This window comes from Sciurus carolinensis, chromosome 1 (genome assembly GCF_902686445.1).
Source record: "Sciurus carolinensis chromosome 1, mSciCar1.2, whole genome shotgun sequence".
NCBI lineage: Eukaryota > Metazoa > Chordata > Mammalia > Rodentia > Sciuridae > Sciurus > Sciurus carolinensis.
In genome coordinates, this window is record NC_062213.1 from 139,596,456 (window position 1) to 139,884,813 (window position 288,358).

Sequence of the window (288,358 nt, forward strand, 5' to 3'; positions counted from 1 at the left end):
CAGGGAGGTTTAAGAATTTATTCATGGTGAGCCTCTACAGATAGATAGTTTGGAACTCTGTCATTTTTTTTTCTTCCAAGACCATACTCCTTCCAGGGTTGCACATTACCTTGCCTAAGAAATAAAAGGTAAGATTCCTGAGCTCAGGAAGTTTACAAACTTATTTATGAATTCATCCTGAAAGGCAGCAGCATGTGGACAGGCAACTTCCTGTTTCATTTCCCACCAAACTCTCTCTCATCCTTAAGGTCATAATGACTTTAGCATAAAGACCTCAGATTTTAGTGTGTATAGTGATTACAGGAAGGATTTACTTAAAAAAGGCAGATTCCTAAGTATTCTTAGGTTTTCTGTCACTCCAGTTGACAATGATGCCAGTCACCTCCTCAGACTCTTGTGGGAAGGTTCTTTCAAAGGCCATTGGAGTGATCAGGATTGACTTCTGAACTGAATGCACAGTCAAAGCAAAAGACCTGAGTGAGAAAATTGCTTCCTAGCTCCCCAGACTCAAATGATAACCAAAAGGAATAGAACTCTCAGTTAAGCCAAAATGAAGTAATAAACAAATAAACAAAAACAGTAAAGACCCAAAACACACTTATTTCTTGTACGAAGTCAGGTTCTTTTTCACTAAGTCAGCAGAGGCCCCACTTTGCAGCTCTTAGCAAGACAGTGCACACCATGAGGACTTCTGAAAACAACACACTGCGGAAGAATTCGTGAGCACACAGTGAGCATCTCTTCAGATCATCACTGAGAGACTAGCCTTAATTAAAGGAAAATAAGAAGAAAGGCAGGAGGGAGGTGGCGAGGTACAGAAGAAGGGATGCAGGGAGGCCTGAAGGGACAGAGAGAGGGCAGACAAGAAAATGAGATGATGAAAGTTTAAGAAATTGCAGTAACACAGAAAAACAAGAATAGATTTAGAGAAAAGGGGAAAAATACCATGCTCCACTATTATAATCTAGAGAACCAGAGAGGGCAATTCTACTGCATGCTTTATTAAACTGACTTCTCCATTTCTCCCCAGGCTGGACTGCACAGAGGAAATTCATTAGCTCCATTTAAATGCACACCCCAGAGTCCACCTTCAGTTTCCAGCAGAGCACAACACATTTCACATTGGATAAACCACTATGACTCTAGAGAATGATTTTTTTTAACTTAAATCAACCTTCATGGAACAGTTTGTATTCTTATGATTTTTTCATTATAAGTGAAGAACTACTCTATAGACAAGGACTGGGGAAAGTCATTATATTAAATAATTCATAGTAGAGAATTTTGTTGTAATGAGATCAACAAGGCACTAATGCTCCAGGCCATTGGCCTGGGCTTAGAAATAATTTTTTTGTTGCGAACTTTTTTCCCCATATTGGTTCTTGTTAAAATGGAATTTAACTGTGCAAATAAACTTACAAACATTACAAGTCACCAAAGGGTACTAGTAACCTGTACTCAAAACTTGAGAATAATTTTTAATGGCTTCATGTTATTCTCACATTTCACAGATGACCAACTTCTTTCCTCTACTGGTTTTTCTCTTGTTCTTCTTGAATCTACCAACAGCATTCATGTCAGACTCCCAGTTCCTGACTCTGCCTTAATTATCATTGATGCTTTGTCTGAGAACTTCTTCTCCTACTAAGAAAGGATTAATTATCTGTTCTCATTACTTTATTACACTTTTATCTCATTACGACTTCCAAAATTATTTATAGACCACAGAACTACCCCAAGATTCCTTTGTATATTATCAAACTGCCTGCTGATTCTCTTATGTAGATGTGAGACAAACGAAAGTGCAAAACTGAATTTTTTGTATCATCCCCAAGGCACACCTTCATCTCCTTCTGAAATCCCTAACTCAAAGAATGGCACCACATTCGTTGAGTTTGCCAGGTTGGATGCAACTGTGACCCTCATCCCTCATGAAAATTACCATCATTTAGAGGCACTTTATAAGAGGGGAGAGTGCTGCTTCTCCAGCCCTGGGACCACCCAGGCCAGAGAGAAGATAACAACTGTTGGAGTCCTAGTTGGGTTGCCTCCTTCACAGCCCATAAGAATCAATGGTGCGAGTATGTGGATAAGGGTAGGATTCCTGTATGAAAAACATATAGAATCTATTCCTAAGTTTTTTGAGGAATGCTTAGGAGTTTTCAGAAAAGTCAGTGAAAACATTTTGAATAGAGTAATAACTAGCAACTACGACCTAAGGACTTTTGCCATCACGCATGTAATTTCAGTGAAATGAGGCATCCTTCTGGAATCAAAATAATGGATGCCATCTGTAAACACACACACACACACACACACACACACACACACACACACACATTTGATTCTAAGGCCAAAGGAAAATTGAAAAATGCCATAAATGAAAGAAAAGATGCAATGTTCAACTTGAATCCATGTTATATTAAAGAAGTCTGAGTATAAACTCAAGAACTACTATAATAATTGAATTTTACCTACGTAATTTTACTATTATATTTTATGTGTTAAAATATACAAAGATGGTTAAATTATTATGCTTATCAATGTAGAGTTTGCTTCCAGAAATGAGAAGGTCTTGCTTCGCTAGCTACTCAATAACACTATAGCAGTAAGAATCCCATCACAACTGGGAAACAAACAGGACAGAGGAGAAATTGTGGCTGACACTTGCCCTCCCTGAACAAGTCAAACATTTAGAAATCAAATAGAGGGTTTGGCAGCTGCCAGAAATGGGGTACTCAGAATCCAGGCAGCAAACTGGTTTTCTAACTAGCTGGGTGACGCAAAGGACAAAGTCCTCTCTGTTATGTATCCTCTCCCACAGCACTAGAGTCCTAGAGAAGGATTCAAAATACTCTGAAAAAGGCTGTAAAAGAGAATCTGCTTCTCCAGGTATTCAGAGGAGGTGCTACCTATTATTGTTCATGAATCAAGACAGATTTTAGTACTTTAAAAAATAAAACAAGCTATTATTTTTCAACACTATAGATCTACAGATTGAGAAATCTTTAGGGATCAATCTTTAGGGATCCAGCTGGGAGCAGGCAACTTGTACAGTGTCAGCCCCCAAGACTCCATGATGGCTACCACACAAGCCTCAGTGTACATGCTTCAGATTGAAGAGGATTTCTTTAAGGCAGACAAAATTTGCAAGTTATTTGAAAATTTTTGTTGGTGGTCATGTATGTGCTTTTGTGTGAGTTATTTGCCTGAATCCATTCAAAAAAGTCCAATCACCATTGATGTCAGAGTCAGAGGCCTCTAAAATGCGATCCACTTATTTTCCGTGACTGCCTATTAGGGAGAGAGTTTTCATTGTTTCTTTACAAGGGATCAGAGGAATTCTGATAGATTTCGCAATAAGGATTCATCTCACAACCAAAATTTATGAAATAACAAGGCAAACTTTTATTACATATCCTCTCTTTGTTTTTGTAATCTGTCTCCATAAAGCATGTCCACGATCATCAGTCACAGGTTCTTGCCACCTTCTTTATTGTAAAGACTTTTCCTTGGCCCAATAAACTTACACAATCTAATAGATATGGAAAAGGGTTCTAACCAAAGGGTTTTCTTCTCCTTTTTTCCCATTACACAATCATCAGCTATCAAACATTTTGAAATACCCAATATGCTTTTTGCCTTTACATCTTTAGATTTTTCAGACTAGAAAACCACTTCTACAATTTTGGCCCTGGAGACCAGAGAGCTGGCAGTATTGCAGATGACAGCATTTCCTGGCTGTGACATTCACATCTGACTCCTGCATCTCTCCTTTTCCTGGGCTTAATGGGAACCTTGAAGCCATAGTCACAACACAATAAATGCTAGTTCTTAGCCTTCCCTCCTGCCCCTGTTGATATTTTGCCTGAAAAATAATATATTTGTTTCTATTTCTTTTTCTTATACCTTTTCCTTTTATCTTTTGTGATTACCTAGAGAATTATTTCTCCCAATTCTAGTATAGCAGCTGCTGCTATAAAAGTCTACTGAATTTTATACCTGTGACAAAGAACCTTGCGCTGTCATAAAGATACCCTTAGCATCCCTCAGCATTCACAGACACAGAGGAAAGGCATGCACCTGGGAACACATAGCCACAAACAGACTTGAGTACTGCCAAACATCAGAGGGCCTAGATCCGGCCAGTAGTCAGCTCAGTCCCTGGCATTTAGCCAAGGGATGCAGGGAAACCTGGAGGGGATTTATAGCTCTTAAAGATTCCAGGCAATGTGTTTTTTTGCAATAACATTAGAATAGTAGTATCTAGGCACTATCAAGACTACATTTCAGGGCTTATTTACTTTTACAAAACTCTTTGAAAATCCTCCAGTCACACAGAATTTAGCAATTGATAGCATTATTCTTGCAGGTCACCTGGGAATTAATAGGCTTACATAAATTATCACAAAAGCAAAGTAAACCATTTTTGTAACATTTCTGAACTGCGACTTTACTTTGTCAATGTAGATGTGGTGTTAGCTCATCTTAGCATGTCTTGAAATGTCAATATGTTCTACTAAATACCATGTCAGAATCTTTACTAGCATTGCTTGTGGTTGGCCTCAGTTGGGGAACCAGCAGGCACAGCGACATCTTTCAGACTCAAGATCTTTCAGACTGTTCCATGTGGTAGGAGAGGCTAGACCATTCTGGATGGAGACGCAAGCTCGAAATCAAGTTGCTAAGGGATCAGCCTGAACTTGGTGCTCTATCTCTGACCATAGGACTCTGTGAATGGTCTAGTAATCACATTTTTTTTTTTGAACAGTGTTGTAGACATGTTTTTGCAAATCTAAAATTTCACATGCTTACGGAATGTGCCATTCTGTAAATCCTGCTGGAAGATGAGTCCCTGAGGAGCACTCAAAGAGAAACATAAAGGTATAGTCTATTTAAAAAATAATTTCTAGTTTTGAAATTATTTTTAACTTAATTTCTATTTTAAAAATAGATAAAACAGCTAACGGGAAATCACAAATGATCTAAGTTTGTCTCAGTTGATTCTTCCTGCCAAGGTATTTGGAGTGATGTCCAGAAAAAACAGAAATTACTCAAAATGCATTTGGGCACTGGCAGCATAGCATTTATTGTTGAGGAGTAGCAGAAAGGACAATTCAGTTCAGTGATTTTTGTCTATTTTCAGAGCCTAGCACTCTAGGCTTAATTGATAACAGTAAGAGCTTACTTTTTTTTCCCCATAAGTTTGCAGGCTCAACCCTGAAACCCAGCTAGCAAATCCAACCTTCCTGTTGTCAACTGTCACAGTCAAGAACATTTCTGAATGTCATCTGGTCCCCACAGCCGCCAAACCAAGCAACTATTTCAATCTGGACTCCCACTGCTGATCTATCTATTCACCTTTAATGCAACTTGAGTTTGATTTAACCCCTGCACCCTATACCTACCCATGATTCATCCTTTTCTGGAAGCAGCTACAATTAGGTCAGCTCTTCCAGGTCTAGTCCTACTAAAATAAATGAGTATCATGGTCAGAGGCAGGCTTCTCAGCCTGACCCAAGTCTATGAAACTGGATGCACTTCTGAACCCTAACATAGAACATCTAATTCATTCCCTTCAGAGAATAGACTGGTGTAGTAAATATACCAGGGGTGGGAGGAGGATCTTTCAGGAACCTACGTAAAACTGAGCTCCTCTGGGGCCAGTCTTAGAGTGGTATTTCCTCAAATTTATGAAGACTGACTTCCCAAATTCTTATGGAATATTTGACCATTATTATGAGTTTCCTTGGAAGGGTGTTATAAAAATTTATAAAAGATTTACAGAGTTCTTCCCACAGGAAAGCTTCCTAAATTTCCCATTAAAGCCCTTTTCTCTCTGAAGCTACTCCTACTCACTCCATCTCCCTGTCCACTCAGTCACTGGGCCCCCCAGAGTTGACAACCTGTTCTCCCAGGCACAAGTCTCAGGTCATACCCCTCCAAGAAGTCTCCCCTCCCTTCTCCAGAGCTCCCTTCCTATAACAAGCAGCTCATGCCTGGAGCCATCCCTTTCCTATTTTGGTCTATTAACTTATACATTTAAGTATTTATTTCTTTCTTTTTGCCAGGAGTAGTTCCTTAGGAATTTGGGTTCATACGATAGAACATTTATTTATTGATCATCTTCCTATTACATTCAGACACATATTCCTTACACATAGAAGTTATATAGCAGTCATAGGGAGAAGTTTTTTGAATAAACTTTTGTTTTATTTAGGACATTTAACTTTTAAAAAAATCATGGTTTGCTTTAGTTTGAGTCAAATCATGCATGACTCTGATTCCTTTGCATTTTTCTTTCTCATTGTACCAAGTGTTTTGTCATAGAGGATTTTGTCAACATCTAGAAATAGATAAACTTAGTTTCCTGTATTTGAGGATTGCTTCATTCTCCCCTTCTGTAATTTAGTTGGAAATTGTTATAGTTTGTATACCCAAACAAATATAATAGGTTCTAGATGAGGACAGAGAAACAGGACCATGTGGCATGCTCATTATTGGTGAAATAATGTAAATAGTTTGGGAATTGAATAATCTCTGGTCCTGGGAAATATCTAAGAGCTGTTGAAAGAAGGCGGGGATAAACAGTGAATTAGACATGGCATCTCTTGGCGCTGTAAAATAGCAGCAACAACAATTCTCTTTTACCAACAAAATAATCACATCATTTTATAATTTATCCTTATGACTGTGTAAAATCGTGGGAGTGTAAATCATCCCAGGGCTCATATATGGCTTTAGTTTTGGGTCTATGGGCACCCTAGGAACCATGTGTAGACAGAGCTAGCTAACAGAGACTGTGGAGGGCTAGACTCATTAATCTAAGTGAGCTAATTCTGAGTGGCCTCTGGAGCTTTCAGCAGAAGAAAGGGGAAGTGAGATCAGCATAAAGGCACCAAAAAAAAAAAAAGATGCAGAAGTAGGCACCTTCTGTTCCATCCCTATATTTACTGAGCAACTTCAGCCTCTCTCTAGTTGCCAGGATTGTCTATTTTGACTAAACCTTTTGGGATGGCCTCAGAAGAACATGTGAAGGAAAATACATGGAAATTTTGGTCTGGAAATGTGAAGTTACGCAAGAAAAAGATTGGTTTGAAGTACTTAGTAATGGATGTAGAAAAGATGAATTGACAAGAGGCTAGAAGAAAAATGGTAAGAATCACATTTTGTTACCAGTCTATAATGAGCAGAGATCAAAATATCATCACTATCAACATAGTGAGCATCCCAGGGAATGTTATGAAAAGACTATATTGCAGGAACAGCTTGGGAAAGAAAAATACATTCCAGAGGCTACTCATGAAGAGAAGGGATCATGTGATGATGGGCAGAGTATTCTAAGAACTTGATAATTACTGAGTCAAGGACCACCGGTGACACAGCACCAAGCTCCCACTGGAATGGAAAACATTTCTACAAATAGTTTCGGAATAACCAAGTATACTTCTCTGCAGAAATTATTAACCTCACTTTAGGCAAACCCACCCAAGGAGTGGAATCCAGCCTGTACAGCCCCAAAGCTCTACTTGACTCCTGAGATGGAATAATACAGCTGAGATAACCAGATCTTAAACTAATTATCTTTAGTCATACCCTATTTCTTTCTCCTAAATATTCTCTTTGTTTCAAGAAAGTTCTTATATATATGTATTGCCTGAAAATTTACATTTATTTGGCCAAGATGTTTCCCCAAATTGAGACACTTACATCAAGATACTAACAGAAATTTAGCAGTTCATGATTTTGGCAAAGTTATTTGTGTTCTCTGGGATTCATTCTACTTATCTATAAGTGAAGAAAGAGTATCTACCCCATAGGATTAAATGACAAAATCCATATGAAGAAATTTTAATGTGTCTCATACCTGGGTTGAACACACATTAAAAAAAATGTTAGTTATGTCTGTAAATTTTATCAAGATTCTTATCATCACAATTATTCAATGAGGAAGACATGCAAACATGTAGACATGTGTTTCTTGTTTTACTTCATTTCAAGACCTGATGAGTGTGGAGTTTGGAAGTGAGGACCATGAGCAAATATGCTTTGACACAGTTGCCTTTTATAGAAAGTGTGATATGTTGTTAAGGGTGACAGTTGGTGATTTATGAGCATCATTACCAAAAAATGACACCCAATTAGTTCAAGTCAGAGAATTTGGGCAAAAGAAAAATAAAAGGTAAGAAGGGAGGCAGAGGGAGCAAGAGAGAAGGAAGAAAAGGAGGGAGGTAAGCCTTGCTTCAGGTTCCAGGAAGAATTTGAGAAAGTACAACTGATTATCCATATGTTGAAACCCAAAGATTGAGTTTATCTAACATGATAGGATTGCCCTTTCTTTGAGAATCTAGAGCTATCTGGAGCTGACAATATTATTAGTCATTTTCACTTGATGATTTACTTTCTTGACAATTGAAACATGTTCTTCTGCTTTCTGATGTTTCTCCCAGATTCTGATAATCTGGAAACAGGTTAGGAAAAAGTAGATGGCACTCAGGGCACATCAAAGTACTGGCTTTGAAAGAGGGCTGCAGGGCCACAGAAATTTATGAGACCCTCACTTCATAAAAGAAAAAAATAAAAATAAAAATAATAAAAAAATTTAAATCAGGAAAAGAAAGAAAAAATAAATGTGAAATTCAAGGTTTGAGGAAAAAATAAAACGGAAAGAAAGTCAGCTTTGAGTGACAATAGAGTAATAACACACATACACACACACACACACACACACACACACATACACACACACACAAATGTAGCCTGCAGTCCAGCACCCTCCTAGAAATTCGGTTTGTCTTGTTGAAGAAGGGGGATGAATGAACCATGAGCTATGACAGAAAATCAATATTCCAATAATAATCACAATGCATTTTTTTACTCTAAAAAATCTGGTTTAAGTGAGAATTTATAACAATTTCTTCAAGAGGAAAATAAAACAAAAGGGTACAAAAGATATAGAAATTTAGTTGATTCCAAAAGCTGTGTCATGAACAAGGGAGCAGCATGCAATTATTTTTTGCAAATGTTAAGGATTTTATTAAAATATTTCCTTAGTAGCCCTGTATAATCCCCTATTGCCGTTAAAAGTGATTACTAGACAGATCTTAGAAACAAATGTGAGGAAGAGACTCTGTTTTGAGAACTGAGCCAACTCAATGTGCTAGAATATGGGAGTTCAGTAAACACAAGTTGAGCCCCCAGTTTATGTTGGGTGCTGTACCAGGAGATGAGAAAGATGATCTCACAATAAGTATATTAATTTGCAAGTGGCACTTTAATAACCCAATGTGGCCAATGAAATCTGAGGTCTCAACTTCCAGAGCACTACAGAATCAAAAGGATTTGTCAGGATCTGAACCTTGTTTAGCTACAGCTTCTTGTAAGCAGATGTAATTACTCCTATTATTCTTCCTATAGACTTAAGACTGCTCATCTGTGAATTTTGCTCCAATTCCAGTAGAAAGAAATGTATTTTATCACATATAAAATATCATTAATTGTAAGATATAATGGTATTTAGTGCTCCAACAGAGAGAGGGAGATGGGGGGTGGGGAGAGAGAAAGAGAGAGAGGGAGACTGAGAGTCTATTAGCTGCTTCTTGCATAAACCATTCTAACCCCCCACTTCAGGGGTAAATAAGAATTAAACAAAATATTCAGAACCACTAAGGAAACTTGTACATTTAAACATTAACAATGGATGAAGGGAAAAAATACTTCCTGTGAAAATTGAACTAATCTGCCACTTTTACAAGTATGCAGTCTGAATTCACAGCTCTAGCATAGTCCAATATTCTCAGAAGATGACTTAAATTGAAGTAGTATTGCTAAGAGAGTACCCCCAGGTGACTATCAGGAACAAACAGGAGAAATGGGAGTTCAATTCAGGACAGTAGAAGCAATAAGACTTATCAAATGTGAGGCACATCCTGATTTCAGAAATGTGCAGATGTGAATCAAGCTGAGGAAATCAGACAGCTTGTGTGTTATTCTTCTTGGTCAAGCACAGTAGTCTTCATACACACATAGTCCTGCAAAAACCACATGGACTTTTTTTATGCTATTGAACTTGATTTGGGGAATTTTTTTATTACTAGGTATGTTCTGATTTTGGCCATCCTGTAGCTTTATCCTAAGGCTCTCACTCTGCTTCTACCACATCTTACTCTGTTCTTTATCTCTGGTTTTAGAGTACTTTTCTGAGGATCTACTTTTTCATTAATTAATGCATCCAAGAATACATATTAAGTACCTATTATGTTCTTGGCACTGATGATTCAGAACTTCATGAGAAAGACAGGTTTTGTCTTCCTGGAATTCAAAGCCCTACCAGGGGAATTTTAGACTGTAGTAAATGTCAAATTTATCTATGAAGCATATTAAGAATGACAGTGCTTCTATATCCCTTTTGGAGACTCTGATTGAAGAAATCGGAGATTGGTCCTTAGCATTTCTTAGTTGCTATGTTTTTAACAAGCTGCTAGTGAACCTGTACACCCAAGTGAGATATGTTCCCATTTCACTTCAAAAATCCCAGCATTGACTCTACTTTTCTGCAAATACTCATACTCAGAATCCTGGGTCTACAGAAACAATGGAAATTAAAATATGTTCTAACAATTCATTAAGGCACTTTTGACTCAAACCTACAGAATCAAAGTATTTCATAATTAATTAAATTTGATCAATGCAATGAACTGAGCCAAGTAATTCTCATTGCATCTGAATCACCTAGAAAATGGCCCCAAAATTCCATTGCAAGGAACATATCCTCCTAACGTGGAGTTACTCAGTCTGGGGAAAGACTGAACTTTTTGTGCTAAGTTCTATGTAAGTGTTGAAGTGAATGAGTAAGAAGATTCTTAAGTTCCTTGAAAGATGATGGAAAATGAGGTATTCTGTTAACAGCAGAGGTTTCCAGTTCAAAGCAATGAACTATATTCTTATTCCCCGGGGACAAAGACCTAATTACTAGGGTGTATGGCAATTTGAAAAGTCCCATTTTATAATCATGTCAGAAATCTGACACTTTCCTATTTTGTGTTAAAAACACATTTGCATGGCATGCCATGTTAAGCACTCTGACCATCATTCAGCTTCATTTTTCAAGAAGGACAACAAGCACAGATTCAGAGTTCCAGTCCAGCTCTGTTACAATCAATCACTGAAACCTGGGCTTCAATATCTACACCTGTTAAGTGATGAGATTCATTACACGCAGCCTAACCTCTCAAGTTTAGCATAAAATGCCAACAAATGAACATGTGATAAATAAAAAATGCAAATTGAAGTTATCATTATTAATAATGTCAATACAGTGAAAGAATCAACTGCTGAAACTGATTACTTTCAATAACAGAGATTCAAAAAACAATTGGGAGCTGCCAATCTGATTATACACTGAGTAAAGAAGTGTCCCTTCATTTACTCAGCACCTACTCTAGGTTTTTATGGTGGAAAGTGAACAATGATAGGCTTGACATTGCTCCCCACCGCTCAGTCAGGATTGTCACAAGTCAGGTTACAAAATGCAGATGCCATGTTCTTGGTGGCATCTTCTGCAGTCTCTCATGTATTTTTACTGGAAACTTCAGTATGCTGTAACTGTGGCCCCATTCTTGATTGGCAGGCTCTACGGCTCTGTTTTGAGGACTTCGCTTCCTGAGGTCTCCATCTGTACTCCTCTGCTGATAGTGAATGTAGGTGTGAGTAGGTCACCAAGGTATGAGTAGGTCACCAAGGTGCTTAATCTGTTGATGGCAGTTTAGTTGCCTCCAAAACATTCAACATTGGTGAAATTGTGTTCTCTGAAAGAAAGGAGGTGGCATGAGTCAGCATTTTCAAACCACTTCAAAAGTTGAAATTACTATTATTTTAAATAATGTTTTCTTTCTTCTAGTCAATAAGGAAACATCAAATGGGTTGTTATACCAACCAAACCCACAGAGGCACTGTTGCCTGGGAGAAGGGAAAAAGCATGTTTCACTGCAGAGCTTATTGGAGGGTTTTCCTGATAATATTAATTTCCTAGAAAAAGGGGCATCCTATCTTGTGCTGGGGAAATTGGAAACCTGGCACCACAATCCCATAGGGATTGAAACAGCCGTCCATAAATCTGCACAGTGTGCCTGATTCTGCTCCCATTGAGCAACTGTAATAGGAGTTCTATAGACACAGCAGGAACTGAATAAAGACTGGGGAGCGAGAGAAGGCTGCTGTCAGGGCTGTGTATGCATCAAACACAGTAGATGGCTGGGCATGCATCGTGGAATTGTACAGCTCCCCAAATAAACTAAGTCTTAAATTTAAAAACCATTTGGATCTATTTACCAATACCTTGCTATTTTATTTATTAAGTTTGTCACTGAGCCCTGTTTTGCATATACTACTACTTGCTCATGCATGCCTTATGAATATAGAAATTAGCATCTCATTTACTTGATAATTAGGCCAATGATAAACAGCTGTTTGGTTGCCATGTAGGGCAAGATTTCTACCAAGTTACTTATCTGCCATACACAATAGCTGTGCAATTATTTGTCACACTATCAATTATACACAAACAACAATGGGAAATAAACTTTTCTTTTACACATTTGCTTTCATTGTAATTAAGATCCAAATTCATGCTCTGCTTTTGGAAAAACGATAATGTCGTGTTGTCTAACAATCTTGATAAGTGTACATTTTCAGCTTGCCTTTTATATTTTCATGCAGTTCAAACATTTCACATTGTGCATTCTGCTATAAATGACTTTTTCCAAGATGTCTCTTCAAAAAAAAAAAAAGAAAAACACAATACTGTTTCCATTTCATTATGTTGAGAATATGGCATATATTGATCATTGAGGATTTCTCAAGTTTTCTTCCCTACATTCTGTCTTACCTACCACTCTTTACAGATTAACCTATATTTTGACCTTCTCTTGTTTATAATAGGCCTTGCGCAGAGGGAAATCATCTAAGAGATTGAAGGGTGTACTGAAAGCTATGAAAATGTTTTCTTAATTATTTAGGTATGCATAGCTCAATCCACATTTATCCATTCCCCGCAAAAGAGGAAAAATGGGAACAATGTGTTTCCCTTCAATCACATGGATTAAAAACTGGGGATGTAATTAAGAAAACAAAAACAGAAACAGAAACCTGTCTTTCTAACTAATACAAAGAAGGAAAGAGCTGTGTTCACAGCAAAGTAGTGGAAGATAATTTGAAACTTCAGTTAGCTTCCTGTAGAGAAAAATAACAACCACCAAACTAATGGGTAATCAATGGCCGATTGCTTCAAAAAAGAGACGCCCCACAGAATTCTCTGGAAATTAATGTGCCACATAGGAAGAACTTGGAAATGTCCTAAGACTACCCGAGTGAGCCCACCTTTCTTAACAAGTAAGGAATGTCAGGGGGTGCTGTTTTTGCTAATCAAAGCCTGAAGATGAAATGCTGTCTTCATTTAAGTTTCCCTGTGCTTTTCTCTGAACCACTATATTAAAAACAATCTTCCCCCATGATTTCTGGTGCTGAAGTGGAGTATAGTTTATGTGAAAGTAAATCTGGAAAGATTACCTTTCAAAACTGCCAGATGCTTTGCATTTTCTGGTAGAAATCTGGATTCCAGGTCTGTAATGATATTTCCTGCTGTGTTCAACGCTCTCTCAGAGTCTATGCTTCTTGGTGGGCAAAGCAAGGATTCCAAGGAGAACCTGGATGTTTGGCTTTTATATTTTTCCAATCCAGTCGGGGGGTATAAATTTAATTCTGGGCCCCCCAAGCTAAATTTCAGAAGGGGTCTTTGCTAATTTTAGATCCCCTGCAGTTGGAGTCCCCTCCTTTCATAAACTGCCTCATGCAATACAGTTTATAATTATATTTATACCAATGAATAAAACACACTCTTTTTAAAAGAAAACTAAATTATTTCATTAGTGAGACAGGAATGTATGCATTACCCAGGGTCCCCCATGTTTATATTCAAGTTCCTTCTTCCACTCCAAACACTCTAATATTTGAATGACATTGGAGTTTTCTGTCCTCTCTTCCTTAATCCATCTTGCCCATTCTGTAACATGGTATAGTGGTTATCAGTAGATGCTCTGTGAGACCAAGGTTGGGATTCCAGTTCATTTATTTTAAAGTCAATGAATCTTGGGATTAAGAACTTAATTTATCTGATCTGTGGTTTACTTACCTATAAAACTGGGTTAATATAGCATCTACTTCCCAGGATTATTGTGAGGATTACAGGAAATAATGTGTATAGATGTCCAGCACAGTAATACAGATAGCACACATATTGGTTAATGTTAGCTTTTTCTCCTAGCTGGGGGAGAATCAATATAGAATAGGAAGTAATATGGGCATGGAAGTCTTGATCCTGGCTGCCTGGGTTCAAATCCTCACTCCACTCTATACAGGTTTCATGACATTTCACACTTATCAATATCTCTATACCTCAAGTTCCTTCATTTCTAAAATGGGAATAATAATCCCTACCTCCTGAAGTTATGATTAAGATTACATAAATTAATGATTAGTAAATACTGAGTTTTACGTATTTTGTTAAATAAGCCTAAAAATAATTGGTCCAACCACTCCCCCATCTCAATTTGGTCTAACCTCCCCCTACCATGTCCCATGGTTGTCCATGTAATTTCTATGATGCTCTTCTTAGGACTGTAAGAAAATGTCTTCCTGTGTGAGACAACACACAATGGTGTCACCTGAACCAGAGGTGTCTCAATGATAAATTGGCCTTTTAAGACAAGCAAATTAGCTTAGGGCCATGCATCCTGCATTTTAGGTTCATATCAGCTACTGACCTCTGGAGGGTCTAACTGACTATTCCAGTTGCTCTTATCCAGGAATCTTCATTGTTCTCTAGGTCCTGACTCTAGTACAGCACACACACTGGAATGTTTCTTGCAGTACTTACAGATTAGACACATTGGACTGAAGTAGGCCTCTGATAATGCAAGCCTGGGACATTGTGAGTGCTCTACCAATTCTCTGCTTATAAGTTTCACTCAATAAATCCTATGTATATATGTATCATGGTGCTAGAATCTCTGCCATCTTTGTACAATGATGTTATCATGATTCGTCTTATGTAACGAATATGTATTATTTTCCTAGTTAGCTGGAAAATTCCTTAGGACTATATGACTTTGTGACCTCAAAGCCTGTCACGATACTTAACCTCTCACAGATGCTCAGGATACGTGTGTCTTTGTTTAAGGTTGACAAAAGTAGTTAGGATTAAATTTTATTGCAAGCATCAAAATTTGATTGCAAGTATCAGAAAACCACAAAATAATTATGCTTTAACCAAGGTGATGCATTTCCATCTTACCCTCAACAAAGATGTAATGTGGAGTTGATGTGATGGTCCACAGTGCCTAGGATGGTAGTTCTTTCCTCTCATTGCTCTGACATACATGGCTTCAGATCCAAGATTATCTCATGGACTAAGAAACTGATGGAGCTCCAGCCATTATGCTTCCAGCACTGACAACGGAGAGACAAAAGAGATGAACCCTCCCATCAGAAAACATTCCGGTGGCTGAATGTCAGGCACATCTTTCTAGCATTCCATTGGCCAATGGACCACACATAGCTGTGAGGAAACCTTTGTTCTGAGTGGTGAAAGTTTCTCTAAAAGTCACAATTTGATGATGAAAGGAGAATGAGAGAATGAACCATGGCAATGACCAATAAGCTTTGCCCTAGCTGATGTCTTTTTAGCTCTGGTTCTAGGTTCTTTCCATGTCCCTCACTTTTTGATTTTTTTTCCTCAAAAAATGGGATCAATTTGATTTCTGTCATTAAATATGTCTAAAGAAGCTTATATAGTAAGTAGTACATCCAAATGACCATGGACAATTTATGTTTATTGATTTTCAAAATTGGCAACATAATACCTAGACCACTGGCCTGTTTGCTACATAGAGTTGTTAGAAAAAGTGGGATAAAAATGTAGTACTTGTCGATGTGTGTTATGTATTAGCTACCAGGAGAAGCCTATTTTAAGAAGTTAATAGTAGTACATGTAAGATTAAAGAAATACACCCAGCCTGGAGAGGTTAAATAATGTGCCCTAGCCACACATCTGTCAAGGAGCATACCTGACACTGGAATCCAGAGCATTGTAACTTCAGCATCCATTTAGTAAGCCCCGTGCAATACTCCATAAAAAAATCAACCGTTGAAATGCACCATAAATCACATAGGCATGGTTTTGCATCATACACATTTTGATGATCTAATATGTGTTTATTGTTGTTAAAGAGGATTTTAACCATGCTTTGTATAACATAGCATAATATGGAAATCTGGCATGGTAATGTATGGTCTTTTAGCATGGTGGCATAATAAATCAACTCCGACTTTCTCACGGTTTTGTTGCTTTTATCATTATAACATGCTTTGTTATAAGTTTGTGTCCCATATATTGCTTAGTGAGTTGGAGGCATTCTTTCCCTCTCTCCTGGTTTCTTGGCTCTGGGCTTGCATGCGTAGGATGAGCCAGGACAGGACTGTGATCTCCTAGTGTGTGTAGAAGGTCAAGAACATTCCAGAAAGCAAAGAAACCAAATTCCACAGCCGCTAGTCCCTCAGGGCCTGCTCAGCCATAGACCCTTCTCAAAACTTCTCCTTTCATCATTTTGTGTTTCCTGTGTACATATTAAAAAACAAAACAATGCAAAATTTAAAAAGTGTACATGGGAGATTGGGGGTGGGAGTTTCAAAATAAAAGGGTACAGAATATGCTAGTCTATGTTAATATGTCCTCCCTCGCAGTAGGAAATAATATGTGGATGACAATTTCTGGAATCGCTGCTCCACTCAGTTGCCTCCCTTCAGAACTGCTCGTCACACCTCAACCCATGCTCTGGGTGTGACAACAGTGTTGGTCACATAGGAACCCCTTGCCCCTGGCCATAGGTAAGTGAACTAGTGCAGAGGATGTGGGGGTGTCTCCGACTAAAGCTAGACCAATCAGACTACATCTTTGTAATTGGGGTTGAGAGGCTGTCAGTCATTTTCTCTCCAAATGTGAAGAGAAGAATAAAGTTGGACTGTAGAGAGTCAAAGTGAAGCACATCTGCTAAGAGGAACAAAATATGAGATGGAGAGTTGGAGTGCCCTGGATCCCCCAAGGCTTTTCGCTTCCTGCTTCCCTCATTTCTTTCCTCCTTGCTTGCATTGGCTCAATTTGATTTCTGTTATTAAATGTAACCCAAAGAACCTTAACTAATTCAGAAGGGAAACAGAATATTAAGAGAGACAAAGTGGGAGAAGAATTTCTAAATCAGTCTGCTACTGCACAGAAATGAGGTGGAAAAACTAAAGACCCCCAGAGATACAAAGCAGCCCTCCTGTATCCTTCCTACCCATCCCAATTTTGAGTGGAGAAGAGTTACCTCACTTTTCGAGTCACTCATGACAGTATTTGACCACAAAAGTCTCTTCTACAATGGTGTTCCAGGATAATTGTCCAGTAAAATATCTGAAACTGAACTGTGTGCAAAGTTTACAGGGTCCCACCATTTGTACAGTAATGAAAACAACAGGACCCCTGCATGTGTCTTTGAGCAGTGAAATCTCCTAGAAGCTATAAAGGCTGAAACCAAAGATTCCTGGAATATAATGCATGAAGATGATCTGTATTGGCACACTGCCACAAGCCTTCGATCACCTGTGAACTAAAATTTTCCCATATGTTTTTCATTCATTTACATTTAAGATAAAAATTATTGGTTCTGAGCACCATTTGATGAGTGGTGATTCAGTGACTCTTTTCAAGGTGATCTCAGCTCAGTCATGATGTATATCATCCATACAATGTTCCAAGAAAGTGGAGTCTCATGACACTGTCTAAAGTCATCACTGGGTAATAACAGACTTGGGCAATTTCTTTATTTCATTTTTTTTTCCAGCAAAGAAGTTTGAAATAGGATCGATATCTATTCTGTGGCTCTGCTTTTGAATTCATTTCTTTCGAGTTCATTTGCTTAAAAACTAATATTCTAATTTTAGGACAAAGATCCATTGTTAAATTTTTGGAAATCATATATATATATATATATATATATATATAAAATATACAGACATGTATGACATATATATCAATTGCTTCTGAGAACCATAAAGACACAATGACACAATTCAAATCTCTCAAGCTAATTTTGACACCTCTTACCTTAGTACTTATTCTAGAAAAAATAGTGATTTGATTTATTTTTCATTATGAGAAGCATTGAAAAACTATTTTAATATGGTCACATTTATGCTACATTGAGCCGCTTGACGTGCAATTACTTCAATTCTTCTGACATTGCTGTGTGTATCATATTAACATTCAAAATAAAAGCATAAAGCAAACTAAAAAAAGCAGCCACTAATGTAAAATATTTGAGCCATTCACCTTAATATCTGCCTGCCCATATCCTCTCCATGAAGAAATGTAATTTCTCTCTTACATGCTGCGAGGCTGTGTCTATGTACCTCATGCCCCAAATCGTCATTTTGATGAAACAGTCCAAAATCAATGAAAAATATCCATTTACCAAGTTTTATAGTGACATATAGCCCTGTTTTTTTTTTCTTGATTGGGATTTCATATAAGAGTTTGCCTAGATATAAAGATAAAATAGATATGGTCTTGGAGAAACTATTTTCATCATTTAAGAAAAAAATATATATTCTTGAGTCTTCGCTGAAACTGTCCCACTTGGGTTTTTAGAATGACAAAGGCATATTTTTACCTCATTTGCCTGTGAAAATATGCCTTCTTGAGAGCATGGAAAACCTATATTATTTGAAGTGCAACTTGATAAGTGTTTCATTTTTTATGAACCCCAGGAAAAGAAATTTATTCCATTTTTACAAATAGTCAAGATTTTTTTTATTCCTAGAACCATCTCTATTCAACAGAAATTGGTATCATATACTGAATATTTCCTATATAGATGAAAAATTATTCATAAAAGATAGCAGAATACATTTTTTCTTATGACAATTATTAGAGCCAACAGTGAGATTTTATTAAGTGTTGAGTGTTTTGCAAATATTATCTCATTTAATCTTTTCATAATTCTAAATGCCCAATTACTAGCCCTGTTTTACAAATGAGAAAATAAAATTGTAAAGAGTTTAAATAATCTGCCTGTAGCTGTATAACTAGCAAAAGGAAGAGCTAAAACTCAAAACCAAGTCTCATCAAATCCTAAAAGCTCAAGGTCATAATTGTCTGAAGCTACATCCATTATGAGTTTTAAAAAACACCATTAAGGAAAAAAGATGCCAGAATGCCAGGCATGGCCCTGCCACTTACTTATAAAGTGGGTTTGAGAAAGGCACCTACTTCTGCATATGCATATTTTTTTATTTCTATAACATGGGGATAATAATACCTTCCATGCCTGAGAGGGTCAGAGGAGACAGTTTTTGTAAAAGTACTCTGAATCTGCCAAGTGCTCTTCACAGGTAAAACAGAACTATTAAGCTCATCTACATGGACAATCTTAGACTTTCACTGCATGTTCAACGCTTAAGGTCACAGATGAGAACCCGCGCCCTCTGGGCAACAGGGCTGTGCATTCTTTCTGAGTGAGGAGTGATTGCAACTGATTGCCCCAGCTTTTCAAGCCATCTGTAGAAACAGAAAATATTGTTGTGCTTTATCTAAGGAAACAAGATACTGTTTCAGAGCATTCACATTCTCATCAATTTCTCTTGAAAAACATATAATTACACAATGGCTGTATCTGAATCCTGAGAGTAAAGAGTGAAAGACAGAATTGCAGAAAGCTGTAAGATGTGATGAGTACGGTGGAAGATGTGGATTTGCATCCATTTCCTTTCCGGAAATGATGGTTTCATTTTCTGTAAGAGAAATGGTAATGATAGTGTATATAAGAAAAATAGACTGTTCTCTGGGACATCTTGAGGAATGTTTTTGTTCTGAATAAAAAGTGGTTTTAGAACTAATCACAGATCCTAATTTTTTGACAGCTTGAATGTTAAGAAAAATTTATTAGATTAGCTCATTTCGATATTTTTTCTTTCTGTATATATGTGTATACAGACATACATACATTTGAGAGAAGACACGGCTTTAATATTCGTTGTATTTAATTTTTTTTCTTTTTGCTTAGCCTGTAATAATTTTACAGATTTGTGGAATAGTGTTATATTTTAGTAACTATGTTATGAAGAATAATCAAATGAGGATGGTTAGCATTACCATCTCAGCATTTGTATTTCAATAGCCACCTCTCAATGAGCACTTGCTATATATCAGCTAAGGACATGTTTTTCTGTTATCTTCTTTAGTCCTCCCCACAATGCTATAGGGCTAACTACCAGATCAAAGGCAGAGGCTTAGGAGATGTCTGCAACCTGCACTCACTACCTCTTAGAGTAACTGTAACCGAGAATGCATTATGTGACTAACATTTTACATACCTTACCTCCAGTCCTCACAAGAACACTGTAATGCTACTACTGACATTGCTCTTGTTCTCCCATTGCAGAAACTAATTCTCTGAAGACTTGCAAAAATGTACTGTAAGTCATACAGCTACTAAGTCACACAGCTAAGAATCCATGACACACTAGGCCAACATCAAAACCCAAATCTACTCATTGTAGTATAGCTTATGTAGGGTCAATAAGTTCCTTGGTTGTTGGCAAAACTTAGTTCCTTGAAGTCTCACCCTCAAGAGACCACAGCAGCTTCCTGCCATGTCTTCCCCTCAGTATTGAGATCTTCCTCCCTAAACCAGCATGAGATTGTCCAGTGTGTTAAAACAGCCTTATAATGCAGTCAAGGAAATGACATACCCTCACCTTTGGCACATAACAACATTATCAAGGGGTAACATCTCCTCCCATTTGTCAACTTCTTTTGCACAAAAGCAAGATACAGTTTCTGGGGCTCCCAAGGGGAGGAGATTATACAAGGATATGATTCACCTAGCATGGATTTAGTACCTGTATGTCTGCCACAGCAAGTGCACCAAATAATTCTCCCCAGACTAGACGTATCATATAATAATCTCATAGAATATTCATATACTAATCATATCATACTCTTTATTATTCAATTTTATATTATTATATAAATAATACAAAGAGTTGAGAGCTCCAAAGAGAAAAAATTTTCTTTATAATGTTATGCCAAAGTTATCTGATCACCATACTTTATCTTTAAAGTCCTCTTGGTTACTCTTTCCCCACAAAACTAGTTCTTGAACATCGTTTTGTAGATAAAACTTTTCACAAGCATCACTAATTAATATAGCATTTTATTCTTTCAGTGATAAAAATTCATACTTCAATTGACTGATGTAATTTTTCATGTAAAATGCAAATTTCTTTAACTCATATATAAAATGCTTGCCTGTATTTAAAGGTGAACAGTGGATGTTATCAATGAATTCAAGTGATGGATCTTATTCCTATTAACATAGTTACAGTGATTATTTTTTACAGGAACTATGTAATCTCCTAAACATAGATCATATATAATTCCAGGGATGGCAGATGCACTGCTGAAGAAGGCATGAGGCTATTCTGCTTCCAAAATGCTGAGTTTGAAGTTGGAGCCAACAACAGAGTTAAATCTTTCTTCAGTGCTGTTTCTGCTGGCTTTTTTATTCAGTGTCTTTAGAATTGCTGGTGGGAGGCAGGGGGATCTTCTATAATTCTAACATATTTTTAATTCTAATTTTCATTTGCTTGTGTCTTCTATCATTTTCTCTTGATTTATTTCACCAAGATTTGTTTATTAGTTTTATTTAAAAATTACCTTTGGATCCTGTTGTTGAATTTCTCTGTGCATGTTTCTTTTTCTGTAAAAGTGAAAATAATAATAGCATCAATCCCATAAGGTTGTTTTAAGAATTAAATTAACATACCTAAAACATTTAAATTAGGAATTACATGATACATAGCAAGTGTTATGTGTTGTTGATATCAGCACTACCACCATCATCATTAATTCTAACTCTATAATCATTAATTCTGCTTCTATAAAACTTGTTTTCTATTTTGATTTCTTTCTATGCTATTATTTTTTTCTTCTACTATTTTGGTTTTTTTAAAAACTTTTCCCAATATTCTGGGTTTTTTTAGTTGTCAATGGACATTAATTTATTTATATGTGGTGCTGAGAATCAAACCCAGTGTCTCACACACTAGGCAAGCGCTCTACCACTGAGTCGCTACCCCAGCCCATCTTTTGGGGTTCATTCTCCTCTTTATTTTCTAACCTGTTAAGTTTAGGTCTTTAATGTTCAGTGTGTCTTCTTTTTGAATATGATCATTTAAAACTATAAATTTTTCTATAGCACAAATTTTGACACATTGCCATTTCATGTTTCAGACTTGTGTTTCAGATTTTAAATAATATTAATTTTCTAACCTGAGTTATTTATAAATCTGATTTCTTTCTTAACAGATTCATTATCTTAACCCATCTTATTATCAATTTCTGCTTTACTTTGATCAGAGGAAATGTTTTTTGTGACATCTTTTTCTTTTTATCATTGATAATTTCTTCACCAACTGAAACACGCTTAAGTTTATAAATGACCTAAACATATAAAGATGATTAGATATTCGTTAGTTGTCTTCATTCAATAAAGCTAACCCACACATACACGCACACACATAAGTGAATTAACATCATAAAAGTTTCTGTCCTACTCATCTGGAAGTCTACAGAAGATATTGGTAGTCACTTCAAACAGTGAAGAAATCAGGCTCCTTTGAAATTGTAGCTCCTCCATTTTAAAAATGTGAGCTCTGCAGGTCATCCTGTAGGTTATCTCAATTTTCATAGCTACAAGGGAAAAAAATCAAGGGGACCTTCTTATTCACATGGCCACCGATGACTGCAAGAGAAGCTGAGGAGTGCAGTCTCACTAGGTGTCAGGCAGGAGACACAATGGGTTTTGCTGATTAGCTACAACACTACCTCAGTTCAGATTTTTTTGAACCACATAAATTAAGGAATTTTTAAACACAGAATTACAGATAATGTTTGTTTAGATTTCTCAACATATTTAATAATATCTTTGCTCATCAGCTTCTTAATCTTGGGCTTTTTGTGTCACCAGGACCAGCACGTTATGCTGAGATAATAAATTAACTGGAAGTCTAAAAAATTATATATTTATTACTCATACCACATGTCAAATGAGGGTGAGTGGGGCTGTTTCTCTTCACCGTGAGGAACCCAGGCTGATGAAGACCCCACCTTACTGTGATGTTTCCCTGGAGTTCCATGTGCCACCAGCCCACATCTCCCCTCTCACCACTCATTATCGGAATGCATGGCATGGGCTCCCTCTGACTGCTGTCACCTTTCTGTGTAGATAGGGTGGTGAACAACACTCGGTCACTCTTTCCTTCTGGTTTCATTGTCTTCCTTCCTTTGGAAATTTCTTCCTAGAAACTTCTTTTGGTTGTAAACATCATTTTTTGTTTCTCTGAATATATTCTTAATTATATTCACTAAAGACAGTATTTTTATATTCATAATTACACGTAAAATAGTATTTTCTCTTAATATTTTGAAAATATTTCATTAACTTCTATTTCTATTGAACTCTTGAAGTTAGAAGACATTTTACTTTTTTTTGCAACTTTTAAGTTTACAAATCCTTATCATAATATACAATAAGTATGTGCATTTTGTTAATTATGCCTGAAACTCAATGACCCTTTTTGAAATTTTATTTTTAATTCAGTTCACTGAACTGCTATTCTCTTCTTTGTTCAATATTTCTCATCTGTTTTATTTTGTCCCCTAGTAATTATATTATTCATAAATTAGATATCCCAGCTCTCTCTTCCATATCTCATATTATTTGGCTCATATTTTCCATTCTTTATAAATTTGTTTTGCATTTGTGCTTATTTCTTCAACTTGCTCTTCCTTTACTCTAAATGACAATTTCCTCCTTCCTCCAAAATTCATATGCAGAAATCTTAACCCCCAAAGTGATTATATTTGGTGACAGGGGACTTTTGGAGATGATTAGGTTTAGATCTTAGATGAGATCACGAAGGCAGAGCCCTGATGATGAGCTCAGTATTCTCTTAGGAAGAGGAAGAGACACCGGAGTGCACTTTCACTTTCTCCACCCACCTCATGGGAGGTGGCTGCCTATTCTTAAGCAGCCTTATTCGTAGGCTAGAAAGAAAGCCCTCACCAGAAACAGACTGTGTTGCCATTCTGTCTCAGACTTTCAGCCTCCAGAAACTGTCAAGAGTATCACTGTCTGCTGTTTAAACCACCCAATATTTTGCTATCACAACCTACTATGCTAATACATCTACCCTGTTATCTTTCTTCAAACTTGCCATGTTGTTTTGCAACTTCTTCTCTCTAAGAGAAGCTCATCATGCTTTTCTGAGCATAAAAGCTTTAGGGAGTGCTTCTTTAGCTTCCTGGTATAAATTTTGTATGTAAGTTATTGGGCTGCATCCATTTCTCTATTTTTGTCCTTGTTGCAACAGTCAGATCTTCTTTATGTGTTCTAAATCCAAATACCTTCCATATTTGTTATTCTTTTTTAGTATCTTTATTTGTTCCTTACATATTCATTTTATTGACATAAGTACTCTGCCAAGAGGGACAACTAACTAATCATGACTTACACTGGACCCCAAAGAACAAATCTAATGTTTATATTGACTGATGTTTGTTATATAGCAATCAAGTAATTATAAACTGGAACATATAACAATTAATGCATAAAAATGTGATAAAGAAACATGCACATTTCAACTCTTAGTATTCCTCCCTGCCCCTTTTTCATGAATACTTCCTGCTTGAACTCCTGCAATTCCAATCCTTAGCACAGAGCCTGGGACATACAAAGCACTCAGTACAGTTGAATGATTGACTCATGTCAGAATAGAGATTAGGTTTATGGTTCAGTCCTTATAGATTCTAATTATTTATTTAAAATGTAGGGATCATAAAAAAAAACTATGCTAGTCTTTAGAAATATTATTTGTTTTATACCCGTAAGTAAGTATAAACTGAAAGAATTACTAGGAAGAGCAACAAAAATACAGATTATCATGAAGTCAAAAATAAAAATAAAAATCTCAGGAAGGTTAGAAACAAACCTGAAAGAATAGAACTCAGAAGGAAAGGTACATAATAAAAAGGAAACTACAGCAATACTGTATTAGAATACTTTCCCCTATACAAAATGTCTGCCTATGCAGCTACTGGGTCTTAACAAAACCAAACCAATCAAGGTGTGTCCAGATAGTGCAACTCAACATGGTTTCCTGTAGTTTGAGATAGCATTGCTTTATCGTGATCAGTCTTTTACTTTTCTCTTACTGTGAAACCAAAATAACATTTTAAGACAAGCATACAGACATGGAGTTGTTTCTGGGTAAAGGCTTTTACTTTCCTAACTCACGATTACTACTGGGCAAGTTCTTTTTAATTATCCCTGTTTGCAAACAACTTGATTTTATGTATAGAAAAAAACTAAAGACACAACTGAAAAACTGTTAGCATAAACAAATTCAGTAAAGTTGCAGGATATAAAATCAACACACTGAATATACTTTTTAAAAACACAAAGGTAGAATATGGGAAAGTCCATCCTATTTGTATTTGTATAAGAGGCTTCACAGATACTTAAATTTCGTAACATGGCTCATCAGGAAACCTTGAAGATGCCCTCTGGGGTACAGGCTACATGGGTGGCAAAGAATGACAAATATAATATTTACCCCTAGTATCTTTCAATGTAGTGCAGATGATTTTTGTTGGCTGAATTTCTGCTGAACAGGGTAATTTCTAGAGTAAATTGCAATGTTTTACAACTACTTTTTGCATGTTCAAAAAGGGCTCAAAAGCTTAAAACAAGATTATTTTAAATGTTATTTTGATGGCATAATGGCATTTAGATTGGGTTGAAACCTTCCTCTCTCACATTTGTATGTGTGTGGGGGGGAGGGGGTAATTCATTGTGGAAATGTGCACTAGAATCATCCCATGACCTTTATCACATTTAGAGTAATGAGTACTTTAACATGTCAAGAATGCGAAGTTGATGGAATAGTCTAATTAATCTGATAAGGTAGACAAGCCACTGCCTGGAAATGAACATGATCAAATACATCTGAAACATGGAGGTTAACCCAGAGAATTCTAGAACAGAAGAAATGACAAACTAAGGATACCAGGTAATGTTATATGTGGAGTTGAAAATATTCAACCAGTCTCAGGCAGATGAAATAAATATAGTGTTTTTTTTATGGTGTTATCAGGGAAAATGTTGGCTGGATTTTTAAAAACAAAACAAACCCAAAATGACAATAATAATAGTTAAAGCATACTGAGTACTTACTGACATGACCAACCAGCACTGTGTTGAGGACTCTACAGTGGGGCATTTAGTTAGGTCAAATGTTTAATGAGGCAGATTCTATATTATTTCTATTTTAAAGATTAGGAAACTGAGTCTCAGAATATTAAATAACTTACCCAAGTAGATACAGAAATAACGGAGCTGAGATTTAAACCCATAATTCTGGCTCCAATCCACTTAAATCTTTTGTCTCACTAATATGCATGTATAAGATCTAAATATCTGCCTCTTCTACATTGAGTTGTCTTCTGATGTTGTCTACAAAGAGCAGTACTTCTGAATCTAGAACAAAAAAACTGCCTTTTCATTTTGGCTTAACTATGGGTTATAAAATTTTAATTACCTTTTGTTTAGAAAGTGCTATAGAACCTGAACTTGTAATCAGTGCTGGAAGTAGGCACACCAAGGGGTTGTTGATTTCCCTAGTGAATTTGAGTATCATTTATGGAAATGTAATTACAGTGGAATCCTGTTATAACGATCAATTTGGGCAACCCCCATTTGATCATTACATCCAAATGATCACCACATACAGACCATAAAACAGTGAGCCTCTCAAACCAGACAGGCTCAACAGTAAAATATCCATCTTGCAAAAACAGTATTATTACCACTAAGTACTTCAGAACCAGCACAGGTCAGTCAAATTATTGGCTCTAATTAGCCCTTCTAAAGGCTATAACATTCTTCAGCTAAATCATAATGGCTTATATGAAAGGCTTGAAATTCGACTAAGTCAACAAGTATTTATTATGTACCTGCTGTGTACTCCAAATGGGACCAGCCACTAAGGAGAATGTAAAATAAATGGGAGTTTCTTTGTGAAGTTCACTATCCATTTAGAGAAATAAGCTGTATAAACTCCTCAAATAATTCTGCCAAAGATGAGTGGGTACCCACCAACTCCCATATTACAATATCGGTTGGCTTCAGAGGTAAAAACTGTAGCATCAGTGGAAAAGAGAGTTTGGAGAATAATCTTTTGTCACAAAAATGACTGCAAAAGAAAATGGAATAGGAAATGAAAACAAATATTTCCTACCTCACAGGCAGCACCTTAAGGCAGACACAGCAAAGGGGTTCATCTCACATTCCAGTTCCAGTGAACTGCCACCCCAGTCAGAGAGACAGCAATGAGAGTTTCTCTCTTATATCTGTATCAATGGATTGTTCATGAATGGCTGAGAAGGATCCCCAGTTCAAATTCAGACATGTGGGAATGAGGGGTATTCCTGATTAGTAATTTTGGGCATGGGGATTACAGATAAGAAGCCACAGCTAAAATACCGAGCACTGACCTCTCCTGGGCTTCTCTCCATATGACGCTATTTAATTTTGAGTTACCTGGATTGGCATGACTATTGTCAAACCACACTCCTCACATCACAGCACAAGAAATGTTTTATAGCACATTGCATTGCCCAGAGGAGGCTTCCCTCACCTGCCTTCTCCACCTTCTTTCCTTCTGACTTTCTCAGGGTCTCACACTTTAACCATAACCCAAATTTCTACTGTGTTCACATCAATCATCCCCAGGTGAACACTCTTGCCTCCATACTCAACCAGATAACATAATGGCCCAATTGAACATCACTCTAACACCCTGTTCTAAACCCCTGATGTACAATATTTATCTCAAAGTCCGTTCAGGCCAGTACACATCTAGAGACAAGCAGAACACCTCACCAATCTGAGCAGGCAGGTACATTCTCTTTTCTCTGACTTCTAGGAAGCCACAATTTACACAAGCAGTGGTATCTGTCTACTTAAACTGCTATCTTGCCCTGTAACTACATGTTTCTAAACATACATCTATTCCTCAGGGTAGAAGGCATTGCCTTGTATTTTGATTGTTTCCAATACGCTATTTATTTTCCTTTTCTGTCCAGAGAATCCATTCCAGAATCTTCGCTGCTGATTCTCCAATATCGTATATTCCTGTACTTTAGTGCCAGTTCATATATATCATGTTTTTATTATTAAAGATATAATTCTTTAGGCTATCCCTGACCTCTAAATCTTTGTATAACCATTACACTTTGAAATGAACTAATATGACATCAGAACAGAATATTATGATGACATCTTTTCAATTCTACATTTCTCCCATGAGCCTGGGAGAGGTCTTTCATTTCTGGGTCCTTATATCTTGGCAAAATGCCAGATGCATAGTAATTTTCCCAGGAAAGTTTTCTTGAGTTCTTGAGGCATTTAAGAAGAAACCATAACCACACTCCTTGGGCTTCATTGTTTCTGTTTTACCCCATATCATAAAGAAAAGGAATATGGTGCAGAAAAAAATAAATCTTATGTATTAAACTAATGCAGCCTATTGAGAATGCTTGTCTTCGGGAGCCAAACATTGATATTTAACCTGTGCAGCAGTAATCTCCATTACAACCATGATCAGTGATGACAGGTTCCCCAGAGCTCCTGATAAGGATACAACAACAGATGAGTGCAAATAATGAACTGATCAACAACAGGTTGGTGGTGATGATCACATTGATCCTGTTAACTCTCATGGTTATTAAGTTCTCCTGGTCATAGTCCTAGTGCTTTCAGCATTTGGGGGCACTTCCACCCAAACCCACAGCTCTGTAAGGTGAGAAGAAAGAAAGGCAGGATTTCAGATGAAGAAATAACTTGTCTAAATTCAAGAGGAGGGAGACAGTCATTTTTAAAAATAAAGAGTCATTGAAAAAGAGATCAGTAAATTTCAGACAGACAAGAAAACAGGGAAGGCTAAGATTACAGCAGTGAAAATAAATAAGTGTATCATCTTGGCAGAACTAGAGGCTGGAAGGGACAGCCCAGACAGCCTGCACCGAAACCAGCATTTTAAAAAGTGTATTTTGTAATTGCATTCCTTCTCTTAGAAAGTTGAAGACAGAAAAAAGAGACAAGGAGATTGGGATCAGGTGAAACTAGTACTTCCTCCAACACTAACAGCAACCACTATAAACTAACACATCCTCCTGCAGCTGCATCTTTGCATTTGACTTTTCATATATCCCTTTCAAAAGACAGAATTGTTTTTCATTTTTACAGATCCAGAAATGTGAATTACTTCCTGGAGTTTCTCTCTTCTTCTACTTTTGTTTTGGAGGGGGGAGGGGACTAGGGGTTGAATTCCAAGGTGCTTAACCACTAAACCACATTCCCAGCTCTTTTTATTTTGAAAAAGAATCTTGCTAAGTTGTTTAGGGTTTTGCTAAATTGCTGAGGCTGACCTTGAACTTGTAATCCTCCTGCTTTAGCTTCCCAAGTCACTGGGATTACAGGCATGTGCCACTACACCCAGCACCATTTTTGCTAATTTTCTATTAAAGTGCATGGTTATGTGTATTCTCAAAAAGCAAAGGAGCACCAGGGTGTGAGCAGGGTTGAAAGGGAGCTGGCTGAGAGCTCAGCCTCAAGAGGGCAGAATAAAATCTCTAGCAACTTCTCCATCTTCCAGCGCTGTCCACTGAGGGAGAGGAGCAGGCTCAGGACAGAAACCAAGAGTAAGGACCAGGAGTTTGGTTGAAGTCTCTTCTTTGTATTTGTCAACAATCTGAGAATAGCAGTTGGAGATCGTCTTCTCTGTTGAGCATATGGAAAATACTAGATCCTCACATAATTTCCACCATTAGGGACAAGTGATTGGATTTACAAAATTGAACAGTCCTATAAACAGGAACCATAGGCTGTTAAGTTAGTAGAGGTTGAAATGATCAAGTGGCAGGAAAAGTACTTTAGGGTCATGTGCATGATGAAAGTGGAGGTGATGGAGGGACTCCTTGAGGACAAGTTTTCTGTCCCCTGAAAACAGCCTGGCTGCTGTATACATGAAGCAGGTGGAATGACACATGTCATGGGAGTCACAGATCCTCCACAACATGTAATTTCGGCCGATTTTTTGAACTTCTGAGTGATAAAATGGGTCAAATATACTTTTCCTTTTACAGTTTTGAGAACTCAATAAGACAATATATAATTTAAATTGCATGGCATATACGGACCATCTCCAAGTGCTATTTGCTTCCTTCTCTGAAAATTTCTCCATTTTTTAAAATTACATAGAATTAATCTTGAATATACTCATGATCTTGGTTTGGGTACCCTGATCTTCTACATCAGGGGTTAATACATTCTGGAAGGCAGCACGTCTTGTCTTGCTGCCATTTGCAATACAAATCTTGATATTTTCAGTCACCCTTGGTAATGTATGTCGTGTGAGCCACCTGCATCCACGGTAGGTGGTTTATTTCCTTCAGCTGGCATGTATGAGACTAAGAAGGTAAGAACCCTGCATTCGTGGAAGCACTTGTGAGACAAAGGCCAGACAGGTGATTTCTTTGGGTGCCAGCCCCTCCTTGAGTGAACCAACTTAGCTTTAAGCAGTGTTATTATGTGTGTCATTTGGTGCCATTACTCTGCCCAAGATGAATATGAGATATCATCTTCGGATTGTGAAATGCAGACACTGATGGATGACAAAGACTCATTCAATTACAATTAGGACAAAACAAACAGCCTTTGAAATGAAGCTCATAGCAGAAAAGGAGGGGGAAGAAATTCCTGTCCTGTTGTACTGATAGGTTTCCTTTCCTAAATGAGCATAGCAGCAGACAGGTTATACAAAAATGCCTCTGGCAGTAGAGATGACAGTGACATTAGCAGCATTTGGGAAAGAAAACAAATTGGCATCATCAAAGTACAGCATGCACCTTGTAAATTTATTTCTTTATTATTTCTTTTACAACTTGCATAGCATACATATGTATCCGTAATAGCTGTTGAGTGCAGTAATAGTGCAGTACAGAATATTCAAGAACCGCATATAGTTATATAGTTCAGTGCACTAATCATGGCATTAAGTATTGCCTATAAATAGAGTTTGGCATAAGGAGAGTCAACAGAAAGAAGACAATACTATGAATCTGGGAGTGACTCAGACCTGAACTCAAATTCTGCTTCTACTTCATGGTAGCCATGGCTCTTTCCCAAGGTTCAATTTCCTTATTAGAAAACAAAAATATGAGTACTACTGTTCGAGGCAGTTGCCCTTACACAACTCTAATGAATGTAGGCAACTAACTTTCTTCTGATTTACTCCTACTCTCTTCATAGACTGGGACAAAATGCTGTATGTCCTCCCTATATCCACCAAGAGATTAAGCGCACCTTAATTTCAGAAATTTGCCTTGACTACTCTGATACAGATGTCTATTGATTTTGCTGGGTCCCCTGCTAGATATGGAATTTTTTGAGAGAAGGATCTTATAAATATTTTCTAAAAAGATAAATCAGTGCTCGAATAACCTTAATTAAACTGCCAAAAGTTAGACTTCTGCTGCTCCTTACCAAACATTACCATCTCTCTGATGTTCAGTTATAAGAGATAATCTGAAATAATATCGTCTAAATTATTTCTCCAGTGAGCTATCAGGGAAAAATAGTTACCAGCATAACTCTAGGTAACCTTCATGCTTAATTCACCCTCAGATTGATGGGCCTAATATGAAACAGGTTTATTCATGTTATTTGTAATATACAAGAAATATTAGGATACTGGAGTAGAGGGTCCCAACATTTTCATGAATAACTACATTTTCTGCAAAGTGAATTTCTCAATTTTATATATAAATATCAGGATATCTATATGTATATATAAAATATCTATATAAAGCCAAATACTATTTATTAAGACTAGAAAAAAACAAAAAAATTCATTTTAAAGTTTTTCTCCACAGGTATTAAAAAAAAAGTTCTATGAATATTAAATGTAGTAAATAATACAAATAGAGACACATACTCTTAGGGAATGAAGAAGTAAACCAGATGGCCCTTGGTAAATTTTACTTGAGCCTAAAGGTACAGATTATGCATATTTTATAGAAAAATTTCAAGCTAAGAAGAATAAAGATTTATGTACACAAGTAATATACATACATATTTTAATGTTAATCTATGTGTATGCATTTAATATATTTGCATATGTGTTGACGTACGCATACACATACATACATCAGGGTCCTATAATTTGCGACTATGGAGTTGTTATCTCCAGGAGATTATTATGGAGCTAATTCACTCATCAATGCAAATCTCTTAGCCAATACATTAAAGTACAGAAGTGTAGACATTTGGAAACAGAGATGCTTTCTTTCAAAGAAATAACATTACATTATTTCTTAGTTTAGATTATTTCCAAAGGGTCTATCAAAAGGTATTCTTAGAAAACTAAGCAAGTGTAGGACCGAGAAGAAAAAAAAGAGAGAGAGAAAAAAAAAGGCCACAACAAAAATTTTGGATGAAAAATGCCAATCAAATTAGTTTTCCTCTTCAAATGCTGCACCACACAGTGGTGTTTTGCCCCACACAACTAGTAGTTTTCTGCTGTAGGCTATCTCTCCCTGCGGACTGCCCTCTTTATGGCTTCCACATCACCCCTGTTCCTGCACAGTATTTGCTGTGCTGAGAATGAATGGCACTGATAACATTTTGCATTCCATTTTCTTCCTCTTAGACTTGTGTTATTCAGATGCACTGAACCCATACAATGTTATGAGGTAAAAGCTACTCTTATGACCTGTAAAAATGAATGTCACTTTCTGAGGTACTGGGGAAAGTTTGAGCCCTGGGAGAATGGGCTGCCCTCCCTAACAGCAATCCATGTATCACTATGATGCTCAAAAAGAAACGATGCTCTCTCGTCTCGAAGAATGGAGCATATGTGAAGCAGTCGTTTTACTCACAACAAGGTCAGAGAACAAAGCGCTTGGAAGCCAAATGAAGAAATTGGGGCATGAAGATAATTATTTTAGAATATTTCTGAAAATATGTGAACCAGTCAAGACAGCATTTATTTTAAAGTGTGGCATTATAATTTTGCATGGGAATTTTTTATGAGCATTTTTTTTGTCACTTTCAGAGAGATCTATTATGATATGTAGTGCTAAAGGGAACATGTTGACATGTCTGAGAGCTAAAACAAACGTGAAGAATGAAACCGAAAATAGCTGGCTGTGAAGAAAGCATTAAAAAGCACTGGGTGGCACTCCACGTTGTACATCTAGAATTCAGAGATGGGTTAGGCGAGGGAAGAGCGCGGCTCTCGGAGAGAGATTTTCTGAGATGGAATTAAGAAGGGCACATCATTTGCTATTGTAGACTAAGGTAATTGGTATCTACGTATCTCTGCTCCTCCATTGCCAATAGGGATGCACATGAAAAAGAGACAGCTGCACCTCTCTTTGCATAGTGCATCCCTGAAAAGCTCTGTGCAAATAAAATCCCATTATAAAACCAGAAATGATTCATCTTTTCTGATTGATCTTCAATAGGAATGGCTCTTAACATTTAACCTTTAAGATCCTTTGTCTGAGCCACATGGGGTTCAATTTCTTTTTCTATACAAGTAGTTCCTAAATATTAGTTCTTAATGAAGTGTTCACCAGGCTGTGGAGAAATAAGAAAATGAAATAAAAATTTTCGAAGATCTTTTATTCAAATTAAATGTCTCTGTTTAATTCTGAGATTCTGCTTTTTTTTTTCTTTCTTTCTGATGATGGTCAAAATACCTTTTCTCTTATGAAAGGATGCTAATAATAGAAGTTTATTTTAGTGGGTTGCTTATACATTTACTAGTTTGTGAACTATTTAGATCACAGTGAACAATCATACAAACCATCTGAACCCAGCCTCCACCATAAGTTAATACATTTTTCAAAAAACAAATAAATACAGAACCTCCTTAATAAAGGAATCATGCCAGGCTTCATCTTCACGAAAAGGGGTGTTTTCTGGCTCTTTCGTTTGTGACAGTGGTATATTACATATAGAGGTATATTCCATATACCTTTTTCTTTCAACAAAGTCACATGAGCAGGGGTATGAATAATAATAAAGTCTATACACTTCAATTCAGTAATTTCACCATCTAGAAATTCACATTTTACAGGTTGCATTCTTCAAAATTCTGAGTAACGAGAAACAGATTTAAGAATTCTGAACTCTGAGATTGCTTATAAAGATTAAATGAGATAATGCAAATAGAATACACAGTCATAGCTAAACCCTAAAGAGTTATTTAGTAGTGAAAGATGTTGATTAGTGCAACCATCCATACATATTACAAAAATAAAATTATAGTAGACTTTTAAAATTGCGATGCATGATATATGCCTACTTGCTGGGCCAAGTTTGCTCTGCAAAAGCCTCTAGCTTAGCATACTGGGTGCTTATCTTCTCAGCCATGAGTCCTAGCCAACAATGCCCACCCCTGAACCTCACCACAGAAGAGATCTCATTCAGGGCTCTACACCATAGTACATCATACCATGCATTTCAGTGGGAATGACAGATAGTAATCAACCGCTGGCATGTATCACTGTAAACCATGACAAGCATGTGGCAGGAAATGTGCATGGTGAAAGTGCATGTGGGACCAAGAGAACTGGTTTGGGTCAGTAACTTCCCTGAGAAGTGACATTTAAATCAGATTAATAGGACAATTAGAAGTTAATAAAGTATTCCCTGCAAGGGTAATGACTGAGATCAGGAGCCAGGGGGAGATAGGTTGGATTAAATGAACTGCAGGTCAGTGTGGCTGAGGCAGAGTGAATTTTAAGATAGAAAAAGTTGTCCAGTAGAGAAGAGGAAAAGTGCTCTAGCAACATGGTGGAACCCTTACCCACAAAATTTGTGAATGCTTGAGTATTGACAGAAAATGATTTGAACTATACTACCAGACTCAAAGAAAGAAAGAAATTTCCAGAATGTAAAAAGAAACAAAGGAAAGCTGTAGTGGTTAAAGCCGTAAGAATTGTACAAGTATTGGGGTCCATAAACCTGAATCATTACCAACAATAAATAACAAAAAGAATTAAAAGCTCAAGAAATTGAAATAACTCCTCCCAGGAATAATTTGAAGAATTATAAATTAGGTATATTTAACATGACTGACAATCTTTTTTGACAAAATAAAATCACAGGAAAACTAAGTTGTTTTGTAAAATGAACAACCAGAACTTTGGAAAAAATTAACTATATGTATAAATAACTTCATGGAAATTAAAATGTAGAGGAACATACACATATTTGAACATGTAATTAATAAAACTTTCCAGTTTTCAGAACAAGTAAGAAATAAATTCTTTTCTTTTTAAATACCCAGTTATAGCAACAAGAAGCAGACTAAGCCACAAGATATGGCTAACAATATTTCAGCACTGCAAATGATACATCTTCACTTTGAAGAAACACATCAAAACATAAGGAAAAGTAATAAGAAATAAAAACTCAGATATATTTTGCTAAAATACCAGAAACCATGTACAGACTATGCTAAAAACTACTAGAGACAAAAAATAGTTAACCACCAAAGAATGTCAGACTGATAGACTTCTCATCAGCAATAATAAATGTCAAAAGACCACTGCAGTAAATTAACTGTCACCCTAGGATTCTATAATGCAGTCCTCAAATTTGAGAATAAAATAAAAGACATTTGCAAGAAAACAAAGGCTAGAATTTTCTATCCATCTTAGACCCTTACTGTAAAAACTATTAATCATAATCACTAGTTTGGAAAAGTACAAAGGAAGGTAGAAATAAATAACCTAAGAAATGGAGCCTCTTTATTGATTAGAAAAATGACAATGACTGATTTGTTTAGCTTGTATCATGCTAAGTAGAACTCGTAAAATTTAAAGGTAATTATGAAATAATCACTCTAAAATATCACAATCAAATAGAAGAAAAATTGTAGGACATTAAAGAATTTTGACTTGCCTAGCTAGAAGGCAAGCAAAGAAGGTAGAAATAGTGAAAAAAATAATAAAACAGAGAAAATACAAAATTAAGATGGCAGAAATAATTCAAAATATGTCGAGAATCACAAAAATAGAAATGACTATCTAAAAAACAGGAATTTTATGATTAAATGGACAAAACCCTACAATCAAACTAGCTGCATATACAAGAATTGCATAAAATATAAAAAGAAAAAAAAACAAACGTTTATAATACAAAGGTATGTAGAAGTATAACCAAAAAAATGGTGTAGAAACATATATCAGACTCAAATGACTGTTAAATTACACATGATTATTAATAAAGGAGAGAGTTACTTAATAATAGAACCAAGAAATGCCATGAACTGATAAAAATTCTTATATTGTATGTGCCTAAACATTTAAATTTAATGAAAAGTTATTTGACAAAACTATAAAGGAAAAACTTTAAAATTAATAATCCTAATGGTGAATTTTGAGCACAGCTCTTTCTTAATTGAGATATCAATTAGGTAATATATTATTAAGCATAGGTTTGTGAACAGAAGGATCAACTTGATGGATAACTGAGTATATATTCCCAGACATCTCTTTAGATAATATATTTACTTTTTGAAGAACCATTTAGAAATGTGGACAATTTTCATAAATGTTTCTTTAAAAATATATGTATATATGAACATATAAAATATATTTTATGGGACTTACAGATTTGAAAAATGATTCACAGAGAATTCAAGAGAAAAATTGGCAAGGGATATCACTAGGCAATTTTTTAGAAACCAGACAACTCTTACGGCCAATATGTGTTTGTTAAGTTGTTTATTCGTCAGAAAAATGCATATTTAAATGAGGTGATATTTCCTATCAGTTAAGTTCATCAAAAATATCTGATAATGCTAATTGCTGGATTGGAGGCACAAAAATCAAGAAATTTCACATAACTCAGAAAAAATTGCAGCAACTGCCTTCAAGAAAAATCTTCCATATCTGTAAAAGTCAAAAATATCCTATGACCTAGCATTTCCACTCTAACTTATAAACTCCAGTAAAATTGCTTTCAAAAGAAATTTTAACAACAATCCACAGTAAAACAAAACAAAAGATAAAAAGCGTTTCACATTGTACATCAGGACACACTCATGCATCCTCACACTCACAACTGAAAAAAAATTCTCACAATAAAACACTTAACTGAGGGCGGGCCAAGATGGCGGACTAGAGGGCGGCTGCATTTCACGCTGCTCCAGGACGCAAGATTCAAAAGAGGAGATAGTGAGAGACTTGGGACCAACTCAAAGCTGCCGGGTGAGTCTCTCCTGTTGGGGAGGTGTCCCGGATGGGGCGGTAGCCCCGGAACGCAGGGAATTTGTGAAGTGGAGTTGCTCGGCGAGACGCCCCTCCCCCCGCTGGAGCGGTAAACACGGACAACTGGGATCATCGTAGAGGAGGCGGCTCAGCACAGTGCTTGGACTCAAGCAGCCGCTGGGGCTCCGGGAGGAGCTGCGTGGCGAGCTGTTTGGACCCAGAGTGACCGCTTCCGAACACCGGGGGGTTGCCCGGAGGAGGAGGAGAGGCCCGGCGGGTCGCTTGGGTCTAGGAGTGACTGCAAGAGCCACGGGCGGTTGCCAGAGGAGGAGCTGCGTGGTGAGCTGTTTGAACTCAGAGTGGGCGCTCCTGAGCGCCGGGGGACTGCCCGGAGGAAGAGGAGGAGTGCAGCGGGACGCTTGGTCTGGGAGTGACTGCATCAGAACCACAGGCGGTTGCCTGAGGAGGAGCTGCGTGGTGAACTGTTTGAACTCAGAGTGAGCGCTCCTGAGTGCCGGGAGGTTGCCCGGAGGAGGAGGAGGAGCGCGGCGTGTTGCTTGACCTGGGAGTGACTGCATCAGAGCTGCGGGTGGTTGCCGAAGGAGGAGCTGCGTGACGAGCTGTTTGAACTCGGAGCAGCTGCTCCAGAACACTGGTGGCCTGCCTGGAGGAGGAGAGCGGTGGGACGCTTAGTCTGGGAGTGACTGCATCAGAACCACAGGTGGTTGCCAGAGGAGGAGGCGAGTGGTGAGCTGATTGGACTAAAAGCGACCGCTCCTGAACACCGGTGGCCTGCCTGGAGGAGGAGCGTGGTGAGTCACCTGGTCTCGGAGCCACCGCTCCTGAACACCCGGGGGGCTACCCCAAGGAGGAGGAGGAGGAACAGGGCGGGTCACTTGGACTTGGAGTGACTGCCTAGGGCTACGGGTGGTTGGCGGGAGGAGGAGACCCGAAGTGAGTTGTTTGGATTCCTAGTGACTGCGTGGGAAACCGGGCGGCTGTCCGGAGGAGGAGGTGTGTGGCGGGTCTCTGTGTCTCGGAGCTATTGTACGGGGCTCCAGGTGGTGGCTCAGGGGAGGGGCTGCATAGCCAGGCGATTGGTGCAGAGCAGGGTCCCAGGAGCTAGGTGGCTTCTTGCTGGAAGAGCCGCACAGAGACACGCCTAGGGGCGGAGCGAAGTTTCCAGGGCGGCGGGCAGATTCTCTGGGAGAGGCAGCCTAAGGAGACTCGCCTGCGAAGGGTGAGGCTCCCAGGCCCAGGACGTAGGTCCGGGCCCCTGGGATCGTTGCAGAAGAAGACAGCCCAGCCCAGGTGGTAGTTGTAGATTGAGGGGAACCTCTAGGAGGGCAACTGACTAGCGAGACGTCCCCACCGAGTGACTCTTCCCGGCCGGGGGAGGTTTTCCCACAGGGACGGTAAAGCCAGAGACATAGGCACAAACAGGCCTTGCCTCAGCCCACAGTCTATTTCCCCATTGGATGACCATTGGTCAACAAGTGGAGGCACCTCCGCCCACTAGCAGGGAATATACGCCACCTGAGGGTTACCACACCTAGAGAGGCAGCTTCTTCGTGGAGCTCTGCATTATCAACCTCCTCCAAGACTTCAGGCTACTGAAGGATAAGAGGGGATATACTAGCAATCTTCAGGGACATTATAAGTTGATAGAGGAAATCTGCAATATCTTAATGACCCACTGATCCCTGAACAATATGAGAAAACAAGGGAAGAAAATGCCCCAAACAAATCTAGATGTTACATCAATAAAATCCAACGACAGCATGGCAGAAGAAATGACAGAAAGGGAGTTCAGAATGTACATAATTAAAATGATTAGGGAAGCAAACGATGAGATGAAAGAGCAAATGCAGGCATTGAACGATCGCACCAATCGACAGTTAACAGAGCAAATTCAGGAAGCAAAAGATCATTTCAATAAAGAGTTAGAGATATTGAAAAAAAACCAAACAGAAATCCTTGAAATGAAGGGAACAATAAACCAAATTAAGAACTCCATAGAAAGCATAACCAATAGGATAGAACAGCTGGAAGACAGAACTTCAGATATTGAAGACAAAATATTTAACCTCGAAAACAAAGTTGAACAAACAGAGAAGATGGTGAGAAATCATGAACAGAATCTCCAAGAACTATGGGATATCATGAAAAGGCCAAATTTGAGAATTATTGGGATTGAGGAAGGCTTAGAGAAACAAACCAAAGGAATGAACAATCTATTTGAAGAAATAATATCAGAAAATTTCCCAAATCTGAAGAATGAAATGGAAAATCAAGTCCAAGAGGCTTATAGGACTCCAAATACACAAAATTACAACAGACCCACACCAAGGCATATTATAATGAAAATACCTAACATACAAAATAAAGACAGAATTTTAAAGGCTGTGAGAGAAAAGAACCAAATTACATTCAGGGGGAAGCCAATACGGATATCAGCAGATTTTTCAATCCAGACCCTAAAAGCTAGAAGGGACTGGAACAACATTTTTCAAGCTCTGAAAGAAAATGGATGCCAACCAAGAATCTTATACACAGCAAAACTTACCTTCAAATTTGACGATGAAATAAGATCATTCCATGATAAACAAAAGCTAAAAGAATTTACAAAAAGAAAGCCAGCATTACAGAACATTCTCAGCAAAATATTTCATGAGGAAGAGATAAAAAACAAAGAAGCAAATCAGCAAAGGGAGGAATTATCCTAAAGGAACTGTCAAATAAAGGAGGAACCAAGATGTGTCAAAAATTTTAAATATGAACCAAATGACTGGGAATACAAATCATATCTCAATAATAACCCTGAATGTTAATGGCCTGAATTCATCAATCAAAAGACATAGACTGGCAGATTGGATTAAAAAGAAAGATCCAACAATATGTTGCCTGCAAGAGACTCACCTCATAGAAAGAGATACCCATAGACTAAAGGTGAAAGGATGGGGAAAAACATACCATGCACATGGGCTCAGCAAAAAAGCTGGAGTATCCATCCTCATTTCAGATAATGTGGACTTCAAGCCAATGTTAGTCAGAAGGGATAAAGAAGGACATTTCATACTGCTTAAGGGAAGCATAAATCAGCAAGATATAACAATCATAAACATCTATGCCCCAAACAGTGGCTCATCCATGTATGTCAAACAAATCCTTCTCAATTTTAGAAACCAAATAGACCATAACACAATAATACTAGGTGATTTTAACACGCCTCTTTCACCACTGGACAGATCTTCCAAACAAAAATTGAACAAAGAAACCATAGATCTCAATAACACAATCAATAATTTAGACTTAACAGACATTTATAGAATATACCATCCAACCAAGAGCGAATACACTTTCTTCTCAGCAGCACATGGATCCTTCTCTAAAATAGACCATATATTATGCCACAAAGCTAATGTCAGCAAATACAAGAAGATAGAGACACTACCTTGTATTCTATCAGATCATAATGGATTGAAGTTACAAATTAATGAAAGAGTAGAAAACAGAAACTACTCCAACACCTGGAGATTAAACAATATGCTACTATATGATGAATGGATAACAGAAGATATTAGGAAGGAAATTAAAAAATTCTTAGAGGTAAACGAGAACAAAGAAACAACATATCAAAATCTCTGGGACACTATGAAAGCGGTACTCAGAGGAAGATTTATTTCATGGAGCGCATTTAATAAAAGAAGTAAAACTCAAAAAATAAATGACCTAACACTACAGCTCAAAGCCCTAGAAAAAGAAGAACAGACCAACACCAAAAGTAGTAGAAGACAGGAAATAGTTAAACTGAGAGCTGAAATCAACGAAATTGAAACGAAAGAAACAATACAAAAAATTGACAAAATAAATAGTTGGTTCTTCGAAAAAATAAACAAAATTGATAAACCTTTAGCCACACTAACAAACAGAAGACGAGAGAAAACCCAAATCACTAAAATTCGGAATGAACAAGGAAATATCACAACAGACAGGACTGAAATACAAAACATAATTAGAAGCTATTTTGAAAATCTATACTCCAACAAAATAGAAAATTTCGAAGACATCAACAGGTTTCTAGAGACATATGAATTGCCTAAACTGAACGAGGAGGACATACACAATTTAAATAGACCAATTTCAAGTAATGAAATAGAAGAAGTCATCAAAAGCCTTCCAACAAAGAAAAGTCCAGGACCAGATGGGTTCTCAGCCGAGTTCTACAAAACTTTTAAAGAAGAACTCATTCCAATACTTCTCAAAGTATTCCAGAAAATAGAAGAGGAGGGAACTCTCCCAAACTCATTCTATGAAGCCAATATTACCCTGATACCTAAACCAGACAGAGACACATCAAGGAAAGAAAATTTCAGACCAATATCCTTAATGAACATCGACGCAAAAATTCTAAACAAAATTTTAGCAAATCGCATACAAAAACATATTAAAAAGATAGTGCACCATGATCAAGTGGGTTTCATCCCAGGGATGCAAGGTTGGTTCAACATCAGAAAATCAATCAATGTCATTCACCATATCAATAGACTTAAAGTCAAGAATCACATGATTATTTCGATAGATGCAGAAAAAGCATTTGATAAAATACAGCACCCCTTCATGCTCAAAACACTAGAAAAAATAGGGATAGTGGGAACATTCCTTAACATTGTAAAGGCCATCTACGCTAAACCCATTGCTAATATCATTCTAAATGGTGAAAAACTGAAAGCATTCCCTCTAAAAACTGGAACTAGGCAGGGATGCCCTTTTCACCACTTCTATTCAATATCGTCCTTGAAACTCTAGCCAGAGCAATTAGACAGACCAAAGAAATTAAAGGGATACGAATAGGAAAAGAAGAACTCAAACTATCCCTATTTGCTGATGATATGATGGTATACTTAGAGGAACCAGGAAATTCCACCAGAAAACTTTTAGATCTCATAAGTGAATTCAGTAAAGTAGCAGGATATAAGATCAATGCACATAAATCGAAGGCATTTTTATATATAAGCGATGAATCTTCAGAAAGAGAAATTAGGAAAACTACCCCATTCACAATAGCTTCAAAAAAAAATAAAGTATTTGGGAATCAATCTTACAAAAGAGGTGAAAGACCTCTACAATGAGAACTACAGAACACTAAAGAAAGAAATTCAAGAAAACCTTAGAAGATGGAAAGATCTCCCATGTTCTTGGATAGGAAGAATTAATATTGTCAAAATGGCCATACTACCAAAAGTGCTATACAGATTCAATGCAATTCCAATTAAAATCCCAATGATGTACCTTACAGAAATAGAGCAAGCAATTATGAAATTCATCTGGAAGAATAAAAAACCCAGAATAGCTAAAGCAATCCTTGGCAGAAAGAGTGAAGCAGGGGGTATCGCAATACCAGATCTTCAACTCTACTACAAAGCAATAGTAACAAAAACGGCATGGTATTGGTACCAAAATAGAAAGGTGGATCAATGGTACAGAATACAGGACACGGACACAAACCCAAATAAATACAATTTTCTCATACTAGACAAAGGTGCCAAAAATATGCAATGGAGAAAAGATAGCCTCTTCAACAAATGGTGCTGGGAGAATTGGAAATCCATATGCAACAGAATGAAACTAAACCCATATCTCTCACCATGCACGAAACTAAACTCAAAATGGATTAAGGATCTCGGAATCAGACCAGAGACCTTGCATCTTATAGAAGAAAAAGTAGGTCCAGAGCTTCAACATGTTGGCTTAGGACCAGACTTCCTCAACAGGACTCCCATAGCACAAGAAATAAAAGCAAGAATTAATAACTGGGATAGATTCAAACTAAAAAGCTTTCTCTCAGCAAAGGAAACTATCAGCAATGCAAAGAAAGAGCCTAAAGAGTGGGAGAAAATCTTTGCCAATCATACTTCAGATAGAGCGCTAATCTCCAGAATCTATAAAGAACTCAAAAAACTCTACACCAAGAATGTAAATAATCCAATTGACAAATGGGCTAAGGAAATGAATAGACACTTCACAGAAGAAGATATACAAGCAATCAACAAACATATGGAAAAATGTTCAACATCTCTAGTAATAAGAGAAATGCAAATCAAAACCACCCTAAGATTCCATCTCACCCCAATTAGAATGGCAATTATCAAGAATACAAGCAACAACAGGTGTTGGCGAGGATGTGGGGAGAAAGGTACACTCTTACATTGCTGGTGGGGCTGCAAATTAGTGCAGCCACTCTGGAAAGCAGTGTGGAGATTCCTTAGAAAACTTGGAATGGAAACACCATTTGACCCAGCTATCCCACTCCTTGGCCTATACCCAAAGGACTTAAAATCAGCATATTACAGAGATACAGCCACATCAATGTTCATAGCTGCTCAGTTCACAATAGCCAGATTGTGGAACCAACCTAGATGTCTTTCAATTGATGAATGGATAAAGAAAATGTGGTATATATATACAATGGAATATTACTCAGCCATAAAGAACGATAAAATTATGGCATTTGCAGGCAAATGGATGAAACTGGAGAATATCATGCTAAGTGAGATAAGCCAATCTCAAAAATCCAAAGGAAGAATGATATCTCTAATAAGTGGATGATGACACATAATGGGGGGTGGGAAAGGTTAGTGTTGGGGTTGGACTTGGGTTTAGGGAGGGGGGCAGGAATGGAGGAAGGAAGGACTGTATAGATGGAGGGGAAGGGTGGGAGGGGAGGGGGGGAAGGGAAAAAATGGCAGAATGAATCAAACAACATTACCCTATGTAAATTTATGATTACACAAATGGTATGCCTTTACGCCATGTACAGACAGAGAAACAACATGTATCCCATTTGTTTACAATAAAAAGAAAAAAAAAAAAAAAACACTTAACTTCCTACAATTTGATAGACTCCTATCTCTGTACATTCCATTCCATTCCATTCCATACCATTCTGTTTCACTCTACCCCATCCTGTCCAATTCCACTGCATTTCTTTCCACTCTACCTCAGTCCACTCTGCTCATGAGCCAATCAACTGATTTCATAACCCTTTTATGTCTCTCAATATGAAAATTATCCTGTTAGAGAAATTCTCAAATATGCTCGGAATTATCCAAAAGTGTTTATTGAAATGATATTGGCAATAATGAAATGTTGTCACCAATCTAAATGTCATCAAACTAAAGAATAGATAGATAAATAATTAAAGAACAATTTTCCATAGCAGACAAACCATCCTGATTTGCCTGAGACAGTCTCTGCTCATTCCTGTTAGTTCCCTGCTCCTTGCTCCACTTTCAATTTTGTCAAGGATTGGATGAAAAGTTTAGGGACTTCTTCATAAAATGGTGACCAGTACAGTCACACAAGTTTCCACCCTCAGAGAGTCTTTACAATTGGTTGTGGTTTAATGCCTCATATCACAGTCTTGAAATTCTTAATGAAATTGTCTTTGGATTATGTTTTAGAAATGAAGCTGGTGGACAATGGAGTGTATTGGTGGAGAAAGAGGCTAGGAGACTTGGGTCCTACATAGCCCCATCTTCCTGGATATTTCCGTTTTTCCACCTCCTATTTTCATGGGTCTGACTAGGCCTCTTCCTGCTCTGCACTTCCCTGTTCTTGTCCATCAACTACTACCACCTCTGTCTCAGTCACAGGAAAGATCAGGGTCTGTGGAGTGCCCAGAGGGGCATCTACGGTGGAACATGGAACAGTACAACTCATGGGCCTCTTGCTCATCCCTATCCAGGTACCAGTGCAGAGGTTATAGTCCCTCAGGGTTTGCATGGCAACTGCGGATCGAATGTCAGCCCTCTGAGAAGGGCAGATGCCAGGGGAGATGGTCCATATCTGAAGAAAAACATATAGCAAACGAAACCTCATCCTGGCAGGTAAAGAGAGAGTATGTAGAAGAAAGATAAAGTTTTATACTGCAGTACCTTGAAGGCCACTTTGCCTCTGCTTCTGAATAAGGGGCCCTATGAATTTTGTAGGTAGGCCTGGATATGGATAAAATATATGATCACCCTATTAATATTTGATTCTTTTTCCCAAATCTCAATAGAAAGTCATTACATTGTTTTCCTCAAGGAAATGGCCTGGTCAGATTTGTGTTCTGAAAGGATCACCTTCAGCCCCAGTTCCTGCTGTGAGTTCTAGTGTCCGTTTAGCCACCCCAGAGTAGAACCTGATAAAGCCATTCCTAGAGAAGGCGTCAGTGACTGTAAACATATTATAACTCCTATTATAAACTTGAACCACAAGAAATCAAAAAAGGAAAGAAAAGAGCAATCTTCTGCCACTTGTCCCGTCTCCTTCCTACTCTGTGTCCACTCCCCTCTCAGGTGCTTCTCTTTTCCTCTGATTGCCACCCATTTGAGCCCCCCTTGTCTGTAGAGGGTCCTTTTGCAGCCCTGCACCTGGAGCACTTAGTGTACATTCAGGTGATTACCTTTGTTGATTAGTTTTGTCAATTCCTCTTATCTTTTCAGCAAATTTAGTTGGGTCACCTTGAGGGTACTTCAGTTTTAATTTAAATACATTTTTTTTTTAACTTGCTTGTACTCTGACAGCTGCGATCATTCAGTTTGCTCTGGGAGATATTGTGCAAGTTTGTCCTCCTTTATTCCCACTAAGATACAGTGAATTCAAAAACAAAATCACAAACTAGGACTGAAAGGTGGCTTCCAGTGGTTATCATATCCTTCCCTCTTTGGAAGGACCATTAGGGAGTCCTGCCTGAAGAATGAAGACTTATTCTACTTTAAGAGATTTCCAGAAAGGAGAATTCACAGCCTACTACCAAACCCATTTGGGGGGTTAAAGAGCCCTGTCAGGAAAATTTTTCCTTATATCTAAACTAAATCTACCTTAATGTTCCTTTTAGAGCAGGCAAAGTACACAGTGTTCTTTTATTAGTCAAACTAAGGCTTCCTTTTTGCTCTGACATGCCCCAAGGTGTTTTAGAATGGTGGTTGGATATGTCAGAGAGAAAACAGGTTTTATGTTATTTGGTCTGAATTTCCATTAGGTGCCTGTTTGTCTGGACAAACAGGCAGGAGTGCCCATCTTTAAATAATGAGCTCGGAGTTACCTAGGGAATTGCTTACCAATGAGTGTTACCTTCAGGATGAGAAAAAATAGCTGATAAAATCATTACTGAGGGTTATAAAACACCCAGGTGGGTCATATGTGCAGCTTCAGACTGGATAAATCATGCCTCCCTAATCTATTTGGAATTTTTGAAAGAGTTAACAAAATAGTGAAGTGTCGAGATGTAGTGGGCATTAAATATTTAGACATTCAAAAGGCTTTTGATCAAGCGCCTAACCAGAAGACATTTAGGGTCCATTTCAGCTTTCTGTAGGACCCAAGAGGTGAGAGGTAAAATTTTGTCTTGTAAAACCTTGGCGTTAGAAAACTGAATAACAATGAAAATGAAAGATAAAAATAAATGATGTCGTTAGCCTGGAAGGAGGTTAATAGTAAGGTGCACAAGGGAATGGCATTGGAACCAGATTCCTTGTATATGTTAACACCAATCAATCTGCAAACGCTTCTGAATAATGAGGTTGCAAGATGTGTTGGTAACAGAGAATTATTTAAGCAAGTCGGTAGTGGGGAACATTTTGAGAAACTCCACAAGGACCCCCAAAATTAGATAGTTGAATAATCTAATGTCAGATAAAATTGAGCTAGGACAAGAGAATGGACTTTATATTATAAAGAATAATTCAAGCTCCTGATGCACACTGATAGATTTTGAATTAGCTATAACCTTTCAGGAGAAAGGTCTAACAGTCATTATGAACATCTCAATAAAGGATCTGTTCACAGTAAAAGACCGTAGGAAAGGTCTGAGGAAGTGCAAGTGCAATGATTAGATGCATATGAGAAGAGCTGAAAAAGGCCAGGATTGTATCATTTGGAAGGGGAGAAAGTAAGTGGAAATTTGTTAGAAGGGGGTAAAAAATGAAATGTTAAAACAAAACGGCCAGTTGAATACTTTTATTCACTCTTGCCATAATACTGGGAATTCAAAGAAATTAGATAACATGAAGTTTAAATGAAAATGAGGGAAAATGCTTATGTGATTCATAGTTAACAGTAAGAACTTCCTGCACAGAATGTCATTGAGTTGGCTGCCAAATACTGTGCAAGGTTTCCAATGGGTTACACATTCACAGGGGTGGGCTGAGATTAACTTCCTGTATGAGACTCTATTAGAGTTGGTTTTTGAATGTGTGTACTAAAGCAGTTTCCACTGTCCCTCTTGGATTTGAACTAGTTTATAGATCTATCTCCTTCACTGGGTTATAAATTCCTAGAAAGCAGAGATTTTTGTCTTAAAACTTTTGGTATACTTTCCCCTTTCCTCTTCATTGTTTAGCAATGTGCTTTGCTCCTAGAGGAACTAAATACTTGCAGATTTAAAACTTTTAGGACATGGGGGTAGAAAGTTCTACCAATGGAAGGTGCCATTTTGTTCTCCAAGTCTGTCTGCCCATACATCCCAGTGGGGATATCTACAAGATGCCTACTGAATATCTACTGAACACATACTGCAGTCATCAATAATGAAAGGTGATGAGACAAAATCAGAGAAGGAAAGGAAGGGTGAAGGGAAAGGTTGGAAGTATTTGTCATTATTTGTTATACATTTTGATGCAAGTCTTCTAATCAGCAACCAAAAACCCAGTTTTTCTAGGGACTTGTTGCCACTTTTTAAAAAAAATTTAATTAATTTTTAAAATTTATTCTAATTATTTATACATGACAGTAGAATGCATTTATGCATTTGATAAATCATGCATAAGTGGAATATAATTTATCATTTTTCCGATTGTACATGTTGAAGGATCACATTGGTCATGCAGTCATATATGTACATCAGGTAATAATCTCTGTTTCACTTTACTATCCTTCCTACCCCCATACCACTTGCCCTCCCTTCACACCCCTCTACTTAATCTAAAGTAACTGTATTCTTCTATAGTGCTTTCCCCCTTATTGTGAATTAGCGTCTACATATCAGAGAAAACATCCAGCCTTTGGTTTTGGGAGGTTTGGTTTATTTTGCTTAGTATGATATTCTCTGGCTCCATCCATTTACCAGCAAATACCATAATTTCACCCTCTGAAGCTGAGTAATATTCTATTTTATATATATATATATATATATCACATTTATATATATATTTATATATATCACATTTATATATATATTTATATATATCACATTTATTTATATATATATCACATATATATATCACATTTTCTTTATTCATTCATCTGTTGAAGGATACTTAGGTTGGTTCCATAGTTTAGCTATTGTGAGTTGACTGCTATAAACATTGATGTGGCTGTGTCACTGTAGTATGCTGATTTTAAACCCTTTGGGTATAAGCCGAGGAGTGGAAAAAGAAACAATAATGTGAAGAAAGAGTCTATACATAGGGAGAAAATCTTTACCACATGCACTTCAGATAAAGCATTAATCTCTAGGATATACAAAGAACTCAAAAAAAAAAAAAAACTTAACACCAAAAAAATAAATAAATAAAATAACCCAATCAATAAATGGGCTAAAGAACTGAACAGACACTTCACAGAAGAAGAAATACAATCGATCAACAAATATAGTTGCCATATCTTTAGCAAAGGAAATGTTGTGACTAAACTCTGTCCCTACTCTGCCCCTAGTCTATTCCCTGGAATACAGAGGAGCTCAAGGAGTTGACATTCAGTACTTTCCCCAAAGGTTATCTGCCTTAAAAACAGACAAACAAGCAAACATGTATAGTCACTTTAGAACTTATTTTTGAGAACTCAATTCATACAAAACCTTAGAAATATAGGATCATCTTTTGGGGACTTTTTCCATGACTTAGAATACACATATTCAATTATATTTATTAATAACCTATGGAACTATTCACTAGAAAAACAACAGTGAATGAAGTCCTATTTATCATCTCAAAGGGTTTAGAGTAGAGGGGAAAGTGAGAGAAGCAAACAATTAGAATAAATAATAATATGTTCACTTTTAGTGGAAGCAGGAGTTGTAGGAACACAGAGAAAGAGCTTGTGCCCCAACTCTGAGGGTAAAGTACGGCTTTCTAGGGAAACTTGTTTTTAATTGACAGTTGGAAACCTGGGAGAGGGGTGGCGATCAGAGAGTTGGGATCAGGTCCCCGGGCAATGTGAACCTGCATGTGTGGTAATGTGAATGATTTTCAGTGAGGCTAAATTAGCAAGCCCTGGCTTTGACGTTAAAGGTAGACTGCACATTTGATCCAAGTGAGCAACAACTTGTAAGTGCTTGAAAATTTTCCTCTAGGGCAGTGCAGAAGAGTAATGTGAAACTCAAAGTTGGGGACAAAAGGCAAGACAGGAAGCAGGGGAACACTTGGTTTAGTTTACCAAAAAGTACACACTAAAACAGAACTGGTGCCACAGAGACCCATTGGCAAGAGGGAGCAAGAGGATGTGGGGAACACTGATGGGAATGCAAATCTGATGCTTGGGGAAGGACAAAATAAGAAAGGGATTATGGTTTAGACATGTGTCCCCCAACACTCATGTGTGAGACAATGCAAGAGAGTTCAGAGGTGAAAGAATTGGTTATGAGAGCCTTAATCTGGTCAGTGTGTTAATCCACTCAAATAGATCAACAGGGTGGTAACCACAGGCAGGTAGGGTGTGGCTGGAGGAGGTGGGTCTCTGGGGGCATACCTTTGGAGCTTATATTTTGTTCATAGTGAAAGAAGCAGTCTCTCTCTGCTTCCTGGTACCATGTCTTGAGCTACTTTCCTTCACCACACTCTTCCACCCTGATGTCCTGCCTTACTCAGGCACAGAGCAATGGGGCCAGCTATCTATGGACTGAGACCTCTGAAACTGTGAGTTCCCAAATAAACTTTTCCTTCTCTAAAATTGTTCTGGTCAAGTTTTTTGATCACAGCAGCAAAATAAGCTGATAAAAATAGGAAGTCTTAGACTGCATTGCCATTTCTAGAAAGATTCAGCAAAGTCAGGGAGTAGTTCTGGAGCCAAAATTGTCTTTCAGAGGAGTCTCCATCTTGCTGGATGGGTTGTTACAGTACACATATTAGTTAAGGCACTCCAGAGAAAGAATCAATAAAATCTGATATATATATACACAGAGAGAGCCATGTGCATATATATCTATAATATATGTAGCAATTCAAACTTCCTGTGAATATGAACATATTTACATACACATTTTCTATTATTTATGTACATAAACTCATATATATGTATATACGCAGTCACCTACCACATAAGGACATATCAGTCCAAGGGACCTCATACAATGAGGGTCCCATAAGATTAAATGACCAAGCCAGGCACAGTGGTGGTCACATCTGTATTCCCAGTGACTCTGGAGGCTGAGGTAGGAAGATCCCAAGTTCAAAGCCAGCCTTAGCAACCAGAGAGGTGCTAAGTGAGACCCTGTCTCTAAATATAATACAAAATAGGGCTGGGGATGTGACTCAGTGGCCAAGGGCCCCTGGGTTCAATTCCCAGTACCAAAAAAATAAATAAAATAAAATAAAGGTTTAAATCACCTAATGGCATCATAGTCATCTTACAGTGTAAGTATACACTGTAAGGTTCACATAATAATTAAACTGGCTAATGATTCATTTCTCAGAATGTCACCCCATTGTTAAATAACTGAAGAGAGAGAGACATACACACACAGAGAGAGAGAGAGAGAGAGAGAGAGAGAGAGAGAGAGAGAGAGAGAGAGATCTTTAAGGAACTGGCTCATGTGCTTGTGGAGGCTGACGACTCCTAAATCCGCAGGACAAGCTGGAGAGCCAGAGAAGAGCTGCAGTTTGGATCTAAAGCCTGCCAGCTGGAAAAATTTCCTCTTCTACAGGGAGTTCAGGCATTTTCTATTAACATTTACAACTGATTAGATGAGACCCACCCACATTAGAGAGGGTATTGCCCAAATCTAGCAATTTAAATGTTACTTTAATATTAAAAATATACTCACAGAAACATCAAGAAGAATATTTAACCAAATACCTGTTTAATTGTCACATAAAATGGCCCAACACAGTACAGCTCTTATACGTAGTGTGGCGGGCAGAAAGAGAGGCTTTGGCATGAACCAGTGGTAGGCAGATCGCTATAGCAGATGTGAGCAGCATCACACTCTAGAGCAGTGATCCAGGCAGCTCCAGAAGGGCTACATGGAGTTTAGCCATACCCAGTGGACAAAATATAGGGCTGGACAAAATTAATGGGCAAGTGCATGGGACCAGAAGAACTATAAGACGAGAGTTAGGCAGACAGATATGAAGAGGACAAAGGACTGGAACAGAAAGCAGAGCAGAAAATCAAGAAATGGCAGTGCTAGAAAAGGAAAAAACAGAAACAAAACAGTATAGGAGAGGCAGCATGCTAATTTTTTCATATGCATAGTTTCATCTTCTCTCCAAAACCCAGTTAAGCATAAATTAATATTTGTGTGGTAAAAGGAAGAGACTAAGGTTCAGGGAGACTAACTAAATTGGTAAAGAAGCTAGATTAGACTTTGTCTTCCTTCCATCTCTTTCTGCTCTAGGTGTGTATTCATGTCCGTCTGGGGGCCAAGAGACTTTGCTGTTGAGTGAAGAAACCGGCATGAGGCAGCAGAAGAAAGACATCTTTGGTACAAAGCAAACCATCTGTGGCAGCCAAGTGGCATCTTACTGAATTTCCTACTATGGCAACTTGCAGTCCCCAGGGAAGTCCAGACTGAGGGCCCCAGGTGAAAGCAGCAAGGTAAGCAGATTTGGTCAGGGAAGCAGCAGGGAGGAGGGCAGGGATAAGGGCTGATTCCCGCACAGCTTTGTGAAATGGGAATGAACTATCGGAAACAGAAGGCGTTTTTCCTTTGAAAGTCTGTCACATTCACAATGAGGGTGATGAAAGACTTTGCTTCCTTGCCTTTTAGGTGACTTCAATATGGCCAGACTTTGAAATATAATACTGTACTGAATTTTGTATTGAATGCGGTGGTGCAATATTGAACTATAAAAGAAGGGGCTGGAACAGTACTTTTCAAATACTTGCTGCTCAGAATCCCTTTGCCCTTTTCCACTTGCAGGTATGATCTTATCTATTGATATTTTCTGTCTGAAAAGGCCCTCTGTCTATTCTATCAGGTTGCCCTATTTTTCATTGTGTAATAAGCTGTATTTTGAAAATGAATAGCCCCAAACAACTTGGATATATTGCTATTACTGTGCTGGTCTTTTGAAGACATTCTCCACTTGGCATTTGCACTTTAATCAGACTTCATGCTGCTCTGATAGCAGCCCTCCTCTCTTGCCAGACCCCACCACCACCAAGACACTGACTCCTTTGTACATCTCAATGACTCCTGTCATACTCGACACCAAGGGTGCCCCTCGTGACATCTTGAGATGGTGAGGCACAGCTGGAGGCTTTCTTAAGACCTCACTCCAACAAGGCCACCGCTGCCCCTCTGCAGTAATCAACAGAAGCACTGCCGGGCCTCCCTTATTCTTCTCATTGTTCTGCCCGGCCCATCCTTCCCTCCATGCCCACTTGAAACCCTCATGCATCTCATAGGCAGGTTCTCATGGACACTGATTCTAACATGAACATGGCCAGAAGGAGCTATTGGGAGGCACAAATCTGTTAAGAGCTATTTGTGTTCTGGGAGCATACTGAAGAGTCAGCCTACTCGTGTGAACACTGAGCACAGAGACTGGCATTTTTGCTGCACTTTGGAGGATTTCTAAATAAGATTTGTCCGGGGGCTGCATATTGTCAAATAGGTATGACTTTCACCAGAAAGATAAAGTCCAATTTACAAAAGGAAAAAAAGGAATGATACTACGAGTTAAGTTGTCATATCAGCTGTGACTTTGAAGACAGGGAGGAAGCTCCTAGCACTCTTAGCACTCAAGCACAATGCTAGTCACACTGTGTGCTCAATCAATTGTGTTTAACAGAAAGGACTTTAAAAGCAGGAGAAATTGTGGTTCTTAAGCTTATTTGTGTATGATATATTATAGAGCTTTGAGTTAAGGAGAAAAAGTTAAGGACCCCGCCCTCTAGGAACATGTACATTTTCAAATTCTCACTAAATTCCAAGAGTTCCTGTTAGCCACCTAATATGAAGGTGCTGCAACAGAATCACAATGGGTATTTTTGCACACCAGTTTTAAAAAACAAAAACAAACCAAAGCATTGAAGATCAGATCCAGGGTTATATTCTTTTGTGGCAAAGGCTGATGATCTGACATTTAGCAATAACCCCAACAGTTACCAGGACAAAGTTTCTTCACTCCCTGCAAAATAGGGATGAGGCATTACTTTTTTCTGGTCTATACTGTTGTGGTTCTTAATGGGATCATTTATGTGACACAGTTATGGACTCTCTCCAGACACCCTATCATCATTGTTTTTTGAGGGAATGTAAGCTGATAATTTTATGTCTGCTTAAAATGCTTTATGAACTTCTTTCTTTTCTTTCTTTCTCTCTTTCTTTCTTCCTAATTTTTTGTATTCCTATTTGGTGAAAAATGCTGTCAATGTATAGTGGTTGTTCTGTATGCTTGAGTCACTGTGAAAATATCTAGACTTTCCATTAACATCTACAAGTTGCTAGCAATGTGCTTGCCTTAGCTTGCCCATGCAAAGAGCTAGGGGTCAGCGTTTAAAGGATTTGGATTCAAATACTTTCTTCCATGTGTTTGGGGAAGATGACACAACCTCTTTGTACAACTGTACTTTGTGCAAGTTTACATATTTGAAAACTGGAGATAACCTGGCAGGGTTATTTGAGAATTCGAGAGATGCTATACTTAAAAATAATACTTTGAAAATTGTAAAGCACTCTGCGGGAGATAGAGAATAGAGGTGTGATAGTGTCGGCTCTCTTGCTGCCTGGATACTATGAAACAGAAGTGAGCATTTATTATTTTGTCTGCCCAGCCCCTCTAATGAGCTCAGAATTGGTCTTCAGATTCCACTCTGTGCTCTCATGTGAAGGAATGGGAACTCTTATACACCAGTCTCAGTGATTGGTTCTGGTTTGGGTCAATCAGAGACTTTTTCTAAAATTTTCAAATTAAAAATAATAGAACACAAGATTTTCCTCTCAGACAACCAAGTTGGGTAACTGTAGCCCTAGTGAGCCTCAAGGGGCAAGCTGTTTTGAGAAGTTGAGGCCAACAGACAACAAAAAGCATAGAGTTACAAGGAAAAGGGAATCATCAAGTGAATCAGGTATCCCAAATGACTCAGGTCTCCCAAGCCTCAGAAGTCACCCACCCCCTGCTTTTTGTAGGCTTGATTGTTGTACTACAATTGCTGTATGCTTTAATTATGTTTTTTTTTCTTTCTTTCTTTCTTTCTTTTTTCTTTTCTTTCTTTCTTCTCTCTTTCTTTTGGTACTAGGGATTGAAACCAGGGGCACTCAACCACTGAGCCACATTCTCAGCTCTTCTTATTTTTTTCATTTTGAGACAGGGTCTCGCTCAATTGCTTAGGACCTCACTAAATTGCTGAGGTTGTCTTTGAACTCAAAATCCTCCTGCGTTGCTGGGATTACAGGCATGCACCACTGTGCCCAGCTAATTGTATAATGTATTTCCGTTATTCCATTTGCAAACATTATTTTGAAGTGGGTATCTATCACTTGCACACACAATACCTGCTGACACTGGTCCTCCATGTGCCTCTGGAGAATCTACGGGAGTGTGTCCCTACCAAAGTGACGTCTATGCTCACCTAGGGAAAGAAATCTCTTAGTCTTCATTCTGGTCCTAGCCCGGTTGAATCCACCTGTCAAGTTTTATGGCCCACAAATGAAATATAATCATCTCACTTGCCTAAAAAGCCAGGGAGATGCCTCTTTGCAATCTACAATGGCCTGTTCCTAAACCGAGACGCAGCATGTGCGGGAAAACTCTGGGCTCCTTGTGAATTCACCTTGCTTCTTGCAGCCAGAATGTGTCTTTAAGAACCCCAGCTGAGGGAGACATTGTGAATAGGGCAATTTGGGTTGATTGGAGAGCAGATAAGCATGAGGAGGAGACAACAGCAGGAAAGAAACGATTTTGAAGCAAGAGGAGATTGCTGCTGTTGGCTCTTTTAGCTCATGGAACCCAATAATAATTTTCCCCAAGTTTCATATTTCCTGCCAATTGAGTCCTATAATCACATGTGTAGAGAGGTCTGAATTACTTTGCTTGTCAAAGGAGGAGTATTGTTTATAAGTGGAGAGCTAACATGCCACTTTGTCCGCAAGTCAAGTAGAGACAGTTATCTGAATAGAATAAGAGATTATCTCAAAATTTCCAGTCAATGCCAGGATAGTGTGGAATTTTTGATCATTCTAAAATGTGATCATAATATTTTGATTTAGGCCTCACAAGAATTAATCCTGTCACACTTTTAAACTGCAACTCTAAGAAAGCAGTGTATTTCAATGAAAACCACCACTTTTTTAATTGCTTATATAAACTTATGTGTAGAACAAATCATCTTCAAACTACAACAGACAAAGAGACTAAATAGACCTTTAATTGTCCCTAAAACCTGTGAACTCACTCAAGGTGCCACAAATAAAATACCTCATTTTTCTGCTCTGTATAGTAGAAAGCTTCCATGAGAATTTCTAATTGGCTTGCCTATCTTCTTTTTTCCTATTACTGTTATATTTGTGTTTTCTGTATTTGATATCCCACAATTTTTCCATACTTTATAAGAAACCAGCTAGTCTAAGAGTTTTTGTTTGTATCTGTCTCTAGGAATTTTAAAAATTCCTTCAGTTTCCAGGATCTCTTAGAAATTAAATAAATGTGTCGAAATGGTAACTAACAGCTTACTATTACCCTTATTATTTCTGGGTGCTACTGTATATATGTCTTGAATTAGTCTTTAAGATAATTATCTCTTTATATCACTTGTATGTGACATATATTTTTAATTCCTCTTATCCTCATTTAAAATAAAAATGTATATTTTAACATTTAGTTTTCAACTTCATTTTACAGAACACAATCTTCTTCTCCAGTTATTTCATTTACTGCTAATATTTATATGTAAACTTTTCTAAGTAACTGTATCCCACTAACAATAGATTTATAAATGTCAGAACAATGAACTCCTTATATGTCCTGTTTAATAGATTTTTATTTTTCTATTTCAATTTTCAGATCCACTCAATTTTTTTAGATAATTAGATTTTAAGAATTGTCCTTCAGGTTTCAAGCTATATTGATCTAAATATGATTCACGATGTCAATTGGGTTTTTTAAAACCTATCAGCTTGTATTCGCACATAATTCAAGGTGTGTGTAATTTCCTGGTCTTTTGCCCTTTTGCCCTGTATAATGTATAGTAAATCTGTAAGTACAGTAGCTTATGTCAGGGTGAATTATTGAAGTAAAAGTTTAATATATGATCTGGGGAAAATACTACATTCTCACTGAAGGCAAATCATGAATCTCTTTGAGGGAATTCAAGTTGACTCCTTGGATGCTTATATCAAGTATTTTTCTCAAGGCATGAAGTTATATATCTTTGTACTTGTACATACACTTAATTTTTCTGCTTATAAAAGTGTTACAGAGTATATTGAAGAAGACTCATTTTTCTGTAGAAACCTTAAATTTTGCTGGTGTGCAAATGTATGATCCAGTTAGTATAATGCTTTTGCTGGCTCATACATGATTTGCTTTGATGTTTTCCAAACATTTTCCCACAACATAATTTTATTACTTCAATGATACACAAGCACATTCCTAAGTTAAAACAAAAAGAAGCATGTGAAAGAAAAGAGGAAATTCTCTTTTAGTCACCCTTGTCTTTCCTACCCCCACAAATATACATATACAAGCACCCCACATACAACTGCCAAGTCCCACTTCCTTTTATAGATATTATCATTTTTTGTGGTGTCATATGCTTCCTTCCAGAATATTTAAATATGCGTGTGTCACTAACTCCAAGTGTATTTGTTTGCTTTGTTTTGACATTCCATGAGTTTATACCCAGAAATATTTATGCTTTGCATTTGTTCTTTTCCTCTTTCGGAAATGTTCTTTCCCAAGATATCCACTAGGATTCTTCCATCACCTCCCTTAGAATTTATCCACACACTTACTGAATCCTATGTACAGATTTGTGCCCATCCCTCGTCCATGAGTTACTTGTCTTCATAGTTCTTATCATCTCATAATTGACATATTCATACTTATATTTTTGTTATGTACCCACTAGAGTATAAGATCTAGCAAGACATTTTATGTAGTTTATTTACCAGTATGTTCTCAGCACCTAAGAGTGCCCAACACAAGTAAATATTTGTTGTGTTAATGAATGCATACTGTAGTGATTAAAAGTATGTACTTTGAGGCAATTTACCTGGATTTAGTCTCTGCTTCCACATCCACTGCTTGTGGATGTGGCAACTTGTTTAAACTCTTAGTTCTTTTTTATTTTTATTTTTTTGACTTCTCAAAATACTTTTTAGACTCTTTGTTCTTTAGTTACCTTTTCAGTTAAGTATACTAAAAATGCAATGCCTATCGTCTGGGTTATTTTAAGGATTAAACAGAGTTGATACATGTTAAGTACATAGGTCAATGTCAAACAGATAATCTTAACTAAATTTTTGACTAGTAAATGTAGTGGTAGCATTGTCAGTAGTAGTAATAGTATGAAATCAACTCCTTCATTCAATAATGTCTTAGAAACATTTTATTCAATAATATCTTGGGAAGATATTGTTATGGTTTAAATATGAAGTGTCCTTCAAACCCTCCTGTAGTAATGCAGGAGATGAATGATTGGATTATGTGAGTCGTAATCTAATCCATGAATTGATCCATTTAATGGGTTAATAAATTGAATGAATTAGTAGATGGAAACTATAAGAAGATGGGGCATGACTAGAGGAGGTGGGTGTTCCCTAGAAGGGTACAACTTACCTGTGATCTCTTCCCCTCTCTCTCTCTCTCTCTCTCTCTCTCTGCTTTTTGGCAGTCATGAACTGGGCAGACTTCCTCCACCTTACCCTTCTGCTTTAATTTTCTGCCTCACCTGAGGACCAGAGCTATGGAGTTATCTGATCATGAACTGAAACTCTGAGACCATAAGCCTTTAACTACTATATTACAATAAATAAATTTATTCAACATTCTGCAGGTCTTCCCCTAAATTGTTCTTATCATGTATTTGCTCTGACTAACACAGAAATGGACCTCGATTACAGAGTATACCATTAGATCAATTTATTTTAATGCATAAAACCATTTCCATATTATTGGGCAAAAAGTTTTTCCCAACTTTTCTGTTACAGAGATGAAGTTATAATTGCAAATGAGCATTCTTGAATTCTTGCATTTGTGTACATGTTTATGTAATGCTAGTTACATGTTTTCTGTGGATGTCCTGGTCATATTCATATGCTTTAATATGATTATTCTAGTATTTAATAATTACTGCTAAAAAGTTATAGCAATATATAGTCCTACCAAAATAGAATGTTTATTGATCTTTTCATAAATTTTGCTAATCTGAGAGTTGTCAATTAATATGTTTTAGTTTGCATTTTGTGAACATGTATCAATGTTGGCCAACTTCTATAACTTTTCTTAAACACTTGTGTTCTTGTACAACGATTTCTTTGCATGAGAATTTGAAAGATGCATACAATGAATGATGATTCTTTAGTATGTTGTTATTTCTTCAGGACTCTTTCTAATTGCTCTTGCTTTACAGAATTTTGAAATTGTCTTTGGTTAAACTATCAAGCATTTCTTAATGACATAGATTTAAGAATTATAAAATCTATATTTTTCTATAAATATTGTAGTTGCTTTTGTTGACTAAATATGGAATCCAATTGTAGATAATGTGTATGTATATATGCATAAACAGATTTTACTATTTGAACTTAATTTTCCCTTAAAGGAATAGCCTAATTGTCCCAATATAATTTTTTAAAAATTATTTTGCTTCACACATTGTTGATATGGTATCTTTTTCACATACAATATCGCAGATACACATATATCTTTTTCTAGACTCATGATTTTCATCAATGTCCTGGTGCCTCCATATGTATATCAGGTGGTGTTCTAATTATAATAGCATTATGTTTTTTTTTTTTTTTTTATTTTCACGAAACCCTATGAGTTGTTGTTTGTACTTTGAAGATTGTTATTTTATTAAGTTTAAATAAAGGCCATGAATTTTAAGTCAAAATTAGCTTCAAAATATTTAATATCAATTTTATTAATACTTCTTCATTGTTTCTAAAGTGATAATTCATGTTAATTTAACAACTGTATTACAATAAATAAATTCATTCAGCATTGTGCAGGTCTTCATAAAGAACAAAATATCCACAGCCTTTTTCTCAACTTTGGCACCACTGACATTTGGGTGACATCACAATTTTTTTGCCCTTGGTTGAGGACCATTGCTTTAGATTGCTATTACTAAACAAGATAATACTTTTAAGTCTAATTCTAAAATACAGAACTTATTCAAGATCCATCAGAAAAGAATCATTTTCCAACTTATTACCTAAAAATACAATAAAATATGATTAAATAAAAAGTAAAAAAGAGAATATAATAAAATACCTATAGTACATTAGGATTCTAAAAATGTCTACAATATCTTTTTTCCCATGTGCTCCATTTTAATGTGATCATTTACTTCTTCAACAAGATGTCTGGCTAATTTCTCTTTCTCTGAATCTGGACTTGTCCTGGGGATTACGTGTCTAATTGTATATGGCAGTCATAACATTTTAGAACTTTCAAGCCCAAATATTAAGAAGTTCTGATACTGCTGATTTTGGGAAGCTATAATGATGGAGAGATGAAGGGGAGATATGATGGGTAGAGGTCATTTAGAGGAGTAGTGTGTTAGTTAGCCTTGTGTTAATGTGACCAAAATATTTGACAAGAACAACGTAGAGGAGAGAATGTTTAGTTTGGCTCACTGTTTCAGTTCATTTCATGATGGGATAATTCCATTGTCCTTGCTCCAAAGTTAGGGAGAACATCATGATGGAATGGTGTGGTGGAGGAAAGCTGATCCTTCAGGACAGCCAGGAAACATAGAGAGAAGGGGGAGAGGCTGTGGTAAAGATGAATCTTTCAGGGCCCATCTCTAATGAACCACTCCTCCTGCCATGCCCCACCTGCCCAGTTACCACACAGTCCTTTTAAAATAGGATGGAATGATTATATTATAGCTTTCACAATCTTATCATCTCACCATTGAACATTTCTGCATTAACCCATATGCTTTTGGATAGCACCTCTTACCCAAACCATAACAGGGAAAGAATCTCAGATAATCAGATATGAGTGAAAAAGCAATCTTGGGCATAATAGCCTCAATGGATATGAGACAGGCCATTCCAATATAAACTTTGCCCAAATTAAAATGTCCTGTGCAACTAAATGATTGATATTATCTAATGCAACTGAACAATTGATAACAGAAACAAAAACCGTTGAAATGGAGTATTGCCATAACAATAGCCCAGATCATTTAGTATTGACTTTGGTATTGGTCTAAATGGTAAAGTTCTAAATAATCTTACATGGATTATTAATTCAGGTTGAAAAGAAAGCAAGAAAATTGCTATTGGCAACTGTGAAAAAGGGAACCTGAGTTGAGTACCAGATGAACAATTAGAAGGAGTACTGCTTGCAACAGCATAGAAAAGAGAAAGGACATCTTTGGTAGGTAGAAATATGGATTCCCTCCCAAATGTCCACATCCCAATTTCTGGAACTACTGATTGCATTACAATATTTGACTAAAGGGATTTTGCAAGTCTTTAAGCCTATAGACACTGGGATGAGAAGATTAGCCTAGATTATCCAGGTGAACTCAATTGAATCACATGAATATTTAAAATTAGAGAATATATCCCAATCAGTTTGGTAAATGAGTGTTATGACTATAGAAGAAGGGACAAATTGGAGTGATACTGCTGGCTTTGAATATGGAGGCAGGGATTTCATGAGTCAAAAATGTGGAAGACCTCTGCTAACCTCCAGGAAACAAAACAAAGCAAAACAAAGACTTCCAGCACCTTGAAATTAGTTTCACAAGAACTGTGTCTGACTTCTGATCCACAAAATTGTCAGATAACAAATTTATTGTTGAACTGCTAAGGCTGTGGTACTTTGTTATGGCAGCAATAGAGAATGGTTGCAAAGTGTTTAGTAAATATGGGGGATTAGGGATGGACAGATTATTTTGGATTATCTAGATGGGTTCAAACTAATTAAATGAATTCAATATCAAAGTATCATGCTATACATTATAAATACATGCAATTTTACTTCTGATATTGAAAAAATCAAAATAGAACACTTTTTTTTTTAAATGAAGAGAATATTTTATGACTATGGTAAGAGAGGGAGATGTGACTACTAAAGAATAGTCTGCCCATTTTTTCTTCCCTTGGTGTCAACTGGGACAACCTGACTACAGCCAGGAAATTCAAGATGGCCTCACTCCTGTGACTGTGAGTTTGGCTGTCTACTGGGCATCTTAATTTCTCTCTGCGTGACCTTTCTCTCTCTGTTTTCATGGTTCTGAACATTCAGAAATTCGTTTAACGCCCCTCTACATATTTCAGAGAATAAGAGGTGAAAAATGGAAGCTTAGAGGCCTCGTAAAGTCTGAGTTGAGAAGTCACACCCTCTGACTTCTGCCACATTCTCTTCATCAAGGCAAATTGTAGAGCCTGTCAAGATTCAGGGAAGGGGAAATAAACTCCAACTCCTGATGCAGAAATGACAAAGTCACATTTTAAAAGGGCAAGTAGGTTAGAAGTTGAGAGACAAGTCGTCAAAGTGTTATTTAATCACATAGGTGAAGGTGGGGACGTGTCGTTTTGGGGCATACAAAGGTAACAGGGGGAAGAACAACTTGAGGGAAATATAATAAGATAAATTTTAAATATAGGGATATATAGATAGTTTTAATCAGCTTTTTCACTGCTGTGATCAAAAGACCTGACCAGAACAATTAGTAGAGGAAAAGTTTATTTGGGAGCTCACAGTTTCAAGGGTCTCAGTTCATAGATGGCCAACTTCATTGCTCTAGGTTTTGGGTCTGAGTTGAAGCAGATTGTCATGACAGAAGACTGTGATGGAAGAAAGCAACTCAGTACAGAACACAAGGAGGAAAAAGAAGAAGGAGGAGGAGAAGGAGGAGAAGGAGGAGAAAAAGAGAAAGAGCCTAATCCTCCCACCACAGACAAAATATAAACCTCAAGGGCACACCCCATTGACTCACCTGTTTAGCCACACCCTACCTGCCCACAGTTCCCACCCAGTTAATCCCTATCTGAGGAATAAAGCACTAACTAGGTTGAGGTTCTCATAATCCAATTATTCCACTTTTAAACTTTCTTGCATTGTCTCACACATGAGCTTTTGGGAGATATCTCCATATTTAAATCATAACATGGGTGTATACAGATATCTAAGAGATAAGGAAGATAAGGTTACAAATCAAACACTTCCATTGCTAGTCATTCAATATTCTAAGTACTTTGCAAATAGGAGCAAATTTAATGGCCATAAAAATGCTATGAAGAGGAGAGGTTACTATTACTTTTATTGTTTCTCATTTTACAGTTGAAGAAATAAGAGTCTTATAGATCAAGTAACTTTCACATAGCTATTAAATGGTGGCATTCTTTAGTTGGACCATTTTCCTGCTATACCTCGGGAGATAGATGAATGTGCTTTTCTAGAGTTCAAGAGAAATACGAGGTAATTACCCTATAATATTTTGATATTTTAATCAAAACTTAGTTAAAATAAAAAAAATTAATGTAGGAAAATAGAGAGAGAGCTGAAGGATATACTGACATGTATCTTTCATCTCATTGTCTTTTTCATATTTGAGCCATAATACTAAGAATTACGTGGACTTCAGAGCTCTTGACAACAGCATTCATAAGGCACACATTTTCTGCTGAGATGTTTAATTGACCCAGGAAAGAAATGAACAACTGCTAGGTTAAGATACTTTGCTGACTTGGTTCTGTAACATTTTCAGTTTTTGTATCCAAAAAATCCAGAGATGGCAAGTTAAGATCTCTGGGCTATCTATCATCTTTCAGTGTGCCACAAAAACAAGAGTATGTTTTAGCTGTCCTCTAAACTCCTCACTACCTCATAAGACATTCTAGGAACAATGACCACTTTCAAATGTTCTTGAGTATTGTTAAGACATCTTGAAATTGCATAAATTTTTGCTTTTAGTTTAAATTTGGCTCAGTCCAGGGAGCCTGACTTTGACCCCAATCCAAATCCCCTTGATAATTCTATAGCACATTCCCATGTAAGGAGATAGGGGTGAACCTTATCAAAAAGAATTGTACTGACTTACAGTAAGGATAAGTACCCAGTGAACCTACAATTTGTTCTTTTTGGAAAGTGATTTCAACCTATTATATTAAATCTATGAAACTGATTTCTTATGTCTCGATGATATCTCTATAGCAACTAGAATTTTCTGCAAATCAGTTATTTTATAAAACATTTGCATATCAATCCCTTTCATAAACCACCTCTCCAAAACTTACCAAGCATTCTCAGACAATTCAAGTTCCGCAAATCAATCTGAAAAACTTAAATTAGAACATCGTGGTGTTGGCACAGGAGTGTGGGCCAAACAATTTGGATCTTTCCCAAGGTCAAAACTACATCCTTGATCCCAGGCAGCTGTCAATATAGATATGTTGTTTTATCAAAGCAGAATCAGGGTCTAGTGGGGAGTTATATGCTATTATCACTGGTGGGTGGAGGGGAGGGTGTCAAAAGAAATAAAAAGAAAAAAAGTTATCTTAAAGTGCACATCCTTTTGCCTGTGAATTGGCAGAATTATATTTATGTACAGAAAGAGGAATTCCTTAAAATATCACCAGCCTTGATCTGACAGTGAGGAAAATAGCCTAGTGTTAACATCAGCTGGAATAGAGCCCAAATCTTCCTTCTTAGTCACAGTTGCTATTCATGACTGCAACACCCAGCAGAGAGACACTCTGTTCAACCCATGCTCAGTAGTGAGTTCAGCCAAACACTGGGCCATGTGGCAAACATTCCCCAGCCTCTTAAACCACGGAGGCTGAATGGGTGTCTTCCCATGAATTTAAGCCAACTTTCCACAAGTCGCCACTGTCTTTCTTCTACCATTCCTCTGATTTCTGAGTCTAATCTGGAGTATAAGAGAAATTCAGAGAGGGAGAGATTCTCTAAACAAAACAAATTTGTTCTCATTCCACGCTTTTGAGCAGATAAATCCCTTCATCTGGAATACACTTCCCTTACCTACACTCAGAAAATCACTATCATCCTTTAAGCCCCAATTTAAGCATCACTCTTTTTACAGAGATTTCCCTAATCTGCCCTTTATGTGTTTCTGCTATAGTCTATATTTTTCTAATTTTTATACTTAGAAAAACTCATGAACAGAGGGGTGAAGAGGATTGTATTAGGTTTGTCAGAGAGACAGCATCAATAAAGTTGCATAGACAGAGAGATGATAGGTTATTAACTGGGGGAATTGACTCATGGATCATGGAGACTAAGAAGTCGCATGATAGACTGCCTGAATGCTCGAGAATCAGGGAAGTTTGGCATGTGGCTCCATTCAAGCCCAAAGACCTCAAAATCAGGCAATCTGATGGTGTAATTCTCAGTCTGAGACCAAAAGTTCAACCAGGGAGGCTTCTGGGGTAAGTCCCGGAGTCCCAAAGCCAGAGAACCTATAGTTCTGATATACAAAGGCAGCAGAAGAAGGATGGCCCACCTCTGGGAGAACAGTGGGGTGGAGAGAGAGAGAACAAGAGAGCAACTGAGTACATTTGAGAAGATTCATCTATCCTCTATCTTTGTTCTGTCTGCACACTCAGCCTATTAGATGTGACCTATGCACATTGGGTGAAGGTGGATTTTCCTTTATCAGTCCACTGGTTCAAATGCAAATGTCCTCTGGGAACAACCTCATGGACATACCCCAAAGCAGTGCTTTGCTAGCTATCTGGGTATCCTTTAATCTAGTCAAGATGTCATCTAAAATTAACCATTATGAATACCATAACAAATTCATCTACACTAAGAATTAATTAGCATTTTATTTTCCTCCAGTATTTTCTTCTGTATGAAGTCCTCTTTGATCTCTATTGCTAGTCCTATTTGCCTCCATCCCTGACCTAAGATAACCACTGTTATGTTTTTGATATGAGGTATCTCCCAGAACTCCTGTGTTCATGCAGAAATGCTCAGAGGTAGAATGATTACATTACAAAAGCTCTAATCTGATCAGTTCACACTAGTTTGAATGGACTAACTGGGTGGTAACTGTAGGTAGGTTAGGTGTGGCTAGAGGAGATGGGTCACTGAGGGTATGCCCTGGAAGGGCTCATCTTCTCTATGGCCCCTTCCCCATATCCCCTGCTTCCCAGTTGTAATGAGTTGAACCCACCCTTTTTTCCACCCACCCTTCTGCCATGATGTTTTAACTTATCTCAGACCCAGTGCAATGAAGTCAGCTTACCACAGACTGATCCTCTGAAACTGTGATGCCAGAATAAATTTTTCCTCCTCTAAGTTGTTCTTGTCAGTATTTTTGTCACAGTGATGAAATGGTGACTAACACAACCATTATCATGAGTTTGATTTACATACTTCGAATCCATTCTTAATATACCCAAGTGTGCAGATACACAAACTGTCAGTAACACACCATTGCACTGTATGTTTTTAATTTATAGAAATATCATACTGTCCTACTTTCAACAGCTTTTCAAAAATTTTTTGATACATATATATATAAATATATCTCCTCCTATTTAATCACTATGGTGTGTTACATAATTCTCATGTCTTTCACATGTATACACCAAATCTCACTGACTCTCAGAAAACTTTATGAAATTATTCTCTTCATTCACCATTGATTTACCCATTTCATAGCATAGCACTCACTATTCTACAGGCAAATAGTAGGACATGGATTGGAGTTCACTCTTCCATTTGCCTTGAAATGAGTTTTTAGTATATATTTATTTAGAAATCTGATTATAGTTTCATCTTGCTTTAATAAAGTTTATAGAATAATTCAGAGAAAATATTGATGAAGTTTTGTTGATTCAGATCTTCGTTCTTAGTTTAGTGAGGGTTTTGAGAATCTCATTTATGTCATGTACTGTTAGGCATCCAACAGGGTATGGCAAACTGACTGAAAATGCCTACTGAAGGCAGGAGAACTCCTGATTAGGGATCAGTCCTGGTCTACCACTCAAATGGCTTGGGATATGTTACCTCTTCTTTTTAAAAGTCAGTGTTATCTGTGGGACAAACTGGGAAGTGATACTCTTCACCTCCAGGATTAAAATTAAATAACTCATGTCACATTGTCACAGTGGTATCTGGCAATCAGATGAGTAAATGAATACTGGCAGTTATACTAGTGTGATTTGCTTCATTCTAGAATGGGAATGATGCTACAAATTAACATCTGTGTGATAACTTTGTTATGCTTTCCTTAAGAGACTTTAGAGAGTAACCCCTAACACTAATAAACAATGTCCACTATGGCCTTCCTAGAAAGTACTATAGTGCAAAGGGTAGAGGATTTGGACTTAGCTCAACCAAAGCCCAAGGTAACAATAACTAGTTAATTGTGTAACTTTGACAAAGAAATATCACCTCCCAGTCTGAGGTTTTTATTTTCTGGTCACATATTCTATTCTGCAGGGGAGTGACAGATTTTCTTGCCAGTTTAATGTCATTTATCTCCTTTGTTCAACACCAGCCTCCTTCATAGGACAAAATAGAAGCCTCAAAGCACACACTATGGTAGTGGCATAGGAAGATTTCATGAGATAGACTCATGATAGATTTATAGCCTCTTTTTCTTTCTACTTCTATATTTTTTGTGACTAATGTGACTAGGTTAGAAGTTGGGATTTGGGATCACCCCCTACACACACACACACACACACACACACACACACACACACACACATATCGAATGTGAGTAGACTGAAACCAAATAAAGACTACATGGATCAGGAATCTCAAGGCAATATCAGGAACAGGCTTAAAGAAGAGAGACAGGTCCTCAAGAACTCTATGTGGCTCAGGCCCAACAAAGGCAGTGTGCCAAGAACAGATATATGGCAGACACTGGACCTATAAATAAAATGTGTGTCCTTGCTTGTGGTACACTTTGCCCTTGACACCTTTAGAACACCAGTAATACACAGACAGCTGGTGTCTGAGTGGAGCTTAAGAACTCAGGATTAGGGTCTTGACCACTCAATTTTCCATGTATCTAGAATTGGCAAGAACCTCACAGAAAGGTTATGAAATGACCTGACATGTAATGACATGACAAGTAGGAATTATTTTGCTTATTTTCTTAATTTTACAAGTTTTCATTCTTACAGATCTTGATAGGAGCAAACTAGGTAAAGTGCTAATGTGAGCAAAGTTGAATTTGGCATTCTCCTATTCTCCTCTCTGATCCCCAAAGTTTCGTCTTCTCTCTGCAGTTTTACAGACTCTGTCTAATCACAGAAGTCAGGGTTTCTCAGTTATATGTTTCATCTTTGTAAATATGAGACTGCCTCTAGTCCAGGAATACTCATGAATGTCAGCACTTTTGAGCTAATAATATTTGACAATCTGCTTGCTATCCAGTCAGCCAGTCATAATGTCTTATGCAAACCCCACCCTACAATGTCATGGTTGAGTAGAGAATCTAAGGAGTTGCTGCTTCACGCACTCTTGCAGAATCACCTGTTTGTCATGGCAGGTAAGCAGATCTTTCGCTTTAAGGGAGTACTACTGAAAATTAAATAAGATACAAAGCAATGAACTTCTCTGGAGTTTCAATGCCAGTATGAGGAAAGTAGGAAAGGAGTTCACTATAAAAAATAATTGTTGACTAAGTGAACAAAAAAGAAGATAAACGAATGAGAGAGATTTTGAGAAAGAACTCCTTAACAGAATTCCTTAAGCCATTCAAAAATGGAATCCTTCCACTCAATTGCTGCTCCAGACACAAAAATCACTGGCCTATCTTTTGCATAGCTTTGTTTTCCAAGAATGCCTGTGGGAATTCCCTAAGTGTAATCCACACCAGAATGGTGGAGGGGCAAGAGTCCCTGACCTTGGGTAACACCTGGAATTTGACCTAGAGTATACCTTTCTATGTAAATGCTGCTTTCTTATAAGGCTTGGAGGCATTTATGGTTTTAAGGCAGGAATTCTCTCAGGCTTAGGACATAAATTAAAGCCATATAGTGTCAGCTTCAATCAGGGCCTCTGTGTTTTAAATTTTTTGACTTTCACTTTAGAAAGACAACACTGCATGGGGAGGTTAGTCTTTTTGATCACTCTCAACATTTTCCCAGTCATTCTCCACTCGCCTTCAAAAGAATCTCCCACAAGAATTACATGAATATTGTGCCCCCAAGGTGAATGCACTGTTTGGAACAACAAAATATTGATTTCCCATTGTGTAACTTCCATTTAATTTAAACCAAAATGCAAGGAGGCGAAAGGGTTGGAAAGAAAGTCCGCTGATGTAACCCTTTCCAGTGATCCTTGAAAACTTCACACATTTCCAAGGCTGCATTTGTTGACAGACACTTATTTCTATCACAATTTGGCCTTACACATCTCTTGAAAGCTTGGTTTAAGAAAAACCTGAAATGTCCCTTAAAGCCTGGCTTTTCTAGCCCAGGGTGATTCTAGGAATTGATATGGTGAACATTAAACCCTAGTGCTTGCCCAATTCAGCCCTGGTTTAATTCTTAGAACTTACTCCAGCATAGGCTCAAAACACAGTGGCTGCTCCATAAACGTATGGAAAGGGCAGCCCTGCATCCCTCCGGCAGCATCTACTTTGTCTTTACCATCCTGTTACTGTTGTTCCAGTCCAAGTGTCCTTGGAAACCCTGGTGAGTCATGTCCTATCATTTTGCAAATTCCATAAGAAAATTAAACATTTCCTGGTGTGCTTCCTTCCTCATCACCAAAGGTCAAAAGTACTTTCCTAAGTTTTTTTTTTTTTTTTCATTTAACATTGTTTTCTAAAATCATAGTAAATGAACTTAACATTTTCTCTGCTTTGTATTATAGGAGTAATTGTTGAAGTCCATGACATGTGATTGCTTTAGGTTCAGAGGTATACTGAGTATTTTTCTCAGGTTTTATCATTTTAATCATTTATTAGATAAGGTCATCAATTATCTCACTATTAACTTCCAGATATTTTAGGCATTTGTTTATTTATTTAAAATTGATTTAATAATTCAGAAATAACTGCCTTGTACCAGACTGTACTAAACATTTTATATACATCATTATATCAGTAATTTTATGAGATTGGTTCTATTACCCTCATTTTATTGATAAGAAAATGGAGACTCAGAGAAGTTAAGTAATTTACCTATAGTGTGTAGGTAAATATTAAAGGCAGAAATGCGAACAATAATCTTCACTTTCAAAGTCTGAGTTTCCACCTTCATACAACTCTAGATATAGCATCAGTGGATCATCATTTTGAGCCATGGCATTAGCTAATCAAAAGAGAGAGAGAATAAAAGATATAGCCTTTACAAAATTTGCAGTATAAGGTAACAAAGGGAAAAAAATCTACATACCACAAAAACTAATGCTTGGTATAGATATGTTACCTGCCTGAAAAAGATAAAAGTCCTTCAAATATTAAGAGGTCAAAAAGTATGGATGATTCAAAATAGTACATCAAATGAGGCTTTTCAAAAACAGGAGAAAGAAAGATAGGGTAAATTTATTAATTCACCTAACTCCTTGTTCAGGAGTAGATATGGTAGCAGGGAAACTAGGTTCGAATGATGTGACCAGGCCCTATTTTTCCCCTTACCCTTTTTAGACACATTTCTTCAGTGTTGGGCCCATTTTCCTTTATGACTTCCAGTTAATATGCTTCCTGATTTACATCCAGCTATCCCACTCCTTGGCCTATACCCAAAGGACTTAAAATCAGCATATTACAGAGATACAGCCACATCAATGTTCATAGCTGCTCAGATCACAATAGCCAGATTGTGGAACCAACCTAGATGTCCTTCAATTGATGAATGGATAAAGAAAATGTGGTATATATATACAATGGAATATTACTCAGCCATAAAGAATGATAAAATTATGGCATTTGCAGGCAAATGGATGAAACTGGAGAATATCATGCTAAGTGAGATAAGCCAATCTCAAAAAACCAAAGGAAGAATGATATCGCTAATAAGTGAATGATGACACATAATTGGGGGTGGGAAGGGTTAGTGTTGGGGTTGGAGTTGGGTTTAGGGAGGGGGGCAGGAATGGAGGAAGGAAGGACTGTATAGATGGAGGGGAGGGGTGGGAGGGGAGGGGGGAAGGGAAAAAATGGCAGAATGAATCAAACAACATTACCCTATGTAAATTTATGATTACACAAATGGTATGCCTTTACGCCATGTACAGACAGAGAAACAACATGTATCCCATTTGTTTACAATAAAAAAAAAAAAAAAAAGCAGTGCTCCTTTTGGGAAGATCAATTAGTAAGCCATCACCTCTAGGTTTGATGGCAATTCCTCATCAAGATTGTGACTTTGTCAGTAGAGTGTAAAAAAAAGAAACGGATTTCAGCTCTCATTTATGGCCCCAAGCCAGATACATTAGGTCAGCAAACAACCTATATAACTGTATGTGATACACCTGATCTTGTTTCTATCCGGTACCAGTAACTCCATGATGATGTTGTAAAGCCATTGCTCCCCAGAGAGCAATGAGTTAACCCTTTCAGAATTTGGTTCTGCATCTATATAAATAAGCTCAATCACTGAAAAATAGTCCAGAAAGATAGTCTTGTATGACCTTTAAGACTCTTATTGTAGTTATATCAGGAAATTCATATAGTATATTTATAAAATAAAATTAATAATCATGTTAACAACCACCAAGGTCAAGTCATGGAATATTTCAAGAAGCCTACCATGGGCCCACAGATTTCTTGTACTTCACTTTCAGTTATATCGCATACAAGCCATTTATGAAATTTTGGAGGGTACCAGGGATTGAACTCAGGGGCACTAAACCACTGAGCCACATCCCCAGCCTTTTTGTATGTGTGTATTATAAAATATATGCACCCTCAAGGTTAAAAAAAAAAAAAAAAAAAAAGGAAATCATTTCCTCAATAATTCACTCAACATGCATCAAATTGACTTTTATTGCTCATGATTGGCCTGGCTTGAGTCGGCTCTCTATGCCCTAAACCAATCATTATTGTCCAAGGGCGAGAGTATGCTAATTGACTTTATTAGAGATTACCACTGCAATCTGAATAGGATGAGTGAGACTCACTGAGCACACAGCAGGGAAACTCAGGATGAGAAAAAGGGAGGTAATATTGATCACTGAGGATTTGTATTCTAAGATCTCATGATTTATATGTACTATGTATTAACAACAAAAAAAATACTTAATAATAAAAAATGTGGAGTGATATTTTCACCTCTTATTTTCCAACATTCCTTCCTTGAGTATGTTATGTCATGATTCTGTATAAATTAACCACCCACCATCTCAAAAACATGCTCTCTACCTTCGTCTTCTGAGATTTTCTTTGCTCTTACTGTTCCCCTTAAATATACTACCTTCCCTTGCTTTACTAAGTTATTAGCACACTTCTGAGCACAGCCTAAACCCATCCTCAGAAAGCATTTCCTGGTTACCCTGCCTTACACTGTTACCTTATTCTTTCAGATTACAGTATATTCCTTGTGGTTCACTCATGTTTAATATCACTTCTTATGCTATTGTTTGTTAATCTTTATGTGTATTGGTTTTTCTCTCCAACCTGATGATTGTCTTCCTGAGGTTACTACCTAGATAACCAAGCTAGTTTTATATTTAAAGTAGATGGTGTTTATAATTGCAGTTATAAACACATTGTTCATTTTTGGGAAAACAATGCCTTTCAACTTATCTAGGTGGTAGTGGACTTAGGAAAGTGCTAAGGTCATTACCCTGCAGAATGAGACATCAGTATATTACTTTATGTAACTAGATATTCAGTTTCATGATATGTTAGTTATTGTCTTAGAAGTTATATAGGCAAGTAATAAAGTAACAAAGATGGAAGGGAAAAATTTTGAGAGGAAAAATATAAAAATCCTATTGGCATATAAGTGTTATCAATATTTTTCTGTCGTGTATCCCATGATAGTTTGTTGGTTTGGTTTGGTTTGGCTTTGGTCAAATGATAAGTCTTTTAAAATATTAGAGATAAAAATTCATTGACTCAAGTCATGAGAATTTAGAGCTCTATGGCACAGTTTGGGAAACTCTGAACAGTGGTGAAATGTTGTATTTACCCTTATGTAAATCTTATGTGTGAGACAGGTAATGGCAACAGGTGTTATTAACTTCAATAGAATTCAGACCTGTTCAGTTATGCTCTTAAGAACATGATTTCAAAACCAGATCTGTCAATTACAAAGACAATGCTTGAAAGAACTAAGATTTCTTGTTTAATCAGAGTATTAAACAATATATTGTTCAGATATATAATCTTGTCTTTATCTTTTTAGAACTCTAAAGAAGCATATAGATAACATTAAATAATGGTAAATATTTTAATGATATCTCCCTAGAAATGTTTATATTTAACGAACAATAGAAGGGAGATGAGAAGGCACCAACATTTATTTAGCCCTAGATTGTACCTGGTACTTCATATGACTTAATTGATATATTTGTTTATTCATCCTTAACATACGATTTTTGAGAGCTGGCACATAAAAAAGATGATGTTATTGTGTTAGGAAAAAACTGCATATTCCCTACATTCATCATGGGTGTATATTCTAGGAAATAAGTTGAATACAGACAAAATTCATACTTGCAAACAGTGCTGGGAAGGAATAAATGTAATTTTATTTTTAATAGGTCTTTAAGGAAGCATATTGCACTCTATTCATAAATTAGGAGGTTAAGGAACTTGTCTAAGTCTACCAAGGTTATAAAAGTTGGCAGGTATTACCCTGAACCTCTCCTGGGAGGAGGAGATATCTTTGACATCAGCTGTAATATACCTGAGGCTCCGCAGGTCTTGCATTTTTACCTGCACAACTGTATGCATAAGTTTAAAATAGAGAGGAGTTAGCCTTAGCTTCTCCACATTTCCCTTATTCCTGTAGTTATCCATAGTAACCTTACCTGAAGTTTGTCTTTTTGTTCAAACCCATAGAATATGAAAGGCAGCTAAAAAATGCCCTAAGAGATAAATCTCATTCAATTAATAAAAGACTGTTTACTTGGTGTATATAAAAAACATAGTAAAGATGTTTCCTGGCTTCAGAGTTCCTAGTAGACCAGGAAAATAAATGGAAATGAGATTGCCTATTATGCCACAATGCACATAGAAGACACTTTCTTGTTAACAAGGAATTTTTATTTGCTATTCCTAGCAGCCATACTAGTGAAGAGACAGAAGATTGACAAGGTAACCAGGATGCTTGGATACTGGAGCTTACATCATCTCTACTGAGCAATGATGGACCCCTGCCAATTTGAGAATGTAGTAGCGCCATATGCACCTCATCATTTAGGATTACTCTAGCAATGTAAAGACATATGATTGAAATTCTGAGTCTTAGCAAACTCAATTAGAGAAGATTTTTATAAAGGATCAACATGAAGCGATATGTTCTATGATTGTGGAGAAAATTTTATAAAGAGGAATAAATTTGGAAAAGCATGTGGTATTTGGAAGGAACATAGCAGTCTCCTTTCCCTTGTTTTCCATAGTTTTAGTTTTGTGCAGTGAACAACACTTAGTAAATCTTCCATACTTTTTCACTGTAATATAAATGAATGTTCCTACATAGTTCATTTCTCAGCTCATTTTAATTAGAATCGGAATAGAAGAATGGGTATCTCGGGCTGTTAGTAATTTGATATAGAACTTTTCACCTTCAGGTCAGTGGTAAGTGAAACACATTTACATATTTTTAAGTGGATTTATTGCACTTGAAGGGAGCCCAGTTTTAATCCTTGACACAAGAACACTTTATTGCCAGAAAGGCCACAGGCGTTCAAACATTGATCAGGAAGTAACAGAGAAAAAGGTTTCAATTTCAACTGCTTTTCAGTGTTTAGCGTCCCTTCCAAGATCTTCTTAAATTGTTTTAATTAATCCTAATTATGATTCTACTTTTAAAGACTGATATCTATCTGATGACAAATTGGATATGGACCAATAAGCTAGACTTATTTTAATTTGGAATATGAGCTTTCCAGGGGCTTAAAAATAATTATCCATATCAAAAAAATCAAGGAATCTACTACAGCACACACATTCTGCTAAGGGGAAAAGGAATCAGTAATAGAAACTATATTACAAAATTCAGTAATAGCAATATAACTTTTACAATTAGAAAACAATAGCTGTAGTTACATTGATTTCGGTATCCAGGAAATTAGAAGTTGCTATTTCTGGATGTGTGTACCCACTTAACACCCCTAGAAATGACCATAATGGAATCAACCCTATCCAATTCCCCAGCCTCCAAGGCAACACATCCATGGCAACAACTAAGCATCATTACCATTTCTTAACTGTGAAAAAAAATAACCATTTCTTAACGTCCCTTAATAAAAACTTGGATTAGACGATACAAAAATTAAAAAAAAAAAATCTGTTGTATCATGATTGAATGTATAGATTATCTATCAGACTTATTAATAGGAAATAGCCATATAATAATAAATACAATGCAATTCCTGTTTCTTGGCTTCAAGAACCCTGAATGCAGAATGCGGGAGAAGCACCTGCATGCAGATTACTTACTGGGAACATGAACACAAGGAACAGGAGTGAGAGACACTGAGATCCAACAGAGTAGGAGGGAAATCCAGAGGAAAAACTATTGCATCAGCCACCGCCATAAGCAAGTGATTTCCATTCTGCCAGACTGCTAAGGATATTGATGAATGTGTCTCAGTACTGTTCGCCTGGAAGATAACAGGCTCCTGCTCTCTCATTGTCTACTTGCATCCATGACCTGAAGAGGGGTACCACACTACAGTGTCAGGGAGGCCTTGTGAGGCCTGAGGAGGACACTGAGGTTCACCTGCTGTATGCCCAGTGAGGACCTTTGCTAGACTTGAGGATGCAGCAGAGACTGAAGGAAGAGCTGAGGCTGAGCCAACCTGAAGGATGAAGAAAAGGTTTATGACATACTCTGCCCTGACAGTGCCTACTACTCAATGTCTCTTCCAGGGGAAGAGGAAAGGACATTAAAGACAAGAGAAATAAGATATCTTTAATGAAAGTTTAAAGAAGAATCCTTTTAGAATTATTCCATAGAGTGAATGGGGAGGTAGAGATGAAATAGACATTGAGGTCAAACAAATTTTGATTTAAATGTGTTTCTAATTCTTATTCATTGTGTGGCCTAGGTGAGCATACCCAATTGGAAGTTTCTCATTAGTATGAAGGGGTGTGCTGTTTGACAAAATATTTTCTATCCCATGAATCGATTGTGAATGTTAAATGAGATGGTGTATGTATAACACCTCGTCCATGGTCTTGTATAAGTATTGCAGGAACAAAAATTTATTAGCTACTATACAAAGTAATGACTGAGAATCTTCTATTTTCTCATTTTCACCTATATTTATGCATCAAATGATGCCATGAAACATTAACACATCTGAAGATTAACACAGTGGGAATATATCTTTCCACTGTACCGAACACCAAAAAACTAGGGAAGGAATATTTTGTCTCGAGTCTTCTATCAGTCTTAAAAGTAGGAATTGTTTCAAACTATAATTTCAATTCACAAAGTTTCTTTAAGCTCTTCCTTATGAGAAGGAACAGCAATTGATTTTGTTTACTAATTCTTTAACTAAACTTTTTTAAAAATTTAAGAAAAAAATGATGTTTGGCTAAGCTATTTCTTGAAACATCAGTGACCCTGAATGCATGGTCTTCATAAGCTAAGAATTCCCCCAAGCTCAAATGAAGCACTGAGATCTTAACCTACACAACAGAACAACAGGATCAGGCAAGTCACTGCACTGAGATACCACTTGGGGCCAGATTTTAATAGCTGACAACACATAATGGATTGACAAAAGCAAAACATCATTAGCTTGAATCTACAAAGTCAACATTTCCATATGCAAATAGGAGTTAGCACATATGTGCCTGTGTGCAAGTCTCATTGCTTGTTTAGTTGTCTGTATGTCCTTTCAGTTGCTTTCCTTTGTCTCCTAAGATCCCAGTGGACAAGAACCACGTCTGGTAGCCCACTTAGCAAAACAATAGGTACACAGATTGAGGCCTCACTAAATGCTTTTTTGTGGTAATGATGGTGATATTGTTGATTTTCTCTCTCACAGGAGTAAGATCTATAGAGTAATGTTGGCACCCAGGAGTAAAAGGGTAGTCATGAACAATATGTTTGAGCAGTGAGATATGAAAGTTACTCTATGTTTATATAACTGGGACAGACTGAACTGACCCTAAGGCTGTGATTTCTGGAAAGCACTTGTCCTTATTTTCTATGCATTAGCTGAGGTTCTTAATATTGATTCTTACAAAAAGATATTTCCTCCACTGCAAGCTAGATAACTCTTTTACATTTATTCATAGAATGATAAAGCTGTGAAATTTTACTTTTTCCTGTAAATCTGCTAGAATCAGTGATGTAAAATAATTATAGGAATACACTGCCTAATTCTGGACCTTGGGAAACTGAGTCAACCTCTCTGGCATTAAGTTTTTCTTGAGTAATTATAACCTACCTTACAGATGTGTGTGGATAAGATCAGATCAACAAGATATCAAGTGCTATAAAAACTTAGAATATTGTTATCCCCCAAAATGTATCCTTTGAGTTGAGCTCAGGTGACTTTAGGAAGCAGCAAATTACACTACTTTCATTATAAAAGTATAACCTTGGATTTATTGTTTCTTGTGCCTGTGTGAGCCCTCCACGAGGCTCTGCAACCTCTTGAGATTCCTTTTTACTCTCTTTCTCCATGTTTCCCAATAATCTATCCTTTCTTGACTTGTATTTCCTTTGCAGTTGTGTATACAAATGTTGTGCGTTAAGATCAAGGGATAGACACCTGGTTTGCTGCTCCGAGTTCTATCACTCATTCTCATAAAGATTTGGCTTTGGGCGCTGCAGCTGGCATTCTCTCCATTCTTTTCCTTTCTCCTGAACAGTTACATAGGAAAGAATAATGAAGGCTTAAACTCTCCAATCCAGCTTCCTATCTACCTCTCATCCTCCTGTTACCAAAGGGGAAACACATGTTTTTCAAACTCAATTTTTGCTGATGAAAATTTTGTTCAATTTCACAGCTTGACTTCAGAATTTTCCCAAGTGATGGTAAATTCCATTCCCTTGCCAAACAAGGAAATAATCTACAAGCATGTTTAGAAGGAAAACTAGAAATTCCCCTCAAGCTTTAGCATCAGATAAATACAAGAAAAGAAAGAATTTGTTATGCCAGCCTCTCTGTCTTTCAAGATACTAACATGCTTAAAGATTGTAAATTTGGGGAGAATATTTAACCTGGGTCGATGGAATATATTATTACTAAAATGTAAGCTTTGACCTACAGGTATTTATAGCAACGGCAGTTATTTGAATGCTGAAAAGACAAAGAAGCAAAGCTTGCATGTTGCTTGGGGTTGAATGTATATTTGTTGAGTCAATTATACTTGGAGAGAGTGTTCAACTAGATTTTTTTCCTCTGATGTTATTATTGTATTATTTTGCTTAAAAAGTTGTTTTGCAAGAACTTATCTCTCCTTGTAAAAGTATTTCTTTTATTTCCTTGATGGTTACCTAATGTACTATAATTCCAAGTTCCTTTCTTTCCTTAGTTCACCACAGCCCAGATAAAAACCCTTCCTATAGGTCACTTTTGTTAAAGGTGTCATAAAAATAAATGACTTGTAACAGGTAGGGAAAACATGAATCAGGAGAGGTGGAATAGAATCTTATTTCCCAGCAGTGCCACAGGAAGCCTTCATTTTTTTTTTTTTTTTTAACTCAGTTCCAGCTAAGTAAACCTTCCTGCTTCCACTGGGTACCCCACGCACACCCCATCCAGCCCCAGCCACCTTGCCTGGGTGTGAAGGGTTAGTACTAAAATGACAAAAGGCAGGAGAACTTTTCCCCCTGGAAAGGGTTTTGGAAGTGAGCTAGTTTATTTAATCCCCAGGCAAACCTGTAGTCAAGCTAATCAGAATGAAAGAAACAGCTTCCTACATATGAGCTGGGACTGTGAGAAATTGTTTTTCAGGGTGTTTTATAGCCAAACCCCTTCAAGGGTATGGAAGAGCTCTCCAACCAGGGGCACAACTATTCAAGGAGAGCTTGTTTGTTTTATGGTTATTTTTATCCCACAATAAACAGCTTAAATTTGCAGACTATACTTTTTGACTATAAAGTGGGTTATTTCTCAAGATGTTGGTGCTTTCCCATAACAGATGGAATAAATAGAAGAAAATGCTGAGAATACACCACTGAAATTCTGATTTATTCAATCATTAACGAAAAGAAGTGCAATTTCAATGGTAATAGAATGAAAACCCAACTGTTTCTGCTTTCCTTCTGAAAACTTGTTTTCTATGGAGAACGCCGCTCTTAGGCAAACACCTATTTAAACCTCGGCAATGTATAATCTTAACTTCAGGCAGCATGGTTGCATGGGTTTGGTAATTTGTAATACCTCTGCAACTAGGGATGAAATATTAACTTTCAATAATATAAGCAGTATCTGCAGTACAAATACTGGGAGAAAAAGTTACATTATCTCCAGGAAAGATTTAAAACACTTTGCAACTTGGCTTTCAATGCTTCTCAAGGCAGTTGCTTTGCAGCTTGTTAGAGGAAACACAGTCCATGCATAACCTTTGAAGGCTTGGCACTAAGTAGACAACCAATCAATTCAGTGTGTCTTTCTCAGGACACAATTAAGAAGGAGGGAAACAAAAGACATTTTGGTGCAACAATGCTTAAAATAATATCAGGGAGGCCACTTCCCTTTGGAAACCACACTAAATACTTCTTGAAACCAGTGTTTGAATATAATAAAGCCAAATAAAACATTGCTATAAGTTATAAGAAAAGCAGAGAAGCTAATTTTTTTTAAAAACCCATGATACCTACGTACATGTAAGAAGTTCATGAAATACACGTGTGGCAGCTCCATGCACACTCAGTATTTCTAAGAAGGTGAGACATTTATCTCTTTTGTTACATATTACAGTAAACCTGTAGATTTCAACACATATGTTCTTGAACTTTCCTAAGAATTTGAAGTCCTTGAACTGAGTGAACTAACAATTCATCAGATGTGAAGCCTGGAGTCAGATTCTGCTGTTAACCCATGGTGTGACCTTGGCTAACTCATTTTTTTCACCTACAAAGATTTCTTTTTGTGTGTAAAATTTGGAAATTGAACATCTGAATGATTTCTAAGCAAGTAAATTTCAATCCTAAAATTCCACAATTTTAAGTTTTCATTTGTTTTCAATTATTTTCTTCTTTAAAGTCCATTATTAATAAAAAGAAATCAACATAGAATTATGTTTATAAGATATGACCATCTGTATCTAGCTAAAGAAAGATGTTTGTGATAGAAACACTTCGGTTTTTTATTATCTTTAGTTTATATCAGATGAAAAGTTCTCCAATAGCAAGATGGTAATCTATTAAGCCTAATATGAAAATTAAATTAAACCATTTTTTTGTTTGTTTGATTTTTGGAATTGCGTTGTTTGTTGGCTTTGGAGTCAGGGTCTCACCATGTTGCCCAGGCTGGTCTTGAATTCCTGGACTCAAGTGATCCTCCCACCTCAGTCTCCAAGTAGCTGGGCAATTAAACAATTTTATAGGAGATTGCATTTATTAGACTCCTCTCTCTCTTTCTGTCTCTCTCATTTCTGTTTTCTCTTTTATCTTTAACTTAGTTTAATTCTAGACATTTTAGACATAGAATGGATTCTCATGGTGGTCTTCCCAAGAGTTTAAACAAGGCTATGTATACAGTCTGGTTAAACATTTTAAATCTATGTGTTCTGAAAGTGGATGTGGTTTTTTTTGCCCTAATAATGTCCATTGCAAAAACATTATTGCTCAAACCAGCAAGGTCTTTTAAAGTGTGCTGCTCGTTTCCTTTTTCAATCCACGGAATAGCTGCAGTTATTTTTAAACCTCTTTAGTTCCCTAAGCACACACAGTATCATGCCTATGGCTTAATGCAGGTGTATGTTTGTTGGGGTTTGTTTACAATGGCCGGACTTGTAAAAGCCCCGTATTATGAATAAACCAGTGCCTGAAATGAAGTGGAACCTTGATTTATTTGGGTAGGACTGTTTTCCAGTGCTGCAAATCATATTTTGGTGTTCATTTACCTTTGCATTCTTTTCGAGCCACCGGCACTGAGGCTGACGAATGAGAATCAAATGAAGTGTGCTAAGTGCTTCTGCTGGAGGGTTTCATCTCCCCACATGCCGGGGTGTGATTTATCTCTGCAATACATCACCCAACTTATTCTCCTTTACTTATTTTATTTAGTGTTGTCACAAATAATATCAATTGGCCATTGACTACGAACCCTAAACAGTAGTAAATTAATGAAATAAGCTACATCTACAGAACTCATCTGTCCCCAATTTGATTAGAGCCACTTTGGTTGCACCAAGCCATTTACTATAGATGAACCTCATTTATTAGACAAGCAGCTTCATGAGTTCTTTGTAAATTGTTATGCATAGTATTTGCAGTGATTTTAATGAAACACTTAAAACTGACTCTTTTATATCTCAATCACTAAGAGTATTTTATGCTTGTGGAATAGGCATTTTCAGTCATCCTGTGACTTTAGTCTAAACAACTCCATGTGAAGCAGTTGTGCGTTGATGGAAGTGGGTGTTGTTTGGGGGAAGACAATAGAGACAGGGAAGGGACACAGGGTTTATGCCCTGTCAGGGATTCTTGGTAAGGTGATGCATGAGCCATGTTTAAGGTTACCTCCCAGCTCTGCCCACCATTCTCACTCCTGCTAGCAGGTCAATAAGCATTTCAGACCACAAGAATGCAGAATTCCAAATGGTCTATTTGCCTCACAGTTTGAAAAGGCAGGTTTCACAAAAGGAATGACTTTATAAAAACAATGTGAACCATTCAAACACACAATGTCAATGTTTCTTTGTAGTGACTCTAATAAACATAGGGAGGCCAAACATGTCCCTGTCCTTACTGCGAGGCAAATAAAAATTATAAATCAAAAGTGGGAAACATAAATGAGTTCAATAAGGAACAAGAAGACCACCTCTAGGCACTGAGGAAACTGCTACAAAGGTGGGGTCAGGGGGTGAGGAGTGCAAGGTGGAACACGTACCCAGAGGCGAGCCAGAGTGAGGCGGGCTAATCGAACAACTGCAGTGAAAGGCAGAAGAGCAATGTGGGGGGACAGAAAATCATGGCAGATGAGATAAGAACATTCCTGGGAAGTACTGGCATGAAACAAATGCAGAATAAAAATTGGAAACATTTGTAAGGGCTTTCTCCCAAACATAAATGAAGGTGGGTGGTGGTGATGCAGCACAGAATCCTTCTCCCATTTCTTTGCAAAGGACACATGCCCTCCTCAAGCATCCACTACAGTCTTTTTCTATTAAATAACTGTAAGAAAAATCACACAAGCAACACTTAGCATAAAAGGTAAAAGCATATTCAGTATCCCTGTTTAACTAGAGAATTCAATGCATGCCACCACCTCAAACCCTACTATTTTCAAAGAAATATATAGTCTTAGATTACTAGAGCTTACAAACTGGAAATGAGAGAACTTAGACATCCCTGTCCCAAAGGTTCTTAATGAATTTTCTCAAGGATATGGAAAAAAAAATTTCCACTTATTGTTAATTGAAATTCAATTCACTAGTATTTTTTTATTTTTTTATTTTAAAAGAAAGCAAACATGTCCACTGAAACAATCTCCTAGTTAAGAGGGAACATAGAAGAAAGGAGAAAGGAAAGGAAAGCAGTTAGGAAGGAAGGAAGGAAGGAAGGAAGGAAGGAAGGAAGGAAGGAAGGGAGAAAATAGAAAGTCTTGCTGTTCTTTTGAAGCCAGAATTAAGGACAGGTAGTTAGTGTAGAAATAGGAAATCGGGTCAATTCGAGGAAATGAAGCCATGAAGCCATCTGCCTTTGGAAGTTGGAGACTGCCCCTGGAAGAATGGAATGTCAAAGATCTCCGGAGCCCATTGATTACCAAATTTACCTGCCTTTATCAAGGGCTGCAAACAAGGAGCTGCTAATTAATGCCCCCTGGGCCCTTATCTGCCTGAATCACCTTGACCCTCCCCCTGCCCATGGCTTCTCACTTAATGCAAAACCAGGCCTAGTCACGAAGGCAGGAAGGAGAGATAAGGGGGGAAAGAACTGGAGAACAAAAGAGACTTTTAACCTATAAAAGATGCAGGGTGTGCTCACTTCTTGAGACTTTAGAACATCAGCCATGGCCCCCTTCTCCCTGCCGGGAGAAGTCTGTATTATTACCTTTAAATAAAACCTGCTTAATATGCTTGCCTTGGCGTGCTTCTCTAGTGCTTAATCTTCAACATTAGAAGAAGCAGAACTCGTCACCGGTAAACGGCGGTATCACTTTCGTGTATACGTTCTTATTACTGAGTGACTCCTGCACTATGTTGTATAAGTATAATGTAACATTTAGCCTGAGAAAAAGACAGTTGAAAAATACTGGATAAAATACATCCAGGTTGGGGGCTGGGGAGATAGCTCAGTTGGTAGAGTGCTTGCCTTGCAAGCACAAGGCCGTGGGTTCGATCCCCAGCACCCAAAAAAAAAAAAAATACATCCAGGTTTAAATGCCCCAAAGTGAGTTTCCTGATAAAATGATTTGGTCAAAAATGCTTGGGAAAGATCTGCAACTCTCAGTATTGCTCTGACATTCACAGTGCTCATAATAGAGGTTCTGAGCAGTCCTAAGTAAGTCTTAGAGATTGTTTTAATTTGCATTTAAAAAACACAGTAGACTAGGGTAACTTTTCCCCACACATAATTCCTACTAATAGTCTATGGCAACAGTGTTCCACGGAACATAGTTTGGAAAATGCTGCTCTTGACACTTCTGCAGAACTCACCCACAAAATCTAACTCTTTTAGAGATTTTAAATAGGAAAACATGCCTGTGGGTAGAACTACCCTCAAGAAGAGCAAAGTTTATCAAGGGAATTCTTGACTCTGAAATCTTCAGATGTGACTGATGAGTGAGTGAAAATTTCATTTTGAGAGTTTCCAAACTTCAGATTATTTTTCCCCATAACTGAACTTGGAATTGCAAGCTCAATTTTTAGAATTCAGTGGCAGTGTACCGAAAGAAAATGAAAAAGAAGCCCTGCAGATTAGGATACTCACATATCCACATTTGTTTCCCGTTTTTAAAAACTAGTTGTGACTGAAGCCCACTTATGACAATTTCAGTTCCTGCATAGAAACTCCCTTTGTTATCTGATATTCTCATCCTCTATACCAAACTGCTGAAATCTCTCTCTCTCTCAAATTAGCAACAATACCCTTCTGATGATGTCTCAGATTCATTTCCCTTGATCTCTCTGGGGCTCAATACTGTTGACTCCTGGATATGTTCTTGTCCTAGTTCTCTCTTCCATGTCACCCTAATTCTCCCACCTGTTCAATGACTCTTCTGGTCACAACTTCCTGATCCAGTGTCCTCACTGTTCCTCTCATGTGCAAAATCCAGAATCTGATCAGGTGTTTGTTTCACTCAATATCTGTTCTTAGGCTCTGAATTTTAGTTATCATGTCCAAAAATATGCCTGTCTAATAGGTGTATCACTGTAGCACAGAGGTACCTTTGCATTTCCACTTATACTAGAATATTTTCTCTCAAATAACCTTTTGATATGTGCAGTTTAATAAATTACTGTCTATCCTACACCAAGTCCATTTAATAATAAACTTCCTTCTCTATAGAGCAATACCATTTTTCACTTTAAATATTTTAAAATACTTTTTAATGTCACTTAAGAAAAACTCAAAATCTAAGTTTCCCCAGTGTTGTGAGTATACTTACTTTCCTTCCACTTGATCTTGAAATTCTATACATCATATCAGCCACTTATTAATTCCTTACATCTGCCACTACATTGCAGGTACTATAGAAACAAAGTAAATTGACCTTTGAGAACCTCCTCATATAACCCAAGAAGTAGGATTATGAACCCAAAATTGAAATAAGATTAGGATAAATTTCATGCTCTAAGTACAAGGTGCATAAGTAGTTATGGAAGGAAAAAAGAGGGACACCAGAGAAGTCTGAGGCAAGTCAACATTAGGAAAGTCTTCATGGAATAGGCAACGTTTGAGATGAGTCTTGAAGGGTAGGCTGAGTATCATCTGGGGCAAAATGATATTTCAGGCTATAAATGTTTATAAGTTACTCAGTATATAAATGTTTATAATATTTAAAAGAATGGCGGAATTTTGATATGCCTCAAGGCAGGGTTTATGAAACTCGTCAAAGTTTGGAGGAAATGTTGGAAAATGAGACTAAAAAAAAATTATATATGGAACCTGACTTATTATGATTCTTGAATAAATTGCTCAGAAATTCCAACTTAATTCTGAAGGTTGGGAGGATTACCAGAACTTAAGCAAAATAGTGCATAATCGCATCTATAAACTGGAATTACGATCACACTGATGCTAAAGAGGAAGGAAAAGAGAAGACGAGGTAAAAGACATGGCAACAGTCTGCTCCCTAGGTTTTCTGACTCCAAGTTTTCCTGTATTTAGTTCTAGTGGTCCTGGGTAACTTTTTTATACTTTATAGCACAAAATCAATTAAAAACATTTCAGCAACTATGTTTTTTCTTTTTGCACCAAAATCAAACCTTTCTGCCTTCTGGTTACCTTCATATTTACTGAAGAATATGTAACCCCATATACACATGAAACACTTTAATAAAACAACTTAAGCAAATGGTTTTATAACAATGTCTGATGGAGCAATATATGTGATGAAATTAAAGCAGAATAAAAGCATGGAGTGCAATCAACAGGCAATCCTAGTGGAGCGAGGATGGAAGGCCAAGCTGCCAGTCTCTAGTCCTTCTGGGACTCCTATTATGTCTTTCTCAGGCACACCTTCACTCCTGACTTTTGAAACCTGCAACAATCTCTCCTACCGCAACCAGTCTAATGTAACTCAAGTCTCATCAACATCAAATCTATGTCCTAATCAGACATGTCTACTGACCATCACTTAAAGTGTCCTCACAGTGTGTTGGCTCTTTGGCTCATACTGTTTCTTTATCATGTGCACATGCACGTAGGCATGCACACCCTTTTCACTTTAACTTAGTTTCAAATTATTCCTTGAAGCATTACCTTGGTTGGAGGTATGCTCAGTGGCAGAGCGTACCAGCATGTGTGAGGCCCTCGATTCATTCCAAGCACCAAGCACCATAAAACCAACCAACAAACAACACAACAAGACCAATTCCCATCTATTAAAACAAGAATTACATCTTCAAATCTTCATGAAATGCACTGTTATTCTGGGCAATCTAGAAATCTATAAATACTTATAACACATTTTTATCTGAGTTCTATTTCCCAAAAATAATAAATAGAGACTAATATGTTACTATTTCAAAAACTGAAGAATTCTAACCTTGGGAGGAAATTTCTATAGTTCTGTGTTGACAATGATTTTAAAATTAAAGTATAATGTCTGAAAGCAAGTGAGATATTAAATAGTCTTAAATCCTTGTGTATTGATATTATTTCATTTTTGTGTCATTTAATTCTAAAGGAAAAATATTTTCAAGAAAGACAAATTCTTATTTTCCTTATTGCAGCCCAATAATTGCCAATAATTATGTCAGCACTTCTACACTTAAAAGTGATGACTCAGGGCGATCCAAGATGGTGGACTAGAGGGTGACTGTATCTCCAGTGGCTCCAGAACCCAGGACTCAAGAAGGGGAGGCATTGAGAGACTCGGACTAAAATAGAGCCACGGGTGAGACTCACCCACCGGGTGAAGCTCCGCATGGGCAGCAAACCTGGATAGAGGTGGCTTATCGGAGCAGGGCAGGGCAGCTAGAGTCTTCCCCAGGCAGCCCTGCGCACTCCGGTGGTGGGCCCCTCCCACACGGCCAGCTTCTCCAGCATCTCCGAGCAGGCCCCCCAGTGAGAGCCTTTCTCATCAGAACCAGCTCCAAGTCCTGGAGCCAGCGCGGCATGCTCCAGCCCGCAAGCAGCTTCAGGGACCAGGATAGGGCAGCCAGGGACTTCCCCAAGCAGCCCGGCCCCTTCCAGCGGGAGGCGCCTTTCAAGGCTAGCTTCTTGGAGCAGACCGCCAAGTGAGAGCCTTTCTACACAGAGCCAGCCACAAGTCCCTGAGCCAACGGAGAGCTTCGACCCGCAAGCAGCCTCTTGGATCAGGGCAGGACAGCCAGAGACTTCTCCAGGCGGCCCTGCCCCCTCCGGCCACAGGCTCTTTCCACGGGGTGATCCAAGATGGCGGACTAGAGGGTAAGTGCATCTCCTATCACTCCAGAACCCAGGATTCAAGAAGGGGAGGCATTGAGAGTCTCGAACTAAAATAGAGCCATGGAGTGAGTCTCCCCCACCAGAAGAAGCTTGGCCTGGGTGGCAGGCACGGATAGGGGCAGCTTATCAGAGCAGGGCAGGGCAGCTAGAGTCTTCCCCAGGTAGCCTTGCACACTTGGGCGGTGGGCTCCTCCAACACGGCCAGCTGTGCGGTGCAGGCCCCCCAGTGAGAGCCTTTCCTCACAGAGCCAGCTCCAAGCCCTAGAACCAGTAGGGGGCTAGGGGCAGCTTTCTTCGGAAGCACTGCATTATCAAGTTCCTCCAAGACATCAGACTACTGAAGGCTAGGAGGTAATACACTGGAAATCTACAGGGAACTATAAGCCAATAGAGGATATCTGCAATATCTCAGGGTCCCACTGATATCTGACCAATATGAGAAAACAAGGGAAGAAAATGTCCCAAACAAACCTAGATACTATATCAATAAAACCCAATGACAGCACAGCAGAAGAAATGTCAGAAAGGGATTTCAGAATGTACATAATTAAAACAATCAGGGAAGCAAACGAGGAGATGAAAGAGCAAATGCAGGCATTGAAGGAGGAGATGAAAGAGCAAATGCAGGCATTAAATGATCGCACCAATCAACGGTTAAAAGACCAAATACGGGAAGCAAGAGATCATTTCAATAGAGAGTTAGAGATACTGAAAAAAAAAAAAAAAAAAAAAAAAACAGAAATCCTTGAAATGAAGGAAACAATAAACCAAGTTAAAAACTCCATAGATAGCATAACCAATAGGATAGAACACCTGGAAGACAGAACCTCAGACATTGAAGACAAAATATTTAATCTTGAAAACAAAGTTGACCAAACAGAGAAGATGGTAAGAAATCATGAAGAGAATCTATAAGAATTATGGGATATCATGAAAAGGCCAAATTTAAGAATTATTGGGATTGAGGAAGGCTTAGAGAAACAAACCAAAGGAATGAACAATCTATTCAATGAAATAATATCAGAAAATTTCCCAAATCTGAAGAATGAAATGGAAAACCAAGTACAAGAGGCTTATAGGACTCCAAATATACAAAATTACAACAGACCCACACCAAGAAACATTATTATGAAAATACCTAACATATACAAAATAAAGGCAGAATTTTAAAGATTGTGAGAGAAAAGAATCAAATTACAATCAGGGGGAAACCAATAAGAATATCAGCAGATTTTTCAATCCAGATCCTAAAAGCCAGAAGGACCTGGAACAACATTTACCAAGCCCTGAAAGAAAATGGATGCCAACCAAGAATCTTATACACAGCAAAACTTACTTTCAGATTTGACGACGAAATAAGATCCTTCCATGATAAAGAAAAGCTAAAGGAATTTACAAAAACAAAGCCATCATTACAGAACATTCTCAGCAAAATATTCCATGAGGAAGAGATGAAAAACAACGATGCAAATCAGCAATGGGAGGAAGTAGCCTAAAGGAATAGATAAATAAAGGAGAAGCCAAATCATGTCAAAAAACAAAAAAGTGTCAAATGACTGGGAATACAAATCATATCACAATAATAACCCTGAATGTTAATGGCCTGAACTCATCAATCAAAAGACATAGACTGGCAGATTGGAATAAAAAGAAAAATCCAACAATATGCTGCCTGCAAGAGAATCATCTCATAGAAAGAGATACCCATAGACCAAAGGTGAAAGGATGGGGAAAAATATACCATGCACATGGACACAGCAAAAAAGCTGGAGTATCCATCTTCATTTCAGATAATGTGGACTTCAAGCCAAAACTAGTCAGAAGGGATAGAGAAGAACATTACATAATGCTTAAGGGAAGCTTAAATCAGGAAGACATAACAATCATAAATATCTATGCCCCGAACATTGGCTCATCCACGTACGTCAAACAAATCCTTCTCAATTCCAGAAATCAAATAGACCACAACAAAATAATAGTAGGCAATTTTAGCACACCTCTCTCACCACTGGATAGATCTTCCAAACAAAAATTGAACAAAGAAACCATAGATCTCAATAACACAATCAACAATTGAAACTTAACCTACATATATAGAATATACCATCCAACAAAGAACGAATACACTTTCTTCTCAGCAGCGCATGGATCCTTCTCTAAAATAGACCATATTTTATGCCACAAAGTTACTGTTAGCAAATACAAGAAGATAGAGATACTACCTTGTATTCTATCAGATCATAATGGATTGAAATCAGAAATAAATGACAGAATAAAAAACAGAAACTTCTCCAATACCTGGAGATTAAATAATACACTATTATATGATGATTGGATAAGAGAAGACATCAGGAGGGAAATAAAAAAATTCTTAGAAGTAAACGAGAACAAAGACACATCATATCAAAATCTCTGGGACACTATGAAAGCAGTACTTAGAGGAAGATTTATTTCATGGGGCTCATTCAACAAAGGAAGTAGAAATCAACAAATAAATGACTTAACACTACAGTTCAAAGCCCTAGAAAAAGAAGAGCAGACCATCACCAAAAGTAGTAGAAGACAGGAAATAGTTAAAATCAGAGCCGAAATCAACAAAATTGAAACCAAAGAAACAATCGGAAAAATTAACAAAATAAATAGTTGGTTCGTTGAAAAAATATACAAAATTGATAAACCCTTAGTCACACTAACAAAGAGAAAGAGGGAGAAAACTCAAATTACTAAAATTCGGAATGAAAGAGGAAATATCACAACAGACACGAGTGAAATACAAAACATAATTAGGAGCTATTTTGAAAATCTATACTCCAACAAAACAGAAAACCTCAAAGACATCAACAAATTTCTAGAGACATATGAATTACCTAAACTGAACGAGGAGGACATACATAACTTAAATAAATCAATTTCAAGCAATGAAATAGAAGAGGTCATCAAAAGCCTACCAACAAAGAAAAGTCCGGGACCAGATGGGTTCTCAGCCGAGTTCTACAAAACCTTTAAAGAAGAGCTCATTCCAATACTCCTCAAACTATTCCATGAAATAGAAGAGGAGGGAACCCTCCCAGACTCATTCTATGAAGCAATATCACCCTGATACCTAAACCAGACAGAGACACATCGAGGAAAGAAAATTTCAGACCAATATCCTTAATGAACATCAACACAAAAATTCTCAACAAAATTTTAGCAAATAGCATACAAAAATATATTAAAAAGACAGTGCACCACGATCAAGTGGGTTTTATCCCAGGGATGCAAGGTTGGTTCAACATCAGGAAATCAATAAATGTCATTCACCATATCAACAGACTTAAAGTTAAGAATCACATGATTATTTCAATAGATGCAGAAAAAGCATTCGATAAAATACAGCATCCCTTCATGCTCAAAACACTAGAAAAAATTGGGGTAGTGGGAACATTCCTTAACATTATGAAGGCCATCGACACTAAGCCCATGGCCAGTATCATTCTAAATGGTGAAAAACTGAAAGCATTCCCCCTAAAAACTGGAACAAGGCAGGGATGCCCTCTTTCACCACTTCTATTCAACATCGTCCTTGAGACTCTAGCCAGAGCAATTAGACAAACCAAAGAAATTAAATGGATACAAATTGGAAAATAAGAACTCAAACTATCCCTGTTCGCTGATGACAAGATTATATATTTAGAGGAACCTGGAAATTCCATCAGAAAACTTTTAGAACTCATAAGTGAATTCAGTAAAGTAGGAGATTACAAGATTAATGCTCATAAATCCAATGCATTTTTATACATAAGTGATGAATATTCAGAAAGAGAAATTAGGAAAACTACCCCATTCACAATAGCATCGAAAAAAATAAAATACTTGGGAATCAATCTCACAAAAGAGGTGAAAGACCTCTACAATGGGAACTACAGAACACTAAAGAAAGAAATTAAAGAAAACCTTAGAAGATGGAAAGATCTCCCATGTTCCTGGATATGCAGAATTAATATTGTCAAAATGGCCATACTACCTAAAGTGCAATACAGATTCAATGCAATTCCAATTAAAATCCCAATGATGTACCTTGCAGAAATAGAGCAAGCAATTATGAAATTCATCTGGAAGAATAAAAAACCTAGAATAGATAAAGCAATCCTCAGTAGCAAGAGCGAAACAGGGGGTATCGCAATACCAGATCTTCAACTCTACTACAAAGCCATAGTAACAAAAACGGCATGGTATTGGTACCAAAACAGACAGGTAGATCAATGGTACAGAATAGAGGACACGGACACAAACCCAAATAAATACAATTTTCTCATACTAGACAAAGGGACCAAAAATATGCAATGGAGAAAAGATAGCCTCTTCAGCAAATGGTGCTGAGAAAACTGGAAAACCATATGCAACAGAATGAAATTAAACCCCTATCTCTCACCCTACACAAAACTCAACTCAAAATGGATCAAGGACCTTGGATTCAGACCAGAGACCCTACATCTTATAGAAGAAAAAGTAGGTTCAAGCCTTCAATTTGTTGGCTTAGGATCAGACTTCCTTAACAGGACTCCCATAGCACAAGAAATAAAAGCAAGAATCAACAACTGGGATAGATTCAAACTAAAAAGCTTTCTCTCAGCAAAGGAAACTCTCAGTAATGTGAAGAAGAGAGCCTACAGAGTGGGAGATAATCTTTGTCACTCATACTTCAGATAGAGTGCTAATTTCCAGAATCTATAATGAACTCAAAAAACTCTACACCAAGAATTCAAATAATCCAATCAACAAATGGGCTAAGGAAATGAACAGACACTTCACAGAAGAAGATGTACAAGCAATCAACAGATATATGAAAAAATGTTCAACATCTCTAGTAATAAGAGAAATGCAAATCAAAATTACCCTAAGATTTCAACTCACCCCAATTAGAATGGCGATTATCAAGAATACAAGCAACAATAGGTGTTGGCGAGGATGTGCGGAAAAAGGTACACTCATACATTGCTGGTGGGGTTGCAAATTAGTGCAGCCACTCTGGAAAGCAGTATGGAGATTCCTCAGAAAGCTTGGAATGGACCCACCATTTGACCCAGCTATCCCACTCCTTGGCCTATACCCAAAGGACTTAAAATCAGCATACTACAGAGATACACCCACATCAATGTTCATAGCTGCTCAGTTCACAATAGCCAGATTGTGGAACCAACCTAGATGCCCTTCAGTTGATGAATGGATAAAGAAATTGTGGCATATTTATACAATAGAATATTACTCCACAATGAAGAATGATAAAATTATGGCATTTGCAGGCAAATGGATGAAATTGGAGAATATCATTCTAAGTGAGATAAGCCAATCTCAAAAAACTAAAGGACGAATGATCTCACTGATAAGTGGATGAGGACATATACTGGGGGGTGGGAGAGGTTAGCGTTAGGGTTAGGGTTAGGTTTAGGGTTAGGGATAAGGAGTGTGGTAAGAATGAAGGAAAGAAGGACAGTGTAGAGGGAAAAGAAGGTAGGAGGGGTTGGGGGGAAGGGAAAAAAAATGAATCAAACATCATTGCCCTATGTAAATTTATGATTACACAAATGGTATGCCTTGACTCCATGTACAAATAGAGAAACAACATGTATCCCATTTGTATACAATAAAAAAAAAAAGTGGTGACTCAGTTTTGTTGAAAAGAATGATTTCTTTCTAAGAAATGAAGCAGGTGCATTCATATCTAAAGTGAAGTAAACCCCTGTAGGAAAAGCAAACTGCTGTGGATTCCTATGATATTTGCATCATCTCAAGCTAATACTCAGGTGACCTTAGTAATACTTATTCAAACCCATGCAAATAACTAGTTTCTCAATATGAAATTAATGTTCTTTCAGCTTTTTTAAACAAATTCCAACAACCCCTGCTTTCCACAATTCTCCAACTTTAAGCTATTTAAAATGTATTTTTTTATATCTTTGTAAACAATAGAGTATTTTCAGTTTCAGTTAGTATTTTTTGCTCAATTTGATGGATTCAACTAGAATAAAGAACACAGGTAACAGTTAAAAGCTATAATCTTAACAAAGTTGCCGGTGTTATCAGATTTGCATTCCTTTGCTAACGCTGCCTTAACAAAGTTCTGCAAGCTGATTGAAATGGCATGACTCATAGTTCTGAAATCTGAATTTAAGGTGTCAGTAGGGTTGATTTTTTCTCAGGGCTACAAGGGAAGGATCTGTTTCAGAGCTCTGTCTTTGGTTTGTAGATAGTCATAATCATGTTCACACATTTGTTTTCCCTGAGTATGTGTCTATCCTCAAATTTCCTCTTTTGTATGGACACTAGTTGTACTGGATTAGGGCATACCCTGTTGACCTCATTCAATTTGATTATTTCTTTAAAGACTCCATTTCCAAATAATATCACATTTGTAGGTACTGAAGGTAAGAATTTCAGCAGATGAATGGAAAAAGGACACAATAAAACCCATAGCAGACACTTACTCATTTTTATTTTAAACATCATTTAAAATTTTACTTAGTAGAAACATAAATATGTATTAGGAACCATAATTAGATGATTCCTCAAAACTATATAAAGTAATAAATGAATTACTCTAATGTTAAGTGGTTGTTTGTTTTAATTTTGACACAAAGTTCAAGTGAAGTAGAAATTATGAAGTGACTACACATTTTTAATGAACCAGGAATTGAAAATTGACTAAACACTGCTATTCAAGTTCATAGGCAAAGTAGAATGCTGCCTATGAGGTCTCCTGATTCCTGCTAGTAATTCTTCACACCTGCAAAATCTGTACCCTGTCAATTTCTGGTATATAGCTGATTCTACCAAAAGACTGTCTCACACATATTTCAGAAAATAATGGGGATCAAATCAATCACAATAACAAGAAGTGTATTGAGAATAAACTTAACAGATTTCTTCAAACCAGTGATCCTTCAACATTCACCAGCACAGATTTCTGTTCCTCCTCCGAATGCCTTAATAAATGTTCTGCTACAACAGTGTACTATAGACAGTTCAATTATAAACAATAAAATTAGGGTTCTGGAAAGCCCAATACTAAGGAACTGCAACTGGTGAGGGCCTCTAACTACATCATAACATGGCAGAATGTATCACATGGTAAGACAGCATGGGAGAGAGAGAGAGAAGAGAACATATATGTGCAAGAGAGCTCCCTCCTACTCTTAATCCCTTCATGAGGGTGGAACTGTCATGACCTAATCATCTCTTAAAGGTCCTACTTCCAATTATCATCACAGTGCAATTAGATTTCTCTGTTTTGGAGGGAACATATAGGGCTTTCTACACTAAGTCCAAAGCACCAACATCTATAGCCTGAATTGCTAAAATTGGGTCTTAACTGGATGGATATCTTGATGTCTTTATTCAGCAAAAATTTATGGAATTCTATCATATACTAAGCATTACTGGAGATGTTTGGGGTAACTTGGTGTCCTTGTAGGGTTTATCCAGAGGAATTTGGAAATGTCTCTCTCTTTTTTTTTTTTTTTCAGTCTTCCTCCAATTTGTCAACTACACGACATCCAAAGTGATTTCAAAGATAACTTTGATCTTGCCACTTTCTATCTAAAACTTGTTCATAATTTTCAATCACTCTTGATTAATGTCCAAAAGCCTTGATGTAACCTTCAAAGTACTGTGTAATCTAGTTCCCATTTGATTCTGGCACCTCATACACATTGCTTTCTTCACAGTGTTCCAACCACATGGCATTCTCCTTTGTAATGGTGACAATTTTCAACTCTTTGTTAAATCTGCATGTCTTTTCTTTTTCTACAATTTAACTCTCTCCACTCTTCAAATGTTCACTTCCACCTTTTGCTTTGTATCTCAGCAGAAACACTACCTGTACATTACAATGTTTCCTTAACCCAAAAAACTAAGCACAATATACCTGTAATACCTACCTATTTAAACCTTCTCATTTGAAACAATTACAAATATTTCACGTATAATGTCTATTTATCCCACTGCAGTAATTCAATTTGAACGAATACTATAAAGGTTTATAATTTTCTCCTTGTACCTAGCACAATACTGGATAAATGGAAAGAACTTAAGATACACTTAATGAATGTAAGAGAAATGAAGTTGAAAAAGAAAAGAAAATGCCTTGACTATTGAGAAAACCTAACTTAACCTATAATGAACATTCATCCTATATATAGAATACCTATAAAAACTCAAATTGATCAACTTTATAGGTACCCTATATGTGTGTCCTATATATAGGTTGATGGGATACAGTGGGTTAAAGTGGAATGAATTTGAACTGCAATGGCATTAACTTAAGGAATAGAGGATTGGGTGCTGGTCCGAAAACAATTATGTACTATAAGCAACATTTTCTAAGTACATTCAATTGCAAACTAATCCCATAAAATGCTTCTCCAAGCATGACACCATGGTCAAAGAAATTTGGCTGCAAATATTTTCTATATCTTAGAGATTCATAATGCATATTAGGAGCTCTAAGGAGTCTTATTGTAAAAAAGAAAATCTGTTTAATGAGCCTCTCTCTTTCCCTAGGATACTTTATATCACTAAGAAGCTAGGAAATATGGGTCTAGGGTATGAAAAGTCTATTTCACTCCTTTATTTTTTTCTCATAATTAAAGGCATTTAGATAGAATATCTCATTCTGTATTGTTTCTTATTTCAAAAGAAAGCCTGAGGTCTCTTAAAATGCCTAACTGAAAATTGGTATACAAAATCAGAAGACTTATGTCACTTTAGATAATTGAGTTATCAATACCTATAGATTTGCAATGTCCTAAGTGGACACATATGCTCCACATGGAATTACTTTAGCTTAATTGTAATGTCATATACAGGAGTCTCCAAATATTAGTAGCACAGTACTTATGTTTTTATTTACACGTACTATAAATGTACCACTATACCTTTAAACCATTCATTTTCTAAAACATACCCTAAAATAATAGCCTTAAAGATTGAGGTAAAATAAATTTAACAAGAGGGCCTAATTTTCTTTTTTCATTATTCAATAGATAATTTTGCAAACTCCCTAGATTACATGATATTCCTCAGTTTAGGAATAATTCTTATATATCACCAGGCTAGAGTCTGTACAGGAATAAGTGACAATGCTTTTGAAGGTGTACTGTTTGTATTTACCCTGAAAATGTCTCAGCTACTATTTATTGGATATGACTTATTCAGGTGGATAAGTAGAAGTGAATTTGGAGACTGTGAAGAAGACACTAGAATGTGGAGAAAGCATTGTGTCAGGATCAAATGGTGCGTACTTTACTACCATGATGGTTCTAGATAGAGACTTCTCTGCTTGGACCTGAGAACTAGAAGGACACAGTAACAAAGGGACAAGCTTTTGTTTTTGTTAGAAGACCAAACTACAAAGGCTATCTGATCAATTAGGGCGTGCATCCACCAGAGGTTCAGAAGGTAGAGGTTATGGAGGACTGATTTTAAGTTCTTTCTTATTGTATTTTACTCAGGGAGAATCCTGAAGAGTAATTTCAAAGTTATTTCATTACTGAGAACACTAGAACAAATGCCTGGGCTTAATACTTGTTATATTGCACAATCCAAAGTGATTTGAGCCTCCATCTTGGCAGAGACTACATTCAGAGAAACCCTCAGAGAGAATTCATCACAGATCCATACAGTTATGAGTTTAGAGACTCCTTGAATTCAAAAGTGATAATCTATATGAACAGTATTGCAGGATTGTTAGGTATACAGTTCTTGAAGGAAAAGGAAAATGGATCTGATGTTAATTTCCACATTAAAAAACTTGAAGCCGTATGATCAGTAAAAAGATATTTCATCTCTCCAAACTACCATGAAATGTAAATAGCTGTACTATTTCAAATCTTGAAATAAAAGCATTCAGCACAATGGTGTTATAATTAGCACTCAATAAATTGTAGTTCCTCATATTATTATTTACATTATTTTCACATTCATAGAAATCAGAATTATCTGTGACCTAATGTGTTTTCCAGGTATGTAACTGAATGCTAAATTGGTTCTTTTCAAACTTTGATATACATCCACTTGACTATATTAAACTAGCAACCATATGCAAGCTGACAACTTTGATTAAGGAATTTTCAATTTGAACTTGACTTAATCTTTAGTTCAAGTGGAAAATCTGGTAGTAAGGCTTTCTCTCCTCTGCAGTTCTGTCAAACACTGTGATCCATGGAGACAGAAAAGGGAATTAAGCCAAGGAAATACACCATAAGTAAAAACTTTGTGGAATTGAACCCAGAAACAATCATGAAAGAACTGTGTACCATCAACATTGCAAAACAAAATGACTTCTGCATCCTGAATCAACAAAACTTGAAAGTGAAAGAATTTCTACAAATTAAAATTCTTAAGGATAATGAGTTACAAACAATATACCCATCAATCTTGACTTTGAATGATATTCTAGAACAAACATTTGAGTTCTAATGCATTGGGGACAATTATCAAAGTTCTCCACTAGAGACTAGGTTAAAAATTAATCAGCAATAACTTTTTATGGGTTTTATGTATTGTATTAGTCTAATCAGCTGCTAACCCTGCAGGGTAAGGACTGGAATTAGAGTTGTCAAGATGAAGCAAATTGGAAGTAGGAATGATGAATTCTTCCTTTTCCTCAAACAAACAAACAAACAGATCTTTGAAAAGTAATTTTTTTTCTTTTACAAAGTGAAAACTGGATTTTGTAATATCATATGTTAAAATAGATTCATTGATTGCCCTTTAAAAATCTGGAACAGTCCATGAAGCAGGTACAGAATGACATGGAAAAAGCTTAGGCTGGCTTGATGTTCTAATCCATTCTCTATAGAATTACAAATGGCAGTGCTTTCCATGGTGATGCATTTCCCCCACACATCTGCAAAAAATTGTGCAATACGTTTAGAAAAATAACACTCATTGTGATTTTATTTTCAGGGTCTAGAAGATTTCATATTTCTTAACTCTTTATTATCCTGCTATAATCAAGGCTAAGATGGTCTCCTGAAGAATTTATTTTCTTAACATAAAAATATGGCTAATGGAGAACATATGTAAAACCATAAAGTTTTCCAAATCAACATAGCTTCCCATGCATGCAGCAAAGATTGACCATCATCAAACACTTTATTATTATTATTACTTCGGACAAGTTAAAAAATAGTGCACACTCAGCTTGCACCACTAGAACATGGCTGTCTTACCAGGGAGCATTGGATTCATTAACCTAACACCCTCAAGCCAAAATTGTAATGACCTATGGATTATAACAAGGTGGAGGTCACAAGAGAGCCATTTACCTCAATTCCTAACATGAGTTATTTATGAAAAAAAGATACAATGGAATTGTTTTTTGCATGAATGCTATAAAATATTTTTATTAAAAATAAAAACAATGATAGGAAAAACAGAAAAGAAGGGAAACTATCCTCAAGCAACCAAACATGTTTAAGAGAGATGAAGCCCATTCTATTTCCCTCGGGTGAAAATGTGTGGTTAAACATTTGAGGAGGATATTTCACTTGGTGTTACCCATCATAGCAACACCAGCGGGAGCAGCAACAGAAAATGGCCCATTAGTTTTTCCACAATAAACTCTGTTTTTTCCCTCTGGTACACCCTTGGGATTCTTTGACATTACTTCAGTATAGTTATTGGTGGATGGATTCAATAATTGAAACTCTCTCAATCTGAAATTAACATTTTCTGTGTCACTATAGTGTATACTGAAGAATATAAAATTTGATTTTAAGATCACCCTCTCTTCAATGCATATGATTCCAGAAGGTAAGTTTGCAAGTGCAAAATACTCTATATTTTTGCATTTTTAGATTTGCATTTGTTTCTCAAATCGCATACCAAGACTCCTATTCAATATAACTTTATTGTGCTCAAGGAAGAACTAATAAATGAGAGCTAACAGCTCCCAGTTGGAGTCTTCAATGTGTCTAACTTATACCTAAGGCTATAGCCTATGCCCAAGGGAGTTCTCTGAAAATATGTTCCTTGAAATGTATAAGCACAAATGAGAATTGGATGGAAGTCTTCACTGAGATAATAAAAAAATTTTCAGCACCTAATTGAGCCAAGCACCAGGAAGAAGACGTTGTTCTTATGCAGAAAAGAAATCACAATTTAGTATAGAAGCCAGGCATTTAAGCCACATAGTGAGTTAATTTCAATCAGAGAAATATGCAACCACTTAAGTTAGGAACACAGAGGAATGTGATTTGTGCATGCAAAAGCATTGCTTGGAAATTTTTCTTAAAGCTAGAAAAGATATTAGACCTCATCTTTGAGTCTCTAAATGTTGTGGGTGAAACTGAAGCCTGAAGAGGTAAAGTAACCCATGCTGGGAACCACAGCTTATGTACACCACATCTCCAATTTCTAAATCTAGTGTTCTATTGATTATAGCTGACACTTCTTTGGGAAATATATGGTAGCATATCCCTAATTTATAACACCAATTTACACACTATTTCTCCTATTTCAAAGATTACAATAACATGCAGAGGTTGTGGTGTCAGGGGTGACAACAAATTTCCTACTTCTTTCCCCTTTGGCTATGCTATTTAATCAAGGACTCATTGCTGGGAGACCAGGGACTCAAAAACAAAGTCTTAGAAAGTCTTAGAGAATAGGCAAAAGGAAAAAAAAAAAAAAAAAGTCACTGTATTAAGTACATGGAATAACAGATGAGAGCTTCCATAATTAAAAATACATTTAAAATCTGAAAGAATGTATAAAATTTTTGTGGAAAAAGAAGAGGAGAAGAAACAACAATTAGGAAAATTCAATTAGCTGAAGTAGCATTATCCTTCAAATGTTTATTGACCATTTATTATGTGCCATGCTCAATAGTGCAAATTAGATTTTTCTGCTTTAGAGATGTCAAAGGTCCCATTTTTCAAGGGGCTAGTGTAGTGTGAACTTATAAAATAATCAAATAATCACATTAATTATTCAACTCAAGTCAGGTGTTCTGTGACAATGACATGATGGGGGTGGGGGCGTATGATGAAGAATTCTGGCCTAGACTGAGAGATCAGTTTTCCCACACAAATTGATGTCTGATCTGTGATTAATGAGGAAAAAGAATCAACAAAACTAAATGGGTGCAGCAAAGGATCCAGGGGGAAAGAACTGTGAAAAGGGACTCTGAGCCAAAGACCATGTTAGCACATGCTAAGAATTAGGTCTTTGTAGTAGATTGATGGCATTCATGACCCTAATTTTCATATCTCCCTAAATCCACACCCTAGTGCCAGTCCCTTTCCATGAGGTGAACTTCACACAGCTTGCTTTGATCAACAGGACGGTAGTAAACTGGACTGAAGCAGAAAAGGTACCAGGAGAAAATGTCTGGGATAATCTGCTGAATGAGGAAACAGGGAGCAGAGCAACAGTCTCCACTGAGACCCACCACATGTACCTGGCTACCAGTCAGATGTAAGAGCCCTGGCAAGATCAGCAAAACAGCCCAGCTGATTTTCTGATTTTCACAGCCCAGAATCCTGCTGAGTCCTCCTCATAGCAGCAGAACTCCTCAGGTGAGCCTCACAGAACTGCCCAATTAACCCACAGAATTGTGAAGTAAATAAATATTTAATGTTTTAAGCCACTAGAATCTGTGCTTATTTGTTAGGAAACTTAAATACAGCTATAGGTAAATGATAAGGTGGAAAGTGTGAAAAATGGATTTTGCAGGGATATATGGTGTACAAAAGAGTGGAATAATTTTCAGTTTAAGAGATCATGGCAGCTGGACTTGGTGATAGCAATAATGAAGAACAAGGCTATGGAATCAAAGTAATTTGGATTTAATTCTCTAGAAAACGTTGAACTACAAAAGGCTTTTAAACAGAGGAATAGTGACATGAAGAAACTTCTACTAATTTAGAAACATTAAGTTCGCCATGGTTTCATGAATGAATTATGGGAGAAAGGCAATAGAGGCAAAGAATATTAGAACAAAAGGTGAAAGGAGAAAAGAAGACTGAATGATTTCAGGAATGTCTCTTCACCTCGTGACATCATTCTGAACACTGTATTTAATATTTTCTCTTTCTTGAAAATATTTTTTTTCTGGATAGTAGTAGCTTCATTTAATGTTCTTTAAACAGACCAACCTCAAATAGCTGGTGTCTTGAGAGTGAAATGAAGTCCTTGGATAAAATAAATAGTTAGTTACTTCCAAGACCCTTTTGCATTCAGTGGTCTTATGGATGAGAATTTAACAGGAAGATATAAACGCTTGGAGGTGTAGGGAATCAGATTTAAAGTCTGCTTTTCCATTGTTGGTAAGGAGTCTTCTAGAGATTAAGGAACTAATACAGAGCTGGGGGTGTATAGTTCAGCATGATCAAGGGCCCGGGTTCAATTCCTAGCACAGAAAGAAGAAAGGAAGACAGCAGGATACTGCACAGCCATAATAGAAATTGTACCCTACATCATGTCCTCATCAAACATCAAAACTCTTCTCATCAGGTTTAATATTATCTGCACATTGCTGTATTCGGTGGCCACTGTCACCAGCTCACCCACTTTCTTAGTAGAGTTTTCTCACTCCTATTTCATACCACCTACTTCCTTGATTTTCATCCTTCACTAGTTTTTTTCCCTTTTGATTCTATTCTTCTCCCCAAACTCTTAGTGGTGCAGAAGTCCACAGGTTTGTCCCTCGTTTTTTCTTCAGAATTACAACATGTCTTTGGCGATCTTATCCAGTCACATAGATTTAAATATTATCCATATGGTAAAAAAGTTGTGCCCCTATGCAAAATACATTTGCATCTCTGTCCATTTAAATATTCACTTGAATGTCTAGCAGACTTCTCAAAATCAATATGCCTTAAAATAAATACAAGACTGCTTCACCTCTAACCTTCCACATCTTAATTGATGGTAACTCCATCTAATTGCTCAGGGCAAAAAAAATAATTATTGATCCTTGAATCTTTCTTTCATATGTTACATCCATCCTACCAAACCCTTCTAATTAGTTTTACCTTTGTCTGATAGTCTATTCTCAATGCAGCAACCAGAGTAGTGGTTTTAACATTCAAGATGGATCATATCATTATTGTGCTCAAAATCATTATCATGGCTTCCATCTTCAGTCAGACTGAAAGTCAAAAGTCTTTCAAAATCATAAATGAACTTACTCTTGTACCTGAAACCAGTTATCTCTTTAAACTCATCTCCTAATAGTCTCCCCTTGCTAACTCCACTAAAACTACAAGGTTTCCTTACATTTCCTTAAACATAATAATAGACCCTCACCTTAAGAGATTTATTCCCAGTGGTATTCTCTACTTGGAATTTCTGTTTTCCTTACATAGGCATCATTAATTCCTTTGCTGTTCTTAAAATTTTCTGCTCAAATGCCAATTCCCAAAGACGCTGCCTTAATCTCAATAATGAATATGGCATTCTAACCCCTCCCATAAACCCCAGCACTTATGATTTCCTTTGCCCTATTATCCTTTCTTCCTTTTATCCATAGCACTTGTTACTTATGAACACACTAAATAATTTATTTAGCCATTATGTTTATATATTTATTTTTTTTCTCCCTTCTCTCGAGCCTAATAACTTCTGGATTCAAAATCTTTGGTTCATTCAGTAAAGTATCCTTGAGAGCCTGACACATAGAAGACGCTAAAAAAAAAAAAAAAAAAAAAAAAAAAACAGTTGAATGAAGGAATGAATAAATTGTAAATGATATGTCTCACTGTCCCCAATCTAAGCCCAGGTATGGGTCATGGATTGTTTCTGTGGTTAAAATTAATGTTTTCTTTGCTTCTCGGCTTTCATATCAGAAGAATTTTTTAATGTGAATTAGGACATCCTTTTCTTATTCTGAATTTCATTGCTTACAATTACTGCCACTTTGTATGCAATGTGGAGTCCCTGCCTTCCCTAACTGTAACGTGTAGGAATAAGACAGTACCGAGTGACTTGTCTGATGTGGGAAGTGTACAAAGATATATAGGAGTCAAAACCCTATAAGATTGGACAGGAACCTAGTTGAATGATTTACTCAGTGTGGTACAGTGAATCAGTAACAAAAATGGAAGAATGTAGCATTCTACTTCCTAGTGAAGCCTATTTTCACTAAAACTTACTTTTTAGAGTCTAAATCAAAGTTCCAGAGATTACAACTTGTTGCTTCCAGCACAATCAGACCCCGGATGTCACAGGCTGTCCTTCTCATCATGGGCATGTCCATGGACAGTCCCCAGGGATGAAGCCCTCTTCATCCCCTTTGTTCTTCCCAGGTATATTCAAGTTGAGGACCCAAGGGGTTTTAGTCCATGTGTTCCCTCCACTTTTTTTTCTTTTTATTAGAGCATTATAGTTGTACATGGTACTTGGGTTCCTCCTGACAAATCACATGTGCAAGGAATTCAGTTGCAGTTCATAGCACTCCCCCTTTTCTTTCCCTATTTTCCCTCCCATCCTCCCTTCATTCCCCCATTCTCTTTCCTTTACTCTCTAGACTTTTTTTGTTTATTTGTTTGTTTTTGCTTTGTTTTGTTTTAATTTCTTTTTTTTCCTTTTTTTATTAAATTTTTTTTTTTTTTATTTTTACAGACTGCATTTTGATTCATTGTACACAAATGGGCTACAACTCTTCATTTCTATGGTTGCACACAATGTAGATTCACACCATTCATGTAATCATACATATGCATAGGGTAATACTGTCTGTTTCATTCTACTATCTTTCTATCCCCCACCCCTTCCACCCCATTATCCTCTACCATCTAAAGCTCCTTCATTCTTTTTTTTTAATTTATTTTTATTGTAAACAAATGGGATACATGTTGTTTCTGTTTGTACGTGGAGTAACAGCATACCATTTGCATAATCATACATTTACATAGGGTAATGGTGTTTGATTCATTCTGTTATTTTTTTCCTTCCCCCCACCCCTCCAACGCCTCCTTTCCCTCTATACAGTCCCTCCTTCCTCCATTCTTGGCCCCCTCCCACCTCCCATTTTGTGTCACCATCTACTTATCAGCAAGATCATTCGTCCTTTGGTTTTTTTGAGATTGGCTTATCTTACTTAGCATGATATTCTCCAATTTCATCCATTTGCCTGTAAATGCCATAATTTTATTATTCTTTATAGCTGAGTAATATTCCATTGTATATACATACCACAGTTTCTTTATCCATTCATTAATTGAAGGGCATCTAGGTTGGTTCCACAATCTGGCTATTGTGAATTGAGCAGCTATGAACACTGATGTGGCTGTATCTCTGTAGTATGCTGATTTTAAGTCCTTTAGGTATAGGCATAGGAGTGGGATAGCTGGGTCAAATGGTGGTTCCATTCCAAGTTTTCTAAGGAATCTCCACACTGCTTTCCAGAGTGGCTGAACTAATTTGCAACCCCACCAGCAATGTATGAGTGTCCTTTTTACCCACATCCTCTCCAACATCTATTGTTGCTTGTATTCTTGATAATCACTATTCTTTTTTTTTTTTATTATAAACAAGTGGGATACATGTTGTTTCTCTATTTGTACATGAAGTCAAGGCATACCATTTTTGTAATCATAAATTTATAGGGTAATGTTGTTTGATTCATTCTGTTATTTTTCCCCCTTCTCCCCACCCCATCCACCCCTCTTTTCCCTCTATACTGTCCTTCCTTCCTCCATTCTTACCACCCTCCTTATCCCTAACCCTAAACATAACCCTAACCCTAACACTAAACCTTCCCACCCCTCATTATATGCCATCATCCGCTTATTAGTGAGATCATTTGTCCTTTAGTTTTTTGAGATTGGCTTATCTCACTTAGCATGATATTCTCCAATTTCATCCATTTGCCAGCAAATGCCATAATTTTATCATTCTTCATTGGGGAGTAATATTCCATTATATATATATGCCACAGTTTCTTTATCCATTCATCAACTGAAGGGCATCTAGGTTGGTTCCACAATCTGGCTATGGTGAATTGAGCAGCAATGAACATTGATGTGGCTGTATCTCTGTAGTATGATGATTTTAAGTCCTTTGGGTATAGGCCAAGGAGTGGGATAGCTGGGTCAAATGGTGGTTCCATTCCAAGCTTTTGGAGGAATCTCCATACTGTTTTCGAGAGTGGCTGCACTAATTTGCAACCCCACCAGCAATGTATGAGTGTACCTTTCTCCCCACATCCTCGCCAACACCTGTTGTTGCTTGTATTCTTGATAATCACCATTCTAATTGGGGTCAGATGGAATCTTAGGGTAGTTTTGGTTTGCATTTTTCTTATTACTAAAGATGGTGAACATTTTTTCATATGTTTGTTGATTTCTTGTAGATCTTCTTCTCTGAAGTGTCTGTTCATATCCTTAACCCATTTGTTGATTGGGTTATTTGAATTCTTGGTGTAGAGTTTTTTGAGTTCTTTATATATTCTGGAAATTAGTGCTCTATCTGAAGTATGAGTGGCAAAGATTATCTCCCACTCTGTAGGCTCTTTCTTCACATTACTGAGAGTTTCCTTTGCTGGGAGAAAGCTTTTTAGTTTGAATCTATCCCAGTTATTCATTCTTGCTTTTATTTCTTGTGCTATGGGAGTCCTGTTAAGGAAGTCTGATCCTAAGCCAACACGTTGAAGATTTGGACCTACTATTTCTTCTATAAGATGCAGGGTCTCTGGTCTGATTTTAAGGTCCTTGATCCATTGTGAGTTGATTTTTGTGCAGGGTGAGAGATAGGGGTTTAGTTTCATTCTGTTGCATATGGATTTCCAGTTTTCCCATCACCGTTTGTTGAAGAGGCTATCTTTTCTCCATTGCATATTTTTGGCACCTTTGTCTAGTATGAGAAAATTATATTTATTTGGGTTTGTGTCCGTGTTCTCTATTCTGTATCATTGATCTACCTGTCTGTTTTGGTGTCAATACCATGCCGTTTTTGTTACTATGGTTTTGTAGTAGAGTTGAAGATCTGGTATTGCGATACCCCCTGTTTCATTCTTCCTGCTAAGGATTGCTTTAGCTATTCTGGGATTCTTATTCTTCCAGATGAATTTCATGATTGCTTGCTCTATTTCTGTAAGCTACATCATTGGGATTTCAATTGGAATTGCATTGAATCTATATAGCACTTTTGTTAGTATGACCATTTTGACAATATTAGTTCTGCCTATCCAAGAACATGGGAGATCTTTCCATCATCTAAGGTTTTCTTTAATTTCTTTCTTTAGTGTTCTGTAGTTCTCATTTTAGAGGTCTTTCACCTCTTCTGTGAGATTGATTCCCAAGTATTTTATTTTTTTTGAGGCTATTGCAAATGGAGTTCTTTTCCTCATTTCCCTTTCAGATGTTTCATTGCTTGCATATAAAAATGCTTTAGATTTATTGGTGTTGATTTTATAGCCTGCTATTTTGCTGAATTCATTGATGAAGTCTAGAAGTTTTCTGGAGGAGTTTTTTGGATCCTCTAAATATAGAATCATGTCTTCAGCAAATAGTGACAGCTTAAGTTCCTCTTTTCCTATTCGTATCCCTTTAATTTCTTTAGTCTGCCTAATTGCTCTGGCTAGAGTTTCAAGGACAATGTTGAATACAAGTGGTGAAAGAGGACATCCCTGTCTTGTTCCTGTTTTTAAAGGGAATGGTTTCAGTTTTTTCTCCATTAAGAATGATGTTAGCCATGGGTTTAGCATAAATAGCCTGTACAATGTTCAGGAATGTTCCTACTATCCCTGTTTTTTCTAGTGTTTTTAGCATGAAGGGGTGTTGTATTTTGTTGAACACTTTTTCTGCATGAATTGAAATAACCATATTATTCTTATCCTTAAGTCTATTGACATGATGGATTATGTTTACTGATTTACGGATGTTAAATCATCCTTGCATTCCAGGGATGAACCCCACTTGATCGTGGTGCATGATTTTTTTAATATGTTTTTGGATATGGTTTGGCAATATTTTGTTAAGGATCTTTGCATCTATATTCATCAAGGATATCGGTCTAAAATTTTCTTTCCTTGATGTGTCTTTTCCTGGTTTGGGTATGAGGGTGGATATTAGCTTCATAGAATGAGTTTGGTAGGGTACCCTCCTTTTCTATTTCCTGGAATACTTTGAGAAGTATTGGAATGAGTTCTTCTTTGAAGGTCTTGTAGAACTCAGCTGAGAATCCGTCTGGTCTTGGGCTTTTCTTGGATGGTGAGTTTTTAATGGCTTCTTCTATTTCATTGCTTGATATTGATCTTTAAGTTGTGTATGTCTTCCTGTTTCAGTTTGGGAGGAGCATATGTCTGTAGAAATTTGTCAATGTCTTTGGTAGCTTCTATTTTGTTGGAATAGAGATTTTCAAAGTAGCTTCTCATTATGTTCTGTATCTCAGTGGTGTCTGTTGTGATGTTTCCTTTTTCATCATGAATTTTAGTAATTTGAGTTTTCTCTCTCCTTCTCTTTGTTAGTGTGGATAAGGGTTTGTCTATTTTGTTTACTTTTTCAAAGAACCAACTTTTTGTTAATTTTTTGAATTGTTTCTTTTGTTTCAATTTCATTGATTTCAGCTCTGATTTTAATTATTTCCTGTCTTCTACTACTTTTGCTGTTATTCTGTTCTTCTTTTTCTAGGACTTTGAGCTGGAATGTTAGGTCATTTAGTTGTTGACTTTTCATTCTTTTCTGGAATGTGCTCCATGCAATGAATTTTCCTCTTAGTACCGCTTTCAGTGTCCCAGAGATTTTGATATGTTGTATCGTCATTCCCATTGATCTCTAAGAATATTTTTATCTCCTCCCTGATGTTTTCTGTTATCCATGTTTCATTCAATAGCATATTATTTAGTCTCCAGGTGTTGGAGTAATTTCTGTTTTTTATTTTGTCATTGATTTCAACTCTCAGTCCATTAGGATCTGATAGAACACAAGGCAGTATCTCTATTTTTTTGCATTTCCTAAGAGCTGCTTTGTGGCAAAACATATGCTCTATTTTTGAGAAGGTTCCATGTGCTGCTGAGAAGAAAGTGAATCCACTCATTGATGGATGGAATATTCTATAGATGTCTATTAAGTCTAGGTTATTGATTGTGTTATTGAGTTCTATGGTTTCTTTGGTTGGTTTTTGTTTGGAAGATCTATCTAGTGGTGATAGCAGTGCATTAAAATCACCCAGAATAATTGTGTTGTGGTCTATGTGATTCCTGAAATTGAGAAGGATTTGTTTGATGTACAGGGATGCACCATTGTTTGGGGGGCATAAATATTTACTATCATTATGTCTTCCTGATTTGTGGTCCCCTTAAGCAGTAAGAAATGTCCTTCTTTATCCCTTCTGACTAACTTTGGCTTGAAGTCAACTTTCTCTGAGATAAGGATGGAAACCCCCACTTTTTTACTGAGTCCATGTGTGTGGTAGGTTTTTTCCCATCCTTTCACCTTTAGTCTGTGGATGTCTTTTTCTATGAGATGAGTCTCTTGCAGGCAGCATATTGTTGGATCTTTCTTTTTAATCCATTCTGCCAGTCTATGTCTTTTGATTGATGAGTTTAGGCCATTAACGTTCAGGGTTATTATTGAGATATGATTTTTATTCCCAGTCATTTGGGCTCATTTTTGGTTTTCAATTTGGCTTGGTTTCTCCTTTGAGTGGTTTTTCTCTAAGGTAGTTCCTCCCTTTGATGACCTACCTTGTTGTTTTTCATTTCCTCCTCATGGAATATTTTGTTGAGAACATTTTGTAGCACAGACTTTCTATTTGTAAATTCGTTTAACTTTTGTTTATCATGGAAGGATTTGATTTCATCTTCAAATCTGAAGGTTAGTTTTGCTGGGTATAGGATTCTTGGTTGGCAACCATGTTCTTTCAGAGCTTGAAATATGTTGTTCCAGGCCCTTCTAGCTTTTAGAGTCTGGGTTGAGAAGTCTGCTGCTATCTGTATTGGTCTCCCCCTATATGTAACCTGATGCTTTTCTCTCGTGGTCTTCAAAATCCTATCTTTATTTTGAATGTTAGGCATTTTCATTATAATGTGCCTTGGTGTGGATCTGTTGTGATTTTGTGCATTTGGTGTTCTGTAAGCTTCTTGTATTTATTTTTCCATTTCATTCTTCAGGTTTGGGAAATTTTCTGATATTATTTCATTGAATACGTTGTTCATTCCTTTGGTTTGTATCTCTGTGCCTTCCTCAATTCCAATAATTCTTAAATTTGGTCTTTTCATGATGTCCTATAGTTCTTGGAGATTCTGTTCATGATTTCTTACCATCTTCTCTGTTTGGACAACTTTATTTTCAGGACTGAATATTTTGTCTTCATTGTCTGAGGTTCTGTCTTCCAAGTGGTCTAGTCTTCTGGTGATGCTTTCCATTGAGTTTATTTGATTTATTGTTTCCTTCATTTCAAGGATTTTCGTTTGGTTTTTTTTTGAGAATCTCTACCTCTTTGTTGAAATGATCTTTTGCATCCTGCAGTTGCTCTTTCAGCTTATTGGTATTATCATTCATTGCCTGCATTTGCTCTCTTATCTCATCCTTTGCTTCGTGAATCATCTTAATCATGTATAATCTGAAGTTCTTTTCCGACATTTCTTCTAACATACTGTCATTGGATTCTATTAATATAGAATCTAGATTTGTTTGGATCATTTTCTTCCCTTGTTTTTTCATGTTGTTCATGTATCTTCCCCTCTAGCAGTGCAGATCTGGGGTACTGCAGATTTCCCACTATAGGCTTATAGTGGCCCTATAGGTTTCCAAAATCCTTTCTTTAAGGGGAGATCAATATTAGCAGTGCCCAATTCAGACACTATGCAATCCTAGACCAAATAGCCCCTATGAGGACAATAACAATTTTGTCACAATAAACAGAATGAGTTCAAATATTATCTTCAGTAAAACAAATAGATTTGCAATAAGGTCTGCAGTTTCTAATGGAGGACAAAGAGGATGCAGAGGGATGTAGAATGTAGCTGTTAATGGGAAAAGAAAAGAATATACAGAAGTTCTAGATAAAAGAAAGGGTGAGAGTGTAATCAAAAGAAATTGGATGTTAGCATGCAAAAAAGGGAGAGAGAGACTCTGAGGGAACAGGTAAACAAAAGGAAAAGAGATCAAGAAAAGTAAAGAAATAAAAACTTAAAATTTTTCAATAAGGAGAAAAAAGAAAATCTACAGTATAACAGTCATATAGTAATGAAACCTCCCAGTTTTCAGTAGCCTGATTCATGAGAGGTACCTGACAATGAGCTTCAAGCCTGGCAGGCATCTCAGGATGGGATTTGCCCCACCTAAAGATCGGAGCTCCGGCTTCCAGGATTATCCAAGATGGCCACTCTGGCTTCCAAATGTGTTGGCAAATGGGGAGTTGCAGCTTGGGGTGTGGATGTGGTCAGCTGGAGGTCGTGGAGGTGGGGTGTGGTTGGTCAGGCAGGGGTCCTGGAAGTTGGGTGTGTTTGGTGTGGTTGCAGGATCCTGGAGGCCAGGTGCAATCAGTAGGTCTGGGGTCCCGGTGATAGGGCGCAGTCAGTTGGTCTGGGGGTCCTGGAGGCAGGGAGCAATAAGTCCATGTGAGGGTCCCAGAGGCAGGGAGTGATCGATCGGACTGAGGGATCCTGGAGACAGGGCTCAGTCACTTTGGCCAGGGGTCCTATGGGACCTGGCTGTTGTCTCAAAATCACGTCAGCCACGTGTAATCAAACCTGCAGTTACTGTAATAGTGAACTTCTAGGCAACAGCAGGCAGCTGGTCCTCCACTGGCGGTTGGCAATCAGTTTGCTGACTGTTGTCGGACCATCGGGAGGTGAACCTCGTGCGTTGGGTGATGGATAGGAGTAAGGCAGTCAGTGGACAGGCGAGAGGCAGGCAAATGGCGGATGATAGACGGCTGACAGTGAGCAATCTGCACTCAAAAAAGGCGTCGATATGCTGGCAGACTGCAGGTGATCACAGCAGACAAATGGGGTAAACGGCAGGGAATCAACAAACTGCTAAACTGCCTCACCAAGAAACTCTGCTTGGAACCGGAATTACAGAACAACATGGAACGCAGCCTCCCTCTAGTCCGCCATCTTGAATCCATCGCTAGACTTTCTTTTGTTGATTTTTTTTTTTTTTTTTTTTTTTTACTTACAGAAAAAAGTGAGGGCTGGGGAGATAGCTCAGCTGGTAGAGTGCTTGCCTTGCAAGCACAAGGCCCTGAGTTCGATCCCCAGTACCGCAAAAAAACTAAGAAAAAAAAAAAAAAAAAGTGAACTTCCCTCTGGTATTTTTACATATGCACATACATGAGTTTTTAAAGAATTCATTCTATGATGCTTCCCCTTTCCCATCCCTCCAATCTGCCTCTCAGTCTCCTTCTTCACTATTGATCTATCCTATATCTTCATGATATCCTATCTGTCCCTTCTCCTTTCCTTTATTTTATTCTCACTTCCACATATGAGAGAAAACATTCAACCTTAGACATTTTACTCTGGCTTATTTCACTTACCATGATGCTCTCCATTTCCATCCATTTATAGAAAATGCCATTCTTCTTTATGACTAAGTAGAGCTACATTCTGCGCCTACAACACAATTTCTTAACCATTCATCTATTTATGGGCATCTGGGTTGATTACATAATTTAGCTATTGTGAACTGTGCTGCTATCAACATTGAGATGGCTGTATCACTGTAGTATGCTAATTTTAGTTCTTTGGGGGAAATATCAAGGAGTGGGATAGTAGGGTCATAGGGTGGTTCCATTCCTAGATAATTTAATACAAAGATTTTTTTTTTTGAGGAATCACCATACTGCTTTTCAGAGTGCTTATACTAGTCTGCTGTTCCAACAATGTACAAGTACACCTTTTCTCCTTGTTATCGCCAGCATATATTATAGTTTGTATTCTTGATCATTGTCAAGATTAGAGTAACATGAAATGTTAGTGTAGTTTTGACTTGCATTTCCCAAATTGCTAGAGAAGTTGAATATTTTTATATATTTGTTGGTCATTTGTGTTTCTTTTTCTGAAAAGTTTCCGTTTAGTTCTTTTGCCTGTTTTTTGATTGGGATATTTGTTTTTCTGATGTCATGTTTGTGTGAGTTTTTTATATATTTTGAATATTAATCTTCTATCTGAGGAACAGTGGGCATATTTTCTCCCATTGTATACTTTCTTTCTCACACTCTTAATTGTTTCCTTTGCTATATAGCAGTTTTTAATCTGATGGCATCCCACTTATTGATTCTTGGTTTTATTTCTTGCACTTTTGGAGCTTTGTTGAGGAAGTCAGTGCCAGCACCAATATGACAGACTGTTGACCCTGTTTTTTTCCTAGCAGTTATAAGAATTCTCATCTAATTCCTAAGTCTTTGGTCCAATTTGACTTTTGTGTGGGCTCAGAGGTGGAACCTAGTTTCATTTTTCTACATATAGCTATCCAGTTTTCCCAGCACTATTTGTTTAAAAAGTCATCTTTCTCCAAAATATAGTTTTTGGCATCTTTGTCTGTGTCAGATGACTAAGTACGTAGGTTTTTCTCCATGCCTTCTATTCTGTTCCATTGGTCTTCAGGTTTATTTTGATGTCAATACTAAGCTGTTTTTTTAATTTTTTTTTATTTTTACAGACTCCATTTTGACTCATTGTACACAAATGGAGTACATCTTTCCATTTGTATGGTTGTACACAATGTAGATTCATACCATTCATGTAATCATATATGGACATAGGGCAATGATGTCTGTCTCATTCCACCATCTTTCATACCCCCGCCCCCTCCTCCCTCTCATTTCCCTCTACAAAATCTAAAGTTCCTACATTCTTCTCTCAACTCCCATCCCACCACCTCCATTATATATCATCATCCACTTATCAGGGAAAACAGTCAGTCTTTGATTTTTTGAGATTGACTTACTTCACTTAGCATGATATTCTCCAATTCCAAACATTTATCTGCAAATGCCATAATATTCTTCTTCTTTATGACTGAATAATATCCCATCATGTATATATACCATTTCTTTATCCATTCATTTGTTGAAGGGCATCTAGGTTGGTTCCACAATCTAGCTATTGTGAATTGAGCTGCTATAAACAATGATGTGACTGCATTATACTACAGAGCAATAGTAATAAAAACGGCATGGTACTGGCACCAAAACACACAGGCAGACCAATGGTACAGAATAGAAAACATAGAGACAAACGCACAAAAATTTACCTCATATTAGACAAAGGAGCCAAAAACATACAATGGAGAAAAGATAGCTTATTCAACAAATGGTGCTGGGAAAACTGGAAATCCATATGCAGTAAAATGAAATTAAACCTCTCTCTCTCACCCTGAGCAAAACTCAACTCAAAATGGATCAAGGACTAAGAAATTAGACCAGAGACCTTGCACCAAACAGAAGACAAAGTGGGCCTGAATCTTTATCATGTTGGCTTAGGATCAGACTTCCTCAATAAGACTCCCAAAGCACAAGAAATCAAAGCAAGAATCAATAAATGGGATGGATTCAAACTAAAAAGCTTTTTCTCACCAAAGGATACAATCAATAATGTGAAAAGAGAACCTACAGAGTGGGAGAAATCTTTTCCATATGCACCACAGATAGAGCACTAATCTCCAAAATCTATAAAGAACTTACGAAACTTTACACCAAAAATACAAAGAACCCAGTCAGTAAATAGGCCAAGGAACTGGACAGACACTTTATAGAAGAAGATATATAGGTGATTAATAAACATATGAAAAAGTGTTTAACATCTCTAGTAATTAGAGAAATGCAAATTAAAACAACTCTAAGATTTCAACTTACTCCAATTAGAATGGCTATTATCAAGGACACGAACAATAATAGGTGTTGGTGTGGATGTGGGGAAAAGGCACACTTTTACATTACTGGTGGAGTTCAAATTGGCACTGCCATTCTGGAAAGCAGCGTAGAGAATCCTCAGAAAACTTGGAATGAACCCACCAATTGACCCAGTTATCCCACTCCTCAGTTTATACCCAAAGGACTTAAAATTAGCATACTAATTTTAATTTTTGACACAGCCACCTCAAAGTCTATGGTGTTTTTGTTACCATTACTCTGTAGTATAATTTCAGATGAGGTATTTTGTTGCCTTCCACATTGCTTCGCTTGATAAATGTTGCTTTGGGTATTCTGGGTCTCTTATTCTTCTTAATGAATTTAAGAATTTTTTTTTAATTCTATAAAGAATGTCTTCGGTATTTTGATGTGAATTGTATTGAATCTGTATATTGTTTTGGTGGTTTGGACACTTTGGGAGTCTGTGCATTTCCTAGCTTAACTTAGAGCCACTAGCTTGGTATTTGAGGGCATGATGTATCCATGCCCAAGTAGTGGGAAAAATTTTTTAAAAAATCAAAGATGGTAAGGGACTCTGTGATAAAAATAAGGAAAGAACAAACTAAAGAATATCATTGTTAATGTTTAGATGTGAGGTATCCCCCAAAGCACATGTGTGAGATGATGTAAGAAAGTTTGGAGATGAAATGATAGGGATATGGGAGCCTTAACCTAACCAGTGTGTTAATCTGCCAATATGGATTAGTGGGCAGTAACTGTAGGCAGGTGAGGTGTGGCTGGAGAGGTGGGTCACTGGGGGCATGCCTTTGAGGTATATATTTTGTCTGTGGAGTGGAAGTTTCTCTCTGCTCCTTGGTGCCATATCCTGAGGTCCTTCATTCCATCACACTCTTCTGCCATTTCGTTCTCACAGACCCTAACTAGCTAGATTGAAGTATCTTTCAGCTTCAATGCTCTGACTCCTGCATCTCATCTAACATAGCATTGGTTGTGCTAGATGCCAAATTACAGGCCAAAAAAAAAAAAAACAAAAAAACAATAACTTTAAAATAAATGAATAAACATTAAGACTAAATCCTGGGAGCCTGGGGGTATAACTCAATGGTTGAGTGCTTGTCTAGCAAGTACTGGGTAATTCTGTAAGTTAAATATCAAATTAATGGTGGTTGAAACAATAAAACTAAATGGTAAAAAAAAAAAAAGGAGAATCCCATTCTTATAGTAACTTATTTTTAATATTTAAGTATTCAACACTTTGACAACTTTTTAACCATTATTTGCTCTCATATCCACACACTATAAACTGTCCAGTACAAAATTATTTTACATAGAATATTGGATTCTGATTAGTTTCACTAACTACTTACTACAAAGGATATTGGGAGCAACAGTGAATCACTATAGTGATTTTACATTTTTGTACACCATAGATCCAAAGGATTTAGTTACTTATGTTTGCAAGTTCTAAAGGACTATGCTATTAATTTTGTCTTCCATTTTCTAGTAAATTATTCTCTGAAATACACATTTACCTCTTCTCAATTTCTCTCAATGATCTAGTCTTCTGGTCTGAAATTTTTATGCATGACCCAGGATACAAAAATCATTAGATAGGTCTTTAATTATTCAATATTATAACTAACTTATATAAATGATAAATTTGTTTAAAGCATGTTCCAATGCCTTTCCATGTCAATAGTTTTGCAAAACCAACAAATTTCTATAAATAGAGGAGCACATGTAAGTGACTTTGTTGAAGAGTATCATTATTCATGAAAATAAATGTAAAGCATTTTGATAGTGATAATAGTGATTGTGTTTGATTTTGAAATTCACTTTGATGATATTACCTTCATCAGCCACATATTAACTTTAGTGAGTTTTACAGCAGAGAATTATTGGAAAGATAGCTGAAAATTGATAATAATGATGAAGCTTACACCAGAAGATTCGGAAGAGACTACTGCTCTCCTTCTGAGATGTGATTTGATAGCAGTAAGTCTGTGTTGGTAGGCTCAAGGGAACTTCCACCTTACACCTCACTTTTTCATTGATTAGTCCTGTGCTTAAAGTTAGGTTGTAGTGTCACTTTTCTTTTCTTTCATTTATTTATCTCAAAAAGGGTAACAGTAGTACTTCTCAATAGCAGGTTTTGGTCATACATGAAATAAATATTGATAACCCCTTATAAATGTGAACCCTATAAAATCGGAATGCTGAAAATTTTCCATTTTTTCCAAATAGGAAGTCTACTTAACTAATGCCTTATTAGGAAGGAATTCTACAAAAGATATTCTATTTATCTGAATGGTCTCTCCAACATCAAGTGTAGTTTTTTTATTTTTTTTTATTTTCTGTCTAACAAGAAAAAAGAGGTGTTTTTCATTTATTTTAATTAAATTTTCAGGCTCAGACAACAGATATCTGGTGTTTGAAGAATTGTTTAGCCAAGTCTAAAATGCATACTCCTAAATCAGGAGAAATTGAAGAAGTGAAGATGAAAGGTATGGATATCTGATGAACCACACCATGAACCCTGAGGGTTATAGAATGTGCTTGTAATAATGGGTGTCAACAGAGTGGGCCAAAGTGAGGAAGCAAAAATGTGTAGCTGGGTCTTGTCTTCAGACACACGATATGGCAAACTCTAGATCATATTTAATATTGGTGGATTATGGAACCAGAGGAGACCCTGACTATAACCCCAAGACACTTCTAGATAGAGCACAGATAAGTTTAGGAACTTTGCATTCAATAATTTTATATGAAAGAGGAAGAAGTGAATTAATCTGCTTCGAAGGACAGATTAAAGATGCTAGGAAGAATATTATTTGGATGCTACTACAGAAAAATGAAATAATTATCAACGAGTCTTTATGAAGCAGAATAAACTACGTTTATAATGAGATCATTTTTAAAACTGTTGAGAATATAATATATTCCCTATTATTACCAACACTTAGCTATTTAAATATTAATATTAAGGTATGCATTTAATATTGTTCTCCAATGTTTGGACATGTTTGTGATACTGGCATAAAAAGTAACTGGGATTGTTTTAGTTACAGTGCCCTAATCCTATGCAGGTCACATTTGGTCAGGAATATGGTGCCTGCTTTCAGATGTCTCACTTAAAAGGACCATTGACAAACTGAAAGCACCCACAGAGAATCAGCAGGGTGTTGAGGGTGCTGGCCATGCCATTTGAGGAATAATTTAGGGAAAGGAAGCTCTTCTTCCTAGAGAATCAAAGACCTGAAAGGACTCTGAAAGGTCATCTGCCCCAGCTGCTTGACTTGGGACCTTTTAGATTCTCTACCAATGCAACACATAAGTTTCCATTGTCCCTGTGGAAACATGCCCTTCCCATGAGACCGTGCTCCTTCTTTCTCCAGGAACAAAGAGCTGTAGTTGAGCTGGCTAGACAGAGTACTATAATTCCCTCTTTCCCTCTCTAAAATTGGGATGTTTATGTTTAGCTATCTAACAAGTATCTCTTCCTCAGAACACAAAGTATCTTTTGCCTAGTTTTCAAGATCCTAATATTTTGTCTCACACTATGTACACTAAGTTTATTTTTCTCCACAGTATATCAAGTAAATCTCCTTACTCTATTGTATGGATCCAATAGCAGATTGTTCTACATTGCCAAATTTTTTATTTCTATTCCTGTAAAACCACAAACCATCCCAAAACTTAGTGACTTAAAGGAACATCTTTTTTTTATTCTCTTTATGATACTATAGATCGGGAATTCAGGTAATAATTAACTAGGATGTTTGTCAGCTTGCTGTGTCTTCATAAGGGTGGCTTATTTAATAGTTATCTTTCAATATTTTATTTTGTGAACATCATAGTCTATCTCCTTATCCCTATTGGTATGTTGTTTCTAATTTTTCACTATTGCCAATATCACTTAATTAATGCCCTTTGCAGACTCATTTAAAACTGTTAGATAAAGTTTGTAAGCAAAAATGCTGACTAAAAATATAAGTTCTTATAAATGTTAGTACAAAAGAATCAGCTAAACAATAAAAGGTCAGCCAGGACCATCACAGAGGATGGCCTTTCCCAAATCCTCTCAATTTCCATTCTGCTAGTAAAGGCGGTCACTCTCACTATAATGTGCATTTCCTTGAAAATTAGTGAGATTGAGCACAATGTATATGTTTAAAGACTATAACTGAATTATTTTTTCATATAAATTTTCCATTTTATTCTAACATTTTATTCTTTGCTTTGTGGTATCTATGTAGGCAACAGGATATCATATTTGACAGCTATAATTTTTGACAAATAAAAGTTCTTTATAAAATTTTTATAATATATTTTCCCTAAAAACCGTTTTTAAATGTTAAGTAAAATTTGGGTTCATTTTTTTTTTATCTTTTATGACTTCTAGGTTTAATTTCATGTTCCCCTATGTTACAAAATATTTACATTTTAGAGTCTTTGCTGCTTTGTTTTATATAACCCTTCAGTCTGTCTGGAATTTATTTTTTTGTATGCTAGGATGGAAATTTTATTTTTCTCAAATAGGTAGCCAACTAATCCATTATCATTTATTTAACAATATGTTCTTTCCCAGTTAATTTAGAAAATGAAATTCCCTGACTCCGCTATACCATGATTGATTTGTCTCTTCCACCACAAACATTAAGTGTCTTTAACTTCTCTAGCTTGAGTGTGTTTTATAATCTAGGCACAAATCCCTGTATTATTATCAAAATTTCTGAGTGAGTATTCTTGCAAATGCCTTCTCTAAAATGATACTGAGGAAAAAAATACTTAAAAGTGTAACATACACATTATATCTAAATTGAGCTAATTATATAGATTAATTTGGGGAAATAGAAATTTTTACAATATTTAATATCACAAAATATTATAATTTAATTTACATTCATGTAAATATTGTTTTATACTGTTTTCTTTGAATTTTATGTAAATTTCTTTGTATTTTACAATTAAATTTTTTCCTATTATATTTTTATTGTATTTTCTCTCACTATTGCTATTATATAAACAAACATTATCAAAAATTTTTATAAGTTCAATGAGACTGTTTTAAAATTATGAATATTATTTATTTACTTGTTATTGTTTATATTATCTAGATTATCTTAAGTAATGTAAAATAAATTTCAATTACTCTAATGTTTATGAAAACATACTTTTAAAACACAAATTTAATTGAGATCTGTAAATTTATAGCATGGTAGTGGGCACTATACTAATTGCTTGTTGTGGAAAAAGATTAAGAATAAACTGAGGTCACTGTTGCTGAGCCCGCCCCCGCCACAAGGTTGGTCCAGTGATGAGCCTGCCTGCCCACCTGTCCCCCTACTGCTGAGGGACACTGCACCTGCCTCCATGCTGACTCAGTGCAACCTTGCTGGGGCTCCCCAGCTCCTTTGGAGGCTGGTGCAGGCACTTTGAATTATTCCTGAGGGTGTGGCCATCATTTTTGGAAGGGCGGCTCCCTTCCTGAGACACCTACAGGAGACTGGAGGCCCTTTGACAGGTACCCCTATTTACTCACTTATATCATACACCCTTTCCCTATCCTCTTGTTCACAACTAGAAATATTGTAAATAGTAATTGAACTGATCCTGTTTATTTTTAAAATGTTAAAGTCTTTATAGGGGCTATCTGGTTCAGGGCTGCATTTTCTCTGTATTGGGTGCTACTGGTATTGATCTCTCCTTCAAAGAAGAGGTGGTAGAACACTGCAGGTTCATAATAAGCCTACAGGGGGGGGAACTTCTGTATCTCTGATCTTCACTGCTGGAGGGGAATATACAGAAATAATATGTAAAAACAGGGGAAGAAAGTGTCCCTAACAAACCAAGATGCTATTGTGATAGACTCCAATGACAGCATGGCAGTAGAAATGACAGAAAAAGAGTTTAGAGTACACATGATTAAAATAATCTGTGAAGCAAAAGATGAGATAAGAGAGCAAATGCAGGCAAATGCAAGACCATTCCAGTAGGCAGTTGAAAGAGAAAATGCAAGAGGCAAAAGAACACTTCAATAAAGAGATTGAGATTCTGGAAAAAAAAAAAAAAAAACAAACAGAAACACTTCAAATGAAAGAAACGAAAAAAAAAATTAAAAATTGAATAGAAAGCATCACCAACAGAATAGACCTTGTGGAAGACAGAATCTCAGACAATGAAGACAAAATATTCAATCTTGAAAATAAAATTGAACAAACTGAGATGTTAAGAAGTCATGAACAGAATCTCCAAGAATTATGGGATATCATGAAAAGACTGAATTTAAGAATCATTGGGATTGAGGAAGGCACAGAGATATAAACCAAAGGCATGAAAAAACTGTTCAATGAAATAATATCAGAAAATTTCCCAAAACTGAAAAATGAAATGGAAAATCAAATACAAGAGGCTTACAGAACACCAGGTGCACAAAACTACAACAGATACACACCAAGATACATTATAATGAAAATACCTCACATTCAAAATAAAGATAGGATTTTAAAGCCTGCTAGAGAAAAGCATCAGATTACATATAAGGGGAAACCAATAAGGATATCAGCAGATTTCTCAGTTCAGACTCTAAAAGCAAGAAGGGCCTGGAACAATATACTTCAAGCTCTGAAAGAACACAGATGCCAACCAAGAATAGTATACCCAGCAAAACTGACCTTCAGATTTGACAATGAAATAAAATCTCTCCATGATAAACAAAAGTTAAAAGAATTTACAAATAGCCTACCCTACAAAACATTCTCAACAAAATATTTTGGGAGGAGGAAGTGAAAAACAACAATAAAAGTCAGCAAAGGGAGGAACTACTTTAAAGGAAAAGCCAATCAAAGGACAAGTAAAAATTCAAAAATAAGCCAAAATGAGCAGGAATACAAATCATAACTCAATAATAACCTTGAATGTCAATGGCCTAAATTCAATAATCAAAAGACATAGACTAGCATATTGGATTAAAAAGAAAGACCCAACAATATGCTGCCTTCAAGATACCCATCCCATAGAAAAAGACATCCACAGAATAAAGGTGAAAGGATGGGGAAAAACATACCATGCACATGGACCCAGTAAAAAAGCAGGGGTCTATGTCCTCATATCAGATAAAGTGAACTTCAAACTTGAGTTAGTCAGATGGGATAAAGAAGGTCATTTCAAACTCCTTAAGGGAAGCATAAAACAGCAAGATACAACACTTTTAAATACTTATGTCCCAAACAACGGAGCATCTGCATATATCAAACAAACTCTTCTCAATTTTAAGAATCAAATAGACCAAAACACATTAAGAGTGGGGGACTTTAATGCAACAGTCTCACCACTGGATATATCCTCCAAACAAAAACTGAACAAAGAAACTATAGAACTAAATTATACAATCAATGACATAGACCTAATGGATATTTACAGATTATTTCATCCATCATTGAGTGAATATACTTTCTTCTCAGCAGCTCATGGATCCTTCTCCAAAATAGACCATATGCTATGCCACCAAAAAGACATTAGTAAATACAAAAAAATGGAGATCCTACCCTGTATCTTATCAGACCATAATGGAATGCAATTAGAAGTGAACGATAAAATAATAAACAAAAACTACTCAGATACCTGGAGACTAACTAAGATGCTACTGAATGATGTAATGATAGCAGAAGACATAAGGGAAGAAATTTAAAAATTCTTAGAAGTAATGAGAACAATGACACAACATATCAAAACCTCTGGGACTCTATGAAAGCTGTACTAAGAGGAAAGTTCAATGCATTGAGCTCATACATTAAAAAGATAAAAAGTCAACAACTAAATGACCTAACATTACATCTCAAAGTCCTAGAAAAAGAAGAACAGATCAATACCAAAAATAGTAGAATACAGGAAATAATTAAAATCAGAGTTAAAATCAATGAAATTGAAACAAGAGAAACAATTCAAAAAATTGACAAAAAAAAGTTGGTTCTTTGAAAAAGTAAACAAAATTGATAAACTCCTAGCCACACTAATGAAGAGAAGGAGAGAAAAAACTCAAATTACTAGAATCTGTGATGAAAATGGAAAGATCACAACAGACACCATTGAAATACATAACATAATTAGAAGCTACTTTGAAAATCTATACTCCAACAAAATAGAAAATATTGAAGACATCAACAAATTTTTAGAGACATATGATCCTCCCAAACTGAATCAGGAAGATGTACACAATCTAAACAGATCAATTTCAAACACTGAAACAGAAGAAGCCATCAAAAGTCTACAAACCAAGAAAAGCCCAGGACCAGATGGATTCTCAGCTGAGTTCTACAAAACCTTTAAAGAAGTACTGATACCAATACTCCTCAAAGTACTTTTGGAAACAGAAAAGGAGGGAACCCTTCCAAATTCATTCTGTGAGGCTAGTATCACTCTTATACCAAAAAACAGACAAAGACACATCAAAGAAAGAAAACTTTAGACCAATATCCCTGATGAACATAGGTGCAAAAATCCTTAACAAAATACTGGCAAATCACATACAAAAATATATTAAAAAGATGGTGCACCATGATTAAGTGGGGTTTATCCCAGGGATGCAAGGTTGTTTCAACATCTGGAAATCAATAAATGTAATTCACTACATCAATAGACGTAAAGTTAAGAATCACATGATTATTTCAATTGATGCTGAGAAAGCATTTGATAAAATACAGCATCCCTTCATGCTTAAAACATTAGAAAAAATAGGAATAGTAGGAACATACCTCAACATTGTAAAGGCTATTTATGCTAAGCCCACAGCCAGCATCATTCTTAATGGAGAAAAACTGAAAGCATTCCCTCTAAAAACTGGAACAAGACAGGGATGCCCTCTTTCACCACTTCTATTCAACATCATCCTTGAAACACTTGCCAGAGCAATTAGACAGACCAAAGAAATTAAAGGGATACAAATAGGAAAAGAAGAATTAAAGCTGTCACAATTTGCTGATGACATGATCCTATATTTAGAAGATCCACAAAACTCCACTAGAAAACTTCTAGAACTAATAAATGAATTCAGCAAAGTAGCAGGATATAAAATCAATACGCATAAGTCTAACGCATTTCTATTCATAAGTGATGAATCCTCTGAAAGAGAAATTAGGAAAACCACTCCATTCACAGTAGCATCTAAAACAATAAAATACTTGGGAATTAACCTAACAAAAGAGGTGAAAGAACTGTACAATGAAAACTACAGAACATTAAAGAAAGAAATCGAAGAAAACCTTAGAAGATGGAAATATCTCCCATGTTCTTGGATAGGCAGAATTAACATTGTCAAAATGGCCATTCTACAAAAGGCACTATACAGATTCAAAGCAATTCCAAATAAATTCCCAATGACATTCCTCATAGAAATAGAGAAAGCAATCATGAACTTCATCTGGAAGAACAAGAGACCTTGAATAGTCAAAACAATCCTGAATAGAAAAAGTGAAACAGGAGGTATCACAATACTAGACATGAAACTACAATACAGAGCAATCGTAACGAAAACGGCATGGTATTGGCACCAAAATAGACAGGCAGACCAATGGTACAGAATAGAAGACACAGAGACAAAACCACACAAATACAGTCACCTCATACTAGACAAAGGAGCCAAAAACATACAATTGAGAAAAGATAGCCTGTTCAACAAATGGTGCTGGCAAATCTGGAAATCCATATGCAGTAAAATGAAATTAAACCTCTCTCTCTCACCCTGCACAAAACACAACTAAAAATGGATCAAAGACATAGGAATTAGACCAGAGACCCTGCACCTAATAGAAGACAAAGTAGGCACAAATCTTCATCATGTTGGCTTAGGATCAGATTTCCTCAATAAGACTCCCAAAGCACAAGAAATCAAAGCAAGAATCAATAAATGGGATTGACTCAAACTAAAAAGCTTTTTCTCGCAAAGGATACAATCAAGAATGTGAAGAGAGAGCCTACAGAGCGGGAGAAAATCTTTTCCACATGCACTTCAGATAGAGCACTTATCTCCAAAATTTATAAAGAACTTACAAAACTTTACACCAAAAATACAAAGAACCCAATCAAAAAATGGGCCAAGGAACTGGACAGACACTTTACAGAAGAAGACACACAGGCAATGAATAAATATATGAAAAAGTGTTCAACATCTCTAGTTATTAGAGAAATGCAAATTAAAACAACTCTAAGATTTCTTCTTACTCCAATTAGAATGGTTTTTATCAAGAACACAAATAATAATAAATGTTGGCGTGGATGTGGGGAAAAAGGCATACTTTTACATTGCTAGTGGAGTTGCAAATTGGTGCAGCCACTCTGGAAAGCAGTACGGAGAATCCTAAGAAAACTTGGAATGGACCCACCTTTGACCCAGTTATCCCACTCCTCGGTTTATACCCAAAGGACCTAAAATCAGCAAACTACAGTGTTGCAGCCACATCAATGTTTATAGCAGCTCAGTTCACAATAGCTAGATTGTGGAACCAACCTAGATACCCTTCATCAAATGAATGGATAAAGAAACTCTGGTATATATACACAATGGGATACTATTCAACCATAAAGAAGAATAACATTATGGCATTTGCAAATAAATGGATGGAATTGGAGAATATCATGCTAAGTGAAATAAACCAAGCCCAAAAAACCAAAGGCTGAATGTTTTCCCTGATAAGTGGAGGATGATATATAATGGAGGTTGGGGTGAGGAATGAGAAAATAATGGGGGAATTTTAGAATATGTAGAAGAAAATGAGAGGGAGGGAGGTATGAAAAATGGTGGAATGAGACAGACATCATTGCCCTATGTACATGTATGATTATATGAATGATATGAATCTACATTGTGTACAACCATAGAAACGAAATTATGTACCCCATTTGTGTACAATGAATCAAAATGCAGTCTTTAAAAAAATTAAAAGCTAAATAAAAATTTTAAAAAATTAAAAGAAAGAAAACTTGGAATGGAACCACCATTTGATCCAGCTATCGTACTCCTCAGCTTACGTATCAAAGGACTTAAAATCAACATACTGTAGTGATGCAGCCACATCGATGTTTATAACAGCTCAATCACAATAGCCAAACTATGGAACCAACCTAGATACTCTTCAACAGATGAATGGATAAAGAAAATGTGGTATATATGCACAATGGAATATCATTCAGCCTTAAAGAGGAATGAAATTATGGCATTTACAGGTAAATGGGTGGAGCTGGTGAATATCATGCTAAGTGAAATAAACCCATCCATGAAATCCAAAGGCAAATGTTTTACTGATATGCAGATGCTAATTCAAAATAAGGAAGTGGGGCTAGTGTAGAATAGAGGTATTTTGGATTAGGCAGAATTTACCGAAGGGAGGAGCGGGGACATGGGGGTAGAAACAGAATGAATCAGACATTATTACCCTATATACATATATGATTACACAACTGGTGTGATTCTACATCATGTACAAGCAGAAGAATGAGAAGTTATTCACCATTTATGTATGTTGTCAAAATGTAGTCTACTGTCATGTACAAATAATTAGTATACATAAAATATAAATTAAAAAAAGAAAAAAAAAGAATAAACCATTTTCTGGGAACTTGTACTTTTAATGTGTAATGTACTTAATATTCAAGGAAATGCTCAGACTTGTAAAAAGGCAGTAACCTTTTCAGCAAAAACAGTGTTTGGTATCTGAGATTTGAATATCAGAACATTTTTTCTGTTTGATTTTGATTATTTGGTGTTTTTCTTTCTTGGATAAAATACAACAATTTTAAAGGAAAGTAGGGAAAAGATGGAGTGGTGAGAAAGAAAAGAATTGAGAAACATGAAGCCAAGAGAGAGCCCCAATGGATCGCTGAGTGACAACCAAAAAATGAAGAAAAATAGAAAACAGGTAATTTGAATGATGGGACCATGTTTCTTTTGGTATTCATCTTTAACAATTGACAAAATTGCTGGCACATTGAGGGTACTAATATTAAGTGAATAAATGAGGAATCAGTGCAAACCTTTGCACCAAGTGCCCATTTTTAAGTCCAAAAGTGGGTGTGTCTGCTGCCAGAAAATTAACACAGGTGCATTTAGACTACTGTTGAGATCCTTACTACATGGCTGGGGTTGTGGCTCAGTGGTAGAGCGCTTGCCTAGCACATGTGAGGCACTGGGTTCTACCCTCAGCACATCATAGAAATAAATAAATTAAAAAAAGGTATTGTGTCCATTTACAAAAAAAAAAAAAAATTATAAAATAAAAAAGATCTTTACTTTCCATTCCAGTGAAATGAATCAGCAGCCTCTTCTTCATCACTGAGAGAATTTTTAAGGTTGCATCTTATGTGAAGGAGAGACCTTGGATATAGTAATAAAGATAATTATACAATAAATTGGCAAGATCCCTAGTCCTATTTGTGCGAGTGTGTGTGCTGGTGTGTGCTGCCTGTCCTATTTGTGCGAGTGTGTGTGCTGGTGTGTGCTGCTGGGAATTTAGAGACTAGCATGTGCTAGACTGGCACTTGACCACTGAGTTATGCCCCCAGACCTACATTGAATCTACATCATGTACCACCATAGAAATGAAAAGATGTACCCCATTTGTGTACAATGAATCCAAATGCAGTCTGTAAAAATAAAAAAAAAATACTTAAAAAGATGATGAGGAGGAGAAGGATGCTAGTGGATGAAAGGGAAATTTCAGACTGTCTACTGTTGTTTCAAAGTTGCTTTTGCTCTGTGGTAATACTAAACAAAAGGAAACAAAACTGCCTCCTTTGTGCAAACCTCAGTACCCTTTCTTTAAGGAAACCTTGCAGAACTTGTTCACATAAGAAATGTGTTTAAGGAAAACTACTATCTCCATCACACCACAGGAGAAGCCTTTAAATTAGTACTAAAGGAAACTTGAGTGTCTAAGATCTCTGCATCGAAAAGCACATTTCTAAGCCTCAGTAACTTGAGAATGCCTAAGCACAGACTTTTAGACTGAGAAGTTTGGAGTAAGAAATGCACTGATGATTCGACCAAGCTTTAGGGTACTCGTTTCAAATGTCACAGTATTGTACTTCCACATAAGGCAGAGATGGAACATCAAAAAATATTAATTACTACAAAAAGTTCTGAAAACTCAAACAAAATCCTGTGGCAACAAAAACTGTAAGGAAATTTCGCACGCCCTGATTGTTCATAGCTGTGGGCTTCTTTAATGCTTTTCATATGGTGCACTAGTTCAAACATCCCAAATTACTGAAATGCATATTATTGATGTAAGTAAACGTCTGTATAGACTTTTTTTGTTGTTCAATTTTGTCATATATTGGAAAAACATGGAGAAGGGAAAACCAGTTTCTACACTTTTGCTCTGATTAGCTTAGTACTTATGTGTGGGTCATGCATGTAGCTTAATTTCTCTAGGGTCTGAGTACAAAATAAATTGTTTCTTTCTCAGGCTGAGCCTAGCAGACCTTTCTCAGAGAGGTAAAGCCAAGTGGGAGGGAGTTTTGATGTAGATAAATGTTGAAAATTGAATTTTGCCAGATGTAAACAAATTCACAGATGTTAAATCCATTTAATTCTTAGCCAAACAATCTAACCAAAAAATCCAAATTAAAGAGATGAATGGGATAGGGCATTGATTGAGATAGGATTGTGGTTAGGAAAAAAGGTGAGACATCCTATTTGGGCCAGAAAAGCTTGTGGTCAATTAGTTACTTAACGGGTCTATTCAGGGCACCCTAAGCAACAGCGTTTGGATACTACTGCAGAGTTGAGTGGAAGAGAGTTGCAGATAAAAATGTTATATCCCTCCTAAAAATTGGTCATCCTCCTTCACCACAGTCATGCATAGCTGTCAAGCCTACGATTCTCAGTAATACCTGGAAGGATTCCGAAGCACAGGTTGTATTAGTTGGCTCAGGCTGAGCCAGACAGTTTACAGCCTGCTCTACGTGGGCTACAGTGAGGTAATTGCCACAGACCGGAAAGGGGCAGTGTTGTAATGACACCCACTGGTTTTATCCATATGACCAGGAGACAACAAAACAGTCCTAAAATGAACTCCAGCCCAGTCAGTTTCGTTTCCTTGGCCATATCCATGTTCCGTTTAGATTGTGAGTACAATCTGTTTAAAACTCTGCTGGGGAGAACTGCAGGGAAGATCGGAGTGGGCGATGCCAGGCTAATCTGGTTGTGTTCTGTCAATATGGCACACCCTCATGTCCACTCAGCAACACAACTGTTGGCTGTGAAAAACTCAAGGAAGGGGGATAGTCCTTTAGCCTGTGATCTAGATTGCACAATTTATCATGCCTGGGGGTTGTTGGCTGACCAGAAAATTAATTGAAAATGCTCGCTTGGAATCCTAATGGAAAATTCCCCAATCACCCTGGGGAAAGCTATCTACTTCTATTGTACATATGCCCACTTGGGATATAGAAAGGGAGTTGGAGAAAGCAAACCCAGGAGAGGGAGGGCAAGGGTTCAATATATGTAAATGTTTCTACATAAGTTGATATAAAACACATGACTCTGAATGACTTCTAAAATGCTAGAATCCTGTAAGACACACAAAAAAATGAATGATCCGAACACCATCTGTTTGTCCTTTTGGTACATGTGGTAATGGTCACTTATCTGACTACCTGTGGATATGGAAATGTGTTTGAAATGATGAAGGACCCTCTGCTCTACTATAATGACAACTACCAGTGACATTTGTAACCCTAGCAGCAGGTTAGAAACTATTTATGTCCACTTCCATTAAGAATTTTACCTCTTTGACACATCCATTTGGTTTTGTTTGAAAAAGAAAATCATTAGTCTGACCTAAAACCACAAATGAAGACCAATTTTTCTCAAGTGATTTGCATATGCTTAACTATTTATGAGTTCCCTGCTGAGCATCAAAGGTGGTTATCAATCTACATACACCCCAAACTTCTACAGAGTATTCAGTTTCTGTTAAAAGCGTGCTCAGTACCATATAAAATGAAACTTGAGGTCAAAAACATATTCGGCACTGGCTTCCTTTCCTTGGGGAGCACTTTGGCATTTTCTACAATGAATAGTTTATCCATTCATTCAACAGATATTTATTAAGTAACTGCAATGTGCCAAGCATTAGACATAGTCTAATTTTGGAACACATTTAAATCTTCAATATAGTAGTATATTAAAATCATCTTACTTATCATCATCTACTCTTTTATAAGCAGTCACAATCTGTCCCTCCTCTCACTGTAATTTAACTTGTCATATGGTGATAGATGGTCCTAGATGACAAAATTGGGCAAAATACAATGTACAGAATATCTCTTATTTGAAGCACGTGTACTAATAGAACTTGGGATCTTTTGACTTATTCAACATAGATTGTGATAGCAGCATGTGAATGTGTACTTAATTTTTAACTTGCATATTCATTTCAAGTTTTCATGTATTCAAGTTTTCTTCTAATCTGCCATAAAAGCAGCATTTAATACTATTGTGTTTAATATTATTTCAGGGCCTATAGTGGCGAGGCAGCAACATACAAATGACTGCTGGTGGGAGTAGATAAGTTATTCACAGTTTTGTTGAACGAGTTACATTTTCAACATGCAGTGCCCTATTCTTTGTTTATTTTACATTTTTTGATGCAAATTACTCACTATCTTAATCTGGGAGTACATCAGGAGTGGAGCGTTAGCATCTTTGTCCAAACTACCAAGGCTCAGCATTGTTTCTGAAATTACACAGGTCAACAAGCAAGAAGATTGTTTAGAAAATACCGAATATCATATTGGAGATTTTGAAAAAGATAATTTTACTTCTGACCACTAATAACTTCTGAAGTCTCTAGTTTGCAGAAAGAAAAATATTTTAAAAGAAAACAAAAATGTTTATTGATGCTTCTTTCAATTAGTTTTTGCTTTTTAGTATGAAAAACAGTGCATTTTGGAATTTATTTCAAATATGCATAAAGTCTGTTGAATTCCAGCTGACACTGCTAAAGGCAATTTTTAAGATTTTCCATTGTTTGATGAAAATCATATTTACATTACTTTGCATCATATTTCTGTGCTGTATAATTATCAAACAGACTATTCAGGAGTTATATGGGTGGGGAAAGAGTGAGGAAAAGATATCCAAAACCCTAAACTACCTTCCCAGGGTTTTGTTTGTTTTGCTTTCTCTCTTTCTTCATATAGTGTTTATAAAATGGGCAAGTCTAGGGGAACTTTCTAATTTGTGGATGGTGGTTCCAAGCTGTGCCTATACAGTTTTATGACTGCTTAGTTCCAAAATGTATAAACACATTACCCTTCTACATAGCAAAATGCCCAGGAGAAGGCAACACAAAAGAAATGAAGCAGAGGAAAATATATTGTACCATTTTCTTCTTTGTCTTTTTTTTTTTTTTTTTACATTTAATTTAGAGTTGATATAAAGTGATTTCAGCTTTCAGGAGCTAGTGAATGCTTTGTACTTGCTGTTTCCCTGTTTCATCTTGAGTTCAGCTATACCTGGCTCACAATCCTACTCTACACAACTCCTAAGCAAATCTTCTCAGGCTGATATTGATAGGAGAAATAGCGTTTTCTCTGGGATTCAGCACTTGAAGTTCCTATTATTTATTTTGAGGCTAAATCGGTTTTTGTTTTGGAGTGTGTGTGTGTGTGTGTGTGAGAGAGAGAGAGAGAGAGAGAGAGAGGGACAGGGACATTGATTCCCATAACCAAATTGACTGTGCAAGCCGACATTTATTCAGGACTTACAAAGTTCAGTCATCTGCAAGCAAAATGTGTGCTATGTCGGCATTACAACAAACTGTTTAGAGGTCAAATTGCCTTAGTGTATTGTACATGTTAGTATATTGTTTTTCTCTAAGCAGTTGGTATACAACCAAAAGAAAAATTCTTCATTTGAGAGTTTGGGAATTTGTTTGTTTGTTTGTTTTCTGAAAAGGGTGAGCAAATTCACGTTCCTGTGTTCATTGATATAAAATGCATGAAGAAGAACCAGGAAAGTTTTTGACAGATATCAGGTTCACCTAACCAAGTTGACTTTGATTTTCAATATGAGGAGGCTACAGTGAATTCCTTGTTTATAAGGTAAAAACAACATATATTCCTACTTGTGCAGAGGAGAGGAGTGGCTTTTTTTCTGAATCACACAGGTTAACCTAGCAAAGCTTTGGCTCTGGGACCAATGCTACTGAAGAAGCAGACATGGCAGAGCAGCCCACAATGCAGACTTTGTTCAGAAACATGAAAGGGGCTCAATGACACAAGGCTATTGCCCCTCTTCCTCTTGTACAGCATAAACAACATCTTGAAAGGATGGTTAACTGTCCCTTTATCTGCCTCTTTGCCTCCCATTTACTCCTCCAGGTAGTAAATCAATTACTCACAGTGTAATTTTTGCCTTCACTCCCCAAAACACACATAGAAATTTTTCTTTCCAAGATCTAGTTGGAAGTCCACCAGTAGCCAATGAAAAGGTAGATTTTCATGACTCATTTTTGTTTGTTTGCTTTATTTTTATTTATTTATTTATTTATTTGTGGTGCTGGGGATTGAACCCTGGGCCTTTTATATCCGAGGCAAGCACTCTACCGACTGAGCTATATCCCCAGCCCCTCATGACTCATTTTTGGAGATCCATTTGAAAGATCATTTTCTCTTTGAAGCAGAACCTAACCGTGGCAGGAGATGTAGTTACTTTCTCCTCTGTGTTCTCATAGCAAATTGCTTATAGCTCTCTTCTTATGTTTACCCTAAGGTATTACAATTTATCTGTTGTACAGAATGACTATTCCATCTGACTTTAAACTCCTAAAAAGCAAGAACCTTAATTTATTAATTTTGTAACACAAACATGTAGTGTGTCTATAGATCTTACTATAAAGAGATAAAATATTTATTGAATGAATGAAAAATGGAGAAATCTTCTATAAGTTTTAGAATATCCTGTCTGTATTCTATGATGCCATACTCTCCCCTGTTTACATGAGGATAAAGAATCAAGAGATGCCAATGATGCCTAAGTAGGTCTTTCTGTTGCTCACATATACACTTATTGGAGCAGCCCTTTTTGTGATGTTGATGCTCTGCTCCAAAATGCATGCAAATAACATTAAGTATCTGTGAAACCAGACTCTACAGTGATTCCTTTTAGGCTTCACAGTCAAGGCAAAACTTCTCAGGATAATCTAGCATTTTTAACATACTTTATAATTCACCAATACATTTCAACAAAACTCATATATTTTACCTTAGAGGATAGTTATCTCTGACATCTTGAAGTACAATTATTTCACTGAGCAGTATGAAAGTGATTTAAAAATAGAGAAACCATTGGGAAAAAAGTAAAAAGAAAGACAAGAAGAAAGAAAAAGTCCTCAAATGTATTTATATTATTTCATCAGAATGAGGGAGGTATTTCAAATTAAAAATCAGGTTGATTTGATATTTGAATACATATGCTACGTATGGTCAAAAACTTTAAGACATAAATGAAAAGCAGAGTTAAAACTAGAAAATAAAATATAACAAAAAATTAAGTAAAAGATTATTTCATTATGAGATTAGAAAAATAAACCTAAGTTTAAAAATAAATAAAGATTTGAACAGAGAGACAGAGGGAGAGAAATCTGAATGACCAGAAACCAATTTCAATGATAAGATAATATTATTTTACCTGGAAGTGTATTATTTTCACATGTAAACATGATAAAGTTTGCTTTCATTCTTTTGTTTATTTTAGTTTTATTTTAATTATAACTGTATAGGCAGACCTGAGTTGAAACAAGAATTCCTGCAAATCACTGGAGATTTTACTTAGCACAAATTTTATAAATTGGGACAATCCTTCATATTACTTAACTTGAAACCCCACATTCTCTAGATTAGGTTGCTAAAATTAAGCAAGTAATAAAAAATAAGCAGAAGGGCCAAGTGTGCTAGCATATAGCTGAGGTAGGAAAATTCCAAGTTGCAGCCCAACCTAGGTAACTTAGGGAAATCCTGTCTACATAAAAAGAAAGAAAAGGAAATCAAAAGGACTAGGGATGCAGCTTAGTGGTAGAACATCCCTGGGTTCAGTCTTCAGTATTTCAAAGAACAAACCAAAAACAGTAGGTTTTCAGGTCTCACTTATGAAACAACAATGCAACAAAATAAGTACATTTTTAAAAATATAAAAGGTTCACACTGAAACATACACAGACACATACATCAACCACTTCGGAATTTTGAAAAAAAAAAAACAGGTTATTAGCAACATAGTAGTAGGTTGGAAAGAATATCAAAATGACCAAGTTAGAGAAACTATGTATACCATAGTAAGGAACAAACACTGTGAATTAAAACTCACCCATAGCTTGCTAACTCAGGATGAATACCTCCATGTCAAGATGGAGGCAGGCTGACCACATGCATAATTTCCTTTCCTGCAAAAGTCTCTTAGGAACAGTAAGTGAATAAAGCTATTTAAGTAAAGTGACAAGAAGAATTGGAGGTGAAGGAAGTAGAAAAAGGGAAGGGATGATTATTAATCCTCAAGAGATTTCAACTTATTTCTGGAAGGTGAAAAACAAAGGCAAAAATAGTAAACAAGGAACAGTCCATAAAAGTCTTCAGTGAAGAGCTCATCTACTGATTTCCATTTCAGAGTCAAGGGCAGGCTTAAAACTTGGAAATAACATATATATTTTTAAAAGGTTAGATAGAGCCATGTCCAGAAATTCAGGGATTAGTTGCAAGTTGATTATGCAAGGTAGTCCACTAATGCTCCCCTACAGTCTCATTTGCAGAACAGCTGCTAACTCATGTGCTAGGTACTAATTTGGGGTTTTCTTGAAAGTTGAAATGCTTTTATAACCATGGGCAATGTTTGAGCATTGATGATCCAAAGCAAAGATGCTCTTTTGGAAAATAAAGATAAAAATCATGTCAAGTTAGTTAACAAGTCGATCAATAGCTGCTCAATTAGTCAATACATTGATGAGTCCAATACACTGAAAGGGCCACTTACAAGGGTCACTGGACTTTGGAAAATGTCAATACAAAAGAAAGAGACTAAGATAGAGAAATAGGGGAAATTATCTGAAAGGAAACCGAGAAAATGAGGGTGTAATAAAAAAACTGAATTTCAAAAAGCAATTTTAAAAACAACCCTATGATTTTGATGAAGATGCACCACTCAGATAACCTACTGCAAGAAGCATAATTGAGTGATGGCCCAGGATCGCTGTGTTTGTAATATAGTTCACATGCTATGGTGTGCAACCTGCCAATGATTGATCATTAGTTGGTGTCCTAATTCAGATCAATTACTGCAGGATAAGAAGTTCTTTTGACATGTTTGATAATTCCCATCTGCTTGCCTAAAGTTTTCTTAGAATTACATCACAAGACTCCTTCTACCAAATCCTTCGTTCTTTCCCCTCTCATTTACAGGCAACAGACCTGTATTATGGTCTGAAGTCTCTTCCTACTTTCTGGGTTCCCATCTCTTCTACCCTTTACAAATGTGTCACTCAATAAACTGCTTACGCATATAATCTTACTATTTCTGCTCCTTTAGGAGTCCTCATGAACACACATGGTGCCAGACATATTCTAAAAACCTGGACTTTTGAAAAAAAAAAAAAAAAAAAAACAGGTTATCAGCAACATAGTAGTAGGTTGGAAAGAATATCAAAATGACCAAATTAAAGAAACCATGTATAACATAATAAGGAACAAACACTGTGAATTAAAACTCACCCATAGCCTAATGTTGGGATAGGCTCACTCTTCTAATAGACAAAAAACGTTGACATTTCAAGACACATATACAGGAGGAATAGTCTCTGGAATAAGAGCATCTTGGCTAAAGATTTCATCAGTGATGACCTGGATAAATGTTTTGATTGAAGGAACACTATTACAAGCTCTATGCTTCTGCCATTTGAAAAATATAAGGTGGGGGACCCTTGACTACAAAATCATTGGTGTTTAGAAATTATGGCTAAGCCATAGTGATGTACCACATAAACATATGATTCAAAATTGAGGGCTGTTAGTGGGCAGTTAAAGGCCAAGTGTAACAACCATAGGGTCTCCTTGGTAGATCCACAGAGCAAAAACGACAGACTAAAGCTCTGATGGTTTGAATTATAGAGCTCCAGAAGTGTTTAAATATTTAGGCAAGCCAAGTATGGTACGCTTACACTAGGATTCTGGGTAGGAAACCTGGGCCTTGAAATGTGAAATCAAGATGGATGCCTATGAGGGTGTTGGCAATGAAGGCCACCTGAACACTTAGTGCTTCCAGAATTCTTTCCTAGTAAGAAGTGATACTTTTCCTGTGTGGAAGATGCTGCAGAAGACTCTCCCCTGAAAAGCAATAGGATCTTTCTCAAGGGTTTACCCTTACCTTCTTTCTGGACACTAGATCAATAGATAGAGCTAATTTTACATCAGGCATATGCCAGATCTGATACAGGACAAAAGAGATTGTATATCAACAAAACTGCAGAAATTAGTATATTCCAGCAGAACGCAGGTACAATGGAATGTACTGTGTCCCACACCACCCACAATTTATGTCAAAGCTTTAACACCCAATGTGACTATTTGGAAATTGGACATTTATGAGTCAGCTATGGTTAAATGAGGTGATTAGGGTGGGATTTTGTCAGACCTGAATTCAATACCATTGGTGGTCTTATATGAAGAAGGAGAGAAAGTGCTCTTTCTCTCCATGCCTTTGCAGCCCGGTGAGTACACAGTAGGAAGGCAGTTTCCATGAGCTAGAAAAAGGTCCTTCACCAGTTCCAGGTTATGTTAGATGATCTTGAACTTCTCAGCTTCCAGAACTGTGAGAAATAAATTTCTGTTGTTTAATACCACTCAGTGTGTGGTATTTTGTTGTGGCAGCCCATACAGAATAACATAACAGGAAAATAACTCTGGGTTTGAATTTTAATGGAACTGGATAAAAAGAGCTGAAATATGACTGAATAAAGAAACATTAAAAGACCCAGAGAATGGGATCAATTTTGGGGGTGCCTTTTAGAAACCTGATAATGTGACAGTCGGTGCTTTGTAAAGAGGAAATGCCCAAGTTGCCCTGGGAAGATGGTAGGAGAAAGAATAAAGAAACTGAAGGAAACAGGCATGTTGAATAAGTAAAATATATGAAGCCAGAAAATTCTCCAGAGTATCATATCCTATGAGGGATCCTATGAGGCATACCACTCACCAAGACAATTGGGGCTGCACTTTGGAGAAGAGCACAAAATCAGTAAGTTCATTGAGGCTCTCCTCTCTGGGAGAAGGCTAACAGGAAGACTAGGTAGAGACTGGTTTGTTAACATCCATGGTGGATAGAACCCAGAAGAAATATAATCTAGGTGGTGGTTTAACCAACAGAAGTTAATAGATGGCAGGACAACAACTTATATATTAGGAAAGGAAGGGAATAGGCTTGGCACACAAAAAGTTTTGAAGATGGCTCAGAGAGCATGATCACCCTACAGAAAAAAATGTGGGGGTGCTACTTAACATCTATAACCAGGAAAAAGGGCAGTTAGCACCAGGTTAGAGGCAATACTCTGAAATAATGAGATGTTTTTCCTCAGGATGCAGTATAGACATTAAATTATAGATGTCTATATGACATTGTGTCCTCAATAGAAAGAATAATTGTGTCTGGGAACCAGAAGTGGAAAGCAGTCGTAGCCTGGTTTATCATCTCTCTAACTGATCCAGTGGAGATTTTGACCCTCACAACTCTGGGCTCTGTTCACTAGCCAGTGGAGAGAGCCAGGGCCCCATTAAATTGCAAATCATGCTGCTGCCAGGACACTTTAAATTTCTTTGTATCCAGGAACAAATACCTGAAAGGAAGAGTCATCAACCCAATAGGAAGAATCAACTTTGGTTCACAGGCAAAGATAGGGCTCCACTTAAATAATAGGTACAGGGGAACAAGTCCTTATATTTCCTGAAAAGTATGATTACCAGTCAAGTAAAGGAATGAAGGCTTGGGTTGAACCGGTAAATAAGCTGCCAAGATGTCCTAAGTAATAGATGAGAGTGAGGGCAACTAAGAACAGGTGGTGGAAGAAGAGGGAAAGTACCAGATGTGGCCCTGAGACTACGTGCAGAATGGAGGCTGCAGTTAATCCCACTAACCTGCATCTTTGGTCTTCCCTTGGGGAGCAAGACCCACAGGAATCATGGAGGTACTTCCCTCAGATCTATAAATCTAAAAGGCACATGAGAAGGACTCCACTGGCAATGAAAAGTCTCTGCTCAGATTTCCTGCTGCAGGAAGTGTAATGTATTGATTGTATCAACTGTTGCCCTTATGGATTCACCATTGTGTTTACACCAATGTCTCACTGTCCACTCCCACATGGACACAATGGGGTTTCCAGTGCAAACCCATTCCTATGAGATGTGAGATCCCTTAAGTTATACTTTGGGCTCAAAGATTCTGATTACCTTGTCCAAAACTTTCTTAGCACTGCCATTTGAAACTCCCTCCCCTGCCCTCCTTCCTGCTCTCTTTCTACCACTGATTGAGATCTAACCCATAGTCTAAAAATTCTCCTACTTCATGTGCCTCTTGTCACTTTTTCCTTCACGACAAATCTCCTGTATTCCTGCCTTGGTGTCTGCTTCTCAGAGGACCCAAACTTTCCTGTAGAACTACAAATTAATAAATTGTGATTATGGAAGTCTCTAATTCTGAGCTAATTTGTTACAGAAACTAAAAATAGTAAAAAACAGAGTGGTAAGTACCTGGGATTCAGGGACGAAGATGATTCATCTCAGAAGTAAAGGAAGCCATGGGCAATGAACTTGCCAAAAGCCCAAAAGCAGCCATCTTGAGTGGGGGTAGTGGTTTGGATGGGCAAGAGAGAGAGAGAAAGAGAGAGAGAGAGAGAGAGAGATTATGGTCTTACTGGAAAAATATAACTAAGAAATAATATAAAAAGGTAAGTATGAATAAATAAGACATTATTAGAAGAAATATCAAGTAAAGGAAATATAATCACAGTACACAGCTTGGCATAGCTCAACACACATCATCATAGTGTACAATGCTCCGTGTTGCTCTAAATATAGCAATATGATTACATTAAAAAGATGGGGGAGTGAAAGGTAGGGTTTGTTCAAATAATAAAACTTTTTCTGTAATTAGTTTGTAGATATTATCTAAATGTTAGTATACCATGACCATGAAGGTGTACTAACATTTGAGTACACATACTCAAAGCAATATTTGAAAATTTCTCCAATCTAAAGAATGAAATGGAAAATCAAATACAAGAGGTTTACAGGAACCCAAGTTATAAAATTACCACAGACCCACATCAAAGCACATTATAATGAAAATGTCTATCATACAGAATAAGGACAGAATTTTAAAGTCTGTAGGAGAAAAACATCGGATTACATATGGGAGAAACCAGTACAGATATCAGCTGATTTTTCAACCCAGATCCTCAAAGCCAGGAGGTTGTAGAATAACATATACCAAACTCTGAAAGAAAATTGTTGCCAATCAAGAATCCTATATTACATCTCAAAGCCCTAAGAAAAGAAGAACAAATCACCACCAAAAGCAGTAGAAGACAGAAAATAATTAAAATCAGAGCTGAAATCAATGAAATTGAAACAAAAGAAACAATTCAAAGAATTGACAAATCAAATATTTGGTTTTTTGAAAAAAAAAATAGATAAAATTGATAAATCCTTAGCCACACTAACAAAGAAAAAGAAAATCTGAATTACTAAAATTCATAATGAAAAAGAAAATATCATGATGGACAGTACTGAAATAACAAGATAATTAGAAACTATTTTGAAAATTTATACTCCAATAAAATACAAAATCTTGAAGACATTGACAAATTTCTAGTGACATATGATCTACCCAAACTGAACTAGGAGGGACATATACAATGTGAACACATCACACTCAATCAATGAAATGGAAAACGCCATCAAAAGCCTACCAACTAAGAAAAGTCCAAGACCAGACAGATTCTTAGTCAACTTCTACAAGACCTTCAAAGAAGAATTAACATCAATACTTCTCAAATTATACCATGAAATAGAAAAGAAGGGAACCCTTCCAAACTCATTCTATGAGGCTAATATGATCCTGATACCAAAACTAAAAAAGTCACATTGAGGAAAGAAAACTTCAGACCAATATCTGTGATGAACATAGATACAAAGATTCTCAATAAAATTCTGGTAAATCACATACAAAAGCATATTTAAAAGCATGATCAAATGGGGTTCATCCCAGGGTTGCAAGGTTGGTTCAACATTTGAAAAATCAATAAACATAATTCATCACATCAATAGATTTAAAGACAAGAATCATATGATCACCTCAATAGATGCAGAAAAAGCATTTGACAAAACACAGCACCCCTGCATGTTCAAACTCTAGAAAAACTAGGGATAGTAGGAACTTACCTCAACATTGTAAAAGCTATCTATGCTAAACTCAAGGCAAACATCATCCTAAATGGAGAAAAACTGAAAGCATTCCCCATAAGAACTGGAACAAGATAAGGATGCCCTCTTTCACCACTTTTATTCAACATCAGCCTTGAAACTCTAGCCAGAGCAATTAGAAGAAAGAAATTAAAGGGATACAAATAGGAAAAGAATAACTCAAACTACCACTATGTGCCAGTGACATGATTCTATATTTAGAAGATTCAAAAAATTTCACCAGAAACTTTTTAGAACTAATAAATAAATTCAGCAAAGTTGAAAAATATAAAATCAATACCCATAAATAGAATTCATTCCTATACCTCAGTGATGAATCCACTGAAAGAGAAATTAGGAAAACTATCCCATTCACAATAGCCTAAAGAAAAATAAGATAAAATATTTGGGAATCAATCTAACAAAAGAGATGAAAGACCTCTACTATGAAAACTACATAGCATTGGAGAAAAAAATTGAAGAAGACCTTAAAAGATGGAAAAGATCTTTCATGCTAATGGACGGGCAGAATCATCTGGTGGAGTTTCTATACACATATTCAGATGATCAAACAGGAGGTAATTGTATAGACCATATATATATATATATATATATATATTTTTTTTTTTTTTTTTTTTTTTTTTTCCCCTGCTTCTAAGGCGAAGTTCAATGAATCAGCCAGGATATATTTGTGGTAGAAAAAACTCCTGAAATTTTTTCCCACACTTTTTATTGATGCATTATGTTTTTATATTATGATGGCATTTGTTTTTACATATTCATACCTGCACACAATATAACAATATAATTTGGTCAGTGTCACTCCCCAGCACATCCCCCCTCACTTCCCACCTCTTACCTCCTGGCCCTTTTGCTCTACTAATCTCCTTTTGATTTTCACAAGATCCCTGACCATGTTCTGTCAGGGACCAAGAAGTTCTTATTCTGAGAACATTCTGATCTTTACAATAAGCAGCAGCGCCCCTCCCTTCCCGCCGGCGCAAACTTCACCTTCCCGGCGGCGCGAACCTCACCTCCCGGCCGGCGCGAATTTGCACCCTATCAGGAACCCAGCAGAAGAACACAGCCAACCAGCCTGCACCTTGTCACACCCCTCCTTCCCTCAGTATAAATACCCCTGTGTGAACAATAAAAATTTGCAGCTTGATCAGAATTCCTGTCTTGCTGCCTCTCCCTGCGTCTCTTGTCCCTTCATTCCTTCTCTCTCAGGTTTGCGGTCCCGTGTTGATGTCCCGCGGGCCGGGACAGTTGGCGCCCAACGTGGTCGATTGGAAACTTTGAGAAGCGGAACGCTGCCCTCCGGGGAAGACTTGGCCAAGCAAGATTCGGGATCGCCCTGGTAGACGCAACCGGGAGTCAGATCCAGGAGGAGAGTGAGGTCAGCGCAAGGTAAGTGAGGTACCATGGGACAAGCAGTCTCGTCACATGATTTGTTTCTGACGGGTCTCGAGGAGGCCCTCAAGACTCGGGGAGCGCGTGTTAAGAAAAAGGATTTAAGATTATTCTTTTCATACATAGAGGATTTGTGTGCTTGGTTTCCCCTCGAGGGATCGATTGATGGTAAAAGGTGGCTCAGAGTAGGAGACTGCCTCAAAGATTATTATGAGACTTTTGGTCCTCAAAAGGTGCCCGTCACTGTCTTTTCTTATTGGAATTTAATTAATGAGATTCTTAAAAGTTCACCCTTTGACAGTGGTACTTTAAAACTTGTAAAGATTGGGGAGCAGGCAATGCAATCCACCTCTCGCCCCCCATCGGCATGCCCTTCGGTTAGTATTCAAATGCCCCCTGCTCAGGCTTCTCAGGACCCTGGGACCCTCCCAGACCCTGGGAACCTCCCAGACCCCACCTTACCAAAGGAGTCCCCTAAAAATCCCCCTAAGATTTATCCGGTTTTAAATCCCTATGATGACGTGACCCCAGAGGAGGAGGCTACCCTGGAGGAGGCAGCGACTCAACACCATTTTCCAGACCTGCCACCTCTTACAAATCCACTTCCCACTTATACACCCCCTGCCTTTTGTGCTCCGGTCCCTCAGGGACCTACTGCCCCCCCAGACATTTTTTCCCCGCTTCCCTTGCCTAATCTAACCCCTTTACGCGAGTCTCTCCAACATAGGCGGGAACAAATCCAACTTTAAAAGAACTAAAAGCCCTTGATGCCGAGCTTCGCTCACTGGCCTTGGGCACGGAGTTAACACAAACTGGCCCAAAACCCCTTAATACTCGTAAGGTGAAGCCACGTGGTCAGCCTGTTCTTGCCTTTCCAGTCACTCGCAGTCAAGCAGATCAGCCCCCCCAAACTGAAGCAGAGAATTTAGAAGGAAGTCAGGAAGAGGAACCAGGGGAGGAACAAGAGGTAGAACCAGAGAGGGAACAAGAGGAGGACCAGGAATCAGGGGATGAGGAGGAGCCCACCTCTGGACAGAGTGGAGCCCTTGGTTCTTATAAAAGGCTGAGCCTCCGCTTTCTTGAAAGACTTAAAAAGGCTTGTACACAGTATGGCCCCACTGCACCTTATACACTGGCCTTGCTAGAGAACCATAGTACACAGTGGCTCACCCCTAATGATTGGAAATTTTTGGCCCGAGCCACCCTCAGTGCAGGTGACTTCCTGTTGTGGAACGCAGACTTTAGGGAATACTGTCGGGAAACTGCCCAAAAAAATTCAACCAAGGCTTCCTCTAAATCCTGGACCTATGTTAAACTAGTGGGTAATGCGCCATTTGATACTAACCCTAAACAGGCACGCTTTCCTACTGGGCTCCTAGCACAGGTTCAAACTGCTGGTTTGCATGCTTGGAGACGGCTCCCTCAAAAGGGCTCGGCCACCACCTCCCTAGCAAAAATTTGTCAGGGTCCTGACGAGCCTTACAGTGACTTTGTTGCCCGGCTTAATCTAACTGCGGAGCGCTTATTTGGACCAAGTGAAAACGAGAGCTCCTTTGTAAAATATCTTGCCTTTGAAAATGCCAACCCAATATGTCAAGATGTTCTTCGGCCTCACAAAGATAAAGGGGACCTTTCTGACTTCATTAGGCTGTGTGCCGGGGTAGGAACAGCCCATGCCATGGGTCTCGCCATTGGTGCCGCCTTCACCAAGGCCCTTCACCACCCTGGCCCACGTACTTGCTTTACTTGCAAACAACCTGGCCATTTTGCGCGAGACTGCCCAACAGGGAAACTGGGTCAAGGACCCATATTTCCTCAAACAGGGGCTAAACCACCTCCGCTCACCCTTTGCCCTAAATGTGGTAAAGGTCGCCACTGGGCCAAGGAGTGTAGATCCAAGACCAATGCCCTTGGACAGCCTATTCCCTCTAACTTCTCGGGAAACTCCTCTCGGGGCCAGCCCCTGGCCCCGACCACCCCCAGAGCAAACCCAGGGGCAATAAGGTTTGTTCCCTCTCAGACTCCCAACCCAATCCAGGCTCCCTGTCCTTCTCCACAATCACCTCCCTCCAACGTGCTACCCCAGGCAGCGCAGGATTGGACCTCTGTGCCTCCACCGATACAATATTAGACTCTATGCAAGGACCTCAAATAATACCCACTGGGGTTGTAGGCCCCCCTCCACCTCATATGTGTGCTCTTATTCTTGGGAGAGCTCCTACCACCTTACAAGGTGTTCAGGTCTTCCCTGGCATTATTGATGATGATTACACTGGAGAAATTAAAATACTGGCCACAGCTGTTAACGGAGTAGCTGCCATCCCTGCAGGAACAAAAATTGCACAATTAATACTCCTTCCCCTCAATTCAGGAAATTCACCAGGAAACACAGCCTCCTTAGGTTCCTCTGATGTGTATTGGGTCCAACCTATCTCCCACAAAAGACCCACTCTTACCTTATTTATTGAAGGAAAGAAATTCCGAGGGATCCTAGATACTGGTGCGGATGCCACAGTTATTTCTCAAAAATATTGGCCATCAGAATGGCCCCTCACCTCATCACTAACTGACCTTAAAGGAATAGGGCAATCAAGAAACCCCTTAGTTAGCTCCAGGGTGCTTAATTGGACTGACACAAAAGATAACACAGGGAATAAAGGAACCGTTACCCCCTTTGTTGTTCCTGATCTCCCTGTCAACCTTTGGGGACGAGACATTCTAAGCCAAATGAAAGTTATTCTTGCTAGTCCCGACTCTTTAGTCACTCATCAAATGCTTCGTATGGGCTTTATCCCTGGTACAGGCCTTGGGAGGCTAGGACAAGGACAGGTTGAGCCTGTACAGCCCATACAAAAAACAGACAAATTTGGACTTGGGTATGTGGATTTTTAGTGTCGGTCCCTGACCCTCCTGTACCCCATGCAGACAAAATTATTTGGGAAACTCAAACTCCTGTGTGGGTGGATCAGTGGCCCCTTACCCAAGAAAAATTAGAGGCTGCCTCTATGTTAGTACAGGAACAGTTGACAGCCGGCCATGTGGAACCCTCAACCTCACCCTGGAATACTCCTATTTTTGTTATTAAGAAGAAATCAGGCAAATGGCGCCTTTTACAGGATTTGAGCGCTATCAATAAGGTTATGCGCCCGATGGGGGCACTACAGCCAGGCATCCCTACACCGGTAGCTATTCCTAGGGACTATTATAAAATGGTCATCGACTTAAAAGATTGCTTTTTTACTATTCCTTTACATCCTGATGACAGACCCTATTTTGCTTTCAGCCTCCCCCGCATCAATTTTCAGGGCCCTATGCAAAGATTTCAATGGAAGGTCCTTCCCCAGGGTATGGCTAACAGCCCTAGTCTTTGCCAAAAATATGTTGCTCAAGCAGTAGACCCTGTGAGAGAGCGGTGGCCACAAGTTTATATATTACATTATATGGATGATTTGTTAATTGCTGCACCTAATACCTATGATCTTAATAATTGTTATTTGGATCTCTATAAAGCCCTTACTGCCTTGGGGCTTCAGATAGCCCCTGATAAGGTTCAGACACAGGACCCCTACACCTACCTGGGCCTCAAACTTCAAACTAATCAAATTCAAATCCCTAACATACAATTGCGTGTGGACCATCTCCACACTCTTAACGATTTCCAAAAACTACTAGGGGATATCCAATGGCTAAGACCATATTTAAAACTGCCCACCTATGTGCTTTTGCCTCTTAATGATATTTTAAGGGGAGATTCTGACCCTTCTTCTCCTCGAGAGCTTACTCCCGAGGCACAGCAAGCATTAATTCAAGTCACAGAAGCCATTGCTCAACAATTTGTTACACAAATATCTTATAACCTTCCTTTGGTTTTGGTTATATTACACACCCCTCATACACCCACGGGACTATTCTGGCAGCGGGATCCACATTTTAAAAATAAAGGTTGCCCCTTGCTTTGGGTTCATTTGCCCGCCACATCCTCTAAAGTTATTGCTGTCTATCCTGCTCAGGTAGCTTCTATCATTATTAAAGGTCGCTTGCTTTCTCGACAACATTTTGGCAAAGACCCTGATAGCATTCTGATTCCATACACTAAGGATCAAACCCAATTTTTGCTACAGACGAGGGATGAATGGGGTATTGCTCTATCAGGCTTTTTGGGAATAATCGATAACCACCTTCCCAATGACCCCCTTTTGCATTTTGCTCAGTTACATCCATTTATTTTTCCTCGGGTTACTCGGAAGGCTCCTATTCCACAAGCCCTTACTGTTTTTACAGATGGCTCCAGCAATGGCCGTGCAGCCTTTGTTGTTGATAATCAGCCCACCACCTTTGACACTGCCTATCCATCAGCACAGCTTGTAGAATTGTTTGCTATAACACAAGTCTTTATGACATTTTTTGATAAACCTATTAATATTTATACAGACAGTGCTTACATTGCCCATTCTGTGCCCCTATTGGAGATTTCACCCGCCATTAAGGCTTCCTCCAACGCAGCCTTTTTGTTTAACCAGCTTCAACGACTAATTCAGGCTAGAAAACATCCATTTTTCTTAGGACACATTAGAGCACATTCTGATCTTCCCGGTCCCCTATCACGGGGTAATGCTCAGGCTGATGCAGCCACTCGGTCCCTTTTCCCAGTTCTTATTGGATCCATCCGAGAGGCCACAGATTTACACAAACTTCACCACTTAAATTCTCAGAGCCTTCGGCTACTTTGTAAAATTACCAGGCAACAAGCAAGGGAAATTGTAAAAGCGTGTCCTGCTTGCGTTGTCTCCCTTCCTATTCAACATCTGGGTGTTAACCCTCGAGGATTACTGCCCAATCAGATTTGGCAGATGGATGTTACTCACTTTCCTGAATTTGGGAAAACAAAGTACATACATGTTTCCATAGATACCTTTAGTGGCTTTATTTTTGCATCACCGCATTGCGGAGAAGCTACCAAGGATGTCATTTCTCATCTTGTCTCAGCCTTTTCCATAATGGGAAAGCCAGCACATATTAAGACAGATAATGGCCCTGCATATACCAGTACCAAGTTCAAACAGTTTTGTGCCACTCTTCAAATCTCTCATACTACTGGAATTCCATATAACCCTCAAGGTCAAGGCATTGTGGAACGTGCACACCTCACCTTAAAAACCTGGCTTACCCGCCTTAAGGCCTCTTCCCTTGCATTTACCACTCCCAGGGATCGCCTTAATCATGCATTATTTGCTCTTAACTTTCTTACCCTAGACAATGAAGGACATTCGACCGCAGACAGACATTGGCATCCCTCTTCTAGTTCTGCTCGCCCATCTGTTATGTGGCGCGATCCTTTAACAAATAAATGGAAAGGCCCAGATCCCGTCCTCATTTGGGGACGAGGCTCAGCTTGTATTTTAGATCAAGAACAAGCAGCCCCAAGATGGTTACCAGAACGCCTGGTCAAACAGGTCAATGATTTACCACAACCCAGGGACGGAAACCTTCCCCCTGAGGATGAATCTTCCTCTCTTATAGATGCAGCTAACAATCTATGCGAAAAATCCCCTGAATGACAGACCCTGTTCTTGCACAACCTCTACAGCAGTGGCCTCAGGTACTGCTGGTTTGGGGGTCTCTCTTACTCAATATACAAAATTATCCAGACAATTGATTTCTGATGTACAGATACTCTCAAGCACCATACAAGATCTTCAAGATCAGGTGGATTCCTTAGCAGAAGTGGTCCTACAAAATAGGAGAGGTTTAGACCTTCTAACTGCCGAACAGGGAGGCATTTGTCTGTCTTTGCAGGAAAAATGCTGTTTCTATGCCAACAAGTCAGGAATTGTTAAGGACAAGATCAAACAGCTGCAGGAAGACTCAGAAAAACGCCGACAAGCACTGGCTGATAATCCACTATGGACTGGATTCAGTGGACTCCTTCCCTATCTTCTTCCCTTCTTAGGTCCCCTCCTTTGCTTGCTGCTTATTGTATCTATAGGTCCTTTGATATTCAACAAGATCATGGCTTTTCTTAAAGCTCAAATTGAGGCTATACAGGCGAAACCTATTCAGGTTCATTACCATCGACTGGAGATGATGGATCGTGATGATGATCTTAAAAGACCATCACCCCTGTGAGCTGAACTGGACAGCCAATGACGGGTAAGATTCGTGAGAGCTCATACCAACCTAAGACAGGAAATGAGGGCTAGAGCCTCATTATCCAATGACGGGTAAGGATGCTGCTCTGCCACGGACAACCTAAGACAGGCGCAGTTCCCGAGGGATTGTCACTCCAGCTCTGTACCTGTTCGGGCAAGCCGCCCCCCGCCTCAGCGCATAGCCTCTATCACCCCCTTAAAATATGGCTATCGAAAAATGGTCAATAATTTTATATAAGAAAGGGGGAAATGTCAGGGACCAAGAAGTTCTTATTCTGAGAACATTCTGATCTTTACAATAAGCAGCAGCGCCCCTCCCTTCCCGCCGGCGCAAACTTCACCTTCCCGGCGGCGCGAACCTCACCTCCCGGCCGGTGCGAATTTGCACCCTATCAGGAACCCAGCAGAAGAACACAGCCAACCAGCCTGCACCTTGTCACACCCCTCCTTCCCTCAGTATAAATACCCCTGTGTGAACAATAAAAATTTGCAGCTTGATCAGAATTCCTGTCTTGCTGCCTCTCCCTGCGTCTCTTGTCCCTTCATTCCTTCTCTCTCAGGTTTGCGGTCCCGTGTTGATGTCCCGCGGGCCGGGACAATGTTCCACAACTTTTCTATTCCTTTTTCCTCTCTAGCTTCCACATATGAGAGAAAATAGACAACTCTTGACCTTCTAAGTTTGACTTATTTCACTTAACATAAGGTCTCTAATTCCATTCATTTTCCTGGAAAGGTATAATTTTATTTTTCTTTCTGGTTGAATAAAACTCCATGGTGCATATATAGCACAGTTTCTTTATCCATTCATCCATTGATGGACACCTAGATTGGTTCCATAGTTTGCCAATTGTGAATTATATTGCTATAAAAATGGGCATACATGTATCATTATATTAAGATGACTTATCCTTTAGAATAAATACCAAGGAGTGGTATAGCTAGGTCATATGGTAGTTGCGTGACTAGTCTTTTGAAGAACCCCCATATTGATTTCCATATGGTCATACTAATTCACAATCCACCAATAATATAAAAGTGTTCTTTCCTCTGCACATCCTGTCCCATGTTCATTATTAATTGTGCTCTTGATGACTGTTGTTCTGACTGGTATGAGATGAACTCTCAGTGTAATTTTGATTTTCATTTCCCTAATTGCTAGTGATGCTGAAAATTCTTTCATATATTTGTTGGCAATTTGTGTTTATTCTTTTGAGAAGTGTCTGTTTGGCTGATTTTCCAATTAATTAATTGGATTATTTAATTTTTTGATGTTATGCCTTTTGAGTTCTTTATATATTCTAAATATTCATCCTCTATCAGAAGAGTAGCTAGCAAAGATTTTCTCCCCTTCTGTTGGTTCTCTCTTTACATTCCCAATTGTTTTATTTGATGTGCAGAAATTTTTTAATCTGATGCCATCCCATTTGTTAACTCTTAGCATTATATCCTGAGCTTTAGGTGTCCTATTGAAAAGTCATAGCCTATATACATATTCTTCTATGAGTTGCATAGTTTCTAATCTAATCCCTACATCTATGATTATGATCCATTTTGAGTTGAACTTTATGCATATGGATAACCTTCTACATATTCTTCTATATATGGATAACCAGTTATCCCAGCACCATTTGTAAAAAAGTCTGCCTTTTCTCCAAAGTATGTTTTTTGGCAGCTTTTTTCAAGAATCAGATGATTGTAGTTATAAGGTTTTGTCCCCATGTTTTCTATTCCGCACCATTTGGTCTATGTGTCTGTTTTTATGCCGGTACTAAGCAGTGTTTTATTATTATAGGCCTGAAGTACAATTTGATGTCAGGCCTTGTGAGGCCTCCAGCATTGCTTTTTTGGTGTAGAATTGCTTTGGCTATTCTCTTTTATTCTTCCATATGAATTTTAGACTGTTTCTTTTTTTTCTAGTTCTGTGAAGAATGTCATTTTTATTTTGATGAAGATTGTGTTGAGCCTGACATTGCTTTTGGTAGTATGACCATTTTAATAATATTAATTCTGCTTATCAATGAACATGAGAGGTCTTTTCATGTTTTGAGGTCTTCTTCAATTTCTTTCTTCAATGTTCTATAGTTTTCATTTTGGAGGTCTTTCCCTCCTTGATTAAATTTTTTCCTAGGGTTTTTTTTTTGTTTTGGTTTTTTATTTGTTTGGCTTTTGCTTTTTTTTTTTTTTTAAATCGTGAATGGAATTGCTTTCCTGATTTTTTTCATTATTGGTATATAAGAAAGCTATTGATTTTTGTATGTTGATTTTGCAACCTGTTAATTGGATGAATTTTTTTTTTTTGTAACTATAGCAGTCTTTTAGTGGAGTTTTTAGATTTTCTGGGTAAAGAGTCATATCATCTACAAAAGTGATCATTTGACTTTTTCCTTTTCTATTTTTATCCCTTCTTAAATTTTTTCTTGCACAATTTATTTGTTTAGAATATGTAACACTATATTAAATAGGAGTGGTGAAGGTAGACTCCTTTTCTTCTTCTTCCTGACTTTAAAGAAAATGATTTCAGTTTTTTCCCATTTACTATGCTGCTGGCTTTGGGTTTTTTACATTTAGCCTTTATGGTGATGAGGGACATTCCTTCTTAATTTCTTCAGTGTTTGTATCATGAATAGATGCTAAATTTTGTTAAAGGCTTTCTCTGCATCTATTGAGGTGACTATTGATTCCTGTCTCTAATTCTATTTGTATGATGAATTACATTTATTGATTTGTGTATGTTAAACCATTTTTGAATTTCTGGAATAAAACCAACTTGGTCATGATATACAATCTTCTTAATATGTTGTTGAACATGATTTGCTAATATGTTTATTAAGTATATTTTCATCTAAATTCATCAAGAATATTGGTCTGTAATTTTTTCTTGATGTGTCTTTATCTGTTTGGTGTAAATGTAATATGGGTTTCATAGAATGAATTTGGAAATACTCCATCCCTTTTTATTTCACGGAATAATTAGAGGAATGTTGGCACTAGTTCTTCTTTAAAGGTCTGGTAGAATTTAGCTGAGAATTGATCTGAACGTGGACTTTGCTTTGTTGGAAGGTTTGTTTATTACTGTTTCTATATCATTACTAGTTATTGGATTGGACTGTTCAGGTGTTCTATGTCTTTTTGATACAGTTTTGACACATTGCATTTTTCTAGAGATGTACTCATTTCTTCTAGGTTTATTGAATTTATTGAAGTGTAAATTTACAAAATATTCCCTAACAATCTGCTGGATTTCTGTGATGTCTGTATGATTTCTCTTTTTTTTATCTCTGGTTTTACTGATTTGAGACTTTTCTCTTTTTCCTTTGGTTAGTTTGGCTAAGGCTTATCAATCTTTTTTATCTTTTCAATGAACCAACTCCTTTATCATCAATCCTTTGTACTTTTCTTTTTTTTTATTCTCAAGTTTATTGATTTGATCTCTAATATCAATTGTTCCCTCCCTTCTACTGGTTTTGGAATTGGTTTACTATTCTTTTTCAAAATGTTTGAGATTCATCATTATGTTGTTTATTTTGGATATTTCTGATTTTCTTATGTATACATTAATAGCTATAAATCCTCCTTTTAGAGCTACTAGTACCAGAGGTTCTGGTATGTCGTATCACTATTTGTATTTGATTCAAATAATTTCAAAATTTCTCCCTTCACTTCTTCTATCATCCATTCATCCTTTAAAAGTATACCCTTCAATTTCCATGTGTTTATGCAATTTCTGTAGGGTATTTTGGTGTTAATTTCTAATTTAATTTCATTAAGATCCAGTAAGATGCAAGGAATTATTTCAATGTTTTTGTTTGTTTTTGCTGAGAGTTCCTTTGTGTCCTAAATATTTCCATTTTGGAAAAGTTTCCCTGAGAAGAAACTGTATTTAGCTATTGTTGGATGAAATACTCTATAGATTTCTGCTAAGTCCATTTGATTTATATTTATATCCAAAGAGTCTTTACTTACTTTGGATGACCTATCTATTGATGAGAATGGTGTGTTGCTATCACCCAGTATTATTGTGCCAGGGTCTATCTGATGCTTCAATTTGAGTAGTGCGTCTTATCTAATTAACTGCACTCATGGTTGGGTCATATTTATTATTGTTATATCTCTTTCTTTGATTTTTCCCTTAACCGGTATAACCTTGTCTCTTCTGATTTATGTTGCTTTGAAATTTGCTTCGTCAGATATGAAAGTAGCTACCCCTGCTTGTTTGTGGGTTTTATTTGGTATGACAATTTCCATCTTTTCACTTTCAGCCCCTAACTTTCTTTGTCTACAACATGAGTCACTTGAAAACAACATATAGCTGGGTCCTGTTTTTTAATCCATTCTGCCAGCTTATGTCTATATTAGAGTTGAGACCATTTACATTCAATGCTATTATAGAGAGATATGTATTAATTCCTGACATTTTGATTTATTTATAATGTTTAATTTGGATATGTTTATCATTTGCTTTGCTATTCTTCAAATGAGATTTTATTTATTTTTGAACTCTGAGGACTTCTTAAAATTTCTTCCATGTGGAGTATTTCTTTAAGTACATTCTGGGGTGCCAGGTTACTAGTCATAATTCTTTTATTTTCTGCTAATCTTGAAAGATTTTTATTTTTTCATCTATTTTGAAGGATAACTTTGTTGTATATGGCAATCTTGGTTGACAGTTATTTTCTTTCAGTATTTGGAACACATCTTTCCAAGCCTTCCTGACTTTTAAAGTTTGTGATAAGAAATCCAAAGTAATTCTGATTGGCTTGCCTCTAAATATGACCTGATGTTTTTCTCTCGAGGCTTTTAAAATTCTATCCTTGCTCTGTATGTCAGGCATTTTAATTTTAATGCATCCTTCAGAGGTTCTTTTTTGATCTTGTCTATTTGGGGTTATGAATGTATCCTGTATCTGAATTTCCATCTCATATCAAGGTTTGGAAAATTTTCTGGTATTTCCCTGAAGAACTTTTCCATTCCATTAGCCTGTACTCACAACCCTCCTCAATTTCAATGATTCTTATATTTGTTCTCTTAATGTTGTTGCAGAGTTTTTATATATTCTAATCATGACTACTTTTTTGTTTTTCTTTAATGCTATCTTAGTATTCAAGGATGACCGATTGCCTTCTAGTTCTGAGATTCTAATCTTCATTGTGGTCAACTCTATCAGAGACTTTCAAATGAACATTTTATTTTATTTTTTGTGACTTTCACTTTCAAGATTTCTGTGTTGTTCTTTTTCAATATCTCTATCTCCTAATCAAATTTCTTGTTCATATCCTGTACCAACTTCCTTAATTAACTCAGTCATTTTTCTGTATTCTTTTGGAAATCATTGATCATTTTCATACTCATTCTTTTGAATTATTTATCTGATATCTCATTCAATTCAATATTTTGGAGTCAGTTGCTGGTGAAATATGAACTTGAGGAAGAGTTGTGTTACATTTTTCTTATTTCTTGTATTCCTATATTGGGTTTTATTCATCTGAAGTGAGGGATTTCTCTGCTACTTTTATGTGTGGACCTTTTTAGGGCACAGTCTTTACCTTCCAAAATGTCCTAGAGTGATCTAAATTGAGACCTCCTCATATCTACAGTCTTTATGTTAATTGTCTATTTTTGTTGTAGCAGTGGAGGTCTATGAGTGCTAACTGAAGGTCCACACCTTCCTGTTTCTACTTGGGGCCTGGTCATTAGTTTGGGTTTTGTATCTTCCATTCTTTTACTAAAGTATACCTGAAGATTGTGTGTATTAATTTGTGTGTTGAGCAGGACGTGCTGTCTTTTTACTGAGTTTAGATCTGCAGTAGAGTTTCTACTCTCTGAACTTGTAGTGTCCCTGTAGTTTCCCAACACCTCACATAAGAGGGAGAAACAAACAATAGTGACAACTAATGTAAATATATACAGCATTAAAATAAATACCCAGCTCCTACTGTGACATCTACAATGTTAATTACCACAAAAAAAACAGATATGATGGGGTCAGCAATTGACAACAGCAAAAGCAAAAAGTAATAATAAACTAGATCTGGTATTAAAGCAAACAACAATTATAAACTACGTCATCCATAGCAGTAATAATTGCAAAAAGCATGACAGGTATGGGCATAAAACAATTAGTTTTAAAAAATTTACAAATAGAGTTGATTAAGAGAAGATAAAATGTGATAGGAAGGTAGAAAAGAGTTTTAAGTTTCAAAAAGAGAACAGAGAGAATAAAGAAAAGATATAGCAGTTGATGGTTACAAAGGAGGAAATAAATAGGATAAGTGAAGTAAAGGGAGAGATAAATGGAGAAAGACCATTTGGCTGTTAGAAGAAAAGAGAGAAACAAGAGACAAACCAATAAAAACAGAACAAAAGCAATATACAAACAATATACAAACCCTAAACCTCAAAAGATAAGGAAAGAAAAAATAACAACATTAAAAAATGCTAGAAATGACAAAATAAGTCAATCTCAAAAAGTCAAAGGCTGAATGTTTTCTCTGATATACAAATGCTAATTCACAATAGGGAGAGAGCACTAGGGAAAAATAGAGGTGCTTTGGATTAGGCGGAGGGGAATGAAGGGAGGAAGAGGGTATGAGAGTAGGGAAAATAGAATGAATAAATCTGACATTAGTGCCCTATGTACATATATGACTACACAACTGGTATGATCCTACATCATGTATAACTTGAAGAATGAGAAGTTATACTCCATTTATGTATGATGTGTCAGAATGCATTCTACTGTCATGTGTAACTAATTAGAACAAATTAAAAAATAAATTTAAAAAAATGCTAGAATTCAGAAAAAAATGAAACAAATATGTATATGTATATATGTCCACTGAGCGATCAGCACAGGAAGAACACACAAACACACACAAAAAAAAAATGAGAGAAAGAAAGAAAGAAATGAATTGTCTCCATTAAGGTAGTCAAAGCAGTTTACAAGAAAGGATGCTAGCTGTCTATGCCCAATTGTCTTTCTTTCCATTTCTTCTTGAGCTATGTACAGAAAGAGAGAGAGAGAGAGAGAGAGAGAGAGAGGAGAGAGAGAGAGAGAGAGAGAGAGGAGAGAGAGAAGAGAGAGAGAGAGAGAGAAAGAGGAGAGAGAGAGAGAGAAGAGGAGGGAAGGGGAGGAGAGGGGAGGGGAGATGAGATGAAAAGAAATCGGGAGTTGTTAACTCATTCCTTTTGTGTGTGTGTGTATGTGTGTGTGGTGTGTGTGTGTGTGTTGTTCCAGTTAGGGTGGCCTAACTCTGAAATAAGTCTCAGCTTCCCTTCTCAATGGTATGAGGTGGGATGGAGTAAGAAGTACTCTTAGTTGGAGTTCTGTCTGCACAGACCAGATTGGTGTCTTCCCAGTATGGGAGCATTGCAGAACTCTATGGGAGGAATTCTGGTGACTCCGAATTAAATCTAATTAGGCCTCAGGGGTTTTTTGTATGGTGTCTGTTCTGGAGATATTAGATCAACAGGCCCCTAGGACTGGGCAGTTGCTGATCTCTGTTGGGAGTCGGGATCTCAGAATACTCCCAAGATTTCTACTCATGGGACAGGGAAAACAATCATCTTCATATTCTGCTGCCCAAGAACACAGACTTCTCAGACTCAGTCCCTAAGTGTATTCACATATTCATGCTCAGTTTCCCCACCTGCTTTGGTTGATCATGTGAGTCACCAGACTGGGAGGGGAAGTGAGTTTGGCTCCCCTTCACTTTTCCCAACATGAATCTCCCTGGGTACAATCATCTCTGTTGTATTCACACTCTGCTAGGTATACCCTAGGCCACAGGGTGCAATGCAAGGAACATAGTTGTAGTGTTTGCTCTGATTTCCTGGGTCCAGAGCAGCAGCTTCATCATGATCATCTCAAGATGGCCACCTCAGCTTCCTGTGACCAGTTGAGAGAAAGCACTTTTCAAGTACAGTTAATGGTCCAATCTCTGGATCATTAAATTCAGGTTCATTTTTGATCTCAGATTTTCTAGTAGCAAATCTAATGTGTTTTTCTCTGCGTTCTTCCTGCCTCCATGTAGACCAGTAAAGCTACCAGTGCTCCTGCAACAACCAGCTTGGCTCCAATGTATTCTTCCTTCTTTGTTTAGGGTACCCAAATTTCTAAGTCTCCAAGACATTGACTGTCCACTATGGAATTTTAGTGAAAGCACTCTTTTAACTATCTCTTTGAGAAGAGCACTACTGCTGGTTGAATCCCAAGTCAAAGAACAACTAATAATACAAAAATAGTCTTAAAAGTTGTTTTTTCTTTTTTAATTACATGTTAGGATATTAAATGTCCTACTACCTTGGTGAAGAGGAGCTCTGGGTGTTAGTTGATGGGAGAGGACTGTGAGAGTAAGTCATGAGGCACAACCATAGTGTGGGCAAACTCAGAAAGCTTTTCTGAAGAGGCAGCACTTAAGATTTGCGTGGAGGTGGGGAAAGTCTGTTCAAAAGAGAAAACAGCAGAAACAAAGGAGCGGCTTCTGGCCAGAGCCCAGGAACACAAGGCTAATGGAGTTAGTGTATGACAAGCAGCATCAGCAGATCATGATGAGGCTAAAGAGACAAAAAGCATATCACTAGACACCATAAGCCATGCTAAGGGAGTCTAAACAAGACCTGGTGAGTGTGGATGGGAAGAGAATGAATTCTACTAGGATGACTTGGGCATTCCCTTCTATCTCAAATTCCTATTGATTTCCATAGGTAGTAATTCCCTGGATCAAAATAATCCTTGATCAGAATTGAAAGTGGAACTGAATCCATTTTTAGAAAACATAAGTCTTTAGAGATGAGAAGGAAATTTAAGAGAAATGAACAGTTTTCCTGCTATCCTTTGTTAAAAATTGCCTCCCATGGCCCTCAGTGGCACAAATGGTAGCCAAGTTCTTGCTTGTAATTTCTGAGGAGTAGAATGTTGTGACTGAGGCTCAAAGGAGCTGCCACTTTAATGGAACATAAATATATAAAGGAGAGCAGGAAATGTGGAGTTTCCAGGATGATTCTTAAGGATCCAGGAACTCTACATTAGTAAATAAGAGAAATTTACTTCCCCAGTTGCTACACTACAGACAGAAACAAAATAAATCCTAGCCATGGTTACCATATGACTCTCATTACTATTGTATACACCCTGAGAAGACTGAGCAACAGCTGCTAAAACAAATGATTTTATAGTTGTGCCAGTTCTCCTTGACTGTCAAGTCTTAGAGTCTGCTTGTGGGATTGGAGACATTTGGGAAAACTCAGACTGAAAGAATTAGGGGTGAAGATTTAGGGGTGCTTCACACCTACCCACAGATCATACCTACCCACAGAAGACTTTGAATCACTTCCCATTGCTATAACTCCAACCCCAACTTGATAACCAGGTCTAACATAAACATATACAAAAATAGAATCCATAGACAATCCCGGTGGGTTTGTCAATTTTTTTTTAATTTATTTGACTTTCGAGTATATAAATATATATATATACATATATATATAAACACACATATATATGTATATATCTACATATATATATTTAATATTTTTTAAGTTGTTGATGGACCTTTTATTTATTTATATATGCTGCTGAGGATTGAACTCAGTGCCTCACACATGCTAATATATATATATATACACACACACACACACACACACACACACTAGTCCTTTGTCAGACAACTGTCCTTAGGCAATCTAGGTTTAAGATTGTCACTGAAGCAAATTAACAGTGAATGGGCTGGAAGTAGGAGGAGGCTACCTTGAAAGATTGTTATTAAAATGCCCACACTACTTTGTTCAATAATCAGACTCTATTCTAAAGCACAGGGTAACAGGGTAGTAAATACAAAAAATATTTTATCTACATTTCTTTTTTATTCTAATTAGAAATGGTAATGCTAATTCAGAGTGTGGTTTTGATGTATGATTTTGACTTTTATGAAGCAGACATGTCTGCTTCATCTGTATGGTCAGATGAACCTCAAGGCCTTTGCTTTAGCCCATGTCCTCTACTTACCACCATAAGCAAATGCATGAACTTTGCTGTGATGAATGCATCAAACTGACATGATCAATCAGCAGTGGTTTAAGCAATCCATTGCCTGTCTCAACCTTCAGAATACACCTCACCTGTGTGATAACATGAACAAAAGAAAATTCTCTATATTTGTGTATTTGCCATACAGAATCAGTAATTACCAATAATTTCTGGAGATTGCAATAAACATAGATTTCATATAGTCAATAAAGCAACCAGTGAGAGAGCCAAACAAGAATTGAATTTTGTTTGAGTTCACTTTGCAATGGATTTAGAGAAAAAACCCAAATGATTCTATTTTCCCAACTATAGAGGATAAAACTCTAAGAGGATTTTTGGTTACATCAAAAATCATCACATTGCACTAAGGGTATTGACTCTTCAGTAGGACAACACAGATGGGAGTTATGGGAACTGTGACCTCAGGATTTTTTTTTAAAGGCATTGTACTATCTTGGAATGAATCACCTGATTGAAGACTTGTTAGGATGTCAAACGCTTGTGTGGTGTGGTATTTGATACATTACACATGTCAACAAATCTGATGCTGGATGAGTTATAGATGAATGTTAACTAACAAGCACTTAAAATGGATCCAAATTTATAAGTATAAAGAAGGAATAAATTCTATTATTCAATTACACTGTACTTAATAATAATGTATAATTCTAATCAGCTAAAAGAGAGGTTTGTGAATATTCTATGAAGAAGTGACAAATGCATGATTGATGAATATGTTACTTATCCTAATTTGAAAATTGCACAATATATACATGGACTGAAACATCACACTGTACCCCACAGATATAAAATATAATAGATTCTCAGAAATAATTAATAAATCACAGAACTACCTCCTATTTATACTACTAATTCAGCATACTTTTATTGACAATTGTGTGAACTGACTTTATGTTAGTGTGACAAAATAACTGAGATAACTAACTTATGAGGAAAGATTTATTTTGCTTCAGTCTCAGAGGTTTCAGTCCATGGTGACTTGGCACTTTTACTTTAGTGTGTGGTGAGGCATAACACCATGGCAGAGATCCAATGGTGAAACAAAAGCTGCTCACCTCAAGGTGGCCAAGAAGTAGGGAGAGAGGGGAGTCAGGGTACCAAAATCACTTCAAGGCACTCCCCTAATAACCTAATTTCCTTCCACTACACCCCACCTCCTGAAATTTCTACTACCTCCCAATAGTACCATCTGGGGACTAAGCCTTCAATACCTGAGTATATATGTATTTATATATATGTGTGTGTGTATATACATATGATTAAATTTAAATTAATATTATATCTAAAAGTTCAGGGTACTTTGGAAGAGTGAAAAAGGCATAAGAAGGGCCATTTACTGGGATGGAGAAGTCTGGAAAATTGTCCATTTAGGCAAGGTCATGAGTTCACTTTCAGACCTGTTCAGGGCAGAATGGCTGTGAGGTTCCCAACAGAGAGATGACATAGAAATGTGCAGATAGAGATCAAAAACTGTGTTTTTTCCCCCAAAGAGAAGATCGATATATCACAAAAACTGAAAAGTAATTTAATCTAATAAGAGGATCTCTAAAATATAGGCAACAAAGTGGTCAGATGCATGTTAATTTGGGGCTTAAAGTTTTGAAATATAGACAAGAGGGGGCTATCATTCTGCTGTACACTATCCGACTTGGCAAAATGTAGTTCAAAGGACTGGTTCTTCAAAGTTGTTTTTGTTCTACAGATCAACATAGCATGTTTGGCAAATAAAATGTATTTACTCTTTTTCAGGGAAAAAACACAAAGATAAATACCAAAGGATCTTTACTCAACACTGCTTGATCACTACTGTTCTGCTAGCCTACAAATAAAGTATTACCCCCAAGGTCAGAGATTTCTCTCAGAGCAATTACCCAGATGTCTTGGCACAAAAGGATCAACTTTCATTTGCTGGGGGATGAGCCTGTCATCCTAGGGAAGTCAACAATAAGCATTCTGATCTGAGTTAAGTGGCCTGAATTAAGATGTGGAGTCTGAGCAGGGAAAAGCAAGATGCATTAGCAGAAAAGACAGAAATCAGAGTATTTTTTGAATTTCCACCAATTTGGTGGAAAGCCAACTTCTAAAATAGGAGCTCTTCAGTAAGCAGGTTTTGTGCTAGCTCTGTAATGGAAAGCTTAAAAGATCATCTACTAATCTGAATTTCTATGAGGGAAAGCACAGCTACACTTGTGGGCAAGTGTTTCCTAGCCATGAAAGATCTTAAAGGTAACTACTCACACTTTCAACTGTGATGAGGTGGTGAAAGCTGACGTCAAAACCTCAGCACTAGTGTTATGGAGGATGTTTGACAGTCCCTGAGTTCAGAGTCAGATGTGCTTTCTTCCATTGGCTATGTGTATTGAAAGTACACAAAGATCTCAAAAGCGAAATATTCTGAGAATAGAATCATTCACTTGATAATCTTCTTTTGATTTCTTTAGAAAGAATGGAGAAAAGAAAAGTAGAAAGAAAAAGAGTCCACCATTACTTTTTCTGCTGGTCCTGAAAGCAAGTATACATCTTTTGGGTATAATTTAATTCCCATTAAATTCACTTAAAAACTGAAAAAGGAAGAAAGGGAGAAAGTATAGAAGGGAAGAAGGGTGGAAGAAGGAAAGGAAGGAGGGAGAAAAGCCTAAGATTATTAAAATCCTAAAACTGCAAGGAGACTTAGAAGTCTAGCCTTAATCTGGTTACCTTTGAAGGAATCCCTTCTTCTCATCTCTGACTATTCATCCATCTTCTTTCTCGATCATTCATAGGGGAAAGAAACCCACAGACTCATTCTATTGTTAGGCATAACTGACATTACTCAAAAGTGTTTTCTTTTGTTGAATTTAAAACTTCATCTGTATAACTTTTACTCTTGGTTCTGGTTCTCCACTCTAGCCCTACCAAGCTATGTCTACTTCTTTACCTCATGAAAGCCCTGTAAGTAGCACAGTGCCCAAAGACTCAGTGACTCAGGACCCTGATCTATGAGGATGCCATGTCTTAGCAGAAGCACAGCCAGTAGAAGCATTCCCTAAAGGGAGTGCAGCTTTGGGAGCAAGGCTGTGACATCATTCTGATTAGGGAAAATGTTGCAGCTGGACCCCTGTGTTGTAGAGCATTTGTTAAACATTAAACAGTGAGGCCCATCTCCACAGGGAAACGAGAAACAACTGCAAATGGGGTCAGACTTGCCCAAGGGAGCCTGAGGCAGAAGTATTCTGACATGAGCATAAAGGATTGATGTCTCTGATGTAGTGTGTAAGGGAGTTCTTATATTTACAGTCTTTGGTTCAGTAACAGCACAATGGTTTGATTCTATTGAAACTAATGCAGAAAGTCTGTACACAAAAGCATTATTTTTGCCTTGTGCAAGGAGATGGGAAACCAAAGAATTAATGGAGGAGAATGCAAGATGGTGAGCACAGTGGAGCATCTAGCTCCAGGCAGATTAACAGGACGTTCCACTGCAGCTTATAGGCAGGCCCTCAAGATGATGGATGAATCCTGCATAGGAACAGCAATGATCCTGTGCAACTAAAAACTGGGTTGCAGAGAGGAAATCTCTAGGCTGAAGATAGCATGATCTTTGCTGAAAATGAATCTTTTGTTTTTCTACCCTCCCCAAACCTTCAGTTACAAATTTGTTGCAGCTGTGGATGAAGTTGTGCCACAGGACATGGGACACAGAGACTGAGGATTTGATATGTGGCAACTAATAACTTTGGAGTCATATTTTGCCGATAGCATTAGAAATATTTTTTTTTTACATTCGAACTACTGGATAAAGGAGAGAGAACAAAAGGCTTGAGAAATCAACCACACACAAAAATGGGCAAATATAACCAAAGAACCAAAGAAGACTAAACACACATGAATTATGATGATGTCAAGAGGCAAATTATACCTAATGTAAATGTTTTTGCAGATCCAGAGGTAGAAGTCATAATCCTAATGAAGGTGATTGGCCTGAATTGAGATCACATCATATGATGGTTAATTTTATGATTCAGTTCAACTTGACCAGGGAATGTCCAGTTATCTCGTTAGGCATTATTTCTGAGTATTTCTATGCAAGTGTTTCTGGAAGAGATTAGCATTGGGTTTGTGGACTGAGCAAGGCAGTTTGCCCCACCTGTTGTGTGTGGGAATGACCCAATTCACTAAAGGTTGATTAGAACAAAAATATAGGGGAATGTTGAATTGTCTTTGCTTCAGCTGGGAGATTCATCTTTTCCTGTCCCTGGCACTCCTGGTTCTCAGGCATTCAGACCCAGACAGGAGTCCATGTCATTGACTTTCTGGTTCTTAAGTTTTTGAACTACACCAATGGCTCTCCTACCACTTCAGCTTGCAGATAGCAGACCATGGGACCTCTCACTCTTCATAATTTTGTAGACCAATACCTTATAATAACTCTCTTTGTAAATAGATAGATGTTATAGGTATCTAATTGGCTCTGTTTCCCTGAAGTAATCTGACTACTACACTTACAGTGTTGTTATAGCACTAATAACAAGAAAGCTAATGGTATTTTCTGTAGTTGTGTAATGACAAATGAAATATTATTAGAATTGAGACAGAGAGTTTTGCAAGCGAAACAAAAAATGATTCCTTTGCCTTCATGATACTATTCTTGGAGGAAAATCATATAGACAATTTATATATTACTAACCTAGGGAATATTATTCTCAGGAATAACATTTTTGGGGTTTATTTCAACATAAACCCCAAAAATAAAGTAGGGGAAAATCTTTCTCTATCTTGTGAAGTAATCCCCTAATAATTTTTTTACACATCTCCAAGTTGAGAAAATACATTTTCCCTAGAAACTGAACAGAAGGAAATCTAGCTCCATTTGTTTTGAATGGGATGATATAAAGTGAGGCACCTGCCATGTGGTCTGAGAAACAGGACAAACTTGCAGAGGGAGAAGTTGGGGGAGAAGTACAGCAGAGACAAATATGAGACACGCAGAAGTCCTCTTGGTATAGGGCTCCAACTTTAATAGTTTCAAATTTTTTCCCAGCAGAGGCCCACCATATCCCTTCCAGTTTATCCTGTGTGTAACCTCTTTTAATGACACTTCTCTTTCAACTATCATTAGGAGTTTTGGATTACTGGTCATCAGAGACTTAGGTACTGAACAAATCTGGGTTTGTGCTTGAGCTTGAACACAGACTCACGTTTAAAATAGCAAGTGATGGAAGTCAAGTATGAATTGAATTTTGGTTTGAATTTGCCTTACAATGGCTACTATGAAACTTCCAAATACTCCATTTTCCCAAATGCTCAGATGAGAAATCCATGGTCATTATTTTTTTCCAGTGCTCCCAGCAGTCAGTCAGAACTGACTGACATAACTTCAGGTTGAACAAGACCCTCAGAGAAGGCTTCTGGCAGAATCAAACATGGTGATTAATTCATTTTCACATCTGTACCCCTAGGTTAACAACTATTATATGTTCACAAACTGATCTGGGTGCTGGCATTTCATTGGTGGATAAGATGCATTCCCAAGTGTCAAGGAGACTGTGGAGTCTGGAGAAACTAAAGAGGGAATTTCAGTGCAGTGTGGTATGCCCTAAAATAGCAGTAAATCTGGATGATGTGAAAGCACAAAGAAGGAGCATCCATGCCAGTCTTTAGAGATCCAAAAAGAGTTTCCAAGGGAAATGAGGCATAAGTTAATATGGAAAAGATGAGTAGGAGTTAAGCCAGATTAAAGAGTTAGGGTGATGGGAGCAGATTCCTGGGCCAAAAGTGAAACATGTTCCAAGGCCTAGAGGCGAGTTTAGTGTGAGTAATTTTTCACTGTGGCTGGCACCTAAAATAAGTAGAGACTGGTGAGAAATACAGTTCGGAAAGTAGCAGGATCCCAATCTAGCATGAGGACCTTGAATTTGATGCTAAAGGCAATAAAAAATCTTTGATGAATTTTAAGTAGGTGACTTACATGACCAAAAATGTGATTTAGGAAGATTACACTCTCCTAAATGGGTTGAAGAAAGGCAAACCTACCCTCAAAGAGACCTGGAGAAGCAAACTGGGTCAGTAATCCATGCCAAATGTGATGATGCCTGGGATTAATGAAGTAAGTATGAGGATGAAGAAAATGAGAAACACAGAGAGCTAATGACTAAAGCACTCTGCTGTGGGAATTGTACCAAAAAATCTGAGATGCAGGGTCAGGGCTCTTCAGACCAAGACCCAAAAACAACTGTTTTGATGCCAAATGATACTACATCAGAATATTTCTGTCACTGCTGTCCCCAGAGAAAACTTGCTCTTTGTAGTCTTTAAAGTTATCTGAACCTCAAAGGGCTTCAAGACTGGCTTGAAAACTTTATTTAACCACTTTACTGCCACACAAGTTGCAAAGCCTGGGGCTGGCCATAAAGATGTTAATTTAATGAATATTCATAATCAATAAATATTCATTAAACAACATTTCTGTTCCAGGCATGCTGTTGCTCCTGGCAGGTCCCGCCTGCATGGCAGAGTGCACTTGTTAAATGAGTGTTGCTCATTGCAGAAACACCTTATGGGATTTCATGAAAGAAGCTGCATTCATCTACAATACATACAGATGTGTAGAGACAAGTTGGAACAATTATCCACAATAGAAAAAAAAAAATGTTTTCTTCTTTGGTAAAATTTTTGTGTTTCACGTGTCAAATGTGTGACTAAATATGTGAAACTCTATGGAGTGCAAAGGCTTTTATATCTGTGTCCTTATGCTGGGTAAGTGTAAAGGCGAGTCCCCAGCCAGCTCTATGGCTGAATGATAGACACCAGTTTTTAAATGCAAATGGAGGACTAAGAACATAAATGCTTTAAAAAGTCGTTTTCCTTCAGTGTCTTTTGGTTTGAGAACACCACCCATCAGAGGAAGTAATTCAATCATATGCACATTTCATTTGGAGTATGTGTACCCTGTTGAAATAAATTGTTTTTCTAAAAAATGGAAACCACTACTCACAAGTGTTTCTCACTCAGAATTTAGAAGAACCCTTCAGGACTGCCACCGGAAGCATCTGCACGTTCTTGCATGCTGACAAAGTCTCTGGATGGTGATAGTAAACAGACAAATACTACAGCAAACTTTACCTGTTTTGGAATTCCCTGCTTAATGATACTTCATAAGGAATTACATATTCAAAACTTTTCTGTATTTTCATGATTCTACAAGACCTTTACTCGGTCTTGATTCCAGAGATACCTTTAGAAAACAATTCTCTTTCCTTGTGGTGAGTCTCCAGTCAGCACATAATATTACCCTTCTTTCAGATACTGTGGGTTCTTTCCCATGCCTGGATATCCACAGAACACACTCCTCTACTGGGACGCCGTGGAGCAGATAGGAGAACTCCAGTTGTTTTGCCACCATGCTACCAATTTGCTGGGAAGAGGTGAGGCTTGGAAAGAGCACCTTCAGCACTGGGCTTCAGCTTCTTGAAAAGTGTAGATAGGAAGCAGTCATAGGTTCATGGAAACATGATGGAAGGTTCTGAGAGTTTTGTTTTGTTGGCGATGTTGCCAATTGTTTTTGCTACTGTTATCATTTTGCTGTTGTTATTGTTTCCAATTACTGATTAAGTCCTTTATAAATCCCCCTTCCACATACTCAGCAATTTTCACTCCAACGCACTTGAGAGATTGTATCCCAAAGAGGAGGTTACTTCAACTCTTGCAATTTGACCTTTTATTTTTTTCCTTCTTATCTTGACATTTTGATTAATACTTGCATATTTCGGATTGTGTACCAAAGTTCGCGATTCAGTAAGTATAGCATTTGTAGCTGGCCATCTGCCTTGACAGACTTTGAATAGAAAATGTGAGAGGTGAGATGTTGGCCAAAGGAGCTTATTGCTTCCAGCATTCCATGGAATAATAAACCTCAGATGGAACACACTATCAAAGGGAAAATGATCTATTTCCCCTCTTTGCTTTGTGAATGAACCTTCTCTTTATAGTCCTTTTACCACATTATTTTCCTTTTAAAAAGGGTGAGATAGAATTCACAGGACTCTCATAACCAAAGTAATTGCCTATCAAACCCAGGTCACTAATTAGCCAAATTAAATTTTTCATACACTCAACAACCACTTGCACACTTTCGCACTTACTATTCCTCCAAAGGAAGTTCTAATGGTCATCCTATTTTACCTAAAACAATTTTAATTGCATCTTGTGGCATACCATTAGTTTTATTAGTGAGTTACTTAAGCTTGCTCATGAATAATAATTGTAAAATACAATAAATTTTTAAATACACACTCTAAGTGAACTCAAATACTTTCCTTGGAAACTAATTTTAACCCAAGTTGAGTTTTGTCTATAAATTTCTTCAGTCTGAGAAAAGAAAGTCACAATCTAAATTGGTTCAATGTGACTTGATATTTTACACCATTTTATTTCAAGGAAATGTAATGAATGAAATGATTCAAAAACTGTCTATTGCTAAGAATATTTTTATTCCTATGATAACTTTGTCTCATTACAAAGGTCCTTGACATTTGTCCAAGATCTTGATGATCTGTCTAATTAAGTAATATTGAAATTATTTCTTGATTCTAATTCATGGAAAGACATCATTTTTTAAAAAAAATTGGATTAGGAAAATACAATGACAGATGAGTCTGTCTTGTAGTACAGTTCCTGAAACCTCTAAGAATTACATACCAAGGAACTAGGGTCACTGAAGCTATTTGTTAGGCCAGTGCATGGATGGTACTTTCCTAAGCAGTGCAGCAGGGCACGGATTCAGGGATGAATGGTTTGTGCTTTCACATTTAGACTCTGTGTTACTCCCCTCAAGTTCTGCCTAACTTGAAATTGTAGCAGAGAATTAAATATGAGCACCTTTTCATTGAGGCAGGCAAAAATTTTGCAATGCTTAAGCATTCTAAGAAACCAACCCCTTTTCATATAGGATTCTAAACTTCTCTAACAAGAAAATTCTCTTTGGTGTTGCTGCTCTTCTCCATTTTTTTTTCTCAAATAGAACACTGACATTCTTGCCACCTTGACTATGTTCCAGATGTGTCTCTCCTTACTGTTGCTTCCCTTTGCAAGCCCCAAAGTGTGGAGTTGCAGCTTGTAAGCCAATAAGGTGTCAGGATGCTGGGGAAACGAAGTCAGAATTTTTTAGCGTTTTTGCTTACAACTCAAAATATAACTAAGTTAAATGACAGCGACAGCAACAGGCATCCTCACCAATGGCATGTAGATAAGCCAGCCAGTTACCCCAGGTCCAAATCTGGCCGTTTGTTCAGAGCAGTAGTCTAGCTCTGGTCACTTTTGTGAAGACTTCTCTGAACACCCAGGTCTCAGTCGCCCTGACGGCCTATGTTCACAATGTAGTATTTATTGTTCTTACCTTTTGTTTTTTTGTACACATATACTGGAAGGTTAAAGGCATTTTTAACAGAAGTTATCAGATTTCAGTGCTTTATTTGGGGACCTGTTCAGAGTAGATAGCAAAAGACCAGCAGAAAATTGTCTCCCTCTTAGATAGTATGTGAAAGCAACAAAGACTAGAGTTTATTAACTCTTGAGGAACTGCAGCAGATGGAGCCCGAGAGCTGAAGCAAAGGCTCATGCATAAAAAGATGCCTTCAACTCTTCTGATTGTGATATATGTGGCTTGGTGAACCGAGGGCACAGATAGGAGTGATGTCAGAGCTGGTATCCTGAGGGACACTGTCTCTCCTTCTCTTCCCGTCTTCCAACAGATCAGACACTGTAGACACATTGTCTCTATTGGGCTTGTTTGGAAACATCTTCAAAACCAAATAACTTTTAATTGCTATCATTACCAGGTTACTGATACAACATATGACAGCTATCAGCCAATCACGTCTATCATACATTTAATGGGAAGGCTTATCAGCCACAGAGGAACCTAAATTAATTAGGCATTCTCTATTGTAAAGTAATATACAAACATTCAGCTCACACTTACATGAGATAAGCAGCATGAGTCATATCATACAATTATATAGTGGTTGTGGGGATGGAGAAACTGAGACTTAGAAGTTAGAAAAGATTCATTCAAGAACACAGAAATAAAAACCAAACTAAAAAAAAAGGAAATTGTATTCTCCTCCTTCTTGTGCTGATTTTTCAAAAACCTCCTCCAATATCATGAAAGGCAGCAATAGCATCTAAACGCCCTTCTGTAATACAAGGGTTCTGCACACAGATTTACAATTCACAGAAATGGCATTTAAAAAGGAGCCGCAGGACATAGTGGGAACACCTGACTCTGCTAATAAACTGATCATTTAGTTGGTTTTCTGCTCTTCACTCTGTATGTTTCCCAACTAAGGGAAGTAGAGCATCCACAGCACCATCAAGTCTGGCAATTTACTCTTTTACCCAGATATCTTTTGGAAAGATGAAGGGTGCATGTCAGTTTGCTAAACAGCATGACTCCGTTAGCCTTTGCTCCCTTTATCCTGAGCCAAAAACTGCAGAGCTGATAGCATCTGTTTCCACTACCCATGCTATCCCAGTCATCAAAAAGCACAGGGTGGGGAAGGAAGTTCTGAAGGCCTTCACATGCCTGCTCCTCACCAGGAAAACTGCTTTCTTCCATGCCTTCATTCTGCTTTCCTTACTTACATGTCAGACTCACATGTTAAACTGGAAGCTAACTTGAGAAGAAATCAAGGGTGAGCGATGGAGGGTTAAGAATTGTATTAAATTCCATGTTTACCAGGAAAAAAAAAGAAAGAAAAGGAAAAAATTCTGTCAATTATTTTTACTTGGAAAATAAACAGAATAAACTCTAAAAACAGAGAGAAAGGAATTCATTCTCAGATCCTGTAAAAATTATGCTAGAACATATTGGAATATGAAATTTAACTTTATTGGAAATTTTCAGAAAATAGATCAAAATGTCTTAAACTACAAAGTAACCCAAAAGCAAAGGAAAAAATATATACTGTGTTTATCAATTTCCTGGTGGAAGACTGTTGGGGAGGGGGTGTTGGAGAACTTTTGATTTCTAAAAGCAAATGAATACACTTGCATGCAAAAGGCATTCTTTTCCTTGCTATTGCTTTGAATTTTATTCTCTTTTATGCATATGTAAAAATAATTTACTTTTAATGGTTAGAAAATGTGAATTCATTTAGAGAAAAGAAAATTTTGTGTAACAGATAAACCAAACTGCTCATCCTTCCACCTCACATAACTATGTATATGTAATATATGGCAAAGGAGATGGGACAGGAAAAGGACAGAGAAAAAAAGAGGGACATTTATAGGGGAAAGAATACTTTTTTTCTGTTGTGTTGTGCATGACCTTGAAGAAAATGTTGATCATCTTAATCAGTACCATAGTTAAATGACATACAGAAACATTTTGAAAATGTTTATAAACATGATTTTACATCATATTTCATTAATGTTTAGAAATAACTATACAGGAAGGAATACACATGTAACTTAAATTAAAAATTGGCTAAAATTTCAGTATTATTATTCTGCTAAATATTAAACAATTCATATAAAATAAAGACCATTTTAATCCTAAGAGTAGGTTCATACCACTGATTATTTTTCTTTTGAGTCTATAAAGCACTTTTCATAAGAATTTGATGCTCGAAGTAATCCTGCATATTATTTAAAATGGGTGGTGTGTTAAAAATGTCAGCAGATTTCTCAAGGTCATGTACAAACAAGCCCTTGTGTGAGCATACAGGTTCATTTTTTACACTGAGTTTAGATTTACTCAGAAAGATTCTAATCTAATTCCCCTACCCTTACAGACCTTTCACTTAAAAATTTTAGTACTATATTTTTAATATTGGAGAATAGCTTGATCTCATGTATATGATTTTGCTTTATATTTATTATTCACAGCTCTTTCTTTTTCATCTGAAGCTTAGTAATAAAAATCTATTTATATGAGCCAATAACTTTGTGACATTAAGCCATCTGTCTAGCTGTATATGTTTTGACTCAATAACGGGCAATCAATGACTTCCTGAAACAATTAACAGGTTTTCACAAGGAATGAAAGGAAACTTTTGCTTAATTATAATCTTTGGAGAAGTTAACACACATTAACCTCCCAAATGGTACACATTCCCATTAGCAAACCCTCACACAGTGTACACATATCATTATCCTCTATTTACATGGTCATAAATCCTGAATATTTAGCCACGTAATTTAGGACAATATCAAACTAAAGAATAATTATATAGAACAATATTTTAGAAGGGTCAAGGATATACACATATATGGCACTGAACAGAGTGTGTTGTAAAATTTTCACATATTTGCTAAAATTTAATAAAATAAGTGTTTGACAAATATGTCAATTTACCAACTTATATTTTACTTCAGTTGCCCCCTCAGACAAAAATAATTGCAAACCTGTTGTATGTGTAAGTGTTCCCTTCCCGTCTCATCTATATTTTCTAAAGGTAAACTTACATAATTATAAGGACATAAATCTTACAGTCTCTACCCACGTGTTCAAAGAAATCAGACTGGTTGGTTTTGAATAGTCATTTCCACTTACATTCTGCAAATGCAGATCACTTACAGACATTATGGTTTTAAAATGTACATTAACTTACTTTTTGAGGGATACTGGGGATTGAACTCAGGGGCACTTGAGCCCTGAGCCACATCCCCAGCCCTATTGCATATTTTACTTAGAGTCAGGGTCTCACTGAGTTGGTTAGTGCCTCGCTTTGGCTGAGACTGGATTTGTGGTCCTCCTTGCCTCAGCCTCCCAAACCACTGGTTTTGCAGGCGTACGCCATAGTGCCTGGCAATTTTCTCTTTTTAAAGACATTTGATAAGTACTTTCTAAAATGTAAATTTTGCATTTAAAAACATGCAAAAAATTTTATTTTTACCTGAAGTATTAGAATAACTACTCCAGCTATTCTATGAGTAAAAAGAGATGGAAAATTCAATTCTAAATGTGACTGAAAAACATTTCTCTATAACTGGGGGTCACTTAGTGATTCCTGCAAGAGCAATTCCTTGGAAATATATAGGTTCGGTTATTTTTAAGAGGTTAAAATTATATATCTCATTTTTGTATTTTGCTGTTTGTTAGGCAGACATTATGAAACAAAATTGTAGTTTTTGTTTTAAAGATTAAACTTAAAAGGAAAGTACAAAAGTCAAAATTATGTCTTTTTTGAAACTACTTACTTACTAAAAAGATAAGGGACATTGGAAACCTGATACTTGATTCCATTTCTGTGGATACCTTACTTACTTTGGGACTAAGCAAATCTACTAATCTTTTTGATACTCTTTAGTAGGTGAGATGATTACAAGAAATCATTTATGTGATGGGTATATGACAATACTCCAAACTGAGTAGGAACTCAATGTATGATAATTATTGGTAAATTACTTTATTATACAATTTATATAATGTTTAACAAATTGGACAATCATTTGGGTTTTGGCTAAGGTTTTGAATATTAAATCAAAATAATGTATTTAGTGAATTGTCAAGTTTACACATGCGTATGAACAAAAAGAACTTTAAATAGATAGAATGCTATCTTTGAGATCTACATTATTTTCAGCTCCAAAGTTTTAATTGTCTGCCTATAGTCACAATGCACCTATACCCTGTGAATTTGAACCAAGTGAGTCTCAACTTTGTCATATCCTGACTTCCCTATACCTGAATTTCTAATCCAGCAACATTAGGAGAGTTTACAATTGCAATTTATAGAAGACAGCATATGCAAGCAGATGTTCTGTTGTTAGAGATTATGAGTTTCGGTTTTACTGTGTTCCAAACCAAAATGTCATGTCAGATCTGGGGTCCCTTGAGCTTGGTGAGGCAATAAAGTCAATCTTTGGATCCTATTATATGAAACTTGTTAGCTAAAACCATTTTACTGTCAGAAATTTTACTGTTTTAGAGATAGTGGCAAATATTTTTTAAGTCTAAGACATCTAACAATTTTACTAAGATTTAGCATAGTTGTGTCATGATTACAATAGTTTTTAATATAATGATGTAAAAAGTCACAGGAAATACTATCAAATTTATGAGGGAATATATGGAATTGATCCAGTGATGTTCTAACTTTGTAAGTACCTTTTTGTTGTTTCATTTTTATGACTTCACAGGATTTTTTTCCCCAAAAATGTAAGAACTTTTAAAACTAATTAAGAAATTGATAATAAAAATGATAGACAAATTTAAAAGCCCCCCCAGAGGGTCTTGTCAGTATATCTAGTAAGGAACTCAGTATAGAACTGAAGTAAAGAGTTTGTGCTTTGGTGCTAGAGTGATATGAGCACAGACTCAGATTGGCCACTTGCCGCTATGCATCAAATCATGGGACAATCACTTAATTTGGTAAGCCTCAATTTTACCATTGAAACATGACATCAGAGCAGGTAGGTCATTAAATCAGTTGAAGATTAAAATAGATAATGAATAAGGTGTGATCATAGAGCTTGGCAAAGACCTCAATAAATATCAGATTTTATTATGAATGAAGTTTTCTATCAACAGCTATAAACATGGTTCATTTGACCAAAATAGAATTTTATAGGCAGCATATTTCTGCTGTAATTTTTTTCTGGTAAAAGTGTATGTTATCTTTGGGACCTGATGACAGTTATTGAAAAATTAGGAATAAACAGAAGATTATGATGAGCATGTCTAAATCCTGCATTGAAGAATGAAAACACTTTTGTTCAGTAGCACATCGTGGCTCAGTAAGATGTCACCACTGTGACAGGATGTGAACTTCTCAATGAATGTAAAAACAAATAGACATGATACAGCCATAACTGTCACATAATAATTCTTTTTCTATTAAACCATGTTGTTGTCTGATTCTTCTTCTAACACAGTGAAATATAAGTTGCTGGTATTCCCTTTACCAGTTAAAAATTAAGAAAAAATATAGTCCATGGAGAACCAAGTGGTTCTAAAGCAAAATAATAAAGGGGGGGGGGGGGTTACTCACACTTACTTTTTATTTTTCTTTAAACTTTGTTAAAAATGCAGACTTTGAAATGACTTAAGAATGTGAAGGCCTTTCTGTGTATCTAGTACAATGATATAGTAGTCTCTAAGACAGCATGTAATGTGGCAGTTGCTATGGTAACAAGATGTTTTTCATTGAAGAGCAGTTAAATGGTGGCCTACAAATAACATATGTACGGTATATTGTCTTTGAGTGAATGACCTTTGCCCTTGGACCATAAGAACATGTTCTCTTCTTTTTTGAAATTCTTGCTATTTTTTGATGTGCATATGTATCTAATAGACTGGTGATCAAACTGCCCTCTTTGAAGCTACAGAGGGTACAGATCTGTGGTGAAAGAATAAAAGGTGGCTCAATATTATGTATGTGGCTAAAAGAAATTGATGGGTTGGGAATTAAAACTCTTGAATTAAGTGCTGTGCTAAAAGCATTTCACACTGTACAAGCCTGTTTCACAATTAAAATTTATAATACAGTTTTATTTTCTTATAATTTGGTCAGATGGCTACTATAAATAGCAATTTATTCTTATACAAAGAAGCTCAGGTGTAGGCAGGGAAGTTAAGAATCTCTCATATTTAGAATGAGGTACTGTTGTATGGATGTCCTCTGTGTTTGAAGTTCTAGGAGTATACACTGACTACCTTCTGAATTCTGGCATGATGTAAGTTGCTTAGTGACTCCGAGTCTTATTTTTAAAGTTGAGATAGTCTAAATTAATTGCCACATAGAATAGGAAAGAGTATCAGAGTAGCAAATGCATCAGAGTACACAGGAGATGGCTGTACAAATGCAAATCATTGTTATTATAAAGTGTTTTGAAAAGAAATACTAGGCAAAATCAAATTTTAGAAATAATTTGCCCTGACTGACTTTAAATTGACGGTCAGTGTTAATGGCATTTCAGCTAGCTTTCTTTTTATTTCTTGGTGGTTATGGATTGGATAAGAGGTGTCCCCAAAAAGTTCATGTGTGAAACAATGGAAGAATGTTCAGAAGTTAAATGATGACATTATGAGGTATGTTTAACTGGGTGGAAACTATAGGCAGGTAGGGTGTGTTTGGAGGTGATAGATCACTGGGGGCCTGCCTTTATGGTGAGTAGAATTTTCTCTGTTTTCTGGTTGCCGTGTCCTGAACTATTTTCCTATGCCACACCCTTCTGTCATGATGTTCTGCCTCCTCGCAGGTTCAGAGCTATAGAATCCACCATCTATGAACTGGAACCTCTGAAACTGTGAGCCAAAATACTTTCCTCCTCTATATTGTTCATGTCACATCTTTTGGTCACAGTGATGAAAAAGCTAACTAAAACACTGGTTAACTAGTCAATACTACTTAGCTGACAATTATTGATTGACTTTGCAGATGAAAAATAAACAAGTTTCCTAAATATAAATTAGACTTATATATTTGATGGTGTAGCAGATATTCTGAGTGCTTCTGATTGAAATTATCAAATTGCAGATAAAATTATATATATGTGTGTATATATAGGTACACATATGTGTAAAATCAATTCATCTATATGTATAATACTGAATTCATATTAATATGTGTATATGTCATGTTCCTATGCATAAAGTATATAAATTAACAGTAATATATGAATATGTGATATGCATGTGTACAAATATTTAAAATATAAATACATAGATATTGCATATGTAATTATGTAGATATATAACAAGTATTTAGACATATGTACATATCATATATAGGCATTTTATCTATATTTAGAGATACATGCACATACTTCATTACTTATCTGACACACAAAGACACATTCAAAGACAAGAACAATATGAGAATAGACCATTTGAAAGTACACTTGTTTGGCCTTGGGTTCTGGAAAGTTGTGCTTCTGTGTTGATTCTTGCATGGAATTCAGAGAACAGGAAGTAAAATGTAGGATAGGAAAATCTAATAGAAAATCAATTATAGAAGTAGGATCTGTGTAGAGCTGTAGACTTAGTGTATAAAACAACAAAAAGTAAAGTCAGTTTTGAAAATTTGAGTAAGCAACAGGAAACCATAAAGAATTACCAAGCAGCCAGGCATGGTGGCCCACCTCTGTAATTCCAGCAGCTTGGCCTGGCTGAGACAGAAGGATTGTGAGTTCAAAGTCAGCCTCAACAAAAGTCAGGCATTAAGCAACTCAGTGAGACACTGTCTCTAAATAAAATACAAAATAAGGCTGGCTATGTGACTCAGTTGTTGCATGCTCCCTCTTTAGTTCAATTTCTGATAACCATCCCTCACAAAAAAAAGAATTACCAAGCAGATTTGAAAATGAGTTATAGATAGATGATATACATATGTCAATAATAGCATAATTTATCCCATAGCTAGATAATCACAAGAGATTAGTAATAAATAATATTTATATATAATATAATCAAAAAATTAAGCATTCACAGATACTTGGCTATTAATTAAGAGATTTTTTAAAATCTACTTATCAATTATTCAAATTAATTAAGTATAACAAGATTGCTTAACACAAAATCAACATAAAAATATAATAAATTGTATTAAATACCAACAATGTGTCAGAGAACATAGTTGAAATAAAAAAGTATTCCAATTAAATAAAATCAAACTGCAATGCACCTGGAAATAAAGCTAATCCAAAAAATAACAAGATTTTTAAAATAAATATAAATTTTTATTGAAATAAAAATTTTAAAATTCACTCAGATCAAAATATATTTAATGTTTATGGACTAGAATACTCAGTAACATGAAAGATGAATTCTTCCTAAGTTCAATGCAGTTCCAACCAAAACTGCAACACAAATGTTTTATGAAATTTCAGAAGATGAATCTGAAGTTTGCATGAAATACCAAAAAGTCAAGAATAGTTTTAATGTTTCTGAGAAAGAACAAGGTAGATAGAATGAAATTAAAAGAGGGTATCAAGTTTATTATAAAGCTAAGATATTAAGATAGTATACTGATACTTTGCTAAACAAATATTCAAATGAAACAAGAGAGAGCTCAGAACAAAGCCATGCATACATGGAAGCTTGATTTATGACAATGCAGACATTATAGATCAGAATGGTAAGAATATGTTTTTTAATTTATTTTTAATAAATTATCCTGGAACAATTGGTTACTCATAAAAAAGAAAATTGAATCCATAACTCATATATGCACAAAAATTAATTCTAGGTAGATTAAAGACTTAAATGTGAATAGCAAACTATAAAAATGTTAAAAGACAAGCTGGGAGACATATTTATTACACATATAGTGTACACAGCCTTACTATCTACAAATCATTAAGTAAAAGACAAACAACCCACTGGAAAATTGGGCAAAAGAGTAAATAGGCATTTCATAGAAGGAGAAAAACAATGTGTTCTTAATTATATGAGGAAAAAAAGTGTTTTCTACCTGGTTAGTACTCAGGAAAATTCAAATTAGAACCATATTTATATCTTTCCACATGTCTGATATTGGGGAGAAAATTGAAAGTTAGTGTTTATATTGACTAACGTGTTAACAGAAACTCGTCTATTCCTGGGATATGTATAAGTGGTACAACCATTCAGAAACAGTTTGTTATTACCTGTTAAATTGGACATTTGCATATTCCCCTTATCAGCAAATACACTCTGTATGTGCCTTAGAGAAAGTCCTCCTGGGATTATATTTCCCCAAGTTTATAGTAGCATTGTTTAATATAATAAAAATCTAGATAGTAAAAATGCCCATCAAGAATAAAATAGATATAAACATTTATAATATTGTAAAGTAGAATATTTATGTACTAGTACAGAATTTAATTTCAACTATATAAATTACTATACATAAACTCTAAAGAAAAAGTTCTGAACTAATGTAGTCACAGAATACACACAATAAAATTATATTTGTATACATTTCAGTCCCAATAAAACTAAATTCTGTGTTATTTGTTATTTAGTTTATGTATTAAAACTAAAAGGAAAAATGATATTCAGAAAAAAAGAATATACTTACTAGACCAAGGGGAATAGGATTAAAATTTTTTTTGTACTAGCTATGGTCTTTTTCTTTACCTTATGTGACAATTAAATTGAAATTTACTTCATTATTTTTTATACTCTAATACATATGTTTATATGCTGTCATTTTTGTGATACATTTCATAATAAAGAATAATATGTCGTTCATTCATTATTTTATTTCTATATTAACAGGTAGTGATTGAATGCTTATAATCTTCCATTTCATGGACGTTAAATTGAATAGACAAGTACTGTTATTTCCAAAAGTTAAATAGCTAATGTAGGTTACAGATAAGCATACCAGAAACAGCAATATGATAGCATCACATTGTTCCATGATAGATAAATTCACAGAGACAGGACATTTGAACTGATCTGGGGTCTGAGACTTAGGGAGATCACAGAAGACTTCTTACAAATATGACAGCTAAATTGAGCATTGAAGCACACAGGAGACAGTGTTAACAAGAACAATCCCAAGAAGTGCATTCCAGGAGAATCCAAAATTCTAGTAAGAGGAAAATATTCTAGAGAGAACAGAAATATTAAAGAACTGAATGAAGCTGGCAATTTTATGGCATTTGACGTTGAACTGCCTTTTGGAAGGAAAAATAAACAGATTCTGGATAGGAGGAGAAGGTGCAAAGCACTTAGCCATCAGAAGATAGCTGTGTGTATTAGTCTGCTTTTTGTTGCCCTGACCAAAATACCTGACAAGAACTTAGAGGAAGAAAGATTTATTTTGACTTACAGTTTCAGAAGACATAGTCCATGATCAACTGGCTTCATTTCTTTAGACTGAGGTGAGGCAGAATGTGATGGTGGAAGGGCATGGAGGAGGAAAGCTGCTCAGCTAATGGCAGCCAAGAAGCAAAGAGAGAGGTGGAGCAGGGAAGAAAAAGAGAGCAAGGTGCCATGGAGAAAATAAACTTTTCTGGACATACTCCCAATGATAAAATTCCTCCAGCAGGGTCTCATCTCCCAATAGTCCATTCAGTTTTCAATGGATTAATCCATCAAATGGAGCCTTCATGATCTAATCATTGCCTAAAAGTCTAACATCTCAACCTTTCTGCAAAAGGACCAATCTTTCAACTCTTGAGCTTTTGGGGAGCATTCCAGATTCAAACCATAAAACTCCTCTTCAATCAGAGTGTATTGTTCTTGACTAAATGAGGAGCCACCAAGGAGAATGAAACGTTTTATAATTCATTTTTTAAATTGAAATTATACCAAGAGAATGGTTCTGGTAACTGGAGATTTCATGAGAGAGGCAGCTTACATTTTTAAATTAAAACTGATTAAATATCTTGAAACAATGAAAGGACTTTAAAAATTCCATTCCATTACTATCTCTTCAGAGAAGAAAAGGAGACACTCAATAAAATAGAGGAAATTATATGGAAGAAAAACATGGTCAGAAAGTTCAGAGAAGGCTAATACGAATCAGAAGTAGGTTCATGAGTAAGGCAAGAAGTTAAATTAGGAAAAGTATTTTTTTATATGATAATATGTTAAGAGAAGAATGGGGGAACTTTAGAATATGTAGAAGGAAAGAGAGGGAGGGAGTATGAAAAATGGTGGAATGAGACAGACATTATTAACCTATGTACATGTATGATTACATGAATGGTATGAATCTACATCATGTACAACCATAGAAACGAAATGATGTACCTCATTTGTGTACAATCAATCAAACTGCAGTCTGTAAAAAATTAAAAGTTAAATAAAAAGTAATAAAAATAAAAAATAAAGAAATAAATCATTCTGAAGGGGAAAAAAAAAAGAGAGAGATCAACGAACCCTAATACATCCAATTCACTGGGTGGTGATTAAGATATTGGGTATCCTACAGTTGAAGAGATAGAGTTTTACCAAAGTTAAAACCATAAGAACTGAGAAATACATAATCTAGAAAAAGATTAAATGTTGAAAAAATTGGTGTTCAAATATTTAAAGAATTGGTATGTGCAAGAGGAAATGGGCTCTTCATTCTATCAATCTTAGATTGTAAAGGTGAGATAAATTTTGAAGTAATATAAGGAAGAACTTTCTGATCTTAAGAGCAGTCTAGCTTCACATGCGTTTTCTTGCAGCAGTGAAGTCTACATCATCAGCAAGAACCAGAAAGATAATAGGGAGGAGTGTTACCATACTCAATTAATATTCTAAACCAGAGTTTTGTAGCTTGTGTGTATGTATGTGTGTGTGTGTGTCTGCATGTTTTCCCCATATTTTGTAGCATAAGTTCAGAACAGAATATTGCATAATAAAAATTTTAAACAATATAATTTTGAAATTAATAAATTACTATTTATAGAATTTTATGGAAAGAAGTAAAAAAGCATTCAAGTTATCTCCTAACTCTCATGGAATGTATAATATGAATAGTAAGATGTGGTAAGGAAGCAAATACCTTTTGAGAGATTCAAAATAAGTTTCAGAACTAAATTGCTATGAAAGTCATGGAGTAATTTGTCATTGCTACCAAATCCAAGAAAATGATTGGGTCATTTTTGTTCTTTGTTAGAACCAGAAGAAACTTTCCCAAAATTTAAGAATGTCATATGTGGACATGCAAACGTCGTTATTCAGGATTGTAAGAGATTACTGAAGAAGGAAAAAAAAAAAACAACTAAAAATATTAACTCTCCAAGCAATTCATTTAGGATTGTTACAGAAAACACCAGGTTCACATACATTAGTTTACAGTCACCTACAAATGCTATTAGCAAATGAAGGCATTACTAACAAATTGCATTTAAAAACCACAATCTAGGAGTCTCTAGATGACTTTGAGTAGTTCAAAAAGCCAGTGTCTAAAAGAATGTGCAAATTTAGCACATCACAGTAAATAGATCACGACCCACGTGCCCTGAACCCAAATATGTTTGTGCTTTCCTTTTCAGAAGCCAAAAATGATTTAACTCATTCACATCCTACATTAACTCAAGCTATATAATGAAAAGTTCTCAATGATTTGTAGGCCCAGATAGTGAGGTTCTTACTTCCTCCTCTGTCTTCAAATTAAGCAGTGTTAATGTATATTTTATTAAAATGTTAGGCAAAAGTGTTTAAAGAGTCTTCTCCTTAACTCTGTCATTGTAAACTATTGGGGCAGTATGATTCTGTGATACTGCACATCTAGCTCTAAATTCTTTCAAAATAGAAACTGTGCCAGTTGTTCTCACCTCCTATTCCAATTCAGTGCAGAGTAGTGCTTTAGAAATATTGCTATATAGATTAGTAAATCAATAAGATGTATGAAAGCAATTGCTAGTGCTATGATTAAGTCCAGTGAAGGCTGTGAGGAGCATTACCAAGAAGTATCTTCTAAATATTTCCATAAAACAACTTGTTCATTTATTTACCAAATATATACTGAGTATCTATTGTACATGTTCTATTCTATACGGTTGAAACACATAAGTGATTTAAAGAGAAAATAACAGACAATAAAAAAGGCAAAGTTAAATAACCTGGCATTTATTGCTATAGAAATAAAAGGCTAAAATGTGGAAAAATGTGAAGGGGTTCCAGAGGATCCAGGCTGGGGAGGTGGCCAGTTGTAATAGTAAATAAGGTAGACTCTGAAAGTTTCCTTGAGAAGTGACATTGGATCAAAGATTTGAAGACAGCAGTCAAATTGACCATGCGGAATACCTGGTGGAAAAAATGTCTAGGCACAAGAAACACCTAGTGCCAAACCCCTCAGATGGAAGTACACATGATATCTCCAGGAACAGTAGAAGAAAGGCCAATGTTTCTAGGGCTTCAAGGCATGAGTCAGCAGCTGGTAGTCAAAGGTAAGATTCTCAGTCTACCTGGCTGTCATAACAAAATATCAGACATCTTAAATAACAGAATTTTATTTTCCCCCAGCTCTGGAAGCTAGAATTTCCAGATCAGAGTCTCACTGGTTTCATTTCTGTGGAGGATTCTTTTCCTGGCTTGAGAAGGGCAGCCTTCCTTCTTGGTTCTCACATCGTCTTTCCTCAGTGCCTGCACACAAGCAGACGTGTCCCCCTCCCCGCCTCTCTCATTCTCCTTGTAAAGCTACCAATCCCATTGAATTAGCAACTCACTTTTATAACCTCGTGTAACCCTAATTACCTCTGAAAGTTCCTATTTTCAAATATAGTCACATTAGAAGTTATAACTCTAGCATATAGATTTTGGGAGGACACAGTTCAATTTGTAGTAGAGATCTAGGAGATAAAGTTTGGGGCAGATCATATACAGCTAAGTGTACATAGACCCTTGTAGAAACTCGGGCTGATTATCTCTTGAATTCTTCACACAAGGGAGTTTTACAATTCTGTGTTTTATCAGGGCAAAGAATTTTTTCTTAACATTATTTTTTGGATTTTTACTTAGGGCTGAAATGGTAAGAGACAAAAGTTAAGAAGACACTCAACTTAAGCCTCAAATGTCAGCTTTGAATACTGGTTTTGAATATAATTGGGAATAATTTGCCTGAATTTATTAATTGAATTCTATATTACAAACCTTGAAATTAAAATTCCTTTAATTTAACATGCAAATCTATGCAGAAACATGCAAAATAGGATTCATAAAGCTACTGAAACATATCTTCAGGCTTTACTAGAGGGGTCAAAGCAGGAAAAAAGGAGGAAAGGAACATAAATTCTTTAACAAGAGTTTTTGTGTGACCGTGTACCAAAATATGTATTTTGATATATGCTGGTGAGCTAGCCAGTTAGGCCAAAAATGGGGTGAGGCACTACTCAAATTTAATTACATAAATTCCTACTGCATGTTTCTAAAGTATACTAATGGGCTAATAGATAATGTACAAAGATGTCTAATTGCCACTACAGACAAACTAGTCAGCACATATGTGCCAAGAGTTTTTGGCAGAGCATCCTGCCATTTAACCAGAAATTAGCCTGCCCAGTAGAAGAATCTAATTCAATCTTTGTTCAATGTTATTAAGTAAAAATAAGTGTAGCACTTGGAAGTAGTTACAGATATGTACTGGAATTATCATAAAACTGAGTTAATTGTAAAAGTTTTATAAGCAAGTATTATTTCAATCTTCTAATAATAAAAACTATCATTATTTTCATTACTATTAGTGATCCATATTGTTTTATTCTAAAACCAGATTTCTATGATGTAATATATTATTGAACATTCCACCCAGAAGAAATCTATGATAAAGAGAAAGGAAACAAAGTACAGTCATTTGTATATCAATCCAAACAAGACCTTAAGGATCAGCCTTCTACCTTACCATTTTGCAGATGAGGGAAGTAAACCAGAGAGATTAAACAGTGAAATGTGATATCAAGATGATTTTCTTTCTCATAGATTTAATGGCTTCATCACTAGCTATCCATTCAGCTCTAAATCTAGTCAAACAAACAAATGAATAATAATTTTTTGAAAATGATTTCTGCACCACAGGACTGACTCTAAAACATACTTTTCTGCTCTAAGCTTTACCAATCAAGCACAGATTTCAACCCCAGATGAAAGTAATAACATTTCTCAAGATGATCAGACCACAAAAATTTTTGTGTGCTAGTTAGGTCTGCAAGATATTTTATTGGTTTATTTTTTTAGCTCACACAAGAAAGACTGCATGACCTTTCTTCCTGTTTCAGACACGAACCCCAAGTCAATGTTTAAATCCAAGAGAAAAAGATAGCCAAATAAAAGGAAAATAGCATCCATGCATAGATGTCTCTAAAATGGAGGAATTTCAAAGGCATTGATCTGTGTTCTTTATCTACACTAGATCATATTACCAAGAGAATACTAAAACAACGGCAACAACAAAAGGATACCAATGACTTTCGCTATAACCCCGTGCACCCAGGGTCATAGCTTTGCTGCAATCAGTGCTTATGGTCACAGTTGTAAGATTGTGACTCCCATAACACTCCCATAGCACTGTTCTGAGTTACAACCCAGAAGAAATATGAAGCAGAGAAACCAGCAGAGCTGACCCAACAAAGATAGATATAAAATTAGCAGTAGACTGGAGATAACTTTATGCCAGTTGCTAAGGGAAACATACAACTGATGGATAATGTAATAATGCACATTAAGCCACACTTACACTAAATAAGTTCACAAAATCATTAATATCTGTAGCAGCAGGGGCACCAAGCTGACTGAGGTAAGCAAAGGTGTCGTTGATAGCCATACCTTAGGGAAAGTCCTGACCACTTAATGACCTGATAGGATGCATAACATGGAGGAACGGGAGGGAATGTGATTTCAGCTCCATTTGTTCTGGCTCTTAACAAACGAACACTGTAAATCCGTTTATTTCCACTGCTTCTATATTTACATGCCTTTCTTGTTGAAGGTAAATAATATAGCTCTATTTTTATAATCTTTTGACTTTCTCATGTCAGCAAGTCTCTTCTTATCCAGTAGGTACTGATCACTCATCCCCACACAAGGACCAACTCTTTAATATACCTGTTCTTTTAATTTTTATTTTTTTCATTGTATTTTTTCTCAGACATGTTGAAAATTTACTTGCATTAAACAACTCCCCTCTTTTTAATCAAAGCCTGTTTTCTGCTGTACATTGAATGAGAAGGAGACAGGAGAAGAAAGGAAATAGAGCATATGTGTTGTGCTGATCTAGACAAAAATGTGAAACAACTACCACCTCTCCTAAAAAGGCGTCTTTCTCTATCCCCAGGTTACCAGCAATGAGGCTAACTGGACCCAATGAGGCTATTTACTATGGTAGGTCAGAGCTGAAGTTGTCTTTGTCCCTTTGAATATCCTTACCACCGTCTCCTGAAGAGCCATAATAATGTGAAACTGCTGCCAATTAATGAACCCTTGTTTTAGAAAATACCTTGACTACAAGGAGTGACTCAACTACAGAAATGTTAGACCCCATGACAGATCCTATAGTATGGAGCAAAGATATCCTACATGGGATTTAAGTTTCCTTAAATAATAGTTAATCAGGGGGCAGGTCTCATAGAGTTAACATAGAAAATGACATGGCCAGAGTGTCATTAGAATTCTCAGGGACCTTAGGCATCACCTAGTCAACCACTCTTACTTTGCATTTGAGAATTTGAGTAGCTTGTCCAAAGTCAGACAACCAGGCTTGTATAACTACAGTGCTCTGAACAATAATGATCTTGGCAACAAGTACTTAGGTATTTCAAAAATGATGTCAAAAATTATGGTCTTTGGATTCTTTTACCTAGGTTTGAACCCTGGTTTCAGCATGTAAGGCTCTCTAACATTGAGCATATTGCATACCTCCCAACACTTTCCTCACCTGCAAAACTGGATTAATGAAATTATCTAATTCATTGGGCCAATAGACTGGCATGCAGATTTTATAAGTAATAAATATAAAGCACTTATAATAACCTGGCAAATGATAAGTGCCCAATAATTTTTATGCCTTTATTAAGGGAGTAGCAGCAAAGTCAGTAGAGGGGGTCAGTACTTAATCATCCTATCTTCTTGTCTCTTATATATCCTGTAAGCCTTCCCATTCTCTCTTTACATCCATTACCATTACTCTGTTCCAAGAATACAAACTTCGATATGGTCAAGATGTAGTTTTCACACTGATAAATCAGTTCCTAAAACATACCAGACACAGAGTGGGTGTTTGATAACTATTTACGGAATAAATTCATACTACACTTGAAATTTGTAAGGGACAGCTCTGTGGCTTTTGAAATTTTTCAAAAAATAACATATATATTTCTTCTGTAAATTATGTTTTCTACTTTATTTATAAGAAATTTGTAAATTATGTTTTTCTCCCTATTTTCCCCAATGTCTGTGTCCAACACAACTTTATACTTCCTGAAGAAAGTACTTTTTACATATATAGCATATAGGAAGGCACAGCGATGTTCCTTCATCAGAGCACAAAGCACAGTACTTAATCATCTGCAGAAAATATTATTTTTGATGAAGTGAATGAAAATCATTGAAAGTTAAAGATCAAGATCAGTGTCTCGTAACTATCTTTATGGACTTCAATTTACATCCATAAAATGAAACCTTAGATTAGATAATTTGTCTCTAAAGCCTCTCTTAGTTCTAAAGATTCTAGGCTCTATAACTTGAACATATAGTTGCTATATAGCTAACATTCTTTAATAAATATGTTTGATATGGTGGAATTCCACTATAAGATCATCTTCTCTGAAATCTGTGGAACCTCATAAACTTTTTCCATTATAATTTTAGATGGGATACATTGTACCCTAATAAACTATGGATTCCAATTTGCGCTCACCTTAGACTTCCAGTCTAACTAAAAGTTCTAGAATTATTCACACATTTAAAAGGCTTAGGAAGTGAAAAGAACATTACACATAGGATACTTCTGGCAAGATTTCATGCCCAGAGGAACAGTAGTCTTGTGATTCCTATCAATCTGAGACATCATGTTGAACAGTAAAAGCATGGGTTTGCTTAAGGGGAATGTTATCTAGCAGTATGGACCTACCTAGCCAGCTCCTTCTTTTTTTCCATATTAAACTTGCCTATTTCACTCTGGCTCACATACATTCTTACTGTGATCTAGGCGAAATTCACTTTCTTGTCTCTCTGGACCTCATCTATAAAATTACAAAACAAAAATAATATTAATGGTATCTATTTATTGATTTGTTGTAATAATCAAGAGAAATATAACTTCACATTTACTACATTAAATTCTAAGTATTGTATGAGTTTTGAGTACTCTGCTCTTCATAATTTTTCCTTTTGTGTCAATGTGGTGCTCCAAATAAATCCTAGAATCTTTAAAAACAGGGACCATTTGCTTAATGTGGCGAACCAAACATTGAAAGAGGTAGCAGAAACCCTTGCTTCAGTATTGGGACAACTTAGTAGTCACTAATGTGCAGCCCACATACTTAAATGAGTCTTTTAGATTTTGTGCTATTTTTTAATCTATAAAATAGTGATACCGCTCTGTCAGAATCACACACCTGTGTTAGAATCACAGATGATAATGTAGGTGAAAAATTTTTAACCATAAATTGCTTTTCACATGGAATAATATTATATGGACCTCATTGCCTAGTTCTTATAACGTATTAGTCACTAAATAAGAATTTGACATTATGGACTGCAGGAGAAAAGACTTATTGATGATAATTTTAAGGTATTAAGAGTCAAACTAAAGCATATATATCAAAGTATTTACTAAAAGTGTACTTGGTTCTCCTAGGGATGTCCACGATTCTGGATCCACTTCTGATGACACAATGAGTCATGGAAGAAGGGGGTCAAGTTCAGAGTTATTTATTACTTCTGATAAAATTCATTAAGCAGAATTGGAAGGTAGAACAGATGCATACTAGTGTTTCCGTAATTGTCCTTCATTCTTCAGACTAAGTCATCCCCTGACTATATTACATTCCCTATCACATTCACCAGAGTTCCATTCTGTTTATGCTTGGCCCTGTAAGTCTGGGTGGAAGGTAAACTTATGACATTCTGGGAACATCTCTGATTTGAAGAGTCTGCCTTGTAGTAAATAGTTTAATGACAAGTAAGTCATCATTTTTGTTTTGTTTTGTTTGGATACATAATGCTTTATTCGATCCACTTACTTTGAAGAAATTATGTATCTTTCACACTAAATTATGGAGAAATAAGGAAACCTAGAATTGGAAAATCAATGGAGTTTAGATACATTATGTTTGCCAATCTGAAGAAAAGAGGTTATTTATAATGCACTCAATCATAATATATTTTTGGCAAACAAAATTTTCAAGAAAGCATCAGTTCTTGAATGTAAAAGTGGTCCAGGAGTACCAAATTCCATGATAGATTCTGAGTTCCTGTCTTAGTCCATTTTATTCTGCTATAAACACAATACTTTGAACTTGGTAATTTATAAAGAAAAGGAATGTATTTCTTTACAGTTCTGGAGGTTGGAAAATTGAAGATTGAGGGGACTATATCAGTATTGAATTTTGTAATGTGTCATCCTATGACATAGAAGGGCAGGAAGAAAAAAGGGAGAGAGAGAGAGAGAGAGAGAGAGAGAAACAAAAGGGGACCAACTCATCCTTTTTAAGGAACTGACTCCTAAGATAATGAACTAATGAACCCACTCTCACAATAATGAGCCACTCCAACAACAACAGCACTAATCCTGTCACAAAGTCAGCACATTCAAGGCCTCATCCCCACTTAAAGATCCCACTTTTTTAATACTGTTACAATGGAAATCAATTCTAATATGAATTCAGAGTGGGACAAGAATTCAAGTCATGATAATTTCCTAAGACACAAGAAAACTGAAATAATATTGTACTGACCTACAAAAATTTCTGTGTGTAAAATGAGAAATCTCTACTTAAAAATAAAAGAAATAATGGTGGCACTAGTACAACTCACAGAAGAAGAATAAATGAGCACCAAGGAAATTCTGTCATATAATAGAAAGCTTTTTGATCTACAGTAGATCATAATGAGACAATCCATCAAATCAGTTTGGCCACTGATTCTCTTATCGTTAACATGAGCTCCACTGTAAATTAATTTAACACTCATTTGATAAATTTCAGTCTTAGTACTGTTCAGAGTACTGAGTCTGACTTTGCCTAAAAGAGCTGCCCCTTCCAGTACCAGTGATGTCTCTAATCAGTCTACTAATGTAGGCGCCTCCAAATTTAGTTTCAGCCAATTACTTATAAGAGAGTTGGTGTGCTGCCTTACTTAAGACTGAATAATAGTGCTGGGGCAGATAATTTAAATCTAAAGCTTCTTAAGCCAGCTGCTTCATTAAGAGGTAAGCCAGTAACTGATATTTTTAATTTAACACTCTTTTCTGGAGAATCTCCATCAATTGGGATATGTGCCAGAGTAATACCCTCATAAAGAAAGAAGTAAAACAGGCTAGAAACAGTGTAGTGAAGAAATAAAAGAAATTGATCTAGGGTTATTTTCACAATCCAAATGATTCACCTGGTAGTCATCCAATACTAACCTAAATTCACATGCTTTGAAAAAAGGAGGAATTAAGAGATTGTAAGAAGGGATATAGGGGTTATGCAAATTCAAGTCAGCAGCAAAGGAGGGGGAAATGGCCAAGAATAGGGCACTGTCTGAAGTTAAGAAGGATAAGGAGAAATCAGAAAAATACTTTTGTATATGAGCTTATTATTTGCTTTTTAGATAACTCATATATTAAAAGTCTATTGAGGCCACATTGTGATGCTATGAGTCCAGCATAGGGCTGGACACTATAGGAGATCCAGATGGAGATAAAAACTGATGAAGAGGAAGCAAATCACTAATACAAGATGGAATACATTAATGTGCTCAGATAGATGCATATAAACAGAACACATACAATTACCATTCAGAAACAGAGAGCATGGTGTGGGTAGGTCTTAAAATTTTTTGCTTACATTTGGCTGAAAGACTTTTCATCATGTTTAATTGATTGCATAGAATACAATTTCTGGTGTATTGTAAGAATTAGCATTTGTTAAATGAAACAGCTGGATCATTTTGTAGAAAGTATTCAAAGAATTTAAATACCATGGAAATATGATCCCAAACAAATTTATTTTAAAAGTTACATAAGTAAGCCTTCCTCTGAGTCAGAAATTTTGTGTTCGTACTTTTTCACTACTTGAGTTCATATTTCCATTTGGTTACCATACAAAGTTGTATCTTAATGTAGTTCATGCTTGTTTTCCCTGTCATGAAAATATGAACACATATTGGAATTTTTACTTTTATTAGATTTTCTAAATACTTTTCTTTTTTTCTTTTTTACAAACTGCATTTTGATTCATTGTACACAAATGGGGTACATCATTTCATTTCTTGATACTACTAAAAAGATCAATTTTAATATTTACTAAATATAAAAATCAAACTATTAGAAAGTTTCTTAATTAAATTTGTAGTATTTTTATTTTCAAATAGTATATATATTATAAAATAATACAACAATTCTTTGGTAAGATATTAGCGGAATCACTAATAATCTTATTCCTATGTTCTGTTTGCTTTTAGAATGTACATACTGAGAAAAAAAAAAACTGTCCCTATAAATAATAGATGTGACTAGAAGGAGTTTTGTCATGGAAACAACACTTAATTCTTTAAACATTTTCTGAGGTACATGTCAAAAAATTACATTGTGGTCTATTATTATTTCTATGATCCATCAACTGACAACTCAGTAGGTCTTTCTTTGATTTTGTTGAATGCAATGAGTGATTCAATAAATGCTTGTTATTTAGTCATTAGAATCTTTTACTTTCTCTGTTTCAGAAAAGGGTTTACTAACAAGTACTAAAAGACTGTCATTAGATCTGTTCTTCTTCCACTTACAGGCACCTTGTCTGACCTGATAAATACAAAGTTTAAAAAAAAAAAAAAACTTTAAAAATGCTTTTATGTCATCCCATTTTACATACAACTTTATAGAAAGGGTAGAACTGAAGATTTATTCCATTCACTTCTTGGAAAATGCTCATTATACAATTCCCAGCACAGTATTTAGACTTCATTGTTCAATTCAGATAAATAATTTAATATTCATGCTGTTGACAAACATCTAACTTTGAAGTCTCAAAGTCAATAGATAAATCACAGATGTTACATAGTTAAGGCATGAAACAATGTCATAAGGTTTGTTCTTGGGCAAAACAATCCACTTCAATATATCTTTCCAGTGTATTTTGTTTTTGTTTTTGTTTTGTTAGTATCTCATTGAAGACAGACTTATTCTTTTAGTTCGTTTGTTTTGTTTTGGGAGGGGGGGGTTGTTTTTGTTTGTTTGGTTTTTTTGTTTTGTTTTTGTTTTTGTTTTTGTTTTTTGATATCAGGGATTGAATGCAGGGGCACTCAACCACTGAGCCACATCCCCAGCCCTATTTTGCATTTTTTTTTTTTTTTTAATTTAGAGACAGGGTCTCACTGAGTTACTTAGTGCCTCACTGTTGCTTAGGCTGACTTTGAACTCAAGATCTTCCTGCCTCAGACTCCAAAGCTGCTGGAATTACAGGCATGCACCACCTTGCCTGCCCAAGATTTATTCTTTAGGAAAAGTCAGGAGATTAAATAGGCAAGGTAGTTAAAAGGAGTTACCGCTGTTCCCACTGCTCCACACTAAAATAAATCTAAATTAAGACAACCCAAACACATTTCAAATATTCCAATTTTAATCCCACATTTCTCCATTAATAGGAATACATATAAAACAGAAAAAAATAGCATTCCATACCTCTACATGTAAGTTCAAAGATATTCTGTGATTCTTAATTATCTATGCCCATAAAGAGAGATAATTATGAAAGAATGCCAAAAGTCAGGTTAACTGAATATGCTACCATTGGAATACATGATTTAGTCATTAAAATGATTATATTGCTAATATTCTCCATTGACAGATTGCTTGTAATCTGTGTAGTGCTTTCCCATCAGTCATTTGGGATCCAGACAAGAAATGGAAATGATTCTTGCTGTTCCACAATGAAGGTATTCAACTAGTGAATTGGCCATGTAATTGAGAGAACTAGGAAGCCAAATAAGAGATGGTGAAGCAACTAAGAGATAGGCAAAACCTGGGAGCTACTGTCCCTAGTGTCGGAAGTACCAGGCAGAGTGGTAATACCAGGGATGAGAAGAGGAACAATCTAGCAAGAATTGAAACACAGGGGAGACTCTACTGACAGAAATGGGGCCATGGAGGAAACCACTGACTAGTACAGAGTAGAAACATAAAGGAGTCACAGGCAGATACTCTGCCTGAGAAAAGAGAAAAAAAAATACCCAGGCCTTTTCTCAGTCCACAGCACTGAATTTTCTAAAACTGCTTTCCTGGGCTGAAATGGTTCGAAAGCAAGGAAGCACAGAATTTGCAGTTTTCTACAATAGAGAAGAGCAGGTAAAATGTGAAAAATGAATGTTAAAAACCAGGTTATTAACAGACACAACTTCTGTTATATCATTTGATTCTTATGACTTCATGAACTCATCACTTATTGCAAGGATTCTTTTGATTGTGCTCTTTAAAAAAATAATAATAAGACCACTGAGGTTAGAAAGTTCCAGATGCTAGAAGAGATTGGTTTGATCCTCAAACATGGGAGTTTTGTTCTAGGGATCTTTCCAGAACAACACAAGAATTTGATATGCTGTCTTATCCTTTCAGATTTAGACTTATGGAGAAATAGCCTTGTACATGTGGGTTTAAAATAGGGAAAGTAACTGTCTGATGTGAGCCAAACTGAATTAAATTTGTCAATTAACCATGGGGTTTAGAATAGGGAAAGTTGACTGAATGATATGAACCAAACTGAATTGGATTTGTCAGTTAACCATATTAAGATTATTCATGCTGCTTGCAAATCAATAACCTAACTATAGCATGAGAAATTAAGTGTATGATAAACATTTGTAGTCTTCAGGAACCTCTTGCCAGGACTTTTGTTTGTCTTCTCAGCAGAGACAGTAAAAGCCAGACTTCACTAATGACATTATGCTGCTCTGGCATTGTAACTAGTCTCTAGCCACAAAAGTATATTCTCATGGGTATTCTCTGAATAATATTAAGTTGGTTTTCTCTGGAGGTAGAATGGGGCCAGTTTCTCTTATAGAGAGGACTGTAACTCTTCTCTCTGCAGAATAATGTCACAAACTAGAAGGAAAGAAATAATATCAACCCTAAGAATTCTTAAATAGCAACTTAGGTGCACCTGAAAGTGAGTGTGAGTGTGCGTGTGTGTCTGGGTGTTTATGTGTGCATGTGCTTGTTTGCATGTATGTGCTGTAATGGTGCTCTCTGATCTGCAGTAGCTATTGGCATTATTAGGGTATATTGCAAAGATTCTACATTGGATAACACTTTTTCTCTTATCATACATTTCATTCTGATCAGAACGTGGAAACCCTGAATTTTTCTACAGACAAGAAAAAAATAAATAAATAAGGAAAAGGACACTAATTAGTCATTCCCTCCAAATACTGGCTCACAATGCTGCAGACCCCAGCCAATTTTACACTACATAAAGTGATTCTCAGCTCTGGACTCCCAAGAGTTGTTAAAGGCAGGTATCCATATGGCTCAATATCTTGCCCATCAGAGCATTCTAAAGAGGAGAAAGCAGAAAATGAAATCACTGGTATTCAGAATTATAGTCTGAAACATATTCAGTGCTTTCTGCGTTGACAATCAGCAGCTGATGCACAGGTGAGTTTGTGGACAGGGTAACACACACACTGCCACAATTAATTGTGATCCTTCCCCTAGGACTGTGGGAACAGAACCTATGGTTGGAAGAACCTGAACTCCTATAGACAATAATCCAATGGTTTCACACTGGTGTTATGGGGCAAAATGTCTTTTGTTCTCTAGGAAAAACATTGAGCATCCCCTATGAGTTTGAAAACCTGCGTGTAATGAAGAGAATCGTGAGGTGTGCCTAGCCAATTTCTTGCAAAGTCATCCAGGAATGATTGGTAGTGTCATTGTCAATGATAATAGCATCTTATCTGAAGAACAGAAGGAAGCAAAATTATGAAACACTTGTTTTCCTTTGTAATTAGCAATATTACTTGCGGCTACATATTTTCATTTGCCATGAAAGATATCATGTTTCTGGGCTATGATAAGTTTGCAGCTACATTTCATTAAGTAAGAAGAGTCAACTAGTTTCAGCTAAATTTATTCCTCATGGATCAAAGGAAATGATTTAGTATTAGTTTTCTGAGAAATCACTATAACTATAGTGACTCAAAACACATTAATTTATTATTTAACATTTCTGTGGGTCAGGAGTCTAAGTGTGGCCTATCTGGTTCTCTGAGGATCTCATAGATTGAATTCAACCTGTCACCAGGATGAGAGCTCATATGAAGTTTGGGGTCCCTCTCCCAAAGTCACTGACTATGGGTGCAGTTCATTTGTGGATGTTGGTTGGTTGATTACTGAGGCTCCTCTTCTTCACTTCTGAGAACCACTTTCAGTTCCTAGAGGTTCTTACCACATGGCCACCTCCTCTTACCTCAAGGCTGTTTCTTTTCTTTCAGGTCATCATGAGAGAATCTTTCTGGCACTTTACCTTATTTTAAAAAGCTCACCTGATTAATTGCAGTAGCTACTTTGCTTACTTGATTAATTGCACTAATTTTATTATTTATTCACTCAGAATGAACTGCTGTCACCTAATCAAACAAGTGGTGTATCATTCCCTTCACTGATCCTGCTGATAGTGGGAAGAAATGACAGGGTGTGTGCACCAAGGGGCAGTCATTTGCAGACTAACTTAGAATTGCACCTACCACAATTTTCATTAATTCATTTTGTAGATTATATATCTCAATATTTATGAGAATTATTGTAAATATTTCAGAAGACCAGATATTTCAAATAAAATTTTGGGCTAGATAATGTATCATAGTTACCTACTAGCTATGAATTTCCAAAAAATTTGAGATTACTATAAACATGATAATATCAGAATATATTAATATATAAATATAATTGACCAACACATAATGTACAGTCTGAACTAAATCAAATATATGCAAGGTTAAATGCAAGGCTAAATGCAAGTTTTCAATTATGTATTCTAATTTTCTTCATTGATCTTAGAAATCCTGTATCACTCATTATCATTTTTAATACTTTCAATCTAAAACACAAGTATCAGCTCTATTATTTTGAATGTGTAAGTGTTCACCACTTGGTATGCTTTGGCTGTAATCATGTTTATCTTTGACAAATGATAAATGTGTATGTAGATTTAAGTTCAAAGAATAAGGACAAAACTGTAAGTTTGACTCAGAGGGTTAAGTCTTAATCAAAGTATGATATGCACTACATTAACACAGGCCTCGATTTGGTCTGAACACATAAGCTTTGGTCCTATCTTTTGAAAATGTTTGCAACTGAAAAAAAGAACTAAAATGGTAATTAACTGCTAGCTAAAAGTAATTGTTTTGCATGTCAATGTTTTTTATGTTATAGTGTGCCTACTCAAATATCACTTAGCAAAATGAACAATATTTTTTATCTAACAAGCTTTATGAAATGAAATAGAATGATGCCCTTCTTACAACTTAGAGACTGTTGATCATGCTTATCGTAGTAGATTTGAAACCAGTAATATATGAAATACAATCTTTCCTTTCTTACAGAATCTTCATAAGAAAAACAAGAGGAAGCAAGTGATTATTAACTCTGTTCTTAAAAAAAGAAGTCAGTTTGCTGTTTTCAAACAGGCAAAAGAAATTAATTAGCATTTTTTAAGTAGGCAAATAGTGTTCTTGGAAGGGAATTCAGGTGTCTGAAAATAGTCTTGAACTGCCAAGTAATTTCTTGTCGTAGCATGAAATGGTGAGTGTTTCTGTGTATACTTTATGAATTCATTTAAGCTGTAGTCTGGTTTAATGTGCAGTGCCTCCTCATGGAGACTGAAGAAAGTTTTATATAAAAGTTTGCCACTGTGCTGATTGCTCAAATGCTACATGGTTGCCCTAAATTAATGATATTTAAACATTTTCCTCAGTAATTTTACTTCCCAGCTGAAAGGAAGATGCATTTTTAGAGTGTATGTTTTTTACTCCTTTAAACTAAGTGCTCCTTATAATACAAAACAGCACTCAGTGATCCATGCAGGCTTCCATTTATAATATTAATAGAAGACATGTGCCATGCTAATCCATCTCATTAATATTAAAGAAAGGACTCCAAGACTGGTGAGCACTTAATCATTTGCAATTAGCACCTAACTGTTAATTCTATGGAGGGCTCTTAGGGAGAGAAGCAGAAGAAGTAGCTCCTGTTTGCTAAATGTTAGTTGATTTAACTTAGAGTATTTAATTCTGGGGAAACTCAGTAATTAGAACAATTCATGTAGTTAGACAAGTTTAATTGATCAGTGAAAAATAAAAGAGTCCCCAACTGAGAACAACCACAAGATATACATTTTGAAAATGTCCATGACATAGCCATTTTGTTAATTTATTTTACTAGGTTTTATGTACTTCTAGGCCAATGGATTTGGCATCTGAGCAGAGGTGAATAAAATTCCAGCTCAGGCTACCTCAACACAGATCCCAAAATCCAATTAGCAGATTGGGCAGGTTGTCTGGTTTTGCTCCAACTTGAGCAGCTTGCTTCCTCAATGTCAACTCAACCTGAAAAAAGAGAATGCCTGTGAGGTTCCTACTTAAAGGCCAAAAAAAAAAAAAAAAAAAAAAAAAAAAAAAAGAGCTCCAAGACCAAGAAGAAGAGCTCTATGCCAAAGACTTTGAGCTAAGACAAACTTCACACTGTGGTAAAACCCCCTCTGCTTTTATTGCACATTTATTCTGCCATGCAATGGTCTCTCTCTCCCATCTTTGAAATCTGCCTCTTCTGTTGGGGTAGCGTCTACTATCGACCATATGTTGAAAACTTCTTGGAAGAATCCAAAGCTTTGGGGGACTCTACTACAAAGCTCTGAAGGGAAATTGACCACAGGGTGGACATGCTTGAAGATAAGGGATCTATATCTATTTGTACCATTCATTGACCCAATTTTTCTTAAAGTTGCTTCTAGCACCATTTTTTGTTCAGTAGCAAAAAGCTGAGGTTGGCAGAGTCTTTTAAAAAACAGCAGGACTCCATGGAATGAGCTAAAGACAGACCTGTCCATCTCTTCTGTTAATGTCATTTACTCAATTAGTAATGATGGAGTGTCCCCAGGACACACCACACCAAATGTTAACTGTGGCAACCTTTAACACCAGTTCTATTGCCAAGTCTAGCAAATTAACCAGATTTAACTAAGCACAATTCCGACAGTTTCTAATTACTGTTATAATCAAGGCATTTTTGAGTCTCTATTTAAAATTTTCAAAAAATTCCATCTTGCTCTCTCACAATCTTACCCTTACACTTTCTCATTGCGCCAGGTGCTACAATCTTCCAGTTGCTCTTCTTCCTCCCCGTGTATTCATTGGTTGAGATAGCCATCCACTTCCTAGACTTAAACTTGCCATTCCCCATAAGTATGACTCTACTTCTATTCACATTTGATAATAAGGCCATCTGCTATCTTTGCCAAATGTTAGGCTCTTATTTTACAGCAGCTCTCCAGATGTGTGCAGGCACTGCAGCTGCATGGCCATTACATATGGCATGGAGAAATCTGTTTTCAGCCTTCTGCCTTACAATATACCCTAATCCCCACCAGCTGTATTGATGTGCCTTAGCCTTTAAGGATTTGGATGAAAAGACATGGGTAAAGCAACAACAGTCATCACCATCAGAGGCATACCGGCCATAAGGCTCCCTCATGGCATAGGACTGACCAGAAGCAACACTCCAAATAAGCCCTGTAGGAGGACTTAGTTCAACATCGAATAAGTAGTATGTAGCTGATATCTAAAAAAAGACTCAATTACAGGCATCATGTTTTGAAATTCCAGGCTCTTCTGGAGACACCCTGGGAGAGCTCATTCATTCCAAGGACTGATTTGGCGAATCCTTAAGAGAACCTACGCTTAAGAACAATACCTATTGGGGTAAAATGTAGAAACTGACAGATCATGGATTCAATTTAATCTCTGCAACCTACCTGCAACTTTGCCTGGGCAAGATCCTGAACCTATTCTATTCTAAAATTAGAATAATAATAATCTTTACATTGTAGGATTCTGTGAGAGTTGTCTAACACCCTACATTTAATACTGTGGTTGACATATTATGAATCCCCAATAAATTGACAATTATCAAAATTACTATTAATTTAGGTAAACATTTAGATAGGTGTTTTCTGTCATTGTTTTCTTTGACATTTAGTAAACTCTGAAATATTTTATTGGATATTCCTTAAAAAGCAAGGACAGGGAGTAATCCCTTACTAGCTATAAATTAAAATTAAAAAATATATCAACCTAACAAATAACTAAGGAAAGGTGTCAGTAAGCAGGAAAGTAAGACTTGTCTTGGATCAGTCACTATCATGAAATCCAGAATGAAACCTTGGTATGTGTAAATTTTCCCACGTTTTGATATTTTTGTGTCTTGTGTCTCTCAAAAAGTTCAGGAGGCCATAATTCAGTCACAGTGTATATGTGGAAAAGTGAATAACTTTAGAATGTCTTTTTGCCTTCTGATATTTTATATAAACAAGATTAGGCAATGCAGAAAGGACAGAGAAGTCAGATTTTAAATTCTAGTTTAACTGATATTAACTGTAAGATATTGAGCAACTTAGGTAATTTCTCTAGGTCCCAGTTACTTCATTCATTAAATGGGAGGAAAATGCTACTTTGCCATGCTCATTTTAAAAGAAAAATAATTCTCTTAAAATGCCTAGCTAATTTTTTGGAACATAATAGTGTTCATGAAAGTATAACTCTTTTTTTTTTTTTTTCCTTGTGGTGCTGGGGATTGAACCCAGGGCCTTGTGCATGCAAAGCAAGCACTCTACCAACTGAGCTATCTCCCTAGCCCACAAAAGTATAACTCTTGTTACCACAATAAATATTGCTAATAACTCTTCTAGTTTTCTACTGTTGTAGAAATGACCACCTTAAAATAACACCTATAATTCTTTAGGTCAGAAGTCCAGGCATGCAGTGACTAAGTTTTTTTCTCAGGGTCTTGGAAGACTAAAATTAAATGTCATATGGGCTGTGTTATGATATAGGGCTAAGGATTCCTCTCAGTTCATATGGTTGTAGCAGAACTCAATTCCTTGCTGCAAAAGCACCGAAGTCTCCATTTTCTTAGTAACTTTCAACCTGGAGCTTCTTATAGATCCAGGGGGCCACCTGCATTCCTTAACACATGGCCCTCTCCATCTTTACAATCAGCAATGGGGAATCATCTTTCCACTGAATTCCTTTTTGCAAGGAAGATCCCCATCTCTCTCATAGACTTGCCTGATTAGACTAGACCCATAGAGCATAATTTCTTTTCCTTAGTCAACTGACTTGGGACCTAAGTCATATCTGTAACAATTCCTTCCAGTAGCACATAGATTAGTGTTTGATGGAATAACCAGGAGAAGGTGTATGTGCACTAAGTGGGAGAAATGTTGAGAGATGTCTTAGAATTCAAACTCCCGCAGTAATATTGAGGCAAATATTATCCAGATGTTTTACATTTGATGAAATTGAGATTCCAAACTCTTAATCAACTCGCTCAAGGAGTCTCACCTAAGAACTATCTCTTATAATAATGTCTCCAGGGGATATTTGGCAGTGTTAGGAGACACTTTGGGTTGTCATAAATGGGGAGGGAAAAAAAATTTAAAAATGGGGAGGAGTCTGGAAAATTTTAGCTTGCCCAGGTTCAAATTCTATTAATACTCAAGAAGAAGAGGACAGATTCCAGGGACCTGTGGTAGTTTCTACCAAAATCATGCTCATTTATGCTAGGCAGCTTCCTGGGGATACAACTGACTGTAGTGGGAATGGTCCTTGCCAGCTACTGTATTCACAATTATGTGCCAGTATGAAGTTTTCACTTTGGTATGGCATTTCTCAAATGCAGCCAGTTAGTCCAGATTCATCTTTACTTAGGGGACTCTGTTGCTCACAACAGGATTTTGAACACCCCAAAGTTATGACCAACACAAATCTCACCAGGCAAGGAATTCAAGGAATTAAATCACTGTCAGTTGAGAACCACGGCTTTAGAAAGCAGAATCAAGGCTCCTCAATTCTTCTCTTTCCTTTGGCCTAAAGGCAGATATGATTACAGTCAAATCAGGCATCATGGTCCACAGAAAGACACCTACACTGTGGATGTTAGAGCTAGTGTTAGGGAGCCGAGGTCCCGACAGCACTACCTGGACTCCTGACATCTACACTTCCACTGGAGATGAAAATGACCATCCTCCTAGTTCAAGTCATCATATCCCTGACTTCACTGTTACTGCAACTGTATTTATATTCTAACTAATCCACACTTACTGGGAAAGTCACTTTGGTAGAGCTGGTAAGTGTTACGCATACTGCCTATTACCTTAAAGTCTTGGAGCTCCATTTCCTTTTTGTTATCCAGAACATTATCCTTACAATATAGCTTTTCCCCAAAGAGGAAATACTTACAATGAGAAGCTGCACTTGATTCTTCAGTAAATACATACTTTGTTTGACCATGTTCTAACAACCCAAATGGAGGTTTCTGTTGTAAACATTTGTTTCACAAGCAAACACATCCAAATTGAAATGTTTCTTTTCATTGTTGTAGCGAAATATCCATTTGCTTTCAGGCCATTAGGGACTGCTGACTGCTTTTGTAAATGTTTCCACAGAATGCTGGCCAGTCTGGGTCTATCTCTCACCTGCTGCCCAGGAGTTTCCTAATGGTCAGGAACTCCTGAGAGACCTGCCCAGGAGTTCAGTGGTGAACTATTGAAAGCTATCACCGAAAGGCTCCTGTGTTGGAGACAGTTAAGATTGATTTTTTTTTTTTTATCGGAACAATTTGTTGTTGACCGCATTATTTTATTTGGCTATAATAAGCATAAATAAGAAGAATCTATATGAATGCTTTTAAATCATTCATCAATATTTTACTAAATATTATGGTGACTTTAAGATATCGCCTCGCTATCATTTGTTAGTTTTCCACTTTAACAATTATGTTGTTGTTGTTGTTGTTTCATTTTTCTTTTTAATTTTTTTAAGTTATGATGAAATCTATTAGATAAAATAAGTTTGGATATATTTACATATATTGACACTTGAGTTTGTCTGCATGTGGGTGACCCAAGAATAGTAGACCACGTGTGTGTATGTGTGTGTGCTTGGACTTTTAAAACATGTACATATTTTAAGTGAATTACATATACATATTTAGATGAATACAGAAAGAAAAAGTCTGATGTTTCCTACTGTCTTGGGAACATCTGATCACACAAAGGATTGTTACAAGTCTAAGATATCCCTTTATGTATATGATGAACAATGATCACTAAAGCATCCTAGTCCTCTGCCCACTAGTGGATGGTAGCAATCTAGTCAATGGGAGTTTCTTTCATAAAGAGTTGATAGAATAAGGCAAATCATTCACACTCAGGGTGCTATGTTCTGAATAGACCAAGCGAATATCCCTTTCTTCTTCTATTTATTTTTTGATGAGTCAGGAATATCACTTTTATTAATAACAATTAAAATAATAATTCATGTTTTCAAGTTGCTTACCTTATGTCAGGGCTTTGACTAAGTTGGAGTCTTATAAGTTTTGTCCCAAGAAAATCCTCATGACCACTTGAAATGTAAGAGCTCTGATTATCTAAGTTTGCTTAAGAGGAAATTAATGTTTAGAGCTATCTGTGAACTAGTCCAAGTCACAAAACACATGACATGAATTTTCAGTGTTGTAGGAAAGAATAATAGGGCTCAAAAGAAGAAGCCATCTAGTCTTTCGGGAAAGAACACAGATACATCAACAATAAGAATGATATTAACATTAATTTGAAAAGTCAAAAAGGAAATTATAGAAATTTCTGCACTGACCTGTTCCATTATCTTAGACTTTCTAGAGGAAGATGCTCTTCAAGAATTTTTACCTATATTACTTCTGCAGAAATTTTTGCTCCATGAAGAAGACAGAGATAGGAAATCAATATATGCCATACAGTGTCTTTTTAAGTACTGGGGAATAAATTAGAGCAAATTATATCCCATACTTTTATAATCATGTCAACATGAATCCTAATGATATGGATAGCTTAAAAGAATCAATAAAAATAAAAGGCAAAAATAAATCCCTATCTTGAAGCTATCAGGAATACTTCAGGGTTCACCACTGAAAGGACTATAAACCCTGCTGTCCTGTGTTATATGTCACATTTAAAATAAAGTACCACAAAACCCAAATAAGGGAGTATCTTTCTTCTTTGAAAATGTATATAGTTTAAAATGTGATATGCATTTTAACATCCATCTTAATCTGTTTCTTATCAAAGTTAGATTAAAACAACAACAGATATTTAGAAAATTTGGAAATAATAATAGTTTGTATTTTTTTGACATTTACTATATGCCAGGTCTTGCATTCATTTTATCATTAAAACTTTATAACCCAGTGCTACTTGGATTGTGAAGAAACTGAGACGTGTAAAGGGAGTATGTATGCATGAGATTTCCCCATGATTACATGTCTAGCAAGTGGCAGAGCTGGGTTTCACATCAAGCTGTTTTAGAAAAATAAATACTGACACATTTAAAATATGCTATGTAATAATGCTAAAAAAATTAAAATGTATGAAATCCTGTGGATAAAAAGGGGTACAATAAAGTAAGTGAACAAATGTGTCCTTCCAGTGGCAAGCAGCTCCCCAGATTCTTAGACCTTGGCATTGAGATGACTAATAGCCCCAATGGAAGAATACAAAGGCAAAGGTATATCAGACCTTATTCATTTATTCATTTATTTATTTACTTATTCATTTAATTTTTTACAAGTTCAGGACCCTCATGTATCTGGCTCTGCACCTTACTCAAGCCAGGGTTATTGGAGGTGAATGGGCCTAGTTACTATAGATCTCTTCTCTTACCTCACCTTTACAGTCACAGCAGAGCTAACTTACTTAGATAACTTAATCTCTTCTCAGGAGGCTCCAAGGGCTTAAGTGGTGTTATCCCTGGTACATGTATTTCAACCCTGGACCTTGGTTCTGCAACTTCCTGTAGAAACTTGGACAAGTTTCCTAACCTTCATGAACCTCAGATTTGACAGGTGTGAGTGCTGCTGTGAAAATGAAATGAAATCAGGTTCAAGGTTCCCATCGTGTGATGCAGTCCATAATGGTCAGACATGTGTCATCAGAATCAGAAGTAGTAATCAAGGTATAAATTTTACTTGCACCCCAAATTCATTTACTTGCCCAGTGTATTCTGTATTACCAAATCCTGTAGTCCTGTAAGCGTTTGGTGAATATGAAATTAAGATCAATTTACTACAGTGCCTAAAAATATTTCCCCAATCTTTATTGTCAGTAAAGCGGAAGTTCTAAAATCCTGCCCGTGATTGTGATTTGTCCTGTTTTCTGGTTAAATAGAAGTTTTGTAATGATACTTCTTGTAGAGGGCTTTGACCTGCATGTTTCTTCTTCTGCATAATCACAACGTGGGCGGGGGGGAAATTAGATGTAATGAATGACAAATCCTGTGACTTGGGTCTCTGGCTCGTTGTCAGACTGTGATTTCCCACCTATATACTTCTGAAATTGTTATTTAGTGATAGGCTTGAACTGACTTATTTTTACTCTTAAGTAGAGCGGGTGTGATCTCTAACCACATTTCTGCAAAGAAGAAAAAATTAGCACACTCAGCCCAGGGAAGATGTTCAATTATTTCAATTGTGTTTTCTGAATGAACATATTATTTCTTAATGGTTCTAACCCTCCAAGTAGTTCAAAGAGAAAACATAAATGCAGACAGCCAACAGGTGACTCTTGTAGTGCCACATGAAAGGTGATATAGTTTAAAATACTGTTATTGTTTAGCTCAGCTTTGAAAATTAGGGGGAAAAAGTAGTCTTTCCATTCTGACAGTCACTGGAGCAATCACTCCAGGTGTCTTTTGTACCATAAGGGGAGGTGTGGCAGGACAAGGCCAAAGTTGGGCAGGTCTCTTGTACAAAGAATGTGTTGTCAGCCTGGAATCTCAAATTGAAGAGCAAAGAAAAAGCAGTAGAATGCAGACTTGGCCAATTTAAACCTATTTTATTTCCAAGCACCTCTCTCTACTCCCAAATCAACATCATGTCAATCTTGGACTGGATGTAAGAATATACGTTTAAATAGTAATTAAGAATAGGTGCTTTGTGCTGGGATCAGTGGCACATGCCAGTGATCCCAGCAACTCAGGAGGCTGAGGCAGGAGTATCACGAGTTCAAAGCCAGCCTCAGCAACTTAGTGAAGCCCTTAGCGACTTAGTTAGACCCTGTCTCCAAATAAAATACACACACACACACACACACACACACACACACACAAAGGAGGGGGGTGGGGGCACTGGGGATGTGGCTCAGTGTTTAAGGTTGGGGTTCAATCCCTGGTACTAAAATAATAAAAAAAAAAAAAAGAAAAGAAATAGGTGCTGGAATAGAAATCTTTGGATTTGTTTCCCAGACTAGCACTTAACAGCTATTTGGCCTTTGGAAGTTTACCTATTCTCTTTATACCTAAGTTTTATTACTTAGAAAATAAGAATACTAGTATCACCTACTCACAAAGTTCTTAGGAGAATTAAATGAGCTAATATGCACAAAACTGAACAAGTACCTGGCATGTTATAAGCATATTAGCAAACATATGTAAGCTAAGAAATATTAACTATTGTTTCTCTGAATCCGATGGTCTTGTAAATATATTTTGACATTGCTTGCTTGTTTGGATTGCCTACTCCTTTCAGTATCCAGGTGATACTTTTTATGGAGACAATGAAGGGAAATGTGTAACTGTTAGTTTTAAGGATGAGAAAAGGGTATAGGGCAGGAGGAGATATAGGTGTGTGTATGTGTGTATGTGTGTATATACATATATATGTATAAAAGCAACTCTGCTTATACTCAGATAAGGTCATGGATAGGATAATGGGTCACTCGCTTTTGTCAAATAATAAAATAATTTGGAATATGTTTGTGCCACATTTTGTCAACTCGAAGTCTCCTAATTAGCCTAATTATTTCCATCTGGGATTCATCCATACTTAGATACAAGGTTTGTGTTTTGGGGGGTTAGTTTTTTTCTTGCAGTGCTGGGAATTGAACTCAGGGCTGTGCATATGTGAGGCAAGTGTTCTGCTGCTGAGATATCAAACTTTGGATTTGATGGCTGTACTTGTGCCTTCTAAGAGAACCCACGTTTTGTTTAAACTGTAGTTTACTAAGAATGATATTAGGGTGAACCATCAAATACAGGAATGAAAAGAGCAGAAAGTAACTCATGCACATATATTGGAACAACAGGAAATTAATGCTAATTACTGTGTCTTTGAACTTGAGCTTGTCACTAGACCACAGTGGGTTTCATTCATATATTTTCTACTTCTATTAATTTTCTACTTCTATTAAATTTTATTGTCATATAGAAGCCCAGTTTTTCTTCTCAATCCTCTAGTTCGAAGTGTTGGGACTATAAATACAGATAAAGTTAACATACTATTATATTACATTGAGATAGTTAATTTACAAACAAATACACACAAAAAATGGAGTGTTACACAAGATAGATTTTTGTTTCTTTCTCACCTAAGTTTCAAGGTAAAGTAATACACAGTTGATGGGGCAACTCCACTGTCTGCAACACAGGGCTTCCAAGTTACTCCAGCAGTTGCCTTTTTTCAGTCAGCAGGAGGAGAGGAAGAATTTATAGTAAGTCAGTTTAAGAGATAATTATGAGAGAAGAATGGAGGAACTTTAGATTTTATAGAGGGAAATGAGAGGAAGGAGGAGGCAGGGGTATGAAAAATGGTGGAATGAGACAGACATCATTACCCTGTGTACATGTATGATTACATGAATGGTATGAATCTACATCGTGCACAAACATAGAAACAAAAAGTTGTACCCCATTTGTGTACAATGAATCAAAATGCAGTCTGTAAAAATAAATTTAAAAAAAGAAGTTGCATGTATCACTTCTGCACTCATCATGTTGATCATAAAGGTCAAACCTACCCGCAAAAGAGGGCAGGAAATACTATCTATAAATTCCACTACTAAATAATGAAGGGGAGAATAGATGTGAAAGTCTCATCTCCACAGAGTACAGCAAGTCTAAGTACATGGTATCTCTGACTTTCTTAATATGCATAATATTCATGTCAGTGACTGGTAGTGAAAATTCCATGGCCATTACTGAAGAAGTCTATCTCAGATTTTTTATTGTTTTTCTTGGGCAATTAACCACTGAGCCACATGCCCAGACCCCACTTTTTATATATATTTGTAGTTGTAGATGGGCACAATACTTTTATTTTATTTATCTATTTTTACATAGTGCTGGGAATGAAACCCAGTGCCTCAGACATGCTAGGCAAGCACTCTATCACTGAGCTACACCCCCAACCCCAGCCCCAACCCCAGCCCTTTTAATTTTTTTTTTTTTTTTTTTTTCGAGATAGACACTCTCACTAAATTGCTTAAGGCTGGCCTGGAATTTGTGATGCTCTTGCCTCAGCTTCTGAGTGGCCTGGGATTACAGGCATGAGCCACCACACCTGCATTCTGAGATTTTTTTATTGATGGTTGTTGTACTTATCAAACTGGCACCTCTTTTATTAAATTGTTGCTTTGGCTTCCTATTTCTGTATGACCAGTGTCCCCAGAACTGTGCAGCAATGCCCCAATTGTTTTGTTTTTATTAAATTGCACTTTATTTTTAAGTTCACAAGTTACACTGAGTAATAGTTTAAGAAATAGTTCATTGAAATATGCCAATGCCTTCATGCATTGGGGAAGAGAGGTGGGGATGGTATTGAGGTGGAGTTGACTTCTGTATGTGAATTCTCTTGAGAGACTTCTAGGCCTCAGTGGTGGGAGGATCTTCATTTTGACAACTTCTTTCTGATAGAAGAAAAAACATGAATCATCTGTTTATTTTGATTAGCAGGATACGCAAGAGTGCACTCCACAGCCTACTTTCATAAATTTATAGGGTTGGTGTGTTAAATATTCTCCTCTTATTATTCTACATAGTTTTCTTTCACTCTGATTTACTTAAATTTTTATATGTTTAAAATTCACCTGTAGCGATATCATATATAAACATAAAGAAATGCTAGAAATTTCATTATTCACTTATCTATCTCTGTTATATTCATTTACTATATAACTCTTCACAGAATTAGGCACATGGTAAATTTAACTTAAAGCATCTTTCATTTCTAATGTGATAGGAGATGTATTAATAAGTTTGATTATTCCCTTATAGAAGACATGAAAGTAAAATTGCAAGTTGGCAAACTGGGAACTTATGTGTGATTTGGAACAACAGCTATCAATTTTCCTAAGGAAAAGGTAATGCTTACCTGTGGCACTATATCTCCAGTAGATCTGCAAACTGAAAAGGATTTTGCTTATGTTAGAAAACCAAAATGCCCATAGTGAGTCTAACTTTTTTTTTCATTGTGAGGGTAAAAAGATGAATCACTTTGGGGAAAAACCTTGTGGCTCACAATGCAAGTTTTAACACCTTTCCTGTGATTACCTGTACTTCCGGCAGAAAAATCTTCTCTGACCCTATAGGTCTTTGCCATGGTTAAAGTCAATCGGGACTTTTTGGAATGGTGGATAATCAATTTAACCTGATTAAATGCAGTTCCCATCTTAAATTATGCAAAACGTAAGGACCCACGGGTCAAAACTGAGGTAGAATTGAGACCCGTAGGCATTCGAGCAGTTAAGCCATGAAGGGCTATGGAGACTGCTATGGGAATGTGATTCTTAGCTGAATTGCTTTGAATAATTCTCCTTGCTTAGAAGCAAATGATGATGCATGCTGCTAAAGTCCAAAGAAGAAAAATAGTTTAATGATTTAGATTATGAACATCAGTATGAAAAAACCTGAAACGTAAAGCCCCTTCAGTCGATAACAGGACAGTTTTGTAAACCACTTAAGGCTGTGATAAAATCCTACTTGACTGGCCCACGAGCAGATGTGACAAGTTGAATTTATTTCCTCTCTTACCAGGAAGCTTTGCAGGAAACTCTTAACATATGGTGCTTTTCGCTTCCATCTAGAGCTATAAATGTTATTGGAAAAGGATGTTCCCAAGAGCAGCAAGTTTCTGACGTCTCTGCCAAATGGAGTCCAAATGATCCTTCTGTGGTTCTGAATTCCCCGAGTTCTTAGGAGTTGGCAACCAAGGGTCTCTGATCTAAACACAGCTCACTAATTTAATTATTTTATTATAGATTTGTGGAAGCTCTTTCAGACCAGTGACTTAGCATCTGTATTGTATCTAGACATACAGGAAACACAAGTTAGGAGGGTGTAAATATTTTGTTTCTTAGTTGCTTTCGTTTGAAAACTTGGAAATCATTTTACACAGAAACCAGGCACCACAAACTGAACACAAAAGAATGTGAAATTGAGAAAAGTCAAATTTGCGAAGTTTTCTCATGTCTAGAGCTTTTCATATCATGTGTGTGAGCACCATATAGCACTGAATGCTGAAGTAGTAGCAGTACATGCTCACGGTGATTAGCAAGAATACAAAAATGAAATACTGCTAAGTAAAAATCATTTAATGTCTTATGTATAGTTTATTAGACTCCACAAAGTGCTGAATATGCACCAGAGGGCACATCCTTATTTAATGTCTTTTTGAAGCATTTCATTTTAATAAATTAAAAGGACAAAATTGATGCTTTGGCCATTAGAAGTTTGCTGCTAGCTGAAGCAACACCATGATTGCTAAATTGAAACAAATGGCACCATGGTGCCAACTATTTTATATTTTCAGTTGTGATTTCAACTATGTTGAAATGTCATTCATTTGGAGAGAGCAAATACATTAAAGTAAAATTAACATTTTTGAAGTTGTGCTATAAGTAATTATTATGTAATTCTGGACTGGTTATTATATAATTCCGAATGGCAACATTTTAGAGCATTTTAATAACATTTTAACATTTATCAAAATAAATTATTTTTAATCACAGATATTGGGTATTTTCTAGTATACTTTGCAATTTTAAAACACATAAAATTATTTCTAACTAATCAAGTTTAATATATGTTGTGTATATATATGTATATCTTTATCAAATATATACAAATTTTAAAAATATACTACTGAATACAAATAAATATCTGGTGTATATGTATATAATAAATTTAGATGAAATTTATCTGAAAAAGGTAAATGTATGTTGATAACATGCAGATCTTTTGCTATAGTAAAATATTTTCAATATTTAATTATAGTTATAATTTAATATCTGACTTTGAAAACCTAAATCGTAATTTGAGTATTTGAACTCAAAGTAAGTCTTAACACATTAAAAGGAGAAGGAAAAACTATAATATACAAAGAACTATGCATTTTAAAACATTTAATTACAAAATTAAATAAGTTAATATAAACTAATAGGCAATAAAAATCCTTTAAGATCAGTTTTAAAATTCTTATTTTGGCTAATTCTTAGTATTTAAGTATTAATAAACACCTTTAAATTATCAATAATGTTCACTTAGACTCAATACCCTTACTTAAGAAAATAATGATATTAATTTCATCTTTCTTCAATGCACTATATATCATCAAGCTCATTTTATTGCTATGTTTTTAAATAAGTTCCTTAATTAGCACAGCTCTTCCCAGAAATTCTTAAAGAATATTATTTTTTCTACTCATAATCACTCTTTTAAGGAGACTATGTTAGTAATTTTAATCATTGTAACCATAGAATTATTTTTTAACAGACAAGTCCCCTATAGCAATGACAAAGATATAAAGTGGCTCAAGGTGTCACTTAACTAGGATCTTGCATATGCCACCAAGCAGATGCATATTGAACCTAACGCTAAGATTGCCTGTACATGAAACATCTTTATTCTTAATATGCCATAAACTTACAATAATTCTATAGTTTATTTTCTCAAAGGTTTACTTTAAAAAATTATTTTCCTTGAAACAAAAAAGAGAATTTCCTGGAAACCTATCATGGTATATGACTTAATTTCCCAGATTTTACTTCTTTTCTTTCAATCTGGAAGGAAAGTGGAAAGATTAAATTGCTTGGTATCAAATATGTCATGATTAAATAATCAAAAATAATTTAATGATTGAAAATTTCATCTTAAATAATATCATTTTTATTTAAAGGGGGAAAAAACAAACTATAAAATTCATTGTGGTTGTAAAATGACTTTAAAAAACTAGCTATTAGACAAATAGCAACTTTACAACTAGAAGGAGATTTGGAGGTAATCTAACATTAAAACCCATTTTACTGATGAGGCAAAGGATCCCACAAATTATAAAACACATATTTTGGAGAGCTTCAAGGACCATCATGGGTATCAGGGAATAAATTTAAGCCATGACAGGTTTTGGTAGATTTATCCAGACGAGTGCCCCAAGTGAACCAAATGGCTAATATCTAAAGTTCCTGCCACCCTTGGCTCCTAAGAAGTTACTCATGTCTAATTGTCACTTTAGTTGAGTGAGGACAATGGGAATGAAATGTCCTGAGTTTTACGATGCAAGGGCAAAGATTAATAGTTTCAATGCTCTCTATCATAAGTGAGGCCCGGAGAATTAACAATAATTCCCAATAAAGTTCTGAAGTACATTTTACTTTTTCTAATTCAATGAGGGCAATTTGCTCACTCTATATTTGTCACCCAGACAAACACAGAGAACTCAATGGAACATAAAAGTTAATTCAAGAGAAGAAATTGGAACTTCACGGACAAATTTACCACTCATAACTTCCATGAATGTGAATAAATAACAATGACAAGTTGTATTTAAGAATACAAAGTTCCCAATCTGCTGATGAATACATTTGGTTTTCCATAAAAACCTATGTACCAAGTGACATCCAATTAGTTGCTACTTGTGTTACTTGGTTGTATGCTGGTCACTCTTCATACATATTTTACTTTTCACTATCTCATTCCTCCTATTAATGTTTTACTTAATTTTATGGAATCAACTGGTCTTTCACTACTTTTATTCATATTACTCCCTTGAAGGGCATTCACCTTTACTATAAGAAAGTATGTTCTAGATACTAAAAGTGAGAGTATAACATGAAGAACTTGAAGATGTCCTTCTGAGAGTTAGCTAACAGTAACTTAACTGTTCTTGACCTTCTCTATTGATGCATAAAATACAAAGCAGACAACATTTAAAAATGAGATTCAACATAGTAATTGTTCATTATCCACAGGGCAAGAGAAATTTTAACTAGGGAGATGTATACGGAGAGGCAAAGAAGAGTTAAAGTCAATATTCTGGTTATGAAGGATAATTTATCAGGTCTCATGATGGTCAGAAAAAAACCCTTCTTATCATCATTTTCTGTTTCTTAACCTTTGAAACTGTTTGCCCAGGCTATGAGAAAATTTGGAAATTTTCTTTCTTAAGTCACTTTTATTGATATGGTCTCCAAATTAGTGTCACTTATTTTAGCTAGGATTTATGGCAGTCAGTTGATGCTCACAGTAGGACAACTGTCTTCAGGTTTATAATTACCTATAGTTGATTGTAGTGAATGAAACAGCCTCTAAAATAGTTGATTGAGGAAAGTCTTTTTTTAATATTTAATTTGTTTTATTTGTTTTAATTTGTTGTATATGCCAGTAGAATGACTTTAAACAGTTTGATAGATCATACATAAATGGAGTATAATCTCTCATTTTTCTGATTATACATATTACAGGATCACATCAGTCATGCAGTCATATATGTACATGAGGTAATAAGGTCTGTTTCACTCTACTTTTATTCCTAGTCTTAAAACATTCAAGAACTGATCCTCAGAAGACAAAGAATCAGTTATCAGCTTGTCATGGCCAAGACCACCTCCAGTTTTACTCTCCATTTAGCAGCAACAAGCCAAACCAAGAGGCAAAAAAAAAGCTTATATCCCAGTGCAAAAAAAGCTTATATCCCAGCACAGTATTGGTGGGAATTTTGCCCTCTTCTATAATCTGCTATCAACTTGGCAGTTAGAGACATGTGAACTTGCTTCCTGCATGAACTATTGTTCCTGTCCCAAAATAACAACAACAATAAAAAAATGAGTGTGTCTATATTGTATATATTGTGTCTATATGTTAACATCAAGCCGAAAACATCATACATACATGCTTTATTGAAATTCTTATTTTCTCTGCTTTCAAATATTGTTAAAATAAAGCTACATACTCAGATAATCATGCTGAAAGTAGATACTGATTCTGTTTATTATATACAAATTGATAATTGTATTGATAAAATTTGAAAGTATAATTAAACATATATTTGCTTTTTTGAACTGGGGAAGCCAGCCATGTAAATTATTACATGCCCACAGGTCCTACGCATTGAGGAAACTGCAGAAGTACCATACCAAATGCAGACACCAAGACTCTCGCTGTGACTTGGGGCGACAATCTTAAAGAACCCTGGTCTTGGAGTCAGTTGTTTAGCCCAGGGTTCCCCATTCTACCATTTTCTCTGTTTGTAAATCACTAAACTGCTCTGACCTACAGTTTTAGTGACTTGAAAAAAAAAAAGTTGCTACAGTTTGCTGTAAGCATTAAGGAAATTCTTATTTATAAAAGTAGGATCATAATTATTAAACTCATGCATAAATTGAAAAGATTATTGCAGACAATATCTGTCTGACTTATTGGATATATAATCTTTGTGATTTTTGTTTTCAAAGGCTCACATGAAGCTGACTTTAAAACAAACAACGAACTTTAGCTAAGGTCAACTCTAACTCCAAATCTTCAGACCCTTTGTCTTACAGTTTTTGTTCCTTTTCTCCCTTTTTCTCATAGTTGAATACTAACTACAGTAGACTTTAGCATAAACTCCTATCATTACAAGTCTCTCTCGTCTCTGCACTTCTAATGAAATCTGTTTCTCAGTCTCATTATTACCCCTCCTCTCCCTCCCTTTGATTACCCCTCCTATTGTCTCAGTTCATCAGTCCCTCTTCTGGCTTCATTTGCTTGCCTAACCAGCCTTGACACTAGGGTCAGTCAATTTATTAGATTTTCACACAGCCTTGCCCCAGAACTGCCATTCTAATCCCCAAGAATGGGTAAATACCATCATCTGCCTCCTAGGCGCCCAGTCCCAGGCCACCAAACATTGCTGAAAAAAGTCACAAAGCCAGGTTGACTGGTTCCACTACAGTTCCGAGCTATCTGAAGTCAGCTGGGCCCTGGTTGCTGCTTGACAGGACTTGTTCTCATTGATGATTTATAGCCTTTTCTATTCTCCATAGCATCAGCTCAAGATTTCTTCCCATCCTCCATTTCTTAACGCTTTCATTTGCTAAAGAGAGTTAAGACCAATGCTCCATTCCTTCCTTCTGTCCATGGAATGGACAAGCCCAGTTCCTCCTTGGACTCCATGAGAAAGTGCTCTCCTCTCCACGCTAAGCCTTTCACTGTGCTTTTAGTCAATGTCCTGCCTTTTGCACTGACTTTATCATGTCCCTTCATTTACATATCCTTATAACCAGTGTCATTCAGAAATGCCCTCGTATTATCCTTGTGTTATTTTCTTATAAAAATTTTTGAAAGAAAACGGTAGTTCATACTTGCATTGTTTCCACATCCTTGCTGCCTACTCCCTGTTTTCTATTCCAAAAATAAATCCAATCATGGTTTTCCAACCCTCCTCTTTTCTGTCCTTTGCAAACCAATTGACAATATTGATACTTAAATGCTTTCAAATTTTCCACTCTACTCCCTCCAGAGCCACTCTCCTCCAATTTGCCTTTTATTTCATCGATACCCATACTTTCCAGATACCCAAGATTCAAAATCCAGAGCAATACTTGCCCCCAAACTCCCCTCTGAACTCCATGACATGTGCCATTGCTTCCATTTCTGCAGTGTCTCTCACATTTATGTTTTATTCAAAATTTCTTTTTCCAATACCTCTGAAAGAGATTCATACAATTTTCTCCTAACCTTTTCTTTTTCAACTTTTTTCCCTGACAATAAATTTGTGCTCTGGGATTTTCAAGTCCTTAAATCTGTAATAATTTTCTTTTTATTCTTAGTTCTTCTCACCTTTATCCTGTCAAGAGGAACTCCTTGTTCTTCTCTTTATAACACCTGAGATTACCGGCAACTTGTCTCTACTCAGAGGTGGGAAGTAGGTCAGGGGCCCAGGACAAATCACATTGTGTGGCTTTTTCAAATACTGCTGATACATATAATATCTGATCAATGAGTCCAAGTATGGGTACACAGATATTTTCAGCTGTGAAAATTCATCAAACCATATATGGTGTATGCTGTATTCTCTTTGCACAGTATATACTCCTGTCTGAATGTATATTATACTTTATAAAAAATATTATACTTTAATAAAAAAAACTTTCTAAACATAATCTAATTCAACAACAATTTTTTGAAAAACAGCAACAAGGACAGGCGTAGAAGAGTAAGAAAGAGGAAAAGATGGCAGCCTACTGTCTTACAAATGAGTTTAGTAGAAAAAAATCCAAATAGAAAAAAAAAAAAAAAAAAAGCAAATTGTTCATCAGGATTTGGTAATTTCTTTTTTTTCTCTCTCCCAGAATGCTAGAAAATGTGTTGTCCAAAAACACACCAGAGCACCAAGATTAACAATATTCTAAAGAAAACTTAAATCTGGCAATTACTTTTGACTGCACTTTAGATAAGAGAGTCTGGAGGATATTTGCAATTACAAGTATATGTGAATTTATATATTTAAGTGTCCAAATATCCTTAAATGACCTAAGAAAGCAACCCATCAGATGACAAAAGTCAAGCTGCTGATTCAGTCAAATTCTTCATTTAGAGATGGGATAACATCCTTTCTGAGTTAAAAAGAAGAAATGCCTCAGGGTTATCTGTCTAAGTAGTGTACTTCAGTATTTAAGTGCAGGTGCCAGGGTCAAATCAAACAGCCCTTGGTATTGATTCCAGCTTAGCTATTTACTGACTATGTGACCTGGGAATGGATCCTGAGCTTTGTGAATTTCAGTTCCGCCATTTATAAAATGAACATAACTAGATTGCAGAAATGTGGTGAGGATTAAAAAAAGGGATATTTGAATAATTCAACATTAGAAACATGCACACTCTCAATAAAGTGTTATTTACTCTTATCTGTAAGATAAGGAAGCTGAACTCTATAAACTTTAAATTCCTTCAGTTTCAACCTTACAAACCTGCCTGCGTTGCCATTTTCAAGTTCTCCTTTTCCATGGCTTTGACTTACAGGTGCTGAGAAATATTTAAAAAAGAGACAATGTGATTGTTCATCTTAAAGATATCCTGACATTGAAAGGACATTTGGGGAACTGAAATGTGGACATTAGTGTATCTCCAAAAATAAAGAATTTCCATTTTAGCATCCTCAAATCTGTATGTAAATTTGTTTTTGCTTCAATTTCAGAGACATTTTTCTAGGGAAACTTTTCCAAATGTTTCCTTTCTTTTCACTATATTAAAAATTTTAATGTATTAATTGTATTTTTAATGGGATTCAATGTGATAAGTCTGTACATGCATACAATATGCACTGATTACATCCAAGCATGCTTCTTCCACACCCACTCCACTCCCACCCATCTCAGTAACTTTTAGAATAATAAGCATTATTCTATTTTCAGGTCTACTTTTTTAGTTTACACATCTGAGAAAGAACACAATACTTATCTTTCTGTTTATGGGTTATTTCACTTAACGTAATGTCCTTCAGTTCCATTCATTTTCCTGCAAAGGGCAGGATTTCATTTTTCTTTGTGGCTTAATAATTCTTCATTGTGTCTATATACCATATTTTCTTTATGAATTTGTCTATGGTGGCCTACCAAGGCTGAGTCCATATCTTAGCTATTGTGAATAGTGCCACAATAAATATGCATATCCAGGTATCTCTTGTATGCTGACTTCATTTTGTTGTATATATACCTATGAGAAAGATAGCTGGATCTTATGGTAATTCTATTTTTAGTTGTTTAAGATAACTCCATATTGTTCCTTATAATGACTGTATGTATACATTGTCATTAATAGTGTGTAAGAGTTACTTTTTCTCTATATTCTTATCAGTATTTATTATGTTTTTTTGTTTGTTTGTTTGTTTTTTGTTTTTTTTTTTTTTGGTAATACCCATTCTAAATGGGGTACATCGTACCTCAAAGTTTTGATTTGCATTTTCCTGATGGCTAATGGTTTTGAGCATTTATCACATATTTACTGGCCATTTAAATTTCTTCTTTTGAGAAATGTCTGTTCAAATCATTGACCATTTTTAAAATTAAATTGCTTTTTATTGTTAAGCTTTTTGAGTACTTTACATGTTCTAAATATCAAACCTCTGTCAGTCAAATAACTGGCAAATATTTTCTCCAATTCCTAGGCTGTTCTCTACTCTTCTGTTTCCTTTACTCTGCAGATTTTTAATTTGATGTGATCGTGTGCAAATTTTTACTTTTGCTTCCTATGCTTTTGGTGTCCTATCTACAAAAGAGTTTTTATGGTTTGGATGTGAGGTATCCCCCAAAAGTTCACATGTGAGACCATGCCAGAAGGTTTGGAAAAGAAATGATTGGGCTATACCCTTAACCTAATCAGTGCATTAACCCCATCAGGAGTTGATTGATGGGATTAACTGAGTGGTAATGTGAGGCAGGTGGGGGTGTCTGGAGTAAGTGGTTCATTGTGGGTGTGGCTATGTGATACATATTTTGTATCTGGAGAGCGGAGACTCTCTGCTTCCTATCATCATATGAACTCTTTCCCTCTACCACACTCTTCCTGCCTCACCTCCAGCCATAGGAATGGAGCCTGCTGTCTATGGACCAAGACCTCTGAAACCGTGATCTCTTCAATAAACCTTTCCAGTTTTACAGTTGTTCTGGTCAGGTCTTTCAGTTGCAGCATTGAAAAAGCGTTGCCTGTATGAATGCCTTGAAGCGGTTCGCCTATGTTTTCTTCTAGCAGTTTCAGGGTTTTGTTCCATTTTATGTCAGCTTTCTACGGGATGAGAAAATAGGGGTCAAGTTTCAGTCACCTGCATGTGAATATTCAGTTTTTCCCAACCTGTTAAAGAGGCTGTTCTTTCTCCAATGTATGTTTTGGGCAATTTCATTGCGAATCAGACTTAGCTGTAGGCTTGTGAGTGTCTTTCTGTATTCTCTGTTCTGTTCCATTGGTTTGTTTGTTTTCATGTCAAAAAATGCTGTTTTTGTTACTATGATTCTATAGTACATCTTGAAATCAGGGATTATGATGTCTCAAGCTTTGTTCTTTTTGTTCAGGATTGACTTCGCTACTTGAGGCCTATTGTGCTTCTATATGAATTTTAGGATTTTTTTTTTGGTTCTGTAAATAATGTCATTGATATTTTGAAAAGAGTTACATTGAATATGTTGATTACATTTGTTAGTATAGACATTTTAACACAATTCTTTAATCTATGAGCATGAGAGTTCTTTCCATCTTTTAGTGTCTTCTCAATTGCTTTCATCTGTGTTTTATAATATTCATTGTAGAGTTTTTTCACTTTTTTGTTAAGTTAATTCCTAGGTATTGTTTTTTATGTGTGGCTATTTCGAATGCTTTCACACTTTCTTTCTCCTCAAATGTGTTATTAAAGTACAGAGAATCTACCGATTTTTAAATTTTTTTATTTTGCTATTTTACTGAATTAATTTATCAGATCTAATATTCTTTTGTGAAGTCTTTAGGTTTTTCTGTGTACAGTATCATATCATCTACAAACAGGTATAATTTGGCTTCAAACCTCCCATTCATATTTTATTTATTTTTCTCTTGCTTAACCTCTCTATTTAAATTATCTAGTACTATAATGAATAAAAGCAAGGAGTGGATACTTTCTCTTGTTCCTGACCTTAGAGGAAATGTTGCAGTATGATATTGGTTGTGGATTTGTCATATATACCTTTTATTTTGTTGAGATGTGATCCTTCTAAGCCTATTTTGTCCTAGGCTTTCATCATGAACTTGATCCGTAGTATAATTTAGCTGTTATATTTCTTTGTTGATTCTTTTGTCTGGATGAGTTCTGCATTGATGAGTTTGGAGTACTGAAATCTCCCTCTATTATCGTATTTAAGCCTCTCTCTCCCTTGAAGTCTAATAGTGTTTGTTTCTCTAAATTGAGTACTCTGAAATTAGGTTCATATAGGTTTGTAATTATCATATTTTCTTGATGAATTGATCACTGGATCATGGTATAGTGAAAATCTTGCTCTTAAATTTTCCATCTTAAGATCTATTTTGTCAGATGTAAGTATAAGCATTCCTTCTCACTATAGATATGCTTTTGCTTGGAATATCATTTCTATCACTTTGAGTCTCATGTGAAGTGAGTTTCTTATAAGTAGTATATTTCTGGGTCTTATTTCTTTATCCATTTAATCACCTAGTATCTTTTAATATAAGAACTTAGTCCATCTATTCAAAGTTATCATTGAAAGGGAAGAATTTTGCCTGTCCTTTTGTTGATATTCTCCTCATTGGTTTGAATATTCATTGTTCTTTTCTTCCTCTCGTTTGTCTTTGTGACTTGGTGGTTTACCGTATTGAAAATATTTGATTCTTTCCTATTTCTCTTTTATGGATCTATTCTTTTAGTGGTATTTATATAGTCACGTACTATTATGATTATGATTATCTTTCTTTCACTTCTGGATGTGAGTCTCTTAAGAATCTTTTTTGTTTGCTGATATGATATTCTTTCAATTTTTGCTCATCTTGGAAGGTCTTTATTTCTTCTTAATTTCCAAAAGATAGACTATTCTGGGATTAGTAATCTTGGCTGGAAGTTATTTTGTTTCAGAAATTGGAATATGTCATTCCATTCCCTCTTATCCTGCAGGGTTTTTGTTGAAAAATCTGCTGATAGTTTAATTGAGTTGCCCTTAAATGTAGCTTGGTTTTTTTTCTTGCAGCTTTTAATTCTTTTTTCTGTTGTACTATTGACATTTGCCTATGTTATATTTAAGATTTTTCTGATCATGTTTATTTGGATTTCTTTAAGTCAGCTGCACATGGATGTGTAAATCTTTCCCAAGATTAGGAAAGATTTCTATTAGTTCATTGACTAGGTTTTCTTTATCTTTAACCTGTATCTTCTCTCCTTTGGATGCTCCAGTCATGTGGATGTTTGTTCATTTAATGGTATTCCAAAGACCTTAAATGTTCTCTTCATTCTTTCTGCTTCCCTTCCTCCCCCTTCCTCCTCTTCCTTCTTTTTTGTCTGAATAGGATATTTTTTTTAAAAAAGTTCAAACTCAGATATTCTTTTTAATGCTTGATCTAGTCTTTTGTTGAGGCTTTCAACTGAATTTTTATTTTATTCTCTTATGTCATTGAGATTCTTTTAAATTCTTTATCAGACATTTCATCCTTTTCAATTTCTTTGGAATCTGATGTAAGAAAGTTATGATCTTTTTGAAGTATCATATTTACCTTATCTTTTCATAGTTATTGTATTCCTATGTTGAGATTTGTATGTCTAATTTTATCAGCTCTCTCTAGCACTTTGATGGGTTGACCTTCTAATGAAGAGGTTTTCTCCTTAGATGTGTCTTAAGTGTCATTTGTGTGTGTGTGTAAAGTTGCTTTATTTCCAAGTGGGCACCATGGTGTAGTCCCCTGTATATTCTTTGGCTGTAATGATGAATTTGGGCATAGTGCATACTGCACACTCTCTCCATGGGTCATACAGGATTGGGGACCCTCTAGCAGTTAAGCCAAGTGTGTTGTATGGGGTTCACATCATGTAACTAGTTACTCCTACAGTGGGAGTGGTGGCCACCATTGGATGATGCAGGTTTCTTCAAACACTATTGAAGTTGGATCTGTTACTTGTGGTCTGTGGCACTGCCTGCACCTGTATTGATAAGGAGCTGAAAAGGACTTGTCCTCTGACCAGATAGTAGTGCAGACCTAGACTTCATAGGGAGAGGCGGCAGGAAGCACAGAATCCTCTCTTTGAAGCTCCCACCCATTCCTTATGCCCGTTCTCAGTCAGATAACATGCAAGTATCCACTGGTGGGAAATGCACCGGTGTGGTGTCAGCAGGAACTGTCGTATTCTTCTTTATTGCTACTGTGGAATGACCATCCAAGAGCAGAACCTCAGTCCCACTCTATCTTAAACTTCTGGCAACAGGTTTCTGGCTTGGGCTCTTCTCCCCCTCACTGCTTCAGCTGAAGTGGCCAAGGGAGTAAGCGGAAGTAGTACCCAGCTGGAACAAGACAAATTTTCTCTCTGGAGAAACTTCCTGTTGTTGTGTGCCCTGTGGGCAGGGTAACAGCCATAGCTGCAGAGTCACTAGAGACCACTTCAGCATATCCCTATGGGCAGGGCAAATAGTAGACCAGCAGTGTTCCTTCCCTGCCCTGCTAATGGCAGGCATCTGTGCTTGATACATTTTAGAGAGATGGAGGGAACTACATAAGAATCTGCCTTCCTGGTGAATATGCGTGCAACTGGTCATGCCTGCAGTCTTAGAGGGAAAAGTCGCTGCACTGATTTCTTAGTTCTTCAGGCTGGTGCCATCTATTCCCCTTCATGTGGCGATATTCCCTACATTGCATGGCGCCCAATGGGTTGATTCAGTCACTCTTCTGTGTCAAGTGTGCTTTACAGGGAAGATACTGATTAAGTCAGTACCATGGATTATCTGTGGTATCCCAGTATGAGAATATTCAAAGATAGAACCTAGAGTAATCTACATTCAGACATTAAGTCCCTTTTAATGATGACTCCTGATTTTCACTGGAAAACAGTGTGAAATCCTTTTTCAAAGCAAGGCTATCATGCAGATTTCAGGTTATTTATCTAAGTGGGCTACAAGGCTGTGAGAATTGCAAAACTTCCCATATCTAGGATTGCCAACATCCACATTGATAGAATTTGCTGGGACTCTTACCTTTACCCCTGCAAAGGGGAGACTCCCCTTTGTGGAGCTTGGGTAGAAGATGCTGGTATATTTTATTTCTCTTATGATGCTATTGTCCCAGATCTCTGATTCTTAGAAGTTTCCTGACTCCTTCTTGTTGATCAGTATTTCCCCATGGTCAGTCACCTCTGGGTGCCTCTGTCCAGCATCATCAAATCTCCTGTTTCCACTGTATTTTATAACATGAATTCCTTTCTTGTTAATAGGTTGGACAATAATTGATAAGAATCAAATAGAAAACATTCAGAGAAAATGCAGGTGTGTTTATCCATGTTAGCCTGCTTAATTCATTTGTTAGGAAATGCAAAATTTGAAGGAGACCCTAGGATGAGTGGACCATGTGTTTCATTCATCCTCCAGGACTGAGACTCTCATTCTTCTGGATGCCAGGAATATTAGCAACTGACATTATGGCTGAGCCCCTCTCTAACCTCACGAATGTTTACAACTCCCTTTCTGAAGGCAGCATGCATTTAGTCACTGATAAATTCAGAATTTGGTGACCCACCCTTCATTTTTTTAACCCAAAGCAACTCTAACAGGTTGCCCCAACTTCAGAGACCCCCATGGAATTGACTGAGACCTCTTTTGTTATCTTTCCTTTTGTCTAAATCTGTCTTCTTCACCTTAATAGGTATTGTTCTGTGTAAATAAGGCATTTGCATGCAATTCTTCCTTTCAGAGCCTGTTTCCTGGGAAACCTGTTTTACCATATCCTCTATTATCAAATATTGGAAAATAATTGGGAAGATATTTTCATCAAATAGCTTTAAAATCAGAAATTCTCTGCCTAAGCTCAAAGTCCAAATCAGCCAGCCCCTCAAATGTTTTGAACTAATTCTCACCCAGATAACAAGGCTTGTATTACCTCAGTCAATTTCTATAGATATAAGAAGAGAAAGAAAGTAGAATCCTGGGCATCTAAGTAACCAAATCCTGTCTGGTTTTTATATCTCACCTAATCACCTAATATAACCTAGACGACCTGTGACCTTCATTTGTAAGGGAACCTGACCTCCATCTGTAAGGTTGTTTGATCTTGCCTGTGCATGGAATGTGGGTCATACTGAGAATGCTATGTGTATTAACCCACTTTTCTATTACTGACATCACAATATGAGAGACTGCATAAGTTTCAAATAAAAGTTTATTCTGGCTCACAGTTCTGGTAAAGATTGAGGGGCCATATCTGGTGATGCCATCTTGTTTGCAGAGTTCCAAAGAGGTGCAGGGCATCACAAGGTCAGAGACGGGAAGCATGCTTTTGCTTATCCTTTGACTACTTTCTCCACATAAAGCCTCTAGTGTTTAATCATGGAGAACCCATTTCAATGGCCTTACCCAATCCTAATTACCTCCCATCAGCTCCATGTCTAAACACCATAGTTTGAGTAACTTTCCGTCTTCTTAACAACTCACAATTGGGTTTAATTTCAAATGTGAATTTTGGAAAAGACAAAACATAGCATCCCATTCCTGGCTTCATGAAAATCACGACATTCACTTACAACATATGATCATTTCATCCAAGTAGTCCCAAAGTCTTAAATTATTCTAGAATTAATTAAAAATTCCAAAGTCCAAGTTCTCATCTGATTCCAAGACAAGTTCCAAGTTTTGAACCTATAAAAACAAAACATGCCATCTACTTCCACATATAATGATGGGACAGGTGTAGTACATACATCCCTATTCCAAAAGGGAGGACTAAGCAAATAGAAAGTAAAGCAGGCCAAAACAAAGAGACCACAGTAGTCCAGACATTAAATCATAAGTCCCTATGTCTAATATCTTTGGCATGCTGCTGTGGAGGGTTGGTTCTCCAAGGTCTCAGACAGCCCTGCTTGTGTGGTTTGGCTGGTCACAGACCATATGGTACTCTCTTAGTCTGGCCCTGCATGCTGACTGCAGCTTCCTTCTCCAGGCATAGAACATTGCTGGTTGCTCTAGCTTCCTGAAGTTCCCCCTTCATCTCTATCCCCACAGGTACATGAGGGATGACCTCATTGAGCATACTCTGCAGGGACAGTGACCCTCTTACAAACTTCTGCCCAGTCTCTCAAACGTCCCTTTGAAATCTCAGTGGAAGCCACCATAACTGCATACTCTTGCATTCTGCACCGTGTAAAGTCAGTTCCAGGTAGATGCTACCAAGGTCTGCCATCATCACAAGCAGTGTCTGGGTTCACTTGAATCATGGCTATAGCCATGGAGCACTTCATCAGCTAAAAGTAGGGAAGACATATCCAAAGGTCACCACACTGAGCAGCAAGCCTATCGAAGAAACCCAGACTCAAGACCTAAAGCAATTCTGTTCCTGAAGTTCTTAGACCTGTGATGGGAGGGATAGCCTGGAAGATTTCTGAAGTGGTCTTTTTTCCAACTGTCATAACAATTAGCACTCAATTGATAAAGCTATCACAAGGCTGTGAATATTCCAAATCCTTCCACTCTAATTTGTTTTGCTCTTGAATTACCACAAAAGCAGCCAAAAGCACCCACATAGCTGCTTCTCTATTTTTTTATATATCTGCCAGCTAAATTAGACCATCACTGTTAAGTTAAACCATCCACACAACACAACCAGGTTCTTTGTGATGGTGTAACAAAGACAGTCTTTTCTCAATTTGCAACCATATCCTCATTTACATCTGGAACTACTTCCTAGTCTCCTTGACTTCTGAACCTCCCCAGAATCTCCCACATCTCCCGGTTGACATCATTGTAGGCTTTTGCTAGCCAACTTCTACAAACTCTTACTCTCTTCCTGTAACCCAGTTTCAAAGCTACCTTCACATTTTCAGGAATGCTTATGGTGATGACCCCATTCCATAGTACCAATTTTCTATATTACTCAATTTTCTATTACTAGAAGAAATATCTTAGTTGGGTAATTATAAAAATAAGAGGTATTTTTTAGCTCACAGTTGTGGAAAATGGTGAGAGCACTTGGAGAAGAGATCACATTGCCAGGCAGGAAGTTAAAGGCTGAGAAGTCACCAGACTTGATCTTTTATAACCACCCTCTTGTGGAATCTCCATCAGGGGTCCCATGAGAACTATCTTAATCTCTTCCAAAGGTACTCTCCCATTAACCTAAGGGAATTCCACTGGGCCTCACTACCTTTTAACATCTCCATACTTGACTCCAAACTTCCAACACATGAACCCCTGGGGTATTCACTCAGACTCTATCCAAACAATAGCACTGTGTAAACTTACAAACTACAATAGGGTGATGTACTGACAGGAATGTGACAAGTCTCAGAATTTCATAGTGCCCAAAACAAAATGGCTGTGCTCAGTTCATATCATGGGTAAATAAGTTGACATTTTTTTTTCTCCTTTATGATCATTCTGTGTCTGTGTTTATCTATAAAGAATCCTACCTTTCTGTTTGTCAGGCCCTTGCTTATCTAGGAACCAGGCTGCAGACAATTGGTGCCTATAACATAAAAATAAAGTGTCAGTTAAAAAGTGATTCAACAAGTTAATATTCTTCTCTTAACAATAAAAGGATCCCACAGAAGAGGACCTAGCTCAACAAAAAAACTACTTGACAATAATAATCCAATAATATAACTTTGTATGAAACTTAAAGTAAATAAATAGGCAGACTTTTTGGTTTCAAGTGTCCTTTACTCTAAAAATATATTGAGGAATCCAAATAGTTGTTATGGGAGTTATACATATTAATATTTAGCATATTATTTATTGAAACTGAGAAAATTTTGTCGGGCATGGTAGCTCACACATATAATCCCAGCAGCTGGGGAGGCTGAGGCAGGAGGATTGTGAGTTCAAAGCCAGCCTCAGCAACTTATCAGGGCCCTAAGCCAGTCAGTGATACCTTGTCTCTAAATAAAATATAAAAGGAGCTGGGGATGTGGATTAGTGGTTAAGTGCCCCTAGGTTCAATCCCTGGTACCAAAAAACAAAAAATAAAACAAAAAAAACTTTGAGAAAATTTTAAAGTATGAATTTAGGTTAAGTTATAATAATCTGCAACATGATAAGTGAAATATATTTATTAAAATATTTTTCCTAAACAAAAATTATTTGAGAAAAGTAGAATATCTACTTTGCATTTAATTTTTGCAATATGTTGGTTTAAAATATGTAAAGAAAATCTGTTTCCATGCAGATATATAGTTAGAAAAATAAGGGGTATTTTAATACTTTTTCAGAAAACTGTTCTTTAATATTTTATCACAAATTTAACATATTAGCTTCTTGAGTTGCAATATGAAATCTGAAACAATATTGAGGCCTCTGTACTCTCCTATATTAAAAATTATTTGATTACGTGAATTTTGAATGTATCTTTTACTTATGCATAATTTTTTATCATACATTGGTGATTTGTAAAATACTGATTCATAGAGTAATACTAATTTCCCAAATATTGACACATTTCCTCACATTTAAAACAAACACTTACAAATAAACACCTCCATCTAACAGAAAAGTATCAGAAAGCTGTCCAAATTCTAAACTCTCCACAATTTTATTTTCGCCTTGAAAATTCAGATTTCTTTCATTGCCAACAAATATTGCATGATCTCCTTAAAGTGGCAAGTTTATCTAGTTTGTTTTTGATAGAACATCTACCAAACAGCCAAGCATGAACAACAAAATGTGTTTATCATTCATGCTCTTAAGTAAAAATGATGTTTCATGGAAAATGCAACAAGCTCAGTTCACAACTGAATCATATAGGAGCTTTGCCAGAGCCAATCATGCTTCAGTGTGGAGTAGAATCAATCTGTCTCTCTCTCTCTCTCTCTCTCTCTCTCTCTCCCCCCCCCCCCGTACTTTCCATTTTTCTCACACTAAGTATCAAAATAAGGTACCACCAAAAGGAAATGTTCACAAATCAGTAATTCTTAGAGATGCATCGACAACACTTTTGAGTGAAATCAGCATTAGTTTTGATATCAATAATAGCTGTTCATGAAAATATGACAGCTATTCCTATGGTTTGATGCTGCAGCCTAGTTCTTGCTAGGCACCAGCAGTTTCAACCTCCACTGCTTTTATGTCATTGGTGCAAAAATTACCACAGTGGAAATAACAAATAACATCTTGGTATTTATATAAAAATTATTTTGACCTTGTAGACTCTTGAAAATGTCTCAACTACTGCAAAGTTGGATCAAAGTTGGATCACATTTTGATACCTACCAGGACAGACCCAAGGGCAAAAGCCAGTATTTTGGGTGGCACTAATAGACTTTTATATCTTGACAGTGCAAATGAGAAGGTAGAGATTCAAATCCCAATTACTCTTTGCTGTGCTTTTTTTCTTTTTTTTTTTTTTTCCACCCAAATCACAAATACAAAGCAAGTTGAATGTGGAAATCTGAGGGAAAAAAGTTTAAGGAAATGAGTTTAATGGACAAAAACATCCATTTACTCTCTGTGGCAGAAACTTTATGAAATATGTCCATCATGTTTTCATGCTTATTCCCCTGTAGGTAAAAGGGGCCAAATGAACTCCATGGCTGGCTTGGTCTTGCAAGCTCCCTGACTCTAAGGTCAAGTAAATGCCCACGGTGCTGTAGCCTTAGACACCCTGAAGAAAAAATGCACTGATTCCCTTCATAGAGTTCTTCTATTTTTATCCCTCTAAATGTTTATGTGACACAGAAATCCAAAGCAACTGTATGAGTTTTCTTCCTCATTCTCTCATTAAGGGCTTGTGGAACAGCTAGTCAGCATGCTCATTACAATAGCCATGCATGTATTCAAGCACATTCGATGTCCCCTTCAACCTTCTAGTTCTTTCAGGTTAAACCATCCTCGTTATTAACCTTTCCTCTCAGCCTTTATTTTCTCACCCTTTTATCACTGTTGTTGCTCTGTGTTAGACTCTGTCCAGTTTTGCCACATTCCCCTTCAGGTGTTGAGAATAAAACTAGACCACTGTCCTTTAATAAGGTCCTCAGCAGTGCCAACATAGAGAAAACACGACTTCCGGGACTTGATGTGTCCTATTCCTGTTAATATAGTAGCATGTTAGGCTTTTAAACAACGACCCTGTTCTGCTGACTAATCTTTGGTCCCAGGTCTGCAGGTGGTCCAGGCTTTCTGTTGTGGTTGTGCTAGCGTCGACAGCCCCTATCTTTAATCTCTGTATTGTTTCTGTCTTCTGGGTGTCACATCTTGCCCTTGCCCTATTTACTTTCCCCTGGTTTTCCCTGCCAATTTCCCTAATTTATCAAGCTTGTACTGAACTATTCCTGGCTCCCAAGATGTAAGCAATACCAACCACTTACTGTCATTCACACATGCTCCCAATTCCATCATTCCTGACATCCATTTAAATGTACCACTTGATTTGGGGCACATTATTGTCTAGTTATAGAAGAGAGAAGTGCAGGAGCTAAAATGGGCTTCCCATGGTAACCTTCTGCCTACTTTCTCAGTACTCAGAAAATAGGGAAGTGCCTATAAGCCATCAAAAATAGAATAAGTGAATCCCAGTTCTCTTATGTTTTAGATTTCTTACCACTGGAAGGAGTGTTAAGGTAAGACTAAACCATGGTATAAAAGAAGCTACTGCTTATAGAAAATAGAAATCAATCCTTCCTGTCACATAAACCCCAGGTTACGCAGCCAGGTTAGAGGTGAGTGTCTAGACCCCTTGTCCACTAACAGTCCCATACTCTTCCTCTACTATCCCCTAGAATATTATCCTTCAGGTTTCAAGTTACGTCGTGGACAGCTTTTCAAAAGAGGAAATGAGCATAAAGATCACACACACACACACACACACACACACACACACACACCCCACAAGGCTTAAGGCCCAGAATTAGGAATAGCATGTGTCATTTTCACTAGAGTTGCATCTGCAGGGACCTAGTTACCTACAAGAGAAGCAGGAAAAGCTATTAGCATTATTAGAAGAAAATGAAAGGATTTGGTGGAAAATTGCAGTTTCTGCCATTGAAAGTCTAGAGTCACTTAAATGGTATAGTCTATTATCCCCACTATGGCCCTGATGATGGTCATGAAAAATGTCCTTTTGCCCTGTAAGTGTCTGTCAGCCTTGTTCATGAAGCTGATCATAAGCTTAATTTAAAGTCCACCCTCCCAGATGAGGTGAGCCAAATCTGACCTACACATGCTGTCCACCCTTGGTCACCTGTACCATCTTTGTGGCATTGTAGGAACAACCACCCTTCACTCTCCTCCCAAGTTGAGTGTAACTTGCATTTCCCTGAAAGCTCAAACTGATTTTAACTTAACATGATTTCACTTAAATGCAATATTGGATTGCAGCCACATAAATCATATGTGAATGGAACCATGCAATATGTCAATTTTTCTTAACCCAGCTCTGAGAAACTTTACTTCAGTAATTATTTTGTCCTAATTCCTTATGCAGGTAGGTTGACACTTGGCTGGTTTTGAATGATTGGAAATGGTGTTCTACATTTGATCATGTGTTTCTGTCAGAGGACCTATGTCTACAAATAAGTGGAAACTTATTACAAAAACTAATAACATTATTAAAAATATTAATAAGGATCTACTACATGTGTATAAGAGCTGTATTGAAATCTTAATATTTCTTGTCTCACTTAATTCTCAGAGTATCTGGGAGTTAAGAATCAGTTTATCCACACGCCAAAGAATAAACTGCCACTCAAATTGAAGTAACTTCCCTAGAGATATGCACACAAGTCAATGGATAGAAAACAGGATCCAAACCCAAAGCTCATGCTCTTTTCGTGATATAATATATGCTCTCCCATGTTTGTGTTTGAACCTGGCAAGTATTCTGATTGCATTTTCTTGAGTCAGACCACCACTTACTAAGGATCATGCTCCCCAGTCTGTGTATTCATTAGGTACACTTGGGACACTTGACCAACACATTACATTTGTTCTCTAGTTAAAGATGATGAAAGACTCCAGTGACCTTATTTTTTTTTCTATTGAGGTTTTGAACAGAGACATACTCATGCTAAAATTTACTCAGCTTCCAGAGGTTCCAGAGGTATTAAAATCCTTGAGAGTGAGTGGAAAACGACATGCTGGGGTGTGTCTGCCATTGAAGGGAAAGCCTGGCCCCATGGCTTTATGCCTGAGGAACAGTTTGAGCTTTGCTGCTTCAGTCTCATCACCCATAAAACCATAATCACTTTGTGATTGTTAATGCCTTGAGATTATTAAATGCAGATCCCGGGTTTAAAAAATCATAGAAATGCGTTAGCATTACTCTAAAATGACCAATTCCAAACAGGTAAAAAAAATTTTTAAATAAAATAAACACTTTAGATTAGTTATCCCACCCCTATTCTACTTGCAATCCCCAGAACTTTTTTGTGGAACCAACGAGAGGAATGATGAGGTTTTGGATGAGATGCCAATAAAGTGATGACTGGTTTCAATACATAAAACAAGGACATTATTAATAATTGCCAGACACAGAAGGACCACATATTCACATGAGAAACATCAACTCCACCAGGGATCAAGCTGTGGCCACCTGCAGGAGCCATATGCACCACACTCTGTGAATCACTGCTCTAGAGTCACTGAAAATGAATTTTCAAAAATCTCATAGAAATAAATCTGGCCTTTGTTTGAGCCCTTTTGCAAAGAAACGACTCTGCATAATTACACTTTGTGTGCTAATTCAGCTGTTTTATTTTTACTTTGCTATTCCCTGCCTTGACTTTTCTTCTTTAAAGTGTTAAGTCACAATGCTCAGGTGATAGCAACCTTCTAGTCAGTATTGGCTGGGGCATATTCAAGTATTTTCTCTTTCTATTTTCCTGACTAGCTCACCTAATTACACAGTAAGTCATTGATTCTATGACATAGGAAGAAAAGTCTTCCTGAGCTAGTCAACTGATGCTTTTATTTTACTCGGGGAAAACTTATCAAAGCAGACAAGAAGCCCTAAATGCAGCAGATATTTGATGCTAGTGGTAAGCTTATATTGTTGCCGTAGCAACCTTGTCATTAAGGATGTTTCAGCTTTTCCTATTAACCTCTATTTTCAGAGGTTTATAACTTCTTGGTAAAAATTACCTCCAGGCTAAAATTTGGCATACATGATCTCAGACATGCCAGGTGTCAGTGAATATATACATATATAGTATCCATTTTCTCAAAGAAAACCTAGTGAATTTCCAAATGAATTATCTTATTTCTCATAAGGTACAAATTCATTACATTTAGTGTGAACTTGATTATTTTTAGAAGATGCTTATGGCAACACACCTAAGCACTTACAAGATCCAGCGTCCGTGTGTGCATCCTTTCCTTTACCTCATTGGTTGGCATGGTCTCACTGATCTCTGAGCAACACCTGCCTGGCTCACAGGATCAGTTTAAACTCACCTAATTAGAGGGAGGTAGAGGTGGTCACTCTATGTATTTGGAGTTTATATCTTACTTTTGTCAGAGCACAGGGAAGAAAAGGGAAGTGTAGCTGATGGTGTGGTGGGGGAGTCAGGACAACATAAAACATGAGGGCCAAGGTCTGAACCTATCTCTTCGTCTGACTTCTTTTTCTGTGCTTAAGGGGATCAGTTTTTTCCTGATTCTGGGAAGAGCCCTGCAGTTTCCAAAAGACTCAAAATCAATTCTGCCCTCTCACCTCTCTTTTAGTATTGGGCAACACCATATTCAAAATTTTGCTTTGTTCTGTGTAAGGTAGTTTCTTAATACATTTTTCTATTTCTTTATTTTTTCTAATGCCTTATTTTAAGGATTTTAAACCTGCAGAAAAACTGCAAGAATAATAGGACAAGCATTCATTTACCTCCTACACTAACCAGTGGTCACCTTTAACTGAACAGTTTGAGACTTGTTAACATTAATTTTCAGGCCTAAGTATTTCAGTTAGTGTCATCTAAAAATAAAGAAAACCTTCCACAGAGACACATAACAATGATCACATTCAGGAAATTTAACATTAATACCATTATCTAAAATAACTCTAAAGTAAATATCTTCAAGTGTCCCAATTCTCTCCTTTTTAACTTTGTGTTCCATTGAGGATCCAATCAAGGAGAATGCATGACATTTAGTTGTCATGCTATAGTCTTCTTATATACAAACTGTTTCTCTAATTTATTTTGCTTTTTCTTAGTTTTAATTTTTATCCTAATTTTAAAAATTTGTGTATTTTCCCCCATGCCATGTAATTCTCCTAACAACATCTGGGTAAATAAATTATTAAGTGATTTTTTTTTTCCTTTAATGGGGCAGGCATCTAGAAGTGAGATTGATATGTGAAAGAATATATGTACTTTAATTTTAATAGAATTTGCAGAAAGTTTTAAAAGCTATCCCCATTCACCCAGCTATGACTAGAGTTTGTGAGGGACATTTTTTTTCATATACCTTCCATAAATAGCATTCTTAATTTTAATATTTCCTTCTCTGATAGGTATCACAGTAACACTTGATATCTCAGAGTAACACAAGATACCTCAGTAACACTTGATTGTATTTTTGGAACTACTGATGTGTTTGAGAATTTTATGTTTAGTACCCATTTTGATTTGCTCATCAATGAAGTATCTCTTCATCTCTTCAAGTTAATTTTCTAATAGAATTTAGTACCTGTCTGCAAGAGATATTTATGTATTACAAATAATAATGTCCTGTGGTAATTTTTAACCAATATTTTTATTAACTTATTTTTGGTATCTTTTATTATCAAAAGAATTTTTTAAAATTTTATATAATCAAATTTTTTTCTTTTTGCCTTATAACCCCTGCATTTTTTGATTTAGGAAGCAGTTCTCCCCCACCTTTGACATGTATATGTAAACTTTAAATTATTTTGTAGAATATTTATTGTTTAGATTTTGATGTAGCTATAGTTTAACTTTACAAATTCTAACAGGGCTTAATTATATTATCTTTCAATGACCTTCCATTTAACCCTTTTTCAAACAGCATAATTTATTAAATAATCTTTCTGGGTTTTTTTCTTTTTTTCTCTTTGTGAGACAGGGGTCTCTAAATTGCCCATGCTGGCCTTGAATTTTTGATCTTCTAGAGTATACCAGCCTCTAAAGCAGCTGGTATGACAGGCATGCATCATTGGGTCTTTCTTAAAAAAAATTATTCTTTCCTTACTGAATAGAAGTAGCACTTTCATCAGGGTTAATTTTCTTATGTGTTAGGATTGATTTCTCAAGTTTCTTTCACTGACCTATTTCTTTCTTTATTTGCTTATATTATGGCAATTTGGATACATGTTCCATTTTAAGGTATGTTTTCTGATTTATTAGCTGTTCAGCTGCTACTTATTCTCAATTATTACTTTTGATGATTCATAAAACAATGCTTGTTTTAAATATTGCACAACATAATAATATTTTTAATCCTAACAGGTGAAGGATTTCTTGTCTGTTTATAGGACTATTAGTTTGAATTTCTGGCTCTCTGAAGTCTACAGCTAATGTTCTTTCTTGTAATTTGCAATGTGTGAAATCTGATGTCAGCTTGATTATTTTGCCTTTGTCAGTAACTTGTCCTTTCCCTTCAGAACTATGTAATATTTTCTCATCTTTAGAACTGAAAAAAAGATACCCATCTATGTATATATCTCCACATACGTGTCTGTTACTGACCCGAAACACAATGAGCACTTTCAATCCACAAGCTGAGTTCTTTGCTTGACTTTGGGAAATTTTTCAATGATTTGTTTAATTGCTCCACATCTATTTCTCTTTCATCTTTCTGAAACATTGATTAATCTCCTGCTAGTTTTTTCATATCTCGACCCCATACTCTTTATAATCATACCCATTTTTTTTTTTTTTTTTTTTTTTTGCAGTGCTGGGGTTGAACCCAGGGCCTTGTGCTTGCAAGGCAAGCACTCTACCAACTGAGCTATATCGCCTACCCATATTTTTCTTATACAGCATATTTAGATAAGAATTCAGTATTTTAAATCCAACAAATCAGTGTTTGTGTATATCTGAATTCTACATTTGCATGTTCTAAGGAGCTTTTACTTCTTTTTTGTTTTGGCCAGTTAATTTTCCCAACAGTTCCAAATCATAATTCTGTTTTATCTACTCTGAGTGATAAATATCTTAGGTTGCTGAGCCTAAACATATGATTATTTTTCTTCCTAAACACATTAATAATTAATTTGGGTGCTACAGCATCCTACCTAGAGTGAAGAGAAAGTGAAGAGAAGTAGGCTGGGGTCTGACAGCCATAGAGTCACTCAGACCTCAGGTGCAAGAAGTCACAGTCCACCATTCAGCTACTTCTGAAAACATGTGACATAACTTAGATCTGATACCAATTTTAAACTTATCCCTAGAAAGCTATAACCCTCTGGAGACCACATTATTCCCGAAATACAATACTTCATAACTTTCTCCTTGGGGCTGTTTTTGAATCTCTAGGTGCTTACCCATCCAAAGATAGCAAAGCCTTATATCAGTCCTCTCTTTTGGAACTGTGCCTGATTTTAAGAAAGGCAGATCAATTCTGATCAGTGGGACAGGGGGTAAAGCAAGGCAGCCATATTGAAGCCACAAACTGCTCATTTGTACCTGCTCTTCCTAACAGTAACTTCTACTTTCGACTTCTCCTAATGTTTATGTTAACATTTTTACAAGGACATGATTAATCGATCATTGGGATCAATTTTAAAAATTTCGACTTGCCTTTGTAAATGTAAAGATTTTTCATGCTCTCCCAAAGTTTCTGTCATATACCTCTTCTCAGAATTTGCTTCATGAACTCTGTGATTTTAACTATTGTTTTTTCCAAATTTGAAAGGAAACTGTTATGAAATCTTAATTATGCTAAAAAATTATTAAAATCTATCTCAAGATAGTTAACAGATTTTATTTTTCAACCAGACAATTGTTTTCAGCCACAATGTTCCCATTTTAATTCTAATTGGATTTCATCATTTTGGAGTGAATTTTCTGGCAGTTTAAAAGTTTACCCTAAAAATAGTACGAACTGGTTGACATGGTTTTAAGTCACTGCACATCAAGGACTTTCTTCTGTCCTCATAAGTGAATGAAAATTTGGTTGGAAATATAATTCTTGGGTCCAGACATTTTTCTTTGGGATGCTGTAGTTGTTGCTTCATTTTCTATTCTTTAGGTTGCACCAATGCGAAAGCATGCCTGATTTTCTTTTCTTACAGAAACTGCTTTGTTGACCCCCTAGATGCTTGTAGAACCCTTTTGTATCTTTGAAGTTTCCAACTTCACTAGCTATTACTAAATATGGCTTTATTTTTAAGTTTGGCTAGAACATGATATGAACTCTTGATTGTTGGAACAAATAATCTCTTTGGAATTGAGAATAATTTCTTGCATTTTTTTCATATTGTACCTTTTCTGTTCCTTCCTCCTAAAATATTTATTGCACACGGTTTGAACTTCCAAAATCTAACCTTCATTTTCTCCTTTTTTAAAATTCCTTTTACCATTCTTATGATTTTTCCCCAAATTCTACTCATGGCATTTACTTTCTAGCATAGACTACCTGCCAGAAAACAATTTTGTTTATCATCACAATGTAGTTTTATCTGATGATTTTTCTTGCTGCTCATTTTGGATTCCTTTATTGGGATTTATTCATAGAATACAATGTAAACTTAATAAATTTTATTATTTCACAACCAGAAAAAATATGAGATTAGCAAGTGTACTTTGTTGATTCCTGGTCTATGTGATTTTGAAATCTACAGTTTTTACAACATACAATGAAACTTAGCACTTAACTTCCTCACTGGAGTCTAAGTGGGGTAGTATCTAATACTTGGTAATTACTCAAGAAAAAGTTTTCAACTAGATTAAATAGTAGGTATGTTATGTATTAGCATATTCACATTCCAGAGAAAGAGTCTAGCGTTTGTCAGTAAGATTGTTTTCTAGGAATTATGCTAGGTACTTTAAACAAAATGTTTTATTTCATTCTTAAAACAAATGTAAAGTCCATTGTACAGATGAGGTGATAAAGAATCAAAAGGGTGATCAATAAGTAAATGGTTAAATCAGGATTTAAATTTTGGCTAGAAATCAAAGCTTTTATACTCTTCATATGAGTCAAAAGGAAATATAACTAAGTTATACTATCCTGTTAGAAACTGACCAAAGAGAACTAAAATATTTTATAGCTAAAGGAAATAAAATGATTTTAATGGTTATGTGACTCTACATTCACATCTGTTGCTCTATTGGTTTCCTCAATATCCTAGCTGAAATTGCTAGCTTTATGTTTTCCTATATGAAACAATAGCTATGAAATTCTTGGCTCTAACTGTCAGCTCAAATCTTTTCAGATTTTGAATCTTTAGATCTGTAAGCAAGGTCACATAGATCATTGTTTCAAACAGTGCAGGGATGGTAGGGAACTGCAAGTTCAGAAATTCTGAAGAAGAATCTTAAAATATTACCCAAATTAATAAGCATTATCTGCTATAATGAACAAACTTGGTAACAACATTTTCAGATACTCTTGAAAGTGAAAGGCAAGGTAAGTTCCCTATAAATGCTCTGATTTCCTAGATTCAAGTCTCAGTTCTGTCAATTTAATAACCAACTAATCTTGAGCAAGCTATTTAATCTCCCAGGGTCTCTGTTTCCTCCCTTGTAAAATGAAAAAGACAGCATTTTTTTCTGAATGGGTTATACTAATACATTTAGTATTACTATAGATGTGATCTTAATTTATTTACTTGCTGGGACAATTTGAATCTATTTTTGCACTGTTTCTACATCTTTTCTTCCTTTTTACATAGAACAGTTTTATCTCTAAGAGGTTGTAGCTTCCTTGAAGTGTTAGATCACACTTCTAACAAGACTTTCTTATTCAATAGAAGATAATAAAAGAAGAGAGTTTACTAAGGTTTGACTGCTTTCTTGAGAGCTCATGTGTAGAAACTTAATCTTCAATGCAAAACTGTTGAGAAGTGGTGCCCAGTGAGAGGATATTAGGTAATTAATTTTGATATTGTGGGTTGGTTATCATGTGAGTAACCGCATGGAAGTAAGTTCAGCTCTTTCTCCCTTCCTGCCCCTGACCTCTGTTGCCTTCCTCCATCAATGATGCTGCACAAAGTTTCTCCCAAGATGCTCTTGGAAAAGATTCTCCACGTTCTTGGAATTTCTGGACTCCAGAACCATTAGCCAAATAAGTTGATGTCTTTTACAAATTATCTAGTCTTGGGTGTTCTGTTGATCATTAGTATCATTCAGAAGGTCTCCATACCCACACTCTATTCACTTCCCCAAATGCAGAGCTCTTATGAATGCTGTTAATGTCCTGTAACATAGGCTAATGATATTTTCTTAGAGCAGTTTAAATAGACTAAAACAAATTGTGGCGTCAAGATTTGATGTTGCTGTCTTGACAAATATCCAAAAATATGGAGACGGCTGAAACTTGGGAGTGAGTAGAGACGAAAAATTTTAGATGCATGCCAGAATAAGGCTACTTTCTCATGGACAGAGCCCAAAGGGAGATTTTTGTGAGGGCTCAGAATCAGGGGGGAGCTTTAGAGAAACCACCCATCTTCTTAGAAATTGTGTTAGTACTTGTAAGCAGAATCTCGTTAGAAATATAGATAATAAACACCCATTTCTATGAAAGACCAAAATGCAGAACACATTATAGTAAGTTGAAGGACAGGCAACTCCCTGTCACGAACTGTTAAAGACTTTGACTGTGTTGTGGTTGTGTCCTAGAATTTTGTAGGAGAGATTCCCTGTGAGTGACGAAATAAGATACTTGACCCAAGAAGTTTCTAATCAAGTGGTTAAAGACATGTCTTGGCTTCTCTTGAATGCTTATAGTAAAATGCAAGAAGAAAGAATTAACTTGTATACAGATTTTTTTTTCATCATATTTAATACAGAAAATTACACCAACACTTCCCAAATTATTTTGTACAACAGAAAAGAACCCTTCCATACTTATTCTGTGAAGCTAGTATTACCCTGATACCAAAACCAAAGACACATCAAGTAAAGAAAACTTCAGACTAATATCCCTAATAAACATAAACGCAAAAATTTCTAATAAAATAAAATGCATACATAAACATATTTAAAAGATAGTACACCATGATCAAGTGGGGTTCATCCCAGGGATGAAATGTTGTTTCAATGTACAAAAAGCAATAAACAAAATTTATCACATCAATAGATTTAAAGACAAGAATCACATAATTATTTTAATAGATTCAGAAAAAGCATTTGACAAAACACAGCATCCATTTATGCTCAATAATTAGAAAAACTAGCGGTATTATGAACATACCTCAACATTGTAAAAGCTAGATATGATAATCCCGAGGGCAACATCATTCTAAATGGAGAAAAACTAAACTACTAAACTCATTATCTCAAAATCTGGAACAAGACAGAGATTTTTTTTCTTTTTTTTTTTTTTTTTTTTTTTTTTTTTTTTTTTACCATTTCTATTCAACATAGTCCTTGAAATTCTCGCCAGAGCAATTAGGCAAAAGAATGAAATTAAAGGGATATGGAAAGGAAAAGAAGAGATCAACTATCCCTATTTGCAGATGACATGATTCTATGTATATTGAAGACCCAAAAAACTCCACCAGAAAGTTTCTAGACCTCATAAATGAATTCATCAAAATAGCAGGATATAAAATTAACACCCATAAATCAATTGCATTCCTATACGCCAATGATGAATCAACTGAAAGAGAAATTAGGAAGACTATCCAATTCATGATAGTCTCAAAAAAAAATTCTTGGGAATAAATTTAACAAAAAAAATGAAAGACTGCTACAATGAAAACTATAGAACACTAAATAAAGAAATTGAAGAAGACCTTAGAAGATGGAAAGATCTCTTGTTATTGATTTGGCAGAATTAATATTTGCCATTTTGGTAGCATTTGGCCATGCTACAAAAGTGCTAATCAGATTTAATGCAATTCTCATTAAATCTCCAATGATGGTCTTCGTAGAAATAGAAAAATCAGTCATGAAATTCATTTGGAAAAACAAGAGCCCTAGAATAGCCAAAGCAATTCTTAGCCAGAAGAGTGAACAGGAGGCATCACGATACCAGAATTTAAATTATACTACAGGATATAGTAACAAAAATGGCATGGTATTGGCACCAAAACAGACATGAAGACCCATGGTACAAAATGGAAGACACAGAGACAAACCCACATAAAGACAGTTACCTCATACTAGACAAAGACACCATAAATATACACTAGAGAAAAGATAGCCTCTTTAACAAATGGTACTGGGAAAAGTGGAAATCTATTCCTAGTAGAATGAAATTCAATCCCTATCTCTTACCCTGCACAGAACTCAATTCAAAATGAATCAAGGACCTAGGCATTAGACCAGATTCCTTTTACCTACTAGAAAAAAAAGGTAGGCCCAACTCTCCATCATGTTGGCTTAGGAACTGACTTCCTCAACAAGACTCCTTAAGTGAAAGAAGTAAAATCAAGAATCAATAAATGGGATAGTATCAAACTAAAAATCTTCTTCACAGCAAAGGAAACAATGAATGTAAAGAGAGAGACTACATAATGGTAGAAAATCTTTGCCACCTGTACCTCAGATAGAGCATTAATCTCCAGGATATATAAAGAACTCAAAAAATTTAACACCAAAAAAAACAACCCAATCAATAGACAAAGGAACTAAATAGACCCTTCACAGAAGAAGAAATACCAATGACCAATAAATACATGGAAAAATGTTCAACATCTCTAGGAATTTGAGAAATGCAAATTAAAACTACTTTGAGATTTCACCCCCTCCAATCAGAATGACAATTATCAAGAATACAAAAAACAATAAATGTTGGGGAGGATGTGGGGGAAAAGGTTCACACATACATTGCTGGTGGAACTGCAAATTGGTGCAATCTCTATGGAAAGTAGTATGGAGATTCTTCAGGAAACTTGGAATGGAACCACCATTTGACCTGGTTATCCCAGTCCTCAGTCTATACCTAAAGGACTTAAAATCAGCATACTACAGTGATGCAACCACATCAACATAGCAGCTCAATCATGAGAACTAAGCTACGGTACCGACATAAGTGCCCTTCCACAGATGAGTGGATTAAGAAAATGTGGTGTATATATACACAATGGAATATTATTCATCCATAAAGAAGAATAAAATTATGTCATTTACTGGTAAATGGATGGAACTGGAGACTATCATGCTGAGTAAAATAAGTCAATCCCAAAAAACCAAAGACTGAATGTTTTGAATGATATGTGAATGCTGACACAATAAGCGGGGTGGAGAGAAGAATAAAAAGAAGTTCATTAGATTAGACAAAGAGGAAGGAAAGGAAGGGAAGGGGGATGGCAATAAGGAAGATAGTAGAATGTATCATATGTGAACACAGGGTCATTATAACCCCACATTATGTACAACCGCAAGAATGTTATACTCCTTGTGTTATATGTTAGAGTAAGTTATACTCAACATATGTATAATATGTCAAAATTCACTCTACTGTCATGTATATCTAAGAAAGAACAAATTAAATTTTAGAAAATTCTCATCTCCTTAATATTCTGAAAGTGATAAAACATGTTGAGGGGAGAATACCAAGGAGGTATTATCATATAAGAAGGAGACTAGTGTGGATGAGTCAGCTTCTAGTCACAAAGACAAGGGAAAATGATCCAGAAAACAATTTCAGAGATTACTGTGACTGCTACTTCTATTACAGAACAGGAGTGCCAGGGTCTAGGAAATAGTCATTTCAAAGGAAAGGATGTAGGCCCTTGCTGCTCTGCGCCTTTCAAGGATCTGGTCACCGCATTCCATGGTGGTGTTCCTTCCCTGTCCCAGGTGGGCCTCCAGTGGGCCCTGGAATGGTGAGCAACTCCCATCACAGCTGTGGAGTGTCTGCATCCATCTTTACTTCAGAGGATGCTTTTGAGAGCCACGTAGGCCAATTGGACAACTGCCTAAGGAGTGGGGTCTTCCTCTAGACTTCAGATGGATAGATCCACAGTGTTCAATTCCAGTCCAAGAGAACCTCAGGCACATGACTCAAGGACAAAGCTGTAGAAGTGGCAGAGCCACTGTGGAGAACTGGCCCAGGACTTCCCAAAGCCATGGAAACTGGGCCACCTTCCTTGTCAGTCTGGAAGCAGGACATCTGCCCCAATGGGTCTGCAAGGCAGAGTCTTGAATCAAAAAGAATTTTTCTCAACCCTTATAGTTTTGGAATTGCTCGGGACCTGTTGTTACCTATTCCTTCATTTCTTCTTCCTTTTCTTTTCTTTTCTTTTTTTTTTTTTCCTTTCTTTTAAAATGGGAATGTCTTTTTGGGCCTGTCCCACTATAATATTTTGGAAACACATCATATGTTTCATTTCACAGATTCACAACTAGAGAACAGTTTGTCTCAGAATGAATGATAGTTTGAGCTTCACCCACATCTGAATTAGATGATATTTAGATATGGTTCTAGTCTTTAGTATTTTGAGTTGATGCTAGAACATATTAAAATCATGATTTCATGGTTATTATGAAAAACGTACATTTTTCTTATGGCTCACAATTAACCAAAACACTCAATTAAAACATTTTAGGAAATACTATTTACTTAGTACTGATATGACAAAAGTTATAACTGTGCTATACTATTGCCTGGAATTTTGAAGACACTTACATAAAGGATTCTGAGGTTTCATCTTAATTATGCAGAAAAGGCTGTGATAGATTAATAATATCTGCCACAGGCATTGGAAAAGCAAAAAGTACATGTGCCTACTGTGTACCATGTCTGGAGTTTTGTGCTTCTTTGCATTTTGGTGATCTGAGGAAAATTTCTAGCTCTAAGATTTTGCCTGAGCTATTTGATTGGAGCCGGATATCTTCAAATAATGATTCTAGCTGTAGGGTGAAAGAAGGCATATTTTTGCTTTTGAAGAAATTCACCTGTTCCTATCACTCCACAGACTTACCTGGAGTTTATTCAACTATCCCAACTGGCACAAGTACTCAGATATTTGATCCTAGCAACATGAGAGAGATCTTCAAATAATCATCAATACTGTCATTGTCATTGTGTGAGCAGATAAGGTGCTACTTCCATCTCTGAAACTGATCACAAGTGAAGACATTTGATGTTCACCATTTTGATGTGGTCAAAAATCTATAAATTGTTAGAGTCACAGTGAGAGTGGTATGGAATAGGAAAAAACTCCTGAGCAACTAAATTTTTTTTTATTGGCACTAAATAATTAAAACTTAGTTCCATGACTTTTCTCCTGGGTGGTGACTGGGTGCATGACTGTAGGCACTCCATACTGGGAGTGAAACATTTAGTAGGTTCAATTCTACAGAGATGATTTGTTTTTTACTTTTTTATGTATTATTTATACCCCACCTGCCTCCAAAACATGTGTTGCTCAAAAATTTTAAAAAGGTAATAATAATGTATACTTGACTGATTTTGGATGCACAGTAACAGAGTGTATTAATTAATTGTGCTCAGTATTTTGACTCTCATCCTCCAAACACTAGCATGATCTGATGGATCCTAGAACCCCTCCAGACTAACAGAAAGGAAGAATGAGATGCTTAAAGTTAAAAACAACAGTAACAAAACACTCTGGGTTCTGATTGGTTCAGTTAACATTTCTACACTGGTTCAATCCTCTCAATAATTTCACATAGTCTATTTGTTCATAGTAAAATGCATTTCTAGACAAACAAAGGGTTAAATTTGGGGTCTTTTTCTGGGGGAGGAGGTGCTGGTGGAGGTGGAGAGGGGTATCTGTACAAGACTTCATAAGTAACCCCCATTAGGTTGTTGTCCAGTTTCTTTTTGGGATCCAAGCTATTTTGAAGAAATAAAATCAGACACAGCTATTCCCATTTTAAAAGACATGAGCTTAGTTTCTTAATGCTCATTACTCTATGAAGAAATCCATTTCTCTCTTTGCTATCTCTTTAGGAAATCTTTGTTTAATAATGCTCACTAAATTAGGCCTCCATAGGCTTGGCTTTATCCCACCCTGCCAGTTTCTTTGCCTTTTTCTACCTCTGTAAAATATCTGCTTAGAGTCTCTGATTTGAAATGTTAATTAAGGTGGGCCTGGCCTCAGGTTACAGTATACATCCCTTTTTACATGCAAAGGGGATATGCTAACTAGGTTACTTAGAATCTGGGGGCCATGAGGGAGGCATCCAGAAGACAACAAAAGTCCAGGAAGATCCAGCACTTCTCTGCAACTCTCAAGAAAGCATTCGGTAAGAGTGTTGGCTGAAATGAGTTCTCTAGCACACAGAGCGTCTGGTGTTAATTTTGGCCACGTTTCTCCTTTTGTAATCTCTTAACGGTTTTGTATCCAAGTAGCACAGATATAACATGATTTAATCAGATATTCAAAAAGGCAGATGTGTGAATAATCCTATTTACTAATTTCAAACAGGTAAACATTGTTGAATTTACTTGAATTCAAGATGATGATCTCAAGATTTTAAGATTTCTGAGTGGTATATTCATTTCAAATATTCTGGGTCACCCCGATAACCTAGAGCTGATGCCCACGATACTCTGAAAACAGGGTGTCTGTATTTCTGTGCGCATTGCGACTGTGAGTGTGTTATGAATGAGGCTGTGTAAAAATACTATGTGGGGTTGTGAATGCATGTCATACGCAGCTCTTCCAGCAAGCAAGATTTAGAAAGGCAAAATCTACATTTGAAAGCAAGGACATCGTAGATGTTAACTTTATATCTTGTAAGATGTAGCACAAAGAAATAAATTAATATTGTTGTGAAAAAGTACCCTAAATGAGCCTCCAGAGACATGAATTGCAAAATAAATGTGAAAGTTACACCTTTAATTACTGTGGTGGAACCTTTGAGATTTTGAAACATTTATTTGTATAAATCACTTTTGGAGAGTATTTTCAAACTCTTTTGATTATAATGTTATAGAAGAGAACTGATGATTTTATTCTTCTTGCACTTGAGATGTTTAAAAAGTTTTCCCTTTTATTAGCAAGAACACATTTCATCTGTGGAGCTGGAGAGGACAGTCATTCAATCGCACACATACACACAAAGTAGTTAGTAAGAAATATTTTTCTCTTGGAGGGCAATCTTAGCTCCCTTGTTCTTGTCTTCCCAGTAAGTCTCTTGCTTTGCATGGGGAGTTCATTGTGTTGAACTGTCTTCCCATGCCCACAGATGCTACAGAATCATTCAGGTTTTGAATCTAGGGTGCAGCTGTGTACGCTTGATCTTCTGCTTCATTCTTAAACATTTACCAGCTCTACTCTTCTTGTAAAGTCAGTAAGAATAAAATATTTTAAAGAGTTAGTAAATATTTGGGGAAAATGCATGGATAAAAGAGACACTGGGAAACAAACCATGACAGGAGAGGATTTGGGCTTTTTATCCCATTTCCCTTATTCAGAGCAATCTGGGCAAAACATACAAATAAATATGGGTTTGTGTACCTGTGGTAGAGGTGAGAAGGCTCAGGGAGAGGAGAGCTGGGATGTTGGTAACATTGGCAGTTGAGGTATCACACCGATCCACTCAGTGCTATTCTAAAAGGTCCATTTAGTTTAAATATGAAATTTCAGCCTCCCCCACCCCAAATCCACATTTTGGAATTGATTGATTAAATGTTTCTTTTTAAAGAAGGACAAATTAGAACAATTTTGAGATATGTAAGTGATGTTTTTCGAAGAAATGCAAACTAATTTGTGACTGAGGTTTAGAGTTCTTGCATTTGAAAGTCTTTTAAAAATATTTTTTCTTACTGTAGTATTTAAGGAGTAGCATATTTTATGTAGCTGGAATGCTTGTTTGATTCACTTTCTTGCTATTGCTGATAATGCAGTATAATACTGTAGACTGAGTCAGAAAAAATAAAATTTAGAAGTCTGTTTAACTTGTTATTTAATCTGGAGCTTTCCCTTGCTGTTCTCTAAAACCAAAGTGTAGTATATTTAAATAATATAGGCAAAAATCCAGAAATTATCCTCCATTTCATTCACTTAAAATGACATCATGAGTACTTTGTAAAATACCAGTAGTCAGAGTTAATAATTCTTCATTTGATGTATAGTAAAATAAAAACAGTTATGACAATTGTCATTGCCATGTACATCAACGCTACTATCACTTCTTTTTTGGAAGTTACAGAAAAACCTCATTCCAAAGCAGGCCACATTGCCAGAATGCATACGCTGACTCTTCCCTCCATGGTTTACACTGACTCGTGAGTTTATTACTTTCCCAGTCGCTGATAATAATGATATAGCCAGACTCTTCCACTTCACAAAAATATTTAAATAAAGTTTCTTCAAGCACAAATGAGATGCAGCATATTTACATTTTTATTTGATGAAGCCTGTTCCTGCTATCTTTGTTCTTAATTTGGTCTCAAAAGAATTAGCACTAAGAGGAAAAACAGTCTGTAAATATGTATGAAATCAAATATAGAGGGTAAGCTAAAAGGTATTGACTGCCAACAGAGCTTAGCTGCAGGAGGCAAAATTTTCTCCATAGTTTTCTTCTTGGCTGGAAACACATTGCCTTCTATCTAGATTATTTAATCCTCAAAATGCACATCAAAGCTTCTCATCAGGTGGCACATGTCTTTATAGGCAGTTGAATGTCAAAGATCTAGCTTAAAGATTTTTGAAAAATGTAAAAACATAATAGAGCCCAGATAATAACACAGCAGTGAGCTCCTGTCCTATTCCTTCCAGCAAAGTACCAGCGTCACAGGCTGTGGCTAATCTCTGTGGCAAGGGGAAGAGCACATTCTGCTGCCCGGGAATGTGTGACATCTGTCTAACCGCTAGAAATGAGATGCTTAAGCTGGGTTCCAGACCAATATTAGCTTGCTAGCTATCCCAATCTCACTCTACACCTGTGGCTGAGGAGAAATCGGAGCCATAAATTCTGTCCTGCTCTCATGCCCAATTAGGCAGTGGAACAACTTATGCAAAAATATATAAGAGGCATTTTCTGCCCTGGAGAAGCAAGATGCAGACTTCAGCTCTAGCTTGTCCCTTTTAGGACTCATTTTTCACTCTTTGGCAAGAACAAATTACTTGTAATGATTACATCAACGCCTTTAAATGATTATATCATTGTGAGTTTAGTTTAAAAGCCCCTTAACACATTTATTTTGCACTTCAAATGTTGGCTTTTGTGTTAGAGAGAGGGTGCAGTATATGGAAAGAGACAAAAGCCCCTATAATGGAATATGCCCTACACAAGGGATACAGGGCATTTAGAAGGTCACACAGTAGGTATCATAGAAACTGCCTGATGTAGTGTCACATGGACTCAGTTGTATTCACTTCTATGAAGATGTTTAGGTGAATAAGAGCTAGCCTTTGTCTTTTTTTGAAATATGCTACAAGAGGCTAACGGGTAGTCAACTTTCTCATCCATCCCATTACGGTTATCCAATATCTCTCCACCTCTTAAAGGAAAATCTGCAGGTGTTTGTTCATATTTGAAAGTGTCTCTGGTTCGTACTTTGTCCACAGAATAGCCCCTTACAGAGTTTTCAAATAGAAAAAAATAAAAAATTAGAATCGTCCAGGAATGGCAGCTACCAAGCAACCCCCCTTAATTATGCAGCCCCAAACCCCTTACCATAATCTGCCCAGCAACAAGGCACTTCCAGGCACCCCTGGGGAGAGATCATTAGAGTATATTAATTCAGGACTCCTAGTGATCTGGGACACCCTATCACCACACAGCAGTGGTAGTAAATGCATTATTTAAATCTGTAAAGTATTTGGGGAAGCATTTTGGCATAAACACACTACATCAAATAAAGTTTTATTTTATTAACAGTATCGTGTGGGAGAAATGGGCCATGGCATTCCAGGTGCAGTTTTAAGCTCGCTCCACGTTTCGCCAGCCATCATCTTTTTCTATCCTATTTTGCTCTCTTGACTGTTCAATTGCATTCTCACCCTTACCTGGACAGGAAAACAGGTCGAATGCTTTTGAGGACCCTTGATGTCTTGAATGTTGTGATTTATAGCAAACGTATTTCCATCACGTTGTGTTCTTTCTCCCTCCAAACAAAAGATGGAGGGAAAAGCATGGTCAGAAAGCCCTGCAGATGACAGACACCAACATTCTCACACTGGTGGCAATTTGCATCTCCGCCCAGCTTGAAAATGTTGTCTGTTGTGCCAACACAGCTTCCTTACTTGTAAAAAAGGCTTGTCTCTGTTGGAGGGCTCAGAAAGATATTCTTCGTACAAAATCCCCTTACAGAACCTCCAATCCCTTTGGGGCCTATTCTGCCAGTTTATGGTAGCAGTGAACTGTCATCGGTCCCTCCTTGGTCTGTGAGATTGGGACCCGTAGAAATGGCTGTGACCGTTACTTTTCTCTTTGGGGATTTGCCCTTTTTTTCATTTGGTTGGAGATTGAGACTCAGCTTTGTTACAGAGAATTATCCTGTGGCAGTGGGTTGGGGAGATAAGTCTTTGTTGAGAGATAAAACACATACAGACAAAAGTGTGAAAAATTGAAATGACAAGGTTGCTAGGGTGTTGTTTCTTAAGTTCGGTCAAATGTTCAGACATAGGAGTAGGGGACTCTGGCTTGTTGTTGTGTACTAAAATGAGTCTGTATCCCTGCTATCCAGAGTGTGGGTGCTGGTTGATATTGGCACAGGTACTGCTGTGAAACACCAACTAGTATCCCAGTCCTCACCTTATCTGAAGGTCTATAAATAACCATGATCTGGTTTAATTTTCATATGATAGAAAAATAAGATGGATACCAATTTAGAAGAAGCTGGACAGAGGAAGAATCAAATGAAAGCTAGGCTTCTACATATTGTTTTAATAATTATATGATTCTATTCTGCATGGTATAAACACATCTTCAGTGGGGGTTCTACGTGAAGTACAGAGATGATATTTGTGTTATACTATTAAATTAATATCTCATCTGACTCTTTTTCCTCTTTAACACAGATGATCTTCTCCTTCAATCCAAATAAGACTTCTATGTCTTTAGGTCTCAGCTTTAATATTTCTGAGTACACATGAATGAATTTAGTTGCATTGCACGATGTGTTAAATACTAAAAAATAAGCAAAAAACAAACTTTAAAAAAGGTAGTTAACATCTCTACCTTAGAAAGAGAGAACTATTTCATGTATTCTTTGTCTATTAGTATCTTAAGGGTTTTTAGAAATAAGACCAGCTAGTAATGTAATTTACCTTTTAGACACCTTACAGAAAGTTGCTTTATTATTCCTTCACTACCTGTGAATTAATTTTTCTTTTTAAAATGACTTCTATTATTTATTGTGATTTCAAAATTCTTGTAAATCTAAGTGTCAATATTAATAAATGCTGTGCATGTGATAATTTTTATTTGTTTTATTTTATGGAAGCAGGGATTTTAAAACAAACATAAACTTGCAGCAACTATTTTCTTGAAAATCCAGAATTTTGCTGTAATACAAAAACTCAAATAAAAATGTGAGTGTAGATATATGTTTAAGTGAAAAATTCAATTAAAACACATACACACATACACACACTGAAACTGTTTCTAGTAAGGCAAATAATCAAGTTATATCTAAATATTAATAGATTAAGTACACACACGAACTTTTGAGGACCAAAACAAGACAATAATATAAAAATAGCTATTGGAATAAAGATTATTATAAATAAACTACCTCACTAAAATGATATTTTCTAAAAAAATTTAATATTCTTTCTATAACCTTTCTACCTCTAAATTTATTTCAACTTCAAGAAGCTTTAAATGACAAAATATATTTATGATAGTTATTTTTTTTTTTTTTTTTTTGAAATTGATAGTCTGAAATGTGAGAAGCTGTAGGTTCTAATCCTGCCTTTGTTTCTAATTTGCTGAGTACCAGGGAAAGTCATTAACTTCTCTGGATTTAAGTTTTCTATTCTTCCACATTAAAAGATTAAATTTTCTAATTCTAAATCCTTTCCCAAGTTTTACATTTTATAATTCTGTTCTCTTGTTTCCTTCTTCAGCTCGAGGCATTCTTACGGATACCGCTTTTACCTTAAATCCTAGTGCAAAAGATTCTGCTGTATTTTAGTAGTACTTTTAGCCTTGTATTTATTCGACTAATAACATGACTTATTTTGCTGGCAAACCACCTCAAATTAGTTCAAAATGTAACCCTCCACATCAGTTATATTCAATGTCAGAAAATAAATTAGAAATTTATCTCTTTTGTGTATGCTCTTAAGCATTCCCATTACGTTAATTTTTACGGTATCATGCTATACATTTCACAATAAGCTAAATCTTTGATAAAGTAACTTGTGACATTTAATTTTAATGTTCTAAATATCAGTTATGACAAATTTTTATTTAAGACATAAATTTTTCCAGTAAAATTTTTGTAGTAGGTTTAAAAGTATTATTTACTATCTAGCTATATATTCTGCATTTTAGTTTTATTACATACAACATTTTAAAAAAGTAAAATAAGTAAGTTAAAACAAACGAGAGAGTAAAAAACACTTGCTCTGATTTGAACAAGGTTTGTGGAAAATTTCTGTTAGTTACCGTTAGAAACTAGTAATACAAAGTTGTAATTATTATTTACTATATCCTGTACTTTATACATGCACTATTTTATTTACTTCACAAAGCATCATTATTAGGCACTGCATTACATTATACAGATGAATTAGGTAAAAATTTCAAAAGGTTAAATTATCTATTCAAGGTCAGATAGCTAGTAGGTACATTGTCCAGTCTATCATCCCCGGCCTTGTGCTCTAAATCACTGATAACTGTCACAGCCTCATACAGTTTGCTGGAGTGCTCACTTATTGAAGTAGAGAAACACATTTCTAACTATCTAGAATAAAATTGATTAAGTTCTCCAGTAGAGGCCTGGTGAATTTTAGAAATTTAGAGGAAGAAATATGTATGTGTGTGTCTATTGTAACAGTAGGAATAGGAAGCATTTTTCATAACTCAAAACAAATACATCCCTGAGAAAATCCCACTGTTAACTGAAAGATATCCCCACCAGATAGCTTGCTCCATTTCTCAGTGTGGGTTGGATAGGCAGGTGGGTAGTGCAGACTGTTCTAGACAGTTGGATTTGCATGGTGTCCATTTATTACAGCAACAGCAGTTTTGGCTGTTTTTCCTCTTACTAGTGGGCAGCGTTTACCAGTTCCTGAGGAGGAGGTTAAACTTTACTGTGCCCAGTACATATGTTATAAAGGATAATCTGAGGTTGTCCCACTCTGAGGTAACCGAAAATATGAACACCTTTCTCTTCCCATTTCTCTCAGCTGTATGTTCCTGGATCCGTTGTGAGACCATAGGTTTTGTTCCATAAACCAAAAGGCCTATTTAAATAATGTTTTTCCTTTTATGTTTCTGGTTGGCAGATTTCATTTAGAACTTCTATAATCTTTTTGGACAATTATCCCAAATCAAATCTGAAATGATAATTGCTTAAAGGAACTTTTCTGTTATTTTGAGGACTCTTAGGATTCTTCTATTTTGTCATTTTATAATATTGAAATGAAGCAAAAAAAGTAATGTCGAATTGTACATATTTTCAATTGGTTATATCCTACTTTTAGTACTATAGACAAAAGTATTTAGGAGCTATTAATATTTCCTTTTCTCAGTCACTGTAAGTTAATATTCAATTTTTTTCATGTTCAGTTATTTAATCAAACCCTACCAAGGCTTAGCCTCTGGTCACAACTTATCATTTCAAAGGACAGGTTCTAGGTTTGGGTTGTATCAGAATGGGGTGGGGTGGGCTTGTGAGTAAAGGCTGAAACTGTACAGAGGCAACACCCTTATTTCAATGTTTTCCTGACATTAATATGAAGGTGAAGCTGTGGTGCCCACAGTTCCTTTGAATGTGGAGCATTGGATAATATACTATGATGGAGCTCAGAGTTATTAGGGGGATAGCATCACTTCCTTTTTTTCCCCTTATACTTCAAACATGATAAAATGAAAATCATTCAAATAAAATATGTGATATCAATATTAAGGTTCATGCAAAATATTCACATTTGAAACATGGTCAAGTCCCTTTTATCATTGTATATGCTTCTTGTCTCAAATAATACCTTGCTTCAAATATAGAATTATCTGGGTGTAACTCTGTTCCTTCTTAAAATGAAAACACCTTGTCTCCTCTCTGGTACATTTATCTTAAATAAGAATGAATTGATTTACTTATGCAAATCTATTCTGGCCCTCTATCACTGTATTTCACTTTTACCAAAAAATACCAGCATTGAAGATATCAGAGGTGGATTTGCAGGAGAGTTGATCTTGTTTTGTGAAGAGATAATAAAAAAATACAGCTTAAGCCACTTACATCAGGTGAAATGGTTAAAAAAAAAAGTTGCTAACTAATCAGCTTGGATCTTTTAAAAAAATAAAAAGGAAATTGTAACTAGAAAGAGTATAGAACCTCTGTGAAACTTCAAAAGGTACAGCTGGCTGGAGAATGTACAGTCCCCTGAGACTACAGGATAAAAACCTATAAATGCACCCTCTAAAGTCTTTTCTCCTGACCTCATGCCAAGGTTAAGAGAGAAGATTTTTTTTTATGACTTTGAAACAGAGTTAAGGTGAAAGAATTTGTTGAAAACAGATGAGAAGCCAGGACCCTTTCCATTACTCAAGGGAAGAACTCACGGAAGGAGGCCAACTGCAGCTACCCTAGTGTTCTCCCATCTGCATCTTGAGTTTGCATTGTGATTATTGTACTTGCACCTTTAACTTCTGCAATTATGCATGCAAATTGGTGAATTCTGATTGTGATGTGAAGTATAAAATGCTAGAGCATGCAGAGCCTCAAGTGTTAGTGTACAGCCATCTCTTCTTCCAAGCGGTTCTATCCTCTGCCCACATCTAAAATAAGTGCCAGGAGAAAAGTAGCAGAGATTTGTGGAAAACAAACAAAAAAAAATATTGCTGCTAAATTCCAATAGAGGTTACAGAATGTTCAGTAATGTTTTCTGAGGCTGTGCACCAGAAACACAGATATACTTCTTTTAATTCAGGATGTTGTGATCAACAGTGAAATGCAAGCAAAGAACTGTGTTTTTAATTACTCTGAATTGCATTTGTCACCTGTTTTTGTCCTTTTCAGTCTTCTTAGTTCTGATCTTCTGAAACGGTAAGACAGTTTTTTTTTAAGTTCACTGACGAGAAGGTTTTAGCATCCAAAATTTTTTTTGAGATTCATATATTCTTCCAGATTTTTTATATCTCACTTTAAAATAGTTAAAATAATCATTCTGAACTTCAGCTTCTAAAAATGTACACCTTTGCCTGTGTAAACTATCTTATGGTCTTCTGTCCCTCACGTGGTATTGAACTTGCTGGAGGCCACTGATGTGTTCTGGAAAGACTATGCCTGCTTGCATTCCCTTTATTAAAAAAAAAATTCTTCAGGAAATGCATTACCTATTCTGTAGGCTAATTAATTAAATCAGTCTTTATATCAGCAATATATTGCCCATGTTATTAGTCCTACCCCCCGTCGCCAAAATGACATGTATAATGAAATCTAATTTTAAAAATAGACACTGAGATTTGGGTGTAGCACCAAAAAGAAAAAGAAAGAAGAAATAAAAAAGTAGGCATTGACGTGTGCAAATTGTAGAAAGCAACAGATATATATTACAGAGGTAGAAAAGGCAACTCATATTAAAAGTGAGAGAGCAGGTAAACCTTTCATCTGTTCTGTGGTAATGAGGTGGATGTATCTTCCACATGATTAACCCAGGAGGGAAGCTGGTGAGAAAATACAAGTCCCCAGTATCTACCTGGGAACTCAGCAGAACTGATACTCCATAGATTCTCAAGGGGCATTTCGTTAAACTTGTTAAGGATACATTTTGTTTTCAAGATTTTACAATTTAACCCGGAAACAGCCCACACACTGTCCAAGGATTTGACTTTTCTGATGTGACTCATGCCAAGGAGGAACATCCTTAACATGTCCTAAGGGTTGGGACCAAATGTGACAAGAAAGAAAAGAGCATAAGGAGACCTAAGGTATAAGATGAGATTGAAGACTATGCAGGTGAGGCCAAGAAAGGCTGACCAAAAAAAAAAAAAAAAAAAAAAAAAGGACAAAATAGAAGAACACAAAGAAAAACACAAAGAAAGAAAAATCTGGGTTTAAACTCAACTCCTTTCAAATGAGATTGGGGATCATAGCACTTGTGTGAGCATCAAGTCCCATGAGAGAAACATACTGCCTGGCTTTGATTGTTAACCCTACATTACAGAAGTCTTTGTCATAAAACTAAAAGCTGTTTGACTCAAAGCACAATCTTTGCGCATGAGATTGCACAGGTTGTGATGAGCCTGGAGACTTAATTACTTTCTTGCATCAATTGCAGGGAATCCTTCAGGTCAGGCTTCTGGCATATTGATGGGAAGTAAAAGAAACCTTACACAAAATTAGCCTCCAGTGTGCTGGTTTCCCAGATACTCAAGAATGCTTGATCTCTGTTTCTCCCTTTCATAATTTCTCACAATTCAGGTGCAATATATTAACTGTGGATGCCAATGCTGAGTCGAGCAAGAGGGAAAGAAAAAATGAGTAATGCAAAAGATTGTCTCATAGTTACTTTCCTAAAGTGATTTTCTGCAAAAATAAAAATATCTGATCTAAATCAGTGTGCCTCCTTTCTAAAGTTAGAATGTGACTTAATTAAATTTGTTTTATTGTGGAGGGCTGAATTTGCGATTACTTGTCTGCAGTTTCGAATAGACATCTCGCCTCTTCTATTTAGTTTTTGTGTTCCTTGGGGTGAGTGCATGCAATTGCTTACTCATAAAAGTGATTTGTTTCATAGAGATTCATTTTATACTGTTCGTGCGATTTGTGTGGTTTTATTTCACTAAATATAGAATAAATTTGGAGCCTAAGAAAAGCTTCTTATACGAAAATAATAATTTCAGAGTTCTAAGTGTAAAACCTGAAGACAAAGGATACAGCTGGAAAGGCTGGGTGTTGATTTGTCTCTGGGAATAGAGGGCCTCTGATACTGTCTCCATCCCTTTCCCTCTATGGCTGCATTCAGTCCGATCAGCTTTTGCAGCAGTTCTATATGTTCTGCAGGCAAAAGGAGCATGTCAAGGCCTTGTCATCTCTGGTCAGTAGAGTAGTTTGTCAGGAGAGTTTTCAACTATAAAAGCATCAGTAACTCATCAGAATATTTGTTGTTTCTTTTTGACAAAAGAGGCAAGTGTCTGTCAAGAAAAATCTGGCGTTTTCCTTTCCTTTCCCTGAGGTACTTGGAGTCCGCCTTCAATAGCCTTAGACTCCAGAAACCTTGTGTGCAAAATAGACGTATTGATTCCTGTAGAGTCTTGTTATTTGTGACATGCAACAGTATAAGTCAACATGACTTCGCCTATTTGTTACCATGTGTGAAACAGAATGTGCAGCTTTCATTAGTGAGGAGCACATTAAGAGCTTAGGTTTTAATGGAGGTCTCATTGGAAACCCACAGAAGGGCAGTTCACACATAATTCGGCAGGAGACATCATATGCTTTGTGGTTCTCTCTCTAAATGGTTAACTATCAATATATTGGTTGAATGTTTAAAAATTTTTCCAGAGCTAAAAAAATGCATACTCATGCTTATAAACAAACATATCAGTTGCTTAAGGGTTATAAGAAATTTAAATGCAAATAGCACTTTGTAATGATACCCCAGAGACTGACATTGTAGTCAGTTTCTTGGGAATGCATCATGGTAAACTTAGTTTTTGCTACCGGTTTCCTTAGTAACTGGAACAACATATTGTTCGGGACATAAAATAATATCCTGCTCAGCCACTGAGAATCTTGAAGTAAAATGTAATTGATTTTGCATGAGGTACAGGATTATCATGTCCTCCCCGTTTCGATGAGGTATTACAGCGAAAATGAACGTGGTTGGAAATTTTTTTCAAACCAGCCATTTTGTTTCTAATCATCTCATTGTGAAAACATTAAAAATGCTAACTGTGGAATGTTCTGTCTTTGAGAGGAACAGATTATTAAATAGAATTATACAGCTGATATATAATTCCTCAGCATAGAGGGATAATGTTGATTTTTCTTATCTTGCATGAAGAAGGCTGCATAACACTGCTATATAATAATGATGCTTGTTTTCTAAGACCTATATAGAATTCGATATAGACCCATGTAGTTATTATAAAGTACACATATAGAAGAAAGCTTGAAATTCAGTGTAATTTTGCAGTCGGAAATCAGGAAAAAAAGAGTCAGAAAATTCTATTTTAATTTAGTTTCTGCAGCTGGTCTACTATACTGCCTTGGGCATATTATTAGATCTCTAGTGTCTCAATATCCTTATCTATAAAATGGGAATAATAACACCTGCATCACGAGGGTATTATGTGGATAATTACTTGATGTGTGCAAAGAGCTTTGAAAATACAATATGTTAAATCTTATGATTGTTTTAAACCACATATATAGCAGTATATTATAGGCATAAAATTAGAGAGTGGTTTAATGAGCTTAGAAAATTGGAGGCCTCTGGTTTAGGAGAAGAGTGTCTGGAGACTCAACAGAGCTCTGCCTATTTTACTGTTTCTGCAAATAGCATTTTCTCAAATGATATGGCAAGAGCAGAACTGTGGAGCAATTGGTTTTTGTTGATATCCTTCCTAGGTACTGTGTTCCCAAGGAAGTGATAGGTTATGCTGAGGGCACCTCTGCTCCAGTGAACTTTGTAGTTTTCCCCCACCATCCATTGGGAAATTGACTCCCCTTCCTAAGTGCTCTGTGGGAGACTTGGCATGAAGATGGAGATTTCCAGATGGAACTGCTGCCTCCCATAGTACCTTGTTAACTTCTTGGCCAGCAGAGGGTCAGTCTCTCCTCACACCAGCCAGGGATTGTTTTTCTATGAAATTGCAGCATGCCAAAGGAAACACCCTGGATATTAGTGCTGTTTTATTAATCCATTCACTCATTCACCAAATATTGAATATCTACTATGAACTAGCTAATATTTTAGGCATGTAGGGATTACAAAAATAAATTAAAAGCATGGTGCCTGCCCCTCAGCTGTTTCCCAGTAGAGCAGAAGAAAATGCCACGTACAGATACACTGCAGCATAATGCGGAAAGTGTGGGTCTCATCAACATTGTACAAAGAGTTCTCATTGGTCCAAGAGCGGCTTAGGTGATTAAAGATGGATTTTAGGAGGAATGGCATTTGAGCTGGTCTATGTGGAATAGAAAACATTTCAAAAGACAATGAGAAGAAAAAGAAACAGGGAGGCCATGTAAGACTAACAAAGAAGTTCTACTTTGAAAGAGGGAGGATGGAAAAAAACGTTTGTTGGCGCTCAAGCAGTTCAACTCAGTAACAATATCAGGTATATGGAGAGAGTAGCAATAAAGTTAGAAATATAACTTTCTGTACTAGGACTTCTTTTAGTTTGTAATAATATATTAATTTACTAATTGATTAATGTTAGTTCATCCCTCCACCCTGTGTATTCATTCCAGATAGGTACTGTGTCTGACCTACCACATTATTGCTCGTTCATTCAGTATCTGTTGAACAAAAACAGGCTAGAGCTGGATAATGAAGGTACGTGGTACCAAGCTAAGGACTGTGGATTTTCCCAGTGGGCAACAAAGAGTTGCAAACAGCCTTTCTCCCTAGAAGTAAGAAACAGGGAGAGCATGCAGGGAGCAGTGTAGCCTGAAAGCAGGCAACCTGTAAGGAAGCTGTGCATTTGTCAAGGGGTGGGTTATTGTGCTCTACACCAAGGTGGTGGTAACATGATGGAAAAGAGGTGCGATCCTTCAGACATCCTTTCAGACATGACACCAAGGGACAGGCAGTGGCACTGTGCTGCATTAGAACTGTAGAGGAAATTGGGTTGTCATGGGCAGGAACTGATTTCATGGGATATGTGAAGTTAAGTGAAGATAGGTTGAATCTGAGATGTCCTTAGGGCATTTAGGTGGAGTTGTCTGAAAATAGGAGACTAAATCAAGAGAAAATTTAGAAATGGAGCTATGTTTTTCAATGCCATCGACATGGAGCTCAGGCTGAAATCATGAGATCATCAATATGGCGAGCCTGATGAGAGAACAGATGAGACTGGCACTTAAGAGACAGGATGAGAAGCAGAACCAAATCAGAGAGATTTGAACTGCAGTTTTTCAGAGAGAATGGAAAGGAGCCAGGCATAGAATTCAAAAGGCAGAGACTTTCAGAAAGAATAGACTGACACCAAAAGCCCACATGGAAGAAGACTTTAAAAAAGTCTTTGCATTTGATTATTTAAAGTTCACTGTTGATATTTAAGGGTTTCATTCGAGCCATTCATATGGAAGCCTGACATTAAGAGATTAAGAAGTTAATAAATGAATATTTGAAAAAGTGAGTGCAATAATTGTAAACCACTCCTTTCAAAGGTTAGTAGTGACAAGTGTAGAAAAATAGGAAAATAATCTGAGAAAGCTGTCGGCAGAGAATACTGTGCATTTATCACTGTTAGAGTTGCTGCCTGAGATGTCCCACAACTGTATATCTGTTTCCAATATGGAAATATATGGCTTCTCAGTCTGGCTGCATGGAATCCTGTAATAATAACTTCAAATTCATGATTTCTGTTTTTGGTAGATGAAAGCTCTTTCATAAACTCCCTGTTGTCCTTATCCAAGATAGAATAGTGTATAAAGAAATAAGACTCCATAGCCAATGTCTATGTTCTCACAATGATAAAATAATTGTTCATAAAAATCTAGATAACAAGGCATCTAATGAAGTAAATCTACCTGAAAAACAAAAGATAATAGTTATTTTCCAGGTGATTGTTTTATAATTGAAAGTTTCATTTTGATCACGTCAATATATGTAATATTTTTATATTTTTGGGTGATAGTTCTCCACATGTCTTCTGTTTCCACATATCAAAATAAATGGTAGATTTGCTTTTGGCCTTGGGAGACAGAGGTAGTGTCTCTCTTTAGAGCAAATAGCATGCATATTTATTGACCATTTCCCTGGAACATCCCTCATTGCTGTGCAGGTATTATTTAACCCTCATCATGTTACTCTGAAGGAATTAAGACCCAGGGATCAGCATAAAAATGGTCCTCTTCTGACAGTTGCTATTGCTGTGAGTAATAAATTGTATTTTGTCTCTAATCCAGGTGTCTCACTTCTTCCACCCAAACTCAAACTGCAGCAGACCAACTTACCAGCATTCAAGGACAATCTCAGACCCGTCCCAGTTTTTACACATATATTACTAATACTGATAATATTAAAAATAAATTTTAAAAAATTGTACTACAGTATTAAGCAACTAACATGCCAGATACTATATGGGGACTTTATATTTTCTCTTTTATTCAACAAGTAGTGTTTATAAGAAACCAAGGATGGTGATCATCTGGACATCATTAGGTGAGGAACAAAACATATGGTCTTGCCTTGCAGAGTTGATGGTCTATATAATCCTCACAAGAGTCCTGCAAAGTGGAAATATCACGCTTTCAGAAAGGAGAAAATTGGAGGTCAGCAAGATTAGATAACTTATCTAAGGTCACTGGTTGGGATAGATTTGAAACCAAGTCTGAACTGAATAGGTCAGTGATTTTTCATCAACCACGTAATACTTTACTTGAAATTTTATTTTCTTATTTGTCTTTGAATTTATATATATGCACATATGTATAAATTTAAGCTTATATTTTTTAAATCTTATATATGCCTGACACGGGGATCACAGCTAATAAAATTCTTTTACAATTGAAATAGTAAACATTTTCCTTAAAAATTTAAAGGCAAAATACAAATTTATTTTGAATGACCCTGTTGAAATATTCCCTAAGCTGTCCCCTCCCAAAGAAGAAAGAATATAGTCATGTTGCAATTAACTTAGAAGTTCAAACCACACTTCTTTTTTAAAACCCTTCTTTTCTTTCTTTTCTCCAATCAGCATTGAAAAGTCTGCATGTTCCAGTTTTTAAAATTAATATTAGTATTATGTTATAATGCAATAAGTTCATATTTAGATATAAAGCAAATTGTTAAGCAGCTTGATGGACAGAGTCAAATTTATGTTAGCTCTTCCTTTTGATCATCTGTGTGAAATGAGTTTTCTGTTGTTAGTTTTTTGAGGTACCACAGGAAAGCAAAAAGAGTGATGATAGTGTTTAGTAAAAAAGATCATCTGCTCTGAAGCAGAAGACATGCATCCTATACTATTGGCCTATCACCTCCTCAATATGTGATTTGGGCAAATTAGTCTTCTAGTCATTGGTGTTCTTTTCTGGAAATTTGAATAATATTAGTACCTATTGAAAAGGCTGTTTTATGTCTTAATTGATTTAATGAACTCAGTGCATTTAGCATAGTACCTGTCACATAGTGTACAATAAATGTTAGCAGGATTTGTGACAACACACTGGGGACTCACTGAATAAATGTCTCAGTTAACTCCAGAATTCTTTAAGTTATAATTTTGCAAAGTAACTTTGCTCTGAACCCTGAACTGCAAGGCAGTAGCCCTTGACTTTTCTAAGCATAGGGTAGGCATGTCAGTTCAATAATGATGATACCCAACTTATAAAAGCAAATGTCACCAGGTTCCACTGTGAGCATTTAAGGAAGGTGAGTGGGCTGAAAGAGAATAAGGAATCAAAAAATTTTGTCTCCTATTCCCAGTTCCATTACTGACTTGCTAGGGCAGAATAAATAAATCACAAATAAATAAATAAACAAATCACTTAACCTTTCTTCCTTTCAATTTCAGCACAATGAGAGTGATAAGCCTTTGCAATCATTGGCTGAAAGGTGCTGCAAGAGTGGCAAGTGTTATTAACTTCCCAGTATTTCATTCTTCCTTATGCATACTCTGCATGTTTGCTTTTCATCTTGGGAATGAAATACTTCTTTAACATTGATATGTGGTAACTACAGGAATTAGTGAAATTTGCTAGTTCCTCAGATAAAATCAGAGGACGAATAAGTCAGGTAGTTAATTATGTGAAAGAATAGATTAGTGGAAGGAAGGACAACTTGAACCGAAATCTCCTGATTGTTGTCCCAATTTCAGGGTTATAATTCTGGAAGGTAAAAGGGAGGGTGGAGGTTATGTATGGAGATCAGAGGACAGCAGTTCCTGTTTCCCATGCCTGCTTTCCCTGTGCTAAGCCCATACTCTTCAAAACTCTTGCATCCTTGTGCTCACACAGTGTGTGACCACTTCAATCAGATTCAAGCTGCTATGTTTTGTATTTTTGTAAGTAATCGCTGTTGCTTGATATATCTCAAAAACCTATTTTATTTCAAAAGCCATAGTCTATGTGCATTAATTTCCTTCATTATTTATTATTGTAAATGCCTCTTTGAAAGTGCAAACATACATTACTCTATATTTGTACATATGTATTTCCAATCTCTATATATTTATGTATCGCTATACATATTATACCTGTGTATAATATATATAGGATGTTAGACAGTAAGACAAATCCTTATTGTTTTGTTATTAATCATTTGCTATTATTCTTATTCTCTTAATTATTTGAAAATGATGAACACTTGTAAATTTCTAGTAAATTATTGAAATACGTGAAGCATTGCTGTTTTTCACTCCTGTTCATAAAGCGGACACAAAAGAGTTATGGTTTGTTGGCCAAATGAGATTTGCTACACTCCTCATAAATCTCTTATTTAATGCATTTTTGTGGGAAATCAATATTACATTGGTGTAAAATACAAATAAAATATAGTGCACAATACATTTTATAAAATCGGCTTTACTAGAAGTACATTTATGATACATTTTAATATGTCACATTTTATTTGAATTTGGGGCTGTATTTTTATGTATATGTGAATGTGTCTTTTCCTTGAAATTTGCAAACTCCATCAATTTTTTGAGTATATACCTGAATATAAACAAATATATATGATATAAATAGAAAGAAATATATGTGTATATATTTGTATATGTATAGATATAGATATATACATACATGCTTTTTTTCTTTAATGTTTGCTGCATCTAAATTTTTGTCATACAACACTTCTTTAAGGAAACACTATAAACACATCAATAAGCTACAGACCTAATAATATACATTCAGATATTGTCCTTGAATTAATATTCTTCAAAAGAAATACTACTCATGAATTTAAACACTTTTATATAAACCATGCAAATATAATGATTAACAATCTGCTGTATTCACTATTCAGGACATGAGATGTAGTATTTTCCTAATTACATAGACCAGTGTGAGAGAATATGACTGCAAAAGAAGATTAAGCCATTTGTATTTATTCAGTGTTACTTTATAGCATTAACTAGGAAACAGTCCTGCTATATTGAATGCTGAGGAATTTGATTACTAGAGCAGCAGAATCTGCCAGTCTTGGCCTGAGACAGCAGACTCAACTAATTGTCTATCAGCGGTGATTTAGCTGTATCATCCTTCTACAATCTTGCTATTGATGGGAACATTTAAAATCTGATGAAAATTACTGTTTAATAATCAGGACTTGGAAAACCCACCTGGCAGATGCATTCTTTCTATTTTTCCCCCCATTCATCTTTAAAGGAAAGAGGGGAAAATGTGAAGTTTCCAAAACTTCAAATAGATATTTTCTTTGGAAAATATTTTGAAATCAGATTTTATAAATATTTATCAAGGAGAGGATTGAATTTAATTTCTGTGGTCATTCTTATGCTTTGTTTCCTTTTAGTTTCAACAAACACTACAGATCTTATGTTTTCTGTGCTACTTTGTGGTTGAAAATGTGAGTCATTTATAATGGCAGAAGCTATTTTAATTGCAACTCTACTTATCACTGTGTCTAGGTTCTGCTCTATAATGTTCATTGGAGGTAATGGCATATAATATTGGATAAATAGGAGTTTATGTAATATATTACATAAGTTTAAGTAAGCTAATTCAGATGTGTTTTTATAAGGTGATTTGTGCAGCAGAGATTCTACCACTTATGAAAAATCCAGTTCTTGCCCCCAAATAATAGTACATTTTGTTATCTGTTAAAGAAGAAAAATATTTCACAGGAGATAATTAAGACATTCCAAAATAGTAATGAGTAGTGGTACATGGGTGAGCTGAGTGCAAAATTAGTCACCCCCCAGTTGCCAGGTTTGATGAAGTAGATATTTAATAATTTGGGACACTTACACTCATTCACCACTCAAGTGAGCTTTGCAGAGTTTCCCTAATCTTAGTATGGCATTTCTGTAAGTTGACAGTTCAATGCACAGAAGGAGTCACTTAAATGGTCCTCCATTTTTCCCTGAAGCAAAATTTGCAGTGAGCATATGTAACAGTCTGTACTCCTGTGTGAATACCAATTGGTGTCATTAGGTGCCTGGAGTCTTGGATTGCATTTTTGAGGCATGACTTTCAGCTGGAGCAGATTCATACATACCAGTGTCAGATCTTCATCAGAGGTTTCATAGTACAATATTGGCTAAGTGATTGGTTTTGTTCTGGGAAATTCCCTACTATACTCACGTAGGTGGGCAAAGGGACCATACTAAAGGTTTCCTGTGTTGTTTTCCCCCTGGACTGGATGTCTGAAAATCTCCTGTAAATAGGGATGAGGATCAGTGAAACAGCAGTGCAAAAAAGAACACAGGTTATAGAAAAATAAAGCAGATTCTATGATTTTAGTCAGATATTCACAGGACTAGCCAGAAAGAATTCTTCCCAGTAACTGAACCATGTGCTAATGTACTCCCAAGCTTGTAAAGGTTTCTGTTTCCATAGCACACTATTGAATAATACGTTTGCTCATGCTACATCTTGAAAAGAACATAGGTTTCAGGATTAAGGTCTGGGTCCGAGTCCCCAACATACTACTTTGTAGATATGAAACTTAGACAAGTCACTTTTCTTATTTTAACCTCCATTTTTCTTATTTTTATCTGAAAATACATGTAGTAATAAATGCATAAAGTGGTATCTAAGTGATCAGAATTAATATGTAATCACCTATTTCCTGAGAAGCCTCATTAGTGTTTTTTCCCAATACATTTTAATTACTTCTATAATTTCCTATATACTTTTACAGCAAACTATAAAAAGTACAGGTTAATTTTTGATTAAGCAACTTCTTAGTATGTGAAAAACATAAATTAGGAGGCCTTAGAATTTGGGACATTAAAGAAATTTTTTAGTTGATGAAAATGTATTAGCTTAATTACATATCTTAAAACAGACAAGGAAAGAAACCTTCTTCAGTCTTTCACGGAGAATAGCTACTTTAGATTATCAGAGACCCCAGTGGATATTATTAAAAAAATGTTTAGGATCCAGAAGGCATTCTTTCCCCAGATTACAAAATTTGTTTTTTAAAAAAGATGAAATTGCGTTTTCCAGTAGTCCTTAGGTCAAATAAAGTTATCATATGTAATGAAAAAACTCAAGTTATCAGTTTATTGACAGTTGTCAAATTTACTGTCAGTCATCTACTTAATTCGGAGCAGAATGATCCTTTTCTATTTCAATATCTTGCTTAAGATTCTATTGTGTATTAAAGAAGATCAATGAAATTGATGAATTTTGTAAGTGACATTTGCTTTGTTTTATATATATATGATACATACATACGCACACACATATATGTGTGTGTCAAATGCTGAATTTCTCAAATTTTGTGTCCAACATTTCTTTCCATGTCATTCTTCTCATGGTTAAAAATCCTTCAGAATTATGCTTCTGATTTTCATGCCTTTTTTATGAATTGACCAAATAGCTCTCTGAAACATTCAAAATTGAAGGTGATAAGAGAATTTAATGTAAGATTTACGATTTTCCATTAAAGACTATGATTATAGCAATAAATGTTTTCAAGAATTATTTGGTTTTTAAATTTAAGGCATCTCAGGTTATTTTGAGGAAAAACATTTTTCATTATTAATACTAAATAATCTGGACAGTTACATGACCATGTAAATATTAAACTGGTATTAAACCTAACTGTTGTTTATAAACAAAATAGAAGAGTTTTTGAAAGGTGTTAGGATTGCTATGTCTTAAATATGTGCATGAGAAAAAAATTTGACAAATAAAATGTTAATTATGAAACTTGGTTGTAATAGATACAAGTTAATTATTATGACATGAATTGGATATCAGCAGGAGCTGGGATAATTGATGTCAGATGAATGTGGAAACTCCCTAGGATGAGCTCAATCCCAAATGAAGTGATTGGAAATATATAAAAGCTATTGTGATGTGCATACTAGTCCCCTGATGAAAGCTGATTAATTCCAAAAGTTGACATTAAGTCAGTGGGGGGAAAAATCTATAAAGATCTCTTAACAAAAGTTTGAACAGAAACAGGCTATTTTCTATCCTTAAGGTATGAAAAATGTCATTTGTTTGGGTGGATATTTTGCTACTATTCATTAAAGGGTCCATTGAGTCTTACATTCTCCACCTTCTTCCTCCTATAATTGTTTCTTATCCCATGATAGAAAGTGTAATTTGTTGTGTGGTTTTTTTTTTTTTTATTCTCTTAATACAAAAGTAAAAGCACGTGGGTTTTAGATTCTTTTGTTTCATTACATGCCAAATTAGCAGAACTTCCACATGCCTGGTTTTGCTATTTCATTAATTCTGCAAATAACAGTGGGTAGAAGAATGGGGCACCAAAATGCAGGACAAAGCCACATCTGTCTCTTGCTTTTGTTTTCAACATTTAAGTCATTAGTTGTAGGAGGAAAAGTCTCCACCAAATAAAACAGGAGATTTTTGACTCTTTATCCGATCCTATTTAAAAAATCTTTATTGGTTCACTGTCACAGTTTTTGTTCCCATATTATTGTCTCAACAGACAAATGGGCAAAGCTATGTCCAGATTCAGATACACATGTACACACACACACACACACACACACACACACACACAGGTCACAAACTCTAACAATTACTTATACTCAGAATTAAGGGATCTAATTGTATCAAAAAAATCAACTTTCTATTTTTCCAATTTAACATGAGTATCACATGTGTTTTCTCATGTAGACATACTCGTCCCTTCAATATTGATTTGGAAATACTTTAGAAAGAATGTCAGACAGTTCAAGTAATAATCAAAATTGAAAAACATGTATCCATTAGACATCTTTCTCATAGAAAATGAAAGTCAACAACCAAAAAAAGAAAAAAATGTTCATCATGATTCCAGCTCATTCTAATATCTCCTGGGATTATCCTCAAGGCCTTCAGTCTGTCATTTTCCAACTCTCAAATGAACTTGTGAGTTTCCCTTTCATTTCCACACTGTCTCACCTTTGCAGAGAAGGCAGTGCCCCTGCTTAAAACAGTGTCTGGCGACTCAGTTGACTGATTTTGTTGACTGTTCACTTTCTCATGGTTCTCTTGCTCACATCTCAAATCCTATTACTGCCACCGGAGACGGTCCAGTATTATTTTAGGTGGTTCTGTTTTTAATGATATTTGATTTCAATAGAAAATAATAAAAGGCAAAATTCAGTTACACACAGACTTTGCAGTAGTGGTTTGTTATAAAAGAAGTTGATCTGGAGTGTCTGCAAATAGTTTCACCATGACCCTACTCTTTTCTAAACAATGAAACATACATGTTTATTCATACAACTGTAACTAATCAAGTCATCTTATATTTTTACTCATTTACCTGCACTGCCAAAAAGATTTTATGATATTATCTTATCCTTAACTCATGATCATGTACTTTATGAATTTCCTGGCTTCACATCTTCACCTCCTTCTTAAGAAAAAAAAAAAAGAAATATTTTGTTGAAAGCTGCTGCTGTTCTAAGAGTTCGCTCCTTCCACCTGGGAAATCCCCACTAAAAACACCATACATTGCCTATAGGCTGCCAATTAGTCTTCTACATAACTGTGGCTGCCTTTTTAAAGAAACTTTTTTTTTTGTTTGTTATCTGTTGTGTTACTGTGTATGTTCACATTACAGGCATTTGATCCATAAATTTAAAAAATTTCACTGCACAAGAAGTAATGTAATATTGTTAAACAAATTCACTTAAACAGAATATGACTCATTGCAATATATGATAAACTCCTCACTTGTCTGATCTATTTGGTGGAATGAAGTATCATCCATAAGGAATTTTTCCAGATAACAAAGGCACTATTCACATCATCATTTTCAGTATTCAGATTTTTATTCAAATACTCTTAAAAGGATGGTATGTTCCCACATCATAACAAAATATGGTCAGTGTGATTTAACATTTTCTGAATGACTTGAGGGTTTTCATTATAAAAATCAATTGTTCTGTCCTATATTTTCCTTAGGACTTCTGACCTGTTTACCCTTATATTAAATGACCACATTCTGTTGAGGTTTAATTCATCTTTTAAAATATTGTTATTGTTATTGTTCCATGTCAGTTACCAATTTTCACTTTGTTAACATCACTACAACTTGAAAAAGAACACAGATGTTCAGGACAAATTAGCACCCAAGACCATGTTGGGAATCACAGTTTGGGAAAACTTCAAGTCCATTACTTATTATCCTTCTTTCATCAACTTTAAAAAATTTTATTCATGTTCTTCTGCCTTTGCTCTATTCAGGGAGATAGAATATAGAAGAAAGAAGAGAGAAAACTGTGATTGCACATGAATTGTGCTGAGCAACAGTTAAAAACCGGTTCTCTCTAGGGATGATGGGGGAAGCAGCAAAGAATGAGCAGCTAAGGGACCTGGTCCCACACTTGTTTGCCAATAGCAGAAAAGACTTGAGTATGAATGTGTTCTCCTGGAAACTTGGAAACTACCCCTATTATAATGGTCTCTTCTCACAGAAAGTAAAAAGCCCTTGAGGACAAAACTCTGTCTTTGCACAACCTATTAGATATTTGTGGGCTGACTGGGTGACTGACTGACAGATGGCAGAAGTAAAGGAGGAAAGCTTTAAAACAGAGAAAGGCAGATTGGCAACTTTTTGTTGGTAAGAATGAATCCTTAGTTTCTCATTCCCCCACAAGCTACTAAAGTCCTAAAAACGGTTTACAATAAACACACTTTCTGAAGTTCAGTGGAGAAGAGAGAACATCAAGGTCACTTTCTCCATTTGAAGGGAGGAAAAAAAAAAACCTACGTAAAATATGGGTAAAGTGTCAATCAAAGCTGGTTTTTCTGTATATGCTATGGTAATATGAGCCATATTGCTCTATTGCTTTTTTATTTTTAAACACAACTGAATCTGGTAGTTTGGCAGTATTTTTTCACCCACCCCTCATCCTACCCCCTTTTAACAAAGACAGAGTCTTCAAACTCTTTTCATGGCAAGGCTGGAAATCCTGCCAGGTGAAAAAAAAAAAAAAATGTTATTGAAAACCTTTCTCCCCTTATAGGCCCATTTTGACAGGAAATCTTTGAGAGGCAGCAGCAATGAAGTGCCCAGAGATTTCATCTGTCTTCTTTTGCTTCAGGAAATGCTGAGCACAAGGCTCCCTATTAGGCAAATAGAAGGAGTACCAAATCCCCTTAACAATCATCTTCGGCCGACTCCTGGGTTGACAGCTCTCTGTGTCCTAGACTGTCAGACAGGCCCTGGAACTGAGGATTATATTACTGGGACCAGTGTAAAAGTTTCTGACAGTACTTTACAAAAAATTTTATATTGCCTCTGTTTGCAGATTATCTGGCTCTATAAATTTTGCATGGGCTAATCAAAATAAGATCTACTACACTAGGAAGGCATTAATTTGCAGTACTTTTGCTTTTTTTTCTCCGTGGTTTTGACATAAAGTTCCTGTCTGGGTGTTTTTTCCCCTGTCATTCTGTGTGATTGGTTAAATTTCAGCAATCACTAGTAGCTATATTACAATATCCAATAGTATGACAATGTTGTTTTGTTTTTTTATTTTTTTCTTTGACAGATGCCAAATCTAAATTTCAAATAATCCTTTCATAAACCTAAATGCCAACTTGTAGCAATACTACAGAAGTCTAAACAGATGCACTTTAAAAATAATTAGGATTAGGTAAAATGGGTTAAGTTCGCAGTGGAAGTTAAAAAAAAATCTTTCATAATTTTAGGCAGGCATACGTGTGTTAATTTATATTTGTTTTTGACTTTTCTGTTAGTTTGGACAGACACCCTGAAAAAAATAACAAAAAGACTGAATTTAGAAGTATAATTCAATTTGTGAATAATTTTAACAAAAATTTGATAGAAAGTGAAATATGTGTATCATATGCTATGTGTGAATTGATCATGCTCTAGATCTAAACATAGATTAAATAACAGCATATGTCCCATGAAGTAGAAAGAAAGGGAAGGAGCATTTAAATTTTATAATATTCCCAAAAGTAAATTAGATGGCAGTAATAGAATTTTTGACGTATCTGTGATGAGAAAACAAATTATAACAGGGATGATTGCAGTTTTGCTGCTAGGTTTCATATAATTCACATGATCTAGGCTTACATTTGGGCAGTTAACACTGAAGAACAAGAATTAGAACAATAGATGCAGAGGTATTAATAAGTGCAGGACTCTGAAGGCGAGCCATGCAAAGAACATCCTAAGTGACTTCTCAGACATTAGCCCTGTCCTCCTCAAGGCTAGCCAGCAAACAGCTCCCCTGTACTGATGTTCTGAAATGGTAAAATGTACAGAGTCACTCTTCATTGAGAAAATCCTGTAACAGTTGCTGATACATAAAACTAATGTCCAAATTCCTCATGATTGTAGCTCTCCTTTTTCTGGTCCCTGCCTCTATCTCTGGGGTTATCATCTTTACAAATATTTCCATTTTCATGGTTTATTTACTAAAGTTGCCAAATGCCTTCTGTGATTAACAGCCTGAACTTGTGGTCATTATTTGTTTGAGCCGGTTAGAGTGTTGCACACCTGTAAGCCCAGCGACTGGGGAGGCTGAGGCAGGAGGATCACGAGTTCAAAGCCAGCCTCAGCAACAGAGAGGCACTAAGCAACTCAGTGAAGACCCTGTCTCTAAATAAAATATAAAATAAGGCTGGGCATATGGCTCAGTGGTCTAGTGTCCCTGAATTTAATCCCGGGTACCCTGCCAAAAAAAATAATTGGTTTTTGTAAATAAGTTGCCTTTTCAGCATTCACATTTCCATCCTTCCTTCCTTACAGACTTATGTGTTCAGGTACCCTCTTTCCCCAACAGTCCTGGTGATGCTTTGGAAGCCAACTCCTCTCTGGCTGGGAAGCAGAATTTCTGATTGTCTAAGCAAATCAGCAGCGTTGCCTGTCTTAGATTAGAGGTCCCGCCTATGCTGTTTAAAACCATTTTGGGCTAATAAAATTGGAAGGGAAGATTTTGGGAGATTTTCTTTCCTGTACATTTTAAGGATTGACAGACTCTCTGCTTTTGCTAGTATCCCTAATTCTGATCCTAAATATATTTCCAAAATTATGTTAGAGTCTGAGAGAACAGAACATTCTACGGCATAGGATACTAAATATTTGATGTCATTCAAAAAAAGTAAGCCCATACTTAAAAAACATATTTCATATGATTTTGAATATATTAAATCACTAAAGAACTTTCAAAACTGTGTATAGAGTGTTCATAAAACAAAGAAATGATAAATGTCTGAGGTAAAAGATGTGCCAGTTACTCTGATCTGATCATTGCACATTATATGCATGTTCTGTAACCCATACATATAATTACCATTTGCCAGGTAAAAATGAAAATATATTTAAAATATTGTATATAGAAAGTCTGAAAGATATAGAATTATCAACTATAATTAAGGTTAATAAATGCCCTTTCACAAATAGAACAGAACAAAATTATACTTTTTCAGCATAATTATAAGGTACTAGCAGTGGACATACAGCTCAAGAAGGTGAGTTGAATGCAGTAGAGTGTGGTTTCTTTTCATTCACCCACCTCTCTGTTAAAGAGCTAGTGAAGAAATTTTAAAAGGTAGTATCCCACCACAGTCAGTATAAGATGAATATAAGTAGCTAATATAAATTTCCAATATATTAGATATTCCAGTATATTTCCAGTATATTAATGGCTGAAGAAGCAGAGAGCAGTGGACACTTGTATGCACTGATAGAGCTGCAGAGGAGTCCAGACCTGCTGCCCAGCAGAACCCAGAGCCCCAGGGAGCCTTCCAACACAAAGATGTGCAAACAAAACCAATTGATATTCATTACATTAAAATTGAATTGTCCTTTGAGGGGCTTCATGTGCAGTAAGGCACACAGAAAGCTTTCTAAACTACCAAAGCAACCCCCAAAATGAACATTATCGATGTAACACAGGATAGAAAGGAGTGGACTGCCAGTTCTACCTCCAAAGCATACTTTCTATCTCTTCACTACCCTCTCTTTCTGGAATTTATCACCATTTTTCATTTTGTCTGATAAAATAATCCACTGATTTTTTTCCCTTCCTGCTTACATCCTTGCCCCACTCCATGTGCTTCCTTATCTGCAACATTTTATTGACACACGGATTTTTTACAGGTGAGATTTTGCAACAACCTCTGCATGTCTGGTTTTGAATCACACGCCTCACTTCTGTAGCATCACTGTAAATTCCATGAAGCTCCTACTGATACATAATTCTTTTTTTTTCTCTTTTTTTAATTGTAAACAAATGGGATACATGTTGTTTCTCTGTACATAGAGTAAAGGCATACCATTTGTGTAATCATAAATTTACATAGGGTAATGTTGTTTGATTCATTCTGTTATTTTTTCCCTTCCCCCCACCCCTCCCACCCCTCTTTTCCCTCTATACAGTCCTTCCTTCCCCTATTCTTGCCCCCCTCCCTAACCCTAACCCTAACTCTAACCCTAAAACTAACCCCTCCCATGCCCCATTATGTGTCATCATCCACTTATCAGCGAGATCATTCTTCCTTTGGTTTTTGAGATTGGCTTATCTCACTTAGCATGATATTCTCCAATTTCATCCATTTGCCTGCAAATGCCATAATTTTATCATTCTTTATGGCTGAGTAATATTCCATTGCATATATATGCCACAGTTTCTTTATCCATTCATCAACTGAAGGGCATCTAGGTTGGTTCCACAATCTGGCTATGGTGAATTGAGCAGCAATGAACATTGTTGTGGCTGTATCTCTGTAGTATGCTGATTCTAAGTCCTTTGGGTATAGGCCAAGGAATGGGATAGCTGGGTCAAATGGTGGTTCCATTCCAAGTTTTCTAAGGAATCTCCACACTGCTTTCCCGAGTGGCTGCACTAATTTGCAACCCCACCAGCAATGTATGAGTGTACCTTTTTCCCCACATCCTCGCCAACACCTATTGTTGCTTGTATTCTTGATAATCGGCATTCTAATTGGGGTGAGATGGAATCTTAGGGTGGTTTTGATTTGCATTTCTCTTATTACTAGAGATGTTGCACATTTTTCCATATGTTTGTTGATTGCTTGTAGGTCTTCTTCTGTGAAGTGTCTGTTCATTTCCTTAGCCCACTTGTCGATTGGGTTATTTGTAATCTTGGTGTTGAGTTTTGTGAGTTCTTTATAGATTCTGGAGATTAGTGCTCTATCTGAAGTATGATTGGCAAAGATTTTCTCCCACTCTTTAGGCTCTTTCTTCACATTGCTGATAGTTTCCTTTGCTGAAAGAAAGCTTTTTAGTTTGAATCTATCCCAGTTGTTGATTATTGCTTTTATTTCTTGTGCTATGGGAGTCCTGTTGAGAAAGTCTGGTCCTAAGCCGACTTGTTGAAGATCTGGACCTACTTTTTTTTCTATAAGATGCAGGGTCTCTGGTCTGATTCTGATGTCCTTAGTCCATTTTGAGTTTAGTTTTATGCACGGTGAGAGATATGGGTTTAGTTTCATTCTATTGCATATGGATTTCCAATTTTCCCAGCACCATTTGTTGAAGAGGCTATCTTTTCTCCATTGCATATTTTTGGCCCCTTTGTCTAGTATGAGAAAATTGTATTTATTTGGGTTTGTGTCCGTGTCCTCTATTCTGTACCATTGATCTACCTGTCTATTTTGGTCCCAATACCATGCCATTTTTGTTACTAGTGCTTTGTAATAGAGTTGAAGTTCTGGTATTGCGATACCCCCTGCTTCATTTTTTCCTGCGAAGAATTGCTTTAGCTATTCTGGGTTTCTTAATCTTCCAGATGAATTTCATAATTGCTTGCTCTATTTCTGTAAGGTACATCATTGGGATTTTAATTGGAATTGCATTGAATCTGTATAGCGCTTTTGGTAGTTGGTCATTTTGACAATATTAATTCTTCCTATCCAAGAACATGGGAGATCTTTCCATCTTCTAAGGTTTTCTTGAATTTCTTTCTTTAGTGTTCTGTAGTTCTCATTGTAGAGGTCTTTCACCTCTTTTGTGAGATTCTTGAATGTCACTTGTGAACCCTGCATTATCAGTATCTTCATGTGGCTCTTCAGTTATTGTTAAATTTAAAAAAAGTTTATTTTGAATAAATTTCAAGCTTCCCAGGCTGTTGCAAAACAATGAAGCAAATCTCCATAAGCTCTTCACCTAGGGATCCCATTTGTCCTTCCCCACTGTCCCCACTGATATCCTTAATGGCAAAAGCCATCACATCTGGTTGTCTCTTGGGGCTTTTGATCTGGAGCAGGGCCTTGTCTTTCATTTCTCTGACCTTGATGCTTTTGAAGTTTATAGGGCAACAATTTTGTAGAATGTTCTTCAGTTAAATTTGGCTGATATTTCATCATGATTAGACTCTACCTAACATTTTTTGGGCAGGAATAGCACAGAACTAACACCCTGGTCTTCTCATTGCATTCTTTCTAGTAGAATGCCATTTTGATTTGTGGCTTAAATTTTGATCACTAGATTGAGGTGTGAAAACCAGTGTTCTCCATTGTGAAGGTTATTATTTTTTCTAGATTAATATTTCTTTTCTCATTATACTTCTACCCAACTTTTTTAGTATTTGTTAATAATTCTTGTCTGAATTAGTGCTATGATAATTGTAAAATGATGAGTTTTTCCTCATTCAGTTACTCATTCCTGATACATCTATTGACTGGCATTAATGAAAGAGCAACCTTCTCATTCTCGACATGAAGACACGGATCCTGTTTAATTATGTGGGTTAATATCCATTACTGTAAGTTTTTATTTTGATACTTGAACTTCTTAGACTTGAGCAATAGAATTCAAGCAGGTTTCTTTTGTTTCTTTAATTTGCCCTCATAAAACCTCCATTCTTGGAGCATTGCACTACTTATTTACATAGATGAAAATTATGTTTTTCCAAATCCAGCTCTGGAATATGCCATTTGTCTAAGAGCCCTGCTTCATGTAGTGAACAATTGTACTTAGAAGCCCAAATCTGTGTGCTGGGAGAGCTCATTGCTATGTCTAGAGCCTCTTATTCACAGAACTGGGAATATGTTTATATGAATCTGTGTACATACCTACACAAACATATTTATATAAACACACATATCTTTATACCTATGTTTTCATTGATCTACCTATCAAGCTATGAGTTTACACTAGTAGTTCTAATTTCTGCCTAACATTACAGGGTTTCTTCTAGTTTTTTTCTGTTTTTATTTCCTATTTGAAATCTTTTCCTCTTCAATGAGAAATCTGCTCCCATTATTTTTAACATATTGGTTTATTTGTTCAATTCTCTAAATTAGCTGATCACCAGGTTTGCCACACTATCCTTGCTCTAACACGTGAATTCTTTTAAGCTGACATTAATGAAAGCCTCTGGAATGTCCCTGGTGTCATGTTCTAACATGCTGTCCTTATATAAAACTTGTGGAAATTGTCATTTCAAATTAACACCACACTTCCTGACCTCCTCCTTCCGAATACCATCTTCCCACAGTTAGCCATCACTACACTTAACATTATCTTTTAGTGCAGGAAATAAAGAAGGCAGACAGGTTCTAGTGTGTGTCTATGTCCCCTAAGTCCCTATATTAAATCCCTTTCTGCTTGATATACTTAGAGCAGTTTTTCTTTCCTTAACTAAAAGCTGATCATACTTTGGTAAATAAATAGCAATGCCAAAAAATTCTAATAAATTTTAATTCTATTTACCAAATAATTAAAACTGCTCATGAAAGTCAAAATTAGGTAAAATAAGTGCCTAAGTGAAAGGAAAATCATGACTAAACTTTTAATCTGAAAATTGAAAATACATGAGATTTTAAAATGTTGAAAAAGATATTTGAATAACTTTGATTATAATTACTACTACTACAAATCTAGAAGATGCACAGAACACTTTGCTATGAATTCATAAATATGTATTTTTTAATTTGCTTTACTGGAGCTCAGACTTTTGTCCCACAAAACTGATTCCAGGTCATTTTATGTTAAAAAAAAAAAAAAAGTTTATTTCAAGATATGTGAAAAGTATCAAGTGGTAGTAAATATCAGGCAACCAATATTAGATTATTATGGAGTAACTTTTTCTTTGAAAGAAGCTCACTTTTCTTTTTATTTTCAGAGACTATAAGTTTCTTATAAAAAAGGAAAGTGATTACACTAAAGAACTTATTCATTATCTACATGTCAAAGCTGAATTTAACTAGCTCGGCACAAACTATAGCTCCTGTGAAAGAAACCCTTCTTCTAATCCTGCACTTACAACGTTCTGTCTGTACATTGTGTCACATGACAGGTGAAAAATGTAGCCTAAGGGGGGGAAAACGCACAAAAACAAACTTCTGCTTTGAAATATTTCTGCAGTTAAGTTTGTCCACCTGACATATTTGCTCCCACGGAAACCACCTGGCACTGTCTATATCATTCTCTCCTGGTTTTAAAATCTTTGGGAATTTAAATTGATGAAATTAGAAAGGAAATTGTTGCTTTGAGGTTGATGATAATTTGAAAATAATGGTGTTTCATTCATTATAAAATATGTCATAAAAATGAAAAAAAAAACATACGAAAAAGTACTTCTCAATCCTAGTTCGTGTATGAATCAAGAATTTAAAAGTGTACCATTCATCTTATTTGCATATTTAAATTTGGTTAGCACACATGTTGTTAAATCCTACTCTGAACACAAGAAAAATAAATTTAAATAAAAGTCAGGGTTTTCAGCTGGTATAATTCTGAAAGTTGAGGTGGTAAAGGAAGAAAATGAATAGACTGAGGAATTCTCCATTATTTAATTTAATTCAGTAGATATTTGCTGATGATTCCTCTATTTTAGGCACTAAAATAGTTATGAAATGAATTTGAATATAACATGGTTTGGAGCCACAAAATATCTTTGGTCAGTTATTGGAGAAATGAGAGTAAAGAATTTGTATAAATTGGTGCAACACATTCTATCAGCTTTTATAAGCACCACGTATTTTCTCTCAGCGCAGGAACATTTTATTTCCTTTCTCATTGTATCTCTGTCTTGAAACTTACATTAGCAACTTATTACATGGAACATACATGGTCATTATAAAATTGTTTTGGGGAATAAAAACTATTTTAGTTTTTTATGCTATATTATGTTTTAATGCTTAGTGTTGACATTTGCTATGATGTGAATGCCCCCCTATATTCATGTGTTGAAATCTAATCCCCACTGTGGTGTGTTAAAACCTGAGGCCTTTGGGGAAATGATTAAGTCATGAGGGTGGAACCCCTGTGAATTAATTAATGTTTCTACAAAATATTTCAGAGGGACTCTCCTACCATGTGAAGATACCAGGCAATCCCCTCTGGAGACTACAGCAATAAGGGTCATCTTTGAAGCAGAGAGCAGACCTACCACACCCAACCAGTTGGTGCCTTCATCTTGGACTTCCCAGCCTCCAGAACTGTAAGAAACACTTTTCTGTGGTTTTTAAATTTCCCAGTCTGTGCTGTTTTGCTATAGCAGTCCAAATGGACTAAGGCAATATTCTAAAATGGCAAGAGATAGTATATTAGAGTATCACATCCCAAATGGTGCTCAGAGGTGAATGTAGTTGATGCTGGGAAGAAAAGAAAAAAATCCACAGTCAGCAAGTTTGGGAAATGTGGGGTAATTAAACTAGATTCTTTCCTGTAGAACTTAAATAAAAGTTTCCAGGAGGGGACTATACTATGCAGGACACAATTTGAGAAACTCTCTGGTACTGAAAACTGGCAGAAACAGCATGCAAAACAACCTAAAGTCAAAATGCATTTAACTGCTTTGATTTCCTGTACTCTTTTTAAACATCTAACTCAAATGTTGCTTGTAGCTTAGCCAGTATCAATCTCTGTTTTCTGTTGCCACATTTAAACACTGGAAACAAATGCATCAAAATGCTTGGTATTTTTTTTATCCCTTACAGATGTCCTTGCTCCCTGGTAAAGAAACCATTGGAATGTTGCCATTTTAATTAGGCTTAGCTACAAAAAAGCCTTAATCTGCCATTGAGATGTATATTTGCCTGTTTTATTAAAGCTTAGGGGAGGGAGAAAGGTGGTTTTCCATTTATAGAAATTATGTAATAATACAGATAAACTTCATCCAAGATAATTTTACAACTTAGAATGAATTTGAAATATAATTGATGATTTTGAAGCTGGTGCCAAAATAAAGCACACTCATATTTTATGTTATTTTTAATAAGCAGATTTTTTTCTGTCATTATTAAAGCAATTATTTCTTGGAACAGTCTCAGGCAATATAATTATCATGTTAAAAGAGTCTCCGAGTCATATACCAGATATTGTATTTGTAGTTTTTTTTTAATTGGTGAATCTCAATTTTACAGAATTATGGGTTTCATTGTAGCATATTCACATATACATAAAAACATAATTTGATCGATTTCATTCCCCAATGTTCCCCCCATGCTTACCTACCTCCCTTCCTCCAACCTTTCCCTCTGCTCTAAGGGTCTAAAACATATAATCATTTTTTTCTCTCTGTCTTTGCTCAAAATTAAAGTCTGTACTTCCATCCATTTTCTTGCAATCATTCTTCTTTTTGGCCAAATACAACACCAATATGTATATATACTGCTTTTTTTTTTTTTTAATCATTCATCTGTCCATGAACCCTAGGCTGGTTCCATAACTTGAATATTGTGAATTGTGCTGTGATAAAAGGGTATGCATATATCTCTAAAGTATGTTGATTTTTAATTCTTTTGAATAAATACCATGGAGTTGTACGGCTGTATCCTGTAGTATTTCCATTTTTAGATTTCTGAAGAATCTTCATACTGATTTCCATAGTGGCTATATTAATTTATGTTCTCACCAACAGTGTGTAAGTGTTTCTTTTCCCTCCATCCTTACCAGCAGTACTTAATGCTCTTTGTATTCTTGATGTTACCATTCTAACTGGAGTGAGACGGAATCTCAGAATCAGTGTAGCTTTGATTTGTATTTCCCTGATGGCTGAAGAGGGACATTTTCTCATACAGTTTTGGCCATTTGTACTTCTCTCAGAAGTGTCTGATCAGTTCATTAGTACATTTATTGACTGGGTTATTTGCTTTTTTGAATGTTGAACTTTTTGAGTTCTATATATATTGTGGTAGCTGGTAAAAAATATCTCCCATTCTATCAGTTATTCCTTCATTCTAAAATTTTCCCTGGCTATGCAGAAGATTTTTAATTTGATACCATCTCATTTATTGATTCTTTTTCTTATTTCCTGAGCTATATGGATCCTATGCAGGAAGTCTTTGACTGCAGTTGTATGTTGAAGTGCTTTCCCTATTCTTTTATTCTAACAGTCGCCAGGATTCTTATCTTAAAGTTATATCTTTGATTCATTTTTTTGGGGGGGTACCATGGATTGAACTCAGGGGCGTTTGACCACTGAGCCACATCCCCAACCCTATTTTGTATTTTATTGAGAGATAGTATCTCAATGATTTGCTTAGTGCCTCCCTTTTGCTGAGGCTGGCTTTGAACTTGTGATCCTCCTGCCTGAGCCTCCTGAGCTGCTGGGATTACAGGCATGCACCACCATGCCTGGTTTCCCTAATTCATTATGAGATGACTCTTGTACAGTGTAAGAGGTAGAGATCCAGTTTTATTTTTCTATATATGGACACCCAGGTTTCCCAGCACCATTTGTTAAAAAGACTGAATTTTCTCCACTGTATGTGTTTGGGGTCTTTGTCAAAAATCAGATGGCTGTAGCTGTGTTAAGTTGTTTCTGTCTTCCTTTCTGTTCCTTTCATTTATGTATCAGTTTTTATCCCAGCACCATACTCTTTTTTTTATGTGATTATTTATTTATTTTTTATATTTTACAGACTGCATTTTGATTCATTGTACACAAATGGGGTACATCTTTTTGTTTCTATGGTTGTTCATGATGTAGATTCATACATGTATATATGGTAATGATGTCTGTCTCATTCCACCATTTTTTTGGGGGGGTGCTGGGGATCAAACCCAGGGCCTTCTGCTTACAAAGCAAGCACTCTACCAACTGAGCTATCTCCCCAGCCCCCCCACCATTTTTTTATACCCACCCTTCTTCTCATTTCCTTCTACATAATCTAAATTTCCTCCATTCTTCTCTCACCCCGCCCCACCCCCATTGTATATCATCATTCACTTATCAGAAAAAACATTTGGCTTTTGGTTTTTGGTATTAACTTATTTTACTTAGCATGGTATTGCCCAATTCCATCCATTTATCTGCAAATGCCATAATATTCTTCTTCTTTGTTGCTGAATAATATTCCATTGTGTATATATACCACAGTTCCTTTATCCATTCATCTGTTGAAGGGCGTCTAGTTTGGTTCCACAACAAGGTATTGGACAGACACTTTATAGAAGAAGACATACAGGTGATTAATAAATATATGAAAAAGTGTTCAGCATCTCTAGTAATTAGAGAAATGCAAATTAAAGCAACTCTAAGATTTCATCTTACTCCAATTAGAATGGCTATTATCAAGAACACAAACAATAACAGATGTTGGCATGGATGTGGGGAAAAAGCACACTTTTACATTGCTGGTAGAGTTGCAAATTGGTGCAACCACTCTGGAAAGCAGTGTGGAGAATCCTCAGAAAACTTGTAATGGACCCACCTTTTGACCCAGTTATCCCACTCCTTCGTTTATACCCAAAGGACTTAAAAGCAGCATACTACAGTAACGCAGCCACATCAATGTTTATACCATACTGTTTTTGTTACTAAGTACCATTCGAAATCAGATGTTGTAATGCCTTCAGCACTGCTTTATTTGTTCAGGCTATTCTAGGTCTTTTGTTCTTTCAAATGAATCTGTAAAGAGTATTGTTCTGTGAAGAATATTTTTGGTATTTCAATGGGAATTGCATCAAATATGTAGATTTCCTTTGGTAATATAAACATTTGAATGACATTAATTCTGCCTATCCATGATCATGGGAAGTCTTCCTGTTTTCTAATCTTTTTTTCTATTTCTTTCTTCAGAGTTCTACAATGTTCATTGCAGAGGTCTTTTATTACCTTGGTTAGGATTATTCCTGGATATTCTATTCTTTTTGAGACTATTGTGAATGGGTTTGTTTTCCTAATTTTTTTAAGATTTATTATTGGTGTACAAAAAAATAGGTTTTTATATGTCAATTTTGTATCTGGTTACGTTGCTGAATCTGTTTATCAACTTTAGAAGTTTTTTGGTGGAAGAGTCTTCTAAGTACAGCATCATGTCATCTCATACATGACATAGAAATAATTGGACTATCCCTTTTCTTATTTGTATTTCTTTTATTCCTTTCTCTTTTATAATCACTGTGGCTAAAATTTCAAGCACTATACTCAATAGGAGTGGTGAGAATAGATTTCTTTGGTTCCTGATTTTAGGGGAAATGCTTTATCCCCATTCAGTATGATGTTGACTTTGAGTTTATCACCTATAGCTTTTTTAATATCATGGTTAATTCTTTTACTTTCTTGTTTCTTCAAGGTTTTTATTAAGAAAAGGTGTTGAATTTCATCAAAGGCTTTTTCTACATTTATCAAGATGATCATGTAATTTTTGCCTATGCTTATATTTATGTGGTATATTACATTTGTTGATGTAAATATGTTGAACTAGGCTTGCATCTCTGGGATAGACCACCTTGATCATGGTGAATGATCTTTTAAATGTTTTGTTGTATTTAAATTGTTATTAATTTCCTGCAGAATTTGCATCATTTTTATTAATGATATTGGTCTATATTTTTTTCTTTCTTCAAATGTTCATGTCTGGTTTTAGTACCAGGGTGATACTGATTTTATAGAATAAGTATGGAAACTTTCCCTCCCTTACAATTTCATGGAATAATTTAAGAAGTACTGGTATTATTTTTTCTTTAAAGATTTGATAAAATTCATTTGTGAATGTATAAATCTCATTTATTTTTTCAAATAACTCTTTGTTTCATTGATCTTTTGCATTCTTTTAGTTTTTTATTTCATTAATTTCAGCTCTAATCTTTACTGTTTCTTTACTTCTACTAGTTTTAGGGTGGGTTTGTTTTTCTAAGACCTTAAAATGCATATATAAGTGTACTTTACTTTAGATCTCTCTGTTTTGTAATGTAGGCACCCATAGATAAAAACTTGCCTCTTAGAACTGCCTTTACTGTATCCTAGAGATTTCCCCCTTAATTTCTCCAATGACCCACTCATCATTCAAAAGTACATTGTTCATCCCATGTATGTGTGTGGTATCTACCAGTTAACTTTTTTTGGCGGGGGGTACTCGGGATTGAACTTGGGCACTCGACCCCTGAGCCACAATCCCAGCCCTATTTTGTTTCTTTTTTAAAGACAGGGTCTCATTGTGTTGCTTAGTGCCTCACTTTCGCTGAGGCTGGCTTTGAACTTGATATTCTCCTGCCTCATTCTCCTGAGCTGATGGGATTATACCAGCTACTTTTTAGAGTAAATATCATCAGCCCTTAATTAAGGAGTCATGAAATTGAGAAAACAGCCTTTTTAGGAGTGTTAATAATCTGCTATTATAATGTACCTTTGATTTTTATTTTAAATAAACGATTGTGAGAACTTTCAAAATTATTTATACCTTGATTCCTTAAATAAATACTGAATATTTTAATTGTTCAGTCAGAATTATTCTAGTATTATGAAAGTTCTATTTTTGCTATTTTACTTTGTTTTAATATAATAAGAATTTATCTAATAGTAAAAGAACATGAAAAGGGAAGTCCTGTCATACACAAGAAGACATCAGATATTTGAAGTAAGTAAACCTAAGGCTTTATTTGGAATCATAAACAATCATGTTAATATTTAGCTTATGTTTTATAAAATATTGGGCTTAAGAATTATTAAATGAGTTAATGTCTTAGAAGTAGCCTGCACCTGAGCAAGGTCCATAGAGCTAGACTTCAGTAATTAAGTTCCTCGCCCCTTACTGCAGGTTGTGTCCTTGGAAAAGCTCCAGACTTCTCTGAACTTAGGATTCCTCATCTGCAAAATCAGAAAAATATCATCAACTATGCAAGAGCTTTGTTTCAAGGATTAAGTGAGTTAATATTCAGGAACGGCCTAGAATAATGCGTGGCACATGGTTATCATTAAGTACATTTGCTTTGCCTCCACAAACCTAAAATTTATTTCAAGAGTAGTTAGTAGTCTCATCTCACCTTAAAAATTTCAATTTAATCTCTTTCGTTTAACTGCTATACTTGCCTTTGGCTATTATTACTACAAGCTTCTATAAGAATTAGTAAGATATTGGAGAAAGCAGACACTAAGATTTTAAATTGTAATTTCACATAAGTGCTGGATCTAAAAGTACCCTAAATCTCCACAAAAGTTAAATGAAATAAAAATACTGTAGCTTACTTTTAAACAAATTAATGAGGTCATGGCTAACTTTTCTTCTAAAAAATTATTAAAGGAAGCTATCATAAGAGAAGTGGTATATTCAGCAAAAATAACTTCTCCAACCAATACTTCCAATAATAAATACCAGAATCTAAAAATACAAAATCTATACAGTAATATTCCCTACTCCCAATTACACTTTTGAAAATGCACTTCAGAACACTTAGCCTAGTATCTTTTCCCTAATGATTATTCACTTCATATTTGTGGATATTTTTTTCTTTTTTGCACAAAATAATGGAACAAATTATTTGAACTGAGATTTCAATTTGGCATTAAAATAAAACACTGGAAAAGAAGTGCTTAAAATACTGCTTTGGTTGATCATTAAAATACTGTCCTTAACATTCTGGTGTGAGGCCAAGTTTTCCTTGTTTGGTCTTGTCCTTCCTGTGCTTGCTGTTCCCTTACCCTCAGGTACTTGGGGAGCTCCATAAACCTACCTAAGCTTGACTGCATGCTCTGCCTCAGAATTTATCTTCCACCTTCACCTACTTAAAAACTTCTATTTCTTAGACAATGGTTATATATCAAAAGGTCTTTCCAACTTTTCCATAGGTGCTGCACTTGATCCAAAATGAGTCACTATCCACCAGTACGTCATACCATTCCCTGACCACAGCCTATTAGCACAAAGGTGTTTATTTGCTGCAAGTTGGGCCTGTGGTAATTTTTAATCCTAAGAAAATGGAAGGAAATGAAGGCTCTGATCATGGATATACCTATAGGTATATAGTTACAACTGTAGGGTAAATTTTTTTTGTCAAAAATGAAGAATCAAAAAGAGTCTGTAAGGAAAAGATGGAAGCCGACGGTGGGAAAGTAAAGATGGAACATGCAGAGGACATGCATAGGCTTCTAACTCCCAGCCAGAGCCTTTTGCTGGGGTGTGTATCTTCATACTTTTGAGGGGTCTGTGATATACTCTCCCTTTCCAAGACAATGATCATTTTGCTAGTACTACAAGGGTCAAGGAGATATTTTGAGAGACGCTGACTCTTTGGAGTTTTAAAACACTCCACTATGACTAAAGCTTTGGTCTGGTATTAGGCAAATTCAGGTTTTACCACATGGGTTAATAGACATAGCTATAGCATCACAATAACAATCTTCAATATATATACTACTTCTGAAGACATACCCATATGTGGGTAGTTGTCAAGATAAATATTGACAACTAGAAAACAATTCAACCAAAGTCTCAATCAACAGTTTATTAAATTACAGATGAAACTGCTGAAAAATCTCACATCACCAAAAGTGCTGCTCCAATTTTAGGTTATGCAAGCCCTTTAATTTAACTTTTAAGCACAGGGAAGCCAGATTTAGCAAATAAAAATACAAGACACCTAGTTAAATTCAAATTTTGGATTACAGATACTAATTTTTATTGTATGGTCCATGCAGTATTTGTGACATTCTTATACCAAAAAGTTACTTGTTCTTTATCTGTAATTCAAATTTAGCTGAGCATCTTTTATGTACTCTGGCAACCCTAGACTCAGTAAATTATATGAACGCACAAGCATCAAAGGAGAAATTTTGCCCCAGTATACATTTAAGTCTTAACATTTAAAATGTAGATAGTTTCACTATCAGTCACAAAGTAAAATAGCCACTTCTAGCAAAATATTTTCAATGGATTACATAAATGTGTTATATGTAAATGTATGACTGATCTATTTTGAATCTTTTAATTCAGTATCGTAGGGAGAGTTGAAGACCCAAGAAGGAATTATACATGTTAAATTTTAGTAAAACCTTTTAAAAATCTCTTCTATTGCCAGATGCAGCTCAGGAGGCTGAGGCAGGAGGATTGAGAGTTCAAAGCCAGCTTCAGCAACTTAGTGAGTCCCTAAGCAACTCAATAAAACCCTGTCTGTAAATAAAATATGTAATAATATATTATATTTTATATGTATAAAAGGGGGCTGGGAATGTGGTTCAGTGGTTAAGTGCTCCCGGTACCAAAAAAAAAAAAAAAAATCATAATAATAATAATACAGAAAAGTAGAGTAGTTTTCCTGAGAATGGGGTAGGATAGTAAAAAGGAAAGAGAGGTAAGAAAGAAGGAAAATTAGAAATTAAAAACCAAGTTAAGATAATTTTAAAAAAGAAAAATATTTGTTTTTTTTTTTTTTAAGCCGTCTGCTTGCTTTGGCTATTTTTAAAACCAAATTGCATTGACTCGAAAGCAAATCTAATCATTTAGTCAGAAATGGGTAATAGGAGCTGAAAAAATGTAATTTCTTAGTAAATATTCGCAATAATTGATACTGCTTTAGATTCAAAACAAACAAGCAAACAAACAACCCTTGGTTATATTGAGATATACATCACAGGACAAAAAGACTGATCTTGTTTTTTATTTTCTAAATCTCTTTATCCTACCGTCTCTCCTTTCTGTCTTTTTCTCTCCCTCTCTTTCCACAGGTGAAAATAACATATGAGAATAAATAGTATATTAAAGGAAACTCGACATTACCAGCAGCAAAGAAGGAGGAAGTTCTGTTCTCATTTCTGGGAATGTGGCCTCTCAGTGGGGCAGGCATTAGGAGTTGTGGGGAGTCAGGGTGGGAATGGCATTTAATAGAAGCCCTGCTTAATAACAGTGCTACAGCAAGTTGTCAGTTTGATGAGTTATGTTTCAGGCAATGCTATGTGTCTGCCTGAGTCCCTGTAATGATAAGACTGTGATACTGAGGAATATTAATTAAATAAATAGAAATAAAATCATTATAATTCATACTCAACAGTCATGTACATTCAGTGGTATTGTACAATTTTGTGCATGACATAATATGTAACTCAACTCTTAAATGGGTAAAATAAGACAATACGTTCTCAGCAAAAATTAAGACCCTTTTCTCAACTGAGGCTGAAGCTCCATAAAGGAAAGTCCCAGCAACAAGACTTGCTTTCACTCGGTGCCTATCAAAATTCTCCTTGTGGTAGCTCTTGGAAAGATCATCTTTTTTATGATTAGAACAGGGAATACAGGTGTCTTGCTGACTAAATTGCTCTTTCTGATGTCTGATGTACCCACCCACTATGTCTGACTCTCCAGTACTAATATGTAGGTCCCTTTAAACCAGTAGGTTACACATCAAACTTCAGGTTTGAAGCTCTGGAAGATTCTCTAGGATCACAGGTTAAAATCTCACCAGGTCCAACGCAACCTTTCATTCTTCCAGAAGGGATAAATCAACCAGCACGTACTTCACTGTGTTAGGGTGTTTCAGATGAGAACTTATAAACTTAGACTCCTTTGCTTTGTAATGACATTAAAGATCTCATGGGGTGTTTGTTCTAAGGTTTGGAGACCGTCCTTAAACCTTGAGTAATTTTTGCTTATACTTGAAGTCTGCTCTATGGGATGCTTGAAAATTCTTATATGTTATTGAGGTTTTGTGTGCCTTATTAAATTATGAAAATTAAATTCACTTTTATCAAGTACTTGCAGAATTAACATTTTTTTGGAGCAATGCATCACAGTTTATGTGGCATGATTTGAACCTCTCCGTGGTCCTGTTATCATCTCTTGTGTATCATGGGAGAGTCTGATGCTTCTTTCAGACACATAGCATGACAATTGGGCCGGTGTCTATGTTTTTAATAAGCCACAGCCTGCTAGTGAGACTGAAGGCTAGAATCATGATGTGTAACAATTTAGGTCTCTGGTGACTTCTTAGTGTCCAAGGCCCCAAAGACTTTCTGAGGACTTTAATAAAGTTACTCTCATTGCCCTATATCTGTTGGAGTCTGCCTGGATTACCCCTTGCTTGCACTATATTATACACATTCATCTTTAGATCTCAATGTCTCTTTTTATGCTGTTTTTCCCTTTATTGTTTTTAACTGCCACTTCCCCATTGTTTATGACTAGTTGACCCATCTTTCTGGCAAACAAACAATGAGAAAAGTGGAAGGGCAGCTGGTGAATGTATGAGTATGGATAAAGGAAACAAATTCTCACAATTGGCATTTAGATGCTGTCCTGCTATTCAGAGTTTAGGGTTCATTTTAGGAATCTCTGAGAGTTGTCCATAATACTTTGTATCATGCATTTTTCGTCATTTTTTTTTTCTTATTTGATTGAAAGTCACTTAAGAGCGTCATTTTCATTTCATCCTCAAGCATGATCCTGCGGGATTATCCTATCAGAAAAAAAAATTGTACACCCCACTCACAAATACCTGTAGGGAGAATGGCCTGTTGGAAATGTCCAAAGAATTGGAGGACAGGATAGAAAATAAAAATTTGTTTTTATTATTTATCTGAAATTACCTGAGAAATCTGTTTTATATGTAAAAACTAACCTTATTCCATCCCTAAAATATCTGAGTATTTCCTCCTGAAAAGTCTTTCACAGTCCTCCAATGGGTATGATTCTTCCATTCCACTCACTTTTAGCACACTTGAAGCCCTACGGAAACACTTCCTCTTCTCTTCACATATCATCATAATTAATTCCACATCTTCCAGCTTAAGAATTTAATTTTTATTTTCAAGAAGTTAATAGCTTGGTAATAGAACAAATGCAGGGAGTAGTTTCTCTGAATGGAGATGCCACATTTTTATGTACCTAAATGAATCTCCCCTTTCTGGTTTAGTATGACCTATGTTCTCTGCCAGAAATTTTAAGTCCTCTCATTCATCACTCAGCTTGCTTAGTCTCCTTTGTCTATTTTGTTTATTTTTTCCTCAAATCACTCAGTGATAGAGCATAATTATAATGATCATGTTTCCCTGTTTTAGGTTTTAGGCTTTTCTTTGAAAAATTGTACAATTAAACTGAGTAAATCCTTGTCTTCCACTTGAAGATTGAGTTCCAAGTAAACACGGTACAGGGTATCGTTTTAGAGTCCCATGCTATGGATCAATGTCATATAGGTGCTTGCATATGTTTGTGCAAGCACACACACACACACACACACACACACTCCATGAGACAAGGACTTTCTCTGCCTTACTCACTGCTTAATGTCATGAGCCTTGATCTGTATCAAGCACATAGCACAAAGCAGCAAATATTTGTTGAATAAAACAGATTACATAGTAATCAATTCCTATGTGTTTCTGCATATGTACTAAAATATTTGAAATATTTTATAAATAAAAAAAAATAAATGTTAGTAGTTTGTTAAAAAAAAAAAAAAAAAAAAAAGAATCCCAGTAAGTGGTCTCTCAGACACTAGAACATTTTTGTGTTCTTCAGTTCAGTTTCAAAATGCACAGCAGTCCAGGTAAATTTTCTCTCCATTTAGAAAATGTCATTTATATGTTCATTTAAAAAATATGTGTTGAGAGTTTCATGATATAAAACCTTGTGATGCACAAAGAATTTATTCATGTTTTCCTGTTAATCCTAAATTAGTTAATGGTATTTCTGTTTTTAAAGAAGTCCTCAATTCAAAACAGTAAAGGATTTAAACTAAAATATAGTTAGCAAGAAGCAAGAATTTTAAGAGAACATTAGGAGAAAAGTCTGGTCTTCTGGCTGCTCTGCTTTCTCCACAGCCTTATGTTGCTCGTGTGGAGTGCTTAGGGCTGACCAAGTACCACCCACCCCTGGTTTTGCCTTCAACAGGACACAACTCCACATCCTGTATGTTGATGACTGAGAGACAGGTATACATTGATATTATCATAAATTAAAAATATTTTGGGAATGTTTTCTGGAAATTTTACAAAAATTCAGTATCAAGTGTTTCCCCTAATTCTGTGTGTATTAATGTCATAATTATACAATAGAAAGAAAAATATGTAATGATTTTCCCAACAAGCTTATGAGGATCCTAATTCTTTCTAGTTTACTCAGTGTGGTTTATAAATGTGGAATTTTTTCCATGTACCAACATGTTGGTAAGTACTACAGTAGGAGATCAGGATTTAAGGAAATTATGACACAAAGTCAGTGTGAATAGGTTGCACAAGGCTACTGTGAGTTTAGAGAATGGTCATTTCATTCATTCAACTACTACATACCTGAAACTACTGTAGATGCCAAGGATATAACAGTGTTCAGAATTAGAGAAACATACCTGGAAACAAGGTGTTTATACGTTTTCCCAAATCATCTCTAATACCAGTCTCTCGCTTTCCCCCCTTAGTTATCTCAGCTTTCTTTCAGAAACAATTGCAATAGCATCTTAATCAACCTTTCTGTCAACTTTTCTGATTCATTCCCAATAATTTCTTAACAGGGATATGATTAAGTCATTCATACAATTAAAATGTTTTTTTTTTCATTCTTCTAAAATAAAGTCAGGAATACATTTTACAAACTCCAAGGTCCTGCACAATCTAGTTCCCACCAACCTGTCTAGCTGACCCTTTCACCTTCTCACCCTCTTATCCTGATCTAGACTCAGGAATCTTTCCATCCTTAGCCTCCTTGAGAAGGCTCAGTTACTCTGGATCATCTCACTGGCATGCATTTTCTCACTCTTTTCTATTTTGTAAGCTTCTTCCTAGATATTAGATTCATATAAAATGTAATTCCTTTAGCCTTTCCCCATTCATCAGCTCCCCCTCCTTACTAGTGGTATAACTGGGGAATGACTAGCAGGATAGGAGAGCATATCAAGGTCTTAGTCTTATGGAAGCTCTCCAGAACTGCTTCTTGAACTGAGTTCTAAGTTTGAAAGCTGGAGGTTGAAGGATTTGGTATGTGTTCGAATAATAGAAAAGACTTAAACATTTGTCAAGAGGAGAAGGTGGGTTTGCCTGAAGTGACTACAACAATATGGATAAAGGATCAGAAGTGGAGAAGCATCAGATAAGAAGAAAACACTGTGTGGCCAGAACTCTGGATAAGTAATTATGTCTAATGGAGGTATCAGGTTCTAAATGCTTTGATTGAATAACGTCTTGAGGCTTTGTATTATGAAGAAAAAGGAAATGCGAGTAGATAATATTAGTGCCCTGCTATAGAACCCTGGAACCTATTATTCCTGTGCTTGGTGCCCCATTTCCAACTGTGAGAACCTGTTTCTCTTTGCCTGAGGACTTTCTTAGGTCATTTTCCCTCCTTTATCTCTCTCTATGGGGTAAGGGGAACAGGAAGGGGGAACAAGACAGAGGTGCCAAAGAACTAATGCAGCACCCTGAGAACATCATTCAACCAGTGGCTGATGGGCATTGAGGAAGTGAGGTGTTCGTGTTTGCTCAAGCTTCGAGTGTGAGACTGTCCCACATCATCTCTCAGAGTCTAACAGTGAAATGAAGCTTGCTGCTCTGATGTCACACCTCTGACTGGCTCCTCTCCTTTCTCTGTAGATACTTCTCCACCCTGCTGCGGTGTTTCCTTGTATTGTCCTCACATGTAGACAGCTTGAACCCTAGTCTCAGGATCAGCTTCTGCAGGACAAAATGAAGACAACTGATAATAGAAGTACTATTAGGGAAGAGCAGATTCTTATAATGCCATTCTGGTGTTGGATCTCTTGCTGGCCATACAGAACAAACACCGGTGATAAATGGAGTGGGATAATGCCTGGCTGGTGATTGTTAAATTTGTTACAACTCTCCCTTGTGGTGAGACGGTACAGAGAAGGGACCGCTCTACTGGATGTGTTTTAGAGCTCTGGTAGAAGTGACCATTATAGAAGCTGTGAGGGTTGGTGTTAACTACCATCAAAGCTCTGAAGGAAGACAATGACAGATTCAGGTTAAGTAGCTCACTGCCTCAGGAACAGTATGAAAGTCAAAAGCAGGGCTACATTTCATAAGACCCACATCTCTATAGTTAGTGGGGCCGTGGTTCTAAAAATCACAAGCAGGACATGATCATGAAAGTAGTAGGGAAAAAAAAAACCATGAATTCACAGCCCAGTAAGGTCCCTGAGATCTCTGATGGGGGCATCTGGGTCCATATACTTGTAAGCCTTAAGACTTTTGAATTTCAGGAAACTTTTGGGTAAGCATGGATGCCCCCACTTGCTACAGGAGAGCCAGGGTTTTCTCTCACCTGGAGGCTGTGCTTTGGCTGCACAAGAAGACGCTCAGTTCCCTCAAGATCTGTGCACTACTCTCACAACCCTCAGACCAATCACCGTAGGCTGGGTTAGGTCAGCGAAGACCCACTGGGGAGCTGTTGTCTGTGTTATGGGAAGAAGGAGCGTACATATTAAAAGGATTAAGTGACCTGGCTAATATGCTGCAGTGGCACTGGAATTACATGCCTGACAATGAATCTTGAGGGTTCTCGATAGGGACTGGGGGCAATCTATAAGACCAGATTAGAGAGATTTATTGATATGGGGATAATCTGTGACTCAGGACTTAAAAGCCTGGCAGGGGCACCTGGAGCTAGTCCTAATATGCTGCTTGGATAGCTCCTTAAAGTTTGAATAAATAAAATGGCCTACAATAAAAGGTGGATATGCCTGGATTTCCCTGACAAACTACTGTGGAAGGAATTCAGATGATCTGAGAGATGCAACGTATAAGAAAGGATTTACTGTACAATATCTGAAAACCCACCAGGTAATTACATTCCCAGGGAAGTCTGAGGGACCACTTCCTTTGCTAAAGCAATAGGAAATATTTAGGGGTATTCACATGGCTGAGGGACTCAGTGGGGGTTTTCTTCTATGGGCTGGAGTGAACACTAGGAGATTTTGCTCTTTTCTCCATAGAGATGAGGGGGACAGTAGGATTCAGTAGGAGTCAGAGATTAACAGCACTTAACCATCAAATTCATAGTGGGTACAAGTTAAAAGGCAGCAATGATGCAATAGTATCCTACAAGCTCTAAAACACAGGGCAGGATTGCTTACGTAATTTGCAGGGTCCAGTGTAAAGTGAAAACACAGGAACCTTGTTTAAAAATATTTAAAATTAAGATAACAACAGCGCAGAGATAAGCCAAGCTTGGGACTCTTCTGAGCATAGGGCCCTGTTCAGTTGCACAAGTTGCATAGCCATGAAGCCCACTCTGATATAAGAACTGTGGCAATGATAATAGACCACCATGTTTCTAGGGCCGAGGCAGGTAAGTAGTCAATAAAGATGTCTTTTGACCCTATACAGACAAAAGTATGAGAAGGCTTATATTAAGGGCTGTAAGGAATAAATTTTAATCCCAGAAAACAACTTTGTGACTTGAGCCAATTCTCAGACCAAGAAAACTCCACTGAAGGAAAGACTGGGCCTGTTGAAGCAAAGAATCTGTGAAGTCCCTAGTTAAGCACATAGTGATGAACAATTCATGTTGGAGACATCGGGATTTAGAACCTTGGCAGGGGCTGGGGATGTTATAGCACTAGGACAGCATTTGTGTTGAAGTAGAATACAATATGGTGATAGGATATAAGAGTGATATAATATGTGATACCATAGTGATAGTCCAAGAAACCTGCTATCTGTATTTGTGAATAATGACCTCCAACACCTCTCAAAATTATCATATGTCCGATCTGGAATAGACCAAGAAATCCACTTTTGAATTGTCATCATTTGGTTAACTTTGCAAAAGGTAGCCCAGACTGCTTACATATTGAGTACAGAATGGATTGTACTTTCTTCTGGATTTCTTGTGTAGTTTTACAAGTTCATAGAAAAAGATGAGGTCAAGTCACTCTCCTAGTCAAATGTACACTGTTTAAAACAAATGTTATTCCATTTTAGTCTGGTCCTGACTCCCTTTCCAATCTTGCTTTACTTCGTCTTTGCTTTACTTCCTCAGAGCATACTCTGTGCTCTGGCCACTCCAAATGTCTTCCA